This window comes from Suncus etruscus, chromosome 5 (assembly GCF_024139225.1).
Source record: "Suncus etruscus isolate mSunEtr1 chromosome 5, mSunEtr1.pri.cur, whole genome shotgun sequence".
NCBI classification, from domain to species: domain Eukaryota; kingdom Metazoa; phylum Chordata; class Mammalia; order Eulipotyphla; family Soricidae; genus Suncus; species Suncus etruscus.
Genome location: NC_064852.1, coordinates 82,873,379 through 83,161,736, shown reverse-complemented (window position 1 = coordinate 83,161,736; position 288,358 = coordinate 82,873,379). Strand labels below are relative to the sequence as shown.

Here is a 288,358-nt window from a genome sequence, read left to right as displayed (position 1 = left end):
CAAAACCATATGGGCTCTGTACACCACTAAGTTACCTGCTAATACAAATTATTTACCTTTTTTATCCTGCTTTGACCTCCTCAAAGTCAGCTTTTTATTTGGTAATTCAGGTTTCTTTCACAAAATTATGATAATCTGGTAGGAGCGGTAAGCATTTAATTTTCACAATTAAAAGTTAATAAATCTGAGTTTGTGGTATTAGCATATCTGGTGCCTGGTGAAAATGTATGCTTTACCCTCACATACAGAATGCATAACAGATATTTGAAAGATATTCTTGGAGAAGACACTAATTTTGGTCATGGATCTCTAATGACCACCACTTCAGGAGTTAGAATTTCAATATTTGGACTCAAGAAAAAGAAAAACATTCAAAGAACATTTTTTTCCTTTCTTTTTGTTTTGTTTTGTTTTTAAATAAATTATTTTAATTGGATCACCATAAGTTACACATTCACAAAGTTAATCATGATGGAGTTTGTCATACAATGTGCAACACCCTTCACCAGAGCATATTTTCTACCATCAAAGGCCCCAGTTTCCTTCCTCCTATCCCCTTCCATACCTACCTTTGTGGCAGACATTTTTCTTCTCTTGCTCTGTCTCTCTCTCTTCCATTTTTTTCCTTTTAATACAGTGATTTGCAATACTGTTACTGAAGGGGTATCATGCATATCACTTTACTTCTTTTCAGCACAGTTCTTGTCCAGAGTAATCATTTCTCACTATCATTGTCATAGTGGTCTCTTCTCTACCCTAACTGCAATCCCTGCTATTTGTGGCAATCTTCTTACCATGAACTAGTCCTCCTGGCCTTCAACTCTATTGTCTGTGGATAATAATATTATTCTACCATTTTTATATCCCACAAATTAATGTGATTACTCTATGTCTATCGCTCTCCCTCTGACTCATTTAACTCATCATAGTATCTTCATAGATATCCATTATAAGCAAATTTCTTTTTTTAAGCAAATTTCATTACTTCATTTTTCCTATTAGCTGCTTAGTAGCACAGATATCTTTTACAATGGTGTATCTCTGTGCTTATCTAATCTGTTCCACATGTGTTCAATCGAATGCCAGAAATTTTTGCTGAAAATTTGCTCTTAAAGTAGACAGTTGTGAAGCTGTACTCAGTTACAATTCCAAGAAACTGAGACAAAGTGGCATCAAGTGACTCAGGTGTGGCTTTTTGCCCCCAGTTCACGAGGCCCTAGTGAAAAGCTAAAGGACAAGGTGATAGAGCTAGCCAACCCAATTAGACTCCACTCAAATAACATCCCAAGATATTAAATCAAAGTGCCATAAATGTCCTGTTTGTGACTCAGGAGCTTCAATTTGGCCCCTGATCAAAAGGCCCAAGAGCCCATTCTGCAGTCACATATTTCTTTACCTTGTCATATCTCAGAGGAAGCATATGAAGATATCCTAAATAGAATCACTCAACAATACACCACAACACACAAGAAACACATCCAGACTGCAAAAGTAGAAAAACAGAAAAGTAGAAAAATCAGTGGAAGAACAAGACAGAATCTTACCACATTTAGTGAGCAAAGATGGTGGCCCAGTCAGTATTAACCAGCTATAGAACCTCTCTGATAAGCATGTTAGAAAAAAAATGTTAAGAATGTTTCTAACTCAAAGAAACCTTACAACAAAAAGTCAATAAAACAAAAGAGAATATGAGATTATAAATGAAAAAAACTTTAAACAGAAATGATAGAACTGAAAGACTTGGTAGGCAAAATTGAATCACTGAAAAAGACTTTAAAGAATGTATCCTCTAAGTATATTTATAATTAAATAGCTTCCCTTGAACATTATTTTCTCCCTCACAATATGATATGAATATATATTACTAGGAAAACTGGCAGTTTCTTCTTACACATAAAATCTACTTAGCAATGTTGGATCAATACCGTAAAAGGACCCATATAACCTATGAAATGTCAACATCTCTGTTACTTTCTTTTTTAGAGAACATAATTCCTGAGGTAAAACAGTAAATGTGTACTATTTTCTATTGGACATAAAAGTCAATTAATTTTAAAACTCTTGATTAAAAGGTATTGAAAGAATGTATTTTTAGATCAGTACAAAGTACCAGAGGCTTTATTGACCTGATCTAAGAGCTAGAAGATATCTGGTACAACTCAGTTAGGCTTTACACTAAGTCTGTGGTAAACCATCATGTCAAAATCAAAATCCACAGAGTTGTTGCATGATTTACTCAGTTCAAATGAAAATAATAGGTTAGAACTTACCTTGAACCTTTTAAATTTTTTTGAAGATGACATCTCTACAGTAATTTTTTATAGTTTTGAGTTTTCTTTCTAATTCTTTTATATTGATATAGGAAATTTCTTGCTCATTGTAAAACAGTTTTAGGTTAGAACTCCACTGTACTTCTAGAATCTCACAATTATCATAATATTAAATTTTTTGTCATTAACATCAGATAAAATTTTTTTTTTGCTTTTTGGGCCACACCCGGTGATGTTCAGGGGTTACTCCTGGCTATGAGCTCAGAAATTGCTCCTGACTTGGGGGACAATATGGAATGCTCAGGGATCAAATCAAGGTCAATCCTAGGCTAGCTCTGGCAAGGCAGATGCCTTACCGCTTGCATCACAACTTCGGCCCCAAGATAACATTTCTTATCCACACCTTTTATTAGTTCTTCTCTCACTGTATTGTTAACTGATAATTCTTTTACATAATTTGGGAGGATTGTAGACATATTTATTACATATATATATGTGTGTGTATATACATACACACACATATATATATGTATATATATATATATATATATATATTTGAGATAGCATCCCAGGATTCTATACAAGTCAATCCAATCTTTGCTTTAATACATTTTGAAGCATCATGTTCTCCAGGAGTTTGGTTGAGCTTTGATCCCCACCTAACTCCCAGACAGGAAAGGCAGTTCCCATTCCCCTGTCCAATGAGGACAGGGAGAACAGTTTCAGTTGTAAAGATCCACAGGAAATAATTCACACAGTGAAAACGTACAAGAATGGGTTCAGGAAATTCAGTGCTCAAGCAAGGAATTCAAACCACAAAAGCTTTCTGCTCCTAAGATGGAATGAATGCAGCTCAGTGGAAGAAGATCAAAGAATGAGCCCCTGCCTTCCTCAGACCCCTGCTTTTATTGACAAGAATCAGATCCCACCATAGGATGGGAGTAGAATACCAAGTAAGAAATAATTCAATATACTAACACCAGGTCACACCCTAGAGTGGAGTACAATTATTGATTAGGGTAGGACCAGTAACCCAACAGACTTTCATCTGTGAATCAACTCAAATGGTAACAAGCTTAGAGATCTGGAATCTAGTTTCTTTGAAATTAAACTTTTGTTTAAAACTCATTTTTTCCCATTTATTGAAGTTAATAAGCTACACCCTGATGAGTTTTCCATCTATCTTTTCCCAGGAATTTTGATGTAGATCCCAGTGGGTCAGGGCCTCCTACTTTTCTCTAGGGCCTTATTTCCTTAAATAAATATAGTGGACTTACAATTATAGTAAATATATATAACATATAGTAAAATATAGTATAGTTATAATTATAGTAACTTTTTATGAGTTGCCTCTATTAGGTTGAAGATATTCTGGAATCCCACCATTTTTATTTATTTTTTTTGTTTGTTTTTTTGTTTTTTGGGCCACACCCTGCAGTGCTCAGGGGTTACTCCTGGTTGTCTGCTCAGAAATAGCTCCTGGCAGGCCTGGGGGACCATATGGGACACCGGTATTCGAACCAACCACCTTAGGTCCTGGATCGGCTGCTTGCACGGCAAACACCGCTGTGCTATCTCTCCGGGCCCCCCATTTTATTTTTATGTCAATTGCAGTAGCAATTTCCAGCTGCCATTTAAATTTGGAAAGAATAACCGAAGAACTTCTCCAAGATGCCACAGTAACAAACTCCTGATTTTAGTGAAGGAAGGGTAGAGACAAGAATTAGTACTCTAGGCCCGGAGAGATAGCACAGTGGCATTTGCCTTGTAAGCAGCCAATCCAGGACCAAAGGTGGTTGGTTCGAATCCCGGTATCCCATATGGTCCCCCGTGCCTGCCAGGAGCTATTTCTGAGCAGACAGCCAGGAGTAATCCCTGAGCACTGCCAGGTGTAGCCCAAAAGACCAAAAACCAAAAAAAAAAAAAAAAGAATTAGTATTATTCTAACACATTCACCTCCCTGAATCTCTAACTCTATTTCTTAGTACTTTGTCAAATAAGCACAAAAACTTATCTCAGCTAGTCAACAGGATAGGTTCCAGGTCCTTATTATTACATTAAACCCTGAATCATAAGACTGTGAACCTAGTTAGTAAACTATTTTTCAGCCTTGTATTATGCACCAAACTGTAGGCCAATGCCCTCCAGGTGAATTCTCACACAATTTTTTTTTTCATTTCTAGCAGGTATATCTTATCCAGATCTTGCCATGCTTTGGAAAGTAAACTATTCCCTTGAATATTTTTTCCTAAAACTAAATCTATTCTATTCTTAAGTCTAATACCTAGAGGGAAATAAGATAAGGAATAAATCTTAAGGAGGACAAGCATCATTTACTAAGGCAATTGGTGTTATGGTAGATTTTCTTGGATGATATTTAATTCCCCAGTAAGGAGAAGCTGTTCTTTTCTAGTAGGTGTGTAGGGATGAATTATGCCAGTGAAAAGCAGTTTAGGATTCAAAATTCTCTGGCATATTCCTGAAACTTCCTCAACCTGTTCCTTATATTTACACATTGGGGACCCCGATCAATCCTCCCAAAGCTATTTACACCATCTCTTATGTCTTGACCATGCAATAAATTCCTTTCCCAATCTAGACTCCAGCTGCAAGATATGAGTGTCACTTGAAAGGCTTTCAACACAGTTCACAAAGGCCAAATTATTACACATTTTTATTTTTCCTAGGTCATTCAGTTACTAGAACTTAATAGTATTTAAGATCCAGATGGGAACTACTGCTCCAACTTGGCTGATATTTGAAAATATGAGCAGACTTCATCTAAACTGTACTCCTGAAATACAGAATTTCTTAGGAAATAAATTAAGTTTAAATTGGCTTAATTCATGTTGATTTGTAAGAGAGCAATAGATGACTAATATAGTAGCAGAGGAGCAGAACTTGATTTTTTTTCTCCAATGCCAACTATTTGTTTATGAAAGCAGCAAAAAAAACACAGTTTCTCAATGGCATGTTTAACATTTAACTGTTTATGCCTAGTGGGTTGGTATTAAAAGATGTTTAAAAACAGCAATTTTGTCATAAATCAATTCTGCTTAGTAACAGTAATTTCCACCTGTTTATCACCGATATTGGAAGGATTCTTAAATATTCAAGTTGACACCTACTCTGGATAATTTAAGACATTACCAGATTGCATGATGTAATAGCTTTACACTTAATTATATAATTTCAAAGATTTCTTATGCCTGGTAGAAGTATTTTTATCTAAAAGTGTTCATATCTTGAAAAGAATAATGAATAATAATAAATTTAAAATCAGTAATTACTTAATAAAATCTATTCTGTGCCAGATACAAGGAAATGAGCTAGAATCAAAGATGATATTCCCTACAAATATGAACTCATTAGACTTCAAGATTAGCTGTATAATTAGAAGACTACTACCATCAAAAGAAGATATAAGGGTACTGTGTACAGCTACACTACTTAATATAGTACTATAGACTGTTCTGACCACCAAGAAATATAATAAAAGATTGGAAGTACTAGAAAGAAAAGGAGGAAATCTAGCATTATCAGACTAAACCAATGATAAATTATGAGCATTAAATAAATAGGAGGCACCAAAACATTTCTTTATACTAGCAAAAATACTTAAAATATAACTGTATGTAACTCTAGACATATAATTAGGGGCCAAAGAAATAATAATTGCCCCAAGTTCAATTTTCTTTAGCATACATGGTCCTCCTGTAAGTAATGATTACTTTACACAGAGCTAGGAGTAAGCCTTGAGCATATCTGATTGTAGACCAAAAAAAAAAAAACACAAATAAAAATACACAATCTTCATATAAGCTTCATAATATTGAAAAAATATTTAAATTTATTGAAAAAAGAAATTTCTTATGAATAAATCTAGCAAAGGTACATAAAACATTGTGAAAATTAGTAGTGGTATGATAAGAACTCAGAAATAGGTAAATAGAACACAGTAGATAAAACAAAACAAATATTTATTGTGAAACTTCACAGAGCAGAAAAGTTGGATATTGCTGTAAAAACAATACTGGAGAAATCACAGAAATAGCACAGGTGTCTCGAGGTCAACGCCGGTGCTTTTTGATACATCCGCAGCAACACTTTCGCAGACAACTTATCAAGGTCTTTTTCAGAGACCTGGACTGACCTCGACCAGCAGGGGGTGGGGGCTGGTGAGCGAGTTGCCGGGTGCCCCTGGCCCTGAGGCGTCTCGGAGCCTGCCCTCTGGGAACTTCTGTCTTACAAGAGCGGTGTTCTTCAATCTTGTCGAGGTCTCCGTGAAAAAGCAGAGTATTTCCGTTGAGGGCGCAAGCGTGGAGGTGTGGGGTCAGGAGTCCCTGGCAGTGTGTCATCAGGCCTGCATGGAGGTGTGTCATCCGGAGTCCCTGGCTGTATGTCATCCAGAGTCCCTGGCGGAATGTCATCAGGAGTCCCTGGCGGTATGTCATCAGGAGTGCATGGAGATGTGTCATCCGGAGTCCCTGGCGGTGTGTCATCAGGGGTGCTGGAGGTGCATCGTCTGGAGTTTGTGATGGTGTGTCATCCGGAGTGCATGGAGGTGTGTCGTCAGGAGTGCATGGAGGTGTGTCGTCTGGAGTGCATGGAGGTGTGTCGTCAGGAGTGCATGGAGGTGTGTCGTCAGGAGTGCATGGAGGTGTGTCGTCTGGAGTTTGTGGATGTTTGTTGTCCTGAGTCCCAGTCCGTGGTGGGGAAGGTCCGGAGTGGGGGGCAGGCCAGGCGGTGGCACCCGAGAGTGGGGCCTTAGCACGATGTCTAAGAAGCGTTTTTTTATTATCCTCCAGAAGGGGCGCCTCTGGGCCTGAAAGACGACAGTCAGGGCTGCCTCGGTTTGCCGGCCTGACCGCAGGTGCAGGCGGCGATAGGGCCTGCGCCTGCGTCTGCAGAGGACAAAGAACACAGGGGTGTCCCTGGTGGGGGAAGGAAAAGTCCCCAAGGCCAGGCTGGGGGGGGGGGGAGACCCAGAAATACCACTCCCATCCCCCTCCCAGACTAGGCCCCATGCGGTCCCACTGCCCCAACTGCCACATGGCCTCACAGCACCTCCAACCACTCTGGGGTCTCTGCACTCGTCTCCATGGCTCCCCCTCCCAAACAGGACAGGTAGCCCCAGGCCCTGAATTGATACAGGAGAAAGAGAAGAGTTACCCTCTCATCAACTTCCTCCATGTTTTGTTCTTGCCTCCTCTCGACAAACAGATCCTCCTCCCTACAGGGATGAGGGTGTATGTACATCAGGGGGTGACAGCAGAGCTTCTCCTCAGGAGTCCAGGGTGGCCCCGGCCAGCTCTGAGGCCCCAGTTTCCCCAAATCAACACAATCACAGAGGTTCCCGGCTTCTGGGTAAAGGCCTGTCCAACTGTCTCTAGGGTCCCAAACTCACCCAGGGAGCTCCAAGGACACAGATCCCTCAGGGGACCCGTCATCTATCTCAGGGAATGTGGCTAAGTTGAGGCACAAGTTACATTTACGCAGGCCCCACTGGAGGGTAGCGGCCACTGCCCAGCCCGCAGCAGGACTCCCCAAAGTCCTCAGGATCTGCCTTTCCTCCCACCAGTTGCTCCTCTCCGGGCCCTGGATTCTCTGGGGTTGGTGTCTATACTGACATCCTCAGAGTTCATGGCCTGGGACTTGATGGTAGGAGAGGAGGGTCCCCATTAAAGGGCTCAGAAATAGGCTCCTTACCCCTTGGTGTGAGGCCTCTGGCTTTGCTCCATTGCTGAGAAGAAAAGGAAGAGTGAGGTGGGGGCTCTGGGCTACTCAGAGAAGCCTCACCAGAGCATCACAGGACCACTTCAGTGAACTTGGGGTCAGGTCTCTTCCTGGATTACTTACAAAGAGACCCTTGGTGCCAGCAGAGCTCTGACAAGGAAACTCCTAGAACAAGGTCCTGATCCTTGTACTTCCTCAGCAAGGACCCTGGTCCCCTCTACTGAGGTTCTCAGAAACTCATCTCCACTGTCCTGAGCAGCTCAAAACTGTTGACAACCCCCACCCCCACCCCCCCACCCCCAACATGGGTCTGTGGCTTGTGTTCTGCAGTGCTGAGACTCCAAAGAAACAGCCAATTCTCAAGCAGCACTGCATGTGGGAGTTTTCTCTCAGACCCAGTCACAACACCCCCAATAGTCTGCACTTGAGGTGAAATTCACTCTTCTTTAACCCCTTATTCCTGCCCCTTAGTCTATGAGAAAAGAATATTCTACCCTGCTTCAGACTTCCAATCTCTATGTTTCTCTGATGTCTTCATCTTAGACACTGGCCTCTTACTAAATCCCCAGGAACTCTCCCTTGTCCTTACCTGGTATTTGAGCAGGAAAGCCGTGAGGTAAATTATACAATTAATGAAGACCATTATAATAGAGAAAATAGTAAATAAAATTATTAAGGCGTCCAAAAGGACTAGCCAGCCCATAGAGGGGTCTATGAGGGAAGTAAATGTTTGGGAGATCATCATTACAATCTCTCAAATATTGCCTAGGGCAAATGAGTCTAGAACCCTCAGGTCCTGTTTATATAGGCTTGGTGACATCAGAGGCCAGTGAAGTCACAATGGGCTACAGGGTGGGATAGGGGACACAGTAGTCATGGAAACCATAAGCCCTGGCCCACATGGGGGCCTAAGTGTTCTACCTTCTCTTCCATTTCCTTCTTTATTTTTTAGCTCCCCGGCCCTAAGTCTTGTTGTCTTGTTAAGCCAGAGTTCACTTTCACCCTCAATCTTTGATGCCATACAATAATTTTAGTTCCCTGCCTAGTAAACCTCAAAGAGCCCCTGTATTTCAGCAGACATCACCCTCTAACCATATCTGTGTTCAGATCCTCTTTTCTATAGATCTTTATTGCCACATGAGTGAATATGAGTCTAGAATAAACAGATTTTTAACACTCTAGATAGTGGATGGGCTATTATCCATTTTAGTTTGGGATTTGATCAACTTTTACTGTCTTTCATCATCGGTTCTGAGACCATTGCCAACTCTTGGCACTTACAGAACTAACTATAAAATGAATGTTAATCATCAAATCTCAGACCATGCTGAGGGGTGCTTGTGTCTCATTTTTCTGAAATTGCTGAAGCTTAGCCTCCACAATGAGGAGCACTCACATCCATGAGTAAACCACTTAATACTTTATATTTTCTTAATATTTCATTGAAACCTTTGTTATTTACAAAGTTCTTCATAGTTGAGTTTTAGACTTACAATGTTTCAGGGCCAATTTAAACCACCAGTGTTGACCTCCCTCGACCAGTGTTTTGAGTTGCATTCATGCCACCACCTTGTCCCATTACCTGCCACATGACAAGCCCATTTTAAGTTTTGATTGTTAGTTTTGATTGATTTCACTTTAAATCTAAAATTAATTCCCCCTTTTTATGTTCTTTTGGATGTTGATAGAGTCAATCTTCTTACTAAACATCCAAAACAGTGCTAGGAAGCTATACTAAATTCCAATCTGATCTGATTGGAATGCAATAAGAAGACGCTATACAACAAAGATATAAGCAACACATTTTGCTCACAATTATGTATATGTAGAAATTTAAAATTAAGAAAGTAGCACCATGGATATGTGCTGGGGATTTGATGCTTCATTTCTCATAGAAAGTAGGTAAGGAAAGATGGGTACCACCCCAGGTGACAGAGATAGTCTGCTGGGCTCTCCTCTGAGGTCTCTTTGTCAAGGGCACCAACTTCCCTCTCAGTTTAGGCCCAGCCTCCTAATGCCCTCAGTTTGAATGCCAGAGCACTGGAGTCTCTTCTTTCTTTCTCCCAGCCTCTAGCCCATGATGGCCATGCTGGGTGCCCATGCATGCATGTATGCTTGAGCAATAAACCCCTTGCTTTTGCTTGAACTTTGAGTCTTGATGTCGTTGAACAGCTCTTTTGTCCTTTCTTATGGAGGTTCCACCGAAATGGACCATGTTCAAGGACACCAATGCTCAGGGTTTTGGTGTGTTGGCGCCTCAGGTGAGTGGGCAGTGTGACTACCGTAAGGGCCCATGAGGGTTCTCGGTGGTGGCTGACAGACGTGTCTAGAGGACCGCAGGTCACAGTTGTGAGGGACACCTCAGTGGAGTTTGGGAATACCGAGGACACTCAGAAGCCCCTTTTGTAAGTATACCCTTTTTTAAGTAAGTGTGATATACATTTGTGAACTGCCCAAGATTTAGGACCTAGGTCAGACTTTGTCTGTTACTATTTTGTGTGTGTTGTTTTTCCTTGTCTTGTATGACTTCCTTTTATTGAGGAGCCTAGGGAGAAGTGGCCAGAGAGGCCCTTCTCAGCAGGGGAGGAAGTCTGGCGTGGCCTCGGCAGGGAACAGGAATCCTAGCTCCAAACGAAGGAGACTCCATGGAGCTCTAAGGATCAGAGCAAGTCCTGGCCAGGCTTTCCAAATTGGGCGTGAGCCCTTCGCAGATCCTTTCAGGTTGATTTGATTTCATTTTGACCTTTTTTTATTTTTGGTTTCATTTTTTTTGGCTTTCTTTTTCTCTGATTCATTTTTTTCTGTCTCTTCTCCTCAAACTAAAAGTTACTCAGTGAGGTAGAAATCCCTCCCAGTCCTGGAGAGGTGTGGAGTTCATTGGGCACAGCCCAGAGAGTGAAAGGTATTTGTGAAAGTTTACTGGAAGTGTGAGTGGTGGAGTGCTTGGCAGAATGTGTGGGGAATTTGTGTGATAGCTGGTTTCTTGACTGTTGTTATTATCTATTGCCTTTTTTCAGTCAACCATGGAGCAGGCTCAGACTGCTCAGGCCAAGGTCTCTTGCTGGCGAACTTCCCAGAGGTGCAGAAAATGGTGTAGAGTGGCAATTTCTATACTTCCTTGTTATCTTCTGTTTAATTTTGTTTTTGTATTTCAAGGCAAGCTCTGTTAGGGACAGGGCAGGGTGGTGGTCGCAAACTCTGCCTCCTTACTGGCCAGCAGGACTTAAATTTGTCCTGGAGAGGCCGGACTTTGTGACTAAATACCTCATGTAAAGTCAGAAAAATATTGAGAGCTGCCGTCTTGCTGCTTCTGGCTGGGAAGCTAAGAAATTGGTCAGTTAAAAATTCTTTACTGAAGCTTATCCAAAAAAGGGAAACTTCCCCAATTCCCTTCTCCCCCTCCCCAGTTTACATATCAAAGGAGAAATTGGGAGTGTCTGGGAGTCCAGAAGGAAAAATTGGGACTTTAAATCTCTCTATGACTTAAAGGTTTCTTAGAATGAATAATTTGGTGGGAAATGTTGCAAATTATTCTAATTAACTTTTCTGATGAAATTGAGTTCTAATACAGACTGAAAAGTGCCACCCACCCGTGAAATCTCAAAGAAGGGAGGAAAATGATCAGAAACTTTTACAATTTTAAAATGGTTACAACAGCATTGTAAAGTGGGTATAAGAGGCCAAAACTGTGAAAAATGTTGTGGTTAGCATCTTGATAATATTATTAATCTTGTGAACTCTTAATATTGTTAAAATAACTAAATCTAGATAACACTATGAAATTTAATGTGGTTTTAAGATCTTAATGTAAAAATGCCTAGATTGTCTTTACTAAGTGTAATAGAGAAAAACTTGGTCCTGTCACTTGAAAGTAATTCTAGCAATTTGTTTTCTAACTGGGAAAAATAAAAGAAATAAAAGTTTTAAGTATTTGTATAAAGTGTAGACCTTTTAAAGTAGGAGTAAAATTAGTCATATTTAATATCTCTAAGGTTTTTTATAACTTAAGTTATACTGTAGTGCTTGGATGGTTACAATACCTACCTCTCATTTGCTAAAGTTTCATCTTCTAAAGCCTAAGTAACTTGGTAATTGGAATTTAAAATATAATATGTTCTGGACACTGTCATAAATTTGGCATTTTAATCAATAAACAGGGTAGATTCGTAGTAAACTAATTTGGACCTATGAAAATTCATAGAACAGTAAGAGATTGTAAGATAAACTTTTTAGAAACTGCAAAATGCTATATCTGAAATAGTTAAAGAAAAATGACCATTTTGGATAATATTCTAAGTTGTTCAGAAAAATAAAGTAATTAAAATTAAGTGGAAAGATCAGACTTTAAGAACTATAACTCCTCTAGATTGTAAATTTAAATTATTTTTAAGAAAATTTATGTTTTGCTTTGGTCTAAAATTTTTGTCAATCTGGTATATAGGAATTTTAACATAAAATACTTATAAGTACAATAGAAAATCATAGCTTTTAAAAATTATTTAATGTTTTAATTAAAAGTCTTATTAAATATTATTTATGTAGGAGGATATGTGGTTATGCAAAATGAAAAAATGTGACTTTAATACTGGGGAAAAAGAATAAATCTCTAAAAAAAAAAAGCAGCCAGTTGGTAAGACTGGAGAAAATTTGCAGAGTGAATTTAGAAAGGAAACAGGAAATTGGATAAATGCAGAAAATTTAAAAATGTGTAAAAAAAAATTGAGAATGTGTACTAAGAAAGAAAATGTCAGATTAAGTTGGATTATTATTATTATTATTATTATTATTATTATTATTATTATTATTATTATAAAATGCCTCTACCTCAGAAATTAGCTAATGTTTTTTGTAAAAAGAGTTTAACTGTTTTAAACCATGCTATAGTGTTCATGGTATTGGGTGAAAATAGAATAATAATGAGGTATTATAAACACCTAAAAATTATGTAAAGGTTTTAAAAGGAAATAATCAAGAATTTAAGAAAAACATTGAGGTTCAGTTTAAAGGTGTTTTGAAAAATTAGTGATTGTTAATTGTAAATCTTTTAAGAGTCAAAAATCTGCTAGAAAATTTTTTATAATTTGTGTAATATAAATTTCTGGTGTCTAATATGTTTTCTGCTTTAAACTGAGGCCAGAAGAATAAGCAAACTTCTACTCTCTGTATGTAGAATTAAGCATGATTAAAACACTTTTTGCAATTTTTCATTATTTGCTGCCAAGGATATTAATAAGTGTTATCACAAGGAGCTGTGTGAATATAGTCATGGTTAAGAATTAAAATTATGGAAAATCTTATTGTAAAAGCCTCTAGACCAGGGGTCTCAAACTCATGGCCCGAGGGCCATTTGTGGCCCTCCATATAACATTTTGTGGCCGCGCCAGCCTTCATATATCGAAGTATTCACAATTATTCACTTACCGAATAATCGCAATAAAAATCACAATAGTAAGAAAAAAATTGCATTAAACATTCACATATCCCAAGCAGTTCCATTCGGGGTATGCAAATATTTAATGTGATTTTTTGTGATTTTTTTTCTTACTAATGCAATTTTTTATTGCGAATACTCGGTAAGCGAATAATCGCAAATACTTTGCACCTAGCGCAGGCGTCATTTCCGCTGCTCCTGTCCACTGTCCCTTGCATTATCGAAGGCTTAAGGGAGAGAAGGGAGAGAAGTTTATTACAGAATTAGAAATTGTCATACCTTCATCATGACTTCATCAAAGCCTGCAGTGAAGAGAAAGATTGATGGCAAGCACAGACAATTTCAAGAAAACTGAGAGACGCAGTATATCTTTGTTGAGCACACTGGAATCCCCACATGTCTCATTTGCTCAGAGAAAGTTGCAGTGCACAAGGAATACAACTTGAAATGCCCTTATTCAACTAAACATTCTGAGGAATGTGCAAAATATCAAGGAAATGAGAAAGCCAAGTGGGTTGCCAGTCTTAAAGCATGTCTAAAGAGGCAATAAGATTTCTTCAAGAAAGCAACCAAAAAGAATGTTGCATCAGTCGAAGCTAGTTTCATGGTTAGTGAGATGATTGCTAAGGCAGGGAAACCATTCACAGAAGGAAAGTTTTTTAAAAATGCATGTTACAGGCTGCAAGCATTATTTGTCCAGAAAAGAAAGGTCAGTTTAGCAAAATCAGCCTTTCTGCCAACACTGTGGCAGAGCTCATTTCTGACATGTCAAGTGACATTTATCATCAACTGTGTGAGAAAGTCAAATGTTTTGATGCATACTCAGTTGCTCTTGACGAGGGCACAGATACAACAGACACTGAGCTGCTCACAATTTATGTCTGTGGTGTTGATTGCAATTTTGAATTGACAGAGGTGCTGCTCAGAATAATTCCAATGCATGGCCAGACCACCGCTAATGAGATATTTCGGCATCTGTGTAATGAGATATTTCGGCATCTGTGTGATGCAATTGAGAATGCAGGTTTGCCATGGAAGAGGTTTGTTGGAATAATAACCGATGAAATGCCATCGATGACAGGGAGGATAAATGGACTGGTGGCACTTGTTCAAAGAAAACTTGAAGAGGAGGGTGTAGAGAAGGCCATTGTTCTTCACTGCATTATCCATCAGCAGGCCCTTTGCAGTAAATGCCTGCTGTGTGACAATGTGATGTCTGTTGTTGTAAAATGCATCAACCAAATCAGATCCAGGGGCTTAAAGCACAGGAGGTTCCATGCTTTTTTAGAGGAAATGGAGTCAGAATATGGAGATGTGCTCTATTTCACCGAGGTATGTTGGTTCAACAGGGGAAATGTCCTGAAAAGATTTTTTTGAGTTGAGAGAAGTAAAAGCCTTCATGGAGAAGGATGGGAATGCTGTTTCTGAGTTGAGTGATCACAAATGGCTCATGGACTTAGCTTTTCTTGTTGACATCACACATAAGCTGAATGTACTAAACAAGATGTTACAAGGCCTGGGGTAGCTTATCAGTGCTGCCTATGACAACATGAGAGCATTCTCCACAAAACTTGTGTTATGGAAATCTCAGCTCTCTCAAACAAACCTTTGCCATTTCCCAGCATGCAAAGAACTTGTGGATGCAGGCATGCCATTCAGTGGTGAGAAATATATTGATGCTATTTTTAAGCTAGAGAAGGAATTTGATCACAGATTTGCAGACTTCAAAAAGCAAAGAGCCACTTTCCAAATTTTTGTGGACCCCTTTTTTTTTGATGTGCAAAATGCCCCTCCTGTGCTTCAAATGGAGCTCATTGACCTGCAATGCAACTCTGATCTCAAAGACAAATTCAGAGAGACTAGTGGAAAAGCAGACATGCATGGACAATTTTTGAGAGAATTGCCCTCCAGCTTCCCTGAGCTTTCCCGAATGTTCAAGCGCACCATGTGCCTTTTTGGGAACACATATTTGTGTGAAAAGTTATTTTCCACATTGAACTTCAATAACTCAAAGTACAGGTCTAGACTTAATGATTATCATCTTCAAGCCATACTGAGGGTCTCAACTGCTTCCTCTCTAAAGCCAAATGTGGTTCAGATTTGTGAGAAGTAGCGCTATCAAGTCTCTGGCAGCAAGGAATAGGCAAAAGATGCAATGTTCAGAAGAACTGTTCATGATCTTCACTCAATGTTATATTCATTTAATAAATAAATAATTCATAAATAAATAATTAAATAAATAATTAAAATAATTAATTAAATAAATAATTAAAATAATAAATAAATAATTAAAACCGTTAATAATGATGTTTGAAAAATTTTTTTTGTGAAATCCCTTATGCAGCCCTGCCTCACTCCGATTTTGCCTCCTGTGGCCCCCAAATAAATTGAGTTTGAGACCCCTGCTCTAAACAATAATCAGGTTTAGAATTTTCTGTGTAAAATTAAGTAACATTTGTTTTTTCTCTCCTCCCTAGCACCTTTAGTACCATTTTTATATCACGGCATCAGTTTGTTTTGCATGAAATACAAACAGGTGAATTTCCTCTCTGCATGAGGTGTAATCCAGGAAATCTTAAAATTAGTAAGGGGACCGCAGAGCCCTCTTTCGGGGAATTAAGCAGGCTTGAGGTGGTTTGACGAGCAGGCACTTTTAGGCATCTGGCTAACAAAATCAGGAAGACACCAAGATAAATGGCCTGAGAATGGAAATTGGAGATTTCCTAGGAGTTTCTGGACCTGCACTAACTGGCCACAGCTGCTCTCACCCTCCACCCTCAGTCTCAAGAAAAGAGGATTCAAGGTCAGAGTCTCTTCCAAACCTGAAGAGGAGTGGAACAGGCTACCTCTAGGAAAATCCTGCAGAGGGTGAAAAGACAACAGCCATCCGCGAAATCATCATGCCGAACTAACCAACTCGTTCTTACATCATCAGCCTAGCCTAAGTGACTGTGGCGTGCCAAACCTGCTGTGTCCCCACCCTATCCTCAGAAATTCTCTGTAATATGGGTGCCCCAGATGGAGATTTCTCCAATAGTGTTGCAAGTCAGCCCTAGATGTTGTGTTCTTCATGATTCTTCTTATTCATTTTTGATTTTGCTGTTGCCTGTATTTCTATTCTAATCCTTTGAGAATATTGCTTTGTTTTTTATATTTCTTGATCTCATTATTAGATTCACCTGTGTTCTTTAAGTTTTCTTTTTTCTTGAAAGTTCTTTGCTGAAGCTTGAACAAGCTTGCCACATTTCTTCCTTTCTTTTCCAGTTTTATTTAGACACCATTATTTGTAATAATATTAATAATAGATTTTATTTCACTCAGTGTTCTATGTGTATAGCTAGCACTATCTCATGTCAATGACCCATTAGCAATGTTTTAGATTCCCTCTCAACCCTTATATTTGGCAAACTCAGTTTTGTAGAGAAATGTCAATTTCAAACATCTGATGTTTATTCATGCATCTTTAATTTCAGTCACACAACTTGCCAATTGTAACTGATATTTCAGCTTATGTATATAAACAAAATGAAGCTAAGAATGTCTATAATACTTGGCATATGACGTCTAAGACTGCAAATATGCATTTTACTTTCTTTTAACGTATTTAGGCCATTTATGTTAATGTAATTGATGATATATATGTCTGTACACATGAGATTATGGTCAAATTATCATTTAATTACTTACCATTTTTGTTTGTTTCTTTTTGTTTCTGCTTTCTTATTTTTCTGCGTATTTAAGCTGTTTATCATTTTGCATTCTCATTTGAAATTGCTACTGACACATCATTTGCAATTTAAATTGTGGTTACTTCTCAAATTACATTGATTAAAATAGAATTTAAATTTGTGCTTTTATTTTTTCCTGGAAAATTCTAGGAATACTTAATTCTCTATGGTATTTTTGTATATTTTTAATCACATGTTTTAATTCTACATCAACCTTAACATAATAGTATTATTTTCAAAGTAATGTTTATTTAATTAGATCTGTTCACATTTTAATATTTTTTCCTTTTTTACCCTCACTTTATGCTATTGTCTGCAGTCATTTTTAGTTATTTAAAGAACTACCTTGAATATTTCTATAGATATAGTCTAATTCAGTGGTCCTCAAACTATGGCCCGCAGGGCACATATTGTATTTGTATCTGTTTTGTTTCTTCATTGCAAAATAAGATATATAGAGTGTGCATAAGAATTCGTTCATAAATTTTGTTTTTACTATAGTCAGACCCTCCAATGGTCTGAGGGACAGTGAACTGGCCCCCTGTTTAAAAAGTTTGAGGACCCCTACATTGATGATAAATTCTGATAAAGTCTTTAGTTTCTTGTGTCTATCCATTCATTTTTTTTCATAGATGTCATTCTTATTGTAGGATAATCATAGTGAGTATGTATATGTGCATATATTTGGACTATTTTAAAGCTACTTTTATTTTGTTTTCTATATTTCAAAACTACGTGTTGCAAGTTTCTTTGTATCTGCCTTTCTTGTGACTGTGGTTCTGACAAATCTGTGGTTGCTTTCATAAACTTTGAAAAATTCTTGGCTATTTATTTTTGAGCATTCTTTTCTTCCCTTTTCTCTATCTTTCAGGACTTAATTTTATGTACAATAAGCTTTTCACTATTACTATTTCCTTGTATTTGTCACAATTTTTATTTATAATTTGAATTTATTTTCTGACCTCTCTTACTGCTTATATTTTTTTAACTTTATCTAGTTTATTTAAAAACCATTTCTTGAGATCCCCAAATTAGTATGTTTCTTGAATTTAGAAATTCTGTTCATTCTTATTTTATAGACTAGAATTTTCTAATAAAACTATTTCTTTTTATTTTTTCATTTTATTTATTTATTTGTGTTTTTTAGGTCACACCCAGCAGCACCCAGGGGTCACTCCTGGCACAATGTCCAGAAATTGCTCCTGGCAGGAACGGGGGACCATATAGGATGCCAGGATTCAAATCGATGACCTTCTCATGAAAGGCAAATGCCTTACCTCTCTCTGGCCCCTATTTTTTCATTTATTTTAAAGTTCATATAAATCACTTTATTTTGAAGGCACATTACATATTTTTCTATCTAGAACCTCCAATATATGTGTCAATGACTATTCATAGTCATGCTTCTTAAAGATTTGTTTAATTCAGTAAATTTCTCAAATGGCAAGGATGTGTAGGAACTTGTGCTCAATTATAGTTCAGTTCAATCACTCTTCTTCAGAATCTGGTTCCTCCAGTTCTGACTACTTCGATAATTCTTCAATTACTTTGAATGCTTAAAAACAAGTGTTCTTTTCTAATCAGTCTCAGGAGAGACATTGTCTGCTACAGAATATTCCATCATCTCTAAATGTAAAAATTTAGATCACATTCTTTTACTTTGATAGTAGATAAAGACAAATTTTACCCCGAAATGATGTAAAACTTATAATAATATCAATAAATTTTACTGACAATACAGTAAATAGATGTTGTTTTTTCCCTTTTCATTAAAGAAACTGCTGACTACTACTTTTATCTTTTACATCATTTTATTTTATTTTGTTTTTTGGGGGTCACATCTGGCAGCACTCAGGGGTTACTCCTGGCTCTACACTCATTAATCACTCCTGGCAGGCTCAGGGGACTATATGGGATGCCAGGATTCGATCCACAGACCTTCTGCATGTGAGGCAAACGCCCTACCTCCATGCTATCTTTCTAGCCCCTGCTTTTATGCTTTAAATAAAATATCTTACTGACTTTTCAATTATTAATACATTATAAATTTTGTTCTAGCAATAAATCCCTTTCATACTCTCATTATTTATGGTATTATAGATTTTTATTTAAACTGCAATATCAAGCTTTACTAGGATATTACAGTATTTTCATATTATGTGGAAGAAAACCAAGGACTGAACGTAAGAAAAGAAAATATTGCTAAATAAATGAAAACATTTTATGAGAAATGCACTAACTTTAGGAGGTACATATTTCTATAACATTTCCTTTACCATTCTTTTCACTTCTACTAGGAGGAAATTAATACAAGGAATCTCGTTGGAGTTGTATAACAACAACATTTACTTTTCTTCATTAATGTTTCTATCTGTGTACCTTCTTCCAATCAAAGCAGGATCTTGGATTAAAATTCTGAGGATACCTCTGAAAGACTCAATTAAAAAGATAACAAACAACAATAACAACAAAAAAACCTACCTTTGTTATTCATCTATCAAGTCACATATTTCATGAGCTTTCTGGATAACTGGGCCTGAGAAACAATTTCTTTTGGCATAAAATAAATTGCTCTCAAGACAATACTAGGTCTCTAATAAAGAGTTCTTAAAAAGGAAATATCATGGAAGTTATAAGTGACCAAATAGGCATGTTTTCCTTTTAATGTCATTGTTAGCATAGAAAAATATGTGTTTTTCAGCGGTAAGGCGTTTGCCTTACATGTGGAAGGTCGCTGGTTCAAATCCCGGCATCCCATATGGTCCCCCGAGCCTGCCAGGGGTGATTTCTGAGCATAAAGCCAGGAATAACCCCTGAGCATTGCCAGGTGTGACCCAAAAACCAAAAAAAAAAAAAAAAATATATATATATATATATATATATATATATATATATATATATGTGTGTGTGTGTTTTTAAAGCATATTGGCCTGTCATAGTTACTCCAAGTTGAATATTTAAGACAAATTATGAAGTGAGAGGGGAAAAAATGAAGTGGCCGTAGCGGTGGCACAGTGGTAGGGCATTTGCCTTGCAAGCTGCTGACCTAGGACAGACCTCAGTTCCATCCCCCCAGAGTCCCATATGGTCCCCCAAGCCAGGGACGATTTCTGAGTGCATAGCCAGGAATAACACCTGAGCGTCACCTGGTGTGGCCCCCAAACAAAAACTAAACAAAACAAAACAAAAAATTATAAACGAGAGAGGAAGAAGGTCTACTTAGTTTTCATGAGATGCTGCCTAGAGTGCTCCATTCTATAAATTCACATGTGTGACAAAACCATCCATCGCCAGATACCTTCCTAGTTTTTGCACAGGTACTGTCCCTAAACTTAACACTACTGAAGCTAGCTTTGACACTAGTCACTTGTGCTTGAGAGTTCTATTTACTTTTTAGCTTCACTCATATATTTTTACCCTCCTATAACAATAGAAGACTTTTATTATTATACACATTTTAGGTAAAGCTAAACCCAGTTTGGGGTACACACCAATACAAATATACACATCATTAACATGCTTGTTAATGATATGTATATCTGTCCTTTTCTAAGATGGCTTTGCATCATCTAAATCTCATTTCCTGGAGAGGTTGCTAAAATTCATAAATTTTGCCAAGTTTCTTTATGTGCTGAGTAGACTTGATGAAATCATATGGGTGTTTATAAGAAGCCAAATCTTTTTTTGTTTGTTTGTTTGTTTTGTTTTGTTTTTGGGCCACACCCAGCATTGCTCAGGGGTCACTCCTGGCTGTCTGCTCAGAAATAGCTCCTGGCAGGCACGGGGGACCATATGGGACACCGGGATTCGAACCAACCACCTTTGGTCCTGGATCGACTGCTTGCAAGGCAAACGCCGCTGTGCTATCTCTCCGGGCCCAAGAAGCCAAATCTTTCCACATACATATTGATCATCTCTTTTTGGTGTTTTTCCCCCCTCCTAGGTACTCATTTACATAAAAAAGGAAGCTTGGGGCCAAAGAGGTAGTAAATGGCTTGGTAGAGTGTTTGCCTTGCAGGCATAAGGACCTGACTTTGAGCCCTGGCACTTCATGTGGTCCCCTGAACTGCGAGCAGTGATCTCTGAGCACACATCCAGGAACAAGTCCTAGCACCACCAAGTAAGGTCCTGAAAGCAACAAAACAGATTACAACAGAAAAAGAAAATAAATAGAAGGCTTGAGCAATCTCAGCAATATGAACTTCCCTTTACGATACTCATCTCAATATTTTAATATAAATTCTCACATACAATTTAAATAAATTGATCATTTCCTTTTTAGAAATTGTCAGATTATGTAACAGAGAGTCCATTGCTTTCATATGTAATTGGGTTATATATGTAACCCAATGGTCACACAGCTGTTGGTAGTAAGATCGACTTCTATGAAAAGAACTTTCTTTACCAAAATTGACAACTAGAAACTTTTATTTAACTGTATCATAAATTGTTTTCTCTTCCTTTCTTATCACCTGCCAAAATTTTGTTTTTTGAAACTGGAAGTTCATCACAACTTAGTAATTATGCTCTACTCTCCTATTTTTATGCTTTTGTACATTTTATTTCTCCTGCTCCCTTTCATTAAAAACTTGGTCTGGTGCTGCAGAGATAAAAGGTGTGAAGCCTGACTATACAGGCCCAGGACTAAACCCTGAAACTGCACAATCTCATAGTAATGCCATTTTCCTTGTGGCTGTGGTTGCAACAGTTTTGCATCTCAAGGCATGAGCACAAAATTGTCAGACCGACACTCTTATCTATGGGCTGATCACCTGACTCAATCACAGGTTGGAGGCTCTTATAAATACAAACAAAACAAGTAAAGAAAACAAAAAACTCGGCAAAGTTATGCAAACTTGTCATCATCCATTTCTTTCCTTTCCCCTTACTTTCAGATACATTGGCTTTGGATTCTTTACGTCTGTTACCAATGACTTTGTATCACTCCTCATTCCAGAAATTAGATTTGTGATTTGTGCTTGATCCAAGCAATGAAGGTACAAGCAATTTTTTTTAATTTAGACCACATCAAAGATGAAAAATAAACCTTTTGATAAAGCATAATATCTATTTTTGTTTATATTCATATTGTAAAAAATAATGTGATGAAAATCTGTACTCATTGTTATAGAAGTACAAGTAAGTCACGTTTATTAAAAAGAGTAAATATGTCCTTCCAACCCCCCAGTTTATGTCCTTAAATTTTAGTTCTCAGTGTATTAGATATTCTCTCTCTCTTCTTTTTTTTTTTGACCTTAGAAAAGTAATTTTGCTTTGTTTGTTTGTTTTAAATAATAATTTTATTTAAACACCATGATTACAAATATGTTTGTTTTGGGGTTTCAGTCATAAAAAGAACACCCTCCTTCACCAGTGCCCAGAAACAATAGAGATAAGGGCTGGAAGGACCGGCTTACAATATGAAGATCACCACAAAGAATGGTGAGTTTACTTAGAGAAATAACTACACTAACAACTATCATGACAATGTTTATGAGTAGTAGGTATTCTCAATGTATTAGTATTAAAAGGTGGGTTCTTTGAGAAATGACACAGTTGTGATTAGATAGACTTCTCAAATGCCATTATACCCCTTACTTCAAAGTGCTTTTCAGTTCATCTACCTTGAGAGCACACTATGAGAAAGACTCACCAGACACCAAATTCACTTGGTCTTGACCTTATGTTTACCAGTCTGCAGACTAACTATGTAAAATAAATTTCCTACATAAACTAGTCAATGTTATTCTGTTAAGCATCCCTGAATAAACTGAGATAGTAGGTATATTATAACACACAAGATTTACTCTGAAGTTGTACTTAAAAGACCATAGACCAAGAACATTACTAATGCAAACCTGTATATTTCAGATAAAAGGGGGTGATGAAAAAATTAACAGTGGGGGGCCGGGCGGTGGCGCTAAAGGTAAGGTGCCTGCCTTACCTGCGCTAGCCTAGGACGGACCGCGGTTCGATCCCCCGGCATCCCATATGGTCCCCCAAGCCAGGAGCGACTTCTGAGCGCATAGCCAGGAGTAACCCCTGAGCGTCACCGGGTGTGGCCCAAAAACAAAAAAAAAAAAAATTAACAGTGAACTAAATATATAAAATAAAGATATAGGTAACTAAAACGAGTGAAAATTATAATAAAAACCCCAACTGTAGTAAGACATAGTTAATACAAAACGTTCCTCACAAAACTGCTTAAATATAGATGTTTAAATATAATGTTTATGTACATTAGTCTTTGAAAATTGCTAAGTACTTGGAGGTAAACAGAATTTTTGAGAGCTTAAGATAACTAGTGAACAGTTAGAAAAAGGACAAACATTTCTAATATTGGGAATTTAATAGTGGGAATTTACTTCAGGGCAACCTGCCTTCTTCTTTGTTATTACTTCATGCCAGTTTTCTTGCTAAAGCTGTGTTGGCCTCCATGGTTTTCTGTAATTCCTTAGATTTCTTTCTGCTAGCACTTAATTTACCTTACACCCTCCTATCTCTATTTTATTAATATAGATAATACTTGCTTTAATTTAAGAGCAACTCAATTTTTAATGGATATTTTCTCTGTCAGATCATACAGTTTATTGTATTTGTTCTCTGAAGTGTTTTTTTTTTTTTTTTGGTGGGGGGAGGTTTGGGTCACACCTGGCAGTGCTCAGGGTTTATTCCTGGCTCTATGCTCAGAAATCGCTCCTGGCAGTCTCAGAGGACCATGTGGGATGCTGTGATTTGAACCACCGTCCTTCTGCATGCAAGGCAAGTGCCCTACCTCCATGCTATCTCTCCAGCCCCTGTTCTCTGAAGTTTTATATTTCCACTACTGAGAAAATATTGCTATTTGTGCTTATATATTTATGTAATAACTTAATGTTCATCTCTGTCAGTTGACTATAAATTTCATATGATCAGAGGACAAGTATGATGTGATCATCATTTTAATTCCTAACATCTAGTACAATGTAGTAGTTGAAATTATGAAATCAGAACCAAAGCCATGATTCAACTCCTGATTCCTTCATGTAAACCTCTCTAAGCCTTAATTCATAACGTTATATGATGGTGTTAATAATAATACTTTCTCTGTAGTCTTGTTTTTGCTTCTAAAGAAAGAATATTCGTATTTATTAGATATATGTATATGTTTACAAAGCATTTAATAATTGTAAATAAATGCTAGATAAACATTTGCTGCAATAATAATAGTGTATATATTAGTATATATTAGTACTCTGTTAATTTAAGTTTATTAATACTTGAGTTAGGAACCCTTAGCAATTTAGTTTTGGTGCTGTAAGCTAATCATGGCTTATATAAAAAGAAATAATGACAGAAAGTTTTATCATTTTTCTTTTTGACTGGAGAGGAGTATTGAGGCTTCCACATGTGTGGTACTCAGAATAATCCCAGCTCTGTCCTCAAGGATTGCTTCTGGTAGTATCAGGGATTGAAATAGGGTCATCAACATGCAAGTCAACCACTTTAATTTTTGTATTATCTTTCTTTACACCAGAATGAAACAGTTTAGATATCTACTAGTGTCTCAGCTTATCTCCATTGTTTTACCTTATGTCAGATATATGATAAAAAACATTCCTAAATATAGTTTATAAAAAAATCAAATTTGGGGCAAATTAGATAAAATGCATGTTTCTACTTATTAAGTATGTAAATGTAGAGTTTTATTTCTATAGTTGTTTAAATTTATAGAAAATAGGGGTTTGTTCAGTAAAGTAAACCAAAAGTAAAGATTTGCTTTTAAAAAGTTATGCTGACTAATTAAATAATAAATCCTTCCCAAATCTCAAAATGATAAAAGAATTTAGAATAGTGGGTGGGTGCAAAAAAAAAAGGGGGGGAGAGAAAGAGTTAGAGAATATTAAATGTTTAATTATTTTCTTTATAATTTCATATTTGGAAACTAGTAAACTTCATGAATTTGATCCAATAAGCAAAAAACTGAATTTTCTTTATAGATTAAATTTTGTTCTATAATCTAAGTTTTTTTTTCCTTTTCTCAAGTGAGAATAAATACAGGTATTAGAAAAAATCAATAAAAGAAATTAACACTTAATAAACACAAGTAGTGTCTGGTACACATTATATATTCCATTGAATATATAAGTACCCATTGAATGAAGGAACAGAATGTGCTTATTTTGAACTTGCTTTTAAATAATTGGGTCCTGATATTATAGCAATCATGAAAAGTAAAACAGCTTGAACAAGCATAACCTTAAATAGTAAAACAGCTTGAACACCACAATTTGCCCAGTACCCAAGGTAGAAGCAGACGTGTTAAACACAGACAGTATAGATGAAAGTCACCACCTACAAACTTTTGAAGACATTTTTTAAAAACCCACCTGGGAAAAAAGAAAGCAGGAAATAAAGGAGGGGGTAGTAGTGAGCAATAAAATGCCTTATATCAGAAGAGCAAGTCTTACAAATAGAGAAGAACCAATTCTCACTTAGCTAGGTTTCTTTTTCTTTTTGTTTATTTTTGGGTCACATCTGATGGTGCTCAGGGGTTTACACATGGCTTTGAGCCCAGAAATTACTCCTGACAAGCTCAGGGAACCAGATGGGATGCCAGTGATCGGACCTGGGTGGATGGCATATAAGGCAAATGCTCTACCCACTGTACTATCAATCAACCGTCCCCATTCTGGTTTCTTTTTCTTTTTACTTTTTTTTTTAAATGTTTTACCTTTTTGTCTTTTTTTTTGTTTTGGGGCCACACCCTGTGATGCTCAGGGGTTACTCCTAGATATGCACCAGAAATTGCTCCTGGCTTGGGGGACCATATGGGATGCCAGGGGATCGAACCACCGTCCAACCTGGGTCAGTCGTGTGCTAGGCAAATGCCGTACTGCTGTGCCATTGCTCCAGCCCCTCCAGTTTCTTTTTCTTAACATTTTTATCAGATAGAACATTTTGAGGATCTAAGAACTTAATTTTACATATATAAATTATGGGCCTATGCAACCTATATTCCCACATTGCACATTTGTTTCATAAGTTGCCTTTCTTATCTATTTAGTAATATGCTTCAGCTAGAATTAATTTCAGCTAGAAATCATTTCTATAACACTAGAAATTATGACTGTGCTTGTTGAGCAAAATAGTATGAGAAACTTTCCCTTCACTTGTTTGGTTAGATCATATTAATTTTCATTTTATTTATTTTGATTTAGGGTCATATTCATGGGTGCTCAGGGACTACTCTGTACTTTGTTTAGGAGCCATTCCTGGTGATACTCAGGGGACCAGATGTGGTGCCAGATTTCAACATGATTAACCATACAAGACACACACAGTATCTACTCTGCTACCACTCTGGTTTCTATATCATATTTAAGAACTTCATTGACAAAATGTGATGAACTTCTCTTTCTAACTTTTACATAATATGTAAGGAGGACTAAGTTTTATGTTTTAGGGTTTAGGTTTTATTTATTATTAAAAGCCAATTTTACTATATTCTGTTTTAAAGTAATGACATTTTAATGATTTATTATATCATATTTTTAAGATGAATATAATAGAAGTTAAGGTGTAGATACTGCATTATGTCTATACTTAAAAAATTCAATTCTATTTATCACTAAACAATTATCTCCTTTGTCCTAATATAGCCAGGCCCCAACAACTTTTCTCTTCTGGTAACCACTGATTAGTCTTATAGTTTAAAATTTTATATTTGTTTCATTTGGTTTGTCTGTTTGTCTTCTATATATCAGAGATAAATCAGATGTTAGTTTTCTTACCCTCTTATTTCATGAGAGATAATAGCTTCTATGTCGATTTATCTTGTTTCTCTTCAATAAGTGAATACATTTAAGTTACTGACATGACTTTAGAAGTTTGCAATCACTGGATTATATGAGTTACTTAGTATACAATTTTATTTTAGGAATAAAGTATGTTATCACAACCACCATTGACACCATTGTTTTGTTTTATGTTTTGGGGCCCCATCTCTCAGAAGACTACTTCTGACTTTTCACTTAGTTGGTCACTCCTGATCATGCTCTGGGAACTCTATATACAGATACTTCTCGCTTAACGACCTACCTGTTTAGAGACCACTTGCACTTACGACCATCTCTTCACTGTACCTACTTTACTAACTTTATGTTCTGTAATACATTGCAGTACTGTGTGTAAATTACACAACCTATGCAAATTAAAACAAGTGGAAGCTTTCAGTTTGATCTTTCTTGTTATTTTACTTATTCAGAATACTGTATTGTCAAGTACTATGAATATACTATACTACTGTATACAGTACATGCAGTTCCTCACTTAACGACCAATTTACTTAACAACCAAGTTTTTGAAATGGAACTTGGTCATTAATTGAGGAGTATCTGTAGTACAAAGGATCAAACCTAGTCCTCTTTTATGCAATATATGTACACTGAATCCTATAGAGCTATCTCTCTCTCTCTCTCTCTCTCTCTCTCTATATATATATATATATATATATATATATATATCCTATAAAGCCAATCCTTTATTATTTTTAAATAATTGAATGCAATTTTGTTCTATATATGTACCACATTTTTGTCCATTCTTTAATAGATGGGTACTTCAACTGTTTCATTGTGTGGCTCTTGCAAATAATTCTATAGTCATCTGTGGATGCATATAGCTCTTAAAATCAGGAAAAATTATTTTCTTTGTAAATATACAGAAAAAAGATAAGTAAATTATGTAAAATTTCTGATTTGATTTTTTTTGAGGATTCTCCACAGGCTACTTGTTTACATTCCAACAGTTTACTAAGGGCTCCTTATTTACACAACTCTTTTTCAATACTAGTTTCTTATCTTTAGGCTTGCAACTGTTCTCATATATATTAAGATGGCATTTTATAATTATTACATTTTTATTTCTTAGGGAAACTGGTAGAAAGGTATGTGTGTGCATGTATCTATTAATTATTAGTTAAAAATAAAAAATGAGTTATTAGTAAAAAATGTTTTCTTCCTTTCTATCTTCATTTTTTAAGTAGGGCAAACACTACATCAGTCAATAGAAAGTTTTACCAAAAAAATACAATCTCTAGGGGCTGGCGTGCTGGCGCAGCAGTAGGTCTTTTGCCTTGCATGTGGCTGACCTAGGAAGAACAATGGTACGATCCCCCAGTTTCCCATATGGTTCCCCAAGCCAGGAGCAATTTGTGAGTGCATAACCAGGAGTAACCCCTGAGTGTCACTGGGTGTGGCCACCCCAAAGAAGATATAAAATCTCTCTCCTAATTTTACTCAAGCTATTATGAACAGAATGGAGGGTAAGCTGTCAGAGTATATCGCCTCTTTGATATTACCAACATTCAAGCAATATATCTCAATGTAGATGTACATGACAAATATAAACAGAAACTAAAATGATACATGTATAGTCTCTCAGGACTCAATTCTAGATGTCCCTAATGATTTTAATTTGGTAGACAGGATTAAAAAAGAGAAGAAAAAGCAAAAACTCAAAGAAACTCTAGAAGAAGATAAAAAGTGTAAGGACACCATAGTGCCTTAAAAGAGCTAAGCATATTGATGAAAGCTGCATAGAATTAATAGTCACACATGGTTCACTTAAATGTGTAGTTAAGTAAACTATGGTTAAGTATTCTATGGAACTAACCATGTATGATAGGCCTGGATGATCTAATGATGTAAAGCACAATAGATTATATATCGAACCAGAAATAAAAGATTCATTTGTAAAATAAAAATAAGGTCTTGTTTTTTTGTATGTATGTATGTATGTATGTATGTATGTATGTATGTATGTATGTATGTATTTATTTATTTTTGGTTTTGGTTTTTGGCCACAACCTGTGATGCTCAGGAGTTACTCCTGGCTATGAGCTCAGAAACCGCTCCTAGCTTGGGGGACCATATGGGACACCGGAGGATCGAACCGCAGTCCATCCTAGGTCAGCCACATGCAAGGCATTTGCCCTACCATTGAGCCACCACTCCGGCCCCAATCCTGGTACTTTTAAATAAATGATCTCACTAATTCTATGATACAGAAATGTAGGTATTATGGCCTCTAACTTACAAGTAGGAGAATGACATTAGAGAAATTTCACAAATTGCCTGATCATAAATTACAAGCAAGAAATTGGAATACAAAACACCTGGTTCTCAATAATTTTAACTAAAAATTGAAGAGAAAAAACAACTATTAAATCTATAGATTCCCTTGCTTCTATAAGACACACATTCTCTTACACAGAAAACTGTGCCTCAAATATTACTGTGAGTGAATTGTAATTTATTTCGACCACAATAATAATAATAAAAAAGAAAACTGTTTAAGAGAATCCTAGTTACAATTCAAAAACAAATAGGAAAAATTCTTGAAGCATTTTTTTATTTTTTCTTCTCAAAATTAAAAGCACACTGGTAAACAGATTTTTATTATGTGTACTGGATGAAGGTGGTTTATTATCAGATTATTTTGTTTGAACAATTACTGCAAAGAAAATGTTAAAATGGTGTAGGCAAGATATGGTGATATCATACATAGTAAATAAAAGCATTAGAATAAAATACATTTTGGGCTGGAGCGGTGGCACAGCAGCAAGGTGTTTGTCTTGCACACCTCTGACCTAGGAGGAACCAAGGTTCAATGCCCCAGCATTCCAGATGGTGCCTCAAGCCAGGAGTGATTTCTGAGCCCATAACCAGGGTAACCCCGAGCATCACCAGGTGTGGCCCAAAAATCAAAAAAAAATTTCAATATTTTTTCAATGTATTAGTATTTAAAGTGTATAGTATTACATTTTAATTAATAATGCAAAAATATGCCACATAACAATACTGTATATTAATGACAAGTTATGCATTCATTAACATAGAAATAATTCATAATCTATAGTTTAAGGGAAAACATTTTATGTAAGTTAATATAATTCTTTAATCAAGTGCCATTTTATTGTCATTTCATATATGGAGGTATGATCTTGTTTTTTAAATTTTCATTCTTTAGATATTTGCCTATAACAATTTCTTCATAATAAATAAAACTTGAATAGTAATACAGAATATTATATTATTACTCAAAGGTCAAAATTTTATAGATATTTAAAGTCCTTTAGTTAAAACCTAAACTTGTTTTTAAGACTTGAAATTACTTTTGACATAGTGTTATTTCACCAGTTACTTTTGAAAGAAATGACAGTTTTGCCTGTAAACCAAAAGTATCATTCCTGCAAACATTTTCTGTTTAGAAAACCTAAATCCAGACTCAAGCTTAGAGTGACATCTAGTGAACTGCTTTTGTAGAAGACTACTGTTTATCTCTCTGACTCCCTCTTCTGTCTCTTTTCATTCAATACACAGTTATTGTCTGTTCTTTTATAAAATATGAATATTTCCTCAGTTTTAAGGGGGCAATATTTGAGTCATGCACAAGCAAAGAAAATGTTCCCCATTGAGTGCAATTAGGTAAGAGGCAGCTATTTAGTTTTCCATGTAACATTCTATTTATAGAAAAGTGTTGAAGTATTAAATTTTTTATTATGATTTGCTGAGCTATTCATCTTTAGTAGTTAATAAGATGACTCCTTATTTGCTAAGGTTTAGACGGGTAGGAGAAAGTGTTTAAAGTCATAGAATTGATAGACTGATATTTCCCTAATAGCAATATTGAATTTGAAAAAAACAGACAATTACAGTATGCCAAGAAAAAATGAATAAAGTACCCTAATATTTGGGTTCAAGATAGATGAGTTAAATTTCAGCAATAAGAACCAGATTTGAGTAACAGGTAAGAGCTAAGGTACATTTATGGAATCTATTGCCTAAAATCTGGATTGAATCTAAAGAACAGAGTGAGTCATGGGTAACTCAATGAGAAAAGGTTATTATTTAAAATAGACAGTTCTGTAATAGTTTATATAATTTAGTCTAATTCCTTCTCAAATTAATTTTAAAATTATCAAGATGGTCTTGGGTAGGAGATACTTTAAAGGGCTATACATGCTTTGCATAAGCATAACCAGCATGATCCATCCAACCCCTAGATAGCATACTGATATCTCCTAATATCATTGAGTCTAAACATTTTCACAGTGCTGTACAGAGCACTGAATAATCAGGACTAATATCACTAAGTGGTGTATCACTAGGACTACCCCCAGTTCCCAGGCCAAAATATTTATCATGATCTAATTAAAGTTTTTCTTATGGGTATTTATTATTTAACTTTTAGATTATTGCTCTTTTGAACTTCAGAGATACTTTAATATTTTAAATACTCTTGTCCAAACATATGATGAAAGTATATATATTGTATATTTTGTGGTATCATTTTTGTACTAAATTAATTTATATTCTATAAACTCCCAAATTCAGAGTATAAAATAGGGAAGAAATAGAGGGAAAGCAAAAAATTAAATTTATGGGATGAAGCTTTGTCATCGTCCTAAGAAAGCTATTATTATTACTAATATTATCCCTAAAATATGAGATTGGGTTAGGGGGTAGGTAATATAACCTAGAAACTTTTAGTTTAGTCAATAAAAATAAGAGGAATAGAATAAATAGCGCTTACACTTGAATAAATATATGAAAATAAATTCCCATACTTAAAATCTATATAATTCTCAGATTAAGTAAAAATGTCTTAAAATTTAAGGGTACCAGGATCTGGATCTGTACTACAGCAGGTAAGGCTTTTGTTTTGCACACAGTTGACCCAGGTTCAAATCCTGACATTCCTTTTTGGTATCTTTTGCACCTCCTAAGCATTGTCTAAGTGGCTCAAAAATAAATTTAAAATTTATTTATGTATGTACCTATTATACTAACAAAACTAAATTCCATTGATGGTAGGTTATAGTAAAATTTTATGACTTATATATACATATACCAATATATACCTTTTATATATATTTTATACTTTATACTTTAGGGGCCACACCAAACACTTCTCACGCTTTATTTCTGACTCTGCACATCACTGTCAAGCTTGGCAGAATTGTAAGGACCATTTTAGGTGCCAGAAACCAAAGTCAAATTGGCTGTGTGCAAGGCAAATGGCCTACCTGTTGTCATATTGCTCCAGCCTCTGTTTCAAATATTTTAAGCAACATTATAAATGACTCATATTAGGGGCCTGAACAGCTATAGGGCATTTGCCTTGTACATGGTCAATCTCTGATGGATCCTGGTTTGATTCAATTTCCAGCATCCCATATGGTTCCTCAGAACCTGCCAGGAGTGATTTCTGAGATCAGAGCCAAGAGTAACCCCTGAGCACCTCTGAGTGTGACCACCCTTCAAAAAATTAAAAAAAAAAAATGACTCATATTTTCTGTAGAGACATTTGATATTTAAAACTATATATATATTTTTTCTTTGGCCTAATCATTTTACTTTAGAAAATAAACTTTCAGCTGAAAATAATCTAATAACAATAAATAATTTGTTCCAAGCTGTTCAATCAAATGTCTGTGAAAGAAAAAATTTGAAAAGAATTCAAATGTTCAATAATAAAGTGATTGTCCAAGGAAATAAAATTTTAGCTGACCTTTTAGATTCTGTGAATTATGTTGATTTATTTACATAAATTTATTTACAGTAATTAAGTGAATTAAATATACAAGCTAGTATTGGAAACCTCATTGGAGTTGTTTAAATATATACCGTGTTCATGAAGAATAATTTTAAGAAACTGAGATAAGTTGGTGATGAATTTATATTTATTGATATATTGAGAACATTTGAGTCTCAAGGTCTTTATATAATTTGTTTCAATTTTACATTAATTTAGTTAAATACATCATTTATCTAGTTTCTACAGAAGAAACTGAATAGCTTTTCCATGGTCACAAAATTGGTTAGGTGACAGAACTAAAATGTAAACTCCGTGTGGATTTATGATTTTTAGTTCATGAACCCATCTTCTGGAACTGCTTTAATTATTTTTTTGTTGTTGTTGTTGTTGCTGTTGTTGTTCCTATTGGTTTTAGGCTACACCTGTTGTTCTAGGTTTATTTTGTATTTGGTATTCTGGGGACTGGACTATGTAATACCAGGAATCATAACACAGACTCCTAATTCTAAAGCACGTACTCAGACCACTGAGTTATTTCTGACTCTCAAGTTCTATTTAAAACACACACACACACACACACAGACACACAGACACAGATACACACACACACACACACACACACACAGAGCTAGGGAGATAATTCAAAAAGCTGGAACATGTACAACCCATGCCTAAGACTTTGGCAAGACTTTTGTCCTAAGACTCCAGACACTATATGATATCCCAGGTGTCATTAAATGTAGCCTTGATGATTTCAAGCTCAACTGGCTACAACCCCAAAAGATAAAAATATATAGAAATGAAAGTAAAGTCACTAATTTCTTCACATGAACTTCCAAGGTACATTGATTAGATAAACAATTATGAAAATGTGCAATATGTATCATCCCAGTATTAATTTGCATGAATTGAAAAAATTTCAGAGCAAATAATTTCAATTTACAGATTTACTTTGGACTTCTCAGGGTGCTGGTGGTCTCAGGGCTCCACCAGGTGTTCACAGATCATGCAGTGCTGGAGAAAACCTGCTCATGCCAGCTTCTTCAGGCATCCCTAACCCACAGTTTCAAAACAAGCCTTTTACAAACTCAATCTTAACACAAGTTATTTTTTAAATAATAGTGATCAGTAATGAGAACTCAACGTGATGACAACCCATTCGTTCACTACCATCAGTTATCCACTCGAGAACCCATATTTAAGGAAATTGCAATTAGTCGATATGGAAGGCTGTGGATAAACCAAGCTCTAGGAATACCAACTTTGTACTCGTGGTATCTCCCCCTGTACTTTCTACATTTAATTAAGATATTTTACGGTCCAGAAGATCTTGGGCAGGAACCATAGTATAGTGGCTGAAGGCTGACCCAAATTGCCTTACACATGGTGAACCCACCTTCGATCTTTAGATCAAAAATACCACACCTCAGATCCCAGATTTTAAATCCCACCTTGGATACTACACCTTAGACCCCAGATATCACGCATGATCTCCCATGCTCTAATAGTGATCCTTGAGCACAGAACCCAAGTAAGCACTAAGCATCCTTGGTACAACACTACCCTCAACAGGAAAGGAGGAAGGAAGGAAGGAAGGAAGGAAGGAAGGAAGGAAGGAAGGAAGGAAGGAAGGAAGGAAGGAAGGAAGGAAGGAAGGAAGGAAGGAAGGAAGGAAGGAAGGAAGGAAGGAAGGAAGGAAGGAAGGAAGGAAGGAAGGAAGGAAGGAAGGAGGGAGGGAGGGAGAGAGGGAGGGAGGGAGGGAGGGAGGGAGGGAGGGAGGGAGGGAGGGAAGGAGCTACACTGGTTTGGGGCTACACTGGTCAGTGTTCAGGGGTTTACTTTTGGCTCTAAACTCAGGATTCCTTCCTGGTAGTTTTTGGGGTGGAGGTGCGTATGGAATTCTAGGGATGGAACCTGAGTCATACGCATGCAAAGCAAATGCCCTAGCTGTTGTGCTATAGCTTTGGTCTCAGAAATAGAATTCTTCACCTGAGCTTTTTCATACTCTCTTTAATGGTATTCAGTTCTGAAATACTGTAATAACCCAAAAAGCCAATGCTTTTAGAGTGAGAGATGAGAGGCTGTTGGGATATGATGGACAAGAAGGGCAAAATCTGACTGAGCATGAAATTATAAATTCTTTTGGATAAACACTTAGTCCGATCAAAATTTGATCAATATTTTTGGAGACAATGGAAACAGAATAGAACTTACTAACAATACATACCTACCAAGTCCTGTGGAACAGAGAAAAAAAACTAAGGTAGAAAGTAGCTATAGGATTTTATTTCTGTTATTTGAAAATGTATCATATGTACTCAGGTATAAGCCAACCTGAGTATAAGCCAAGCCCCCAAGCTTACCCTAAAAACTGGAAAACTTAGTGTCTCAAGTATAAGCCCAAGTGGAAATTGAAGCAGCCACTGGTAAATTTCAAAAATAAATCATATATTCAAAACAATTACAATAGTTGAAGAATCAGTAGGTTAAATATTTATCAATATTTATTGCTAAAAAAACTGTAAACTAGCAACAATAACTTTAAACCTTTAAATAAAGTGCAGAAAACCGTAGCTGAACAGGTAGTCAAGCTATATCACGAAGGTTAAAATCCTTCAAAACTGGATTCCTTCTCCTCCTCATTTGTATGTTCAAACAGAGCTTCAGCTATATCTGATGTGAGGGTATCAGAATAGACATTGTCATCATTAATGAGTTCGCAGATATCATCATCACTGCTGTCAGTCTCATACAAAGCGCAGAATATTACGGGTTAAATAGTTCAGTGGCATCCAGTTAAGTTCAGCCGCCTACCTCTTCAGCTCAGCCATGACTTGTGGACTGAGCTGAAGCACCGCTCCCTCCAGCAGATGGCAGAAGACAGTTGGAGACTACATGCATTTGATTTGGGGGAATTAAATAACCTGTATGACCCAAGTATAAGCCCAGTTCGGATTTTTGTCACAAATCTTGTCCCAGAAAAACTCAACTTATACTCTAATATATACATTATATTTGTTTCTCAGATTTAAAAAGTTGTTGATTTCGAATTTAGAATGTTTGAAATTTTCAAAAAACATATAAAACAGTATTCAGTTATCTCTGATTCTACTGAAATCTACAAAGTGGTAAACTTTTATTTTCATTAATTAAAGAAACATTGAGTGTTGGAGACTGTTTGGAATAATTAAAAAGCCCTCTCACTAATCAAAATGAAGTTTCTGAAAGTCTTAGCCAAAGTGCTTACAAGTTGCATGTGGCCTTCCTTGCCCTTGGATCCAAAGAAATAGAAATAGCCTAGAGCTAGGGAGTTACTAGGCTCCAAGATGTCCTTGGGTCAAAAGGCCCAAGCTGAGATTAGATTTTGTACTTTGTTGCTCAAAAATAATGTAAATCTCTTGACTGATGATAATCTTATTAACCTTGGAAAATCAAGATATTCCCGTGGAAAATTACAACAATTCCTACTGTTCCCCGCCCCTACTCTGTTTTGCATTGTCTATAAAAGGTCTAATTTTTCTTTTATTAAACGGACTCCTGATCGGACCCTCGTCTCGAGTCTCATTATTTCCCAGTCCCTCTTCTATTTCAGGCCTGATTCTTCTTCGAGAATTGCAAATTACTGACGTGGTCCCCAGCTTTACCCGCTGGTCAGGGTCCCTGGAAGACCAAAATTGAGTACCTAAGTGTTATATACTAAGGGTATAAAGACAATAACATTGAACTTTAAAAGGAAGCACATAATCAATAAAGAGAAAACTATATAATTATGTATTCTACTGATACAAACAAAAAGATACAATTAGTAAACTAAAATGCCAGAACAATGATTTTAAGGTTTATAATTCAGAGTAAATTGTCAATAAAAGAATATATAAAAGTTTGTATTTTCCAGGGCCGGAGCAGTGGCCAAGCGGTAGGGCATCTTAGACACGGCTGACCCAGGACAAATCTCAGTTCTATCCCCTGGCTTCCCATATGGTACCCAAGCAAGGAGCAATTTCTGAGCACATAGACAGGAGTAACTCCCAAGTGTCACTGGCTGTGGCCCAAAAACAAATAAAACAAACAAACAAACAAATAAACACAATTTTGTATTTTCCAAAGCAAAGAAAACAATTTAAATTATTTAAATAAAAAATAAAAATAATTAATTAAAATGAAATAATTACTTAGCTGTACAATGCAGATACATGTTTTAACTTAATCAAAATCACCAAGACATAGAATATTAAAGTGTTGAGAAAGAAAAGTAAAAGGGATCTTTAATCATAGTTATCATAGAAGAAATGGAGTAAGATTTAATAGTTCGGGGCCGGAGAGATAGCATGGAGGTAAGGCGTTTGCCTTTCATGTAGGAGGTCATCGGTTCGAATCCCGGCGTCCCATATGGTCCCCTGTGCCTGCCAGGAGCAATTTCTGAGCCTGGAGCCAGGAATAACCCCTGAGCACTGCCGAGTGTGACCCAAAAACCACAAAAAAAAAAAAACAACAACAAAAAAAAAAAGATTTAGGGGCCGGGCGGTGGCGCTGGAGGTAAGGTGCCTGCCTTACAAGCGCTAGCCAAGGAACGGACAGCGGTTCGATCCCCCGGCGTCCCATATGGTTCCCCCAAGCCAGGGGCGATTTCTGAGCACATAGCCAGGAGTAACCCCTGAGCGTCAAACGGGTGTGGCCCAAAAACCAAAAAAAAAAAAAAAAAAAAGATTTAATAGTTCACTGATAAAAATTATACTTACACTTAGATTTTATAAGACCATATATTTAAAGCTATCATTGTAACTTAAAATAATTCCATTTTGGGGCCGGGTAGGTGGCGCTGGAGGTAAGGTGTCTGCCTTGCAAGCGCTAGCCAAGGAAGGACCGCGGTTCGATCCCCCGGCGTCCCATATGGTCCCCCCAAGCCAGGGGCGATTTCTGAGCACATAGCCAGGAGTAACCCCTGAGCGTCAAACGGGTGTGGCCCAAAAACCAAAAAAAAAAAAAAAAAAAAATTCCATTTAAAATTTTAGTTCTAACATATATTATATACCAACCAGAATATGATTTTAATATATTTGGAATATATATATTTTTCAGAGAAATAAATTTGTGTTCAGACTTGGAGAGAGATAAAAAAACAACTTTCTTTAGATTTTATTCTGAATCTAATTTGTTCATTTCTCAAAACATCTTAATTATGAAAATTTTCTGTTATAAATTTTTGTGTATGTAAAAACTAGTAATACCCTAGATAACGAATTTTCAGATGAGTTTAAAACAAAATGCTACACATAATATTTTCAAGCCTACATGTTATTAAAAATTCAATACTTTGGTAGTGCAGGCGGTAGGGTGTTTGCATTGCACACAGCTGACCCAGAACAAACCTCAGTTTTGTCCCCGGCATCCCACATGCTCCCCCAAGCCAGGAGTAATTTCTGAGCACATAGCAAGGAATAACTCCTGGGTGTGGTCCAACAAAAAGGTAAAAATGAATACTTGATAATGTAGTTGGTTTTATATTTATTCTGACCAAAAAATAGGCTTAAAATAAATGTAAAACCATATCTATGAATCAATTAAATTTGCAGACATTTTCTCCTAATAGCAGTTCCTTCTATGTAAAAAACAAAAACAAAAACAAACAAACAAACAAAAAAAGTAAAACATTTCCTCCATGTTATTATAGTTTTTTAAAACAACTGATATTTTACCACAGGATCTTTATTTGTCCAGAATATTTAAAGAAAAATACATACAGTTCAGTATAAACAGTATATAAATATATAAATATAGCATATATATGTATGTATATATATATATATATACACAGTTCAGTCAGTAAAGCATCTGTGATAAATAGGACCTTCATAGTCACTGATGAAATATCAAATATACAATTGTTACCCTAATTAGTTCCTCTGATGTATCAACATTTTCATCATGAACAGAAAGTGTGTGCCTCTGAGCAGTAAACTATTCTCTGCAGACCCCAAATGCAGTTGTTATAGCAACTGCAAACCTTGGCAAGTCTGTCACGACCCAATAACAATATAGCATAAAACATTCTGCAGAAAATCATGAGCTGGAACAAGGTCCATGGGAGAGAGCAAATTTGTGAGAACTGAATCCTTGAAAGATTTTCTTTATTCTAGACTACCCTAGTGGAAATATTTTAAATGTTCTCATTCTTGCCAACATTTCAGCAGACAGCATCGGGAAAAATGAAAACATAAAGTTTTACTCATTGCCAATGATGTTACTTTTAAGTAATAAAATTTATTTGAAATTTAAGTGTTAAAATTTAAAGTACTTAAAATTGAGGCCGCATTAATTTACATTTTAATACACATTTCAGGAGGGTATTTTCATACATCATTCAATGTAAGTTCTCACACACTCTTAGCATCAAAGCAGGAGAAGCCCATTCCACCTCCATCTATTGGGCACCTACTTTGTCTCTAAATGTAAAACATTTTCTGTAACAGACACTCTCCACTAAAACAAAAATAAAGGCACAAGTAACTTTCATTATTCAACCTCAGTCAGATGTCTCAAACTTGACTGTACATCAAAACTAAATGCAAGATTGTAAAAACACTACTAGACTCTACACATTAAATGTATGATTCAAATTTTTGAGGTGAAGCTTTTGAGAATTTGTGTCTCTTCAGTTCCCAGATTATGCTGTTGCTTCTGAATGTGAAATTGCATCTTAACAACTGCAGAGCTACACAAAAAAATTCCAAAGAACTCGAAAAGCCTATTAGTAATATAATCTTTTTTGTTTTTGTTTTTGTTTTGGGGTCACACCGGCAACGCTCAGGGGTTACTCCTGGCTCTACACTCAGAAATCACTCCTGACAGGCTCAGGGGACCACATGGGATGCCAGGATTTGAATCACCCTCCTTTTGCATGCAAGGCAAACTCTCTACCTCCATGTTATCTCTCTGACCCTAACAATATAATCTTGAAAGAAACATTTTCTTAAAGTTTATATATATATATATATATATATATACATATATACATTATTATTATTATACAACTCAGTTCAATGTTATATATAGTGTAGTGGTTTCTATAGACAACAATGTATAAGAAAACCACATAGGGGCCCAGAGAGATAGCACAGCGGCGTTTGCCTTGCAGGCAACCGATCCAGGACCAAAGGTGGTTGGTTCAAATCCCGATGTCCCATATGGTCCCCCGAGCCTGCCAGGAGCTATTTCTGAGCAGACAGTGAGGAATAACCCCTGAGCACCGCCAGGTGTGGCCCAAAAATCAAAAAAAAAAAAAAAAGAAAAAGAAAAAGAAAAAAGAAAAAAAAAAACACTTAGATAATATAAAATTCCAAGGCTTACCCCCCAAGAGATTTGGTTTTAATTGGTTTTGACTGAAATTTAGTGTCTGCATTTCTCCCCCCCATACTTTATTTAAGCACAATGGTTAAAAACATGTTCATAGTTGGGTTTCAGTCATAAATAAACACCCCTACTTCACTGGTGCAACTTTCCTGCAGCTAATGTCATATATTTCCTTCCATTTTACCCCCTGCCTGTCTTCAGGACACACATTCTATTTCTCTTTCTCACTATCCATGTCATGGTAGTTGTCAGTATAATTTCCTAATTGCACTCACCACTCTTTGTGGTAAGCTTCATATCCTGGGCTGATCCTTCTGGACCTCATTTTTATTATCTCTGGGTATTACTATACTGTCTTTTATTTTTCTTAAGTCCCACAGATGAGTGAAACTACTCTATGTCTATCTGACTCACTTCACTCAGCATAATAGTCTCTATGTAAATCATGTCTAGGTAAATTTCATAACTTCATTTTACCTAACAGCTGCCTTCTATTCCATTGTGTAGTTGTACCATTGTTTCTTTAGTCATACATCTGTTGTCAGGCACTGGGGTTGTTTCCAGGTTCTGGCTATTGTAAGTAGAGCTGAAATGAACTAGGAGTGCAGAGGTTATTTTTGTATTATGTTTTTGTGTTTCTAGGGTGTAGATCTAGGAGTAATATTGCAGGATAATATGGGGGATTAATTTCTAATTTTTTTGAGGCATATCCATACTCTTTTCCGGAAAGGCTAGACTTGATGGCATTCCCGCCAGGAGTGAATAAAACTTCTTTTATCCCCACACCCATACCAGCAGTGGTTATTTTTGTTCTTTGTGATGTGTGCCAGTCTCTGTGGTGTGAGATGATACCTCATAGTTGTTTTATTTTGCATCTCCCTGATGACTAGTGAAGTGGAGCCTTTTTATGTGTCTTTAGGTCATTGTTTTTTGGGGTTTTTTTTTTGTGCTTTGTTTTTGTTTTTTGTTTTGTTGTTGTTGTTGTTTTGGTTTTGGTTGTTGGGCTACACTCAGTGACTCTCAGAGGTTACTCTTGGCTATGCGCTCAGAAATCGCCCCTGGCTTGGGGGACCATAATGCTGGGGGATGGAACTGAGGTTCATTCTAGGCTGGTGTTCTCAAGACAGACACTTTACTCCCTGTACCACCAAGCCTGCCCCACGTTTTGGTCATTGTTGAAATACTAGTCCTACCCTAATCAGTACTCATATTCCACCCTAGGGTGTGATCTATTGATGGGATTACCAGATTTCTCCCTACTTGGTATTCCTTCTCCACTCTAGGGTGTGGTCTGGCTCTTAAGAATTAAAGCCTGGGTTTCAGAAAGGAAGAGGCTCATTCTTCAGTCTTCTTGCACTAAACTGCTTTCCTTCTTAGGAGCAGAAGGTTTGTGTGGTGGGATTCCTGGCTTGAGTGTTGGAATTTCTGAACTCAATCGTATACCCTTTTACTGTTTGGATTATTTTCTGCTTCAATATTTTCTTCCAGAACCACGTCTCACGAAGTCCTAGTTTTGGTCATTTGTATTTCTTCTTTAAGAAAATGTCTGTCCATTTTTTCTCCCCATTTTTTGTTTGGGTTAGATGATTTTTTTCTTGTTAGTGCCTTGTATATCTTAGCTATTAGCTCCTTATCTGATGCGTATTAGGTGAATAGTTTTTCCCCTTCTATGAGTGGTCTTTGTATCCTAGTCACTGTTTCCTTAGAAGTGCAGAAGCTTCTCAGCTCAATGTAATTCCATTTGTTTATTTTTGCTTCCAATTGTTTGGACAGTGGTGTTTTCTCCTTAATTATACCTTTAGTCTCAATGTCATGAAGTATTTTGCCTACATTTCTTCTATATACTTTATACTTTTGGGTCCGATATAAAGATATTTAATCTATTTTGATTTGACCTTCTTGCATGGTGTTAGATAGAGGTCTGAGTTTGTGTTTTTGCATGTATCTGACCAGTTATCCCAACACCACTTGTTGAAGAATCTTTCCTTCCTTCATTTTGCATTTCTTGCCCCTTTATCAAAGATTAATTGATTGAATGCCTGAGGGGGTCATTCTCTAAATATTCAAGTCATTCCATTGATATGAGGGTCTGTCTTTATTCCAATACCATGCTGTTTTAATGATTCTTGCTACATAAAAATTTAAAGTTGGGAAATTGATGCCTCCCATCTTCTTTCTCTAAGGGCATTTATTATTCTGTGGGCATTTATTTTTCCAAATGAATTTCAGGAGAGTTTGATCCACTTCTTTGAAAATATCATGGGGATCCTTAGATTACATTAAATCTGTACAATGTTTTTGGAAAAATTTAGATTTTAATAAAGTTTACCCTCCCTATCCATGAACAGAGTATGTTTCTCCACTTTTTTGGGCCACACCCATTTGATGCTCAGGGGTTACTCCTGGCTAAGTGCTCAGAAATTGCCCCTGGCTTGGGGGACCATATGGGACTCTGGGGGATCTAACCACGGTCCTTCCTTGGCTAGCACTTGCAAGGCAGACACCTTACCTCTAGCGCCACTTTGCCAGCCCCTTTTCTCCACTTTCTTATGTCTGCTTCTATTTCTTGAAACAGGGTTTTTGTAGTCTCCTTTGTTTATTTCCCTTACCTTAACTTACTTCAAAGTGAGTTTCCATGGTACTATTGTGAATGGAACTTCTTTTTTTTTTTAATAATAATTTTTAAGTTAAACATAGTGGCTTACATATCATTGACAATAATATTTTAGGTACATATTAACATAAAATCAGGGGAATTCCCATCACCGAATTGTCCTCCCTCCACCTCCGTTCCCATCCTGCCTCCCATAACCTCCTCCGTCACCCACCCCCCCCCCCCCGGGCTGCTAGCATGAGTGGTCCTCTCTGTGCCCAGCTTACTACTTAGTGATCCTACACCTGTTTGGTCTTGGTACCTCCCTTCTTTCCCCCTCTAATTGGGAGGCTGGACTAGATAGTTTAAGTTATGTGGTTTTGTTTGAAGAAAAGAAAAGTAATAAACTGGGGTAAAAATCAAAAACGTCAAAAATGGGTGGAGTTTTTCTATAGATTTTCATCCTCAGTTTGAGAGACAAAGCGGAAAAAGAAGGTGAAACACCACAACAGTACAAAAAAAGTTTTAAATAAAATATCCAGTGAGCACTCCAACAATAAAGATAAGCACCACATAAAAGCCATGGTCTTGAGATGAAAAACATAGCAGAGCACATAAAGGAAGAAGAGAAAAGAAAAAAAAAGAATGAAGACAACAGCTTCAATATCCACACCAAAACAAAGAAATTGACAAAAACTAGACAAATAAATATATAAAAAATTATAATAAAATAAAAATTGTTTTGTGCTTTTTGCCTTTTTTTCCCCTTCTGCACAGGCACAGTAAATTTGGGGTCATTTGAAAAGGAATTCCCTTGGCCTAAGAGATACAGGGCTTCTCCACCCTTGAAGTATATTGTCATGGGATTAACTATAGATTCCTTTCAGGTTCATTTACTCCCCTTGGTGCTTTTATGGTGTATGGAAGACTTCTGCTCTTTCCTGGGTGATAAAGTCAGACCTCTGTATCTAGAGATCTTGGTATTTGCACAGGTCAAGGAGTGGAACTTATGATGAAGTCTTTCTTTGTGGTTCTAGAAGTTCTGTTCCCTCAGTGTCATTTTAATCTGTCTTCTGTGGTTGGTGATCTTGGTCTTTGCTCTGATCTTAGGCTGTAGCCTGGGGTAGCCTCTTTCATTATGTTATCAGAAGACCCATTCAGTTGCTATTGTCTCAGTCAGACCTCTGGAATTAGAGATCATGATTTTTGTGCAGGTCGTAGATCAAACCCTAGACTAGGGCTTTTTTTTTATTGGTCCCAGGATACATACTGCCCAGTCATGGTCATATCAGCCCGTCTTCTGTAGATCACGATTTTGGCTTTTGCACAGACCTAAGAGTGACAAGTCTTCTGATTTTGTCTTATCGTTAGCTGGTGAGGTGGGATAACCTGCTCTTAGGTCAAGTTGTTTCCAATTTCCTCGTTGTCAGGATATCATATTAGAACTGTCACTTGTTGGTGTCCAAGCAGTATTAAGGATCTCCCGGATGGGATTTGTTTCCTGTAGCTGTTGTGAAGAACTGTATTGTTTCTATGTCTGGGATCCAGGATTCAAGGCTGGACAGCTGGTATCTAATCACCTGGGGTCTAAGTTGGGTCCACGCGACATATTTTCAAGGTGGGAGATAACCCTGTATTGTAAATAAGTATGAGTTCTTATCCCTAGTAAATAGGAGCTCGTTTTTATACATAAGATTTCCCCCTTTTTTAGTGTGCCTTTGCAGGGAGAAATGGCGCTACATTATATTGCCGGTGTGTTTGGGGGTGGAGAGAGAAGAAAACAAAAACTGGTCACACCCCCAAAGAAGATAAAAATAGAGATAAAAATATATGTGCTCACATATATATATAAAAAGAAAAAAGATTTTAAAAATGAAGTAAAAAGTAATTAAAGGAATAAAGTGATGTGAGAGACTACCTTACATTTGAAGCAAAGCAGTTAAAGAGGTAGTGTAATACAGGACTTATACTTATGATGGAAGTGTAGGTTTCCCTATTGTCTTTTGAGATTTTCTTGTAGTGTGTGGGTTCCCGGGCCCCCCTTCATCACACACCTGACCTTCTTGAGATTGGCAAACAATTTGTGGCAGGGAGGATCTTGGGAAGAGTTCTTGGATTGGGATTCCTTTTAGAACTAAGTCCGGTTTCAAGTAACAGTCCACATTAGGAGGAGTTAGTAAGAAGGGCCAAGTAACATGAGTCAGCAGGGAATTGGTTGCCTTTCCTTGTCGGGGAGGAGGTGTGGGTTGACTGGGTGTCCCTTCGCTTGGGTGCAGGGTACTGGTTTGTTGGGGTTGGAGGTCAGTCTTGATGCCTAATAGATTAAGAACTGAGGGTGAAGAGTTTTAATAAGGTGGGAAATCTGGATGGGATTGAGGGGTGAAGGGATAGTCAGATTTCCAGAGGGGGGAGGGGAAAGTATATGGAAGGGGCAGGAGAGAAGAAAAGAGAAAATAAAAGATAATAATGATCATGATGATAATAATAATAATAATAATAATAATAATAATAATAATAAAAAGTAATAATAAAAAAGTAAGTAGTGAGAAGAGAGGAGAAAAGAGCAAGGGAATGCTAGTTTGCTTGGATGTGTTCGATGAGTAGAGCCTGTAGTATAAGTCTGAAGGTCACAGTTGCTGCTTCGGTGGTCTGGCTGGTCACATGCTTCAAGTCCTAAAAGAATGTATAACCTAGAGATAAAGGGTATGTTAAAGAGTTTTATCGGGATATTCTTGTAATGCAAGCTGAGTATGGTATATCATGTGCCTGAGCCCCGAGATGCCCTCTTAGTTTGTTCACCCTTTGTATCCAAGAACGCCTGTGTACAGAAAAGCTGAGAGGTTATTTTAAATATAGTAAGATTAAGGTATTAAAACATATTGTTATGGAATGGTTCCGTTGAGATCAGTAATTTCCCATGGTATTCTTTACCTGTAATCCTGTATAAGATCCCTAAGGGATTATTGTGGGCCTTTGTAGTAGAAGACTGATTACATACCTGTTCTCTCTGTGCTCCTGTTTCTACTGTTGCTGGTTTCTTTGTGGTATAATGTGTAGTAAAGAGTTTGTGTGGTTCCTCTTTCATGTGTTTTGTGCACTGCTCCTCGTTATATGTTGCCTGTTACTGTGTTTTGAGTTTCTACCCTGTTAAACCCTGTTACTTGATTGTTGAGTATTAGTTGTATATAAGGTGTTCTAGGTGTTTCAGAATAGTGCTACCATTCTGTGTTTATCTTTCGTCTTCTGGTTTACTTTGTTTAAGATAATATGTTCTAGGTCAATCCAAGTTGCTGCAAAGTGTGTGATTGTATCATTTCTGACTGCCATGTAGTATTCCATTGTGTATAGATACCACATCTTAATGGTCCACTCATCTGTTGTTGGACATCGAGGTTGGTTCCAAGACCTGGCTATTATACTGAGTACTGAGATAAATAGTGGGGTGCACACGTACTTTGGGATGAATGTCCTTCCACTTGGGGTAGAAACCTAGGAGAGCAATTGCTGGGTCAAATGGCAGTTCAATTCTGAGTTCTTTGAGCACTCTCCAGAATGTTCTCCATAGGTGTTGGACTAGGGGGCATTCCCACCAGCAGTGGATGAGAGTGCCTATCATACTGCAACCCCGCCAACAGAGACTGTTCCCATTATTTTTGATGTGAGCCATCCTCACTGGTGTGAGGTGGTACCTCATTGTTGTCTTCATTTTTATTTCCCTGATGATGAGTGAAGGTGAGCATGTTTTCATGTGTTTGTTGGCCATCCTTCTGTCTTCCTCAGAGAAGTGTCTATTCATTTCATCTCCCCATTTTTTAAGGCTTTATTTGGTTTTGGAGGGCTCAGCTTTCTGAGTGCTTTGTATATTCTAGATATCAGCCCTTTATCTGACGTGTTGAGTGCAAAGATATTTTTCCCATTCAGTTAACTGTCTTGTGTTAAATAGGGTTTCTTTCGCTATGCAGAAGCTTTTTAGTTTGATTTAGTCCCATTTGTTTATCTTTGATGCTAAAGTTTTTGCCATTGGTGCTCCATCTTCAAAGACCTTTTTGATATATAGGTCTTTGAGTGTTCTGCCTATTTTATTCTCAATAAACTTTATCAATTCAGGTCTGATTTCAAAGTCTTTGATCCATTTTGAGTTGAAGTGATGTATGGGTCAATTTTCAATTTCTTACATATGGCTTTCCAGTTGTTCCAACACCATTTGTTGAAAAGACTTTCTTTGTTCCATTTCAAGTTCTTGGCTCTTTTGTAAAATATTAGTTGGCTGTATATCTGGGGATTTATGTCTGGGAATTCTGTTCTCCTGTCTCTGTTCCAGTACCATGCTGTTTTGATCACTATGGCTTTATAGTATAGTTTTAGGTTAGGTAAAGAAATGCCACCCAGCTTCTTGTTTTTAGTATTTGTTTGGCTATCCTAGGTCTTTTTTGGTTCCAGATTAACTTTGTGATTGATTGTTATAATTCTTTAAAGAATGATGTGTGAATTTGAATAGGGATTGCATTAAATCTGCATAGTAATTTGGGTAAGATAGTCAGTTTGACTAAATTCTACCTACCCATGAGCATGGGATGTTCTTCTATTTCCTTAGATCCTCTTCAATTTCTTTCTGAAGTGTTTTAAAGTTTCCCTGGAATAGGTCCTTCACCTCACTTGTAAGGATGATTCTTAAGAACCTGATATTTTTGGATACTATTTTAAATGGAATTGTATTTTTAATCTCTCTCTCCTCAACTTCGTTATTTGTATAGAGAAACGCTACTGTCCTTTGTGTATTAACTTTGTATCCAGCAACTTTGCTGTATTGGTTAATTGTTTCTAAAAGTTTTACTGTGGACTCTAGGATTTTCGATGTATATCATCATATCGTCTGCAAATAAAGAAAGTTGAGTTCTTCTTTCCAAATTTGGATTTCTTTGATTCCTTTCTCTTGTCGGATTGCTATTGCTAGGACTTCTAATGTTATATTGAACAAGAATGGAGAGAGTGGACAGCCTTGCCTAGTTCCTGACCTTAGTGAAATAGCTTCTAGTTTTTCAGCACTAAGGATAATGTTGGCTGTGGGCTTTTTATAGATAGCTGTAACTATCTTGAGGAAGGTTCCTTCTAAGCCTATTTTGCTGAGTGTCTTCAACATAAAGGGGTGTTGAATTTTGTCAAATGCCTTCTCTGCATCAATTGATATGATCATGTGGTTTTTGTCTTTTTGTTGTTGATGTGATCTATGATATTGATTGGTTTGTGTATGTTGAACTAACCTTTCTTTCCTGGGATAAAACCCACTTGGTCATGGTGTATGATCTTTTTGATGAAGTGCTGGATTCAGTTTGCTAAGATTTTGTTGAGTATCTTTGCATCTATGTTCATTAGTGAGATTGGTCTGTACTTTTCTTTCTTTGTGGTGTCTTTTCCATCTTTGGGAATGAGTGTGATATTAGCCTCATAAAAGGAGTTAGGGAGGATTCCTGTTTTTTCGATGGATTGGAAGAGTCTATGGAAAAGTGGTAGTAAGTCTTCCCAGAAATATTTGATAGAATTCACCTATAAATCCATCTGGGCTTGGACTTTTGTTTTTAGGAAGTTTCTTCATTACATCTACAATTACCTCTGGAGTGATTGGTCTGTTTAGGCTTTCTAGGTCTTCCTTTTCCAGTCTCAGAAGCTGGTATTTTTCCAAGTAACTGTTGATTTCTACTAGGTTCTCTAGTCTGACTGAGTATAGTTGTTCATAATATGATGTCATGATATGTATTTCTTGGGGTTCTGTTCTAATCTCTCCACTTTTGTTTGTGATCCTATTGATTTGGGTGCTTTTCCTCTTTTTTTTTTTTTGGTGAATTTTGATAGTGGTTTGTCTATCTTGTTTATTTTTTCAAAAAACCAACTCCTGGTCTCATTGGTTTTTTTGTATTGTTTTCTTAGTTTCTATGTTGTTTATTTCTGCTCTGGTTTTTATTATGTCTTGCCTTCTGGTTCTAGTTGGATTTCTTTGCTGCTGTTGTTCCAATTCCTTGAGATGATCCTTTAAGCTGTTGATTTTGTCATTTTCCTCTTTCTTGACATAGGCCTGTATAGCTATGAGTTTCCCCCTAGTTACTGCTTTTGCTGTGTCCCACAAATTTTATTTTATTTTATTTTATTTTTTATTTAAACACCTTGATTACATACATGATTGTGTTTGGGTTTCAGTCATGTAAAGAACACCCCCCATCACCAGTGCAACATTCCCATCACCAATGTCCCAAGTTTCCCTCCTCCCCACCCGACCCCCGACTGTACTCTAAACAGGCTCTCCATTTCCCTCATACATTCTCATTATTAGGACAGTTCAAAATGTAGTTATTTCTCTAACTAAACTCATCACTATTAGTGGTGAGCTTCCTGAGGTGAGCTGGAACTTCCAGCTATTTTCTCTTTTGTGTCTGAAAATTATTATTGCAAGAATGTCTTTTATTTTTCTTAAAACCCATAGATGAGTGAGAGAATTCTGCATTTCTCTCTCTCTCTCTGACTTATTTCACTAAGCATAATAGATTCCGTGTACATCCATGTATAGGAAAATTTCATAACTTCATCTCTCCTGACAGCTGCATAATATTCCATTGTGTATATGTACCACAGTTTCTTTAGCCATTCGTCTGTTGCAAGGCATCTGGGTTGTTTCCATAGACTTGCTATGGTAAATAGTGCTGCAATGAATATAGGTGTAATGAAGGGGTTTTTGTATTGTATTTTTATGTTCTTAAGGTATATTCCTAGGAGTGGTATAGCTGGGTTGTATGGGAGCTCGATTTCCAGTTTTTGGAGGAATCTCCATATTGCTTTCCATAAAGGTTGAACTAGACGGCATTCTCACCAGCAGTGGATAAGAGTTCCTTTCTCTCCACATCCCAGCCAATACTGTTTATTCTCGTTCTTTGTGATGTGTGCCATTCTCTGGGGTGTGAGGTGGTATCTCATCATTGTTTTGATTTGCATCTCCCTGATGATTAGTGATGTGGAGCATTTTTTCATGTGTCTTTTGGCCATTTGTATTTCTTCTTTGTCAAAGTGTCTGTTCATTTCTTCTCCCCATTTTTTGATGGGATTAGATGTTTTTTTCTTGTAAAGTTCTGTCAGTGCCTTGTATATTTTGGAGATTAGCCCCTTATCTGATGGGTATTGGGTGAATAGTTTCTCCCACTCAGTGGGTGGCTCTTGTATCCTGGGCACTATTTCCTTTGAGGTGCAGAAGCTTCTCAGTTTAATATATTCCCATCTGTTAATCTCTGCTTTCACTTGCTTGGAGAGTGCAGTTTCCTCCTTGAAGATGCCTGTAGTCTCAATGTCCTGGAGTGTTTTGCCAATGTGTTGTTCTATATATCTTATGGTTTTGGGGCTGATATCGAGGTCTTTAATCCATTTGGATTTAACCTTCGTACATGATGTTAGCTGGGGGACTAAATTCAATTTTTTGCAAGTGGCTATCCAGTTGTGCCAACACCACTTGTTGAAGAGGCTTTCCCTGCTCCATTTAGTATTTCCTGCTCCTTTATCGAAAATTAGGTGATTGTATGTCTGGGGAACATTTTCTGAATATTCAAGCCTATTCCACTGATCTGAGGACCTGTCCTTATTCCAATACCATGCTGTTTTGATAACTATTGCTTTGTAGTAAAGTTTAAAGTTGGGGAAAGTTATTCCTCCCATATTCTTTTTCCCAATAATTGCTTTAGCTATTCTAGGGAGTTTATTGTTCCAAACAAATTTCAAAAGTGTCTGATCCACTTCTTTGAAGAATGTCATGGGTATCTTTAGAGGGATAGCATTAAATCTGTATAATGCCTTGGGGAGTGTTGCCATTTTGATGATGTTAATCCTGCCAATCCATGAGCAGGGTATGCATTTCCATTTCCACATGTCCTCTCTTATTTCTTGGAGCAGAGTTTTATATTTTTCTTTGTATAGGTCCTTCACATTTTTAGTCAAGTTGATTCCAAGATATTTGAGTCTGTGTGGCACTATTGTGAATGGGGTTGTTTTCTTAATGTCCATTTCATCCTTATTACTATTGGTGTAGAGAAAGGCCATTGATTTTTGTGTGTTAATTTTGTAGCTTGCCACCTTGTTATATGAGTCTATTGTTTCTAGAAGCTTTTTAGTAGAGTCTTTAGGGTTTTCTAAGTAGAGTATCATGTCATCTGCAAACAGTGAGAGCTTGACTTCTTCCTTTACTATCTAGATTCCCTTGATATCTTTTTCTTGCCTAATCGCTATAGCAAGTACTTCCAGTGCTATGTTGAATAGGAGTGGTGAGAGAGGACAGCCTTGTCTTGTGCCAGAATTTAGAGGGAAGTCTTTATTTTTCCTCCATTAAGGATAATGTTTGCCACTGGCTTATGGTAGATGGCCTTAACTATATTGAGAAAGGTTCCTTCCATTTCCATCTTGCTGAGAGTTTTGATCAAGAATGGGTGTTGGATCTTATCAAATGCTTTCTCTGCATCTATTGATATGATCATGTGGTTTTTATTTTTCTTTTTGTTTATGTTGTATATTATATTGATAGATTTATGGATGTTAAACCATCCTTGCATTCCTGGGATGAAACCTACTTGATCATAGTGGATGATCTTCTTAATGAGGTATTGAATCCTATTTGCCAGGATTTTGTTGAGGATCTTTGCATCTGCATTCATCAGCGATATTGGTCTGTAATTTTCTTTTTTCGTAGCATCTCTGTCTGGTTTAGGTATCAAGGTGATGTTGTCTTCATAAAAGCTATTTGGAAGTGTTTCTGTTTGTTCAATTTTGTGAAAGAGTCTTGCCAGGATTGGTAGTAGTTCCTCTTGGAAAGTTTGAAAGAATTCATTCGTGAATCCACCTGGGCCTGGGATTTTGTTTTTGGGCACACATTTGATTACCGTTTTAATGTCATCAATGGAGATGGGTGTGTTTAGATATGCTACGTCCTCTTCCTTCAACTGTGGAAGATTATAAGAGTCCAAGAATTTATCCATTTCTTCCAGGTTCTCATTTTTAATGGAGTAGAGTTTCTCAAAGTAGTTTTTGATTACCCTTTGGATCTCTGTCATATCAGTAGTGATCTCTCCTTTTTCATTCCTAATACGAGTTATCAAGTTTTTCTCTCTTTCTTTGTTAGGTTTGCCAGTGGTCTATCAATCTTGTTTATTTTTTCAAAGAACCAACTTCTGCTTTCTTTGATCTTTCGGATTGTTTTTTGAGTTTCCACTTCGTTGATTTCTGCTCTCAGCTTTGTTATTTCTTTCTGTCTCCCTATTTTTGGTCCTTTTGTTGAGCATTTTCTAATTCTATTAGCTGTGTCATTAAGCTACTCAGGTAAGCTTCTTCTTCCTTCCTGATGTGTGCTTGCAAAGCTATAAATTTTCCTCTCAGTACTGCTTTTGCTGTGTCCCATAAGTTCTGATAGTTTGTGTCTTTATTGTCATTTGTTTCCAGGAACCTTTTGATTTCCTCCTTGATTTCATCTCGGACCCACTGGTTATTCAGTATGAGGCTGTTTAACTTCCAGGTGTTAAAGTTTTTCTTCTGAGTCCCTTTGGAATTCACAAATAATTTCAGAGCCTTGTGGTCAGCGAAGGTAGTCTGCAAAATTTCTATTCTCTTGATATTATGAAGGTATGTTTTATGTGCCAGCATGTAGTCTATACTTGAGAATGTCCCATGTACATTGGAGAAGAATGTGTGCCCAGGTTTCTGGGGATGGAGTGTCCTATATATATCCACTAGGCCTCTTTCTTCCATTTCTCTCCTCAGGTCTAGTATATTCTTATTGGGTTTCAGTCTGGTTGACCTATCCAGTGTTGACAAAGCCGTGTTGAGGTCCCCCATGATTATTGTGTTGTTACTGATATTATTTTTCAGATTTGTCAACAGTTGTATTAAATATTTTGCTGGCCCCTCATTCAGTGCATATATGTTTAGGAGAGTTATTTCTTCCTGCTCTACATACCCCTTGATTAATATAAAATGTCCATCTTTGTCCCTTACCACCTTCCTGAGAATAAAGTTTGCATTATCTGATATTAGTATGGCCACTCCAGCTTTTTTATGGGTGTTGTTTGCTTGGATAATTTTTCTCCAGCCTTTTATTTTGAGTCTATGTTTGTTCTGACTATTCAGGTGCGTTTCTTGTAGGCAGCAGAAGGTTGCATTGAGTTTTTTGATCCATTTAGCCACTCTGTGTCTCTTGACTGCTGCATTTAGTCCATTGACGTTGATTGAAAGAATCGTCCTGGGATTTAATGCCATCTTTATATCGAAATTTGGTGTGTCTTTTGGTTAGTCTTGTCTTAAATTAGTTCTTTCATTTTCTCTTAACACTGGTTTTGAGTCTGTAAAGTTTCTTAGCTGTTTTTTGTCTGTGAAACCATGTATTCTTCCGCCAAATCGGAAAGTGAGTTTTGCTGGGTACAGTATTCTAGTTGAAGCATTCATTTCATTCAGTCTTGTCACAATGTCCCACCACTGCTTTCCAGTGTTGAGTGTTTCTGGTGACAGGTCTGCTGTAAATCTCAAGGATGCTTGCTTGAATGTAATTTCCCCTTTTGATCTTGCTGTTTTCAGAATTCTGTCTCTATCTGTAGGATTTGTCATTTTGACTAGGATGTGTCTTGGGGTGGTTTTTCTAGGGTCTCTTTTGGTTGGTACTCTTCGAGCATGCAGGATTTGATCACATATATTCTTTAGCTCTGGAAGTTTCTTTTTAATGATGTTCTTGACCGTTGATTCTTCCTGGAAATTTTCTTCCTGGGTCTCTGGGACTCCAATGATTCTTAAGTTGTTTCTGTTGATCTTATCATAGACTTCTATTTTTATTTGTTCCCATTCTTTGACTAATTTTTCCATTGTCTGTTCATTTGCTTTAAGTTTTTTTTTAATCTCTCCTGCTATATGGAATTGTTATGTATCTCATCTTCCACAGCACCAAGTCTATTCTCAGCTTCTGATACCCTGTCCCAGAGCTATACATTTTGTCATTCACTTCGTTTACTGACTTTTTCAGACCTGTTAGTTGACATGTTATTTCAGTTTGGAGTTTTGTGATTTCTGTCTTCATATTTTCTTGGTACTTATTAGTGTTCTGTTCAACTCGATCCATGGTTTCTTTGAGTTCTTTGAGCATCTTTCATATTGCTAGTCTAAAGTCCTTATCTGACAGGTTGATTAGTTGGTTGGTCATTATCTGGTCCTCAGAATTGTCATCTTCATTCTCTATGTCTGATGCTGGCCTGCGTTGTTTCCCCATTGTCACACTTGTATTATGGGTTTTTCTACGTGTTGTGGTGGAATTCATTGGCTATATGATGCAGGCACCACTCTCCTCTGGCTCAGCCCTTTCTGGAAGGGCCGACTTGCCTCTAAGGGAGGGGAGTCCTCTGTGGATGAAGCCTCACACAGGATCAAATCTTAGGCCTGAGCACGCAGCAGAGAAGACAACCCAGAGAGAAATGCTTGCTTCTGTGATCCAGCAGGGTTCTTTGTATGATTTTTTTCTTCTTGTTGAAATGGTGTTCTTTTTTGCTTGCTCGCTTGGTAGCTTCCGAATGCAGTTTTTGGGGGCTCGCTTCCCAGGGCTCTGAGGAGAGTTTCAGGAGTCAGAAAAGACAGAGAAGGTCAAACAGGGCTCTCTTCAGGTCCTCAGTTTCCTCAGAAGAAGCACAGCCAGGCAGGGACTCCGCAAATGAGTCAATCAGCACTTCACCTGGCAGTCCCCGAGGTCAGCCACCTCTTACTCACTCACCCGCTCGCTGGGTAGCTTCAGAATGCAGTTTTTGGGGGCTCGCTTCCCAGGGCTCTGAGGAGAGTTTCAGGAGTCAGAAAAGACAGAGAAGAACAGACAGGGCTCTCTACGGGTCCTCAGTTTCCTCAAAAGAAGCACAGCCAGGCAGGAACTCCGCAAGTGAGTCAATCAGCACTTCACCTGGCAGTCCCCATGGTCAGCCATTTTTTACTCACTCACCTGCTCCACAAATTTTAACAAGTTTTCTCTTCATTATCATTTGTCTTAAGGAATCTTTTTATTTCTTCCTTGAGTTGTTATTTGATCCAGCTGTTGTTGAGCAGCATGTTGTTTAATCTCCAGGTATTAGTTTTTCTCCATTGCTCTTCTTGCAGTCAATTTTGACCTCTGTTGCTTTTAATAATCCTTACATTTGTGGTCTTATATAGGTTAGATTTGTTTCCTAAGGTATGGTCTATTCTGGAGAATGTTCCATATGGGCTTGAGAAGAATATGTATTCTGTTTTCTGAGGATGGATTGTCCTATATAAGTCTATTAACCCTATCTTCTAATTTTTCATTTAGGGCTCTTATTTCTTTGCTGTTTTTCTGTTTGGTGGATCTATCCAGTGGTGATAGTGGGGTATTGAGATCTACCACTATTATCACATTTCCCTTCATGTGTTTCTCCATGTTTGTGAGCAGTTGCCTCACATATTTTCAGGCTCTCCATTAGGTGCATAGATATTGACCAGGATTAGTTCTTCTTGATCTAATGTTCCCCTGATCAGTAAGTAGTGACCCTCTTTGTCTCTGATCACGTTCTTGAGGTTGAATGCAATTTGGTCTGATATAAGAATGGCTGTACCTGTTCTTCTTTGTTTTCCATTAGCCTAAATAATTAATTTCCATCCTTTTATTCTAAGCCTGTGCTTGTCCTGTAGTTGTAGGTGTGTTTCTTGAAGGCAGCAAATGTCTGGTTTGTGTTTTCTTTTTTTTTTTTTTTAATTTTTTTATTTTTAATTATGAGAACAAGGATGCAAAGAAAGAGGACAAGGTAAAGTTACAGTGGAAGGACAATACATAACATAATTCTCAGAAGTCCCCTTGCTGATATCCCAACTTTGAAATTTCATCCAAAGAACATTAAGATTGTAACACACTATAATATTTCTTAACAGCACACAAGGCAATCTAAAGCCATAAAACTTACATAACTCCTTAAACATTACAGGCATAGCATTTTTTTTACATTTCCATATTCATGCATATTAGCTTAAGTTAACCTCAAATCTTAACTGGGTTCTTTTTAAGGATTAGAGTCAAAGGAGCACAGCAAAAATGGTGTTAGAGTGGCAATTGTTGTTTGCATAGGCCCACCAAAATATGAGGGACATGGAAAGAAATAACCTTGGCCTAAATACAAAAAGACCCGACCCCTGAAGGTTCCTGGCACAAGACCAACTCTAGGCTCCAGGCAAGCTAGATCGTCCAATCCAAGACATTGTCTGTAGTGCCAACACACTTATATTTTTTACACAGTCTCTGTTGTTGGCATCAAGCTTCTGTATTTAAGATCCTGGAATCTGTATATCCAACATTGAAGTCAGGATGTGGAGCGTCCTCCGGTTTCACCTTACAATCAAAGGGCAATGCAGGGAGCCCTGTCCTGTAAGCAAATCGTTGTTGTTGTTAAGTCTTCTCAGTGTTAATGGAAGTCTCTTTTGAGCAGGACAAAGTCTGAGCAGTGTAGAGTCTTCCTTGGTAGAGGATTGCTTTCAGGTGATGCTATAGGCCAGCCTGGATGTTTTGTGGATGGCTTCCCTGGTTCAGGGAAATGCCCTTTCTTCTGAGGTCTGTGCCAGGTTGTTATGTCAATGTTCAGGGTGTAAGGTCTCTTTGCACTATAAGATTTGTCTGTACCAATCTCTATTAGATAGGATCTTATTTATATGTATAGTATTTTCCCATTTTAATGTGCCTATGCAAAAAAGGAGCAATGCCACGTGGTGTTCTTGGCCCATAAGGGGGTGATAAGAACAATTATGGTTCAATCATAAGCATTAATCTGGGGGACTCTTTCTCTAAGATTCCTTGTTAAACAGCTCAAAAAGAGAAGATGAAAAGCGGTTAGAATCGTCACTATATAAGACAACATTTAGTAAGAATTATAGCTGTCAGAGAAAAAAAAACAAAATATTCTAAAGAAATACGTGTCCATTTTATGTATCTTGAAACAGTTTGGGGTTGTTACACACAATGCACGGCTTTGGTCTGTGATAACGCTTGTACACTACTGATTAAAAAGAGTAATGTAGATTAGAGATGTTTGGGGGGGATAGAGAGTAAAGGAATAAAAAAGAGCTTTGTAGGGATGTGGGAAAGGGCACGATACAAAATAAAGATTCTGGATAAGTAAAACGTAACATAACAGTAAGTTTCTGTAGTTTTGGGATGCATAAGGCGTGATTTCTCCCCCCCATGCCCCCAGGGCCCGATTAACCAGGCGTGACCCTGAAGACCCACCAGGTTTGGGGGAATCTTGGCCCCCTGGACTAGGAGTTCAGCCCAGGGGACCTGTGGCTAGCTGTCCTGCCCAGAGCCCCCAACATACCAGTCAAAGACCCAGAAATCCTGGCATGTGGAGTGGTCTGAGCCCAGCTATGCCTCTGTAGTTTTGGGATGCATAAGGCGGGATTTCTCCCCCCCTCCCCCCAGGGCCCGATTAAACAGGCGTGGCCCTGAAGACCCACCAGGTTTGGGGGGATCTTGGCCCCCTGGACTAGGAGTTCAGCCCAGGGGACCTGTGGCTAGCTGTCCTGCCCAGAGCCCCCAACACACCAGTCAAAGACCCAGAAATCCTGGCATGTGGAGTGGTCTGAGCCCAGCTATGCCTCTGTAGTTTTGGGATGCATAGGGCGGGATTTCTCCCCCCCTCCCCCCAGGGCCCGATTAACCAGGCGTGGCCCTGAAGACCCACCAGGTTTGGGGGGATCTTGGCCCCCTGGACTAGGAGTTCAGCCCAGGGGACCTGTGGCTAGCTGTCCTGCCCAGAGCCCCCAACATACCAGTCAAAGACCCAGAAATCCTGGCATGTGGAGTGGTCTGAGTCCAGCTATGCCTCTGTAGTCTTGGGATGCATAGGGCAGGATTTCTCCCCCCCTCCCCCCAGGGCCCGATTAACCAGGCGTGGCCCTGAAGACCCACCAGGTTTGGGGGGATCTTGGCCCCCTGGACTAGGAGTTCAGCCCAGGGGACCTGTGGCTAGCTGTCCTGCCCAGACCCAGAGCCCCCAACATACCAGTCAAAGACCCAGAAATCCTGGCATGTGGAGTGGTCTGAGCCCAGCTATGCCTCTGTAGTTTTGGGATGCATAGGGTGGGATTTCTCCCCCCCCTCCCCCCAGGGCCCGATTAACCAGGCGTGGCCCTGAAGACCCACCAGGTTTGGGGGGATCTTGGTCCCCTGGACTAGGAGTTCAGCCCAGGGGACCTGTGGTTAGCTGTCCTGCCCAGAGCCCCCAACATACCAGTCAAAGACCCAGAAATCCTGGCATGTGGAGTGGTCTGAGCCCAGCTATGCCTCTGTAGTTTTGTGATGCATAGGGCGGGATTTCTCCCCCCCTCCCCCCAGGGCCCAATTAACCAGGCGTGGCCCTGAAGACCCACCAGGTTTGGGGGGATCTTGGCCCCCTGGACTAGGAGTTCAGCCCAGGGGACCTGTGGCTAGCTGTCCTGCCCAGAGCCCCCAACATACCAGTCAAAGACCCAGAAATCCTGGCATGTGGAGTGGTCTGAGCCCAGCTATGCCTCTGTAGTTTTGGGATGCATAGGGCGGGATTTCTCCCCCCCCTCCCCCCAGGGCCCGATTAACCAGGCGTGGCCCTGAAGACCCACCAGGTTTGGGGGAATCTTGGCCCCCTGGACTAGGAGTTCAGCCCAGGGGACCTGTGGCTAGCTGTCCTGCCCAGAGCCCCCAACATACCAGTCAAAGACCCAGAAATCCTGGCATGTGGAGTGGTCTGAGCCCAGCTATGCCTCTGTAGTCTTGGGATGCATAGGGCGGGATTTCTCCCCCCCCCTTCCCCCAGGGCCCGATTAACCAGGCGTGGCCCTGAAGACCCACCAGGTTTGGGGGGATCTTGGCCCCCTGGACTAGGAGTTCAGCCCAGGGGACCTGTGGCTAGCTGTCCTGCCCAGAGCCCCCAACATACCAGTCAAAGACCCAGAAATCCTGGCATGTGGAGTGGTCTGAGCCCAGCTATGCCTCTGTAGTTTTGGGATGCATAGGGCGGGATTTCTCCCCCCCACCCCCCAGGGCCCGATTAACCAGGCGTGGCCCTGAAGACCCACCAGGTTTGGGGGGATCTTGGCCCCCTGGACTAGGAGTTCAGCCCAGGGGACCTGTGGCTAGCTGTCCTGCCCAGACCCAGAGCCCCCAACATACCAGTCAAAGACCCAGAAATCCTGGCATGTGGAGTGGTCTGAGTCCAGCTATGCCTCTGTAGTCTTGGGATGCATAGGGCGGGATTTCTCCCCCCCCTCCCCCCAGGGCCCGATTAACCAGGCGTGGCCCTGAAGACCCACCAGGTTTGGGGGGATCTTGGCCCCCTGGACTAGGAGTTCAGCCCAGGGGACCTGTGGTTAGCTGTCCTGCCCAGAGCCCCCAACATACCAGTCAAAGACCCAGAAATCCTGGCATGTTGAGTGGTCTGAGCCCAGCTATGCCTCTGTAGTTTTGGGATGCATAGGGCGGGATTTCTCCCCCCCTCCCCCCAGGGCCCGATTAACCAGGCGTGGCCCTGAAGACCCACCAGGTTTGGGGGGATCTTGGCCCCCTGGACTAGGAGTTCAGCCCAGGGGACCTGTGGCTAGCTGTCCTGCCCAGAGCCCCCAACATACCAGTCAAAGACCCAGAAATCCTGGCATGTGGAGTGGTCTGAGCCCAGCTATCTGGTTTGTGTTTTCTAATCCAGTATTCTACTATGTAGAATTTAGTATGTAGAGTTTAGTCCATTAACATTTAGGGAGATTATTGAGAGAGAGGACTGTTGTGCAGTTGTGTTTTGTAGGGTGGTTGTTGTTACAGTCGAGGGTTTGGATGTGTAATTCATCTCTGAGTAGGTCGTTTAGGATCGGCTATGTTTGCACAAATAATGTAAGTTCATTTTTGTTTGGGAATATTTTTAGTCTGCCCTACATATAAATGAGAGTTTTTGCTAGATATTGGACCCTAGGTTGGAAATTCCTTTCATTCAGGCATTTAAATATGTCATTCCACTGTCTTCTTGCTTGGATTATTTCAAATGGGAGATCTAGTTTGATTCTTTTTTTTTTTTTTTTTTTTTTTGGTTTTCGGGCCACACCCTGTGACGCTCAGGGGTTACTCCTGGCTATGTGCTCAGAAGTTGCTCCTGGCTTCTTGGGGGACCATATGGGACACCGGGGGATCGAACCGCGGTCCGTCCTAGGCTAGCACAGGCAAGGCAGGCACCTTACCTCCAGCGCCACCGCCCGGCCCCCTAGTTTGATTCTTATGTCCCTTCCTTTGTACTAAAGGGTTGTTTTCTCCCTTATTGCTTTAAGGAGTTCATCTTTATCATTGTTTTTGGCCATTTGGATTACTATATGTCTTGGTGTTGTTTTATTAGCGTCTATTTTATTAGGAACTCTCTTCACTTCCTGGATTTTCACTGAAGCTTCTTTCCAGAGGGTGGAAAAGTTTTCTGCTATTACATTCCTGACTACTTGTTCTTCCCCTTTCTCTATTTCCTCCCCTTCTGGTATACCTACAATTCTTAGATTATTTCTTTTGTCTTTGTTCAGTAAATATTGGACTTTTTCTTCCAGTGCCTTGCCTTCTATTTCCTTGTTGGCTTCTTGGTTGTTTTTTGCTTGCAGTTTTCCTTAGAGGTTTTCTATGTGCTTCTACAACTGTGTGATTCTGCTCGTGTGGCTTTCTACCTTGTTTTTTATTTCCTTCAATTTTCTTTGTATGATTTCTCTCATGTCTTGTAGAATGTTTTCTTTAAGTTGGTTTATTTGTTCCTCATGGATTTGTTGTACTCTCTGACTAATGACTCTCTCATTTCTTTCACCATGGCTTAAATTTCCCTTCTCATGGCTTTTTTTAATCCTTCCTCTGTTGGGTCTGTGCGTTTTGGTGGGCTTGGAAATTTGTTAGGAATTCTCTCCAGGTCCGCAGGTGTTGAAGTCTTCTTTAGTTTATCCATATTTCTTTTCATTTATTGGTTTGGCTTGAAGTGCAGTTTCCTCAGATTTCAGCTCGCTTTTGAGTTGGGTGAGGTCAGTGAGGTTTGGCCCCTCTCACTTCTTCCAGTGCAAGTACAGCCTCAATTAATTACCCTCTCTCTCTTCTTAGCAGCCTGTGCAGTTCCACTCCTGGCCACAATGGATGAGGGCACTGTTGAGCCAAGCTCCCTCAGCTTCTCCCCTACCTAGGAGTCAATGGAGTTCCCGCCCCCTCAGGAAGGGCTGAGAACTTGCCCCCGTCCCTTGGGGTCCAAGCTCCAATTCAGGGTTCAGGGGGGCAGGTTATCTTTAGTGTGCCCACAGTCTCCAGGCGGGAAGGCGTGCACACAGGATCATGGAAGGGGAGCAGACCCTAACTCAGCTGTATTGCCTGTCCGTAGGTAGAGGGGTGGTGACCGGCTTAGAGTGCTCAGGTGCGTATACACTGGGGGCGGTGACCCCAACGCAGCTCCGGGTGCAGCTCCTGGCAGGAGGAAGTGGGCGGAGCTCACCTGCCGGTCTGCGGGTCCTGGGCGACCTCATAGCAGCTCGGGACTTCTTTTTAAAAGGCTATTTCTTCTCTATCATTATTTGTGTATAAGAAGGCCATTTATTTTTGTGTGTTGATTTTGTAGCCTACCACTTTGTTATATGAATCTATTGTTTCTAGAAGCTTTTTGGAAGTGTCTTTTTTGATTTCATCTCTAACCCACTGGATATCCAATACTGAGCTATTTAATTTCCAGGTGTTAAAGTTTTTCCCGGTGTCTGTTTTTGTATTTTATGGGCCATCATGTTGTCTATCTTGGAGAATGACCCATATGCATTGGAGAAGAATGTATATCCAGTTTTTCTGGAGATGGAAAGTTCTATGTATAGATATTTGTAAATATATAAATAGTATTAGCTACAGATATATATATATATACATATTCATATATACAGTATTAGCTATATATATCTGTAGCTAATACAATGAAAATTAAAGGTGGACTTAAATTTTTATTTATTTTTTTCTGACTTAAGCCTTCAGAAAATGGACTAGTCACTCAAAAACTATAATAGATTGATGGCATTAAAATATATATTTTTTACAAGTGGGTCACTTAAAAGTGGCAGAGTTGATATATTTCCTACTTTGAGTACAAACTATTTCTCAACTTAATCAAGACGAAAAAAAATCTACTAAGTTCCAAGATGTTGATAAATAACAAACAAATAACTTTTCTGAAAAAAACTATGAAACTATTTTTAAGATAGATGATTATATTATCATATAATTGTGTTGCTAAAAGTTTGCATACATAAAAACTTGGAAACTAGTTCATATTTATATTAAATTCTTCAAGAATTTTTGTTGCTACTCAGAAGGCTCTCACAATAGCACTGTTTAGATGTTGCTTCAGATAGTGTTTGGGTGACCATGCTGTGCTGGAATTGAGTCCAACCTCCAACAGGCAAAGCATAAAACCTAATTCTTTTGAAAATCTCTAATGGGCATCAGAAATGAGTAAAACTTTTTTGAATTTCAAGAGATTTTCTTTTTTTTGGGGGTGGGGGGCTGCACCTGGTGACAGGGTTACTCCTAGCTATGCTCTCAGAAATCGCTTCTGGCTTGGGAGACCATATGGGACACTGGGGATCAAACCCAGGTCTGTACTGGGTCAGCTGTGTGCAAGGCAAACACCCTACCACTGCATATTGCTGTGGCCCCTCAACAAAAATTTTTAATGACTAGAGAAATTAATAGAATAATTTGGTAAGCAAAGTTGAAAAACATATATAGATTTTTTAAAAAATTATATTGGGATCGTTTTTTGGGGTCACACTGGCAATGCTCAGGAGTTACTCCTGGCTCTGCCCTCAGAAATCACCCCTGACAGGTTAGGGGACAATATGGAATGGCTGGATTTAAATCATCATATGCCTTGGGTCTGCTGCGTGCAAAGCAAATGCCCTGCAGCTATGCTATCTCTCTGGTCCCTATATGTAGAGTATTCTTAGAATTAGTCTATGTTATTAGTTCTGTGCTTGTCGTCCCACCTGGATCTTCCAGGTGGGGGCGATTGAGTGAGAAATAAAAGAGCTTGTGGGGGAGGCTATTGAAGGCTTTTTTGCCAGAGCTGACGGCTGGGTCAGATGGCTGACTGAGCTGGCGTCAGACTGTCAAGAAACTCTCTTTGCCAAACCTTTGCTCCCCTAACTTCTTTGTCTGAAGTGAATTATTTGTGGCGAATTGTTGTTGCCGGGGTCTCCTCCAGGAGGAGGACGGAAGAATGAGGTTTAATTTTTCTCTCTTGGAGTTACTTTTGGATTCGCAGACCACCAGCAAGGGGTTTGACCTCCCCCCACACACACATATATATATATATATATATATATATATATATATAAACAATTAGTTTATATCTATCAAATAAAAATTATTAATATGTATGTTTAATTTGAATACTATTTTGCTGTTAAAGTATTGATTCTTTTATGTTGACATAAAGGAATTTGTTGATATACAATTTTGTAGACCTAGAAATAGTTTTATTTTTATATTAAGTATTTATTGAACATCTTATAGCTATCTTCAGCATTTTTATTAAATGATAAAATACTGAATGTCTTCAGGAGGTCCAGGAGGGTATGAAAAACAAGTCAAATATTAAAGAGTTAATCATATGGAACACTAAGTAGTAGTAAGATAGTCTGAGGGTCATAAGTTGAGGTATTATATAGGTGAATAAATAGAATTTCTTCCAATAAGTGGGGCTGAGGTAACACTAGTTCATTATTCCTGAGTTACTGAAAATTAAGGTCAAATAAATGTACTATTAGTATTCTTGGCATAAATTAGATTTTTTTTCTTAAATAATTTTCTTTTTTTTCAAACACGATTCTCTTTATTACACTAAAGACAACACACAGTTAATTTCATTAGTTTCTACAAGGAATTCTTCAAGAAATACATCAAGAGAGTGCTGGATTCATGGGATTTTGACACCACGTGCACTATGCTCCTGATATCACAGATGGTTTTGGAGACATAGCAGTTTGGTGTGCCACTATGACGACCTGTGCATTGCAGATGAAAGCAACTCTTGAGATATGGACAACCACCTGCTTCTTCTCATATGTACATATGCAAAGAATTATCCATGGTGGTGGTGAACAAATGGACAGAATCAGACCATAAGCTGCCAATGGTCATCATGTGGGGGTCAAATTGTCTCATCAGGTGGCCATGGATGGTGTAGAGGAAGAGTCTGGGTCCACTCTCAAAGGTAATCATATTCCCATCACTGACCCCCATCCAAATAGCACTCTCCATATGGGCTGGCAACTGGAAACTTGCGACCTGATTTTCTTTTGTGATTATTCTGCCTTCAGTCCTTTTAGCTATTAAGTCGAAGGTGATAAACCCTGTCTTTTTGAAAGTGCTGTTTCGGAACATCACTACAATTCTGTTTGGTCTCCTTGCGGCCCAGGAGATTCTGCAGTGTGCTGAATAGGGGACCATGAGAGTCACAGGAATGTGGCTTCTTGTTGAGCTCAGTAAGCACTCAATAAAAAATATCATAGGTGAAGTGGCTTGATGGGTTCCACTTGCAAAAAGCCATTTCTTGTTAGGAGAGAAGTGTAGATAATCAACACTACATGTTAATGCGTTTATCTTAGAAACTTCCCTTAACTCAGGCACAGTCATTGTGTAGATGTCACCTTTAACGCTGCCCACCATCAGGAATGGTCCCTCCACAGTTAGACAACTTTCCAAGGAAGAACAGGGATGAGGCATGATGATCACACCCAAAGCATCTTCGTGCAAACAATTCCACATCTTGACAATTCCTTCAAATCCACAGTGAATAACAGGCACAGCTGAGGGAGGGTTGTGAGATTCAAGAGTCGAGATCTTTGGACTGGACTTCTCCAGATTGCAGTGCCCTCCTGCACGTCCCAGGCAAGCAGCACGCACTTAGATGACACCGTACATAAGATTGACTTTTCCTGCTCATCCAACGTGTGGCCGATATTCCCTCTTGTTTCTTTGAAGTTAAAGTCCTTAGGCTCTGCCAGCCACATCTGACGCTCCTTCTTTGTGAAGTAGAAGAAAAGCTGCTTCCACGTCTGTGTGCCCTGAAGCTAAAAGGACTCATTGAAAAACCATTTTTGTACACACAGGTTTCTCCATAGGAAATCCGTCTCTGCAACCTTCTTCCAGTACTTGTTCACCTTGGTAACCTGTAGAAAGATGAATGCATCCAGGAAGGAGAAGAGTTTCAACACTACCAACTCAGGCAACCGGGACACAATGTGCACACGGCATCCACCTACGTTCTCCCTAAATAATTTTTCTTAAATAATTATGTTATGTAATAATTATTACTTTTGATTGGGATATGACTGCCATTTGAATACAACTTTATTATTTGAATACAACTTTGATTGTCTTCAATTTTTTTTTTTTTTTGGTTTTTTGGGCCACACCCTGTGACGCTCAGGGGTTACTCCTGGCTATGCGCTCAGAAGTTGCTCCTGGCTTCTTGGGGGACCATATGGGACGCCGGGGGATCGAACCGCGGTACGTCCAAGGCTAGCGCAGGCAAGGCAGGCACCTTACCTCCAGCGCCACCGCCCGGCCCCCAATTGTCTTCAATTTAATAATGTTAAATATTACCTACAAGTCCAAACTTTCCTCAAATCTTTAGTGTTTGAGGACTTGCAGTTGAATGAACAAACGACATCTTGGTAAGAAAGAAAAAAATTACACTTGTATTCATAGGGATTCACAAAGAAAAATGTGAGTCAAGGAGGTTCTTGAATTGGGGGCATATCTTAATGGGGAGCAGGAAAGGGCAGAGTGGCACTTCTTACAGAACAAATGACTTAGAATAAGAGGGAAAGAACACTTACAGACAAATTAATGACTTCTTTTTAAAATAGATCTTTAGATAGCAGATGAAAGAGTATCTTTTATTGTATGAAGTCTGCTTGTTTTGGTTTGATTATGACTTCTGGTCTCAGAGATTAGATTTGCTTGCAGAGGGAGCTGATTATTGACAACTGAAATCTTTTGGGAGATTCTGCTTTAAGGAAGATAAGGAAATTTAGGAACTCAAAATACTTTTTATATCACAATGATTTATTCTGGACTTCTTCAATGTGAAGCTCTTACAAATATATTAAAAAAAGATTGCTTTTATTATGAAAGGGCATCATATATCATAATACCAGATTCTTTTAAGTTCATATTTTTGCTAAATGTAATGAGTCAGAAAATTAACTTTTAAAGCATAGAGAAAGTTCACTTCTGGAAATAAAATACACTTGTGAGTTGCTAAATTATGGATCACAGTTAACTAAAAAGCAAACAACAATTATGGTAAGTCAGTGGTTTATCTTTCTGTTCTTTAAAGATCAGGAATTTTAAGATATTTTTCTGGAGCTAATACAGCAGGTAAGACAGTACCATTGCACCTGGCCAGCCCAAGAACAATCGTTGGTTCAAAAGCTAAGGTTGGGTCCTGAGTGGAGAGCCAGAAGTGACAGCTGAGTATCACTGAACTCTCTATTCTATTGTCTCATGCATTATTATGCAGATGAGAGAGACTTATTTCACTTAATCTGATATCCTACAATTTCACCCATGTAACAGCAAACTGCATGATCACATCTTTCCTTACAGTATTCCACTGTGTATACATAGCACAAATTCTTGGTCTATTCATCTAGAGTTGTATTTTGGGTTTGTTATAGGTAGTTAGGTAAAGGTCCTGAAAATGTACTTTTTTTAATACAAAGCAATATTTTATTTATATAACAAAAACTCTCAATAATGATGACATTAAAGTTAGAAGTTTATGCCAAATCACGAATATAGATAATTTGTCACTCTTTTATTCAGTTTCCCTTGATAATATGGTAGCACATCTTTGGTATATGCCTGATGGTCTTAAACATGATGTATCCAGGCAATTCAATTCATTTCCTTTCTTTAGTTCTCATTATCTCACATTTGTTCTTTTTTGTCTTTTTCTCTGGACTAATGGTGTGCTGGCACATGCTCTTTATCAGGTTCTTACAGCTCACCTCAGGAAGCTCACCACAAAGAGTGATGAGTTTAGTTAGAGAAATATGTTTCTTTTCATCTTTTTTCTTTTTTTTTTCTTCTACCACTTCCTTCTGAAGTAACCTGTGGTCAGAAGATCACATCCCTTTAATATGCAAATCCTGAGGTCTTTGGAGAGGAGAAATCACCATCCAGATGCAGAAATCCAGGATTCACTCTGAGAGGGTGGATTCCTGAAAGAAGAAAAAAACTACTATAGAAAATCTATGAGATTTTTAAGAGACATTAACAGTGCATGATTTTCCTGTGACAATGCCCAGATTAACTTCTATGTATACAAAAAGGGTCCCATGACAATGAGTACTCGGACTGTAATAAAAGTACTTGGGATAAAATATAACCAAAAATATAAACGGCAGAAATTAACTCCTAACACTAGACAGACCAAGTGGATGGCAGTTATGGCTTGATGGCCTCTTAATGGAACTAGCAAGATTTGAGGTCCTAAATAGCAGACTATTGGTCTTAGGTCTCCCAGCTGTTCCAGGTAACTGTGGGAGGAAAAGAGAAATAACAAGATCTCACCTCTGCCACATAAGTTTTATTTTTATGTCTCTGATAATTGATGGTGGCACTTTTTTATATGCTACTATATATGTCTTATTTGGGGGAATTTCTGTTTCATCTCCTCCCCATTTTTTGTGTGGCGCTATTGGATTTTTATTGATAAGCTTTGTGAGTGCCTTAATGTTTTGGATATTAACCTTATCTGATATTTTATCTGATGTATTGTGTGCAATTTTTTTTTCATTTTGTAGAGTGCCTTTAATTTTTTTTTGTTTTTGTTTTTTTTGTTTTTAGGCCACACCTGGTGATGGGTTACTCCTGGCTATGCAGTCAGAAATCGGTCCTAGCTTGGAGGACCATATGGGATGCTGGGGGATTGAACTGTGGTCCGTCCTAGGTAAGTGCATGCAAGGTAAATGCCCTACCACTTGCGCCACTGCTCTGGCCCAGTGCCTTTTAATTTTAATTTTAATTTAATTTTTATTTTGCTATGTAAAAACATCTTAGTTGATGTAGCACCATTTGTTTATTTTTGCTTTTATTTTTTTCTCAAAAATGGCAGATATCTCTGAGGTTTATTTACTTTAGGGATTTGCTGATGTTTTTCTCAATGAATTTTATGTTTTCTGGTCTAATCTCAAGGTCTTTAATACACTATGATTGAAATTTTCTTCTTGATGAAGTAAAGTAGTTTTATTTAAAGAAATTTTCTTTGAAAAATGTGATGGGAGAGAAAGGAAATTTTAAATGCTTAAGAGAATGAGTTTTCCACAGGGGTAAAATGCAAAGACTGGCTTTTCGTAGTTTAAAAATAATTTTTCCAATTTGTATTTGATACGTTAGAAGTTTGGAAGGGTTTTCCTTTTAAGTAGCCCTTTTAATGTATTTTCAAGTAGTGTGATAGTTTCCAATAAAAATAGCGATTTCCTAATAATAGGTGGGATTTAAATAGGAATAATAATAATGCTATTAAGCTGTTGTTCATGTTTGTCTCAAGAAATTTTAGTTGACATATAGGTGACCATTTCAGGACCTCTGCCCTTTTAGCCTTGAAATAAACAACTTGACAAGCAGACAGATTCACACTGCATAGGGCGGGCCCCAAGCTAGCTGGGTGCAGGCCCAGAGAGATAAAAGACACAGGCAAATATTCAAGTGCTGACACCCAAGGGAGACATGTTTTGACATTAAAAGCATCTTCTAGGGACAACTTGGGCACTGTAGAATGTAGCATAATAACTATGGGGCAAGGTATTAAATATAAGAGATGGCTCGGTATAAGATTAATGCTGGTCTCACTTCTGTCACAGGCTTGTTAAGGTCTAAACAGGATTCCAGAGCGCCTCTTAACAGCCCACATCTTGGGATAGCACTTCCGCCCAGGCCACACAGGACCTCATGGCCCTGACAGCATGGGGCACTGCCCAGACCAAATCAGAACACACCTAGTGACCCACCTATGATTACCTGGAGGTCTTACCCATATCTAGGAAAACCATTAGTATGGGCACTCCTCATGCCAAATCAAAACACACCTAGTGACCATCTGGAGGTCATACCAAATCAGAACACAGCTAGTAACCACCTGGAAGACATACCCATATCTAGGAAAAACATCAGAACAAGGGCTGAAACAAATGATATCATGAAGGGGCTGGAATAGTGCCTTTTCCTGAGATTTTTATTGGTGATTTAAAATTGCAACACTTGCATGTAACCAATGAAAAGTTTTGATTTGTGTTCTCATTACCCTATGATTTTCTTTAAATGCTTGTATGTTTGAATGCTCCGGGTCTCACTACAGATAGAAATTCTGCTGTGACAGGAGACTGTAGTGGACCGCAGAGCTCTGAGGACAAATAAATCTGCGTTGCTGGATTGCATCTATGAAGGTTCGTGGTTTCTAATTAGGTGGTGAGGTCTCCCAAATCCTGGGCATCCTCAGACACTGGACTTTTTCCCCTCCCAGCCCTGGGCATCCCTATTGGACCTTGAACCCTATTGGGCCCTATGCTCTATTGGTTGCTTTTAAAGGTCTTGATCTAAAATTCTCTCCATAGAAAGAAGTTAATCTGGATGTTGTCACAAAAAAATAATCTTAGATACTTTAGACTCTTAATGGTTATTTCATATTATTAAGCATGACTTTTAGATTCTCCTAGAACATTTCCTTTTCTGAAGGGTGTTGGCCTTCTCAAGGTGGTGCCTTTTTCCATTCATAAAACTCTTATTTGCATCTCAAAGAGATGTGGTCATTATGCATTTTGAGCTATTTCTGGGCTAGTCATTTTCTTTTTTTTTGGGGGGGGGGGGTCACACCCGGAGGTGCTCAGGGGTTACTCCTGGCTATCTGCTCAGAAATAGCTCCTGGCAGGCATGGGGGACCATATGGGACACCGGGATTCGAACCAATCACCTTTGGTCCTGGATCGGCTACTTGCAAGGCAAACACCTCTGTGCTATCTCTCCGGGCCCTGGGCTAGTCATTTTCTTCTTAGTTTTTTTTTTTTTTTTTAATTGATACCAATGTGAATTACAAGTCTATCACAGATATATTTAAGGTACATAGAGCCAGTGAATTAGGGTTTCTTTTCAGTTTTATTTAAAAAAAAATTCATTACCCAATCTCCTTTATCTTTACACCTTAAATCTTCAATGGGTACATAGGTGAAGGTCCATCTTCTATAGGGCATGGATCTGCTTATGTAAGAAAACGAAGCCTTATACCAACTTAATTAATGGGGAACACAATGTTTATTGGGATTCATAGTTGTCAGTATGAAAGATAAATCAGATAGATTACACAAGATTTAAAAAAACTAATAGGACATGGAGGAAGAAAGTTTTTATTGGTCAAGCGAGTGCAGATGATTTAAAAAAATAAGAAAATAATGATCATAGCATAAGATTTTGTACCCCTCCTTTTTGTGGGTATGTATTCTGCTGAGATCATTGTAAAAGAAAGTGTTATTTCTTTTTGGTTTTATTTTATTTGGGGGAGGCAACCATCTGTACTGGGAGAACTAACTTTTGACTTTGCACTCAGGAATTACTCCTGGTGGGTTTGGATCTGGTTCAAGGCCAGGTGCATAAAAATCAAGTGCCCTCCACTCTCTACTATCATCACTCTGGACCTTGAAACTTGGGCATTTCTCTCTTTTCTCTCTCTTCTCTCCCTTTCTCTCGGCTATTATATAAATAAAATAAAATAAATAAATGAAAATAATAATGCTGGGGCTGGAGAGACAGCATGGAGGTAAGGCGTTTACCTTTCATGCAGAAGGTCATTAGTTCGAATCCCGGCATCCCTGAGCATGCCAGGAGTGATTTCTGAGCATGGAGCCAGGAGTAACCCCTGAACGCTGCCGGGTGTGGACCCTCCCCCCCCCAAAAAAAAGTAATAATGCCAGATAAGCAGAATATGAATTTTCAAAGCTGAGTTGCCTATTCCACCAAAAAATATTAGTCATATCTTTTTAAATGGAAATAGTGACTCCTAGTGGATGTAGTCTCAATAATGTTAACTTTTTAAAACTAACTTTGTTAAGGTGACTTAAAATAGTAAAATCTTGTAAGTGCAGGGGTTAGAGTGATTTTAGAGAAGTTGTGGCACTTTTCTTGCATGTGATAAACCCTGGTTTCATTCCTGACACTACATTTGGTCCCTTGAGCACTGTCAAAATTGATCCCTGAGCATAGAACCAAGAGAATGTAACCCCGGAGATCTGCTGGGTATGACAAACACTGTCTCCCAGCAAAAGAAACACATTTTAAAATGTTAAATTAATACTATTTTATACAACTCACAATGTTGTGTAACTAGAAGTTCTCTATAGTTTCTAAAACTAAATTACTTCATCATAACCATTAGCTAGTCACTTCTGCTCTTCCCATCCTTTGGTGAATTCTACTCGTTCTATCTCAGTGGACTTATTATCTGAGCATAAGTTACAGAATACATCATGGAGTATGTGACTTTTTTGATATTTGTTTTTTAAATTTGGCATAAAAGTTTTGAGACTCTTACGTTAAATTGCAATCTTATGTTAGTATTTAATTTTATTGCGGAATAACATTTCATTGTATGTATATATTTAATTTTTATTCACTCTTTCAAAGATGGACAGTGAATTGTTTTTGAAGTCATAATCATTTATGTACAGGATTGAGCAGGTTTTTGAGTGTGCATGTGTAAATTTCTATGAGTTTATAAATTTTCATTGCTTTTTTAGTAAAATATGCAGAAATTCAAGTGTTTGGTTAGACAGTAATTCTACATCTAACTTTCTGAACAATCACAAAAAATATTGACAAAAAAATTCAAAATGTATTTCTTGAAATATTTCCATATTTTAATACAATCCTTGTTAGTATGAAAATAATGGGAAGATTTAAAACTTAATCATATTTTCTTTAAGTAATACCAATTCTTTTTAGATATGTCTTCCAGAATTGAGAACATGAGGTGAGAATCCCTCTTAACCACTTAAGGTTGATTCTAACAATATATTAGTAAAGTTATCAAAAATATATATGATATGTGTATGCAAAGTAAGATTATATATATATATATATATATATATATATATATATATATATATATATATATTGTTTTCCCCAAAGCCTTTTTTTTTTATTTTGGTTTTTGGGCCACACCTGGCAGCATTCAGGGACCATTCCTGGCTCTATGCTCGATATCAGTCCTGGCAGACTCGGGGGACCATATGGGATGCTGGGATTCAAACAATTGTCCTTCTGTATGCAAGACAAATGCCTTACCTCCATGCTATCTTTCTGACCTCAGCCTTTTATTTTCTAATTTTCTCTTTTAGTTTTGAATCCTTGCCTTCATAAAAATCATACGTTGTTTTGTTTTAAACAACAATTTGCATGCCAACTATGTTAACAGTGGGATAAACTTATGACCTATAAATCTGTTATTTATCAGTCTATTATAATGCTGGGATTTAATCTCCAGTGTAGGGTAAATAGTATATTATGTAGAGAAATAAAAAAATACTACCTGTTGCTTACCAATTAAACAAAAAATTAAGAGAAAAATTTAAAAACAGATCAGCTATGAGTGACCTAGTTTTCTCTCCATAAAGATTAGAAAGACTTATAACAACCACTTCTTACCAGCAAATGGATCATTTTCCAAAAAGCAAATATAATGTAGTCAGACATAGAAGTCTAGGTAAAAGTTGGTCTTAAAGTTTGTGTTATTTTGGGTTTTCTCATATATAAATGAGATAAAAAAACATTTGACATGGTCATTTTTTTAAATTTTCCGGAGAGTAATGGTTTTAAATGGCCCTTTGTAAATTATTTTGTCGAAGAAAATGAGCATCACCCTAAAAAAGCTAAAAGAGAGAAAAATGTAATTTTAATAAAATGGTATTTATTTTAGAATTCAGGGGCCAGAGAGATAGCATGGAGGTAAGGCCTTTGCCTTTCATGCAGGAAGTCATTGGTTCGAATCCCGGCGCCCCATATGGTCCCCTGTGCCTGCCAGGAGCAATTTTTGAACCTGGAGCCAGAAATAACCCCTGAGCACTGCCGGGTGTGACCCAAAGATGTAAAGTAAAAAAATATGGCGAATGCTGATGTGACTACAAATAGTGTTTAAAATAATAGAAATAGGGGCTGGAGCGATGAAGCAGAGTGGTAAGGAATCTGCCTTGCTGGCACTAGCTTAGAACGAACCACAGTTTGATTCCCTGGCTTCCCATATGGTCCCCCAAGCCAGGAGCAATTTCTGATCTTGTAGCCAGGAGTATCTAACCCCTGAGGGGCACTGGGTTAATAATTACAAGTCATAAATTAAAAGAAATATATGTAGGAAATTTGTGTGTCTGAAGGATAATAGTGTGTGAGAAAAAAATCTATATTCAATATTGAATATGATGTTATAGAACACACATACAAAACAATGAAAAAAATACTAAACTACTACAATTCAGGTGAAGCCGTTATTGGTATACTACTAATAGATAAAGTGAAGACAAGGTGAAGGTTATCTTCAATCACCTTAAATACAAGATGATTTTTAAATACTAAATAGATGATTTAATATTAATTAAAATTTTAGTTATAAAATTTTATGATACATTTTGGTCATTTAAGTATATTAAATAACAAAATTTCTTACAAAGATAACAGAATTAAAAGGAAACACCTTTTTCAAAAAGAAATAGAAAAAATAGGACCAGAGAGATAGTACAGCGGTACGGCATTTGCCTGTACATAGCTGATTTATGACAGACAGTGGTTCAAATCCCGGCATCCCAGATGGTCCCCTGTGCCTGCCAGGTGTGATTTCTGAGAGCAGAACCAGTAGTAACCCCTGCGTACTGCTGGGTGTGACCCAAAAACCAAAAGCCAAAACTAAACTAAAACAGAAAGAGAAAATTAATAAAAAAAAAGTTCTAATAGAATTAATAATACTGGCCTATTGAAAAAATGAAACATTGATATTAACTGAATAGTACTACATTTGGAATTTAAACTACATTTTATATATGTCACAAATCAATTAATTTCACAAAAATATTGATATTAAAATTGTGCACTGTTCTCTGAATAAAGTTAAATTAAATTTAAACATCATGATTATATGTTCTTTTCTATTTCTTAATGATTTTTAATATTTATTAGCTAAAGGAATATCTGAAAGACTTCAAATTAAGAAAAGATTCACAAAATACTATTATCAGCAATACCATGAAGGAGGCCATTATTACAATAATAGAGTTTTCAAATATAATATAAACGACTTAATGTGTGTAAACTTGAATTTTTATTTGAACTGTGAAAATACCAAGAAAAATTAATATTATTGAAACTGAAATTAGAAGAAACAGCAATTCTAAATGTCCTCTCTTAAATAAAATACATTTTTTTAAAATGTTCACAATACAACTCAGTTTCAGAAGACTTCACTAGTTAGTTTTAATTATTTATATAATTAGAGTAAAATTAGTAGCATATTAATCTTAACTAGAGGACAAAAACTTGAAAGAAACTTTACCAGAGGTTAATATAACCTTATTATTAAAATCTAATAAACACATAAAAATATTGCAAACCAATCTTTTTCACAATCACGGGTGAGAATATGAAGCCAAATATTTGAAAACAAAATATTCAATATAAGAAGCTGATAAAACAAATAACCATAATATTCAATCTCAGGAAAATAATTAAGTATAACATCAAAAATGAATTTTGTATCTACCACGATATCAAAATAAAGATAAAAATAATGTAATTTAAATAAGAGGTAATATAAATTCTAAAACAATTTACTATGCATTAATTTATTTATAAAATCTCAAAATTTAGTTTCTAAAGCAATATTTTTAAGAAGATATGGTTACCTACTAGAAGAATTTAAATGAAGCAGCATAATTAATAGTGAACTGTTAAAACTTTTCCCCAACTCATATCAGAAGCATATAGGCTAACCATTACCATCATGCCTCTTTAATGTTATGATAGATGTTCAGTCCAATAAGGAAAGAAAATGTAAATTTTTATAGGTTTTAAATAAACAAATATCAGTGTAACAGAAAAACAAAAAACCATTAGAGAACATTTAAAAATCCAATGTTTATTTTTAATATGGTAAAATTTAACCCCCTGATAAACTAGAGAAAGAAAAAATTGCAATTTTTAACCACTAGAAATAAAATAACATAATAGCTAAATCGACCACCATAGATATGTGCAATGAGAAAATGATATGAACAATTTAATAGGAAATGCAATAAATTTAAGTGGAACAATTTCTTAGAAAAATGCTGATTATAAAAATTAGAAAGGGAAATACCTTAATAGCCCTTTATCTATTAAAGGATTAAAACCTTTAATTGAAAATTCTTCTACAAAAGAAACTCAAGTTCCAAATAGCTATACTTGTGAATTTCATCCACATTTAAGTGAGAAATAATTTTATTCTTAGATAAATTATCTTATAAATAAAAACTTAACTATTTTATTTGGGGGGGGTACACACCAGGCATTGTTCAGGTGTTAACTTCTGGCTCTATGTGGGTTGGAAGACCGGAGGGGATGTTCAGGACCAAATCTGGGTTGGGAGTGTGCAAGGAAAATGCTCTACCCACTTTGCTATCACTTGGACCCCAAACTTCTTAACTTGCTTTTATTAAACCACCATTACTCTGCTACTAAAATCTGACACATTTACAAGAGCAAAGACTGAAACCTAAACATTTTAAGAGATAAGGGGAAACATTTGGGAATTTCAATATAAAACCATCAACTGTTCCAAGTTGGAGAGAACTAGAACATGTGGAATGACAGAGCATTTTAATGCTAACAGCTGATAATTTTCCTGATTTAAAAATATTGACAAACATGGGAACCCTAACAGTGTATTCATATAAAATAATTTTATTACTAGACTAAAATTTTTCAACCCCTCTTAGTAATTATAATGTAAACTAATCAATTAAAAATATCTGAAATAAAGGCATTTTTGAAAACAATCATTTTGCTTCCCTTATTAATTAACCCCCTCAGAAGTGTATTTCAGGAAGAAAATAAAATACAAATTAAAGAGGTAGAAATAGGAATTTTGAGAAAAGATGTTACTATGTAAATAAATCTAATAATACAAATCCACAGTATTACTGGTTAACTTCTTGGGAGATAGAATGGTAGAATTAGAATAGTAAACAAAAACAACTTAATTGGGTAACAACTTGTAGCAATTTGGGAACAATTTTGCCCTATAAAGGTACAGCTATTGGGAAGATAGCAATCCCAAAAATTGTGAACACATGGACTATGCCAATTATTGGCTATTTTATTAGGTATAAATGTACATGATTTCATTCAGAAATTCTGTTCCAGTGCAATCAGTTATTCCTTATTGCCTATAAAATGTCAGACTCTTCAGCATAAATTTTCAAAGATCTTTGCCTCTTGGTTATAACTTTCACCTTAGACAGTTATGTTCAGTTTATCTTTGATTTCTCAGCTTCAACAATACATATATAGTAGTAAAATATTTCATTAATATGAAAGAAAAAAACACTATTTTTTTCTTTTAACAATCATTGTGACATTTATTTGCATCATGTCCTATTCACCTTTTATTGTACAAGCTCAAGAAAACAGGCAATTATGAAAGATTTCCAAGAATGAGAAAGTTGAAAATGGAAATTATTCCTGTTTCACATTGAATGAATGTTTAAAAATGGTCAATAAACTGCCTTTCCATGGTACAAATTTTCTTATCCATTGAAGTATGGATAACATTTGAATGAGTGTTTTTAGATGAATGCTTATGAATTAGTTCTATTTTCTATATTGTAACTATAATCATCTCACACCAAGTGCATTAGGCTGGGTGCCATGTGAGGTGTGCATGTTGAGAAAAATAAAGCTTATTGAATTTCTAAAATAGAACCAAAGTCATTCTTTTGGGATCATCATTTGTACATGATGCATGATGAGTTACATAATGAAACTGAGGAGAACATGTATATTTTCTATAGGATAAATTTTTTCTATTGACCAAGGAAACCCTAACTCGTTTCTCTCTTAGTATGGCTTAGTAATAATGGGAAACCTAAACAAAATTAAGTGTTGAAGTATATCCTCAAAAACTTGAGTTCAATTGTCCCATGAATTGGCCTTTTTAAAAAATAAAAAACATGTGAGACAATTTTCGCTATAATTACAATCAAGAAACATTCTTTTATTTGCTAATTAAAAGTGATAACTCTGATACTTGAAACTTATTTATAAATTATGAAAACCAAGACCATAGCTCACTTAAAATTTTTCTTCAGAAATTTTAGATAGGGATGTAGACATATATATGGTCTCTGTGGAGTGACTGAAAATTAAGAGCTTAAGTGCGCAGGTTTTTCTTTCATCAAGACACTTGGTTAACTAAAAAAGAATTAAGGAGATTATTTTTAATTAAAAAATACTGAGTGTTCAAGGCAGAGTTGACAAAGTATGTATAAAAGAATATCATGAACATAAAGGGAAAGGACAAAATTGGGAAAGATAAAAACAAAACAAAATAAGGTCCAGAGTGATAGTACAGTGGTTAGGATGCTTGCTTTGTACACAGCCGTCTGGGGTTCTATTTAGGACGTACCATCTGGTCCCCTGAGCACTGCTAGGAGTGGTTCCTCAGTGCCGAATCTGAGTGCAGAACCACAAAACAAACAAATTTTTTAAAAAATAATTTTTATAACCTTCCACTATTCTAAACAGTATTATATTTGGGTTCAATTTTAAAACTGGATATCCAATACACTCTTCTTAATAAATTTTCATTCCATGAAAGTTTTAAAGATGAATTATATTTAATGTGTATTCTTTACATTAATTTTGATAACTCATTTTTACATGATATAAATTTACCTCCACATGGCATTTCAAAGATAAAAACAAAGACAAAACAATAATAAGATACAAAACAAAAGCAAAATCTTTATTCTTTTGGCTTGATTGTAATGTGGTTTACCATTCAGTATGGTAATAGCATTTCCCTGCATGCATTTCACCATCACACTACAAGTCAATAGCTTTAGTATAAAGAAGCTACATTTAATGTTGCTTGTGAGAAAAACCAAACATTTTGCTGTATCTGGTAATATAATTTCACTACCAGGTTTAGTAGGAAAAAAGAGAAAGCTTCTATTCCATGTCCTATCTGATACATTTCTAAGGTAATATGAGTCACTAAGAGTAAGATCTATTTGTGTAAACAAACACTGAAAAATGACCAATGATTTACTGAATGAAAAGACTGAGTGAAAACATCTAATTTAAGCAATGCCAAGACAGTTGATCTTTCCTTGAATTTCTTTCTATGATAAGGCATTACTATTTGAAAGCAAATAAACTGGGCTCACTCTGAGATTTGTTTCACACTGAATGAAATGTGTGCAAAGTTATACAGTACTAATAAAGTAGCAGAAGTCTACATTGCATCAAAATCTTTGTTTCTTATTTTGTGAAGTGCTTCAATTTAAAAGTGCTAGGAACAGAAACTAACAATAGTGACTGTGACATCAACCTGAAGATACTTTTAATTTCTCATTTTATGTACAAAAGGCTGAAAAATAAAATAAAATGACCTTTTTACAGTATTTATATATATTTTAAAAACTCTACCATATATTTTCAACAGATTTCAGCAGCTTGCAACATCAACATGTTTGTATGGTCGGGCTTTTACCACATAGAGTGTTCAATTAATATTGGAAGAATAAAATATACGAAGCTCTTCATTGTTTGCTGCAACCTATTGCTTAATGACATGAAGAATGAGGTCTTGGTAGAACAATTTGCTTCACTTTACCACTGACATATGGCTTCCCATATGAGACTTCTGAACAGTGGAAGGAGTAAGATACAGCAGCATAGGCAAGAAAAACATGCAGCAGTGAAAGCTTCAAACTATAATGGAACCAATTACATCATATTACCTGTTGAAAGCTTGCAAACTATACTTACTGTGGTACATATTTGATGCAGTAAATACTGTGCTTAAGTCATTTTTTTTGTTTGCTCAAACATGCACCACTGGGTAAAATTACTATTTACAAAGCAGATATTTTTAAAATTTTTAAATTGACATATACTATGTCAACCTCACCAAGAGCAGAAGATGGCTAAACAACACTTCAGGAAAAAGCAGAAATAACTTTTTAAAGTGGTGGTAGGGGATGATTTTTGGTCATCAGATTCTTAAAAAGGGCTGATGGGATATTTTATTAGATGTCAAAGGACACTTATCAAAAATGTAATCATGCTGCCAGGAGTCTCAATGAATATGTAATGATTTATGTGTACCTCTCTGTGTATATACATATATATGTATATACACGCACATATACATATATACATATATACATATACAGATATGGATCATGTAAAAATAAAACAACTCTTTAATGTTTGTGACATTTATGGAACATTTACAGGCACATTTAAAAATTTCCAGATGAGACATCTTAAAAACATGAACAGCTATTTAAGCACCTCAAAAAGCTAAAAACATCCTGAAACAAGAAGTAAACTCTTCCTTTAATCATGTGATATTTTATCCTTATGTGAATGAGAAGTGCAGCATGCCTTCATTTAAAATATATCTAGTTTTACAATAGAGAAATGTAAAATTCTCTACCTTTAACCCCTTCCCCAAATGCAACCCCATTTACAAAAATAGTCACATATAATAGTAAACAACCCGTGAATAAAAAAAAAAAGTGATAAATTCACAGCATACATTTTGTAAAAATATGGCAGGTGTGGCAGTTAAAACATAAATAGTGGTGAACGATTATGATCATCAAGTGTCACAAGTAGAATTTACATAAAAATGGAACTTCCCTCCCCCTTTTAAATGGATTCCTATAGTCTGAGTAGCCATTGTGTCTGTCTGTGTCTGCTCTTCAGCAGTGTCAGCTGGTTGGAAAAACAGAAACCTCCTGCTGATGCTCTTTCTCTGGTTCTTTTGAGTTTTAGTGTACTGACCAGAGGATCCTGTCTTGTTATAGGCACTGACCTTAAGTATTCACTTGTAAAAACAGTCAGTTTGGCATCTCCTGTGGGAGTCCTGTTGACAAGCACATCACCATCACAGGCTGTAAACAATTGGTCACAAAATGGGTTATATTTAGTTTCTTTTTACTTTTTACTTTCCCTGATATCTTTTGCTTTGTCTTCCTTTTCTGACTTGTCTTTTTCAAATTTTTCTTTTTCCGGCTTGGTAACACTATCATATGAAGGTGGGGAAGTAGTGGAAGGTGTCATATCGGTTTTTTCTGGAGTTGAATTCTCATTTAGCTTGTCAATGAGAATATCTTCTTTGATAGGTGTTCCTTCATCTTCCTTTCCTTTGTTTTTCTTATATATACTTGAAACTTTTTTGACCTTTTGCTTCAAGAGATAGCGTCGATAAGCCCTCTGGATAACAATGGCAGACACCTCCTCTTGTTTGCGTTTTAAAGTGGTGGTGATAGGCTCATAGGAGACTTTGGAAGGGTTTGATGCCATAAATCGCTCTTCCATTTGTATTCGAAGAGCATCCATCTCCCCACTCTCACCCAAAACACGCTTTGTAAAGGCAAATAGAATGTCCAGGCAATGGATTCGGTCCCCACTGACCATGGGCAGATCCATGGCAATGAGCTGGACTTTGTTTGGTTTTGCTATGAGAAGAGGAGGATCTAGGGCAGCTGCGAAATCAGAGAGTTTAGCGAACTCTATGAACTGAGTGGCATCCGGATCAAACTTCTCCCAAACCTCGTAGAACATCTCAAAGTCATCCTCACTCAGAGGCTCTGCACTTTCTTCAGTAGCCACACTGAAGTTCTCCAGGATGACGGCTATGTACATGTTCACCACAACCAGGAACGAGATGATGATGTAACTGACAAAGAAGAAGATCCCAACAGATGGATTTCCACAGTCTCCCTTAACTGAACTTCCTGGGTGATCTTTTTCAGGGTCACAATCTGGAGGGCCACTATTAAGAATAGGTGCTAATAATCCGTCCCAGCCGGCAGAGGTGGTAATCTGAAACAGGCAGATCATGCTGTTGCCAAAGGTTTCAAAATTGAACATGTCATCAATTCCAACTTCTCTCTTAACATAGGCAAAGTTGGACATTCCAAAGATGGCGTAGATGAACATGACCAGGAAGAGCAGGAGGCCGATGTTAAACAGGGCAGGGAGGGACATCATCAGGGCAAAGAGCAGAGTGCGGATCCCCTTGGCCCCTTTGATCAGACGCAAGATTCGACCAATCCTGGCGAGACGGATGACTCGAAATAGGGTTGGAGACACAAAATATTTTTCTATAAGTTCAGCCAGAAACATACCTGTAGAAAATTGAGGAAAAAGTAAGTATTATATTTAATTAGTTGTATAAAATGTAGATGAAGAATGTATATCTAGATATTTATGAGTATATAAATAACATATTTTGGAAACACACAGAGTATGCAGTATTTGTTTAGCAAAATGAAGCAGATAAAATTTGTATTATAACATTGAATTTATACTAGCCAAAGTTATTAGTGGTCATTTTTCTATATAAAGAAAATGTTCTCTCAAAAGAAAGACCCCACCACAGAAAGATTTTACATATAACACAAATTATTTCTAAAACTCTAGCCATAAATTAACAGTAATCACAGTAATTGATCATATCTAAAACATTTGTTATTTGACAAATTTTTGAGAAATTTAACTAAAAATAGTGCAAAAGGCATACAATATTGGATCAAGAAATATGAGAGGAGGTGACAAAAATGATATACAGTTGAATTACAGGCATGCATCACTGATTAGTGTAAATGCCTACTTTGGTAGTGTTAAACTTGCTACTTACTGAGTCTTTTCTTGTGCTAAGCAGTTTGAAATGCATTTGCTTACATAGTCTCAATTAGCTTCCACAGTAACACTGTAGCGTAATAATTTGGGGAAGAATAGATTGTAGAAGTGAGGAAGTCTGCTATAGGTCACAAAGTTGGGAACCAGTAGAAATAAGAAATAGAGGAAGTCTTAGGGAAAGTCTGTATAAACTTGCATTTCACCATCATACTATTGCTCTTCTTTAGAGCACTGTGATGGAGATCAAAGAGAATGTACCTTGTTTCAAAGTTCACTTATACCAAAAAAATGAATAAATTGTAGAAAACTATTGTTTATTTATGTTATTATTTTTTGTTTGTAATTTCCAAATGGAAGAACCTTGTCTTAAATGTCATTTTTATTTGCAGCATTTCATTTAATTTCTTAAACATAATCACTTAATATGTACTGATACTAACATATATATTTGTATCTTTGACATAGCCATGTCTACATAAGAATATCACCAGAAGCACTAATAATATGAAGATTCTATGTGTCTGAATAAAATTAACACACATAGGCACCATTCCAATTATCAATTGCTTATTATGAATTGTTTGATTAATTCTATATATTTTATTTGTATGTGTTTATGAATTGCTTATTCAAAATAATGTTTGTTGATTTACTATGGTTGAACACAAAATAATATGCCAAAATTTCAATTTTTTTTTTTTTTTATTTTTGATTTTGGGTCATAGCCAGCCACACTAATGGGTTACTTCTGGATCTGTGTTCAGAAATTACTCTTGATACAGAAATTACTCCTGCAGACTCATGGGACCATATGGGATGCTGAGATAATGTGGATTAGCATCATGCAAGGTAAATGCCTTACTCGCCGTGCTATTGCTCTGGCCCAGCAATTACTGTATTTTGAAAAGAGATAAAATGATAGATTAAAGATTAAAGAATTATATAATTGAAAGTGTTAGTTACAGCAGCAATCTTAGAGAAATGTTAAGCTAAATAATATACTATAAGAATTATTTTGTTTGTTTTTGTGTTTTTGAATTTAGGCCACACTAAGTGATGCTCAGAGGTCACTCCTGGCTCTGAACTCAGAAATTACTGGTAATGTTGCTCAGGGGACGATTGGGATATTGAGGATCACATCTGAGTGGGTTGCATGCAAAGCAAGCATTCTTCTTAGTGTACTTTTTCTCTGGTCCCTGGGCTAATGTAGTTTTACTTGAAGTTGGGGGTGTCTGGGGCAGAGTAGTGAAAAAACAGTGAAAAGATTTTTTATAAAGCTTTTAATTTCTAATTTTCTTGAGTCAAAGCACCGCTTACCTACAATGGAGAGAATGACTACTACAAAATCAAAAATATTCCATCCAATGGTAAAATAGTAGTAACGAAGAGAAATTAATTTGAGCACACATTCTCCAGTGAACAGGACAATAAAGACCAAATTAATCCAGTACAGAATGTTTGTCATTTCTTGACTTTGGTCATCAGTTTCCACCATCATTGTAACCATGTTTAGGCAGATAAGGATCATGATGCTGATGTCAAAGACTTGTTTGGTTACAAAATCAAAAACCATTCCTTGGAATTTGTTCTGGAAAAGAGAATAGTTAGAAAGGTTCATTTAGAAATTAAAAATGTGTAAATTAATGGATTTTAATTTTAATAGCAAAATAAAAATATTTTCTTCTAAAAATACCATGCTTGTTTTATAATTGGGGACAATTATCTAAATTGAAATAGTGAATTCAAATATTATTACTATTGTTATTATTTTTTGGTTTTTGGATCACACCCAGCTGCAATCAGGGATTACTCCTGGCTCTCTATGCTCAGAAATCGCTCCTGGCAGGCTCGGGGGACCATATGGGATGCCGGGATTCGAACCACTGTCCTTCTGCATGCAATGCAAATTCCTTACTTCCATGCTATCTCTCCGGCCCCAAATATTATTTTATAAATGACTTAAATTAGTAATTATCTATTATGCTCTCCTTGGCCAGGACATAATCATGTGAATTATCCTATGTTTTAGGGTGTTGCTAGCAAATCTAAGAAATTAATTACTTTGAGATTTTTATCATTTTTCCTGAGTTTCTGCCTTTACATTCCATAGCATCTTAAACTAATACAACTAATTCTATATTTTAGTTAATGCTATTAATTAATTAAAAGGGTATTTTCTAAATTCTGACAGATATTCTATAACTAGAAAAGCTGTACGCAGATTACATGAAGTAACATTTCTTAAATAGTAAAGGTATCTTTATTAAATTCAACATTCAGATATCCCACTTCAGCCTATTCAATTTGGACCTTATTTTCAAACATTAACTGGTCATATATTGCTATTAGATTAAATCAGTATTTTATTTTCTATAGCCCAGTTTTAATTGTTGGTCATTTATTGTTATTTTTTTTTGTCTATGTTTATTTAGTATTTCAGCCCAAGAGAGTTACTTTGACATACTTTGACTACATTGTGCTCTATTATTTCCACTGGAATAAATGCGTAAAGAAAGTTCTGCTTCTTGTACATTTTATAATCAACATGACTGGTTACCCAGAACCAACATGCAAATTGGTTTGGATGCTCACTATGATTCTTAGTAACTTTTCTTTCGGGGTTGGCATTAATTACATCCGATCAGGATTCTTTTCTCTATATACATGCTTGGTTTACTGGACTGGACTTCTACTAGATATAACTTTCCATGTTTTTCTTTAACCAAATAAATGCTCTTCTTAGGTCTTATTTACTATTTTTACTATTCAAAATTAGTTTTACACACTTATTACTACCCTTATGTTATTTCCTCTTGTATTAAAATTTCTGGCTCTGCTATAAAATTTTTTTAAACTTGTTCCTCTGCTAAATAAAGACTTACTGTCACCATTTTTCTGCACCCCAGTCTCTATCCTTTCTGTCTCAGGGTCTTCACAAATGCATTTCTCTTCTTCTAAAGAAATTTTCTTTTTCCAATTTGTCAATCAATATTTTCTCATTCTTCAACTTATGACCCTTGGTTTATTAATACTTTCAGCAATTAATTCCTTAATTTTACTCATTAGCTAACTGCCACTCTCTTACTAGTGCCCATCCTTCAACTCTGTGCTTTCCTTTTTAGACATTTACAGTTGCTATTGTGACTATTCCATTGTTATTTGTTGCACTGCCAGACTCTATGCTGTTTATTATTTAAATGTTGAACATAGTACATTTGTTTTGTTTTGTTTATTTGCTTTGGTTTGGGGCCATACTTAGCTATGCTCAAGATTTACTCCCAGCTATGAACGCAGGGATCATTCCTGGTTGTGCTTGGGGACCATTTATAGTGCGAAGTATAAAATTCAGGTTATGCTTTAATTGGTATAATTTCTCTCAGGCCTAAAATATGGTACATATACCATTTTGTTGATTTACCTTTATCTTTCATTTAATTTATCTTTTGTCGTAATGAAGATTCTAAGACTTTATGCTTGGCACACAGTCCCAAGAAACTGAGGCAGATAGACAGACCAAAAGAGATCCTCTTATGTCTCAGAAGAGTAATATTTATCCCAGATCAGTAAATACCAAGAAGAGTCAATTTATTTTTTATTTTTTAATTATTTTTGGCCACACTCAGTGATACTTGGGGGACTATATGGGACACTGGGGATGGAACCACTGTTCATCCTATGTCAGCATTGCTCTGGCCCTGAGAGTCAATTTCTTATAGTCAATGAGCCACACCACAATACGTAAAAAAACACCACCACACTGCAAAGGTCACAATGGCAAAGCAATGCATAAACCCATCATGCTTAGTGAATACAGATCATTGCTTTGAAGAACCAACAAGTAACATCTACATATATAGCCTCTTTGATAAAAAAATATTAAATAAGGAAATCTTGAGGATGATCAAAGAACTCAAAGAAATGGAGTAGATAGCCAATAAGACTCCAGAAGATATTAAAGCAAAAAGTAGAACACTTCAAACAAATGACAGAACCGAAAACCTTGGTAGGTGAAGTAAAAAACTTTCTGGAAGGCTTCACTAGCAAAGTAAGAGCTACTGAGGACAAAACCAATGAGCTTGAGAATGAGCAACATAACATTTTCAGATGGCAGCAGAAGATGGAAAAGAATATTAGAATAAAGAAACAGAGATGGAAGAAATCCTCAAAATAAAGGATCTGGTGACAATAGAACTTTGAGATAAATTCAATAGAAACAACATAAATATTATCACGGTCCCAGAGAGCCAGAAGAAAATCTCTATGAAGAAGCAACAGTCAAAGACAATTGCTGAGAAGTTCCCAGAGCTGAAGAAGGCCTATTTCCACATTCTGGACACCTGAAAAGTACCAGCTAAAACAACCCAAATAAAAGGCTGGAGCAATAGCACTGGGTAGGGCATTTGCTTGGCATGCAGCTGATCCAGAATGGACCTAGGTTTGTTTCCCAGCATCCCATATGATCCCCCCACGCCCGAAGTGATTTCTGGACTCTTAGCTAGGAGTAACCTCTGAGCATCAATGAGTGTGGACTAAAAACAAACAAACAAACAAATACCCAAATAAAAATATCCTAAGGCACATCCTAGTTACAATGATATAAACTATAGAGACAGAATACGGAAAGCAGCACGATCAAAAAGGCAATGACACACACACAAATGAGCATCCTTAATATTTACAGCAGATTCATGAAAAGCAACATTTAGGCCTAAGGCAATGGTGGGATACAGTAAAAATAAAAACTCAAGTAAATGAACACCTCATGAAAAATCCTTCACCCCGCTATACTCTATTTCAGGTTTGAATTTCACAGATTAACAACAGCGAGGAATTTTACAGATTCAAAATCTACTTTAAAATAAGAACCGAAGGGGCTATTTTCAGGTAAGAAAAAAATGCACAAATACACACAATTTCTACAAAAATGAAGCACAAAATTCCATGAAAATTATCTTTCTCAATATAAACAGGCTAAATACACCAATTAAGAGACTGAGTAGCAAATGGATCAGAAAATTGAATCCAACATTCTGCTACCTGAAAGAAATATGTCGAATAGTTAGGACAAACATAGAAACAAAGCTGAAGAATTGGAATTGGAACACAATTCTTCAAATAAATGACTGTTAAAAAGGCTGGGGTGGCAATACTAAAAATAGAGGGCATAGATTTTAGGCTTAAAGATTTTATGACAGAGAATGTCATTTGTGAATTTTCAAAGAATTTGCATATCAGAAAAATCACACTCCAAATCACATATGTACCAATGAGAGGCCCGCAAAATATTTATGACAGTGCAAATAGACTTGAAAGACATCAATAACAACACAACAGTAGTTTGAGATTTCAATATTGCTCTATCACTTGGTAGATCAAGAAGGTAAAAACTCAGCAAGGAAATACTGACTTTGAAGAAAGATATGTGAGTGTTTTAGGATACACATTCATGTTCAATGAACATGGGACATTCTCCAAGATAGACCACATTATGGCCCACAAAGCATACCATCATAAAATGAAGAGAATATAAATTTTATTAACTATCTTTTGAGACCAAGATGCATTGAAAACAGAAGGAAATTATAAACAGTAATGTAGATAAAACTTTAACACCTATAAATAAAAAAGATATACTAAACATCCAGTGAGTCATAGAGGAAATCAAAGAAGAAATCAAAAGATTTCTGAAAACAAATGAGAATAAAGTCATAAATTATTAGTATAATTTGGAACACGGCAAAAATGGTATTAAGAGCTATATTTGCAATTGTTCATTAGGAAGGAAGCATCTATATCAATAACAATGGCACAACTTAAGAAATTGGAAAAAGACACAAAAAATGAGCCTAAAACAGGCAGGAGGAAAGAAAAAATAAAACTTCAGGTAGAAATTCATGAATTGGAACCCTCCCCAGAAAAAAAAAATCCAAAATATTTCACTGATCCAAAAGATCAGTGAAAGCAAGAACTGGTTCTTTGAAAAAATAAACAAGATCAATAAACATTAGCAAGACTGTCGAAGAAAGAGAACACTAATAAGCTGAAAGAGAAGTGAATGTGGTGTCTCACAACAGACACTACAGAAATTCAAAGGGTAATTAGATATTATATTGAGAATCTTTATGCTATGAAATGAGAGATCCTAGAAGAAATGGATAAATTCTTGGACTCCTATAGCCCCCATGTTTAAACCAAGATGATTTGTAGTAACTGAATAGACCTCTAGCAATTGAAGAAATAGTAATGGTAATAAAAAAAAAAAAAAAACTTCTCTAAACAAAAGCTCAGGCCCAGATGAATTTACTAGTAAAATTTTCTAAAGAGGACTTACTGCCAATCCTCTTCAATCTCTTAGGAAATTGAAGATACAGAAACACTACCAATAGTTTCAATGAAGCAAATATTAACAAAAAAACAAAAGTAGATAGCAGATACAGATACCATAAAAAGAGAATTCATCTATTCTTGATGAATACAGATGTAAATATCCTAAGCAAAATGACTAGAGTATATAAATACTTTCACAGAATAGTGGAAACTATTCAATTAATACCCATCTAATAAGCAGCTAATATCTAAGATATATAAAACACTGGTAGAGCTTAACAAGAAAATGCAAACTAACCCAATCCAAAAATGTGAAGAAAAGATGAACAGAAACTTCCTCAAAGAAGAAATCAAGATTGTCAAAAGGCACATGAAATAAAATGCTCCGCATCATTAATCATCAGGGTGATGCAAATGAAAACAACAATGAAATATCATCTTACAGCACAGAGACTGGCATACATCAAAAAGAACAAGAACAATCAGTGCTGGTACAGATGTGGGGAAAAAGAAACTCTCATTCACTGTTGGTGGAAATGTCGCGACTGGCCCAGCTTTTATGAAATTAAATATGAACTTTTTTTTTTTTTGGTTTTTAAGTCACACCTGGTGACACTCAGGGGTTATTTCTGGCTATGCACTCTGAGTTGGGGGATCATATGGAACACTGGGGAATCTAGGATGGACTCATCCTAGATCAGCCACGTGCAAGGCAAATGCCTTACTGCTGTGCCACCACTCCGGCTACTTGACACTTCTTTTTATCTAAGCTGATTATCCTTTGAAAAAGAATCTATGTTTCAAAAATTGAGGTACCATCTCACTCCAGAGACTGGCAGACATCACAAAGAACAAGAGCAATCAGTTCTGGCAGGGATGTGGAGAGAAAGGAACTCTCATTCATGCTGGTAGGAATGTCGACTAGTCCAGCCTTCATGGAAAAATTATATGAAGATTCCTCAAAAAACTGGAAATTGAGCTCCCATATGATCCAGATATACCACTCCTAGGGATATACCCTAGAAACCCAAAAACACAGTACAAAAATGCCTTCCTCACACCTATGTATATTGCCACGCTACTTACAATAGCCAGACTTTGGAAACAATCAAGATGCCCTTCAACAGAGGAATGGCTAAAGAAACTGTGTTACATAAACACAATGGAATATTATGCAGCCGCCAGGAGAGATGAAGTCATGAAATTTTCCTATACATGAATGGACATGAATACTATTATGCTGAGTGAAACAAGTCGAAGGAAGAGAGATAGACAGAATAGTCTATGGGTTTTAAGAAAAGTCATTATTGTAATAATGCCCAAAGACAATAGAGATGAGGGCTGAAAGAACCAGCTCACGACATGAAGCTCACCATGAAGAGCGGTGAGTGCAGCTAGTGAAACACCTACACTAACAACTATCATGACAATGTTAATGAGTAAGAGAAGTAGAATGCCTGTCTGGAATACAGGCAGAGGTTGAGGAAGGAGGGAGATGGGGAACATTGGTGGTGGGAATATTGCACTGGGGGAGGGGTTGCTCTTTTTATGACTAAAACCCACTACAACCATGTTTGTAATTATGGTGCTTAAATAAAGATATTATAATTTAAAAAAAGAATCTATATTTCAGAGTTTAATTAGATTTCATCTGCCAAATCTAAAATCCTTATTTCTGTTTATATTTCATAGTACCTATGTCCATAGTTTCAATGCCTTTACAATTCTTTCACTTACATTAGTGGATGCAATAACTTCACAAATCAACTGGCCTAGAAGTTCCATTACTTATATAACTTTATTATCTTTCCATATTAGTAGCCTTTTCATTTCACTGAGTATTTTTATTCTCTAATTTATTTTCTTTGTTCAGTTCTATTGAAATTATCCCTTTCCTCATAAGACAGAATTATTGATTCATCTTCTCATGTGTAACTATTGTATTTTTCTAAAACTATGCATCACATGTACCTAATATTTGTGCATGATATTCCTTTATTCACACACATCATTATGTCTTTCTATTAATTATAGTATATTTGCATTGTTTCTCAAGTTTGTGCTGTGTCTACTACTCAGATATATTAAAATATGTGTTTACTACTCAAATATGTTCTAAAAACTATTAAAATAAATTTTAATTCTTATGTGAAGATTTTATTTCTACAAATTTGAAGAATATATTTTGCTCATAAGGATTTACTCTGATTTTCTTCCTGTTCATTCATATTGTATTACTTTTTTTTTTAAATGGAGTTCATATTCTGTATGTTTTATTCAATATAACTATGCAAATTTTTAATTTTGGTTATCTTAAGAAATGAATATTGATTAATTAATGCTTTTTTCTACATTACAATAACTTCTCAGTGACATTAATATTAGGTAAACTATTTGCATATATATTTGAAAAAATTTATGATGTACTTTGTGTTCCTATGTATAATATACTATGCAATTTTTACCTACTATGTAATGGAAATATCATATACTCATCTAGTTCTCATATTGATAAAGCAAAATTTTATTTTAAAAATTTATAACCATAAATTTATAACCATAAATCTATTGATTTATACTGTGGAAATGATATAGTATAACTTTTATTGGCAATGAAAAAAATGTTAATCTTACGGCAGGACGTGGTATAGGCTTTTGTGGTTTCTTTGAACCCAGTTTTTTCATTGCATTGTAGTATTTCTTCTGTTCTTCTGTCATAAAAATGTCTTGACCTCCAAAGTAAAGGAAAAAAAAAACAAAAAATGTTAGCATCATGTTTATTGTCATTCTATTTAAATCCTGATAATTTTAAAACTAATAAAATAATATATTTAATATATGACTTATGTAATGTATGTCAGTATTATTCTTATATTAACTATATAATGAGTATTTATCAAATAATCAGTTAAAGCAAATGACTATCAATTCTCAAATATTTTAAAATTCAACTTATTAATCTTCTCAAGGTAATTTCATTTTGGTAATTACTTAAAGAAAATATTGACATTATTAGTACATATTTTCAGAACAGAAATGCATTTCTAGTATACTTATCTTCTTTTTCTGTTGGTTGAAATTGTCTATGATGACACCAATGAAAAGATTCAGAGTGAAAAATGAACCAAAAATAATAAAGATAACAAAATAAAGATACATATACAAATTGTCTTCATATTTGGGTTGTAATTCAACCTATAAAATATAAAATATAACTATTAGAGCTTACAATTTGAGTTATTAACTCCTAGAGCATATCTCCACTAAGAATGAAAAATTATTTAACATATTTTATAAAACATGAAATCTAGGTCCTAAGATTGAAAAGAAAAAAAAAATAAAGACTGATTATTCACTTGTTTGAGAGAAAAAAGACAACTTAGAAAAGTGAGTAATTAAATTAGTTTCACCCAATAAGTTCCTAAAGTATAAACATACTTTTCATTAAAAGTGAGGACTAGACTGTTCGCAAAGTGAAGATGTTCTCATCTAGAGAAATGCTAGAATCTATGCTAGAAGCTTTAAAATTTATCTTTTCTCAGCTTCCTCAACTGTAAAATGTTGTCCATATTTTACCTATTAAACAAATTTATTAGTTTTTTAATATTTACTAAATTGATCATTATTTCTATTATATTGATTAAATTATTTAATTTGATAGTGTCAAAGTATTTACAATTAACAATTAATTTATTCCAAATAAACTTACATTTCGTGAGTCAACTGCTGCATACATGATATCCATCCATCCCTTGAATGTAGCCTGTAAAAATGTCATGCCATTTAACTATTTTTCCTCAAAAATTTCTGTACTAAGCAGACATTGTCATTTTAATGAACCACGAATAATTTAAATATCGGAATAAAAATAGTTTTGAATGAATGAGGGAATTAGAAAGCCTGTCTCAAATACAGGTGGGGACGAGGGAGATTTGGGACATTGGTGATGGAATGTTGCACTGGTAAAGGTGGGTGTTCTTTATATGACTAAAATTTAACTACAATCATATTTGTAACCAAGGTGTCTAAATAAAGATATTAAAAAAAGAAATATAAAAAGTAGTTTTTGGGTTAGAATTTAAATTCTATGAACAAACTTCATAATATAGTTGACTTTTGGAATATTGGAAGTGGTTCCAGCACTTCAATAATACTAAAATCTGTAAATACTCAAGTTCCTTATGAAAAATGACTCAATGTAATACTATATAGATAGTTGTTTTATTGTAATAATTAGAAAATGAATGAAAAAATTAGTATAGGCAACAATCATAAACTCATCAAATATAACATAAAATAACATGATATCTACAGTAGTAACATTGGCCTGGTGTAATATAAGCTACATTTTTAATGCCAATGATCTTTTCTCTGTACCTTCTTTAAAATACTACCATCAATCATAATGTTTTTATTTAAAATCTCATTATTGGGGTTGGAGAGATAGTATGGAGGTAGGGCGTTTGCCTTGCATGCAGAAGGATGGTGATTCGAATTTCATCATCCCATATGGTCCCCTGAGCCTGCCAGGAGTGATTTCTGAGCATAGTGCCAGGAGTAACCCCTGAGAGCTGCCAGATATGACCCAACAACAACAACAACAAATATCTCAATATTATTAGAAATACTATATTGAGACTATTATTTAAGAAGAAAAGTTTCTAACCTTCAAGCAATATATTCAACTACAATTTACTCTTTTAAATATGTGGGCTTCATAGGGGTTCCTGGATACAAAGAGTGAACATCCTACTGTGGTACCTCGGTGCTGAGTCACACGAGGCACCATACTCAGCTTGCATCATGAAAATGTCCGGATAAAACTCTTTTACATACCCTTTATCTCTAGATTATGCCTTCTTTAGGACCTGAAGTGCATGACCAGCCAGACCACCGAAGCAACAACCATGACATACAGATTTTTACTACAGGGCCTAAGCAAACTAGTTCAAGCAAACTAACATGCCCTTGCTCTTTTACCCTCTCTTCTCATTACTTCATATTTTTTGTTGTTGTTGTTTAATTGTTGGTTTGTCTTGTTCTGTTTTGTTTTCCCTTTTCTCTTTTCTTGCATCCCTCTTCTTTCACCTTCTTCTCCTCATTACCATCAATTCAATCCATGTCAAATAAAAACCACACGGTTACCTCCTCTATAGGAAAGGAAAGAAAGCTGATATATAGGTTGCTGTGGACAATACTGCAAAGGGTAAACACCTATATAGATAGACCTCACTAATACAATGAATAGTCCTCGAGACACAAAACCTATACATATCCAAAAATTGATCTATTAGTTTCCTTTCCTTACAAGTACTATACCTACCTATCCTTCTGTGCTCAGCATATCTCTTGCCCTCCTCACCTCTCTACATTAATATATACCTAAGCTAACTTCTATATGTTTATATGGGGGCAGGAGCACACAGAGATAGGAATCCTCCTTAAGAGACAAACCTAAACCACAAACAACTCATACCTATACCCTATATAATCCCTCCCATGTACTATCCCCTTTTTTCCCCTCAGAAACCTGATTATCCCTTCACCCCTTAATCCAATCCCAGATTTCCCCACCATGCTATAACTCTTTACCCTCAGTTCTTAACCCATTAGGCATCAAGACCAACCTCCTACACCAACAAACCAGTACCCAGTACCCAAGTGAAGAGACACCCACTCAAACTCACACCTTGTTCCCGGCAAGAAAATACAACCAACACCCTGACTGACTCATGCAGTGTGGCCCTCCTAATCACCTCTCCTTATTGTGGACTGTGGCTTAATACCAGATTAGCTCCAAATGGACTCCCATTGCAAGAACTCTACCCAAGACCTCCCTGCCTGGAGCCCACACCTCACGAGGAAATCTCAAAAGACAATGGGGAAGCCTATACTATCATCATAAGTATAGACCTATATAACACTACCTCTTATACTGTTTCTCTCCAAATGTAAATTAATCTTCTGTATCATTTTCTCCCTTTTTCTGTGTTTTTTTCTACCCCACTTGTTCATTTTTTAATTTATTTGTTCTAGTTTTTGTGTTTTGATTTGATTTGTTTTGAGATGAGGCTTCGAAGAACCAACTCTGATATGAAGCTCAGCACATAAACTAGTGAGTGTAGTTAGAGAGATCTACTCTACCATGACAATGTTAATGAGTGAGAGAAGTAGAATGCCTGTCTCGAATACGGGCACTGGGTGGAGAAGGAGGAAGATGGAGGGCATTGGTCTTAGGAATGTAACATCAGTGAAGGGAGGTGTTCTTTTTATAATCTAAGAGCAAGTTATTCTTCCTCACCAACCAACTATAAGACAAAATCAGAAGACATGTCACCCTTTGATCTGTACAAAACCAAGATTACTATATACAAATGACTGGTTGTTACAACCAGGACTAGACAGTATGCATCCCAGGACCAACAACAACAACAACAACAAAAAGCTCTAACCTAGCTTTTGGTCTACAATCTGTTCAACAAGCAAGATCTCCAATTCCAGAGGTCTGACTGAGACAACTGCAAGTGAACGGGTCTTCCAGAAACATAACAAAAGACTCCATCCTAGGAGCAACATAATGACCAAGAACACCAACTACAGAAGATGAATTAAAATGACACTGAAGAAGCAGAACTGCTAGAACCACAAAGAAAGCCTTCATCATAAGCTCCATTCCTTGAGCTGCACAGTCACCAAGATCTGTAGATACAGAGGACTGATTTTACCATCCATGACAAAGCAGAAGTCTTCCATACACCAAAAAGCACCGAGGGGAGAGTAAATGATCATGCAAGGAGTCTATAGTTAATCCCATGACAGTGTACTTCAGGGATGGGGAAACCCTGTATCTCCTAGGCCAAGGAAATCCCCTCTATAATATCCCTAATAGTTACTGTGTCTATGTAGGGGGAAAAAGAAAAAAAAAGGAAAAAAAGGCACAAAATAATCATTTTTCCATATATATATATATTGATTGTTTTTTTGACATCCTTATTTTGGTGTAGATATTGAAGTTGATGTCTCCCTTTTATTTTATATTATTTTATCTTATCTTTCTCTTTTTGCACTCCGGCATGATTTGATTTCAGAACCGAGACTATTGTGTGATGCTTCTCTTTATTGCTGTAGGGCTCACTGGATATTTAATTTGATATTTATTTTTGTATTGTTATGGTGTTTCAATTACCTTTTTCATGTCCTCTCTCAAACTGAGGTTGATAGCCACTAGAAGGACTCTGCCCATTTTCAGCATATTTAATTTTTTTTTTATTCTTTACCCCACTCTATTGCTTTTCTTTCCCTCAAACAAAACCACATAACTCGATTTTTATCTAGCTTAGCCTCTCAAATAGAGGGAGAAACAAGGGAGGGCACCAGGACCAAACAGATGTATAATCACTGATAGTAAGCTAGACAAAGAGGGACCACCTATTCTAGCAGCCCGGGGGGTGATGGTGGGGGATATGCGTTGCAGAAAGGGAACGGGGAGGGGGGGGAGGACAAATTTGGTGGTGGGTATTCCCCTGATTCAATGTTAATATGTACCTAAAATACTAATGTGGAAGATATTTAAGCCACTATGATCAAAATCAAAATAAAAAATAATATACAAGGAAAAAATGTAGAAAATAAAAAAATATGTTGGGTTAATTTTTGTTATATGAATACAATAATCCTGAAAATAATTCTTGAATCTTTTTTTATATTCCTTATAACAAAAGATATCTTCTTACTTTATATTTATAGTGTTGGGCACTGCATAGTTGTATCTCAAGGGGTATCGTAGAGAGGTTAGGTCAAATGTTGAATGTATTTTTACAAATTAATGTTAAATACAGTGATCTTTGTTACCCCCCACATAAGGAAACACGCACCAGACGTAGCTTTTGCCTTCCTGGTGCAGTGTCTAATTTTCCTCTCAAGAATTATCTGCCAAAAGGCCCATTCAGAGAAGTCAATTATTGACCCTTTGCGTGGATTATTGGCTATAATTCTGACACGGCTGTGACATTACATTTTCTCTTTATTTGAAGTTTGTCTCTCTTGCCACTACAGAAATTTGGCCTTAGCTATCTTGCAGTCATTAAAGGAATTTAAGTACCAAAGCAAGCTGTTGAAAGTTCCCTGCTGGCTTAGCATATTTTGCAACTTAAAGTCCAGTCAGCTCTCTCTTTCTGTCAGCCTTCTCACTTCCAAAGGCGAAGTCAAAACATACCATCTTCAAGACAATAGTCTTCTCTCCCTGCTTTTGAGCTTCAAAGCAGAACGATTTCTGTCTTGGGAACTCTCCCTGTCACTTTGAATACCTGCCTGCAAACAGGTTTGGTCAGTGTAGAATTAGATTATTTTACTAGATATAATTATTGTATCCCTTTCTTTAGTGTTATTCTCTTTCTATTACCAGATCATAGGAAGTGGGTCTTAGCCCCTTGCAAGAATACTATTTCCCTCAGGTTAAGAATATTTGTTATCAGGAGTAAACCAGGATTCCTGCTATCCCTTAATTTACATCAGTAATAACACCTACGGCCAGAAACTTTCTTTTATCCTCTAACTGAAGCCTGTTATATTCTAGGTTACTAAACACCCTAAGCTATGTGTATTTTTTCTGAAATCAAACAATGTGCATTGCATTCTTTTCATGTTATGACTGCCTCTTTCTCCCTTTATATACTCCCTTGTCTAGGATTGAAATTTGTCGCACTCTTGCCAGAGATGTGTTGACCCCACATATACTGCATGTGGTATCATTCTTTCATATTTCATATTCATCCGCTTCATGTTCCCACTTATTCCCAGTGAGAGTCTATCTGACCCACTAAGGTTTTGCCTGTGGGTTCAACATATCCGCAGCAGATCTTGAAAGGAAAAATTGCAAGATTGCAATATCCATGTAAAAATGGATTTAAGTAGGGGCCAGAGAGATAACATGGCAGTAAGGCAATTTGCCTTGCATGCAGAAGAACTGTAGTTCAAACTCCAGCATCCAATATGGTTCCCTGAGCCTGCCAGATGTGATTTCTGAGCATAGAGCCAGGAATAACCCCTGAACACTGCTGGGTGTGACCCAAAAGCAAAAAACAAAAACAAAACAAAACAAAAAAATACAACAAAAATGACTTTAGTGAATAGTAAGCATGGAATCTGAGTAGATACTTCGGTGACTTATTCAGGAGGGGTTACCAAATAATAGCTGTTATGAATATTGGTAGATAGGGATTATAGGTAGTTTAGATACTGAAAGGGAACCTGACTAGGAGTGAAGAAATTATTCCTCAACACCCTACACACACACACACACACACACACACACACACACACACACACACACACACACACACTACTTTCCATGCTCACCCAGGTCATACTTTACTCTGTTTAATGAAAGACTGAAGAAATGGTGGAAACACATGTAGAAATAACGTTGTGAAAGAATAGGTGCTGAATAGCTAATGTCTATTTGAGAGACTATAAATTAGTTTTCCATGTGGTGTAGAAAGTTTGTTTTGCATTGATTAAGAAAGGATTTAGGTAAATGGGCCTGCAAAAGTATACATATGCACATACTGAAAAGAATTTTACATTCATTTTAATAATATAGCAGAGAGGATAAGTGATAACTTACCACTTGAAGCAGAGAAAGATATCCAAGTCCCACATTATCAAAGTTTACTTTCACATTTTTCCACCTGGCCGTTTGGTTGCTCTCTATGAGAGCTTTACATTCGCTGTAGTTGTTGACCACATTTACATCAAACATTTCTCCAGTGGTGTAGTTAATACAGTGATAAAATTTGCCAGCGAAAAGATTTACACCCATAATGCTGAATATTAGCCAAAAGATCAGACAAACCAGAAGGACATTCATTATGGATGGAATGGCTCCTAGAAGAGCATTGACAACAACCTGACACAGAAATCGATAGGAAAAGAGGCAAATATTAATAATATTCAAATTATAGAACATGAACAACATCTATGTTCTTAATGTTAAATATTGGACAAAAATAACACCTGATAGTTTTAAGAATTTACAATTATGCTTCATTTAAATTTACATTTTATTCTATAATATAAAATACATTTTCAAGAGCTAAGAATGTACATATAGCAAAATTTCATCAAAGAATTGCACAAGTTAATAACGCAAAGTGCTCAAGGGTCATAAAGGCCACATATGATGATAATCAGAGGATCATGCTGTGCCAGGAATGAAAACTGGGGTGGAAGCTCTGTGTCTCAATGTAACAATATTTTTAGTTCATTTTAAAATAAAAGTAAGTTTTAAGGACCTTATCATTATGTTGCTGTGAGAATTTAATCTTTTTGATTTATCAAAAGTACTTCTAAATTTGACACTACTTCTAGATTTGACACTTCATTTTTCAATATACCACAAAGTACGTTCTACTATGCAAATGTATGAAAGCACTTGCTAATAAATTGTTAAAAATTAAAAAAAATTAAATAAAGAAAACTAGAAAATTAAAGAATCTAATTAATAAAAGATAATGTGTTTCCAAGGTAAATCCATGGAAAGGTTAGAAAAGTAGATCCTTTATAAAGGCAAAATTGTATAGGAATTTTGACAATTAGTCTAGTACTGAAACTTTGATGTCTTTTTTGAAAAATAAAACCTACTATATAACAATGATTTAAATTTGTAAAATGAGAAAACTTATTTCCTTTATATGTAACCAGATACAAATAAATAAATATAATATATATATATATATATATATATATATGCACACATACACAGAGCATTCATACTTGTTTGCAACATTTAGTTAAAGCAGTGCTAAGTAATTACTTGTAAATATCACAGAAAGCATTGATTTCTACAAGTTCTTTTACAAATAACAAAGTCCACTGAGACAGGAAATCATCATTTCTATTCAGCCTGAAGCATTGTGCCCCAAGGGATGGAATTGTGAGCACAAATTCCTCCCAGTTTCTTTGTACCATCTTTTGAATTAGAATTAGGTTTCCATATCTGACCTACTTTTTAGTCATTTCTACCAGTATTTGAAAGATAAGCAGTCAGATTTGGAGTTTTAAAGGCACAAAAACATCTTCTATGGAGCAGTGAAGAAAGGTGGATTTAAATTACAGTGAGGGGGATCTTCTGCACATTTATAAATGGAATGAACATAACTAAACTTGACTCAGATCAGAAGCCTACACAGTGTGATAGAGATTTCCCATTGAACAGAAAATCTAGTTAGAATCAATTTAATTATCTCTAGTTAGAAGCACTCATTCAGGCATTCTAAGCAATGAGAGTCTCCAACAGTGCTAAATTTAATGGACAGATATCTAATATATATAATTGATCGGTTACATCAGCAGGAATGTAGGAGACACAAACTCTCCATGGACTTGTCATTTCTAAGGTATGTAATACCAGTCTGTTCTCAATTATAGTTTTGATCAGTTCTCAAGGCACTTAATCTTACCCTCATTCCTTCAAACCTAGACAAGGCTCTCAAGGGCCTCAGAGCTCTTAATGTTCTCAGGGACTTGATGGCACCAAGTTCTGAGTAACCCAAGGCATTCGCTGTTAAGCTGACCAATGAAACCTAGAGAGCATAAGGAAGTCAATTTTCATTATTTATATACAAAAATGTATACCGAATTCAACCTTATTCTAGTCTAGACAATGGGTAGTTTTCTAACTTTACTTAGTATTAACAATACCATGAATACATGTACAAAAGTTCAGATGATTGGAGAAATTTGTTTCAGTAGGTTTGGAGCTGATAATTTCTTGACTTCTGAAAGTGAGGATAATGATTCTGGTTTGTGAATCACACTTTGAAAATTACTGTGAAAATCTCATTTGCTTTGTATCTGGGTGGGTGGGAACTACAGGTGCTCAAGGCTTATTCTGGGTTTTTGTTCTCGGATCACTCCAATAGGGCTTGGAAGAAATAGTATGGTATAGAAGAGGCAGTAAAACCTGGCTTGATTTCCTGCAAGGTATGTGCCTTATCTGCTGTTTAGCTTCTAAAAACTGGATTTAAAAAAAAAAGAATATATACATGTTCTCTTGTCAAGTTTATTAAAAGGAATAATTAAAAATTGAATTCAAAGAAAGAATACTATTGATACAGAGATCCAATATTTCTGTGTAAATCTGTCATTTATTATTTAGCATATCTGAAGAGAAATTAATGTGGCAAATTAAATAAAAATAAAATAAAATAAAGTACACAAACCACTGATTAATAAACTCAAATATATTTAGAAAGGTCTAGGAACTCTAAAAGTGGTTTTGTCTTTCTGCAAATTTCAGTGTGGGCATAAAACATGAAGTCAAAATTAAGCACGCTAAAAGAACAACTGAGATTTTAGTATAATTGATTTGAAACTGCCAACTGTTTTTTTTCAGCCATTCATAGAGATGATTAATACAGTTGATTAAAAGACATTCTACAATCTCAGCTAAAAATGAAAAGAACAAAATACCATAACTGCAACAGTTTGCTTTTCTTTGAGATTATACAAAAATGTCTGATTTCCTTTGGAAACATAGAAAATTGTGTATCTATATATTAAAACTTACATTTTCTCTAAAAGTATTCCTAAATTTCAAAGCATACAAATATTGCTATTCAGAGTAATTGATAATGATATTATAGAAAATATGTTTTCAAAACTAAATGAAGTACATAGGAAACTTAAAAATTAGTCTTATTCAAGACCATTTTGCACACATAACCTAAAATTACAACCTCTAATTTTGATAAAAATTCATGAAATGATAGCAAATGTAAACACTGACTATATCTTGATAATAATAAAAGTGTATGCAAAATTGTTATGCAAAGTAATCTTATATAACTTTTATTTTAAGAATAAAATCTACACTTTTAGATCTTATATGTGTCTTTTTCATAAATAATTGAAAAATATACCAAATTATAATTAGGGTGTCTTCCCAAGAAGCACTCGGGATCCATGGCAACTCCCATTATACTCATCCAACTGCTCCTGAGAGTTCAGTGGTCAGGCCGAGTGATCCAGTGTTGCTATCACCATGGTGACATTTAGCAGAGATGCAGAGAACTATACATTTTTGTTTGGTTTTGTTTTTTGGGCCATAGCCAGCAGTACTAGCAGAACTCAGGGCTTATTTCTGGCTTTGTGCTAAGGGAAGCACCTATGATGTTTGTTCAAGGGACCATATAAGTTCTGAGGATTGAACTCTGGTTAGCCCTGGTGAAGGCAAGTACCCTATCTACTGCACTGTTGAGTAAGCCTTTGAATTACACATTTTTTGTGTGAATATTCTCTGTATAGAACCATGAAAATAGTATAATGTTAAGGACCCCTATTCAATTCAGGGCACTGCAAACAGTTCTTCAACTATCTCTAGGAATGAACCCTGAGCACAGAACAAAAGTAAGTCCTGAGAATAGTCAGGTGTGGCCCCCAAACCAACCAAACAATAATAATAAAAATGAAAATACAATAGCATATTAGTATTTGTGGCACTTGGTCTATTTTGTCTTCTTTGAAGAACCAGAGATGTAAAGCATAACGAAAGATGAGAGATATATATCAAAAATTCTTAAAAATAGTTTTATTAGATAACTAAAAGAAGTGGTTAAATATAAAGTTATGTGGTTTGAATAGCAAAAAGTGAAAAGGAGAACCATTGTCATCAAATGACAAAGTGTTTCTCCACACCCTCAACACTTCTGGATTCTGCCCTTGAGGATTCTTTTTGGAATAAATCTAGTGGAAGATTTTGAGCCTTTTAACACTTGGAGTTCTATTCCTCCCTCAGGTGTAGCTGCTGACATTCTCTTCTTTCAATGTCTGACTCACACTTCACTGCCCTTCAGGGAACAGTTCAGACTCCTCAGTGAATTGAAAGCACTAGCATAAATGTCATTTTCTCACATACATAACTGACCTTACTATTTTACTGTGAACTCCCACAGGCCAGAAAAATGACTTATTCATTTTGTACTTCATTAAAATAAATTATGAAGAAATGATTTGTGATCAGATTGTATATGATTAAAGCAAAATGACAATTATTTTAATTTATTATCATAATGCTATCCTTAAATCTGAGATGGGAGGAACCAAGGTATGCTTGATACATTATAAATCTCAACAGTATAACTTGTTTTTTTCCGAAGGATTATCTTATGACCAAAGAACTAATACAAGGTATAAGCTGCTTGCCTTGCATGTAGCAGACCACACCTCAGTTGCTAGCATTGCATATAATCTCCCAAGCAAATAATTTTTCTGTACTCAGAAAATGTTGATTTTATTTCATATACAATAATAGAGATGCTGGACACCATATATTTATAACTTTACCAAAGAATCTTAGCCATATTAAAAAAAGTAAAGAAAATATATTATTCACAGTATGATGTACAAATAAAAAGTTAGTTATATTTTAGTGTAGCTTCATCTTTTACAGAGTGCAATACATGAAATTTAAATTACTATGTATTATTGATTTTAGGGGGCAGCATACCCGGAGGTATTCAGGAGTTACTTCATGGCTCTAGACTCAGGATTTCCTTTTGGAGGGCTTGGAGGATGATATGGGATGCTGGGGATTGAATCCGGGTTAGTCACCTGCAAGGTAAATGCCCTATCTACTGTACTATTAGCTCCATCCCAATATTATTGCATTTTAAATTATTGCATTCAGAAACTATTGACAAAGTTATGTATGCTCTTTTATAAATATATTTAACAGCAGATTGATTTAAATAGATTAATAGTAAGTTAAGAATTTCTTTAAGGAACATTAAGGAAAATATAAATCAAAAAGTAGTTAAATATAATTATATAAATCAAAATAATATAATGCATATAAATATAATCATATAATCAAAATATAAACCAAAATATGATCATATAAATAAAAGATAAAGGCTTCTTCCCACTCTTTTAATTTCTTTTCTTTTAATTTCAGATTAAAAATAATTTCTCTTTTCTTACGTATTTTTTTGTTTAGATTTTTTGGGTCACTTCAAGTAGAACTCAGTGCTTACTCCTGGCTTCTCAGTTAGGGATCATTCTTGATGTGCTCAGGGATAGAACCCACAATGTTGGAGTGCATGGCAACTATTCTACCTGCTGTTCTTTGGTGCTTGCCCCTTCCCTTACAACTTTCTAAATAAATTTCATTCAACAACAAAAAAAAAAACCCATCTTGATAGGCTGAATTATAGTGCACTGGATAGATATTTGCCTTGCAAGTAGTCAACCTGGGATCAATCCCCTACATCTTATATGGTAACCTAAGCCCATCAGGAATGATACCTATATATAGAGTCAGGAATAACCCCTCAGCACTGCTGGGTGTGGGAAAAACCAAAAAGCCAAAAAACAAAACTTGCTTCATATACACATAAATAAAACAAACAAATAAAAATGAGCAGATTAATTATTTTTTAATCTGAAATTAAAAGAACTCTTATTCTCTAATAATTTTAATGTTCTTTTTAGTGTTTAGAAATCAGATTGATTCATATTAGTAATCATATTAAAATAAAATTAATATTTTATTTAAAACTGTAAAAATAAATTTTTCCAAGGGAAGGGTCCTTTTAGTTTTAGCACTTCATGTATCAAAACACTTTTAGAAGGCCAGAGAGATGTAAAATGGTTAGAGAACTTGGCTTGCACCCAGCCAATGTGGGTTTAATTCTCAGCATTCTATATAGTCCTAAGTCCCTCCAGGAATGATTTTTTAGTGTGGAGCCAGAAGTAATCCCTGAGCACTGCCAGGTATGATAAAAAAAATTCTCCCCCAGCAAACTTCTACTTTGTTGAAAATTTGAAAATTATTACAATTTAGAACAATAATTTAAAAATATAATATCTAAATCATTTTACTTGCTGCAAAGTCCAGTGCCGTTTTGTATACTCTATATGGCCTAGTAATACAAAAGGCTTTTAAGAAGTAAATTTAAAAATTAAAATAAAAGGTAGGAAATTACATTTTTCCCTTTCTGGTAAAATATTATATTCATTAAAATTTATTTTATAATGAAGGGAAATAAAAACTAAATATTCTTTAATTAATTGTGATAAATAAGGTTACTAAAATAAATTATTTAAGGTTTTCTACATTAAAAAAGAGTAAACCTTCCGCAAAATTCTCATTCAATTTTTTTTTTATGTTCTAATTTCTGGTATTTTCTTTTTTTTTTTAATTTATTTAAACACCTTAATTACATACATGATTGTGTTTGGGTTTCAGTCACGTAAAGAACACCACCCATCACCAGTGCAACATTCCCATCACCAATGTCCCAAGTCTCCCTTCGCCCCACCCGACCCCCGCCTGTACAGGCTCTCCATTTTCCTCATACATTCTCATTATTAGGACAGTTCAAAATGTAGTTATTTCCCTAACTAAACTCATCACTATTTGTGGTGAGCTTCCTGAGGTGAGCTGGAACTTCCAGCTCTTTTCTCTTTTGTGTCTGAAAATTATTATTACCAGGGTGTCTTTCATTTTTCTTAAAACCCATAGATGAGTGAGACCATTCTGCGTTTTTCTCTCTCTCTCTGACTTATTTCACTCAGCATAATAGATTCCGTGTACATCCTTGTATAGGAAAATTTCATGACTTTATCTCTCCTGACAGCTGCATAATATTCCATTGTGTATATGTACCACAGTTTCTTTAGCCATTCGTCTGTTGAAGGGCATCTTGGTTGTTTCCAGAGTCTTGCTATGGTAAATAGTGCTGCAATGAATATAGGTGTAAGGAAGGGGTTTTTGTATTGTATATTTGTGTTCCTAGGGTATATTCCTAGGAGTGGTATAGCTGGATCCTATGGGAGCTCGATTTCCAGTTTTTGGAGAAATCTCCATATAGCTTTCCATAAAGGTTGAACTAGACGGCACTCCCACCAGCAGTGGATAAGAGTTCCTTTCTCTCCACATCCCCGCCAACATGGTTTATTTTCATTCTTTGAGATGTGTGCCATTCTCTGGGGTGTGAGGTGGTATCTCATCATTGTTTTGATTTGCATCTCACTGATGATTAGTGATGTGGAACATTTTTTCATGTGTCTTTTGGCCATGTGTATTTCTTCTTTGTCAAAGTGTCTGTTCATTTCTTCTCCACATTTTTTGATGGGGTTAGATGTTTTTTTTCTTGTAAAGTTCTGTCAGTGACTTGTATATTTTGGAGATTAGCCCCTTATCTGATGGGTATTGGGTGAATAGTTTCTCCCACTCAGTGGGTGGCTCTTGAATCCTGGGCACTATTTCCTTTGAGGTGCAGAAGCTTCTCAGCTTAATATATTCCCATCTGTTAATCTCTGCTTTCACTTGCTTGGAGAGTGCAGTTTCCTCCTTGAAGATGCCTGTAATGTCCTGGAGTGTTTTGCCTATGTGTTGTTCTATATATCTTATGGTTTTGGGGCTGATATCGAGGTCTTTAATCCATTTGGATTTTACCTTCGTACATGATGTTAGCTGGGGGTCTAAGTTCAATTTTTTGCAAGTGGCTATCCAATTGTGCCAACACCACTTGTTGAAGAGGCTTTCCCTGCTCCATTTAGGATTTCCTGCTCCTTTATCAAAAATTAGGTGGTTGTATGTCTGGGGAACATTTTCTGAGTATTCAAGCCTATTCCACTGATCTGAGGACCTATCCTTATTCCAATACCATGCTGTTTTGATAACTGTTGCTTTGTAGTACAGTTTAAAGTTGGGGAAAGTAATTCCTCCCATATTCATTTTCCCAATGATTGCTTTAGCGATTCGAGGGTTTTATTGTTCCAAATCAATTTCAAAAGTGTCTGATCCACTTCTTTGAAGAATGTCATGGGTATCTTTAGAGGGATGGCATTAAATCTGTATAATGCCTTGGAGAGTATTGCCTTTGGATGATGTTAATCCTGCCAATCCATGAGCAGGATATGCGTTTCCATTTCCGTGTGTCCTCTCTTATTTCTTGGAGCAGAGTTTTATAGTTTTCTTTGTATAGGTCCTTCACATATTTAGTCAAGTTGATTCCAAGATATTTGAGTTTGTGTGGCACTATTGTGAATGGGGTTGTTTTCTTAATGTCCATTTCATCCTTATTACTATTGGTGTATAGAAAGGCCATTGATTTTTGTGTGTTAATTTTGTAGCCTGCCACCTTGCTATATGAGTCTATTGTTTCTAGAAGCTTTTTGATAGAGTCTTTAGGGTTTTCTAAGTAGAGTATCATGTCATCTGCAAACAGTGAAAGCTTAACTTCTTCCTTTCCTATCTGGATTCCCTTGATATCCTTTTCTTGCAGAATCGATACAGCAAGTACTTCCAGTGCTATGTTGAATAGGAGTGGTGAGAGAGGACAGCCTTGTCTTGTGCCAGACTTTAGAGGGAAGGCTTTCAGTTTTTCTCCATTGAGGATAATATTTGCCACTGGCTTGTGGTAGATGGCCTACACTTTATTGAGAAAGGTTCCCTCCATTCCCATCTTGCTGAGAGTTTTGATCAAGAATGGGTGTTGGACCTTATCAAATGCTTTCTCTGCATCTATTGATATGATCATGTGGTTTTTATTTTTCTTGTTATTGATGTTGTGTATTATGTTGATAGATTTACGGATGTTAAACCAGCCTTGCATTCCTGGGATGAAACCTACTTGATCTTAGTGGATGATCTTCTTAACGAGGCATTGAATCCTATTTGCCAGGATTTTGTTGAGGATCTTTGCATCTGCATTCATCAGTGATATTGGTCTGTAATTTTCTTTTTTGGTAGTGTCTCTGTCTGGTTTAGGTATCAAGGTGATGTTGGCTTCATAAAAGCTATTTGGAAGTGTTTCTGTTTGTTCAATTTCATGAAAGAGTCTTGCCAAGACTGGCAGTAGTTCCTCTTGGAAAGTTTGATAGAATTCATTAGTGAATCCATCTGGACCTGGGCTTTTGTTTTTCGGCAGACATTTGATTACTGTTTTAATTTCATCAATGGTGATGGGGGTGTTTAGATATGCTACATCCTCTTCCTTCAACCGTGGAAGATTATAAGAGTCCAAGAATTTATCCATTTCTTCCAGGTTCTCATTTTTAGTGGCGTAGAGTTTTTCAAAGTAGTTTCTGATTACCCTTTGAATCTCTGTCATATCAGTAGTGATCTCTCCTTTTTCATTCCTGATACGAGTTATCAAGTTTCTCTCTCTCTCTTTCTTTGTTAGGTTTGCCTGTGGTCTATCAATCTTGTTTATTTTTTCAAAGAACCAACTTCTGCTTTCGTTGATCTTTCGGATTGTTTTTTGAGTTTCCACTTCGTTGATTTCTGCTCTCAGCTTTGTTATTTCCTTCTGTCTTCCTATTCTTGGGTCCGTTTGTTGAGCATTTTCTAGTTCTATTAGCTGTGTCATTAAGCTACTCAGGTAAGCTCCTTCTTCCTTCCTGATGTGTGCTTGCAAAGCTATAAATTTTCCTCTCAGTACTGCTTTTGCTGTGTCCCATAAGTTCTGATAGTTTGTGTCTTTATTGTCATTTGTTTCCAGGAACCTTTTGATTTCCTCCTTGATTTCATCTCAGACCCACTGGTTATTGAGCATGAGGCTGTTTAACTTCCAGGTGTTAAAGTTTTTCTTCTGAGTCCCTTTGGAATTCACAAATAATTTCAGAGCCTTGTGGTCAGCGAAGGTAGTCTGCAAAATTTCTATTCTCTTGATCTTATGGAGGTATGTTTTATGTGCCAGCATGTAGTCTATCCTGGAGAATGTCCCATGTACATTGGAGAAGAATGTGTATCCAGGTTTCTGGGGATGGAGTGTCCTATATATATCCACTAGGCCTCTTTCTTCCATTTCTCTCCTCAGGTCTAGTATATTCTTGTTGGGTTTCAGTCTGGTTGACCTATCCAGTGTTGATAAAGCCGTGTTAAGGTCCCCCACAATTATTGTGTTGTTGTTGATATTATTTTTCAGATTTGTCAACAGTTGTATTAAATATTTTTCTGGCCCCTCATTCGGTGCATATATGTTTAGGAGAGTGAATTCTTCCTGCTCTACGTACCCCTTGATTAATATAAAATTTCCATCTTTGTCCCTTACAACCTTCCTGAGTATAAAGTTTGCATTATCTAATATTAGTATGGCCACTCCAGCTTTTTTATGGGTGTTGTTTGCTTGGATAATTTTTCTCCAGCCTTTTATTTTGAGTCTATGTTTGTTCTGACTATTCAGGTGCGTTTCTTGTAGGCAGCAGAAGGTTGGATTGAGTTTTTTGATCCATTTAGCCACTCTGTGTCTCTTAACTGGTGCATTTAGTCCATTGACGTTGAGAGAAAGAATTGTCCTGGGATTTAATGCCATCTTTATTTCAAAATTTGGTGTGTCTTTTGGGTAGTCTTGTCTTAGATTAGGTCTTTCAGTTTTTCTCTTAAGACTGGTTTTGTGTCTGTGAAGTTTCTGAGCTGTTTTTTGTCTGTGAAACCATGTATTCTTCCGTCAAACCGGAAAGTGAGTTTTGCTGGGTACAATATTCTATGTGAAGCATTCATTTCATTCAGTCTTGTCACAATATCCCACCACTGCTTTCTGGCATTGAGTGTTTCTGGTGACAGGTCTGCTGTAAATCTCAGAGAAGCTTGCTTGAACGTGATTTCCCCTTTTGATCTTGCTGTTTTCAGAATTCTGTCTCTATCTGTTGGATTTGTCATTGTGACTAGGATGTGTCTTGGGGTGGTTTTTCTTGGGTCTCTTTTGTTTGGTACTCTTCGGGCATGCAGGATTTGATCACATACATTCTTTAGCTCTGGAAGTTTCTCTTTAATGATGTTCTTGACCGTTGATTCTTCCTGGAAATTTTCTTCCTGGGTCTCTGGGACTCCAATGATTCTTAAGTTGTTTCTGTTGATCTTATCATAGATTTCTATTTTCATCTGTTCCCATTCTTTGACTAATTTTTCCATTGTCTGCTCATTTGTTTTAAGTTTTTTTTCCAATCTCTCCTGCTGTATGGAATTGTTATGTATCTCATCTTCCACAGCACCAAGTCTATTCTCAGCTTCTGATACCCTGTCCCAGAGCTTATCCATTTTGTCATTCACTTTGTTTACTGACTATTTCAGTCCTGTTAGTTGACATATTATTTCAGTTTGGAGTTTTGTGATTTCTGTCTTCATATTTTCTTGGTACTTATTAGTGTTCTGTTCAACACGATCCATGGTTTCTTGGAGTCCGTTGAGCATCTTCCATATTGCTAGTCTAAAGTCCTTATCTGAGAGGTTGATTAGTTGTTCAGTCATTATCTGGTCCTCAGAATTGTCATCTTCATTCTCTATGTCTGATGCTGGCCTGCGTTGTTTCCCCATTGTCACACTTGTATTGTGGGTTTTTCTACGTGTTGTGGTGGTATTCATTGGTTATATGATGCAGGCAGCACACTTCTCTGGCTCCTCCCTTTCTGGATGGGCTGACTTGCCTCTAAGGGAGGGGAGTCCTCCGTGGATGAATCCTCACACTGGGTCAAATCTTAGGCCTGAGCATGCAACAGAGAAGACAGTCCGGAGAGAAATGTTTGCTTCTGTGATATAGCGCCTTTCTTAGTATGATTTTTCCTTCTTGTTGCAATGGAATTCTTTCCTTAGAAAGAGTGCTCGGCCGCGTAGCAAAGCAGAGTGGCCATGCTCCGCTGGAGCCTCTTTTTCCCCCACTCGCAAGAGTTTCACGCAAGAGGACAGTAGACAGACATAGACAGGACACATTCACAGTTTTTCACAGTTGGGCCCCACTGGGCCGGTGTACTTTCTCGGATTTTCCCCGCCTGGTGTCACACACAGGGAGCCGGCTTTTGCAAAGCTTAGCCGGTTTTCATGCTCTGTATTCCCTCCCTGAAAATGGTGTCTGGGCGAGCGAGGTTTCTGGAGCCTCTTTTTGCCCCACTCGCAAGAGTTTCATGCAAGAGGACTGTAGACAGACATAGACAGGTCACACTCACAGTTTTTCACAGTTGGGCTCCACTGGGCCGGTGTACTTTCGCGGATTTTCCCGCCTGGTGTCACACACAGGGAGCCGGCTTTTGCAAAGGCTTGCCGGTTTTCATGCTCTGTAGTCCCTCCCTAAAAATGGCCTCTGGGCGAGCGAGGTTTCTGGAGCCTCTTTTTGCCCCACTCGCAAGAGTTTCACACAAGAGGACAGTAGACAGACATAGACAGGTCACACTCACAGTTGTTCACAGTTGGGCTCCACTGGGCCGGTGTACTTTCGCGGATTTTCCCCGCCTGGTGTCACACACAGGGAGCCGGCTTTTGCAAAGCTTAGCCGGTTTTTCTCATTCAATTTTTTAATGCCCTCATATATCTATAATTATCTTCCATTATTTTCTTTCTTTTTATTTTGCTGACTCCTTCCTTTATGTTCTAAATTAAATAAAAAGGTTTAGTTCTTTTATACTCCTGGCTATCAGCTCAGAAATAGCTCCTGGAAGGCACAGGGGACCATATGAGACGCCGGGATTCGAACCAACCACCTTAGGTCCTGGATTGGCTGCTTGCAAGGCAAACGCCGCTGTGCTATCTCTCTGACCCTAGTTTTTAAAGATTTTTAAATGTTTAATAAAACCTTTAAAAAATGACTGTCATCAAAACATTTCTACCATTATTTAAATCAAAAGCTTCTTGTGTCTTTTCTGACTTTAAATGTTCCTTATAATTAGTATGTATGTTTGTGGGGCACAAACTTTTTAACAGGCTTTGGAGATGACAAAGACATTTATATGAAAGCTGCCTATGAAGAATTTAAATATGGTTAGATTGATGTTAAGAATGAGAAATATAACATACCATCATGTAGGGGTCTCAACCTCAATTTACCTGGGGGCTGCAGGAGGCGAAGTCGGGGTGATCCTTGAGTGCAAAGTCAGTAGTAAGCCTTGAACATTAGGGGTGTGTGACCCAAACAACTAAAACAAAACAAAACAAAACAGAAAAAGATTCCTCTAGGGCCACAAAACGTTGTACAGAGGGCCGTTTGTGGCCCGCGGACCGTGAGTTTGAGATCCCTGGTAGAGTTTAATCTATATGTGTATAGCTTAGAATTTTAATGTACAGTATATATCAGCATAATATATAGCTTAGAATTTTAAATTTTGAGTTTTAAATTAAATCATCAAGTACAATAGTTTTATTTGTTTTCTCTATAAAGCTATATGCATCTAAGTTGACCCAGAAGAGAGAGTTTGGGTGACTCTCACTGAAAAAGGGCAGGCAGGCATTCTTTATATTTTTGCCTGAATGATATTTTTCAAGTATGTACCACATGTGAGCATCATTGGTAGTGCCAATTATTACATGCCCTAAGAATGAAGTAAGAACATGCAAAATACTCACATCAACAATCAGAAAATCTAACCAGCACCAGGCGTTGGTAAAATATACTTGAAAACCATATGCAACCCACTTTAGAAGCATTTCCAGAATAAATATATAAGTGAAAACTTTATCAGCATATTCTAACATGGTCTTTATGGTTTTTCTCTGTTCAATATATATGTCTTCAAAGGCCTATAAATAAAAAAAGTCCAGTGAATTTCAATGTCATAAATTCTCTATGTTGTCTAACTGGAGAAAACAAATCATAAAGCTATGAGCAAAAACCAACAATACAAACAAAATTATTTCAAGCTTTTTTTCAGATGCCTAACATTGGAAGATTAGATATTTCACAGCATTGTATTCAGTTTTATAATATCTACTAAATGATGGCTAACTAGGTATTTCAGTTACAAGCAAAATGTATTTTTTTTAAAAATTGTATATTGCTAACCTAAATAAATTAAATTTTTTTTGAAATGCTATTTTTTCTTTTATTCATAAACCACCATCTCAAATCACTTTAAGCTCCTTTAGACCAGAAGGCAGAAAATTACTTAGGATTAGATCTGCTTTGTTCAATGTGTAGTACCTTTTCAGTAATAAAACATAATGTGTAAGAGAGATCTCTTACCCTGGACAGTGGAATGGACTATTGTCTCTCTCCCCTTCCCTCCTCTCAAAGTAGGTTCATATGAATGAGTATGTATTTGTGAGTTCTGACTGTCAAGCCTTAGAAAAGCTCTTAAGAAAGAGTTGGTAAACTCATTCTAGAGTCTATGAAATTGGAGAATAAAAAATATGACATAACTAACTTGTTCCTGCTTAATAAAAGCTATCAGGGCAATGTAGACTGGATTGAGAACCCCAAAGCCTTTTATTTTATATTTTGAATAAATAGAAATCTGGGCTTGCAATCAGTATTTAACATAAAATCCTACAGAGTCAATACAACACAATTTATAGCTGAAGTTAGAAATATATTAAAAAGCCAGCTATTGTGTTAGTGTGCTGTTGCATTGTAATGAGATTTGATTGGGTATAACTGAAACCTAACAGTGACTACAGCAAAGTTATTTTATAAGAGAGACTTTAGTTCCTTTTCTTTTTGACATTAGAATGTGGGAACAATTCTTGATGCTCTGAGTTCATGGTAGGATGCATGATCTTAGCGAAATCAAGATAGTTTAAGGTTGTTAGATACATGAATCCTGTTATTGAAATGAACTGTTATAGTCACTGAGCATTATAGTGACTATTTGTCTTATGAAAGGAAATACAGGTCACAAGATTATATCATATTAGTGACACTTTGACCAAATTGACCTGTCAATGGAATGAAATCAGATCAAAACCATGTAATATGAATTCTCTCAAGGGAAAGGAGTTTCAGTTAAAGATAAATCAGCAGATAAGTCACCTACCAGTGCCCCACTGCTGAGCAGAATCATGAAAACAATGAAGGTTTCAAACCAGTTGTGCTCCACAATCTTATAACAAGTTTTCCTCAGGTTCCACCAGAGTTTACCTTTGCCTTCTTCTATGCTTATCTGGCAACACTTGAATTTCCGTACACAGTCTAAAATATGTTAGAATAAAGGCAAATGAATTACTCTTTAAGTATCATTGTATTAGTGGGAGATTTGTCTAAATTACTACCTCATCCATTGAAAATAACTTTAATTTTTCAAGAGGTTTTCATTCATAAAAATGATCCTTATGATGTTTTAATCACTTAAAATATTTTGAAAGCATTCAAATGTATTAAATTGATATTTCTTATTCTTATTTTAAGAGTCACTACACAAACATTGCCATTATATATTTGAATTATAAATAATTCACTTTATGTAAAATAAATATCAAGTTACAAGTAGAATATTCAAAAAGTTTTAAAATACCATCTTAGAATATATTTATGTATCTACAATACTTATTTAAATCTGAATATAAAACATTTCATAAACTATGCTATTCACTATTATATGTGATTCTTTGTATCCTTGGAATTAGTTCTTATACTTCGTTGTAATTCACCAAGTAAGCTTTGGTGAGCAAGATAGGAGAGAAGGAAGTTAGACACAATGGAGAACATGATTGACATTCAGAGGTAAATCTTTTGCACTGAATATTTCTTGCTCTTTTCTTTTATCTTGGGGGCAAGTCCAACCAGTGCTAGAGGATGAGACAAAAGAGGACTTTAGCTGAGTTGGCCCAATTATGTCACTCAAGGTCTTGGAGGTTATTATCCAAGAGCAGCAACATCTAGTCAATCACAAACACGTGAGCAAATACATTTATCATATGCAAAGGAATTTTGGATAATTGGATTCGTTACATTATTGCCTGAGACCTCAGATTCATATCTCAAAATGTATCTTTGGAATTACTTTTTTCTTGGGGGGGGGGGGACACCCGGTGACTCTCAGGGGTTACTCCTGGCTATGCACTCAGAAATTGCTCTTGGCGATTCGGAAGCTAGCCAGCGAGCCAGTGAGTGAGTAAGAAATGGCTGGATGTGGGGGTTTCCAGGCAGAGTGCTGATTGCTCTACCTGCAGAGTCTCCACCCGGCTGTGCTTCTTCTGAGGAAACTGAGGACCTGAAGGGAGCCCTGTCCTACTCTTCTCTGTCTTTCCTGAACTCTGGAACCTCTCCTCAGAGCCCTGAGAAGCGAACTCCAAAAAAACTGAAGCTACCCAGCAAATGAGTGAGTAAGAAATGGCTGGATGTGGGGGTTTCCAGGCAGAGTGCTGATTGCTCTACCTGCAGAGTCTCCACCCAGCTGTGCTCCTTCTGAGGAAACTGAGGACCTGAAGGGAGCCCTGTCCTACTCTTCTCTGTCTTTCCTGAACTCTGGAAGCTCTCCTCAGAGCCCTGGGAAGCGAACCCCAAAAAAACTACATTCGGAAGCTAGCCATCGAGCCACTGAGTGAGTAAGAAATGGCTGCATGTGGGGGTTTCCAGGCAGAGTGCTGATTGCTCTACCTGCAGTCTCCACCCGGCTGTGCTTCTTCTGAGGAAACTGAGGACCTGAAGGGAGCCCTGTCCTACTCTTCTCTGTCTTTCCTGAACTCTGGAAGCTCTCCTCAGAGCCCTGGGAAGCGAACCCCAAAGAAACTACATTCGGAAGCAACCCAGCGAGCCACTGAGTGAGTAAGAAATAACTGCATGTGGGGGTTTCCAGGCAGAGTGCTGATTGCTCTACCTGCAGAGTCTCCACCCGGCTGTGGTTCTTCTGAGGAAATTGAGGACCTGAAGGGAGCCCTGTCCTACTCTTCTCTGTCTTTCCTGAACTCTGGAACCTCTCCTCAGAGCCCTGGGAAGCGAACTCCAAAAAAACTGAAGCTACCCAGCAAGTGAATGAGTAAGAAATGGCTGGATGTGGGGGTTTTCAGGCAGAGTGCTGATTGCTCTACCTGCAGAGTCTCCACCCAGCTGTGCTCCTTCTGAGGAAACTGAGGACCTGAAGGGAGCCCTGTCCTACTCTTCTCTGTCTTTCCTGAACTCTGGAAGCTCACCTCAGAGCCCTGGGAAGCAAAACCCCCAAAAACTGAAGCTACCCAGCAACTCTCCTCAGAGTCTTGGGAAGCAACCCCAAAAATACAGCATTCTGAAGCTGCCAAGCAAGCAAGTGAAAACTACGCCTGTCCAGTGGGGCCCGACTGTGAAAAACTGTGAGTGCTGCCTGTGTGTGTCTCTCTACTATCCTGCTGTGTGAACCTCTTGAGAGTGGGCTGAAAAGAGGCTCCAGAAGGCACTTAGCTCCACTTCGCTACGTAGCCGTGCACCCTTTCTAAAAAAATAACACCATCACAAGAAGAAAAAAAAACACACTAAGAACTGTGTTGGATCACAGAAGCAAGAACTTCTCTCCAGACTGTCTTCTCTGCTGCGTGCTCGGGCCTAAGATTTGATCCTGTGTGAGGCTTCATCCACGGAGGACTCCCCTACCTTGGAGGCAAGCAGGCCCATCCAGAAAGGGCGGAGCCAGAGAAGTGTGCTGCCTGCATCATATAACCAATGAATACCACCACAACACGTAGAAAAACCCACAATGCAAGTGTGACAATGGGGAAACAACGCAGGCCAGCATCAGACATAGAGAATGAAGATGACAATTCTGATGACCAGTTAATGACCAACCAACTAATCAACCTCTCAGATAAGAACTTTAGAGTAGCAATGTGGAAGATGCTCAAAGACCTCAAAAAAACCATGGATAGAGTGGAACAGAACACTAATAATAATCAAGAAAATATGAAGACAGAAATCACAAAACTCCAAACTGAAATAATATGTCAACTAACAGGCCTGAAAAAATCAGTAAACGAAGTGAATGACAAAATGGATAAGCTCTGGGACAGGGTATCAGAAGCTGAGAATAGACTTGGTGCTGTGGAAGATGAGATATATAACAATTCCATACAGCAGGAGAGATTGGAAAAAAAAACTTAAAGCAAATGAACAAACAATGGAAAAATTAGTCAAAGAATGGGAACAGATGAAAATAGAAGTCTATGATAAGATCAACAGAAACAACTTAAGAATCATTGGAGTCCCAGAGACCCAGGAAGAAAATTTCCAGGAAGAATCAACGGTCAAGAACATCATTAAAGAGAAACTTCCAGAGCTAAAGAATGTATGTGATCAAATCCTGCATGCCCGAAGAGTACCAAACAAAAGAGACCCAAGAAAAACCACCCCAAGACACATCCTAGTCACAATGACAAATCCTACAGATAGAGACAGAATTCTGAAAACAGCAAGATCAAAAGGGGAAATTACATTCAAGCAAGCATCCTTGAGATTTACAGCAGACCTGTCACCAGAAACACTCAATGCCAGAAAGCAGTGGTGGGATATTGTGACAAGACTGAATGAAATGAATGCTTCACATAGAATATTGTACCCAGCAAAACTCACTTTTCGGTTTGACGGAAGAATACATGGTTTCACAGACAAAAAACAGCTCAGAAACTTTATAGACTCAAAACCAGTCTTAAGAGAAAAACTGAAAGACCTAATTTAAAACAAGACTACCCAAAAGACACACCAAATTTCGATATAAAGATGGCATTCAATCCCAGGACAATTCTTTCTCTCAACGTCAATGGACTAAATGCACCAGTTAAGAGACACAGAGTGGCTAAATGGATCAAAAAACTCAATCCAACCTTCTGCTGCCTACAAGAAACGCACCTGAATAGTCAGAACAAACATAGACTCAAAATAAAAGGCTGGAGAAAAATTATCCAAGCAAACAACACCCATAAAAAAGCTGGAGTGGCCATACTAATATTAGATAATGCAAACTTTATACTCAGGAAGGTTGTAAGGGACAAAGATGGAAATTTTATATTAATCAAGGGGTACGTAGAGCAGGAAGAATTCACTCTCCTAAACATATATGCACCAAATGAGGGGCCAGCAAAATATTTAAAACAACTGTTGACAAATCTGAAAAACAATAACAATAACAACACAATAATTGTGGGGGACCTCAACACTGCTTTGTCAACATTGGATAGGTCAACCAGACTGAAACCCAACAAGAATATACTAGACCTGAGGAGAGAAATGGAAGAAAGAGGCCTAGTGGATATATATAGGACACTCCATCCCCAGAAACCTGGATACACATTCTTCTCCAATGTACATGGGACATTCTCCAGGATAGACTACATGCTGGCACATAAAACATACCTCCATAAGATCAAGAGGATAGAAATTTTGCAGACTACCTTCGCTGACCACAAGGCTCTGAAATTATTTGTGAATTCCAAAGGGACTCAGAAGAAAAACTTTAACACCTGGAAGTTAAACAACCTCATACTCAATAACCAGTGGGTCCGAGATGAAATCAAGGAGGAAATCAAAAGGTTCCTGGAAACAAATGACAATAAAGACACAAACTATCAGAACTTATGGGACACACAAAAGCAGTACTGAGAGGAAAATTTATAGCTTTGCAAGCACACATCAGGAAGGAAGAAGGAGCTTACCTGAGTAGCTTAATGACACAGCTAATAGAACTAGAAAGTACTCAACAAAAGGACCCAAAAATAGGAAGACAGAAGAAAATAACAAAGCTGAGAGCAGAAATCAACGAAGTGGAAACCCAAAAAACAGTCCGAAAGATCAACGAAAGCAGAAGTTGGTTCTTTGAAAAAATAAACAAGATTGATAGACCACTGGCAAACCTAACAAAGAAAGAGAGAGAGAGAAACTTGATAACTCGTATTAGGAATGAAAAAGGAGAGATCACTACTGATATGACAGAGATTCAAAGGGTAATCAGAAACTACTTTGAAAAACTCTATGCCACTAAAAATGAGAACCTGGAAAAAATGGATAAATTCTTGGACTCTTATAATCTTCCACGGTTGAAAGAAGAGGATGTAGCATATCTAAACACCCCCATCACCATTGATGAAAAAAAAAATGGTAATCAAAAGTCTGCCCAAAACAAAAGCCCAGGCCCAGATGGATTCACTAATGAATTCTATCAAACTTTCCAAGAGGATCTACTACCAATTCTGGCAAGACTCTTTCATGAAATTGAACAAGTGGAAACACTCCCAAATAGCTTTTATGAAGCCAACATCACCTTGATACCTAAACCAGACAGAGATGCTACGAAGAAAGAAAATTACAGACCAATATCGCTGATTAATGCAGATGCAAAGATCCTCAACAAAATCCTGGCAAATAGAATTCAATACCTCATTAAGAAGATCATCCACTACGATCAAGTAGGTTTCATCCCAGGAATGCAAGCATGGTTTAACATCTGTAAGTCTATCAACATAATACACAACATCAAAAACAAGAAAAATAAAAACCACATGATCATATCAATAGATGCAGAGAAAGCATTTGATAAGGTCCAACACCCATTCTTGATCAAAACTCTCAGCAAGATGGGAATAGAAGGAACCTTTCTCAATCTAGTTAAGGCCATCTACCACAATCCAGTGGCAAATATTATCCTCAATGGAGAAAAACTAAAAGCCTTCCCTCTAAATTCTGGCACAAGACAAGGCTGTCCTCTCTCACCACTCCTATTCAACATAGCACTGGAAGTACTTGCTATAGCGATTAGGCAAGAAAAAGATATCAAGGGAATCCAGATAGAAAAGGAAGAAGTCAAGCTCTCACTGTTTGCAGATGACATGATGCTCTACTTAGAAAACCCTAAAGACTGTACCAAAAAGCTTCTAGACACAATAGACTCATATAGCAAGGTAGCAGGCTACAAAATTAACACACAACAATCAATGGCCTTTCTATACACCAATAGTAATAAGGAAGAAATGAACATTAAGAAAACAACCCCATTCACAATAGTGCCACACAAACTCAAATATCTTGGAATCATCTTGACTAAAAATGTGAAGGACCTATACAAAGAAAACTATAACTCTGCTCCAAGAAATAAGAGAGGACACGTGGAAATGGAAACACATACCCTGCTCATGGATTGGCAGGATTAACATCATCAAAATGGCAATACTCCCCAAGGCATTATACAGATTCAACGCTATCCCTCTAAAGATACCCATGACATTCTTCAAAGAAGTGGATCAGGCACTTTTGAAATTTGTTTGGAACAATAAACACCCTAGAATAGCTAAAGCAGTCATTGGGAAAAAGAATATGGGAGGAATTACTTTCCCCAACTTTAAACTTTACTACAAAGCAATAGTTATCAAAACAGCATCGTATTGGAATAAGGACAGACCTTCAGATCAGTGGAACAGGCTTGAATACTCAGAAAATGTTCCCCAGACATACAATCACCTAATTTTTGATAAAGGAGCAGGAAATCCTAAATGGAGCAAAGAAAGCCTCTTCAACAAGTGGTGTTGGCACAACTGGATAGCCACTTGCAAAAAATTAAACTTCCTCTTCAACAAGTGGTGTTGGCACAACTGGATAGCCACTTGCAAAAAATTAAACTTAGACCCCCAGCTAACATCATGTACGAAGGTAAAATCCAAATGGATTAAAGACCTCAATATCAGACCCCAAACCATAAGATATATAGAACAACACATAGGCAAAACTCTCCAGGACATTGAGACTACAGGCATCTTCAAGGAGGAAACTGCACTCTCCAAGCAAGTGAAAGCAGAGATTAACAGATGGGAATATATTAAGCTGAGAAGCTTCTGCACCTCAAAGGAAATAGTGCCCAGGATACAAGAGCCACCCACTGAATGGGAGAAACTATTCACCCAATACCCATCAGATAAGGGGCTAATCTCCAAAATATACAAGGCACTGACAGAATTGTACAAGAAAAAAATGTCTAATCCCATCAAAAAATGGGGAGAAGAAATGAACAGACACTTTGACAAAGAAGAAATACAAATGGCCAAAAGACACATGAAGAAATGCTCCACATCACTAATCATTAGGGAGATGCAAATCAAAACAACAATGAGATACCACCTCACACCCCAGAGAATGGCACACATCACAAAGAATGTGAACAAACAGTGCTGGCGGGGATATGGAGAGAAAGGAACCCTTATCCACTGCTGTTGGGAATGTGGTCTAGTTCAACCTTTATGGAAAGTAATATGGAGATTCCTCCAAAAACTGGAAATTGAGCTCCCATACGATCCATCTATACCACTCCTAGGAATATACCCTAGGAACACAAAAATACAATACAAAAATCCCTTCCTTACACCTATATTCATTGCAGCAGTATTTACCATAGCAAGACTCTGGAAACAACCAAGATGCCCTTCAACAGACGAATGGCTAAAGAAACTGTGGTACATATACACAATGGAATATTATGCAGCTGTCAGGAGAGATGAAGTCATGAAATTTTCCTATACATGGATGTACACAGAATCTATTATGCTGAGTGAAATAAGTCAGAGAGAGAGAGAAAAATGCAGAATGGTCTCACTCATCTATGGGTTTTAAGAAATATGAAAGACATTCTTGCAATAATAACTTTCAGACACAAAAGAGAAAAGAGCTGGAAGTTCCAGCTCACCTCAGGAAGCTCACCACAAAGAGTGATGAGTTTAGTTTGAGAAATAACTACATTTTGAACTGTCCTAATATTGAGAATGTATGAGGGAAATGCAGAGCCTGTTTAGAGTACAGGCAGGGGTCGGGTGGGGAGGAGGGAGATTTGGGACATGGTTGATGGGAATGTTGCACTGGTGATGGGTGGTGTTCCTTTTATGACTGAAACCCAAACACAATCATGTATCTAATCAAGGTGTTTAAATAAAAAAAAAAAAGAAATTGCTCTTGGCTTGGGGGACCATATGGGACGCTGGGAGATCAAACCGTAGTCCGTCCTAGGCTAGCACGGGCAAGGCAGACGCCTTATCGCTTGTGCCATCGCTCTTGCCCCTAGATCTACTTCTTTTGAGGGGCTAATGATGCGTGGTGTGCCTGTCATTAAATATGGTCTCCAGAATGCTAGAGAGAGCACAGAACCAGAATTAAGTTAAGCCCTGAGTGTAGCCAGGTGGCTCAAACCACCAACTCCTCTACACACACACACACACACACACACACACACACACACACACACACACACAGTCAAAGCAATCTACTTTCTTGGGACTGGAGAAAGAATTTGATCCCCAGCACTATATGCTCCACTGAGCACTGCCAGAAGCAGAGACTCTGAGTGCGGAAGTGGGAGTCATCTCTCACCTCCCCACTATTGTCAGTTATGGACTCAAACAGCAAAAAAGGCCTCTTTATTTTTTTTATATATTTTTTGTTTGTTTGGTTTTTTTTTGGGGGGGGGTCACACTTGGCAGCACTCAGGGGTTACTCCTGACTCTGCACTCCAAAATCGATCTTGGCAGGCTTGGAGACCATATGGGATGCCGGGATTGGAACCACTGTTCTTCTGCATGCAAAGCAAGTGTCCTATCTCCATGCTATCTCTCTGGCCCCTCTTTGTTTTTTAAAACAATTGAGAGACATGCATGCTTTAGTTTCCACACTCATTGAATATTCTATTTGGGGAGTGAGGAAGAAGATTGGGCTAACTGGTTAGGACTTATACCTCCCTCGTTCCAGGGTCATTCTGAGGTGCTAAGACTTTTTAAAATTAATTTATTTATTTTAGGATTTGGGGCCACTCCCATCTGTGCTCAGTGGCTCAGTGGTTACTCCTGGCTCGGTGCTCAGAAATTGCTCCTGGCAGGTTCAGGGGACCACGTAGGATGCTGGGTATCGAATCCGGGTCTGTCCCAGGTTGGCCACATGCAAGGCAAACGCCCTACTGCTGTATTACTGCTCGGGTTCTTAAGACCATTTATTATGAGGAATCAAACTGGTAGCAGCTGCATGCAACGCAAGTACATTAACTCCTGAAGTAAGTATTTGGCCACCTAAATATTGTTGAAGACTACAAAAGCCGAAACCAGAAACAAATAACATTATATTATTATCATTATCATCATCATGCTTATCATTATCATTATACCAGCCACTTTCAGGGTGTACTCCTGGCTCTGTGATCAGGGATCACTTCTGGCTGTGCTCAGGGAAATATATATAGTGCTGGAGATCCATCCTAGGTCAGTTGTGCGCGAGGCAAGCATTGTACCCACTACTTTGCTATCATTCTGTCCCCAAGTAGCAGCATTTCACAATATTAAGATACACAAAAATGAGAATATCTGGACTCATAAACTAAGCCTTATCTTTAAAAAGATCATTTTGCTTTGATATTGAAAAATCTGGAAATAAAATAAACACAAACATTATTTAGGCATAGATAGAGATCATTAGAGACGGAGGGTAAGAGATATGGCCAGACAGATAGTACATCAGGAAAGGTCCTTGCCTTGCATGCAGTCAACTCACGTTTAATCGTTGACATCTCATATGGTCCTTCAACACTGCCAGGAGTGGTCCCTGAACACAGAGCCAGGAGCAACTCCTGAGCATTGCCAGGTGTAGTCCCCAAACCAATGAGAGAGAGATAGGGAGGCAGGTAGAATCAGATTGAGGCAGACAGACAAGGTCTGATCCAGACAGACAGAGGGTGAGAGTGAATTGATGGAGAGGTAAGAGAACCTAATGAGCATAAGTATTTCACTTACCTTCAGTAAAACAAGCTTCAGGCTCGAGGGACTCTTCAGGCTCCACCTCAGGTTGCTCTCCCTCAGCGGGAGCTCCTATATCAACAGTGCTGCCTTCAGATGAACTAGTTGTTGCATTTAACTTCTGAAAATCAATTTCACAGAGAAGTTTTTAAAGTATTTTCTTTTAATATGAAAATTCAAATGGTGTGCCCTTATGTCTTCTGTATTCCTTGATCTGTAATTTAAAAATATCTTAAACATAATGCCAGTCTGCTTTAGTAGAGTTAGGAGGTCACAAAATTAGACACTGCACCACAGAATTATTTTCTTGTAAAGTATGGTGCTAACAACTAAGATCATTTTTGATTAAGACCATGTAAAGATTTTCCAATAAAACTCGATAACGAGCTTAAGGAAGCCATCAGGGTTATATGGTCATCTATAATATTGCTTTTGCAACTTAGTTTACAACTGGTATAGGTTTATTCTAAAATTGTGACCCAACCAACAAAAGCTGCACAAATGTATTTTCATGTCAAATGCAGAAAAGATATGATTAAATGCACATAAAAAGCAACATTATAAATTTTTCCACTTTTCATTGACATGAAAACATATGCTACTTGTTGTTATTAAATATATTTTATAATTTTTTTAATTCCATAAGAGCGGCACATTGTTAGCTTTATAGCAAGAGCTCATATTTTGCATTCTCTTTGGCCAATGCACTTCTCTTTCTCATTGTGCATTTGGAAACTACTTGTTACTCTGGCATTCTTACCTGTCCAGTTAATATAAGTAGAAATGAATCTTTGACTTTTCTCTTTCCATTTGGGTTAAATCAAAAACCCGAGAGCAAATAAAACAAAATTACTTTCAATCTTCAAACGTAACAACCTTTAACCAAAACAGGTAGTTCACAGATTCAAAATAAATGAAGATCTTAAAATGTTTATGAAACAAACAGGACCAGGTATGAATGCACATGAAATCAGAGTAGTTTAGGCCACAGCATTCTCAGTCCTATTATAATGTTATAACCATTAGTGCATAACATTAGACATGGCTAAGCTGGTAAGAGGTACTCGTAAAGGGAATGAAAGAAGCATATGATCAAATGCACACTGAAGTGTGTTGTTATGTTGAACTACTAGATACTGTAATCAATATTAGAAACAATGGGTAAAGGATTGATTTCTTTAAGAAAGTGGCTTCTTTATATTTAAAATAATATTTATATAGAATGATTATGTGGCATAGTGGTACTGATGAAGTCAGGATGCATATGTATTTAATATAAGATAAAATGTTTTTGTCTTGTGTAATTTAATATAGCAACAATAGAAATTTACATATTAGAAATGTCTCCCTTTTAGTGATCATTGCTTGGAAAACATTTTAGAATTTGAACAACAGCTAAGTTAAAAACTACCTATTATAAGTTATTTGAAGGTTTTTTTCTTTCTTCTTTACTTATTAAATAAATCATAATATTAGTAAATGACAATCACATGTCTTAATATTTCACATTAACATTGATATATTTAGTTGAAATATATGTAAAATTTACTATAAGTATTCTAATTTTTAAGGCTTTAAATATTTTGCAATGCTTTATTATACTTTACATAATGTCACAGACATATAGTTTATATGTTTTCTTTCTTATTTTTTGGTTTTGGTTTTTGGGCCACTTCCAGTTGCACTCAGGATTTACTCCTGGCTCTGTACCAAGAAATTGCTCCTGGCGATTTAGTAGTCGATATGGGATGCCAGGAGTTGGCCACATGCAAGGCCCTACCACTGGCCCTATATTTGCATTTTCTTTTCTTTTCCTTTTTTTTTTCTCCATGCTCAGAAATTGCTCCTGGCAGGCTTGGGGGACCATATGGGATGCCGGGTTTCAAACAACTGACCTTCTGCATGCAAGGCAAATGCCTTACCTCCATGCTATCTCTCTGGCCCCTATATTTGCATTTTCCAAAAAATAACTAAGACATTTTCTATTCCAGTTCTTCTGATTCACATAAATGAATTGTTTCATTCTAGGGACCTAAAAACACTGATCTTATGCAGAACATGGAACATAACATAGATAAATAGAAAAAAATGTAGTTCAGTTATTCATCTCTGACCTAACTGCAAATAGTTCATATAAGAAAAAGAAAATTTTCATTATAAAGGGTCAAACTACAAATATTGATTAGAGGACAATGTGAGGTATGTGTACAAGCAACAAATATTCAGATGGAAGATTAGGGATACATATTTAGGGTGCTCCACAGACTCAGACCAGCATTTATGAATGGCATACTAAAGTTTCTTTCTTTCTTTCTTTCTTTCTTTCTTTCTTTCTTTCTTTCTTTCTTTCTTTCTTTCTTTCTTTCTTTCTTTCTTTCTTTCTTTCTTTCTTTCTTTCTTTCTTTCTTTCTTTCTTTCTTTCTTTCTTTCTTTCTTTCTTTCTTTCTTTCTTTCTTTCTTTCTTTCTTTCTTTCTTTCTTTCTTTCTTTCTTTCTTTTCTTTCTTTCTTTCTTTCTTTCTTTTTTTTTTTGGTTTTTGGGCCACACCCGGCAGTGCTCAGGGGTTACTCCTGGCTGTCTGCTCAGAAATAGCTCCTGGCAGGCACGGGGGACCATATGGGACACCGGGATTCGAACCAATCACCTTTTTGGTCCTGGATTGGCTGCTTGCAAGGCAAACGCCACTGTGCTATCTCTCCGGGCCCTTCTTTCTTTCTTTCTTTCTTTCTTTCTTTCTTTCTTTCTTTCTTTCTTTCTTTCTTTCTTTCTTTCTTTCTTTCTTTCTTTCTTTCTTTCTTTCTTTCTTTCTTTCTTTCTTTCTTTCTTTCTTTCTTTCTTTCTTTCTTTCTTTCTTTCTTTCTTTCTTTCTTTCTTTCTTTCTTTCTTTCTTTCTTTCTTTCTTTCGTCTGTCTATCTTCTTTCTTTCTTTCTTTCTGTCTATCTTCTTTCTTTCTTTCTTTCTTCTTTCTTTCTTTCTTTCTTTCTTTCTTTCTCTTTCTTTCTTTCTTTCTTTCTCTTTCTTTCTTTCTTTCTTTCTTTCTCTTCCTTCCTTCCTTCCTTCCTTCCTTCCTTCCTTCCTTCCTTCCTTCCTTCCTTCCTTCCTTCCTTCCTTCCTTCCTTCCTTCCTTCCTTCCTTCCTTCCTTCCTTCTTTCTTTCTTTCTTTCTTTCTTTCTTTCTTTCATTTTTGGGTCACACCCGGGAGCTCTCAGGGCTTACTCCTGGCTCTATGCTCAGAAATTGCTCCTGGCAGGCTCAGAGGACCATATGCGATGCCGGGATTCGAACCATTGACCTTCTGCATGCAAGGCAAATGCCTTACCTCCATGCTATCTCTCTGGCCCCTATAGCTTCTATTAATACTAGGTATGTTGCAGATTTAAATAGAAAATACTATTTAAAAGTCGGATGAATGAATGAATGTCATAGCAAAATAAACTTAGTTCCTAAAGTGGTAGAGAGGTCATCAGACAGCACATCTCAAAGAATCTTGGTTCAAAATGTTCAAAAGTTTCCAGATGAAACTTTCTTTCATTGAATTAAATCAACATTCTTTCACTGAATTAAATTCCTTAGTATATAAAAATTTACTATATGGCTTTTTATTGAAGCAAAACACTTTTTATTTAAAAATCAAGTCATGGGGCTGGAGTGGTAGCACAATGGTAGGGCGTTTGCCTTGCATACGTCTGACCCCGGATGGATGCTGGTTTGATCCTTGGCATTTCATATGGTCCCTCAAGCTAGTAGCTATTTCTGAGCACAGAACCAGGAATAACCCCTGCATGCTACCCAGTGTGGCCCAAAAATAAAAACAATGAAATAAAATTTATGTCTTACATTTTTAAACAATAAAAAAATTCCTTTTCTCTAGACTTGTCTTACCTGACTTAATATTTGTGAAGCAAAGAACCTGCTTCTATCATTTTTGTGTCACTTTTTTCTATTACCAGTTAGTATTAAATTTATATTTTTGAATAAATGATCAACACACAGACTCTTATTTTACCACTAACTACTTCTAACATGGTCTGTAATATTTTCACTTTCAAATGGACACAAATAATATCCCCACTTAGTAAAGAATAACACAAATCCTGAAAGACTATAAATTGTGTAAAGAATGGCCAGCAGCTTTTATAGTTAATGTAAAAAAATCCTTTCTCAATATTATGCTCTCAATTATGCAGACCTAAGATGAGCCTAAGAAATAAACTTTAGTTTAACTCTGGATTCAGGAAAAATCACACTGACACATCTCTTGATGGTGTGTTTTATTTTATGTGGACTCACAAACTCAGATGTAAAAGGAGTGTCTTTTAAAATAGCCTCATTCCCCTACACCTTCCTTATTAAGGAAAACACATATGTACTTATAACACACATTTATACATGTATCAATGCATACCTAAAACATGCATATATAGCTATTATCTTACTTGGGTTACAGATAAAGAATCTGAATTGTTATTAATTCCCACACAACCCATTATCTATTTATAGAAGAGACGTGACTTGAATCATTTTGTCAAAAATCTTGAGTCAGTAACTAAATTTTAAGCCTCTTATGCCTTATTTTCCAGGATTTCCTAGACATTTCATTTGGAGATTCATAAACTTAGCTTTCACCAATTTATAATGTTTATAAATATGACATGTCAAATACTGCAGACTCAAGATAATTCTTGTGATAATGTTGTTTTCCATTTCTTGACTATAAAGTTAGAAGTAGTTCAAGTTTATTCTTCTCCATTTATGTATTAATGTAGAAGGGAGCTAAATATATATTAAAATATTTTATATTCAGAGTTTAATTTAAACTTTAATCTTGAGATGTAAGCAAGAAACTATGATTAATTAAAAACATTTTTTTGGTTTGTTTCTGTTTTTGGGTCACACCTGGCAGCGCACAGGGGTCACTCCTGGCTCTACGCTCTTACCTCCATGCTATCTCTCCAGCCCCTAAAAACTTTCTTGACAAAACAATTTAGTCACTTTCTAAAACCAAAAGAAGTAAATAAATATAACAATAGAAAACATATTAACTAAAATAGACAAAAACATATAAAGAGTTTATAAAAATTAAAGACTACATTTAAACATATAAAATTCTTTAAGATATGATCAAAACTATGATCAATCTGCTCCTGAGCACAGAATAATGAGTAAGCCCTGAGGATAAACAGCTTTGGAAAAAATGCAAAGAAGGGGCCGCTGGAGTGGTAGCACAGCTGTAGAGCATTTGTCTTGCAAAAGGCTGATCCAGGATAGAGCCTGGTTCAATCCCTGGAGTCCCATATGGTCCCCAGAGCCAGGAACGATTTCTGAGCGCATAGCCAGGAGTAACGCTTGAGTGTCACAAAGGTTTGCCCAAAAAGCACACACACAAAAACACGTAAAGAAGAAACATAAATATTAATAAGTATTCAACTTACAAATGATTCTCTCTAAAATGTCAGATGAGTTAAACCCAAAATTTGAAGTATATAAAAATAGATAAAAGTAGTATCTTCAAGTCCTATATTTTTCAAGTTCTATATACTCTTTTATAAAATGTAGGTTCTCTTTTTTTTAAAAAAAAAAAATCTGGGCCCGGAGAGATAGCACAGCGGCGTTTGCCTTGCAAGCAGCCAATCCAGGACCAAAGGTGGTTGGTTCGAATCCTGGTGTCCCAGGTGGTCCCCCGTGCCTGCCAGGAGCTATTTCTGAGCAGACAGCCAGGAGTAACCCCTGACCACCGCCGGGTGTGGCCCAAAAACAAAACCAAAACAAACAAACAAAAAATTTTCTGTGTTTATTGTCAATAAACAAGTTCCTTGTGGGGCTAAAGCGGTGGCACAAGTAGTAGGGCATCTGCCTTGCATGTTAACCTACGGACGGACCGCAGTTTGATCCCCCTGGCATCCCAGATTGTACCCCAAGCCAGGAGCGATTTCTGAGTGCATAACCAAGAGTAACCCCTGAGCATCACTGGATGTGTTTCCGAAAACAAAACAAAACAAAAACAAGTGAATTGAATGATAGAGAAGCCTTTTTAAGCAAGACTTTAACAAAAAATATATACACTCTTCAACTGAGCAGCAAAGAGATTAAACAGGGAGTAGTCGATTTCTTTTACTAAGTATCACAGGTAATCATTTACTTTTATTTGTACACATAAGTTGAACATCTGTTTTTAAATAAAAACCATGTGTTACATTCTATTTTATATTGAAAATATACTAAGCTCGTTTAAGTGCCCTGATAATTATAGTCAAGAGTAAAAACAGTGCAGAATCATATTTGAAATGAAAGAATTGAATTTACACCTGGCAGTACTCACAGATAACTACTGGCTTTGAGCTCAGGATTCAATCCTGATGGTTCTTAGGGGATCCCCTGGGGTGATGAACTTTGAGCCAGGGTAGGATATATGCAAGGAAAGTTTCATAATTAGTGTATGTGCCCCCTCCAGAATCATTTTATTTAATGACCTAATAAATATCACATCCCACATTATTTTACTTTGTACTAATAATTTCGCCAAATAAAATCTTTCATTCAGAAAAGTAAAACTATTTTTACAAATAATTTATCACAACACAAATAGAAGAGAAACCATCCTTCCTACTATATTTTTACTTTTCCTCCATATTTATATTTCACAAATATTTTCGTTTTAAAAATGGCTATCCTTTATGCTAGAAGAAAACTGTTGTTAATATGTATTTCAGATAGTCTTGGTTAGTTTGCATGTAGGAAAGTATATGCTTGGCTTAGAGTAGATTTAAGGCCTAAATGATACATTATTACCAGAAAGAAATCTCTGTTGTTCTTTTTTTTAAGAAGGAAGATTATTATTATGCTATATCTCCAATTTTTTGTATTCATAATTGATGTATTACAAAGTTTTTTAAACCTATAATAGCAGGACTTTAAATATTCTTTTGCAGAATGGCAAAAAATAACACATTATGTTTGCTGATTTGCCCCTTAGCAGACTGTCCCCCAAAACGTAAGTTTGGCTCATTTAGTCTTAAATTTTGGATATAGTGCACCCTTTTCAGTCTGAATCATCATTATACTGAAAACTGTCTCTCAAGGAAAAAAATACAGATGTTTTTGTATTGAACTTATTCTATTGTTGCTTATTCAAACCTCCCTATTCATCATTTTTTCCCCTCCCTACGTCTTGTATGAGAATTTAGCATACATTTTAGGGAGCTCAGAATGTTTCCGAGAGAGATTCAGAGGCATATTCAAAGTGCAATCATATAATCAAAATGTCTTTCCTGATGATAGCACCTGCATTTCTCATTTCCAAAAGCAAAACAAGATAAAACAAAACCTTAGATAGATTCTCTAGACTTGTTCTTCAAGCCTATTTTCTCCCTTGAACAAGAATCTCTCTTGTTTACTCTTTGCTTACTTATTTCCACTCTGGAGAAGCCTCTGTTTTCTCTTAAAAACATTTTCTTTCTTTCTAAGCAAATTTCTATCAATAAAAACTACCTTGTTTCACTCAGGAAATAACAAACAAAACAAAAAACAGAAGACAAAATTGCTGGCGATAAGGATTAAAACAGTGACCAGAGACATATAGTTTGGAAAACATGACAATCACTCACTCAGAGCAGCTACATTATCAAAAATTTTTTGACTCTGATTGCACAGAGACAGTCAGTAATTGCTGCTCACCCCAGACGTCTGACTGGATAGACCTGGTCAATAGAGACTGCAATGGAGCCCTCCAAGCATAGGAGTCACTATTGTTCTCAATATCTTATGAAAATACGCATCCCTGTTCCTGTTTCTTCACTATTTTCTGTACTTATGGAGTTTATGTATGTTTATTGTATGGTCCTCAACTACTTATGGTCATTTTCTCTCCACATAAATATGATTTAAAAAAATCATAATTCTACCCTAACTCTACTGAGCATACATTTAAAACTCCATTTTCTCCCTTTGACACTTTTTCTACAGACTGTGCTGGTGAAATATGCTTCCCAATTTGAGATGTATTCTTGCTTATAGTCTCTTTTATCTTTTGCCATTTTTGTGAATTTAAAATGACAAATAAAATTTGGAAATGTAATAATACAAGAGAAAGGATAAATGAAGTGAGCTCAACCAGTTGATTTTGTGACTTCATCAATTTTACTTCAGCTATAGCTCCTAGATACACTAGGATAGCACTATTATTACTTTCTCTACATACTAATCTTGTGCAGGTATTTAGAATGTGGGATATTGAGAAAATATAAACTATAAACTGGTTTTTTAAAGCAACACAAACTATTATCCCAAATAGCCCAATACTATACTTTTCTGAACAAATAATATTTATTAATAAAAATAATTTCAGGTTGTGAATAAGTGTATACATTTACCTGTGTTCAGCTGTGAATAATTATGCAACTTGGATTCCCTTTTATATCACTCCTCCAGTTCCTGACATAATCATATATAAATCTAAAAAGGTTAATAAATATCTTGTTGCAACTATGAAAGAATTCTCCAAAAATGGTATCTTACTTGTTAACTTCCCAAAAGCCATATATTGACAGAAATAAAGGAACTACAACTAAATTACAAATGAAAACCCACAAAAACAAGTTTTAAAAAAATTAATCAAATTGGATAAATCAGTGAGAATAATTTTAACAATGGGAAAACTAATGTTTCAGCAACCTAGCCCTGAATGGCAGTATACTTATTTCTATTCTCAAAAAGCATGGCAAAAGAATGATCACTTTTAGAAATTAAAAAATAAAGCAAAAAACAAAGCCAAAGCAAAGAAAGAACTCACAACAGTTCACTATCGTTAGAGGAATTTATAGTGCATAATTTATTTAAATAATGTTCTTTAAAGGAAAGTTTCTCAGTAGATCTGAATGAGATAAAAGAGTAGCAAAAACAAAGAATAGAGAAGCAACAGGTGGGTTCTAGGTTTCTAAATGATTATTTCTGTCTTTTTTGATTTTAATAAAATTTTGTACACAAAAGACTCAATTTCTTAAGTCTTAGAAATTTAAAAAGTCATTATCAAAGAACTCTAGAAAGAATAAAATGCTAAATGCAAAATCACTTTTGGCTAATTGCTAACTAGAGTAATGTCATCTTTTTCCTAAGTGGCAGTTAGCGTCAAAAATTAATAATTTTAACTCATTTACATTATTACACTTAAAACCCTTTAAATGTTTTCCAGAATAAAAATTTGCTTAATTTGCAGATTACTCTTCAGAAAAACTTAATATGCTACTAAATTAAATACATGTTGGGGGAAAACAATCTAAAAACAGAAGGGAGGGTGGGAAAAAATCTTATCTGCAAGATTTTTTCATTAAAGCTTCTATACTTGTCCTTTCAGATTTTATCATGTTAAAACTTCTGTAATTGTAAATGGAAATTAAATAATTCATAAACACATGCACTTTATCTTCTAACTGAATAATCTTTATTAAAATCTATGTTAAAAAACAGCAGCTTAATATTATATTTTAAGTTAAGGTTGCCAGACTTGCCTGACCATGCTTTTTATGACTCAGCATAAGAGCAGCTATGCATGTTTTTATTTTACTGCCAATGGATGGGCAAGGAAGGTAGCTGAGTAACATGCAGGCCAGTCAAAATTCATTTAGAAACTGATTATATTTATATTATGTACAACTTGCTTAGGTAACCTGGGTAAAAGTGGTGGCCCGAGCCTCTGGCTGGTTATAAAACACCAGAGCTGCATTCTTGATGGCTCCAGCTGGTTTTACCCCTGTGAGAAGTAAGAATGGTAAGTAGTGAAGGTCACCATACTGCACTAGTCATTTAAGTTTGAAAAATAATAATTAAAGCATGGATGGAATGTTACTAAAACTCAAAAAGAGAAATATACTATTCAAAATCACAAATTATGAGAGGAATCCCATCAAATAGAATCAAAATAGAGTTAAAGTATACATGATTATGATATGAATCTTAAACAATATAATCTAGAGCAGTGTTTCTCAACCAGGGGCAAGTTACCCCTGCAGTTCCTCAATGGGTGCCCAAGATATTTCAAGGGGCCAGAGATGAAAATTACATAATGGGAGGTCATGATATGAGACTAGGTGAGCAACCAGTAGCAGAAGTTGAAGGGGAATGGGGAGTAGTGATCACAAGAAGGAAACACAGTTGGGAATCACAGTTGGAAATGGTTGAGAAGTACTGTTCTAAAAAACCTAGGAAAGCTATTAAAGATCACACATTATAATCTGGCAATGATAAAGAAATAGAAGTGAATTTAGTTTAAACAACTAAACCACCACTGGCTCCATTTGGTTAGACTTCCCTATATAAAAAGGAATTCATTAGACATTTAAAAATCTTAAAAATCCTACTTTTTAAAAAATATATTTAGATAATTAAAATACATTATTTAGGAAAATATGTCAGGCAATTGCTTACACACATGTTATAATTATTAGTACCATTTTTACCAGTTAAGAAAATAACTGAAAAATAGAACACTAAACTCTTAAGAAGGATATAGAAATTTTTTCAATTGCTTTATTTTCTTCTGTAGAGCTACTAAATAAGATTTAAAACTATTAAAAATCTAAACATATGTTCTTTCTATATTATTGTTCTTATTCTTTGTTAATTTAGAAACATTGATAATTAAAAAATTGAAAATGCTCCCAAATAAAATGTTATAACACCTAAGTAATCTGATTATCTCAGTGGTAGAAAGATATTGAAAAAAACTCTACACCTAAATCCCAAAAAAATACTATTTCCATCTAACAGATTGGATTTGTGTCTCTAATTTCAAAGCACTGACTTCACATGTTATATTTTAGAATACTTAAACTGAAAGCAAGTGGACAAGTTTCATTATAACAAGAGTAAAACTCTAGAATTTGAATATTTCTACTCTTATTTCAACCTTACTGGATGTTCCTCTTATGTCAAATATTACTATCTGAGATAGGACAAAATATATGCCAGATTAATCACAACTCAAGGATGCTCCAATAGCTAATACATTGAACTAACTGATGGAATTATAACAAATTTACACTTAAGATGACCTAACACTAAACATATACCAAAATAGAAACTGACATTAATGAGAGGATTTCTAGATTAAAACTTAATAAACCAATTCTATTTCTCAATGCTCACTTAAGTTTCTAATAACATAGAATTTCAGAAACTCCACTCCATCTGTATAGTATTATTCAGTGAATTCTCTACATTAAGCATTTATTAATTAGAATTTAAGATTACTTTTTTTAATTTTTATTTTTTGCCATGCCCGGTGGTGCTCAGAGAGGCTCAGGGGATCATACGGGATGCCAGGAATAGAACTTAAATTGGCTGTGTACAAGGTAAACACTTAACCCCTTGTGCTTATCTCTGACCTTAATATTACTTAATTTAAAAATAATGCCCTGTTAGTAAAGATTTTACTTTAACTAACTACTTGTTTTTGTTTGGGGGTCGTACCTAGCTTTACTCAGGGCTCATTTCTGGCTCTGTTCAGGTATCACTACTGAAAGTTTCAGGAATTCTTATGGAGCGCCAGAGATTGACCTTAATATTACTTATCTCTGACCTTAATATTACTTAATTTAAAAATAATGCCGTTAGTAAAGATTTTACTTTAACTAACTACTTGTTTTTATCTCTGACCTTAATATTACTTAATTTAAAAATAATGCCCTGTTAGTAAAGATTTTACTTTAACTAACTACTTGTTTTTGTTTGGGGGTCGTACCTAGCTTTACTCAGGGCTCATTTCTGGCTCTGTTCAGGTATCACTACTGAAAGTTTCAGGAATTCTTATGGAGCGCCAGAGATTGAACCAGGTTTGGTTACTATAAGGTAAGCAACTTCCCACAGTCCTATCATTCTGGCCCATTCAATTAATTACTATTAGCTATTATTTGTCATAGATTTTGTACTTTTCCCTTACATCACATCAATAAATTTGTCAAAACAATATCTTTATAACCATATTACTTACTCACTTAATACTGATTTATTTTTTTCTAAATTTCATGTTTAATATTTACTTCATCCTAAATACTGAATTAGAAATCACACATTTTATAACAGGAGGAATGGAAATATATATTCTTTAATAATATTATGTTATTAATATTTAATAAAAAACTTAAAATACTTCTCAAAGTATTTTTGCTCATAATTATGTTAATTGTCTTTAGTAAACATGATTTTGTTTCATAACTTAAATTTTATTCTTTAATGCCTCAAACTCCCCAAAATTGTCTTTGTAGGATGAGACAGTAACAAAGACCTTTATTTTTCCCTGTCAATCAATACAAATGACAGGCAAGGATCAGTCATTGATTTTTTGGTTTTGGCTGTTATTTTTATTTGTTTAAAAATAGGCTTAATGTCTAGGTATTTTTTCTTTATTTTTGAATAGTGAAATTATTACAATAAAGAGTCTCACATTCTGTGCTTGTTAATGTGCACATAGGCCAATATATTTATTCTGGAAATTATACCCTCTAGTAAATCAGAATTTTAAATTATTAAAGCATATATATCATTGATACATTTAGAATTTTACATTCTATAAATTATAGTTGGTTTGGTAGTACACACTGGGTTCAGGAAGGCTAAATATATTTTTGCCACAATTCCTTTTCACTTCAATCTCTTTCTTAAAATTATTATTTAAGATATATAAAATATATGCAAATTTGACAATATTCCCCATGAATAAATACTATTGCTGTAAAAATTAATTGAGATTATATTTCAAAATATTGTAATAGGGGTAATACTCAGTTGTATTCTGGGAATGGGGCCATTCAAGAATCATAGAGATTCTTGACCTGGCAGTGTAGGCTAAAGGTTTTGCACCTGAACTAGAGGTGCTTTTCATTCACTAGACTGCAAACAGCATTTACTGTGTAACCTGTAATCTTACCTTTGTATCTTATGCATGCATGTGCTTCACCACTTGAACTATCTCCCCAGACCCTAGGATCATATTTTAAAAGTATTTCATAAAAACTCAATATTAAATCAGATGATAAATTGCACAAATCTCATTCAGATGTTTGTTAATTTAAGAATTAAAAACTTGCCACATTTGGGTAATTTAAGAAAGGAATTGGATATACTAAGGCATATATTTTACAAATCAAAATAATCTTAAATAAAACATTCATATTAACATTATAAATAACTAACAAATAGATATTTGAAATTATGTGTCAGATTATTATTTATTTGGTTAAATTATAGTATATCATAGTTTACAAATTCAATCTTTATATAATAATTTTTCTATAAAATATATTCTTTAGAGAATTTCTATTGTTATTAAAGGAAAACATACAATTTAAAAATAGTGCAAGTTTTAAAGATATTAAGGTTATGAAAACAAAAATATTTTCTTATTAAACAATCCCTACCTCTTTGCTTTCCTCCATCTCTGACTCACTGCTGAATTCTTCAGTGTTTAAATTTTCAAAGTCAGATTCTCCAACAGCAATTGGTACAGTCACAGTGAGGCTGGGGTTGTTTATAAATGACATGTAGTCACTTTCATCCACGACATATTTTTCTACACTGCTGCCTATGCCACTAGTAGTTCCATTTCCATCTTTGAGATAATTGAGGTCTTTGCCTATTTCTATAGTAGTATGGTTGGAAATACAGCTGTCCTTTTTGTTATTTAGATCCTCAAGAGGTTTAATTTCATCTAAAGCTTTTTGCTTTCTAACAAAAGCTTTATGAATAAATTCACGTAATTTTCTTTTAACATAATCTATTCCTCTCTGCATCCTTCCCACAGCAATCTGGAGGTTGTTCATTTCATTGTCATCATCAGTAGCAGCAAGATTGTCAGAGCTAAATGAACTCAAGAGCAAGGCCAGGAAGAGGTTCAGAACCTAAAACACAATAGGAAAACATGTGATCAAAACAGGTTTTGTTTTGTATTTATAAATTTTCCAATTTTTCATATACCTTATTTTAATATTCTACTATTTTATTATAAACCATATGAGGTAGAGTGAGAAAGTGAATGAAAAATATCATGTTGCATGATATAATTTTCTTTTAAGTTATTGCACCATCAGAATTCATGGTTGTCTTATGATTAATTATTAAGCCCATTTTGGGGGAGTTGAGGGCACACCTGGCAGCACTCAGGGGTTACTCATGGCTCTGTGCTCGGAAATTGCTCCTGGCTCAGGGGACTAGATGGGATGCCAGGGATCAAATCTGCATCTATCATGGGTCAGTTGAATACAAAGTAAAAGCCTACCACTGTGCTACCACTTCAGCCCCATTAAGCCCATTTTCTAAAATAAATATTAATATCTAAATAATAAATATACCATTATTTAGATACAAATGTAGTTAAGAAGAAAAGTGTCTGTGAGAAGTACTTGAAAATGCCATATGACTTTTATAAAGATGTTTCTAAATGATTACAAAAACCAATCATTTTAAGTAAAATTAGACATTTTTGTATTTAAACTAAAATTTGTACCTAAGAGGCTTGAAAATAAAAATACATAAAAATTAATATGTTAAATTATAACTATATCTGTGTTAATAAAAGTCCTTGCTTTTGGTTCAGAAAATTATAGCCACTGTTATTGTGCAATAATAATAATAATAATAACAATAATAATAATAATAATAGTGCATAATAATAGTGTTACTATTGAGTCAAAGATAAGGGGATATTTTATTGCCAAAAATAAGATCACTAGTCTCCAACTTCATCTTTAGTCACTAAATAAATGAGTGACTGTAAACTCATTAAATGCACTGAAAAAGTTACTAAGAAAGTAGGAACTTCCATAGGTTAAACAGTAAAACTTTTTTTTTCAGAATTTGATACCAATGATAATTGATTTTCTAAGAATACTGAAAAAAATGCCGAGTTTCTCCTCACCAACTATCTAAAATGGCTCTATTTTAGATATACCCATCCTACAATTTATTCTTTTTTGTTTGTTTTGGGGCCATAACCGGTGACACTCCTGGGCTACTTCTGGCTCCGCGCTCAAAAGTCGCTCCTTGCTCGGGTGATCAGATGGGGCGCTGAGAGACAGAACCGTGGTCCATCCTGGGTAAGCCGCAGGCAAGGCAAACACCCTACCGCTGCGTCTTCACTCCTGCCCCAATTTATTCTTGTCAATTCCTGAGCTCTCTGGAGAGAGTGAGGAAGTTTAGAATTTCCCAAGGCAGAAAGTTCAACGCCAGGCCTTTGATTTGTAAAAGACTGAAATAATTGGGCAATATCTGGTCCCCCAATCAAAATGGAAATGCTAGATGTTAACTTTGTTTGTTTGTTCGTTTGTTTGTTTTTGGGCTACACATAGAAGCGCTCAGGGGTTAATCCTGGCTCAGCTCTCACAAGTTGCTCCTGACAGGCATATGGGATGGGATGCTGGGATTCTCAAAGGACTGTTTATCCTAGATCTTCTGTGTGCAAGGCAAACGCCCTACCGCTGTGCTATCTCTCCTGCCCCACTTATGTTAACTTTATTAGCAACACAAATGGGCCCATACAATCCTAAATAACAAGGCATATCTAGATTGGAGATGGTAATCCTCTGATACTTTGAATAGAAACACAAAGACCTTTCTTTTCCCCAATAAAAACTACAAAATCAACCATACTTAATCTAGTTATAATCTAATTTTGTTATAATCTTAATCTAGGTTAGTACATATACTAAATTTCTCCCAGGCTGTGGACTCTATTCTTCTTTTCAATATTAATAGGTTTTATTTTTGAGTTTGAAAATATTATTCAATGCTTTCATTGTGAAAATATTAAGTAACTCAGGAATTGTACCCTAATATAGTGACATATTATTGTTCTCTTATCAGAAGAATAGAGAAATAAAGGTGACCAAGAACAAAAATAAATAGTACAAAAGAGGAATATTAAGGAAAATGGAACGGCAAATAATTATGTGTCTATACAGAACATCATCAATTATTCTTTGGCCTTTATATTATAATCTATTCTATGATCTATAGTAGGTATGGCTCAATTCCCAGAATCCATATGGTACACTGAGTCTGTCAGAAATGATCCCTGAATGCAGAATCTGGAGTAAACTGCTGAGTGGCACTGGGTGTGACCCCAAAACAAACCAAACAACTCTATTATTTTACTTGTAAAATTTCCCAACAGAAAAACTGGTGAAAGAGGAAAATGTTGATTGTTAAAATTTAAATTTTATGTAACAAACCTGAATTTTGGAACCATACTTTTGTCTACATTTGTTTTCTTACTTTTGTTGATACCTTTATCGAATAGAAATCTTTGTTAGATATATATGTTAATTAAGCCTCACCAGTGAAACCTACTTTACCTCTTCTCTTAAAACTAATTTTGAGGGGGTGGAGTATAGCAGGTAGGATGATTCATGGCATCCCATGTGGTCCCCCAGCCTACAAGGAATGTTTCCTGAGCTCAGAGTCAGGAGTAACCCTTGTGTGCCGATGGGTGAGGCCTAACTCAAAACAAACATAAAAAACTGATGTTGAATAAGTTTCAATGATTAACCATATGATTTTAGAAAGTAAAATAATCAATTTGAATCATGTTTCTAACTATAAAATTTAAAAAATTTTCTAATACTTAACTTAAAAGATTGGTATAAAAATTTCATTAAAGTATATGACTTACAATAGTCACATATAGTATAACTTACAATAGTTATATTTCATAATCCACCCTTGAGAAAGTTTACTGCTAATTACTCCCACTGCTCATTTAAAAAAAATTTACACAAAACTATCATTCAATTTACCTTATTATTTAGAAGTACTTGTGGAAACTAACCTAATTTCTTTGTCTAGATTAAATTCTAGACATTCATTCAAGACAATCATTGTCTTGGTTACAAAAAAGGAGCTACAGAATAGTTAACTTAAAAAAGTATTTGGAATGACCAATGGCAATTGAATAGATCACAGTTCAGACTCTCGGACTGAAACACATACCCTATTTTGTAAATAGATAATTCAATGAATGAAATAGATTTACATATTCCCCAAATTAGTTCCATAAAAATTTTTAATTTTGGGGAAAATTTAAAATATAATTCTGAGGTCTGGAGTAAGAACACATAGCCTAAACACATGTTTCATGTGCATGTTTAATTTAATCCCCAACACTGATTTCTCAGGCATTCCAGGAGCAATTCTAGAGTACAGAATTGGGCATAATACTTGTCCTCTGCTGGACATGACCCCCAAACACACATAGACACATATACTGCATGATATATCTAAATGCAATCTTAATCCTGATTTATACCCGGGAGGGGGGGGAGGGGAGACTCTCAAACCTTCACATCTCTCTATGTTTGAATGCCTCCCTGTAACAAAGAATTTGCTCTGTATGCTACAGTTATAGAAACAATACTTTTTAAAAGTCACATTTTCTTTCAGCAATACTTTCTTTTACCATATAAAATAACCTCTGGGCATATGTCAAGAAATTAAGAATTATTCATAAAAATTCTAGTGAATGGGCAGTACATAGCTTCATTTACATGCTCACTTTGACAACGTATGATAGAGGTATTCAGAACTCTTGTGGTGGAGCACCATAGAGAAGGTTGGACCAATTTATCTCTGGGGAATTTTTGATGATAAGGATGAAAATGATAATAAAAACTTTCAGGACAGCAAGTTCACTTCAGTCTTCTTTAAGCAAATGTATTATGAATACTTCCAAAATAGTAAGAATGGTGACAGATATTATTACTACTTTAGCTATTCCAGAAATATATACAGGACATCACAAATGGAAGAAATTTTTGTTCTGCTTTGTCTTGCTTTGGGATCTCACCCTGCAATGCTCAGTGACTACTCCTGACTTCACACTCAGGAATCACTTCTGGCAGAGCCTCTCCAGATGCCAGGGATTGAATTTGATTGGCCACTGACAAGGCAAGCACCTTAACTGCTGTACTCCATTTACCAAATGAAAACATTTTGAAGTCAAAGTAAAAAAGGGAAAGAGAGCTGTGAGTAGCACCCAAGCTCCACTGGTTTTGACTTCCCTCAAAAACAACAACAACAACAACAACAACAACAACAAGATAGTATATTTTCATACATAGCTAACAATAACAATTCATATTAAATATCCCTTTTTGTTATAGATATTTTTAAATTTTTCTTTTTAATTTGATCTGTCAAATTACATAGAGATGCATTTTATTTTAGTAAACTAGTAGATGATATGTGGTATGTTACTTTTCCCACTCCAAATGTATTCTTCATTTTCTGCTACATTAATTTTATTGAAATACCATTTTCTCATTGTTACTTTTCTAATAAAAAGCCATCTGGTAGTTTTGAACTGCCTACAGAAAAAAATAGTTTTATTATGCACAGTTAGTCTTTTCCTAAATAAAATTCCACAGCCCTTCAAGTTAAACTTTCTATTACTTCCACTAAGAATTTCTCTATTGTAATGACTTATGTTTCTGTTTTACACACATAATGTTTTGACTATTTTTCTGTGATATACAATTTTGTTTTTTTAAAGCAAATAAATAGCATTGAAGAATAAGGCTTTTATAAATATCTACAAATAATTAGATAGTCTTCGAATGGTAAAACTGAATTTTTTATTCTTATGTATGAGCATCTAATGACTTAATTTTAATGAAAAGAATATGATAGAAATGAGGGTGTGTAACTTTAGGATTAAACATACAAAGATGATTTTCCTTGCCCTCTTATTTAACCAACACAGGGCGCTATTGACTGCAATGACATGAAGATACTCAACTACTCAGATTAGGAGAAGATCATGTGGACAGGAATTGAAGCTATGTTTTAATAGCCATCATGAATCACTTGCCAATAACCACAAGAGTGAACCTTCAAGAAAATTGATTCTTGGCTTCTGTAAGATAATTGAGTCCCATAAAATGTCTTGACAACATCCTTTGTAAAATCCTAAGTTTAACATCCCAACTAAGTCATTTCAAAATTTCTGACCCATAGAAAATAGAAGATAAAGATATATGTAATTATTTTCCACTGTTCATTTTCTTGGATTTTATATTTCCTATTTTTGTTTACTTTATGGAAGGTGGGAATTATCTAAATAAATAATGATGATTCTTAAGTTTGGGAATACATTGAAATAAAATAACTACTGTTTTCCTTTGTCTCTCTTTTCCCTTAGGGATATTAGTGGTTACTTTTATTAAATATGTAAATATGGGGCCAGAGAGATAGCATGGAGATAAGGCATATGCCTTTCATGCAGAAGGATGGTGGTTCGAATCCCAGCGTCCCACGCCTGCCTGCCAGGGGCAATTTCTGAGCATAGAGCCAGTAGTAACCCTTGAGCGCTGCCAAGTGTGACCCAAAAACCAAAATAAAAATGTAAATTATATTTATAAATTATATTCTTAAAATATTGGTCATGACAATATTTCCAGTTTTTAAGTTAGAGATAACCAAGAAACTTATATAATTAATTTATATTTAAAGTAAAAGAGCCTTATTCCATCACAGAATCTATTGTCTTCTCTTCCCAACCACTGTGGACTCTTTTCTGCTTTGAAATGGTCTATCTTTCTCCCAAATAAATGGAATATTATACCTTAATTACGGTTATTTCAGGTCCATTCTCCTTGGCAATTCCCTCCCTAATCATCCTAAGCAATGTAAAAAGCAATAATTTTATTAGTGAACTTGACATGCAGCAGTTTATTTTCACACTTGTGCCACTTAGTAGATGAATAGTAATTCAATTTCTGCTTAAGTAAATGTCATGTCATTTACCAGAAATATCTTCCTATGTCTTTTCTAGGTCCTGGAGACTTAATACAGAGGCCTTGGGTATTGTTTATTTAATTTAGAAATGATTCAGTGAGAATTCCTGAGTCATTGTTATTTGTTAGTTTCTAAGTACCAAATGGGTCATCGTATATTAATATACCAAAAGAATCATTCTTTTTCAAACTTCACTTTGTGGGACACCCAAATCTAGAAGAATTTCAAATTCTATTACTTGTACTCACACATAAAAATGATGCACTATTCTTAGTACTTTTTCATTTATCAATACAAGAGCTGAGAGATAAAAATCTAGAAATAGCTTTCTATATTAAATAAGGTATAATGATAAAAAATTAGTGATCAGTGATGAAGAACATTTGTTTAAAATATCTTTATAAGATTTTATATTATATTTCATAATGTTTTAATAAAACTGAAAACGTGAAAATAAAACATGACAACTATTTTAAAGCATTTATAAAAATTTAACAGTCTATACTGACTGCTATAGTTATAATATATTGATTATTGAAACAAATACAAACATAAACGAGCTTTTGGTTGAATATGTATTTTCATTTCATTTTTTTACTAAAAATCAGAGAAATGTTTTCATTACTTACTACTAGGTTTCCAATCACCATCACCATCATGAACACAGTAAGGCACATGGTTTGACCAGCGACCTCCATGCAGTCCCACATGGTCTCTATCCACTCTCCGCACAGCACTCGGAACACAATCAAGAAGGAGTGGAAGAAGTCATGCATGTGCCAACGTGGGAGTTCACAGTCATTGGAGATCTTGCAGACACATTCTTTGTAGCTTTTACCAAAGAGTTGCATGCCCACCACAGCAAAAATGAAGACGATGATGGCCAACACCAAAGTGAGGTTACCCAGAGCTCCCACAGAATTGCCAATGATCTTTATTAGCATGTTCAGTGTTGGCCAAGATTTGGCTAACTTGAAAACTCGGAGCTGGAATTAAAATCAAGAAGGTTGTTATCAATTTACCCTTTAAAGAATTTATGTACAAGATAAATTGTTTCAAAAGCAACAAATAGCAGGGACATAGTTGTTTTTTGACTAAGCATTATTTGGCAATATGTCAACTGTTTGATATTACAAGATATTTTTTATTTAGGATTAGTATATATTTCAACAAAATATTAGCACTTTAATAATTAGATGCACTAACAAGTTCCAGAATTTTACATAAGATTTTTATTATATCATTTGTTTTATGGTAAAAAACTGAGATAACTAGGATTAATAGGAATTATTGTCAGGCACTTTTTGAGAAGCAAAGATTTCATTTTTTATAGTCTATAGGCAATAAATTTTTGTTAGTGTACCTGAAAAACTATTGAAATATACAATACAAACCAAATTGACACCTAAATTATTATAAGAGCAAAACAACTAATCTCTCTAAATTTTTAGACTGATCATTGCTATACCATTAGACTATATTTTGAAGAATAGTCATTTTGAAAAATAAGTACTTGGACTGAAATTTTAAAGTCAAAATTTTATCAACATTTATGTCTTAAGTGATTTGTCTAAATCTAGTCTGTAAATGGATTTCTACCAGTGTAGAGAAGTCACATGTGACTTCACTTTTATTCATTTAGATATTTCTAAAATATCATTCAAGGTTAATTGTAGAAAAATTTTATTTCTGATGTGTTAGTAATTTCAGATATTAGTTAAGAGCATCTATATGAACTAAAAGAATGAATATGAGTATCAAATTGCTTAGTTTATTCCCACATGACAAATCTGGCATACAAACATGATATTGATGCTTATTTCTACAAAATGCATAACATCTAAAACATATTACTTGCAATACAATAATTTCTAGTATTTGTGATTATTTTATTTTCATTCTTCAGGTTCAAGTTATATACATATCTGTGAAGACTAAGGAAAAAGTATAGCTCTAATTATCTCAAATAAATTTAAATTTTGAATATTAAGAGCATTCTAAGCAGATTTTTCAATAAAGTTTTGAATATAAACATTTAAATAAATATCTTCAGTAATTTTATATAACTCATACTAAAAATAAATTATAAAACATAGAGACACTTAAAGTTATAACACAAAACAACAAAAATATTTAAGTGAAAGTGTTTCAAATGTTTCTTTTCTCAATTAATAAATATTAATAAATAGGAAATGAAGAGCCAAATCAAAAGATAATTTATTAATAATGGAAGTGCTCTTCCATTATAAGTGGATATAGTGACTTATTTATCTGTTGACAAAGCATATTTGTGAAAAACTCCTTTCTAGTCTCAATTCTTGGCTTTTGTGGATCAATGAACAACCCCATAATTCCTGAACGATGAGAAAACTATAACTTTTGAATTTTCATAACATACTAGCTATCTTAGATACCAATCATGTTAAGCAACTCTAGACACACACACACACTATTGTGCACCTCATTGAGATTTAGATTTATGTATGACTACATTTCTTCCCTTTTTGAGAACCTTAGTAGTTACTGAGAAATGTTGACTCTCCATGTGAATAAACTTTATCTCTAAAATCTAAGATGAACAAGAATTTACTATCATGTTTTAGGCCTATTCAGTTTATTTTAGAAATATATTAAAATAATACTATATAGAAAATCTTAAAAAAATTAGTAGATAAAAGTCAAATCAATTATAAAAACATTAAAGAGAGTCTCAGTTAACTTACCAGTCGAAAAGATCTGAGAACTGATAGTCCTTCAACATTTGCCAAGCCAAGTTCCATTAAACTAAGGCTCACAATGAAACCATCAAAAATATTCCAGCCTTCTTGAAAGTAATAATATGGATCCATAGCAATTATTTTGAGAAACATTTCTGCTGTAAATATTCCCGTGAAGACCTAAATGAGAAATATTGTTTATAACACGAATAGTCTAGAAACATACTTATTAACAAATTATTTCCAACAAATCAACATTAAAATCTGAATTAAAATTTTGTCTTAGGCCTAGCACATAAGCACCCTCATCTATTTATTTAGGTTTTATAAAGCATTGAATAAATAATTTAGATAATAAAATCAACATTCTAATTTAATATTATCTTTATGTTTCAGCTGACTCACAGTAGCTATTTATCTTTTTTGTTGTTGTTGTTTGTTTGTTTTGTTTTTGGACCACACCAGGTGATGCTCAGGGGTTACTCCTTACTATGTGCTCAGAAATTGCTCCTGGCTTGGGGACCATCTGGGATGCCAAGTTATTGAACTGTGGTCTGTCCTGAGTCAACCCTGTGCAAGGCAAATGCCCTACTGCTGTGCTATCCCTCGGCCCCTTTTTATTCTTTTTTATCTTTGCCTTTTATCTTTCTTGTCTTGGAAATGTACTCCAAAGATTAGTTGTAATTGGCATCTTCCCACAAGAAATGACATAGATTATTTTGGTAGTAATAAACAGTCACTACTAACATATTAGGTAATAATATTTCTTAAACAAAATGTGTTTTAAATGTACCTGACCAAGGAATAGCAACATTTAAATTATCTTTTTAAACAACTATTTTAAACTTTTTTAAAAACACCTCTACATCTTTAGGCATAGTTCCATATCCCTTACTCATTATTTGTTTTATAGAGATAAAAGAATTTAGAGAACCTGAATTCATTATCATATATATATATATATATATATATATATATATATATATATATATATATATATATATATATGTTTTGAGGGGTTATTTTGTTTTTTTGTTTTTGATTTTTGTTTGTTTGTTTGGTCACACCTGGTGGTACTCAGGAGTTACTCCTGGCTCTGTGCTCAGAAGTCACTCCTGGATAGCTCAGGGAACCATATGAGATGAAAGGATTCAACCAGGGTTCATCCTGTTGTTGGCCGCGTGCAAGGCAAACGCTTCACTGCTATGCTATCGCTATGGCGCATATATATATGCATATATATGCATATATACACATATATATATGCCAAACTAATTGCATTTCTATTGTGTCCTTTGTCTTATTAAAATGTTTTGGGGCTGACTTGCAAAAAAGCGAACTTAGACCCCCAGTTAACATCATGTACGAAGGTAAAATCCAAATGGATTAATGACATCGATATCAGTATCAGACCTGAAACCATAAGGTATATAGAACAATACGTAGGTAAAACACTCCATGACATTGAGACTAAAGGCATCTTCAAGGAGGAAACTGCACTCTCCAAGCAAGTGAAAGCAAGAGATTAACAGATGGGAATATATTAAGCCGAGAAGCTTCTGCACCTCGAAGAAATAGTGCCCACGATACAAGAGCCACCCACTGATTGAGAGAAACTATGCATCCATTACCCATCAGATAAGGGGTTAATATCCAAAATATACAGGGCACTGACAGAACTCTACAAGATAAAAAACATCTAATTCCATTAAGAAATGGGGAGAAGAAATGGACAGACACTTTGATTAAAAAGAAATACAAATGGCCAAAAGGCACATGAAAAAATGCTCCACATCACTAATCATCAGGGAGATGCAAATCAAAACAACTATGGGGTACCTCCTCACACCACAGAGATTGGCACACATCACAAAGAATGAGAACAAGCAGTATTGGCGGGGATGCAGTGAGAAAGGAACTCTTATCCACTGCTGGTGGGAATACCGACTAATTCAACCTTTCTGGAGAATGATATGGAGATTCCTCCAAAAACTGGAAATTGAGCTCCCATACGATCCAGCTATACCACTCCTAGGAATACACCCTAGGAACACAAAAATACAATACAAAAAAAAAAAAAACCCTTCCTTACACCTATATTTATTGCAGCACTATTTACCATAGCAAGACTCTGGAAACAATCAAGATGCCCTTCAACAGATGAATGGCTAAAGGAACTGTGGAACATATACACAATGAAATATTATGCAGCCGTCAGGAGAGATGAAGCCATGAAAATTTTCTATACATGGATGTACATGGAATCTATTATGCTGAGTGAAATAATTCAGAGAGAGAGAAAGATGGAGAATGGTCTCACGCATCTATGGGTTTTAAGAAAAATGAAAGACATTTCTCAACAATTTTCAGAGACAAAAGAGAGGAGGGCTGGACGTTACGGCCCACCTCAAGAAACTCACCACAAAGATGATGAGTTTAGTTAGAGAAATAACTACATTATGAACTATGAGGGAAATAGAAAACCTATCTAGAGTACAGGTAGGGGCGGGGAGGAGAGGAGGGATATTTGGGACATTGGTGATGGGAATGTTACACTGGTGATGGGTGGGTGTCATCTTATATGACTGAAACCCAAACAAAATTATGTTTGTGAGCAAGGTGTATAAATAAAATATTAAAAAATAAAATAAAAAATGTTTTGGGGCTGGAGCAGTGGTGAAGGTGGTAGGGCATTTGCCTTGCATGTACTAACCTAGGACACACTGGGGTTTGATCCCCAGGCATACTGTATGGTCTCCCAAGCCAGGGGTGATTTTTGTATTAATATATTTATTTAAACACCTTGATTTACAATATGATTGTACTTGGGTTTCAGTCATGTAAAGAACACCCCCCTTCACTGGTGCAACAGTCCCATCACCAATGCCCCAAATCTCCCTCTTCCCCACCCCACCCCCACCTGTACTCTAGACAGGCTTGCCACTTCCCTCATTCATTTACATTGTTATGATAGTTCTCAGTGTAGTTATTTCTCTAACTGCACTCCTCACTCTTTGTGGTGAGATTCATGTCAAGCTCTGGACCTTCCAGCCCTCCTCTCTTTGTCTCTGAGAATTATTTCAAAAATGTCTTTTATTTTTCTTAAAACCCATAGATGAGGGAGACTATTCTGTGTCTATCTCTCTCCCAATGACTTACTTCACTCAGCATAATAGATTCCATGTACATCCATGTGTAGGAGAATTTTATGACTTCATCTCTCCTGACTGCTGCATAATGTTCCATAGTTTCTTTAGCCATTCATCCGTTGAAGGGCATCTTGATTGTTTCCAAAGTATGGCTATTGTAAATAGTGCAGCAATGAATATAGGAGTGAGGAAGGGATTTTTGTATTGTATTTTTGTGTTCCTAGGGTATATCCCTAGGAGTGGTATAGCTGGATCGTATGGGAGCTCACTTTCCGGGTTTTGGGGGAATCACCATATCGTTTTCCATAAAGGTTGGACTAGATGGCATTCCCACCAGCAGTGAAAAAGAGTTACTTTCTATCCACATCCCCACCAGCACTGCTTGTTCTCATTCTTTGTGATGTGTGCCAATCTCTGTGGCATGAGTTGGTACCTCATAGTTGTTTTGATTTGCATCTCCCTGATGATTAATGATGTGGAGCATTTTTTCATGTGCCTTTCGGCCATTTGTATTTCTTTTTAATTAAAGTGTCTGTTCATTTTTTTCTCCCCATTGTTGATGGGGTTAGATGTTTTTTTTTCTTGAAAAGTTCTGTCAGTGCCCTGTATATTTTGGATATTAGCCCCTTATCTTATGGGTATTAAGTGAATAGTTTCTCCCACTTAGTAGGGGGCTCTTGTATCCTGGACACTGTTTCCATGAGGGGCGATTTCTGAGTGCATAACCAGGAGTAATCCCTGAGCGTTACCAGGTGTGACCTCCCCCCAAAAAAGTGAATAATGTTTTATTCTGATAACTTAAATTTTGTTATATGTAACTTTGGGACTTCTCAGGATTACCCCCACCTCAAATACCCTATTCAACTTCTTTCTCCTTCTGGCTACTTCTTATTTGGGTTTTTTTTAGGAACCATCAGCTACTCAGTCCTCGGAGATTCCTCAAAAAACTGGAAATTGAACTCCCATATGATCCAGCAATGCCACTCCTAGGAATATACCCTATTAACACAAAAACACAATACAAAAATACCTCTGCACTCCCATGTACATTGCAGTTATATTTACAGTAGCCAGAATCTGGAAACAACCCAGATGCCTGACAACACATGAGTAGCTAAAAAAACTGTGCTACATATGCACAATGAAATACAATGGAACTGTCAGGAAAAACGAAGTTAAAAAATTTTCCTATACATGTATGGACCTGGAAACTATTACACTGGCTGGATATGGAGACTATTATGCTTAGTAAAATAAGTAAGAGGGAGAGAGATAGACATAGAATAGTCTCATCTGTGGTATTTAAGAAAAATAAAAGCCAGCATGGTAATAATACCCAGAGATAATAGAAATGAGGGCTGGAAGGACCAGGCAATGATTTGAAGCTTACCACAAAGATTGGTGAGTGCATTTAGAGAAATAACTATACCAAAAACTATCATGACAATGATAGTGAGTGAGAGAAATAGAATGCCTGTCTTGAAGACAGGCAGAGGGTAGAGGAGGAGGAAGATGGGGGGTATTGGTAGCAGAAAGATTGCATTGGTGAAGGAGGGGTGTATTGGTGAAAGGGGGGTATTCTTCTTATGACTGAAACCCAACTATAAACATGTTTGTAACCATGTTGCTTAAATAAAGATATTAAACAAGTATAAATGAAAAAGTTACATGAAAAAATCCTTGTACTTTTTATTCTCTGTTTAAAAAGTTAGAAAAAAATATATATATATAACGTAAATAGAACTTAAAACTATCACTTGGGTTATCAAAGAAACTTTCCATGGATTTTACTTCCCATTCTACCTACCACTACAGACCTTGTTTAAGAGTTTAATTTCTTTGAGGTTTTGTGGCTTCATATATACTCATTAATTCTACTTCTAAATCTGATTTTATCAACTCATAATAAGTATAAATTATGGGGCTGGAGGGTGGCACAAGGGATAAGGCGTCTGTCTTGCCTACTCTAGCCTAGGACGGACCATGGTTCTATCCTTGGTCGCCCAAGCCAGGAGCGCATAGCCAGGAATAACTCCTGAGCATCACTGGGTGTGTCCCAAAAACCCCCCAAAAATCACTTTAACCAATTTCAACAATGTAGACATCATGTGCTTATCTTGGGTTTGTAATATAAATATATGTATATATATCCTGCTTGCCAGTTAGGAATTTTTCATTATTTTTATTGCTTTATTATTATTATATTTCATATTCTTAGATATGATTCCTACATCTCAAATTAACTTATCAGTTGTTAGAAATTAGCATCTCTAACAAATCACCCAACATTGTATATTTTTAGGAATCATTCTTTCTTTTTCTAATGAAATTACATAGTGATTTTAATGTTTTTAATTCAAGCTTGTCTTTTGAGCTCTGGAATTACACATCCAATTATGCACCTTGTTTTCATATTTGTTTTTTGGGCCTGACCTGTTCATACCCAAGAATTTCTCTTGATTATATCCTTAGGACAATTATTCCAAGGAAAATATTATTACATTTATTTCTAAGTAAAATTATTTTATTTGGCAATTAAAATATTAAAATATTTGGCATTCTTTAACTGTAATATATGTTTGCTATCATGAAAATACAGGTATATTGATGTCTAGGTATACATATGAGTAATTAATCTTAACTTCAAAGTTATATGTGAATTTATGAAATAAATCACATTTCTCTCTAAAAGAAGAACTTTAGTGAGTCTTACCAAGTTCCCAACTGACAGTACATTGCTGAACTGCTCTGTCATGGGATAGTGCTCCATGGCCATGAAGAGTGTATTTAAGACAATACAGATGGTGATAGCCAGATCAACAAATGGGTCCATCACAACCAGGTTGACTATATGTTTCACCTTTAACCATGGTTTACAGCAGTCCCAAATCAAACACATGTTAGCAAATTTATACCAACAGGGTGGGCATTTCTGTCTGGATTCTTCAAGTTCTGGGGAAAAAGTTAGAGTATATATTAAAGTAGCTTACTTTTAATTAGGCAGCCTTGGATTTAATTGAAAAGTAATTTTAAATGATTTTAAATATCTAAACTTGTTAAAAGACATTATATATTAATCTAAGTGTGGAAGAAAAAATATACTAATAAAGGATTAATGGATATTAGAAACATATGCAAAGAGAAGGCTAGTAAATAATCCAAAGTTATATTGGCTAAATATGCTTTCCAAGATACTGCAGTAGTATGAAACTATTAGTAGATAATAGCACTTATTTTCAATGTTATTAGAAACTTGTGGATTAAGACGTGAATAAAGAACACTTAAAGTTGACTTGTGCTCCAGATACAAATAAAAAATTAAGTCAAATTTTTTGTTTTGGAAGATGGTCTGGATGGAAATCTTTACCAGTATTGCTCAATCTCAGTTTTTCAGGCCAGACATGTTTTTATTAGTTTCTGGCATATTAATAAGATTGTTTTGTCAATGTCTCCAATAATAATCAAAAAGTCTCCAGAACTGCATACTAAGCAACATTCTTTCTTTTTCCCTGTATTTCATAATATAACTGGAGGGCACAGATGAAGAGGAAATAGCTACCTTTAGAAAACAAGAACCTCACTATTAGCATAAAATTGTCTTACAAATAAGAATTTTATGGAAAATATGTAAACTTAGAAACTCTCATAGTATGCTAACTTCCATGCTTTAATATGAGTAACTATCATACCATAATTATAATATAAATTTTCATAGTTACATACATTTCCTTCAGAGAAACATGACTTCAAGTATCTCTAGTCAATAATTGGGAGAAAAAAGAAAAAAATGCACATACCTTTAGAGGTGATAATCAAAGTAATCAAATTTGTTAAATATTGCAAATAGTTTGGGAAAGAAAGTAAAAGTGAGAAATTATCTAATACCTTCTTTTGGTAAGAATGTCTCTTGATTTAAATTGTAAGAGGCTGCAGAACTTGCAATTATTTCCATTATTGTCTGCTTTACAAATCATTATAAGCACTGTCAAAATAAGACCACCACTTTCGGGCTGGAGAGATATAGTACAGCTGCATTTGTCAGGACCCAAGGTCCCCGGGGGTGCCTGCCAGGAGCTATTTCTGAGAAGATAGCCAGGAGTAACCTTTGAGCGACTCCGGGTGTGGCCCAATCAGCAAAAGAAAAAATAAAAAACTTGCATTCATTTCGGGGGTGTGGGAAAGAAAAAGGACCACCACTTTCTAAAAGTAGTGCAAAGATTTTCATCATCCATGGCATAAATTTCTTGGATAGTCCCTTGGGGTATTAGGTATTAGGTGAATTATTTCTCCAAAAATGGTGCAGCTTACTATGAACATAACTTTACAAAGAAGAAAGCAGCACATAGAATAACGTAACAGTAGACATTATCTCTTACTATAGCTATAAACACTATCTCTTTACTACAACTATAAACTTTCTACAAACTAACAATTACCTTTAAGTAAATTAATTTACTGCTTCTTTTTAATATAATTTTACTAGAGATATATTCTTCGATTATTTCTTTATGTATTAAAACCTCCAAGAGCACAGTTTATTTCTCTTTCCCATAAGCAATATATTTGAGCCATAAGTCAGAGAAAAATCTGCATTGAATTAATATGTAAATGTACATATAACTAATCTGTACTACTTTTATTTTAGATGCCTCTAAATAATGTTTATATAAAGATAAAATATTATAACTTTTAGCAAGCAATAAAATTGCATGACAAAATATTTTTGCTTATGTAAAGTTGGAATATATATTTTTAAATGTTACCTGCCATTTAATTGGTAAAAATAAGCAAATAGGAATTGTGTAAAAAAAATAATCAGAGGAAAGTTAAAGACAGGAATTTCAGCAGGAGTTGCTCATCTTGACACCAGGAAAAAGCGAAGCAAAGCTGTTTAAGTTCTAAAATAAAACCATTGAATTATTCATGCCAAAATAAAAAAAGAGAACCTCATACTTTGAAACAAAGCATTTAGGGTAGAACTACAACCATGTCTCCATTATTCCTATGTGAGTTATCCACACAAGCAAATATTCTTTCAGGGGTCTCAAACTCTATTTACCTAGGGGCCGCAGGAGGCAAAGTCGAGGTGATCCTTGAGTGCAAAGTCAGTAGTAAGCCTTGAACAAAACAAAACAAAAAATGATTCCTCTAGGGCAGGGCCACAAAATGTTGTACAGAGGGCTGTTTGCGGCCTGTGGGCCGCAAGTTTGAGACCCCTGGCAGGTCCTTTATTGACTCTCTTTATCCCCTCCCTGTAACTTGAATTCACCTTAACATTAAATCTCTTCAAGGGTGGGATCAACAAGTATTATATATTTCATCAGGTGCGGAGCATGCTTACTATGGCCCTAAACTGGGCTCATGTCCTGCCAAGCATCTTTGAGTGCAGTCCTGGAGGTTCTCAACAGCTTTAGGTCCAAGCTTGCCTGGATCCAAACAGGGTTCAAGTAGAATCCTTGATTCCTTGCTCATGACTCAGTTTGCCAAGAGCCAAAGGTGGGGCCACCTCCTTAACAAAAAGTAAATAATTCATTTTTTCCGCTCACTGATTTTCTCTAAATAATTCACTTTTCCCAGCTACTGGTTTTGTCAAGAAAGATGCTATTTGTTACATTGGAAAATGGTGAGTTGGCTGTAGTTTAAAAGGTAAAAAATTAAAGTTGCCAGCCGGATCAAAAAGCCTTAAATAAGGAAGGTTAAGCTTAGAAGAAAAGACCACCCACCAAAACAAACAAACGAACAAACAGACAGAAAAACAAACAGGTTAGGACAACTTAAGAAAAAATTATTTTCCACCATTATCAGGAACAATTGAAAGACAACATTGAAGACCACTCTAATATGAATTTGTGTGCTGGGTATACTTAATCAACATTGAGTGATGCCACATTCAAAATATTTAAGTATAATTAAAAAAAGAAAAGTAAGCTTTTTGTTTCTGAAGTTAGCTAAGGAAAAACAGTATAAAGTGTAGCCATTGTCCCTCACAAATATACAAAATAAAACACTGAATATTAATTAAAACCAAATACTCTTTGTCTCCTGTTTCCTAAGTAATACATGTTTCTTTTCTTTTCTTTTTTTTTTGGTTGTTTGTTTTGTTTTTTGGGCCACACCCGGTGATGCTCAGGGGTTACTCCTGGCTATGCACTCAGAAGTCGCTCCTGGCTTGGGGGACCATACAGGACACCGGGGGATCGAACCGTGGTCCGTCCTAGGCTAGTGCTGGCAAGGCAGACACCTTACCTCTAGCGCCACCACACCAGCCCCAGTTATTCATGTTTCTAAGGACACCTATCATGCTTGTCATCCTAAACAATTCCATGAGGCACTTCTTCATGAAAGGTGATGTTGGTGCACTTGTTTTGAATTTTTCATTTTAATTAGTGACAATTTTATTCAGTGTATGGGTGGATTTTATTTTTTGGAAGTCATTTCTTACATCAGCTCAAACTTAATGCTATTAGAAGTGCAAAGTAGGACTGTTGATTTAGACTTACCCTGTCTCCTTCTCTACTTCTTGCTTTAGGGAGCAGACATGCTGCTGACATCGGTAGCAGAACCACTGGCAGCTTCCTCTCAGTGGTTTTGCTATGGCAAGGAGCAGAAGACCAGTGAATCTTCAAAACATTTACCTGGAGGGACAGGGAGGAGCAAGCTACTGGCAGCTGGGGGAAGAGGGAGTGCAAGCTAATGCAGGTGAGGTTAGGGAAGAACGTACTGAGTTTAATATTCCAGAGAAATCAGTGAGAAGATTTCTGTTATTGCATTAGGACATTATGGATATTGGTGTATGTAATCTTGACATGGCTATAATATATGCCGTCATCTAGACTGTTAATTTTTTCTGTAAATTTTAGGTTTTTGGTACTCATATCATCATCCATGAGATCTTGGCATTCAGGCTGAAAACAATTATTTCAGAAATTTGTCTAGTAACTGGGGAAACTATAACTAGCAATAAGAAAGGCATAATAGGGGCCAGAGAGATAGCATGGAGTTAGGGTGTTTGCCTTGCATGCAGAAGGACGGTGGTTTGAATCCTGGCTTCCCATATGATCCAGGATGAATTTCTGAATGTAGAGCCAGGAGTTACCCCTGAGTGCTGCTGGGTGTGACCCAAAAACAAACAAACAAAATAAAGGCATAATATACACTTCACAAGCAGACACACATATAGGAGTGGTGAAGGTTGGTAGTTGTTTTAAAAGAGAAAGGAGCAGAAAGGGAAAGAAAGGTGAGAGGATGCACTTTATTATACGTTCCAGTATTGTCCAAGTAGTAGAAGTTGCTAGGCGAAATCTGCATTCACTTCAGCATGAAAGGGAACAAACAGGTGAATTAACAAGAGAAAATATTAGGAAACAACAGTAATGATAATAGTTATTGACCTCCTACTAATGCCAGGCACAAGGTGGTTTCATAATGATGACTTATTTTATCCCTCCAGCAACCTTATGCATGAACATCAATCTCTCTGTTTTATTAATGAGGAAACTGAAGTTCAAAGTCATTCATTAGCACACTTAACACATCAGATAAGCAAAGAATGAATCACAGGTCGAGTTGACCCCAAAGTCTTTATTTGGGCATAATGAGATCTCTAAACAACAAGTCACAGAATCAGATACGATCCTCAACAAAAGAGAAAAGCTGAAATAATGTCATACTTGGTTAGAGAGAGACAAAAGTAGGACAACAAAATTTTGAAAACTTGGCTTTAAACCTAGTTGATATTTGTCATTTATTTTTCTAATTAATTCAAGGGTTTTAAAACTTATTTTTTAATCAGTTAATCCAATTCAATTGGCTTGCTTTTTTATAATAATGAACATTGGTCATGACATTTTTTTCAAAGTCATGTATTAAAAATTTCAAAGTTCAGAAATTAACATATAAAAAAGAATTTTCTATATGTACCTTGTACTTGCAAAAGCTTCTGAAGGCTAAATGTAAAAATACAATATGAAATAGTAGAATCTATTGTTATATCTGCCTGAATTTTGTATTCATTGAGTAGATGCAAAGGACATATGCTTGATAATAAGGGAGAAATATTTTTGGAAATTGTTTGTTTTTTTTTGGCATGTCTAAATGCCACCACATAGCTTGGAGCTGGGATTTTTGACTTACCTTCCATAGTATTGGTCAAAATACTGGCAATACTCATTGCTCTTTGCCTTGTTGCAGGATCTTCCAACAAATCCATGGAAACGTGATAAGAACTGGACCGTCTCTTTCTTATTTCTGTTTCAGTAGTAGTGCCCTAAAGTTAAATTTCAAATAAACTAATTATTATTTCTGAGCATAGCTATATCCAAAACATTTCTGAAAGAGATGGTACTTAGCTAACTGTTTTCTCAAAGAAAAGCATGAGGTGTGAAGAATTTTCAGATATAACTAATAACATGATATATGAAACATGACATGATATATAAATGTCATGATGACAGAATTTTCCTTCTTGAAAAATATTAGAAAAACAGTAGAGCCTCAAAATTCAGAGGTATCTTACCTAGATTTGCCATCAAAATGGACTTCTAAGTCCTCCACCTTGGAACTTTGATCTAGAAAGTTCAAGTTTATTACTGATTTATTAGCATGTTACCCAAACATATCATGGGCTTCAGAATGATATAATCTGCTTCTTAATTTACCTTAAGTTAAATTATTAGATATTTATAGACCTTTTTGCAAATTTAGACATTTTTAATGCAGGTAAAGATTGTTAAGATCTCCTAAAATGAATCAGTACTAAGTTCCTTAATTAGGAATTATAGTTATAAAATGTATTTTTTGGGGTGTTTGGGTCACACCGGCAGTGCTCAGGTGTTACGCCTGACTCTGCACTCAGAAATAGGTCCTGGCAGGCTCGGGGGACCATATGGAATGCCGGCATTTGAACCACCATCCTTTTGCATGCAAGGCAAACACCTTATCTTCATGCTATCTCTCCGGCCCCACATTGTTAATTTCTTAACATCCTTAATATTAAAATTAAAATGTATAACTCATAAAAATGTTTATATTATTAACAAAACAGTATGTATGTGCTTGTGTGCACACACACACACCTTATTCTTATTATTCAAACTTATCTACAGCAGTTAAGTCACTTTGCAAGTTCTAAATATATTTTTTCTGCTTTTCGGGTCACACCTGGCACTGCTGAGAGGTTTGTGCTCAGAAGTCACTCCTGATAGAAACGGAGGACCAGATGGGATGTGAGGATTCAAACCAGGATCTGTTCTGTGTTGGCCATTTGCAAGGCAAACGCCTTACCATTATGTTATCGCTCCGGTCTCTACAAATCCTGAATTTTTAACAAGGATACAATGCTTTGATATTTTTCATTTCCAGAATTAAGTAATCAAGATTTCAAAAGGCCTAAAAAGATATATGTGCTTCATGAAATCAAACAATAATTAGATTATTACAAGAAGTATGGATAAAAAATCAAGTATTTAAAAAGTATATATTTAATGCAATAATCTTTTAAACAGGCAGTCATATTAAGATCCTTAATATGAGTATTTATGCAATGCCCTGTGTTTATTTTGATTGTTGTGCTTATTAAGTTGTGCTTTTTAACTAGTAATAATAATTATACAGTAGGAATAATGATAAAGGAATTAATACTTCCAATTATAAACTATAAGTCTCAACTTGTTTTTTAATTAGTTTGTAAAAATCTGAATAGAAAAATTTGACAAAACTAATTCATAACACGATTGAATATATCCCCAGATTCAGCAAAGTTCACAGACCACTACCAAACCATCTAAACCACTACCACCACAGGCACTGTTACAGTTCCCTTCCCGGATGCTATTTGCATTGATCTCACCTCTGGTAGAAGCTGTCCAACAGGAGATGTGAGGGCAGAAGGACCACCCACAAGGGACACTACTCCATTGCAATCCACAGCGCTGTGCATCTTCCCATTCATGGGAAGGATGGGAAGTACCCTGGAGGCACGGCTGGCCTGGCTGACCGTACTGTGCCGTCGTTCCCCATGTCTGTGTGGCACAAACAGAGAGTCCCTACGGCTGTCATTGTCTTCAAAGGTGCTGTGCTCATCATCAGCAAAGTCATTCTCAGAGCCAATATCCTTTGTACGTCCTCTGAAGCTGAATAGGCTTGCCCTACTGTTGCGTCTTGGAGAGAAAAGTGAGCCACGTATGCTCAGTAAAGACTGTCACCAACAAAACAAGAAAATATATGAAACCAGAATTAACATTCTTAAAATTATTAGACCATCTATTTTAATTTGTTTACTTACCTAATCACAAGTTATTGAACAAATTTGTTCACTTATCTATGCACAAGTTATTGAACAGGTGTTATTGTGGGTACCTCAATAAATGCTTGTTTTCTGGCACTGAATTCATCTTTTCAGCTCTTTTTCCCTGTTCTCTCTTTAGTTTTAAAGTATCTGTCGATTTTTTTCCATTTTAACCAAGCCTTACATGGAAAATGCCACTTAACATTCTTTAGTTATATTATTTGGCACTTTGAACTGAAGTTTTTGTTAGAATCTTCTAAAAGCTAATTTTTTTGAAAAATTTCAATAAAAAGAATTTAATACACTTCTACATTTAGAGCCTTTCAAAAACAGTGAGATAGTGGTGGTAAGAAGTTGACACTATTGATAGGACTGCTGATGGAATATTTCATACTTGAAACTCAACTATGAAAAACTTTGCATATTGCAGTGCAGTGGTGAATTGATCAATCAAAAATAGTTAATTATCATAATCTGATGCAGATATTATGATTGAAGTAAATAAAGTTAAATTTAAGTGTCTCTTCTAGTACATGGAGACATTGTGTTTTTATTTTTACTTTTTGCATTGCTTATAACGAACTCAATTAATACATTAAACAAATTAAGCTGAAAGAACTATGATTAATTCCCTGTGATTTGCTCTTTGGTCTTCTTCTGGTGTCTGAGATATAATAAAATAGGGAATGCACTTGCCTTGCATTCAGCAGATCAAGGTTTAATCCTCTGCACCACATTTCTCCCCCTTTCCCAATTTAGTCAAGAATGATCTCAAATAGCAGAGTCAGGAATAGTCTCCGAGCAACAGGGTATATTCAAAATTAAAAAAAAAAATTGGAGGCTAGAACAATAGCACAGCAGGTAGGGCATTTGCCTTGAATGTGGCCAACCCGGGATTGTTCCTTGGTCTCATATATGGTCCCCCAAGTCTGCCAGGAGTAACTTCTGAGCTCAGAGCTGGGGAAACCCCTGAGTGATGCTGAGTGCCTCCATAAAAAAGAAAAGATAAAAGAAAAATGAAAAGGACCATATTTAAAAATTTGATTTTCATTAAGTATCTCATAAGATAACTTAAAAGGTTCCAAATGGCTGCATTGTTACTATTATGCATTTTTTCTTGATTTTTAAACTAAATTGCTAAGCATAATAAAACACTCCATTTATAACTAGTTTACTTTTCTTTTTATAAATTACTCCAATAAACACTTGCTCTTTGCTTTTCCAATATTTAATTCTGCTTCTTTTGATAGTCCTCTGATTATCCGTGACAAGATTATGACTGAGATTTAACCAAAGAGTATTTTATTCAAACAGCTGGCCATAACATGGTTCAAAATAAGTGTGAGACTGTGCTTGGATTTCTGACAATCACATCTTTCTTTGACAATTGATAAAGTTCAGAGAGGTCATAGAAAATAATTGTAATATCTAAATCTCAGTGGGTACTTAAAGATAATTTTGTACCTCGATATTTTTATATCCCTTGACCATCATTAAAGTATATGTCAAATTTTCTTTTAGCAAAATAATTATTATCGATATCTATAAGCATATATAAATTATAAAACATTTTAGACTATCTTATGACAATAATCCTATTCATTATGAGCAAGAAGAAACACTTAAAAAACTAATTGATCTGTTTATTCAAGATAGTTTTGATTTTGTATTTCTATGATTGTTTTATTCTATGTAAACTTCTTTAGTAAAGTTCTTTTCTTTTGTTGCTTTCCAAACATGCATATTATTTCAAAAGCACCAGCTTTCCTCCATTGGATAATTGAGTGTACATTCAAAATAGCTAGTATCTGGAAGCAACCCAAGTGCCTGAGAATAGATGAGAAAATAAACAATGGTACAGCTATGTAGTGGCATATTACACAGCTGTTAGTAAAAATGATGTAATGAAATTTGCTTATATATGGATGGATATAAAGTGTTATGCTTAGTGAAATGAGTCAGGTGGAGAGAGATGTACATAGTAATCACTCTCATGTGGTATATAAAAAGATAATATGGTAATAATATTCCTAAACAATAGAGACGATAGCCAGGAAAACTATTTCATGGTTGGAAACTTGAAAGAGCAGGGGAGTGTAGTTAGGGCAGAGAAGGGACCACTATACAATGAATGTCTTGAGTGATCATTCTGGACAAGAACTGGGTACTGAATGGAGATGAAGTTATATGTATGATATCCCTTTGCTAACAGCATTACAAAATAAGTATTACCTAAAGGAAAAAATGAGAGATAGTATATACACATATACATATATACATACATTCATGCAAATACAGAAGGAGAGAGAAACTATGTGTGCCATCAGGAGGTGGGGGGAGGAAAACTGTGGACATGGAAAAAGGAAATGTGCACTGGTTATGGCATACTCAATCTTGAACAAATTTGCAACTATATATTATGGTGACTTAATTAAAATTTATTAATCAAAATAGTAATTTTTTTAAAGTTACATTTCCATGATTGCAAAGAAAACAAAACTAAACAAATAGTACTAGATAAAAATGTAAAGCTTCTGTATTGTATGAGAAGTGAGACCAAGAGTAAAATGACATTTTATTTATTAGGAGAGATTATTTCCACACCACACATAAGACTGAATTAAGTTCCAAGATATATATATATAGTATATATATATATATATATACATATATATAATATTATATCTCTTCCAAAAACAACACCAAAAATGAAAAGAATAGAAATTTCTCAACAATGGGGCTGGAGCGGTGGTACAAGTTGTAGGGTGTTTGCCTTGCACGTGCTAACCTAGGACGAACTGCGGTTCAATTTCCCAATGTTCCATATGGTCCACCAAGCCAGGAGCAATTTCTGAGTGCATAGCCAGGAGTAAGCCCTGAGCGTTACCGGGTGTGGCCCAAAAACCACACACACACACACACACACACATGCATAAAAGAAATTTCCCAAAGACTATATAAGTATGATTAAGAAGCACATGAAAAAAATATTACCATTAATAATTATCAAGGAAATCCAAATCAAAATATCAGTGACCAAAAACAATAAGTGTAGGGAGGAAATGGTGTAAAATGATTTTTCATTCACTGAAATTGAACTGCTACCTGGTTCAACTACTTTGGAAAATTACTTATGATTTTAGACTTATCAAAACATTACAAATAGAACTTTAATGTAACCCATGGCTTTTGCTATTAGGTATTTTTTCTATGAACACAAAACATTGATCCAAAAATACCATATGCATACCTATGTTCATTGCAGCACTGTTTAATATTGCTAAGGTCTAGGAACAACCCAAATTTCTCAAAACAGTTAAACTGATAAAAAAAAATTGTGACAAATAAGCTCTATGAAAAAAGCTAAAAATTACAGTTTGTTACAACTTGGATTGAATTGGAGGATGTTATGCTATGTGAAGTAAAATATTAAAAGACAAATACTAGGTGACCTCTCTCATATATGAAATATAAAGAAACTAAACTAAGAAAAAGATTAGACTGTTCCAAATATAATAAAACCAGAGACATGATCAATACAACTGGAAACTGAGGGGACTATATTGGAGAGGAAGGGATATCTGGGATAATGGTGGCGGGACCTTGAAACAGTAATGGAGGGATTTGTGTGATGGCTGCTGCAACTGTTAAAACAGTAGCTTAAACAGCATTATAAACCTTAGTAAAATAAAATAGAGCATCTATATGGAATTTGTTTAAAAGAAAAATTTCTCTAATTTCAAGATACATTTGTATACTTAAATACTGATATTTTGAAATATAATGGAAACAGCCTAAATGTTCACCAACTGGTGACGAGATAAAGTTTTAATACATATATTCAATGGGATATTACTCAACTATTTAAAATAGATTAAAATATTATCTTTTATGACAACAGAGGTGTAGATTGATGTATTATGTTTAACAAAAGAAATCTGGGGCCCGGAGAGACAGCACAGCGGCATTTGCCTTGCAAGCAGCCGATCCAGGACCAAAGGTGGTTGGTTCGAATCCCGGTGTCCCATACGGTTCCCCGTGCCTGCCAGGAGCTACTTATGAGCAGACAGCCAGGAGTAACCCCTGAGCACCGCCATGTGTGGCCCAAAAACAAAACAAAACAAAAAAACAAAAGAAAAGTCAAGAACAAAACTCAAACAAGAATTTACTCCTTTTCACATCTGTAAATTAGGATGGATAACTATAAGGCCTACCTAGATCTTTTCCAATAGACTTCAGTTTATATTATATACTGCAATGTGCTGAGTTAATCACTACCACTATTATAAGTATTGTTCTTGTTATTGCTTTTTATGAAGTTTCACTACTAGAGAAATGATTTATTATTAAACTATGTCTGGGCATTAATTTAATATTAAGGAAAATTATGATCCAAATGCTAATGTTTCAACAGTTTATATTAGTATATATAACAGAGTCATTTAGCGAACATTTACTATACTTTTTTATAGTAATCTTTATTTTTTATATTTATTTTTTCCTTTATTTAAACTTCATGATTACATATATGATTGTGATTAGGTTTCAGTCATGTAAAGAACACCCCCCCTTCACCAGTGCAACATTCCCACCACCAATGTCCCAAATCTCCCTCCACCCCACCCCACCCCAACCTGTACTCTAGACAGGCTTTCCAGTTCCTTCATTTAGTCACATGATTATGGTAGTTCTCTGTGTAGTTATTTCTCTAACTGCACTCACCACTCTTTGTGGTGAGCTTCGTGAAGTGAGCGGGAAGTTCCAGCCCTCCTCTTATAGTCTCTGAGGATTGTTGCAAAAATGACTTTTATTTTTCTTAAAATCAATAGATAAGTGAGACTATTCTGCGTCTCTCTCTCTCTCCCTCTGACTTACTTCACTTAGCATGATAGATTCCATGTACACCCATGTATAGGAAATTTTCATGACTTCATCTCTCCTGACGGCTGCATAATATTCCACTGTGTATATGTACCACAGTTTCTTTAGTCATTTGTCTGTTGAAGGGCATCTTGATTGTTTCCAGAGCCTGGCTATTGTGAATAGTGCTGCAATAAATATAGGTGTGAGGAAGGGGGTTTTGTATTGTATTTTTGTGTTCTTAGGGTATATCCCTAGGAGTGGAATAGCTGGGTCGAATGGGAGCTCAATTTCCAGATTTTGGAGGAATCTCCATATCGCTTTCCATAGAGGTTGGAGACTATATTCCCACCAGCAGTGAATAAGAGTTCCTTTCTCTCCACATCCCTGCCAGCACTGATTGTTCTCATTCTTTGTGATGTATGCCAATCTCTGTGGTGTGAGATGGTATCTCATCGTTCTTTTGATTTGCATCTCCCTGATGATTAGTGACGAGGAACATTTTTTCATGTGCCTTTTGGCCATTTGTATTTCTTTTTTATCAAAGCGTCTATTCATTTATTCTCCACATTTTTTGATGAGATTAGATTTTTTTTTCATGTAAAGTTCTGTCAGTTCCCTGTATAATTTGGATATTAGCCCCTTATCTGATGGGTGTTGGGTAAATAGTTTCTACCACTCGGTGGGAGGCTCTTGTATCCTGGGTACTATTTCTTTTAAGGTGAAGAAGCTTCTCAGTTTAGTGTATTCCCATCTGTTGATCTCTGCTTCCACTTGTTTGGAAAGTGCAGTTTTCTTCTTGAAGATGCCTTTAGTCTCAATGCTATGGAGTTTGTTTTTTTTTTTTTTTACCGAAGTGTTGTTTTATATACCTTATGGTATCAGGTCTGATATCAAGGTCTTTAATCCATTTGGATTTTACCTTCGTACATGATGCTAACTGGGGGTTTATGTTCGCTTTTTTGCAAGTGGCTAACCAGTTCTGCCAGCAACACTTATTGAAGAGGTTTTGCCTGCTCCACTTAGGATTTCTTGCTCCTTTGTCAAAAATTAGGTAACTGTATGTCTGGGAACACTGTCTGAGAACTGAAGCCTATTCCACTGATCTGAGGGTCTGCCTTTTTTCCAATACCATGCTGTTTTGATAACTATTGCTTTGTAGTACAGTTTAAAGCTGGGGAAAGTAATGCCTCCCATACTCCTTTTCCCTAGGAGTGCTTTAGCTATTCGAGGGTGTTTATTGTTCCAGATGAACTTCATAAGTGTTTGATCCACTTCTTTGAAGAATGTCATGGGTATTTTTAAGGAGATCGCATTAAGCTGTATAATGCTTTGGGGAGTATTGCCATTTTAATGATGTTCATCCTGCCAATCGATGAGCAGGGTATGTGTTTCCATTTCCGTGTGTCCTCTTTTTATTTCTTGGAGCAGGGCTTTATAGTTTTCTTTCTATAGGACCTGCATGTCTTTGGTCAAGTTGACTCCAATATATGTGAGTTTGTGTGGCACTAATGTGAATGGGATTGCCTTCTTGACTTCTTCTCTTCCCTATCACTATGGTGTATAAAAAGGCCATTGATTTTGTGTGTTAATTTTGTAGCCTGCCACCGTGCTATATGAGTCTATTGTTCAAGAAGCTTTTTGGTAGAGTCTTTAGGGTTTTCTAAGTAGAGTATCATGTCATCTGCAAACAATGAGAGCTTGACTTCTTCCTTTCCTATCTAGATTCCCTTGATATCTTTTTCTTGCCTGATTGCTATAGCAAGAACTTCCACTACTATATTAAAAAGGAGTGGTGAGAGTAGACAGCCTTGTCTTGTGCCAGAATTTAGAGGAAAGGCTGTTAGTTTTTCTCCATTGAGGATAATATTTGCCATTGGCTTCTGGTAGATGGCTTCAACTAGATTAAGAAAGGTTTCTTTCATTCCATCTTGCTGAGAGTTTTGATCAAGAATGGGTGTTGGACCTTATCAAATGCTTTTTCTGCATCTATTGATATGATCATCTGATTTTTTATTTTTCGTCTTGTTGATGCTGTGTATGATGTTGATAGATTTATGGATGTTAAGCCATCCTTGCATTCCTGGGTTGAAACCTACTTGGTCGTAGTGTATGATCTTATTGATGATGCGTTGGATCCTATTTGCCAGGATTTTGTTGAAGATCTTTGCATCTTTATTCATCAAGGATATTGGTTTGTAATTTTCTTTTTTGGTAGCATCTCTGTCTGGTTTAGGTATCAAGGTGATGTTGGCTTCATAAAAGCTGTTTGGGACTATTCCCATTTTTTCAATTTCATGGAAGAGCCTGGCTAAGATTGGTAATAGGTCCTCTTGAAGGATTTGAAAAAAATTTATTAGTAAATCTATCTGGACCTGAGCTTTTCTTTTTGGGCAGATGTTTGATTACAGTTTCAATTTCCTCAGTAGTGATACTGTGTTTAGATATGCTACATCCACTTTAAATGTTGAAGTTTATAAGTGTCCAGAATTTTTCCATTTCTTCTAGGTTCTCATTTTTAGTAGCATACAATTTCTCAAAGTAGTCTCTGATTACTCTTTGGATCTCTGCAAGATCTGTCGTGATCTCCCCCTTTTCATTTCTAATACAGGTTATCAGATTTCTCCTTCTTTCTTTCTTTGTGAGTTTTGCCAATGGTCTATCAATCTTGTTTATTTTTCCAAAGAACCAACTTCTGCTTTCATTGATCTTTCGGATTGTGTTTTGTTTTTCCACTTCATTGATTTCTGCTTTCCGCTTTGTTATTTCCTTCTGTCTCCCTATTTTTAGTTCCTTTTGTTGGTCATTCTCTAATTTTTTGAGCTGCGCCATTAAGTAATTCAGGTATGCCTCTTCTTCCTCACTGATGTGTGCTTGTAGAGCTATAAATTTTCCTCTCAGGACCGCTTTTGCTGTGTCCTATATATTCTGGCAGTTTGTGTCTTTATTATCATTTGTTCCCAGGAAAATTTTGATTTCCTTTTGATTTCATCTCGGACTCACTGTTTGTTCAGTAGCAGGGTGTTTAATTCCCGATTCTTAAAGTTTTTCTTCTGTGTGCCTTTGTAGTTCACATCTAATTTCAGAGCCTTCTGGTCAGCAAAGGTAGCCTGCAAGAATTCTATCCTTTTGATTTTATGGAGGTATGTTTTATGTGTCACCATGTAGTTTATTCTGAAGAATGACCCATGTACATTGGAGAATGTGTATCCAGGTTTTTTGGGATGGAGTGTCATATATATATATTAGTCCTCTTTCTTCCATTACTGTTTTCATGGCTAGTATGTTTTGTTGTGTTTCAGTCTGGTTGACGTATCAAGTGTTGACAGGGCTATGTTGAGGTCTCCCACAATTATTGTGTTATTATTGATTTCTTCTTTCAGATTTGTCAGCAACTGTATTAGATAATTTGCTGGTCCCTCATTGGGTGCATATATGATTTCTTCCTGTTGCACATATCCCTTGATTAGTACATAGTGTCCATGTTTGTCCCTTGCCACTTTTCTGAGTATAAAGTTGTTGTCATCAGATATTAATATGGCCACTACAGCTTTTTTGAAGGTGTTGTTTGCTTGGATGATTTTCCTCCAGCCTTTGATTTTGAGTCTATATTTGTTCTGACTATTCAGATGTGTTTCTTGTAGGTAGCAGAAGGTTGGATTCATCTTTTTGACCCATTTTGCCACTCTGTGTCTTTTAATTGGTGAATTTAGTCCATTGACATTGAGGGAGATGATTGTCATAGGATTTAATGTCATCTTTGTAAGTAAGTTTGCTGTGTTTGTTGGTCTCTCTTGTCTTAGAGGAGACCTGTCAGTTTTTCCTTTAAGGCAGATTTTTCATCTGTGAAGTTTCTGAGTTTTTAGTTATCCATGAAGCTATGTATTCTTTCTTCAAACCTGAACATGAGTCGGGCTGGGTGCAGTATTTTCAGTGAGGCATTCATTTCATTCAGTCTTGTCACAATATCCCACAACTGTCTTCTGGCCTTGAGAGTTTCTTGTGACATGTCTGCTGTAAGTCTTAGAGATGCTCCTTTGAATGTAATGTCCCTTTTTGATCTTGCTGCTTTCAGTATTCTCTCTCTATTTGTGGGATTTGTCATTGTAGCAAGGATATGTCTTGGAGTGTTTTTCTTCAGGTCTCTTTTAGCTGGTACTCTTCGGTCATGCAGGATTTGATTGTATGTAGTCTTTAACTCTGGAAATATCTCTTTGATGATGTCTTTGACAGTTGATTCTTCCTGGAAATCTCCTGCCTGGGTCTCTGGTACTCCAATGAATCTTATATTGTTTCTGTTAAGTTTATCAAAGACTACTATTTTCATCTGTTCAAATTCCTTGAGTACTTTTTCCATTGACTGTTCATTTGTCTTAAGTTTCTTTTTCAATTTCTTCTGCTGTTTTGAGTTTTTCTGCATCACATCTTCCAGTACTCTGATTCTCACCTCAGCTGCTGTTACCCTGGTGGCGAGGCCATCCATTGAGTTTTTCAGTTGAGCTACCATGTTTTTCAGATCTGTTATTTCAGTTTAGAGTTTTTTGATTTCAGTCTTTGTGTTCTGTTCAGATCGATCTATGCTTTCTTTGAGTTCTACAAATATCTTCCATATTGCTATTTTAATTTCCTTATCCGAGAGGTTAATCAGATGGTTGGAATTTATTAGGTCATCCGAGCTTTCATCTTCATTCTCTGTGCGGGTATTTGCCTGCGAGTTTTCTCCATTGTCATGCTTGCAGTGTAGTTTTTCCTGTGTGTTGTGGTGGGGTTCATTGGTGAGAAAAATGCATGGTCGCAAAGTGAAGCAGCCGTGCTCTTCTGCTGCTTCTAGTTGATAGTTTTTTGGGGGTGCCTTCCCTAGGTCTCTGAGGAGACCTTCAGTTATTCAGAAACACAGACAGGCACTGGAGAAGTTTCTCTTGAAGTCCTCAGAGTGATCAAAGACACAGCAGGGCAGAGCCTCCACAGGCCAGAGAGCTCAGCTTATTGTGTGGCAATCCCCACAGCCAGAGTTTACTCACTGGGCAGCTTCAAAATGCAGTTTTTTAGGGGTGTGCTCCCTAGGCCTCTGAGGAGACCTTCAGGTATTCAAAAAAAACCAGACAGGCACAGGAGAGGTTTCTATAGTAATCTTTCAATGCAAGTTTCACTGTAAATATGAGACACTGGTCATCAAGTGAAACTAAACAGAATTTTTTTTATGATCCTCACCCAGTATTCTCAGGGCTTACTCTTGGCACAAGGGCACCATATGTGATGTTGAGATCAAGTCTGGGACAGCCTTGTGCAAGTCAAGAGCTCTGACCCCATACTGTCTCTCTGGTCACATTAAAAACATTGCTTATTTTATATTATAAATAATCCAGATGAATGCTTGTTAGAATTTTGGTTATACTTATAACAGTTTTATTGTGTTCCCCTTAGTACAAAGAGAATACACTTCTCATATGAAGATTACATGTGGATGGAAACTACACAGATGATATGAAAAAGTTCTTGTTTCACTTCTAGATTCTTCCATTCAGAAAACTCACAGTTCACTGAGCCTAAGCACAATAATTAAGAAGGGATAAGAACTATCTGCTAATAACTTCTCATGTGGAAAATTGTCTTGAGATGCTCACATTTTTAATGAAACCTCAAAATTATGAAATTGTTAACCCCTGTTGGTATCTATGGTTAAAAGACCCTGTCCTGAATTCTAAGAAGCTATAAAACTATTGCTGTCTTCAAAGTAATAAGCAAAATACTTGATAAAACCATTATTTTGAAAGTTTTATGCCATCCTAGGAAAAGTTACTTTTTCTCTTCCAAATTATGACATAATATTACTTTTTATTATGTTAGTACAGTGGTGCAATTTAAGATTTTTACCTGGTGTGGAGAAGAAAACCTTTTTTCATATGTCAGCCTACTTCCTTCTAAGGAAAAACGAAAACCTTTCCTTCTTATACTGTCTTCAGACTCAGATTTTCGAACTACATCTTCCTTCTCTTCTTCTCCAGATTGTTCTTTCTGTTTCTTTTTCTTCCTTCTGTTTTTTAGCTCTTTTTCACTCTTGGAGCTCAACTTCGATGCCACTGAAGAACTCTCTGAGAAGACTCCTAGTCCTCCTGCGCCACTGAAGTCTCGAGACTCAGCAGAGGCTGCTGCAGCTGCTGCCTATAGGCACCGGGAAATAATCATTGTAAATAATTTTGAAAGATTCTCTGTTGATTCATTACTTATCTTCATTAGCACAATTTTGTCCTTAAGAACAATTTTCATTCAGACTATGCATTGCTAAAAAATAATTAAATAATTACTATAAAGAAACCAGGTGGAAGTTATAAGACTGATAAAATTTTCAAGCTCTGTGAATGGAGAGAGCAGGAGAGAACAGGGTGAAGGCATTCATCTTGCAAATTCATGACCCTGGTTAAACCCCTGGCACCACACATAGTCTCTCAAGATACATCAGGAGTGATCTCTGAGCACAGAAACAGGAGAAAGCCCTGAGCACCACTAGTTATGGTCTAAAAACCAAAATGGGCAGTGGTGGTAAGTTCTAGTCTATGCTTTCCAAATATTTATTTAGGAAAATTTTCTAGGTGAAAGCACTTTCTAAATAAGTAGAATACATTTAAAATATTTAATAATATTTACATAATACACTATTTTCTATAATTGAAAAAAATCTTAGAAGGTAAAGAATTTCTGAGTTAAATGTTTCACACTTCTACTTAAGAGTGACTTTTAGCACTAGTCAAAATGTTTGAATATAGGGATGCAGGCATGGCTCAGAGGCAAAGTGCCTGCTTTGCAAGCATAGACCAGGGTTTTTTGATCATCAGCACTACTGACATCTGTCAAACACATGATCACTGCTATTTGTGATAGCCAGCTCCACATGTAAAGTATGGTTGTTGGAACACAAAACCAAGTGTGTTAGCACTGTTGTCAGGTGATATTATCTCTAGTCACTGTAACAATAAGAATAACAAAAAAAATAAATAGAATGGAAGAAAGGGGAACGTTTTTAAATGATGAAGTAAATATCAAATTAATTGTATGAACTTTTAATAAACTTTTCTTTCTCTTTGACATAAATTAAATATCTCTAAAAGTGTGCAACAAAATATGTGGGAAATTGTCTATCATGGTGTTTGAATGAATCTGTAAATTTTAATAGTACAGTTTTAGGGGCCAGAGTGATAGCATAATGGGAAGGGCACTTGCCTTGCACAAGGTCCAACCAGGTTCAATCCTGGCATTCTTAGTGTTTCCCAAGTCTGCCAAGAGTACTTGATTTATGAGTGCAGAGCTAGAAGTAATTCTTGAGCACTGCCAGGTGTGACCCCAACAACCCCCCCCCCCAAAAGCAACAACAAATAGTATAACTTTAGAGAGATATTGTTAAATGTTTCTATCATTCCTGTATATTTTATTTATCTGACATTTATTACATATTATTATAAGCAGCAGTAAAAGAGAACTGTGTTCAAATTTCAAGCTGGGGAAGAAAGGAGATGGGGGATATTGGTGGTGGGAAGTAAAAAATAAAACAAACCAAAATTTAAGATATTCTAAAATAACTAGAACAGCTCATGCAGTTAAGGCAAACAAATAAGATTAGAGATTCTAGTATATGTGCTGCTGAAGTGAGCACAAAAATTTTAGTATTACTTCAAAACCTTCAATTTTAAGTCCAAATTGAAGTATTTACGAGGTAAAAGACAGAAAGTGTCACCAAAAAATCACTAAACTAATTATTTAGTATATTTAGATACCAGTCAGTTTTTCTTGCACAACTCATAAATTTGCATTTAAGCCTTTTCAGCAAGAAAATATAATATCAAATAGGTCTTTGTTTTTCCATATCTAAGAGAATTAAGAGGACATTTTGTTTATAAATATATATATATATATATTTATATATATATTGACTTGGTAAGCTTGAATAAACAAGAAAAAATTTCTGAAACATTGTAATTCCATGTTGATGTCAACGCTTTTAAGAGCAATCATGAAAATAAAATTATATTCTCTTAACACTATATTTCTAACAATTATCAAAAACTTATGCCTTTCTGGATGCTAATCTATTGCTGCTGATTTTTTGTCCCCCAATTCACAATATAGACCACTGGTGAAGGATTTTATATATATATTAAAAAATCAAAAGAAAAGAAAAGATAAGGCCTCCCAATTCTTACCACAGGCTATGTTTATTACACTGACTGTATAGAAAGAAGAGGTACAGTAGATGCACCCCTTATACACGTCAACACAGGTCCTTTGCCTGCTGCTGATTTGGTACACCAAATGTCAGTGACTTCCATTGTGTGACCAGTGAATCAAGAATTTTTTTTTAAATGTAATTGTTTGCCAAAATACCTGTGCTTCTTCCTGTTGCTTTTTTAGCTGTTCAAGCATTTGCTGAAATTCAGCCTCTTTCTGTTCAGCCTCTTCAAGTGTTGCCTGATTCTGTTCCTCATAGGCCATGGCTACCACAGCCAGGATTAAATTTATAAGATAGAATGAACCCAAGAAAATGACAAGCACAAAAAATATCATGTATGTCTTCCCAGCAGCACGTAGTGTCTACAAAATAAATAAATATATATATTATGAAATTTTATATGAGGTGTTGAGTTCACTCTAAGCAAAAAAAGTATCTTATAATAATTTTTTGATCTCAGAATTTCAAGATTCTCAGAACAATGTTTTATTATTCTCACCAGTTGATAAAGGTTTTCCCAGAAATCTTGAGTCATGAGACGAAATAAGGATAAGAAAGCCCAGCTAAAAGTGTCAAAGCTTGTGTAGCCATAGTTGGGGTTTCTACCAGCTTTCACACAGATATAGCCTTCTGGACACTGGCTGAAATTAGGTAAAAAGAAAGAGAAATTAAGTAATGACCTAATAGATGGCTGTCATTCCTGCTTTTAGATGCCAATATCTAATTTATAGGACATTAGGTAAAGCAGAATTCTTTCATATTATCTAGTGCTTAATCAAGCACTTGGTGAACTGATTTACATAATTATAAAATCTACTGCCTATGTTTGGTTTCCTTTGTAATTTATACTTGCCATATATATCATGTCATCATATGAAAACAATTTTATGATAACATCTATAGGGGTTTGTAAACATGAATAGAAAAATAAATGTACTAGAAAATAGATTTTCATCACAGATATCAAATGCATAAATGTGTATGTGAGTGTATTCATGAAAAGAAGTGAAGATAAAAAGGTAGTACAATGAGAGGTGGGAATGCCTCTGCATCTTGAAGATTTCATGATGTGATCTTAATAATCAAGATGAGTATCAAAGGGCCGGAGAGATAGCATGGAGGTAAGGTGTCTGCCTTTTATGCAGAAGGTCGGTGGTTTGAATTCCAGCATCCCATATGGTCAGCCTGGCCTGCCAGGAGCGTTTTCTGAGCATAGAGCCAGGAGTAACCCCTGAGTACCACCGGGTGTGACCCAAAAACCAAAAAAAAAAAAAAAAGGAAAGAAAGAAAAAGATGAGTATCAAATAATAAAAATAATGACTTAGGTATTGTCATGTCTGACACTGGGCTAAATGATTTTAAGCAAGTTCCTTCAACTTTTTAATCTTCAGATACTTTATATATAAAAAGATTATAAGAGATCCTGCCTTGTTAATGTACAAGCCTTAAATAAGACATAATATGAAAGGCACTTAGCATAATATGAGAAATTAATATCATTCTTTAGTATTTAACAGTGGGTTCTGGAGAAAAAAAGACATCATACTTTGTCTCAAAGTAACCTAAGACAGAGTCTGATACCATAGGCACATTTTTGACCAGCATTAGTTGTTAATGTCCACATGTCATCTTCCCTGCAAAAAGCATTATGCTTTTACCTATCATTCAAAAATCTTTTTAAATAGATAAAAATTAACTATATATCTAATTTTCCCTGTAGGCTTTATCACCCAGGCACAAGGATTCTTACTAATAAGCATTCAAAAATGATATCAATCATAGAATTAAGAAGCATATAATAAGTGCTATAGTTCTATTGGTATACCCATTTGTCATATAAGAAAACTGAGGCAAAGAAAGGGTGACATTTTATAGGGGAATTAAAATTGAAATCCATGCAAACCCTTTCTTTTGTGTGATTTGTGTGTGATGTGTGTGTGTTCGTGTGTTGTTTTGTTAGCGGTGAGGTGTCGTTTTTTTGGGCCACACCCGGCGGTGCTCAGGGCGTTACTCCCTGGCTGTCTGCTCAGAATATAGCTCCCTGGCAAGGCACGGGGGGGACCATATGGGACACCGGGATTCGAACCAACCACCTTGGTCCTGAATTAGCTGCTTGCAAGGCAAACACCCGCTGTGCTATCTCTCCGGGCCCTAATTTTTTTTTTTTTTTTTTTTTTTTTTGTGGATTTTGGGTCACACCCGGCAATGCTCAGCGGTTTTTTCCTGGCTCCATGCTCAGAAATTGCCCCTGGCAGGCACGGGGGACCATATGGGACGCCGGGGATTCGAACCGATGACCTTCTGCATGAAAGGTAAACGCCCTTACCTCCATGCTATCTCTCCGGTCCCCGCAAACCCTTTCATCTAAGTTCTTAAATACCTTTCTTAGCTATGATAGACATACATGCATCACATTTAAATATAGAGATTATCTTTGGAAAATCTTGAATTTTAATCTTGAAGACAACAACATTTTTAGGAATAACAAACTTATAATGATAATAAACTTAGGAATTCTGTTAACTCTCTGTTCATCATTGATTTATTTGGAAAAATTAGCTGTGACCTAATATGACAAAATAAAATACTGGTATTACGTGTGTGAAGGAGGTGAGAAATTCACACATATTCAAGCTATTTTGAGAGTCAGTGGTGAAGTAGAATTTATGGAAGATTTTGAATGAGTAACAAGTGGGAAATGGCCAGTATTGAGGCTGATAGAACAGTGGACTGAAATTCACTTACCCTGCAATCTGGAGCTGTTGCACAAAGCAAAGCCATCATTTTGTCCTTCCAAAAAGTAAAAGTGACCTATTTAAAGAGCAAAGACCAATAATTTTAAATATGACAGAGTATAATGTATATAGCTAAATGAAATTATTTCATTAACAGTTCTCTTTGAAACATCAAAAGATAACATTTTAGCTTAAATAGGGGTTTTAGATGGTAAATAAGTTAAAATATAAATAAAATTAAATTAAATGAATTAAAAATAAAGAAATTATTTTTCAAGAAAGGCATAATTATTATCAGTATTTCATGTCAGTCTATATTGCACATATAAACTCAAATTGTTTGAATTGTTTCTAAATATGATGGCCAATTTAAAGGCTGTTTGCCTTGGCACAAAAACTGAGGAAAGAGAAAACCTAATGCTTATTTACAAAAAAAAAATTTACTTTTTTGATTCTTCAGAGTGGAAATAAATTATACCAATAAAACCTACTAATTTTAGCTTATTTTCTATAAAAAAATGTTTGCTTAGGGGGTTTTTCAGTTTGCATGTTATTAATAGACCTTTGCTTTTCTTTTCTTTTTTGATTGTTTTCAGGTAGGTGAATATGGTAAACTATCATAGGAGATATATCTTTTAAAAATACATATAGTTTGGGCCGGAGAGATAGCATGGAGATAAGGCATTTGCCTTTAATGCAGAATTTCATTGGTTCAAATCCTGGCATTCCCATATGGTCCCTGAGCCTGCCAAGAGCGACTTCTGAGCATAGAGCCAGGAGTAACTCCTGAGCGCTGTTGGGTGTGACCCGGAAAAAAAATACATCTAGTTTTTATTTTAAGGTATATTTTATTTATAATTTTAATAAGTTGAGTAGATGAACTCAGGAAGCAAAGAATAAATCATGCTAAAGCATGTTCATGGAAAAAACACAATCCACATAAAATTTTTATGAATCTATATACAAGGACTATTCTTTCATATGGTTTGAGAAGTTAGGGTAATAATTTATGAAAAATTCTAAAATTGTATCTAATGGTATAAATAAAAATAATTCCGAATGCTTGAATACTAAAAAAGTAATATATTGTGTCTACTATTAAGATTTAACGAACAGGTAGGTGTAACTTAGCCAATAATATACAAGAAGTTGTTTTCTAGTTTGACATCTAGGTAACTTTATTTTTGCTATGCCTGAATCAAATAGCACTTTCTATACTAAAACTATCATTTTTACTTAAAAGTGACAATCATTACATGATTATTTAAATATAAAATTTACTTAGGCATCAAAAATTTAATAAAAAAGAAGCTAGAGCATACATTTGTCAAAAAGAGAAAACTACTCTATTTGATTAATTTAAAAGTTCATATAAGTTCTCCCCAAAATACAGTCATCTACCTAAGCACCACAGTATATAAAATCCAGAATTTTTAATTATATTGACATTTTAAAAACTTTGCATCAAAGTGCACACACACCATTGTTCACCACAGCACAAAGCACAATAGCTAAGATATGGAATCAAACTAGGTGTCTGACAACAGATGTGTGGATACACAATGAAATAATATGCAACTTCAAGGAAGAATGAAATCATACAATTTGGTGCAACTTGTATGGAACTAGAGGATATGATGTTAAGTCACATAAGTCACAAGACAGATAAAATATAATCTCACTGATCTGTGATACATAGAACAATAGGACAAGTTAATGAAAGGTATCAAATGAAGGATACTTAGATTATTCTAGTCCCTATATTATAAAACTGAGAGGATAGGAAAGAAAATAAATGAATGATCGGTGGTCATTAAAGAAGATATAGATGGAATGCAACATGGACAGGAGACATGAGCCTTAGACACATCCGTGGTGTGGAGGTGATGTTTACCTATATATATCCGAATCTCAGAACCAACAAAACAGAAATAATTGGATACAAATGTCAACAAAAATGTTTTAAATGTTATTAAAATAACTACAACTAAAATTTTTCAAACTTAAATTTTATTAGATTAAATGAATTCTCCCTCAGAAAGCTGGCTGGGGGGTGAAAAAGAAACTGGAAATTTGATGGAGAGAGGTTGATATTGGTGATGGATTGGAGTTTGAACATTGCAGCACCATTATAAATAACTTTTTAAGTCTCAGTGTCTTAATAGAAATGTTTTCTTAAAATTTCACTGTATTAGTAATTAATGAAAAAGTGAAAAGAATAATGGGACGCACTTTCTCCTTATATGTTGTAGAGGAATATACAATCATAAAATCTGAAGAATAATCTAATAACTACATATTGTTCCAGAATATTACCCTGGGTTCTTCCCCTTGGTCCCCAAAAAGGTGCTAATTGAAGACACAGAGAATCAATTTCATATGCAGATTGTAACTTTAACATTAATAAATGGTGAATTTATAAATAATAGAATAATTTTGTCATTCAATGAATCATAATCTCTCCAATGCAACTTTTCATAACTTTATTAACTAATTCATATAATGTGAGAAGTGATAGAATTTAATATGGCTCTAAAATAATGATTGAATTCCTCAAAATAAGTATTCTAGTAGAGACTGTAATGAAGAGAATAATTAAAGTTCGGTAGCCATTATATCTGAAGAAAGGAGTGACTTGGGGTATTGAATGACAAATAGGTTGGCTTCAATTATTAGAAAGTACACTTAAATAAGGTATTCTTAAACTTATTCTAATGTTTATCCCTCAACAATAAATTAAACCTAGTCTGATAATGTTTCCACAATGATTAGCACCAAAAAGAGAACATTGGGATAAAAATATAAAAGTTCATTTTGAGGTGTATACTTTCCCCTCATCAGAAAGTGATCAAATTAGAGTGTCTTGAATTTCTGATGCATATACAAATTGAGATACCAGGATGGTGAGTCATTTTTCTATCTGCCTTTAGTTTTACTATATTGATTCAAATCACTTGAGATAATCTTCAATATGCAAATTTTTTGTTTTGTTTTGTTTTGTGTTGGGCCACACTCAGCAGGCTCAATGGTTATTCCTGACACTGAGTTTAGGAATTACTCCTAGTGGAGTGCAGGGACCATATGGGATGCCAACGATAGATCCCAGGTCAGCCACATGCAGCATGCAGCATGCAAGGCAAGCACCCTACCTGTTGTACTATTGTTTTAGACCTATCAATATACAAACATTTATTCTGGAATGTTTAAAAAATAAAACAATTTAATTGTTAAAAGAGCATAACTTACTTTTGTCCTCAATATATTCATCCCAGTTAAACATGCTCACTGTCCTATTGAAAGCAGTGCCATTTCCATCCAATGAGTAATTAAAGAAGGAGGTGACGTTTATTCCAAAGGAAGAATTATCTGGGGGCCATTGCAAACATTTATTCCGCAAATTGCCCATAAACAGCTGTAGTCCTATTAGTGCAAACACACTCAGACAGAACACAGTCAGGATCATGACATCTGAGAGCTTCTTTACAGACTGAATCAGTGCCCCCACGATGGTCTTCAAGCCTACAAATGAAACAAAAGGGAGGGATTTTAATATCCTATCCAAAAGCTACTTTATCAACAACAAACATGAGAGAGGCTTGTCCTGAAAAATAAAGATATCATGCAGAATGCCAACAATATTAGTTTAATGCTTGTGACTGAAAAACACTTTCATGAGAAGCCTGCTAGCTGGTGAAAAATGAATGAAAGCAAAAATTGTATGTTCATTAAAAATTTTTGAATTGGAATGAACTAAAACGTATATTTCCAAACACTCTTTAGAGCAAAAGAAATGATTTTGCTACTCATGCTTAAACATCAACCTGTATAAATAATTTGCTTGTATTTGCAGATGTCTTACTCACAAACCTCATTGATTTTAAGAAAAACTATATGATAGAGCAGTACAAAATCTTAAATTTTCTGGGTCATAAGATTATATACTTGTGAATTATGCAAAATGGAATTTGGGTTAAAAAAGGAAGACATCTGAAAAGTGAGCTCCATGCAGCACTCATGCTATCCCTGACTGTTTAGTTTTATATGCAGATAAGTTAATTACCAGTTTTGTACCTAACTGGCCAGATTCGCATCAGTTTGCTTCATAGTTCAGCTTCTATGCAGAAAGCTTGATGCTATAATATGCAAACCATATAGCCTATTACTGCAAGTGCCTCATGCAAAAACTGTTAAACTCAAAGGCTGATTTAGGACAGTTTTAAAGAAAGCATCCAGCAAAAGCAAGAATCAAATTCATCTAAAATATGATGTACTGACGCTTGCTTTATGACATATATATTCACTGTAAATTACAAGCAACAGGGCTTATGCACAAAAGCTGTAGCACAAACGCAGCTAAACTCAGCCTCGGTGTTTAACCTAGCTCTCACCTGGAATGACTGAAATTGTTTTCAATGCTCGGAGAACTCTGAAGGTTCTCAACGCTGAGACATTGCCCAGGTCCACAAACTCTGTCACATATCTGTAATAAGGAGTTCACACACAAACACAATAACAGAACACAAGAAACAGTTGGAGATATAAGGGGCCTACCACCTTATACCAGTTTCTTCTTACCTGGAATTACAGAAATAGTTTTCAAAGCTCTCAAGACTCTGAAAGTTCGAAGAGCTGAAACATTGCCTAGGTTTACAAATTCTGTTACATACCTGTAGAATTAAATCAGAGTTATTCAGAATTTAGGGAAATCTAATTCTACATTGGTCTTTAATCAAGACCCTTTCAACCTCAATGAGTGTTGCCATCAGATTTCCCAATTAAGAGAAAAATATCATCTTCATTAATCATTATCTGTTACTTGGAAACTTTATTCTTTTCAGTGTTAATTGAAGCGAAAGTGTTTCTTTTTTCTATTCTAGTCCCTAATTTCTTCATAATGCAAATATTTAGTGGAAGAAAATATTATAAATTCACATGATAAATAAAAAATTGTTTGATTGGTGAAGGGATGCCACAAAGGAAATTAGAATGCAGGCTCCCAAAAATGAGTTACTGTTCCAGGAAGAAATTATGTTCCAGAAAACATATTGATACTTACGCAAAAGTAATGACTGTGAAATCCAACCAATTCCATGGATCCCGAAGAAATGTAAAATCTTCTAAACAAAAACCTCTTGCAAGTATTTTTATGAGTGACTCAAAAGTATAAATTCCTGTAAAGGTGTACCTGAGAGAAAATAGTCATGTCCACATTAAATATCTAGTATGTAATTTTTCTGTACATATCATAAAGGCGATCTAAACAGAAAACAAGAATTAGTATATTCTGGTCATACTGGCATTCTTTGAGCATAGGTAGGCCTTAAAGAAAAAATAAGCATCACATCTAAAAAAATTTCAAAAAAACCATTATGTCTAAAAAACATTTTTATTGCCATAATAAATATTAAATAAACAGGGCATTTCTACACTAACAAAAGACCCAAATAATATGGATCTATATGAAGACATTATATAAAATACATTGGCTTTTGGTGTGATTAATTAAAAAAAGGCAATTGCATTTAACTAAATATGCATCATAAAATTATGAAATAAATAAATCATCTAGTAAAACATAGAAAATAAACTTTTTTTTCTTTTTGGTTTTTGGACCACACCCGGTGACAGTCAGGGGTTACTCCTGGCTATGCACTCAGAAATCACCCCTGGTTTAGGGGACCATATGGGATGCTGGGAGATTGAACTGTGCTCCATCCTGGGTCAGCTGCATGCAAGGCAAATGCCCTACTGCTGCACCACTGCTCTGGCTCTGAAGAGAGACATTTGATAAAAAAAAAATTATACAAGCTAGTAAAAAAATTTTTCTTGGGTTTCTCAGATACCCAGGATATCAATGCAATATAAAGTTAACGATACGGTGCTGTTCATTCCCTCCCATATTGTGTCAGGCATAACCTGGCATTGCTGGCAGTGCTGGAGAACCCCAGGTCACTTCAGTGGTGCTTACGTGGCCTTCAGTGTTGCACTTAGTAATGTTAAGGGAACCATGTGCCTAGAATTAAATGAGGGTCAGTGGCATATAAAGTAAGTAAATACTTTAACTCTGGTCCTATCTCAATATTTGGTCCCAAGATTGATATGATTTTTATTATTATATGTAGCCAGAAGAGTTTGAGACTCAAAAGAAAGTCAAAGGGTTTGTGACATGCCAGATATTCGAGTAATTGAATGTGCAGTAATTATGAAACTTATATATAGATATAGATTATATATAATAATTACATCTAATTATTAAAAGCAATAGTCACTAAAACAATGGTATTGGAATAGAGACAGACACTCAGATCAATTGGATAGACTTGAGTATTTAGAAAATGTTTCCCAGACATATGATCAATTAATCTTTTATAAAAGGGCAAGAAACACAAAACGGAGAAAGGAAAACCTCTTCAAGTGGTGCTATGACAACTAATCAGCCACATGCAAAAAAGCGAACTTAAACCTCTATTTAACACAACACACAAAGGTTAAATCCAAATGGATTAAAGACCTTGATATCAGACCCTAAACCAGGGGTCTCAAACTCGCGGCCTGCAGGCTGTTTGTGGCCCTCCATACAACATTTTGTGGCCCGTGGCCGGTCTTCAAATATCACAGTATTTGCGATTATTCGCTTACCGAATAATCGCAATAAAAATCGCATTAGTGGGGCCAGGTAGGTGGCACTGGAGGTAAGGTGTCTGCCTTGCAAGCGCTAGCCAAGGAAGGACCGCGGTTCGATCCCCCGGCGTCCCATATGGTCCCCCCAAGCCAGGGGCGATTTCTGAGCACATAGCCAGGAGTAACCCCTGAGCGTCAAACGGGTGTGGCCCAAAAACCAAAAAAAAAAAAAAATCGCATTAGTAAGAAAAAAAATCGCATTAAACATTCGCATACCCCGAGCAGTTCTGTCCGGGGTATGCAAATATTTAATGCGATTTTTTTTCTTACTAATGCGATTTTTTTTTTTTTTGATTTTGAGCCACACCTGGTGTTGCTCAGGGGTTATTCCTGGCTGTCTGCTCAGAAATAGCTCCTGGCAGGCACAGGGGACCATATGGGACCTTTGGTCCTGGATTGGCTGCTTGCAAGGCAAACGCCGCTGTGCTATCTCTCCGGGCCCAGTAATGCGATTTTTTATTGCGAATATTCGGTAAGCGAAATCCCTTATGTGGCACTGCCTCACCCCGACTTTGCCTCTTGCGGCCCCCAGGTAAATTGAGTTTGAGACCCCTGCCCTAAACAATAAGGTATATAGAAGAACATGTAGTAAAACACTCCATGACTTTGAGACTAAAGGCATATTCAAGGAAGAAACATAACTTTCCAAACAAGTGGAAGCAAAGATGAACACATGGGACTATATTAAGCTGAGAAGCTTCTGCACCTCAAAGGAAATAGTGAGTAGGCTACAAAGGCCATCCACAGAATGAGATAAACTATTCATCCAATACCCATCAGATAAGAGGCTAATATCTAAGATATGGTACTGACAGAACTTAACAAGAAAAAACATCTAACCATATCAAAAATGGGGAGAAAAAATGAACATACATTTTCTCAAAAAAGAAATACAAATGGCCAAAAGGCACAAGAAAATTTGCTCCAAATCACTAATCATCAAGGAGATGCAAAATCAAAACAACTATGAGGTATCATCTCATGCCACAGAGACTGGCACACATCACAAAGAACAAGAACAGTCAGTGCTGGCAGGGATGGAGGGAAAAAGGAACTCTCATTCACTGCTGGTGGGAATGCCATCTAGGCCAGCCTTTATGGAAAACAAAGAGAAAATTCCTCAACAAACTGAAAATTGAGCTTCCATATGATCCAGCAATACCACTCCTGGGGATATACCCTATTAACACAAAAACATAATGTAAAAAATGCTTTCTGCACACCTGTATTCATTGCAGCACTATTTACAATAGCCAGAATCTGGAAACAACCCAGACAACCAACAATAGATCAATGGCTAAAGAAACTGTGGGACATACACAAAATGGAATACTATGCAACTGTTAGGGAAAATAAAATCATGAAATTTTCCTATACATGATGGACATGGAAACTATGATGCTACGTGAAATAAATCAGAGGGACAGATAGACACAAAATAGTCTCACTCATCTGTGATTTAAGAAAAATAAAAGCATTATTGTAATAATACCCAGAGACAATAGAAAAAAGGGCTGAAAGGAGCGGCCCACAATATGAAACTTTCTACAAAGAGTGGTGAGTTCAGTTAGATAAATAACTACACTAAGTACATTCATGACAATGGTAGAGAGTGAAAGAAGTAAATTGCATCTATCAAATACAGGCAGTGGGTGAAGGGAGATGGGTGGCATTAATGGTGGGAAGGTTGCACTGGTAAAGGGGGGGTTTATAACTGAAACCCAACTACAAATATGTTTGTAATCATGGCACTTCAATAAAGATATTTCAAAAGGCAACACATTATAAATATAAATAACTGTGTATTACTATTATGAAAGTAAACTTTCTTAGAGAAAGTGAGAGATTAAAATAAACTTCGATAATTGTTCAACAGTAGCTATTATGATAAAGAAAATTATGGCTGTGTGTAACCTAAAATGCAAGAGCATAATAATATTGAAATAGATTTATGAAAGATAGTTTCTACTTACTCCACATTCTTTGTCCAATCTGGAGGGTTACTCATGGTCATAAATACACAGTTGGTAAGAATAGTGCACATGATGAGCACATTGAATAAAGTAGAAGAATCAAGTCAAGGAAAAAAAGGCAATGGAAAGCCCCACTTTTATGCAAGCATCCACCTTTGTCACCATGAAGTTTGCAACTTTTAAGTCCTTTTTAAATTTATTATTGAGAATATTTTTATTTCTATAATTCAGTAGTCACATATCCAAACCAAATCAAGTTATCAACTATCCTAAATGCTTTACATAATTCAAGATTAAACACAAATAAGTGAGTTCATTGGTATATAATTTATCAATTTATTTCTGTTTGGGGGTTCAAGCCAGTGGCATTTGGGATCTTCCACACTTCTGGCATTTTCAGAGGATATGTGGGTCCAACGATCAAACTCAGATTTGGTACATACCCATTCAGCTTTTTATTTTAATTAATTAATTAATTTTTTTTGAGTTTTAGGTCAGCATCCAGCATTGCTCAAGGCTTTCTCCTTACTGTGCTCAGAGATCACTACCAGTTGTCTTCAAGATACTCTAGGCAGTGCCAGAAAACAAAATGGGATTAAATTCCATGAAAGGGAAGCATCTCAATCCCCAAACTTTGTCTCCAGTTCTTCTCTATTTAATGTTTTTTAATGACAAATATAGTTCAGCAACTAAACTGCAATTTCTATGTGTATATAAAGCCTCACAAAAGTTTAACAAGATAATTTAAGCCATCAAATGATCTTTTGAGTGTAATGCTGATGCAATGTTTAAATGAAATAATTAATTGCACATAACATCCTGATTCTGATAGAAGACATTAATACTTTTACTAACATATGTACCTGTTGTTGCCAAATTACATATTAGTAAATTCCTTGAGCCTATAAAAAAGAAAAAGAGCTTTTTCACAAAATGGTAATGAGAATCTAATTAAATGTTACTATATGTATTTGTTAACTAAATATTAACTAAAATATGTTAACTTTCCCATAACTATATCTAGCATTGTAGATGCTCAATAAACTGCTTTCTTAACTTCCTGAATCATAGATGATGCTACTTACAGCATCTATCTTGTTTTACTTTACCCCATTTTTCCTTTGTAGATATGTTCAAATGACATTCAATTTTCTTTATACTGCAAGCAAGCACAAGAATTATTTACTAGTTGGTAGTTAGATTCTAAAATAACATTTATGATATTAAATGCTAAATAGTATCCAACAATGCACAAAAAGATAAGTTGTAGTTATAGAAACATTTTTAATGTAGGTTTATATACAATCATAAAACTTTTAGAGTAAATAAATATTATTTCTATCCATTCTTTTCTTTATTTTCATTATAACTTCATGTTATTTAAACATAAAAATATCAGCAGTATTTTTGTTTGTTTATTTTGTTTTGTTTTGGGGCCACACCATTTGACACTCAGGGGTTACCTCTGGCTATGCGCTCAAAAATTGCTCCTGGCTTGGGGGGACCATTTGGGACGAACCAAAGTCTGTCCTAGGCTAGCGCTTGCAATGCCTTACCTCTAGTGCCACTGCTCCAGCCTCATGTCAGTAGTATTTTTAAGGGCGATTAAAATAGACAGTAAGTAGCCATTAATGGTTTAAAAACAAAGGTAGCTTATTTTCAGTGAAAGATGGCTATAGTAAAAGTAATAATTAATTTTTTTACTTTATAATTTTCAAGACAAGCACAGAATTATCAGCTTCAAAAGCACCTACAGGAAAGCACAAGATATAGATGAGTCATATGAAGCCCCTACATAAACAGCACCATTTGCAAAAAAGAAACATTCTCCCCTAGTTACTAAAAACACACAAAAGGATAAAATGAAAGATGACTTGCTATTCTCTGGATCTAATATTTGCTGAAGTGTACTGAAAAACTAACTTTCTGCAAGGATGACACCATTCTAAGTTCTCAAACTCAACTATTCTCAACATAGTTATATTTATCCACTTCACTCTGACTCCTAATTGCTGCAAAGATAATTAATTAAAATATCCTCTGATCTCCTCCATTCTCTACCATTTTTATTTCCCTACTCAACTCAAACAGATGAGTTTACTTCCTGCTTCACTAACTTAAGACAATATCAGGTTGCCATACCTTAAATTGACAAAATAAAGAAACTTATTTTTTCTGTGCCAATGTGAGAAGTTTTCATATCCTTCACCTAGTTTTAGACTTTTTATTTTTTAACTTCTGAGAACACTTCAGAATTGTCTGATATTTCTGTTCTCATTTTTAACTACTTCCCATTCTATTGATTCTATCAACTCATTAAGTTTTTGTTTTAGGGGGGGACACTTTCTTCCCATGAAATCCACATTCCTCTTTTGTTTATTTATTCTTTTCGAGGGGTGGGTTTAGACAGTGTTTAGGGACTAACTGTACTGATCAAGACTCCTGGCTCCGTGGTGAAGAATACTAGCCTACTCCTACCATCTCTTCTCTTTAACTGCCTATAGCATTGACATCTTTATTTCACAGTGAAACTTCTGAAAATAATGATTCATCATTTCTTTTACTCTTGTAACTTTTATATCTTCAGCCTTCTAGATTTTCTGTCTAAGAATGACAAGCACTCCCTGTTTTTATTATTACAATCAGGATAATTTTGAGATCTTTATTCGACACATTTTCTCAGGAGCAAAATTCTTTCTCCTTTCATGTTTCCCTTTCTTTGCTTACATATGGCATGAACTAAGTGATATTTTTCTTATCATACCCTATAGGCAACTTTTTTTTTATTCTCTAAAATTTTTCATTTTCCTTTTTAAACAAAAGAACATCAGATATCTAAGTGGTAGCAACTTTCTTTGTTGTACTCATCTGAGTTGTTTAATAAATAATAGCTTTATGGACCATATATACTCTTCTAACTCAAATAATTTTCTCCAAGCTAAAATCTGCTTCTGAGCTTCACAACCTAAAAGTTTATGCAATATCTCTACTTACTTATCTCATTAATACTTCAAAACTAACCAAAGATTTGGAATTTTAAAACAAATTTTGTTTGGTTTCACTATTTCAAGAAATACTGTTCTTTTTACACACCTCTATCTTAGAAAATATCACATGGTCTAGCTAGTAACCTAGGAATTCTCTCTGACCATAAGTCACCCTTTCACTTGAATACCAATTATTGACAATTATACCTGCTATTCTAGACTCAATATATATTTTCAGGTCCACATCATTACATAGTACCAAGTCTAACCTAGATTACTTAGGTTCCTCAAAAGTGATTTTTTGAATTCATGTTTAATATTTTTTCAATTCATTCTGCTGCACTGTGTCAAAACTGACCTTTGTAAATCTAATTTGAATCATTTTCTCTTTTCTGTGAAAGATGATCAAATACCCTAACGTTGTCAAGATATTAGGACATATAACATTGTATACCTCATTACTTTCAATCTTTCCTTTTTTACTGTCTTTCTTCCTAGATGAATATTATTGTCATTGGTTTATGTCTTTATATAAGATGTACTTTCTCAAACCAAGGTCTTTGAAAATACCATTTCTTCCTGGAAATATTCACCACTTCATTAGCTGACTCATACTTTTCCTTTAACACTGAAATAAATAAAAATCACTTCTTTCTTTTCCTTTAGCACTGAAATAAAAAATATCACTTGATTTTTTTTATGCTATGCCCAGCAACACTCATGGGTTACTCCTCTGCACTCAGAAATCACTCCTGGCAGGCTTGGGAGACCATCTGGGATACCTGGGATTGAACCTGGACCAGTCATGTGCAAGATAATGCCTTACTCACTGTGCTATCACTCTGGGCCGAAAATTCACTTCTAATAGTATGTTGTTCAAAATAGAACCTGACCTATCAGGGTCAATACCACCTGATAGTATTTTTCAACAATGAATTTTTATATTGATCATCTCTATGACTATCAGCTTGATGAGAATAAGAATTAGGATTATGTCTGTATTTTTTACCATTATATCTCAAAGCTTCAATTCAATTTACTTATTACTAAGTAGAATCATAGTTTTTCCTTTTTAATAATATTCGATAATATATTTATTGGTGTGAAACAAAAATCAGCATATAATTATATCTTCAAATGTTTGAGCATCTAAGTTTACATATGTGTGTATATTATATACAGATATATATATATATATGTACATATATATAGTGAAACAAGATAGTTTTTTATTGAAACTTACTTAGAAAGATGTGAGGGGATGGGCTGGAGTGATAGTACAATGGGTAAGATGCTTTACTTGCACAAAGCCAACCCAGGCCCTATCTACTGCATCCCATTTTGTCCCTTGAGACTTCCAGGAGTTATTCCTGAGTGCAGAGCCAGGAGTGAACATAGAGCACTTCTGGGTTTAACCCAATGTCAACCCAAAAAAACAAGAAAAAAAGAAAGATGTAAGGGGTGAGAAAGAAGGAAAAGAACATGAAGAACATGTGCTTCTCCAGAGTGAAAAAGCAAAAAGATATAGAGACAAGCAAGTGTGACACATGCTCAAATAAGAACAAGGGCTTGAAAAACAATCATATATATATGTATTTTATTATTAAATATGTATATTTAAAGGAGGAATATAGGGCTAATAAGATTTATATGAGTTGTGATATGATTCATGATATCTACGAATCACTATTTCTTACTTTTTAAATATAAAAATGCTAGTAAAATTTAATTATACATAATAACAAAATATATTCAAATATTAATAAAAAACATAGGAAAGGTAAGTGTTATCCAGTAAGTCACAATCAGAGTGTTAGGCTCAAACAAATGTTTTTACGTTGCATAACTATAGCCTTTTTGAGGTATAGATGACATATAAGATTACCTTAGGTTATAATGATTCAATAGTAGTATAATAAGAAAAAATGATCACCATAAGTCTAGTTATTATCTATGCATGGTTATAATTTTAGCAATAAAAGATTCACTTAAAGTATTCACTCAGGGTCAGAGTGGTGGTGCAAGCAGTAGGGTGTTTGCCATGCACGTGGCTAACCTAGGACCTTGGTTCAATCCCCCAGAGTCCTATATGGTCCCCCAAGCCAGGAGTGATTTCTGAGGACATAACCAGGAGTAACCCCTGAGCCTCACTGGGTGTGGCCCAAAAAGCATCATCATCATCATCATCATCATCATCATAAAGTATCCACATCTACAAAGGAAAACAAAACTAATTTGTTTTAAAATGGGATGCTGGGATTCGAACCACCATCCTTCTGCATGCAAGGCAAATGCCTCACCTCCATGCTATATCTCTGGCCACCAAGTCACAAATTAAGAAATAAGTGGAGTCAATTTTATTATCTCTAATTATTTTCAATATCTGTTAACTGTTAGTGCCAGAGTGATGGCACAGCGGTAGGGTGTTTGCCTTGTATGCTGCTGACCCAGGACAGACCTCAGTTCGATCCCCTGGTGTCCCTCCCATATGGTCCCCCAAGCCAGGAGAGATTTCTGAGGCATAGCCAGGAGTAAACCCTGAGCGTCACCAAGTGTGGTTCAAAAACTCCAAAAAAAAATTTGTTGACTGTTAAAAATCATTAAAAATTTATTTTATTAGTCACATTTATTTTAAAGTATATATTTTGGCTAAGGAATATAGTGTGATTTTTGGCTTGTTTTAACAAATACATAGGCTTGAGGGGCCGGCGAGGTGGTGCTAGAGGTAAGTTGTCTGCCTTGCAAGCGCTAGCCAAGGAAGGACCATGGTTCAAACCCCTCCCCCCGCGTCCCATATGCCCCCCCCAAAGCCCGGGGCAATTTCTGAGCGCTTAGCCAGGAGTAACCCCTGAGCACCAAACGGGTGTGTCCCGAAAACAAACAAAAAAAAATACAAAGGCTTGAAATAAGCAATTATTTTTAATTAGTGCTAACATAGTTGAAAATATATAGAAACCCTCAATGTCCTATAATTAGTAACAAAATACATAGATTTCATTTTATTTTCTCAATACAGAGAATCAAAATGAACATCTTTTTTTCTTTCAAAAGAACACCATCCTAGAACAATATATGTTTAGAAGTCTTGATAGACTCCTGAATAGTCATAATAGCAGTACAAAATATGGTACCTTTTGCATAGGACAAAGGATGCGGTACAGTGTAAAATGTGCATGGATTTTGGGTGGGGTGGAGTATATTTGTAAGATATAAATATAGAAAATATTGTTGAGAGCACACTCAGCTATATTTATCCAACTCTGTGGAACTTAACTTTCATTGCTAATAGCAGTGATACTCCTCTATGGTGGTGCTGGGGGCCAATTGGGGATATCAGCAATACTTGGGCCCATATAGTATTGAAGATAGAAACTCAGGGTGTTGGTAAATTCTTAACTTTAGTTTTAGTATATATTTTACATGTTATACATAAACACAAAGTGTAGTTTGTATAAGAAAAAAAGTAGGGCTTCTTAAATTTTTTACCTCTCCAACCCCTTCTTATCTGATTAAAAAAAAAAAACTACAGTACAGTTGAATACCGTAAAAACATCTTGAATTAATTTTTCTTTTTATTTTGAATTGATTTATAGTTGTTATGAATTCAAAAACCTGTCACTGTTGCCAAAATTTTCATAACAGCACATTCAATTACATTACCCTAGGGCCACAGCTTAAAAGCTAGAAACAAATATAGTTTTGTGAGAGGTGTTTTGATGTAAAAATGGAGTAAGAAAGATTGTATGACAGTGCCTTGTTCTAAGGCACTAGTTTCTGAGACAGCAGAAATATTGCTAAATGTCACATACATACTGTTAATTCTTAAATTATTTAATTGTTAGTAATTTCCTAAATATTTCTCTGCGTGGGAAAAAAAGTCACATTTGGGGGGATGGGCCACATCCAGTCTTTCTCAAAAATTACTCCTGGTAGACTCGGGGGACATATGAGATGCTGATATCCTGCATATGGAACCAAGATCAGACACAAGCAAGGGAAAAAGCCCTACCTGGTGTGCTATCGCTCGGTACCTCGAAAATCTCAAACAAAATTTTGGTGGGGGTGGTCACACCCAGCAGTGCTCAGGGGTCACTCCTGGCTCTATGCTCAGAAACTGACCCAGGCAGGCACGGGGGACCATATGGGATGCTGGGATTCGAACCACCGTCCTACTGTATGCAAGGCAAACGCCTTACCTCCATGCTATCTCTCTGGCCCTCGAAATCACAAAATTTTTAACCATGTAATTGTGGGATGAGCTATGAAGTTCTATTTTTAAAAATCCCCCACCCCTACATTTTCTTTGATAGAGTGCAGAGCCTCTAACTGCAAAGCAAGTTCTTTCCTGTCATACAATCTCCTTGGCCCACAGAGCCTCACTTGTTTATTGTAGTAGTAAATTGTGTTTTTTGAAAAACTTTGAAAAGCCTTAAATATATTGAAAATGTCCTCAGTCTAATATAACTAAGGATTTAGAAATGAAATTTTGTTCTACTAAATGGGAAAGCAAAAGGTAATGAACTAAAAATATGATCTAAAGTTGTTGTGGGTGAGATTGTTTGTTTTTGGGCCACACCCGGTGACACTCAGGGGTTTACTCCTGACTATGCGCTCTGAAATTGCTCCTGGCTTGGGGGACCATATGGGACGCTGGGGATCGAACCACATTCAGTCCTATGTTAGCGTGGAAGGCAACACCTTACTGCTTGTGCCACCGCTTTGGTCCCTGATCTATAGTTTTAACACTAACATTAACAAAGTGTATCATTGCAAATATTCAAAACAAAACTGGACTAATTGATTTATCTGAAAAGTGAGGATGTTAATCATATTGTTTCTTATTTCACTTAATATTCTTATTTCAGCTCATAAACTATCACTTTGTTAGTAAAAAAAACTTGTAGAAACTTATTTGTATAAATTATTTGAAGAATTAGTAATTTGCATTTTTATTTGCTAATTTTAAAAGAATTGCAATAGAATTATATTATTATATATTATATAATATATAATATACAAATAATATATAATATAACATATATTAATTATATTATATTATATTATATATAATACAATTTTTAATAGCAAATGCCATACCTATCACTTAAATACTTGTCAAATCCTAGTCATGATTCTTGGAATTTGCATATTCTGCTAGAATTAATATTTAATTCTAATTGTTATCTTATAAATGGTGAAAAGGAGATTGCAAATAATTAGAATGACTTTACCTAAGGTCATATAGCTAATAAATAATCCTCAGAGGTAGGATTTAAATCATGATTTTTTGGATACTGCCATCTTTTTTTCCTACTCTTGTAAGTTAAATAAGACTGCTCTTATTTATGTTTACATAGCATTAGCTATGTGAACGTTAGTGTTTCAGGTCTCTGTTATGACTTTAATACCAACTGTATGCTGAGAACTCTGAATATCATACCTTTAATCCAGCAATCTCCTCGACTCTAGCTTTACATTTCCACTAATTTCTCATCACCTTCACTGACATGCATGTGAAAAGAAGACAAGTTTAAGCTCAAGCTCTTAAGTTTACCCACCGGACATTACCTGAGAGGAGCCCAAGTTCAGCAAACAGCAACTCTACTTTTTTGACAGAGGTAAACAAGTAAGTGATTCTTAACTGTGCTCATTTCTTTATAGTACATTCAAGTTTTCCAAATGCGCTCAATTTTTTTTTTACAAAATATATCTAACTGCATCAAAGATGATTTTTTAAATTTCTTTTTTACTTATCTGTTTCTACCTTATTCCAAGTTGCCATCATGTTTTTTCTTGAAAATGGCAATTGACTCCCAGTGTGTCTTCTTCCTTTCAAACCTTTCCCCACAAGGCAATCTATTCTTTTTCAGCAACAAGAGTCATATTTTAAATTGTCATTGGTTTTAATGATTCAGGTCATGACACTTTGCTACTGGAATCCTTCAATCAACTCTCCTTAGGCCAATCAGAGTAAATTGAGTGTTGTCACAGCAGTCACCAATTTCAACCTTTAACTCTCCTCTTACAGATCATGTCTGCTTATAGTCTACATTTCTCATTTGGCACTGATAACTCTTAATCTCCTTGACAATTCTTGGACATAAGCTGCATGTCCATCTTTACTGTTTTTTACTTGATATTCCTAGTATCTTCTCCCTAATTCCCTGACAAGTTAATGTAGTTTACTCTGTCACAGTCTTAGATCTTTGTCTAAATGGTATATTTTCCATTTACCAACTACAATATAGATCTTAAACAGTACCTTCTAATTTTTCCTTTTTACATTTAGATCTTAAACAGTACCTTCTAATTTTTCCTTTTTACGTGGCTTCATTTTAACTAGTAACATGTATCAATAGCTAAAAATATGCTTTACTTTTTACTATTTTCTCCTCATAAGCTCATAGTTTATATAAAAATAACTAAATAGGAGTATTGATATCATTTTTATTTCAGTGTAATATTTTAATATAATAATCAAAATAGTTTCAAGTGATCAAATATATGTGTAATGACTACAGAAGAGAGTTATATGTTAAATTGATATTTAAAAAACTGGGGGCTGGTGTGGTGGTGCTAGAGGTAAGGTGTCTGCCTTGCCAGTGCTAGCCTAGAACGGACCGCAGTTCGATCCCCTGGAGTCCCATATGGTCCCCAAGCCAGGAGCGACTTCTGAGCACATAGCCAGGAGTAACCCCTGAGTGTCACTGAGTGTGGCCCAAAAACCAAAAAAAAAAAAAAAACCCCAAAAAACCTGACAGGAAGCACATTTAAAATTGATATTAAACTAGAAATATGGATTATTTTTATTTGCTTATTATCTAGCAAATATAGACTTTTTTTTATTAAATTAGCCAAATAAAATACTCTGCACATGAAAATATTTTTGTCTTCAAAATGTATCTTGGCAAAAATATAGTAAACATAAGTATGATTTATTCTGCCAAATAAAGCTGATTTTATATGCAACTGCTCTGAATGGAGAGAACATCTTTACGAAACTGGCAAGTTTGCTATAAGTAGGAGTCTCAATCTAGGTTGAAATACTAATTTCTTTATTGTTGGGGACCTTTATTTTATGCTTTATAAATTATAATAATAAATGTACAAGGATCACTTTCGTACCCAGACCTATAACTATCTCTGAGTAATTTTAATTTTCTAGCAGAAGTCACTATGTTTAAAGTCATAAAACAAGAATTTGAGCCTGGGCTTTGTTATGAAAATTAAAAAGCAAAATAATTGGGAAAATCAGTTGCAACTGCACAGAATTTTATATATATATATAATATATATATATATATATAGATAGATAGATAGATAGATAGATAGATAGATAGATATAGATATGTGTGTGTGTTTTAATGTTTCCAATTAAAGCATACCAGTGTCAAGACTGGAGGTTGTGTCTATATTATTTAAGATTAATGCACATGCGCATACCTTTTCTTTATTTTTTATTTCAAGATGATTGCTCTAAAATATAATATTTTAATATAGGCAAATAGAATGAAACAAATCTACATTATATATTAATATATTTGATGTTATAAAGCATTTGTGAACTTGCAAAAGAGAGTTTTGTTATATTTTGGAAAGCTTGATAGATTTACCTTAACTGCATTATAGTTTAAGTTCTATAACTTCTGGCTAGCAATCTTGCCCTTCGGGTTTTCTTCTTTTTTCTAAGTTATGTTGTATTATGATTTGTAGAGATCCCTGGCATAAATGGTTTTCTTAAGGCTCAGATTTCCAGATATAAATGTTGTCCTTCTCCTTTAGTACTGAGAGTCTCTTTTCACAGATGGTCTTTAATTGGAGAAATTAGTTCTCACAAAATTTTCAATGAAATACACCATATCCCAACTAAAGATCTGAAACAAAAGATCCTTTTATCTTTTATAACCTATTTAAACTTTCAAATCTGTCACTTGTTTTGCAACAGGTTCTCTAATCTCTAAAAACATTTTTACTTATTCAAAACATATTTACTATGAATAAATTATTAAGAGTAAATTTTCAACATAATAATATATATAAATTGAGTTTACATATATAATTTCTTAAATATATAATTTATTTCTGGAAAAATTTGCTCAGGGCATGAATATTCAAAATCATGATAAACATAATTTAGACCATAATTCCAGAGTTTGAAATAATTAAAATTCAGGCAAGCTAATATCAATTAGCATTTATTTCTAATGCTAACATAGACACTTTTTTTTCTAATGCTAACTTAGACACTTTTTAAAATCTGTCTAACTGGGTTCTTCTGAAAAATAAGTGAAGAAATATTACTGCTTTTGATAGATATATCACATGCAGGAGCTCAAGAACATTAGAGTAGGCTTTGCATTTGGGAAACCTTGTTATGATCCACAGCGATATATGGTCCCATATGCATTGTCAGGAGTGATTCCTGTGTCAGAAGCCCCAGACCAATAGTGGCTATGACTCCCAAACGAAAACAAACAAAAAAATCACACCTACAAGTTTTAGTCTTAAAAAAATGTAAACAGGAAATTGATATGTTCATTCCTATGTACAACTTGAGAGTGACAGAGAGTAATAAACTAAAAGTAGAAGGAGACTGGGTACTAGAATGCCAGGTTTCTAAGAGATACTTTGGGAGTAAGAGACATCGTATAGGGATAAAATAGCTGACTTATATGAAGCCCACAAAGTTTCAATCTCTGGCATCCCAGATGGTCTCCCAAGCCCCACCAGGAGTTATCACTGAGTGCAAGAGCAAGGAGTAAGCCCTGAACATTGCAAGCTGTTCTACCCGCCACAAAACCAAAATTGCTAGGCAAAGTCTAGGGATATGCTTTATAGATATTTCATCCAGAATTGAGCAACATTCCTGTTCCTGTCTCCCAATCTCCTGAGTTATTATAACCAAACCACGGCTCCAACAAAGCAAGAACAAGTTACAAAGGACAAAAGTGAAGGGATAGAAAGATATGGGGAGAGTAAAGAAAAGAAATGAAGGAAGTGAGATGGGTAAATAGGTAGGGGACTCTTGGCAGTAAATGCAGGGTTTCATGATATTGTTTTGACAAAAATACTTTAATGGAGCTGGAGCAAAAGTACAGCAAGGATTATGTTTGGTTTACAAGCATAAAGATTCAATCCCTGACATCCCTTATGGTCCCCCAAACCCACTAGGAGTTATTCTTGAGTTCTGAGCCAGCAGTACTGCCAGGTGTGACCAAAACAAACAACCCAAATTAACAAATGTAATATTTTTGCTGTTTTTTGTTTGTTTTTAGAAAAAACCTTAACAAATGTTTGGAGAAACAAGATATATTGTCTGCTTAGAACAAAAACCAGAACCTAGGTAGAGATCACAGATAGCCAGGAATGATGCCCTGAGGACTGAGGGAAACAAAGAAACAGCCAGGGCTAATAGGCTGGTTCCCTGAACATCTCCTTAGCAACAACTTTCAGATAAAGTTGAAGCAGTTTGGGCAGAGAGGAAAAATATGAAATAAGGTTTCATGTCAACATGAAGCATTCCAATCTAGGGGACTCTGCATTTTATGGTTTGTTTACAGGGTACCTTTCTTTTATACTGGAGTTCAACACACACATTTTTTTATTCATTTAATAAAGTTGTCTCTTCATTTCTCTCTCATTTTTTTTCTTGTAATTTTGTCAGTTTATTTTTTTCTTTCATTGTTGTTGTTGTTTTTTGGGCCATACCTGGAAGCACTCAGGAGTTACTCTTGGCTCTGTGCTCAGAAATTGCTCATGGCTGGGGGGATCTTATGGGATGCCAGGGATCAAACCTGTGTCTGTCCTGGGTCAGCTGTGTGCAAGGCAAATGCTCTATTGCTATGCTACCACTTTGGCCCTCTCTCATATTTTTAAGCAAAACTATTTTACTTCATTATATTTTCTCTTCAATATTTTATCTGCAACATTTACCAAGATCATGAGTTCATGTGGAGATTTGAATAGATTTTTTTCTAAGAAAAGCACAAATTCAACTCATTTTAAGGAACACAACTCCCTGAAAATTGGTTATCAATGAACTTCTTGAACATCATGAAGATAAAGTGGTTCTCAAATTCTGCTCAACAACTGGCTCATTGAGGGATGTCTGGAATGGTATGTGCCACTCAGGAGTTCATATAGATTTTACCATCTTCCTGGGCACATACCTCTCCATCAACAGAAAGGGCATACTGTAGTTGGGAAATCCAGAATCTTATAATGTGGAGAAGGAAGGAAGGATGAAAGAAAAGAAGGAAGGAGAGGAGAGAAAGGAAGGAAAGAGGAAGGGAGGGAATAAGCAAGGAAGGAAGGGAGGTAAGGAGGGAAAGAGCGAGGGAGGAAAGGAGAAAAGGGGGAAGGGTGGAAGGGAGGGAAAAAGAAAGGGAGAGAGGAAAGGAGAAAGAGAGAAAGGGAAGAAGGGAGGAAGAAAGGGAGAAAGATAGAAGGAGAGAGGGAAAAAGGAAATGAAAAAGGAAGAAAGGGAGGGAGGGAAGAAGGAAGGGATAAAGGAAGAAAGGGAGGAAGGGAAGAAGAAAGGAAGAAAAAGGTTAAAGGAAGAAAGAAAGGTAGAAGGAAGGAAGGCAGGAAGGAAGGAATGTAGGAAAGAAGAAGAGAGGAGGAAGGAAGAAAGAAAGTTAGGAAGAATGGAAGATTGGAAGGAAGAAAGGAAAGACGGTATAAAGAAAGGAGGAAGTAAAGAGGGAAGAAAAAGAAAGAAAAACAAATGTAAATGTTGTAGGTAAAAAGAATTTGAAGAAACACTTCAAACACTAGTGTTTATATAGTCAAAACTATGAACATTAAATGAAAGCTTTAGATACTGAAAAGAAAAAGCGGAATGAATTAGGTTATATTTTTAATCTATAAACAGCAAGGAAAATTAGCTTGATTTGCCAATTACATGATACTGCAAAATTTAAAATCATCTAGAAGGCAAATTTGGTAATATGGTAATCAATGAGTGAAAAGTTCTTGGTTGTGTTAGGGAGCATGTGTAGGACTTAGGAAGCAAAGGCATAAAAGTAAAGGAATGAGAGAAGAGAAACTTAGGTAAAGAAAAGTGGTTCACTTACCTCCAATCTCATTTTACACTGTGCTAACTGTTGATTAAAAAGAACGAAAAAGAAAGAACAAATAACATTGCCAAATACAAGTATCTATAATAATTATTTTTAGCTCAATAATTCAACCAAAGAACAAAATAATATTAAATGACTCCTTGGGAAAGAAAGGATATGAATGTACCAAAATCTTAATAGCTAATTTTCTAATAGGGTTGAAGGGAGTTAAAATGTACAGGGCAGAGGTGGCACTGAATCGAGAGATTGCTTTCCCTTTATTCAAGACTATAAATGTCTGAAAAAGAAAACACAACACATCAAATGAAATTTAAAATATGCATTAAGGACATTCTTAGGGAAAGATTAGACTATTATTAACAACTGTAGTCTTATAATAATTTGATGACAAAATTGCAGTTAATGCCATGTTTATAAGTGTTCTATCTCCATGTTCTACACTTGTTTAAATTTGGCAAGCAGCTTGAAAACTTGATGAAAAGTTTAAAAAATATGTAGCAATAAAAACAAATTCTTAGTATCTTTATAAAGTACTAATGCAAGTCAGTACATTAAAAACACATTATAATTCATGTACACACACACACACACACAAACACACACAACAAGGCCTTTAGTGCTTTTCAGTTAGATAAGAATTTCCTCTGGAAACTTCAGGACTTTCTAGCTTTGTTTGTTTGTTTGTTTGTTTGTTTTTATCAACCTCTTTTTATTTGTAGAAGAATCTTTAATATCAGTTTAGAATGCTTCTAAATTAGCAAAAGTTCTACAAAAAATGCACTTTCAGGACTAATTTTTAAATTTCTTCATTAGAGCCTCTTTGGATGGTGCAGGGGACAGGACCAATAGTTACAAGTTGTTGCTGAAGCACATTCCTAGCTAAACTCTTTGTTTTGGGCACTTACATGTCACCTGATATTAATTATTTCTTCTGTGGACAGCAGAAGTGCAAAGTCTATGGTATGAGGACATAACTTGCTGAAGATCAGTACCTTAGACAGAGCTAGAGATCATGAAAAGTTATTTAACAATTACTAGAGAATCTCTCTCTCTCTCTCTCTCTCTCTCTCTCTCTCTCTCTCTCTCTCTCTCTCTCTCTCTCTCTCTCTCTCTCTCTCTCCCTCCCCTCTTCCCTTTCTTGTTTTTACTCTTTGCTTCACCAAGGGGGTGGTGCACTTCTAGATTATCCTGATGTAGGATGACCTTTCAGATCCTTGTCCCTTGCAGAAATGTGGACTCAAATGAGTGAGTTTGACAAATCTCCAAAATAATAATTCAGATCAACTCCACCCCACCCCCGTCCCCAGGATCCAGGTGATCCTGGAGAAAGGAAAGAAGCCATAACATTCATCAACAGAGAGCCCTGGTACTTAGCTGGGAATCAATGAATAGTCTAGGAAGTAAAGGCAACTTAACTAATAACTCACTTTCTTATTGATATAGTAGGGGTCCAGGTCCTCCAGAGGCTCTGACACCATCTCTGGAGGAATGTCTCCATAGATAAATGGAAGGGATTTCCCAGCTTCCAAGTCACTATTTGGCTTTGGGCCATTTTCATCATCCTCATCTTTGCGCTCTTGTTTGGGTCTCTTTGCTTTCTCTTCAGCAATGCGTTGTTCAATAGCAGCAAGTGATTCCCTGGTAAAGAAGCGGAAGCTGTCAGGTCCTGGCGGTACCAGCACTGACTGTGCCATCTTTTCATCCTGCTTCTTTAATCACTGTTTAGCTCCTTGCATAAGAAAGTGCTATGGAAACAAGAGGGGGTGGGGGGAGCAATGACCATTAGGATCAAAAGTATCTGGCAAATAAATGAGATAAAATATATAAAGTAAGCTTTCTGTCACTAAAGAAACTGTATAGAGTATTCATGTATTCTCATACATGCAGAGATCTATCTTTCACAACCACTGTCCATGAGGTAATCTAATCTCCCTCTCCCATAATATTTTAAGTGCAAGATCCCAATTCAGAGCTCAGAAATGGAGGATTTATGCTTGCTGTTTCACTTGTGTGAATATTTTGGCAGCCATCTTTTCATCATCCTGAAAAATAAAAATCAGAGGACTAAAACGAGAGGTGAGTATTTGTCTCAAATTGTGGAACCTGGAGAGTGTGGGGGTCTTGTATTTACCTCTCTGCTTTTTCTTAAGTTCCCTTTGACCCGCATTTCTGCCTTTAAGTAAGAGCTTTTCAAAATCCACGCACCTGGTAAAGAGCTCGGAAAATCCTGAAATGCCAAGCTATGGAAACAGGTTGACAGTGGTGAAAATCCAGGGAGCAAGAAGGAGCTGGGAATGCCCCGATTGCGTTTGGATTTACACGGAAGCTACACAGGAAGAGATCCAGCTCTTGCCAAATCCGGCAGGAAGTCATCCACGTCAGAGGTCTGGAGCTTGGACTCTCTGACTTAGCAACCTGCTGCTAGCTAATGTAAATTATTCTAAAAAGAATGCATTTTGCAGTGCCTTAGGAAATGCTGGAGATAGAGCTTGTTTAATTAGATATATTTTCAATTAGTGCCCATTTCACAAAAACCTTCATTTCAGATTTAGATTTGGAAAAAAAAAACCAATAAGCTTAAAATAGTTTAGATTTCAATCAAACTTGTATTATGTCAGCTTTTGCAATAACAGGTGAAGTTTAAATGTTAATGATATTTTTTAACTTAGGCAAAATATATCACTCAACAGAGCATATCAAACACTGCAATTGTTATTTCTGAGCCAGTGTCAGGTGTTTTCTATGCATTTTTAAACAATACAATAAAACCATAACTCCCAAATGATGTCTGTATAAATAGTTTTATCTATTTTTCTTTCTCTTTATAATATAATCTATTTAACCACTCCTACAGGAGAGGAATTGCTATTTAAACATATGAGGTGAATTTTCTAAGAATAAAAATGCATTAATACCCAGTTCATTTAGGCAGCATATGCCAGATAAAACAGAAGGACATCTAAAATAGCTTAAACTATTGTACTGTTTCCATAATTATTTGAGAGTAAACTAGGACCTTTTAGCCACCAGCTTGCAGACTGCCTCTCTCTCTCTCACACACACACACACACAGTGCCTCTTAGATAGCCCTCATTATGCTGACCATCCCCAGAGACCCTTAATCATTGAATCAGACATAGGCATAGTTCTGGCACATCCTGGCTAGGTAGCAACCATCCCTAGATTATCTAGTAGAAGATACATGCAAAATAAAAGGGGGATAAAAGCAGCCAGCAGCTTCAAAATGAAAGTGGTCCTCTGCAGATTCTTCTAAGGAATCTATTGTAAAGGTATAGAAGCATCACAGAGAATAAGCATAGTAAGAAATAGCAGAACATTACCCCTGCAGATTCTTTAACACCAAGAGCTTGGGATTGATAAGATGGTACCAAGAAGACTGCATTTAAAATTCCATCATGCTTTTTTTTCTTTTGCTCTTCTTTTTTTTTTCTTTCTCTCTCTCTCTTTCTTTTTTTTTTTAATTCTCTTTCAAAGACCACACCTAACTTCCTGTCAAAGGATTCTGGTATCTGAAGTAAGAACAGCCATTTCCTGTGAGGGGAACTACAAAGTGGCATAATTATTACTGCCACTAGAGGGCGGACAAACTGTAGAGACCCTTCTAGAGTTCTTATAGAAGTCCAGGAAGCACGTCAAAGCTTTCTATAATGGAGCTCTGTTCGCCTATAAACCTTTCTAAAACCAATAACTCAAAAGTATAAGGAATGTGAATAGTGAAATAAAAATCTTATCAAACAACAATAATATGAATAAAAGTTTTGCATACTTTATAATTAGCCTCAGTCCCAGAATATTTGAAATTCAATAAAATGTATTGCTAATTCCATTAAGAAGGCATCAGTTAACTTTTTCTAGAAATAAAATTAACCTAGGGTGGGGAAAAATTTTAACCTGATGAGATACCAAGTTCATTTGTTTTCTTATTCAGCTAACTGAAAGCAATCAGAAAGTGGGCTGGAAAGATGGTATAGTAGATAAGACACTTGATTTGTACAGGACAGACCTAGGTTTGATCATCCCCTTCAATAATAAATACTCAGAAAAGTGTCACAGATCACAGTTCCTATTACGTCTCTTGACCCTCTTTAATAAATCATTTTGTTTTGGTTAATGTTATAATCTATGTGCCTTAGCTGGAGATATATCTCAAATGAAGGGTGAATATCCTGTACCCTGAGTGTGATTCCTGGCACCACAAAACAACAAAACAAAACAAAATCCACATTATCTTTATATTCATTCATCCTCAAGTCACAATAAGAAAGTTAAGCATAGAAAGTCACACCAAAAAAAATTCTTGTTAGGCTGATATCTAGGATGTGCAAAGTAAATATCATCCACTGCTGGTCCAGTCTTTTTGAAAAACAGTATGGAGGGTTCTCAGTAAATTCAGAATCAAACTACCATATGATCCATCAATCCCACTTCTATCCCCGGATAGAAAAACAATCATTCAAAAGGATGTATGGACATCACTATGCACTGGAGCACTTAGTATAATAGCTAAGAGATGGAATCAACCTAAATGTCCAACAACAGATGAATAGATTATGGAACTATGGTAATTTATACAATGGAATACTACATAGCCCAAGGAATTATAGAACCATGCAACTTGCTGCAACATGGATGAAATTGGAAGATATTATGTTAAATGAAGTAAGCAGAAGAAGGATAAATATAGGATGATATAAATTTTATGGGGTATATAGAAAATTGCAGAAAGAATTGCACTAGTTTAAATGGAGTTTGTCAAGAACACCCTAAACCCCATCTAAACTCCATACTATAAGGATAGTAAGGAGAATGAAAGAAATTGAATGGAGGAGAAGCAAAATCTGAGATCACAGGGAACTGGAACCAAAGGTTTCTCAGGTGTATTAGTGGTGTTAAGAAAGGACAGAACTTAATATCTAAACCAAAGTCAACAACAATGAAATCAAGAGACACAATCTTTAACAATCAAAATTAAAAATGGGCCTGATAGATAGCAGGCTGGAGCAAGGTGTGGTGTCATGGGATGGACTCTGGGAACATTGATGGAGAGAGGTTGACACTGGAGGTAGGATTGGTTCTGTATCATTGCATGTCTATAATCCAACTTATGAATAACTTTGTAAATCAGAATGGTTTGATTAATTTTTCAAAATCCCTTTAAAAGGGGGCCAGAGCAATAGCACAACAGCAGGGCATTTGCCTTGAACACGGCCAACACAGGACAGACACTTGTTTGAAGGCCAGCATTCCATATGGCCCCCGAGCCTGTCAGGAGCGATTTCTGAACGCAGACCCAGGAGTTACCCCTGAACACCGCCGGTAATGGCCCAAAATCCATAAATAAAAAAAAAATCCCTTTAAAAGAATTTATTACTGGGGCCGGAAGAGTGGCGCAAGCGGTAAGGCATCTGCTAGCCTTGCCCGTGCTAGCCTAGGACGGACTGCAGTTCGATCCCCCAGAGTCCCATATGGCCCCCCAAGCCAGGAGCAATTATCTGAGAGCATAGCCAGGAGTAACCCCTGAGCATCACCGGTGTGGCCCAAAAGAAAAAAAAAAGAGTTTATTAGTAAAAGTGTTAAAAATTAAAATGTTATTACTGCAATAGAAAACTTGATCCTGGGTGACAAAAAAAAATAGATGATGAAGAAGAAGGGAGCATGCTAGTTTTATATGATTTATATTTACTGTGCCTTTGTACCAGAAGATAACACCTTCATTATATATCTTAGCTTCATACATTGGAATAAAAATATTCTGGTCTCTGTTTATAGATGTATCACAAAAAAATTCTAATTCAAACAAAGTGAAAATTTCATATTTTGCTAAAATTTTTCAAGAAGAGTTATAGTAATAATAACAACACACAGTCCTTTTTTTCTGTCAGATTCTATTTAAGAACTATAAAGTGATGAAAATCTCTAGTCATATAACAACTTGAGAAAATTGATCCCCATTGAAAACATGAAGACTCGGAGGTAGTAAAAAGCAAAATAATTTGCACAACAAGCTCTAATTGCTGGAAAAGTAACACCAGAATTTGAACTCATTTCCTACCTGTTCCCAACCATCATACTATGTTTCACAAGTTCTCTTTAAGAAACTTCCACTAACAAGAACACAACAAAATAACATACAGGTTTTTGATGCGATATAAATTTTACAATCATTTCTTTCTTTCTCTTTAATACTAACCCATTAATGTGTTAGAATATTTAAGAGGGTGATATGAAATGCTTTACCAGCATGTCCAGGATATAAAATGTCCAGCAACTAAATATTTTTTTTCTCTAAAAAGACTTTTTGTACACATAAATTTTGATGTTGGAATGGTGGAACACAATTCTTGATTTCCCAGATTGAGGTTTTCAGAAATCATTTATTTTAGTATTTCTTTCTTCTTAGTAAGGCACAATAAATGTGTAAGAAACATTTTATGAGAATGTAAAATGATTATATAAATATTTTAAATGTATTCATTCTATTACATTTTGAACAAGATTTTTATATTTTAGCCTTTGAGAGTAGCTACTGTATCTGGGAAATCTATGAATAAATGAAAGACAAATAAAATTCTTGTAAGTAAACAGAAATGAATTAAATTTCTAAATTATGTTGACATTTACATGTTTCTATTTTAAAGAAATATTTCTCTTACACTAATAAAAGAACAAGATTAATTTTCTGAATTTAAATATAAAAATTTAAGCCATGTTATTTCATATGAAAACACCTACAGAAAAATTGTACTTATAGTTACATGAAAGATAGGGCAATAGCAAAGCAAAGTTGTAATAAATAGTATATGAGTAATTTCTTCCCTATAATGACCCACATTTGCAATAATAAGTATTCTTAGTTAAAATTATACTGAGAAAATTATTGGCTTATTAAATCACACAGAATATATAATTATAGAATTGTACTTATAATTGTAGATTACTGCTTACAAACAACTTAAAAGATGTACTCAAAAATTAAGAGAGCTGGGGCCAGAGTGGTGGCGCAAGTGGTAGGGCATCTGCCTTGCATGCACTAACCTAGGATGGACTGTGGTTCTATCCCCTGGCATCCCGTATGGTCCCCCAAGCCAGGAGCAATTTCTTAGCACATAGCCAGGAGTTACCCCTGAGCGTCACTGGGTGTGGCCCCAAAACAAACAAACAAACAAAATTTAAGAAAGCTGAGAAAGACTAAAACATTATTTTGATATTAGAGTCTTAAATTTTAATTGTAATATTTATTTTTAGTACATTTGAGTAATATTGGAGCATAGTTTACAAAAATTGTTAAATATCATTTGGCATTATTTTCTAGAAATTTTTTACATTTTTACTTAAAGAAAATGCATCATAGTTGACATAGTTGATATAATACCTTTGCTTTAAGATAAGTGAGTGCAAAGTTATTATTAAAAAAAGAATAGAAAAAAAGAAAAAACAGAAGAAACAAAAAAAATTGAATGAAATAGAAAGAAGAGTAGCAAGCACATTTGTGAACATTATTAACTCCAATGAAGTCATTAATACAATGACAAAAGGTTTAGTAAGCTCTTGTTAGCTGTCCATTCTCTTAAGTTAGTGTTCCTATAGGGATGACAGCATCAAACAAATGAAGTTGTCCAGGAACTCAAAGCACTATCACTGATACTGCGACTTTTAGGGACATGTATGTACCTGCCAGGCCTCCTGGAAGAAGGAATATATTAGGAAAGTATGTCTGCCCTCACTCCTAAAAGACCTGGGATATCAGCCCCCAAACTGGAGTACTTGAAATTTGGTCAGAATTGGTGTCTCCCAAGAAAATCAATGAAGGATGGTGCAGCACAATTATTGGGAAAACGGTGATTCTGGGTGTGGGCTTTGGCAGAGTGGTGGCTTGGCCATTCTCTCCTTCCTAGATGGTCAGCTTTCTACTGTGTAGCCAGTGTACCTATGCTTTTTCAGAGCTTGGTTTACATCTCTTGAGGTAAGAGTGAGTTCTTGGAGCTGGTCTAGGGGAAGATGACAACTGTATTTGTGGGCATGATTACAGCTGCCAGGCTTCCTGGAAGAAGGAAGATATGGCGGAGGTGACCACACCCACACCAAAAAACCCTGGTTATATTAGCCCAAATAATGGTGTTCCCCAATATTGGTCAAATTGGTGTCTCCAAAGAGAATTGTAGAGGAGTGCTGAGGCAGGACCAAAGGCAAAACAGTGACTCGTGGTGATGAATGAAACAGGCATGGCTTTGGCAGGGTGGAGACTTGGCCCACCCTCTCCTCCGAGATGGTCAGCTTTCCTCTGTGTGGCCAGTGTACCCGTAATTTTTCATGGCTTGACTTGCATCTCTTTTGAGAAGAGTATGTCTGTGAAGCTGGCCTAATGGGAGCATGGCAACCGCATTTGTGGGCATGGTTCTACATTTTTGATTTCATAAATTTGAGTCTATTTTTCATAAACTTTTAAGTAATATCTTATTGTGTTTTGCATATTTTTATCTTTAAACTTAATTTGTAAGATCATTTTTATAATTAAGATTATCCATTAAAGAGAGAAAAGTTTAAGCAACTAGATTCACTTTTTTTCCCACAGTATACTAGATAGAGAGCATCATAGAAATGGACAAAGTCAGACTTAATGTAAAGTGTTTCAGGCATACTTATTTTTAGACCATTAGCTCAGTTTCATAATTATAAAACTATTTTATATTATTTGTCTTTATAATATAAGCAAATAATCTTTTAGTGTTTGTATATATCTGTTAAAAATGTATTTGTATGCCTTTAACTAGTTGTGGTTTTTGTTTTGTTTTGCTTTGATGCCATAACTAGCAGTGTTCAGAGTTTATTTCTGCTCTGTGTTCGGAGATCTCCCCTGGAAAGGCTCACTAGGGGCCATATGTGGTGCCAAGGATTGAACCTTGGCATATAAGGTTACATACAAGGCAAGTGTCATATCATGTACTATCACTATAGTCTCTGTTGTTCCTTTTCTTGAAACACATTTTGTTTTTAAAATTATGTATAAATTTTAATACATTATGTTTTAATTTAATAGATTTTACATAATTATGATAATCACTGGGAAATAATTTTTATTGTATTTGTAATTCTTCACATTCAATGTTACAAGGGAAGAACACAGGTATATAATGAGATATAACTGTATCTTTATAAAAGTATTTTATTTTTCATTGAAGGTAGAATGATAATTTATTTTTCATTTTTCTTTAATTTACAGATGTTTAAAATTCTTGTATTAGCAAATATAAACTATTTCAAATTATCATCAATGGTTTATCAGGGAGATTGCCTCTAATCTCATCATTTATTATCTTGATTTTTAGTGGTTTGATATAAAAGAATTATAGAATTCTACTTTTGTAGCATCATAATCAGGTAGGAAAGAAATTTCCATGAGTGTGGTCTCCCCAGGATAAAGACTCCCATTTATTCCAAATGTCTGAACATTACCAGAGCAGCTTTCTTTATTTCTTCTATTATTATTGAGGACTTTTGTCAATAACTTTTCTCCTTTATCTTTACTCTCTTCTACAGCAGAGGAAAAGTAAATGTGTCACAGAATTTAGATCTGAAAGTCTAAATATTTTTCCTAGGAAAATACAAGCAAGGAAAATACTCAAGAGCAGAAAATCTTTGGAGCGATAGTAGTGCTAAAAATAACTACATTCTAATGTCCTAAAAAAAAAAAAAACATGGTCTGAGTGATAGTACAGTGAGTATGGCAATTGCTTGCATGCTTCCTAGCTGGATTTGATTCTTAGCACCCCTCTATGATCCACTGAGTACTGACAGGACTGACCCTCTCATTTCAGCGTCAAGAGTAAGCCCTGGGCACAGCCTATTGTTGAATAAGAAAGGAAAGGTCAGTAAGGGAAGGAAGGGGATAGTAGAGGAAGGGAAGTTTAAGGAAAGAAAGATAAAGAAAAGGAAAGCATAGATAGGAAAGGGAGGGGGAGGAAAGGGCAAGAAGGGAAAATGTTTTCATGCATTTATGAAAGAAGGAAGAGGAGGAGAACAAAATAAAAAGAAGATTGGGAAGAGAGAAGAGAGGAGAGGAGGCATAATGTGAATAGAGAAAGGGAAGAGATGGTAGGGGAGAGAAAAGAAAAGGAGGAAGTGGAGAGAAGGCAAGAAAGGAGAGGGAGAGGGGAGGAGTTTTAGGAAAGAAAAGAAAATTGAGAGCCCAAGAAACCACAGTTTTGTTTCTTCAATGTCATGTAAAAATAATTTTCTGACTATCTTGTTATTTGCTATCTCATGTAGTACTTGCAACATTTTTTTCACCTGGAAATAGTGCTTCTTTTCTGAGGACGTGGTGCTCAGTGTTCAGGAAGCTATATAACTTAACACTGACTCATGTATATGACTTTAAATTTTAAATACAACTCACTATTTTATTTTATCTCATAAGTGAGAATGTCTCATAGAGATTCAAGTTTAGAGAGTAATGTGAAGTAGATGGTGTGTGTTAGGTCACTGGGTTCTTATACCAATAAAAATTGTACTGTACTGGGGCCAGAGCAGTGGTGCAGTGGTAGGGCATTTTCCTTGCATGCAGCTGACCTAGGATGGACCACGATTCACTCCTCCAGAGTCCCATATGGTCCTCCAAGCCAGGAGTGATTTCTGAGCACATGGCCAGGAGTAACTGCTGAGCATCACCGGGTGTGGCCCCCCAAAAAACAAACAAACAAACAAAAATTGTACTGTACCATAGGTTACTGCTATTGAACAAATAGGGTACCATGAAGGTCCATTGCTGATTGTTATTGGGCTAACTTGACTTCTGATGGAGTAAAACATACTCTCTCACTTCAATTATCTTATCAGTATAAAGGAAGGCTCATTGTGAGGTTTTGTTACTAATGTGTAAGGAAATGCTAAAATCTGTGACTGGAACACAGTAGCTACTTACTGAAGCTGGCTTTGTTTCCTTTTTTTCAAAGATGCCAGAGCATTACTTGTCATTTACACCTTTCATTACATTTTTTATATAAGACTTCTCTCCAACTATCTAAACCATTATTTCTTGTGGATTTTCATTATGTATAACATGCTATCTCACCTAGCTAAGCTATCCATAGATGAGTTATCAGCCATAACCCTTTATTTATTCAACATACTTTATTATTTTGACTGAACTCATAGTTGTTTCTTGCAATATAATTTATGTATCAAGATGCCAGACTAATTCTAGGTTTCTGACTTTCTTCATGTTTCATTTATACAGAGTTGTATAAGTGACTGAATGCATTTATGTACCTTCCTGATTTGGGTTAAACTTGTCTTTGCAAATATATAAGTCCTATTTCCTTAAGCTAAAGTCAAACTATTTTCTCTTTTCATTCTCTACACTATTATGCACATTCTCACACCCCACATGAACACACTTACACATATGTACATATATATAGATAAGTATGTTTCTTTCTCTGTATATGTTTAACAGTTACTTGTCTTCTGGATTTGTATATTATTTAGGCCTAATTATTCTGGAAATTAGAGATTTAAGGAATCTCTTTATTCTGTGGATTTTCATTATGTTTAAAGTATAAAAATAATGCAGTTTAATGTTTAAACATCTATCTACACACACACCTTTCTTTAGCTTTAATTCAAACCTTGCTTCTATATCATTTGAAATAAGCTTATAACCTAACTCATCTGTGGTTCTAATCTATTCTTCATTATTTATTTATAAAAAGTACAAATTCTTTGCCCTCTATTTAAAGAATGTTCCAGATCTTTTTGGGAGAGTGGTTGATTTTGACTTCATACCTGGCTGTGCTTAGGATTTACCCTTAACTCTGTGTTCAGGAATCATTCTCAGCAATGTTCAGTGAATCATTTGTGATTCTAGAGTTAGAAACAGAGTCAGCTATGTTTAAGACAACTGCCTTAAATTCTGTACTCTCTCTCCAGCTCCAGATTTCCTTTCTAATCTTATAGCTTGTGAATTTCTCTCAATCTGTTATAGTTAGAAAATATAATTTGTTCAAGTTTTTCTGAACTTTTATCTTGGGCTTTGAAGTATTTCTTCATTCAAGTATTGTTTATGATCTTATCAACAAGGATATGCACTATATTACCAATTCAACCTGACAACAGCAATTTTAAATCTCACATACTAAGCATTTTTTCCCAGAACATTTTCACATTCTTGCAGCTAGTCATATATTTTTACTTTTTAAAGCACAAAAGCACTTTATTTTAACACCTTTTGCATAACTTTTGGAAGTCTTGAGGTAGGATTCAGGCATTATTTAGCAATAGAATACTTAAAGCAAAAATTACTCCAATTATGTACTCAAGGCATAACTAAACAACAAAAATGATTAATGAAGAGATACTACTAACTAAACTGTTTTACTGTAGCAGGCTTAGATGTTCAATAGGCTTATCTGATTCTAGAAGACATATATAATATGAATAGATATGTAATACAAAAACAATTTTTATCTGATATAAATAACTGATCAAATGCTCAGATCCGTAAAATAAAAGTAATAATTAATAATAACTAGTGAAAAACAGATATAATAAATACCATTGGAAAAATGTTTGGGCAAAAACATGGGATGTATAATTAAGTAAAAAATGTTTGTTATCTTCAGATTTTATGAATGGTTAAGAATAATATTGGATTATATTTTCAAGCTTTTTAAAGAGAGGATTTGATTATTGGGTCATTTACATAAACTTTGTACTTGAGATAACACATCAAGAAGACAGCATACTTTGATTCATGCTCACTTCTCTATGAAACCAGAAAAAAGAAAATTTTCTGGTCTTGCTGATAACCTCCAATTTCCCATGACTACTGAATTATGTAATTGTTCTTTATAAATATATGCCATTAAATTAAAATTATTTGAACATGCATTACTGTAGTTAGTGAAGTTAAAAATAAGACAATAAAAATGTCAATTTGCCTATTTGTATTTAAAAATTACAATTAGTGATGTTTGAAACCAGCCAGCACCATAAACTCATTCTTCTCTCAAATGGGATGTAATTCAAGAAGTTAAAGATCATGGGTGCAAGGGCACATGCAGAAGAGAGCTGGCTTCTTGGGATGAACTGTTTGGCTAAGTCCCTGCCTACTGAAGTCATCTTGCTGCCTCCATAACTCAGAATGATCATTTTCCCAATGGCCCTCCTCATCACTCTATGATTCATTTTGGGAACACCGATCTGAACAAACTCAGGTGTGCTAGTTTGGGGAATGATATCACTAGGACTTTCTGGAGCAAGTGTGGGCACTCTCCCTGATATTTTTCTTCTTCTGGGAAGCCTGGAAGATGGATCCACTCCCACAAACACATCATCATGTTCAATAGAGACCAGCTCCATAGACACACTCTCATCAAACAAGGTGTAGACTGAACCATGAAAGATTATGGGTACACTGGCCCATGTAGCAGAAAGCTGGCCATCTCTGAAGGAGAGGGCAAGCCAAGCTCCAGTGCTGCCAAAGCCATGCTTGTTGCATCCATTACTCAGAACCACCATTTTCCTGATGGCTCTAACTCATAACCCCTCTATAATTCCCTTCAGGGACACCAATCTGACCAAATTTTAATTATGCCAGTATTGGACCTGATATTACGAGGGCTTTTTGGAATGAGTGTGGACAACATTCCTCCCAGCATGTCACCCTCCCACCTTAACTTCTTCCAGGAGTCAAAGCAGCTGAGAAAATAACCCTAACAGTCATAATCTTAGTAATAGTGCTTTAAATTTTTTGACACCAACATTTGTTTGTTGCTGTCATTCCTATAGGAGCACACCAATTTAACAGAATGGACAGCTAATAAGAGCTTAATAAACCTTATGCCATTTTTTTAATGACTTCATTGGAGATAATGATGTTCGCAAATGTGCTTGCTACTATACTTTTGTTGTTGTTGTTGTTGTTGTTGTTAAAATTTCTTCTCTTCCTTTTTATTTTTTTTTCTTTTTTTTATTTTCAATTACTTTACTTGCAACTATCTGGAAACAAATGCATTATGGCCAACTATGTCAAAATAAAATGAAAAAAAAAAACAACAAAAAAAAAGACAATTAGTTATCCAATATAGCAAGAAATATAGTGGATTATATGTATAATAAAGTTCTTCCTTCTGTCTTTCAAAAAGAGTCCATTTTAAGTTCACATTAAAAAATCATGTAACTTTTAGCAAAATGTTAAGATAAGCATCTAGAAATCTCTTTGCCTTTTTAATTAGTAACTTTGAAGTCCAGTACTTAACCAGAGTATTATGATTCTAAGTAGGTTTTAATTGCATTTTTGTAGAGTTGCTTATCTCTTTTGAGTCTTTTGATTTTATTTTTGTTTATTTGGGGGCCATCCTCTGTGGTATTCAGGAGTTACTCCTGGATTTACATTCAGTAAATAATCCTGGTGGGCTCAGGGACTATATGGAATATCAGGGATCAAACCTGGCTTGACCAAGGCAAGAGCCCTATCTGCTGTACTATGTCTCAGTCCAGGAGATATCTTTCTTGAAAATTAATGTACAACCCCCTCCATCCCAGTGTTTCTGACATTAGTTTCTGGTCACTCCTGATTTGTGCAACATGGACTGTTTTGAAAAACATTTCTGAAATAACAATTAGTTGTTGGGCACTATGCTTCTCTACAAAGACAGTAATTTTGGGATAGAAACAAAAAGTATATATAAGAATGAGAAAGTTAAATCACTTTTTATTTTCTAGCTTAAATTCTTTGGGTTAATTACTTCTAATAAAATAAAGATACAAAAAAAGATAAAAAGAAAGTTCTCAGGAGACTTATCAGACATATTACTTATTACATTTTCTCCGTGCCCATGAAGATCTTATAAAGTCTATGATAATGGAGGCAAGAAAGAAAATACAGCAGTTTGGGCACCTCTTTTGCATGCAACTGACTCAGATTTAATTGACTTCTTATATCATGGGTCTCAAACTCGCGGCCCGAGGGCCCTTTGCAGCCCTCCTTACAACATTTTGTGGCTCGCGGCGGGCCTTCAAATATCGCAGTATTCGCGATTATTCGCTTACCGAATAATCGCAATAAAAATCGCATTAGTATAAGAAAAAAAAATCGCATTAAACATTCTCATAACCCGAGCAGTTCCGTTCGGGGTATGCAAATGTTTAATTCGATTTTTTGCGATTTTTTTTCTTACTAATACGATTTTTTTATTACGAATATTTGGTAAGCGAAATCCCTTATGCGGCCCTGCCTCACCCCGACTTTGCCTCCTGCGGCCCCCAGGTAAATTGAGTTTGAGACCCCTGTCTTATATGGTTCCCATAGCAAACTAAAAATGATTCCTAAGAACAGAACCAAGAGTAAACCATAAACTACTGGGTGTGCTTCCTCCATATAACCAAACCATGTGACAAAGATTGTTTGGTATTGAGCAGAATGAATAATACAATTGAAAATTAGAAGCTGGATCCTTCAGAATTTACAATCCAACTAATGATTCTAACAAAATTCTATGCTTAGAAAAACTAGTGATGCAGATTGTGCTCAAGTTAAAGATACAGCAAAGTACATATTTAAATAAAGACAGTATACAGTATTGCTAATTTTTTTTATGAAGAAAGATAATGCAGGAAAGAGACAAGTTACATCAAAGGAAGAGATTGGGTAGAAAAGTGTTTTGTCATTTAAATAGGGTGTCAGGAAATGTCATGTCAAGGAAGTCACATTTAAACGAAGGTCTGGAGGACCTGAGAAAGCCAGCCAAGTCCTGAGCCTTCCTAAACAAAGGGATCCTAAACAGAGCAGAGCAAAATAATTTAAAACTTACAGAAAGATATTTACATTTGGAAAGTCTGACAAGTAAGCTACATCTAAGAATGAAATGACTAAATAAGGTAATAACACAGCCACAGGAAAAAGAAAATGCCCCAGGCCACAGGGACAGTCAGTCCTACAGCAGATGCTGCTAGCCTCCATCAAGTTAGATTTGCCATCTGGTTGCCCAGCAGTTTCACCGGAGACACCTGTGACATAAATGTCAAGATTAGAGCTTGTGCCAGACCAAGAAGCTACTATAGTACCAAAAATAAAGAAAAACTCGCTGTCATTCATTGCCTTCAACTTGCCTGTGAAAGGGAATTATTAAAATCAGGATAACTGTGAGTGGATTGTTTAGACAAGAACAAACTTGGAAGCTTTCTGTAAAGGACCATTTGCAGATACAAAGGATGGAAAACAAATTGACTAGGTGCATCAGAGAGACAGACAAAGCAAAACATTCCTATTATTGATGAAGAAGCACTGATAGCAGATCTCTGTGGTCATCCATGGTTCCCAAGTTCTTGAATATTTTAAGGATGAAAATCTTGTGTGATAATAATGTTCAGACTCTAAGAGATAGAACAGACTAGAAAAGTTTATTGGAAAGTAAAGAAAAAAGAAAAGAAACTCCCCTCATGGCAGTTAAAGTTAAGGGGATTTGTGTGACCCCTTTTAGAGGTACATTGTCATTCTTTTTTTTTTTTTATAATTTTTTTTTTATTTAAACACCTTGATTGCATACATGATTGTGTTTGGGTTTCAGTCATAAAAGGAACACCACCCATCACCAGTGCAACATTCCCATCACCCAAGTCCCAAATCTCCCTCCTCCCCACCCAACCCCCGCCTGTACTCTAAACAGGCTCTACATTTCCCTCATACATTCTCAATATTAGGACAGTTCAAAATGTAGTTATTTCTCTAACTAAACTCATCACTCTTTGTGGTGAGCTTCCTGAGGTGAGCTGGAACTTCCAGCTCTTTTCTCTTTTGTGTCTGAAAATTATTATTACCAGGGTGTCTTTCATTTTTCTTAAAACCCATAGATGAGTGAGACCATTCTGCGTTTTTCTCTCTCTCTCTGACTTATTTCACTCAGCATAATAGATTCCATGTACATCCATGTATAGGAAAATTTCATGACTTCATCTCTCCTGACAGCTGCATAATATTCCATTGTGTATATGTACCACAGTTTCTTTAGCCATTCGTCTGTTGAAGGGCATCTTGGTTGTTTCCAGAGTCTTGCTATGGTAAATAGAGCTGCAATGAATATAGGTGTAAGGAAGGGGTTTTTGTATTGTATATTTGTGTTCCTAGGGTATATTCCTAGGAGTGGTATAGCTGGATCGTATGGGAGCTCGATTTCCAGTTTTTGGAGGAATCTCCATATCGCTTTCAATAAAGGTTGAACTAGACAGCATTCCCACCAGCAGTGGATAAGAGTTCCTTTCTCTCCACATCCCCGCCAACACTGTTTATTCTCATTCTTTGTGATGTGTGCCATTCTCTGGGGTGTGAGGTGGTATCTCATCGTTGTTTTGATTTGCATCTCCCTGATGATTAGTGATGTGGAACATTTTTTCATGTGTCTTTTGGCCATGTGTATTTCTTCTTTGTCAAAGTGTCTGTTCATTTCTTCTCCCCATTTTTTGATGGGGTTAGATGTTTTTTTCTTGTAAATTTCTGTCAGTGCCTTGTATATTTTGGAGATTAGCCCTTTATCTGATGGGTATTGGGTGAATAGTTTCTCCCACTCAGTGGGTGGCTCTTGTATCCTGGGCACTATTTCCTTTGAGGTGCAGAAGCTTTTCAGCTTAATATATGCCCATCTGTTAATCTCTGCTTTCACTTGCTTGGAGAGTGCAGTTTCCTACTTGAAGATGCCTGTAATGTCCTGGAGTGTTTTGCCTATGTGCTGTTCTATATATCTTATGGTTTTGGGGCTGATATCGAGGTCTTTAATCCATTTGGATTTTACCTTTGTACATGATGTTAGCTGGGGGTCTAAGTTTAATTTTTTGCAAGTGGCTATCCAATTGTGCCAACACCACTTGTTGAAGAGGCTTTCCCTGCTCCATTTAGGATTTCCTGCTCCTTTATCAAAAATTAGATGGTTGTATCTCTGGGGAACATTTTCTGAGTATTCAAGCCTATTCCACTGATCTGAGGACCTATCCTTATTCCAATACCATGCTGTTTTGATAACTGTTGCTTTGTAGTACAGTTTAAAGTTGGGAAAAGTAATTCCTCCCATATTCTTTTTCCCAATGATTGCTTTAGCTATTCGAGGGTGTTTATTGTTCCAAATGAATTTCAAAAGTGTCTGATCCACTTCTTTGAAGAATGTCATGGGTATCTTTAGAGGGATGGCATTAAATCTGTATAATGCCTTGGGGAGTATTGATATTTTGATGATGTTAATCCTGCCAATCCATGAGCAGGGTATGCGTTTCCATTTCCGTGTGTCCTCTCTTATTTCTTGGAGCAGAGTTTTATAGTTTTCTTTGTATAGGTCCTTCACATATTTAGTCAAGTTGATTCCAAGATATTTGAGTTTGTGTGGCACTATTGTGAATGGGGTTGTTTTCTTAATGTCCATTTCATCCTTATTACTATTGGTATATAGAAAGGCCATTGATTTTTGTGTGTTAATTTTGTAGCCTGCCACCTTGCTATATGAGTCTATTGTTTCTAGAAGCTTTTTGATAGAGTCTTTAGGGTTTTCTAAATAGAGTATCATGTCATCTGCAAACAGTGAGAGCTTGACTTCTTCCTTTCCTATCTGGATTCCCTTGATATCCTTTTCTTGCCTAATCGCTATAGCAAGTACTTCCAGTGCTATGTTGAATAGGAGTGGTGAGAGAGGACAGCCTTGTCTTGTGCCAGAATTTAGAGGGAAGGCTTTTAGTTTTTCTCCATTGAGGATAATATTTGCCACTGGCTTGTGGTAGATGGCCTTCACTATATTGAGAAAGGTTCCCTCCATTCCCATCTTGCTGAGAGTTTTGATCAAGAATGGGTGTTGGACCTTATCAAATGCTTTCTCTGCATCTATTGATATGATCATGTGGTTTTTATTTTTCTTGTTATTGATGTTGTGTATTATGTTGATAGATTTACGGATGTTAAACCAGCCTTGCATTCCTGGGGTGAAACCTACTTGATCGTAGTGGATGATCTTCTTAACGAGGCATTGAATCCTATTTGCCAGGATTTTGTTGAGGATCTTTGCATCTGCATTCATCAGTGATATTGGTCTGTAATTTTCTTTTTTGGTAGCGTCTCTGTCTGGTTTAGGTATCAAGGTGATGTTGGCTTCATAAAAGCTATTTGGAAGTGTTTCTGTTTGTTCAATTTCATGAAAGAGTCTTGCCAAGATTGGCAGTAGTTCCTCTTGGAAAGTTTGATAGAATTCATTAGTGAATCCATCTGGACCTGGGCTTTTGTTTTTCGGCAGACATTTGATTACTGTTTTAATTTCATCAATGGTGATGGGGGTGTTTAGATATGCTACATCCACTTCCTTCAACCGTGGAAGATTATAAGAGTCCAAGAATTTATCCATTTCTTCCAGGTTCTCATTTTTAGTGGCGTAGAGTTTTTCAAAGTAGTTTCTGATTACCTTTTGAATCTCTGTCATATCAGTAGTGATCTCTCCTTTTTCATTCCTGATACGAGTTATCAAGTTTCTCTCTCTCTCTTTCTTTGTTAGGTTTGCCAGTGGTCTATCAATCTTGTTTATTTTTTCAAAGAACCAACTTCTGCTTTCGTTGATCTTTCGGATTGTTTTTTGAGTTTCCATTTCGTTGATTTCTGCTCTCAGCTTTGTTATTTCCTTCTGTCTTCCTATTCTTGGGTCCTTTTGTTGAGCATTTTCTAGTTCTATTAGCTGTGTCATTAAGCTACTCAGGTAAGCTCCTTCTTCCTTCCTGATGTGTGCTTGCAAAGCTATAAATTTTCCTCTCAGTACTGCTTTTGCTGTGTCCCATAAGTTCTGAGAGTTTGTGTCTTTATTGTCATTTGTTTCCAGGAACCTTTTTATTTCCTCCTTGATTTCATCTCGGACCCACTGGTTATTGAGCATGAGGCTGTTTAACTTCCAGGTGTTAAAGTGTTTCTTCTGAGTCCCTTTGGAGTTCACAAATAATTTCAGAGCCTTGTGGTCAGTGAAGGTAGTCTGCAAAATTTCTATCCTCTTGATCTTATGGAGGTATGTTTTATGTGCCAGCATGTAGTCTATCCTGGAGAATGTCCCATGTACATTGGAGAAGAATGTGTATCCAGGTTTCTGGGGATGGAGTGTCCTATATATATCCACTAGGCCTCTTTCTTCCATTTCTCTCCTCAGGTCTAGTATATTCTTGTTGGGTTTCAGTCTGGTTGACCTGTCCAGTGTTGACAAAGCCGTGTTAAGGTCCCCCACAATTATTGTGTTGTTGTTGATATTATTTTTCAGATTTGTCAACAGTTGTATTAAATATTTTGCTGGCCCCTCATTCGGTGCATATATGTTTAGGAGAGTGAATTCTTCCTGCTGTACGTACCCCTTGCTTAATATAAAATGTCCGTCTTTGTCCCTTACAACCATCCTGAGTATAAAGTTTGCATTATCTGATATTAGTATGGCCACTCCAGCTTTTTTATGGGTGTTGTTTGCTTGGATAACTTTTCTCCAGCCTTTTATTTTGAGTCTATGTTTGTTTTGACTATTCAGGTGCGTTTCTTGTAGGCAGCAGAAGGTTGGATTGAGTTTTTTGATCCATTTAGCCACTCTGTGTCTCTTAACTGGTGCATTTATTCCATTGACGTTGAGAGAAAGAATTGTCCTGGGATTTAACGCCATCTTTATTTCAAAATTTGGTGTGTCTTTTGGGTAGTCTTGTCTTAGATTAGGTCTTTCAGTTTTTCTCTTAAGACTGGTTTTGTGTCTGTGAAGTTTCTGAGCTGTTTTTTGTCTGTGAAACCATGTATTCTTCCATCAAACCGGAAAGTGAGTTTTGCTGGGTATAGTATTCTGGGTGAAGCATTCATTTCATTCAGTCTTGTCACAATATCCCACCACTGCTTTCTGGCATTGAGTGTTTCTGGTGACAGGTCTGCTGTAAATCTCAGGGAAGCGTGCTTGAACATGATTTCCCCTTTTGATCTTGCTGTTTTCAGAATTCTGTCTCTATCTGTGGGATTTGTCATTGTGACTAGGATGTATCTTAGGGTGGTTTTTCTGGGGTCTCTTTTGGTTGGTACTCTTCGGGCATGCAGGATTTGATCACATATATTCTTTAGCTCTGGAAGTTTCTCTTTAATGATGTTCTTGACCATTGATTCTTCCTGGAAATTTTCTTCCTGGGTCTCTGGTACTCCAATGTTTCTTAAGTTGTTTCTGTTGATCTTATCATAGACTTCTATTTTCGTTTGTTCCCATTCTTTGACTAATTTTTCCATTGTCTGCTCATTTGCTTTAAGTTTTTTGTCCAATCTCTTCTGCTGTATGGAATTGTTATGTATCTCATCTTCCACAGCACCAAGTCTATTCTCAGCTTCTGATACCCTGTCCCACAGCTTATCCATTTTGTCATTCACTTCGTTTACTGACTTTTTCAGTCCTGTTAGTTCGCATGTTATTTCAGTTTGGAGTTTTGTCATTTCTGCCTTCATATTTTCTTGGTTCTTATTAGTGTTTTGTTCAACTCGATCCATGGTTTCTTGGAGTCTGTTGAGCACCTTCCATATTGCTAGTCTAAAGTCCTTATCTGAGAGGTTGATTAGTTGTTCAGTCATTATCTGGTCCTCAGAATTGTCATCTTCATTCTCTATGTCTGATGCTGGCCTGCGTTGTTTCCCCATTGTCACACTTGTATTGTGGGTTTTTCTACGTGTTGTGGTGGTATTCATTGTCTATATGATGTAGGCAGCACACTCCTCTGGCTCCTCCCTTTCTGGATGGGCTGACTTGCCTCTAAGGGAGGGAGTCCTCCGTGGATGAAGCCTCACACTGGGTCAAATCTTAGGCCCGAGCATGCAACAGAGAAGACAGTCCAGAGAGAAATGTTTGCTTCTGTGATATAGCACCGTTCTTAGTGTGATTTTTCCTTTTTGTTGCAATGGAGTTCTTTCCTTAGAAAGAGTGCACGGCCGCGTAGGGAAGTGGAGCGGCCGTGCTCCTCTGGGCCTCTTTTTGCCCCACTCGCAAGAGTTTCACGCAAGAGGACAGTAGACAGACATAGACAGGTCACACTCACAGTCTTTCACTGTTGAGCCCCACTGGGCCAGTGTACTTTCGCGGATTTTCCCCGCCTGGTGTCACAGACAGGGAGCCAGCTCTTGCAAAGCTTAGCCGGTTTTTATGCTCTGAAGTCCCTCCCTGAAAATGGCGTCTGGGCGAGCGAGGTTTCTGGAGGCTCTTTTTGCCCCACTCGCAAGAGTTTCACGCAAGAGGACAGTAGACAGACATAGACAGGTCACACTCACAGTCTTTCACTGTTGAGCCCCACTGGGCCAGTGTACTTTCGCGGATTTTCCCCGCCTGGTGTCACAGACAGGGAGCCAGCTCTTGCAAAGCTTAGCCGGTTTTTATGCTCTGAAATCCCTCCCTGAAAATGGCGTCTGGGCGAGCGAGGTTTCTGGAGGCTCTTTTTGCCCCACTCGCAAGAGTTTCACGCAAGAGGACAGTAGACAGACATAGACAGGTCACACTCACAGTCTTTCACAGTTGAGCCCCACTGGGCCAGTGTACTTTCGCGGATTTTCCCCGCCTGGTGTCACAGACAGGGAGCCAGCTCTTGCAAAGCTTAGCCGGTTTTTATGCTCTGAAGTCCCTCCCTTACATTGTCATTCTTATCAATTAACAAAGGCATTGCAGAGAATGCAGAATGGTCTTGGCTGCTTTGGGACCTATCCATTATCATATATCTTTGGTGGGGCAGAGTTATATGGCTCAGTTAGGAATTTTGAAATATGAGTCAGGTTCTTGGAGATGAGGCCAATGGGGAGAGATGAAACTGCTCAAGAGGAGAACTGGGGCTTTCTCTATTATCATTACAATACCTAAAATACTTGATGTGATTTGAAGAAGTGAGAAATGAGATACTCTGGACCTTGATGCATTTTATTCAAACATAAAATTGTGCTAATGAAAAAATGTCAAAATGCAAAACAAATTGCTACAAATCTTTTTGTTTTTTTTGTTTTTGGTCCACACCTGGTGACACTTAGGGGTTACTTCTGGCTATGCACTCAGAAATCGATCCTGGCTAGGGACGCCAGGGAGATTGAACTGCGGTCCATCCTAGGCTAGCACCAACAAGGCAGACAGCTTACGGCTCCACGCCACTGCTCAGGTCCCTGTGTCAAATCTTTTTGTTGATTTTATTTTTACCTGAGAAAACTGTGCTGGTAGTGTGATTGTCTATTTAGCATTTTGGCAACTACCTTTAGCAGCAGACTCATTATTTCTAATAAATCACTTCTAATATCTCCCAATACATTTAATTTATTTCTTTCAATCATTCAGTTATTTATTTACTTTGTGTTTTGGTCCATACTCAGCTGTGCTCAAAACTTACTTTGGGCTCAAGGAACAAGCTTGGTAGAGCTCTGGAGAACATATACTAGGAATAAACATGGGTCAACTGCATGCTCTCTAAGTGCCCTAACTGCTATACTATTTCTTGAGTCTCCCTTGATACACTTTAGAAAGTACAAGCTAATCTCTTTGCTTTTCAGTTCTTTACTCTTCTGCAACATTTCATCCCCCTCCAGCTCTCCTATCACGGCTGTTTTCTATTCTTCCTTCCTATCTTTCTATTTCACCTTTTTTCCCCCAGGGCCAGAAAAATAGTACACAGGTTAGAGCACTTGCCTTACATGTGGTCATAACAACAATTCAAATCCGAATACCTCCAGGTGTTGACTCTAAGCATAGAGTTAGTTGTCACCCATAGAGCAATGCAAGAATGCCTCTCACTATAAATAATAATTCCAGTCCTGGTAAAAATAAAGTTGCTGTGTAACTAAATCAATCTAACTTTTGAGCTATAACATATTAAACCTTATTTATTTATTCTTTACTTCTTATTATTAAATCTATGATTTCCCATAGGAATCAAGAAAATTATTTAAACCAAATAAACTTTTGAACCCCATTTTAACTATTTTTCTATATAACATCACATATCTGTATTGTAAAAAGTCATACACTTTTGAACAGCCCTCAATGCATTGTACATAGATGCAGAAGTATGCTTATATAAACCAAAGCATCTGATTTCTACCTGATTATATTGCTGCACCAGTTTTATCTGTGATCTTAAACAAAAAAAAACAGGAGCTGTTGGAGTTGAAAAAGACAAAAACAGAACCCCCAATAGAATAATTATTTACCATCTAGAGATTCATTTCCAGGTTTAGACCCATGAATGACATTTCCCACTCCCAACTAGACAGCATATACCGAGATCATTACAAGCAGAACTGATCTGTAAAAGCAGCCTCTTCACTTGGAAATTATCAAAGGGAAAGATATGACTCATGTATTTTGAGAAGTTCAAAGCATGATCACAAAATTACATGTTGAATTTTTTTATTGGCTTCTTTAAAGATATAACACATAGACACACGGGAACATTCAAAAAGTGAAAAAAAGATTAGATTCTTATAAAATATTTGTCTAAAATAATGTAAGTTAGAAGATATGATTTACATCTAAAATGAAATTTCCGTTTATGGCATTACACTCTTTCTCTTGTGTAGAACAAAAATTAATGCTAATTTAAAAAAACTGGGGTCTTTTTGTTAGTTGTTGATTGCTTTGTAGGCACTCAGAGTTAACTCTTTGCTCTGTGCTCAGGGTAAATCCTGGAAGGCCTGGGGGAAAGTATGGGATATTGGGAATGGAACCCAGGTAAGCCACATGTAGGACAAATGCCTTACACATTGTATTATTACTCTGGCTGCAGAAAATATGTTTTATATTTGAAATGGGCCTCTCAGAGTTATTTAGTCAGACTACTTATATTCATTAAGATTTGAACCTAAATTTGAGACAGATGGCTCTGTCTCAGATTTTAGAACAGATATTTCACAATTTTTCTTGGTTGTCTATTTATATTCATTTCTTTAATCATCATCTAATTTATTTTTTATTTGTGGTCTGTCAATATTAACACTATTCAGACTATTTCTGCTGGTGCTTCAATGAATAGATATGAAAGCAACATACATTCCTCTATGTAAAATTTGTTGGGGAAATTGCCTACATTTTTTCAATGTTTTGTATTGACTTAAAAGTTATTGAACTATTCATTTAATTAAGATTTAATGACTTCATTATAATTATAGTAGAATAGAATGAGCAGTTGAGGGTGATCAAGATGCCTATTAGTTTCAACCTTCAGTCTGCTTTTTCGGCAGTACCATTCCTCTACTTTGAATGTAATGCCATGTTTATTTGATAATTAATTTCATAAGACAAAATGGTTAAAGGATATGAACACATAGACTTTTAGCATGTTGCATTCTAATTGTCATTCAAGGAAGGACATTTTCTAATTTTTCTTAATATTTCTATTTTTTTATTAAGAATTATTTAAACTGTTATTTAAATAAAACAGTTGTGCTTTTGACAATTATAAAGTTATTCATGATTGAGTTTCAGTCAGACAATGTACAATAGTCTTCACCAGTGCACATTTCCAACTTTCAATACCCCAGTATCCCTCTGGCCCTCTCCTTACCTGGCTCTATGGCAGACATTTTTCTTCTCTATCTTTTGTTCTCTTCCTTTTTTCCTATAGAGTATTATTTGATAAAGGGTTAGTGTATAAGATATATAGGCCCTGTAGAGCTTAACATAATAGCTTTTTGATCCATGGATCATTTAGAAACATCATCTTTAATTTTCAAAATGTTGATTTTTCTAGAAATCTTTTTTTTGTTTTATTTTGTTTATTTTTGTTTTTGGGCCACACCAGGTGACACTCAGGGGTTACTCCTTGCTATGTGTTCAGAAATCACTCCTGGCTTGGGGGACTATATGGGATGAGGAGGATCGAACCAAGGTCTGTCTGTCCTAGGTCAGCTGCGTGCAAGGCAAACGCCCTATCACTGCATTATTGTTCAAGCCCTTTTTTTAGAAATCTTATTTGTCATTTTATCCTTATTTAATCACACTATAGTAAAATATTCTAAAGTGAATTGAGACTTATTTTATATCTTAGCATGAATTTTTTAGAGAATGCTCAATGTATATTTTAAATAATGTATATTCCTCAATTACATATGTTTTTTTAAAATTGCAATTAGGTCATTTGATAATATTATTTATATTTTCTGTTTTTTTCTTTTCTCTAAATGTTCATCAAATACAGAAAGTATAATTAAAATAATTAAACATATGTTCAATTTTCACTTCAGTCATGTCAATGTTTTCTTTGATTTTGGAATTCTATAAATGTCATACACACTGCAAAATATGTTACACTTTAACTCTGCTATTCCTATAAAATTATCATTTTTATTTGTGGTAAAGTCCACTTTGCTTGATTTTAATATAGCCATATAATTTTACTTTGCTTAGGCTCTTTGTGCTGAATATTTTGCTATTTTATTTTCTATGTTATTATAATTAAAATATATATTTTGAAAGTACCATATCTTTGAATTTTTCTTTTGGTCTCATCCGCTGACTCAACAGAGGTAAAAATATACATCAAAGAAAAGACCTATTCAAGAATGTTCACAGCTGTCTTTTTCATAATAACTTAAACCAGAAACAACTCAAAGGTCATTAACATGTGAATGAAAATATATTCATTGGAGTATTACTCAACAATAAAATATTGAAAATAATTTTATATAGAAATATAAATAAAATGTTTTGAGTAAATAAAAAATAAGACAATAGTATTACCACATGATTTTATTTCTGCACTGTTTTTGAGTAGGCTGAACTAATCTATGATGACAGAAACAAACACATTGGTGGTGGTGTTAGGGAGATGAGGACTGTAAAAAGGATCTAGTGAGACTTAGTTGTTTTGCAGTTTGATTGGGGTTGTGGTTATGTGATACAATTTTTTCCTTCTTTTTTTGTGCCAAAGCTTATGTTAACATGTATCTTATTTTATGCAAATTATGCTTAACTAAAAATAAATTTCTGCTTGACTGACTTTCTTCTACTTCCTGTTTTCCAGTAATTTTGTGAGACTAAATAAAACCAGAGCTAAATAAGCTGGGATTAATACACTCTATTTTGTACTCTCTTGTTTAGCCTCTTATACTTTATAGTATTCCTTTAGTCCCATATGGCAAGAAGTTGTGTTGTTTTGTTATCAACAATAATATTTTTAATAATAATTATAGCCATAAATCTATATATTTAACTTTTTAAATATATTTTATTTAAACACCTTGATTACATACATGATTGTATTTGGGTTTCAGTCATGTAAAGAACACTACCCATCACCAGTGCAACATACCCATCACCAATGTCCCAAATCTCCCTCCTCCCCACCCAACCCCTGCCTGTACTCTAGACAGGCTTTCCATTTCCCTCATACATTGTTATTATTAGGACAGCTCAAAATGTAGTTATTTCTCTAACTAAACTCATCCCTGTTTGTGGTGAGCTTCATGAGGTGAGCTGGAACTTCCAGCTCTTTTCTCTTTGTGTCTGAAAATTATTATTGCAAGAATGTCTTTCATTTTTCTTAAAACACATAGATGAGTGAGATCATTCTGCATTTTTTTCTCTCTCTGTGACTTATTTCACTCAGCATAATAGATTCCGTGTACATCCATGTATAGGAAAATTTCATGACTTTATATCTCCTGACAGCTGCATAATATTCCATTGTGTATATGTACCACAGTTTCTTTAGCCATGGTGTGTCTTTTGGTCAGTCTTGTCTTAAATTAGGTCTTTCAGTTTTTCTCATAAGACTGGTTTTGAGACTTTAAAGTTTCTGAGCTGTTGCTTGTCTATGGAACCATGTATTTTTCTGTCAAACCTGAAAGTGAGTTTTGCTGGGTACAGTATTTTAGGTGAAGCATTTATTTCATTGAGTTTTGTCACTATGTCCCACCACTGCTTTCTGGCCTTGAGTGTTTCTGGTGCCAGGTCTGCTGTAAATTTCAAGGATGTTCCGTTGAATGTAATTTCCGTTTTTGACCTTTCTGCTTTCAGAATTATGTCTCTATCTGTGGGATTCATCATTGTGACTAGGATGTGTCTTGGGTTTTTTTTTTCTGGGATCTCTTTTGGTTGGTACTCTTCGGGCATGCAGGATTTGATCGCATATATTCTTTAGCTCTGGAAGTTTCTCTTTGATGATGTTCTTAACTATTGATTCTTCCTGGAAATTTTCTTCCTGGGTCTCTGGGACTCCAACAATTCTTAAGTTGTTCTGTTGAGCTTATTATAGACTTCTATTTTCATCTGTTACCATTCTTTGACTAATTTTTCCACTGTTTGTTCATTTGCTTTAAGTATTTTTTCCATTCTCTCCCGCTATATGGAGTTGTTATTTATCTCATCTTCCACAGCACCAATTCTATTCTCAGCTTCTGTTAGCCTGGTGGAGAACTCATCTATTTTGTCATTCAATTGTTTTACTGAGGTTTTCAGGCCTGTTATTTGACCTGTTATTTCAGTTTGGAGTTTTGTTATTTCTGTCTTCATATTTTCTTGGTTCTTATTAGTATTCTGTTCAACTTGATCCATGGTTTCTTTGAGTTCTTTGAGCATCTTCCATATTTCTTGTGTGTGTGTGTGTGTGTGTGTGTTTCTGTGTTTGTATGGTTTTGGGGTCACACCCGGCAATGCTCAGAGGTTATTCCCGGCTCCAGGCTCAGAAATTGCTCCTGGCAGACTCGGGGGACCATATGGAATGCTGGGATTTGAACTGATGACCTCCTGCATAAAAGGGAAACGCCTTACCTCCATGCTATCTCTCTGGCCCCATCTTCCATATTTCTTGTCTAAACTCCTTATTTGAGAGATTGATTAGTTGGTTGGTCATTTTCTGGTCATCATAGTTGTCATCTTCATTCTCTATGTCTGATGCTGGCCTGCATTGTTTCCCCATTGTCACACTTGTATTGTGTTTTTTTTTTTTTTTTACGTGTTTTAGTGGTATTCATTCGTTAAATGATGTGCAAGGCCATGCTCCTCTGGCTCCACCCTTTCTGGATGGGTTGACTTGCCTCCAAGGAAGGGTAGCCCTCTGTGGAAGAATCCTTGGGCAAGATAAAATCTTAGGCCCAAACACGCAACAGAGAAGACAGTCCAGGGAAAAATGCTGGGCTTCAGTGATCCAGTTCAATTCTTAGTGTGATTTTTTCTTCTTGTAGCAGTGGCGTTCTTTCCTTAGAAAGAATGTAGGGCCACATAGCGAAGCGGATCAAAGTGCTCTTCTGGAGCCTCTGGGAAAGCGAATTTTCTGGGTCTTTTTCGGCCCACTCCCAAGACGTTTAGGAGACAGGACAGGAGACAAAGACACACAAGCAGCACTCACAGGTTCTCACAGTTGGGCCCCAGTGAGCCAGCGTAGATTTTCCCAGCCTGATGCCACAAACAGGGGACCTGGCTTCTGTGAAGTACTGCTTATAGCCAGTTTTTACTTTAGGAAGCAGTTCCTTGGCACTCTGGCCCCTTGAATGAGTCTCTGGGAGAGCAAATTTTCTGGGTCCTTTTCGGCCCACTCCCAAGATGTTTAGGAGACAGGACAGGAGACAAACACACACAGGCAGCACTCACAGGTTCTCATATATATATTTAACTTTTTACATATATTTTTAAATTTAAAAAATGTGGGGGCACACCTAGAGGCACTCAGGAGTTATTCCTGGCTCTGTACTCAGAAATTGCTCCTGGCAGGCTCACGAGACCATATAGGATGTCCGGAACCAAACCCGGGTCTGTCCAGGTCAACCTTGTGCAAGGCAAACATCCTACCACTGTGCTATCACTCCAGACCTACACACATATTTTTAAAATATCACTATAGTAAAAGGAGGCAGATGAAGAGATTAAAATATTTCAAATAAAGAAACTGAATATCATTAGTTTATGTCACAGATCACAGTAAGTGAATAATATGTAAGACTAAAACTCAGATACTTTAATTGACAGTCTCTAATTTTTACTTTTGTTGTTCCTAAAAGTATAAAATAATATATTAGTGCAGAGCCGGGAGTAAACTCTAAACCGTTTGAGTTAATATTCTGTGCTCTTGGTATGTATGCTAAGGAGTGGAATTGCTGGTCATGTGGAAGTTCTGTACTTTATTATTTTGAGAAATTTTATCATGTTTTTCATAGACAACATTGTCCTATCAACAAGTGAACAAGATATGGTGAATACTCTTTCACCATGTCCACAGCAATACTCTGAGAAACAGAGTCTTTATGGTCTTTATGAAGACCAACAATGTCTCTGTTGTATAGTCACTTTGATTTATACTTCATTTATGTGCTGAGCGCTTCTGTATGTGCCTATTGGCCATCCATATATCTTTTTGGAAACTTCTATTCAGAGATCCCCTTTCCATTTTTTTGAAGGGCCTATTCATTTTTAGTTAGTTCAGCATTGTGAGTATTTTACATATCAAAGATACTAATGCTTAGTCAGATGTATGATATAAAAATGACACTGGATGGATGGATTGAAAATACTAGATACAGGTATAATTTAATTTGAATGTCTTGTCAAATAAAAATGGATCAAAGCGAATGGATGAGCAACAAATAACTAGATAAAACGTATAAGAAACATTAGACTCCATTAGAAAAATAATAAAATTGTCATTTCTAGGGTCTCATACATAAAACATCTCAGCAATATCCCATCCACCATAATGTCTGCTTTCCACTATCATTAACCAGTACCTCTTCAATTTTTTGACTAAGTTTATTATGTAATTTAATTATTTTTATCCAATATTAAATATGACCTATTTACTGATTTCTCCTTTGAGAAATTTTTATGTGTATGCTCAGATTTAGTTATTTTCTACAATTAATTTCTTTAATATTCTTTTAAAATCTAATAGCCTTTTTTCTAATCTGAGACCAAGTTTTTACCTAACTTTTTTATGTAGAATGAAATCATATACACAAACTGGGATATTAATATTTTAATATAAATTATAAAATAATTATTTAAAAATGTTAGTTTATGTATATTTTAGCAGATAAGATTATGAAAATTTTATATAATCTTAAGTAAACAGATAAACAAGTGTCATATATAAATCAATAATTATAAGAGCACAAAAATTTTTCACTGAAAAATAAATATATTCTTCCCAGCAGAAAAATGACCCGGCTCTTCCACTAAGCTCCTATAGAAAATAATGACCATGATACCTCCCAATTAGTCTGATTCCCATATAAGCTGATACCATTGTGGCATTCTCAGAAAGTGAAGGCGAGAGGAGATTATCCTTTCTGCATGAACTACAGCAAACAAACACCACTTCTTCCACCCTCCAATAGAAACAGCTAAGCTCTGCGACTTAATTTTTATCAAACGTCCAAGCCACCAAATTTGTTTTAGGCTTCTAGATCCTAGAAACCTCAATACTTTATAGTAGTGCTAGCCTAGTAGTTTCACAGAAAATCTGATGGAAAAGATACCTAATAGTCTAACAAGTTCAGCGAACCTAAACAACACAAAGACTCAACTAGTACCAACCACAGCCCTGTAAATCTCTAAACACTGACTTTTGTAACACCAAATAGGGTAAAATGATTATTTCAAATAGAAATAATGTTGGGCTGGGTAGATAGCACAGCAGTAGCACGTTTGCCTTGCACACGGCCAACCTGGAACCAGACCAGGTTCTTCTGTTCCTGACATCCTATCCTATATGGTTCCTGGAGCGTGCCAGGAACTATTTCTGAATGCAGAGCCAGCCAGGAGTAACCCCTGAGTGTGCTGGGTGTGGCCCAAAAACAACAACAACAAAAATCAAATTAATCCTTGTTTAAGTTTTAAAATTCCATTTGCCTTTGTGTTGTAACAAACAATATAATGTACAATTGTGCCTTCACAGAGGCAGACTATGGTGGTGGGTGGAGGGACACTAGTGAAGAGGTCACACTGTTAGTGGGATTGGTGTTTGAACATTTAATGCCTGAAATAACTGTATTACAAACAACTTGGTAAACTATGGTGTTACAGAAAAATAAAAATGATACTAAATTTTACAGCCAAATTTGTCATATATAAAATGCAATTGAATAAAACTTAATATATGTTTGAAAGCATAACTAGACTCACTATGAGAGAAAAAGAGAACACAAAAACTAAAGGTAAAGTGACAGAAATGACTCAAGTGGAAAAAGAGATTGAGGAAAATTGAAAAAATATATAATTAATATCAGATTCTATTAGAAAGGTAAAATCAAGTGACAGAAATTCCAGGAGATGAAGAGAGATAAAAATAATGGAACAGAGATTATATTCTAGTTGTATTATATTAATTATATCATATTAATTACATTATTTACATCATATTATATTCAGAGAACAATAGCTAAAATGTTTCAAAATTTAAGAAAAGATGTAATTTAGATGTTCAGTAAATTAAGAGAGCCACCAATAAAAAACCCTACATTTAAAGATAAAATTGAGATTTAATAGATTTACTTAATAAAATTCACATATGTAATTGTCCAAAATGATGACCTACATCGAATTCTTGAGTTTTAATCCAAGGACAGCACCTGTCCATCACTTGGTACTGCCCCAAAACAAACAAAAAAATTAACCTCTATAAGTTTCTATAAGACTTCTCCATAAAAATTTTCTAGATTACGAGAGAATAGAATAAATTATGAGCATTGCTAACAGGCACCAATTTTTATCCTGAAAAAATGATTGTATATATGTTGAAAAAAAATAAAAGCCCTCCCCAGAGATTGGCACACATCAGAAAGAATGAGAACAAGCAGTGTTGGCGGGGATGTGGAGAGAAAGGAACTCTTATCCACTGCTGGTGGGAATGCCGTCTAGTTCTACCTTTATGGAAAGCAATATGGAGATTCCTCCAGAAACTGGAAATCGAGCTCCCATACAACTCAGCTATACCACTCCTAGGAATATAGACTAGGAACACAAAAATACAATACAAAAATCCATTCCTTACACCTATATTCATTGCAGCACTATTTACCATATCAAGACTCTGGAAACAGCCAAGATACCCTTCAACAGATGAATGGCTAAAGAAACTGTGGTACATTATGCAGCTGTCAGGAGAGGCAAAGTCATGAAATTTTCCTATACATGGATGTACATGGACTCTATTATGTTGAGTGAAATAAGTCAGAGAGAGAGAGAAAGATGCAGAATGGTCTCACTCATCTATGGGTTTTAAGAAAAATGAAAGGCATTATTGCAATAATAACTTTCAGACACAAAAGAGAAAAGAGCTGGAAGTTACAGCTCACCTCATGATGCTCACCACAAACAGGAATGAGTTTAGTTAGAGAAATAACTACATTTTGAACTATCCTAATAAAGAGAATGTACGAGGGAAATAGAAAGCCTGTCTAGAGTACAGGCGGGGGTTGGGTGGAGAGGAGGGAGATTTGGGACATTGGTGATTGGTGGTGTTCTTTACATGACTGAAACCCAAACACAATCATGTATGTAATAAAGTTGTTTAAATAAAAAAATAAAATAAAATAAAACTTTCAGGCTGAAAGAAGTTAATAGAATATACTATCAACAGAGATCTTACAAATAATGTTAAAATTAACTCTCCTATGTGAAAATGGGAAATAAGTACCATCAAATGATGTGTCAGATAAATTAGTGATATGGTTGTAGAAACTAAAGGAACAGTGTTGTATTTTACAATTTCGAATAATAAAGTATCAAAATGATATGAGCATAGTCAAATTATGATGTATTTATAGCAGCCCCAAAATAGACATTTTCAAATATAAATTTGGCACAACCCTCATGTTAACTAAAATTTGGATCAGAGACATTTAGAAGAAATGAAGAAACATAAAGTCTAAAAAAATATACAAAAACAAATGGAAAATAATCAAATAAAAAATATAACAAAGGCCTGGATAGTATAGCAGGTATGTGTTTACCATGCATTTAGCCTATCCAGGACTGATCTTGGTTCGATCCCTGGCATCCCATATAGTCCCCCAAGCCTGCCATGAGAGATTTCTGAGCGCAGATTTAGGAGTAAACCTTAAGTACCACTTAGTGTGGCCCACCCCACCCCCCAAATAAAATAAAAAATATAACAAAAAGGCCACACAGCCATGTCCTCTCATGGGCCAGCTTCACAAAGTCATTTTATTCTTAAAAGTAATGTAAACCAGCTCATGAAAAATTATGGGTACACTGTCCTTTAAGCTGAAAACTGAGACACTAACATAAAAATATCGGGCTCAAGTTCATGCCCTGCCTAAGCTACAGCACCTGCACCCACAGCCCAGAATCAGTGCTTCCCCAGTGGCACACTTCAGTGCTTTACCAGTGATTTCTACAGAGATTCCTAACCAACCAAAACTCCAGGCATGCTGGTATTTGGGCTGACGTTAGCAGGATTTTGTCAGAGGGAGAGTGGGCACACTTAATCTTCACCCTTCACCTACACCTGCTAGACTTTTCATATTTCCAGCCATAACCACATCACAAAGCTGTTGCCTTATCAAAAAACTTGGAATTCCTGGGACAAGCAGCCACATTCATAGTTGCAATTTTTTAAAATTTCTGTCACCTAGAAAGAGCACATCAAATTAGATGTCAAAGTAGCATAAGAGCCACATAAGTTTTCAAAACAAAATCAATAATAGAATGATCAACTAGCAACAAGTAGTTTTACTAAACATTCAGACAATGACTAATGACCCCATTGCTAGATATAATTTTCACGTATTTTCTTCATAATTTCATTTCCAATTAATTGTAAACAAATAAGATAAGGTATCTTATTTTGTATTTGCCAAGGAAATAGGTATAGTGGTAGGTGAGTATCTAGGAACAATAGTGGAGGAAATTTTACACTGGTTGTAGGAGTGGTGTTAGACTATGGAAGAGCAGAAACAAATATATTATGAGCAACTATGTCTCTCATGTTGTTTAAATAAAATAATAAAACCTCTCCAAAATAGAATAGTAAAAGTAACATATAACAATCATCTTCATAAATGTACATAGTCTTAACTCTTCAATAAAATAAAGCTGAATGACTGGATGAAATAAAGAAAAACACTAGATCAATCTATACTATTTTAAGAAGGTTATAATAGACATATAGATAAACATTGGATCAAAGTGATTGGCTCAACCAACAGATAACTGGTTAAAGAAGTTGTGTCAATGTATACTTAAACACAATGTTTAATCCTTAGCAACATGTTTTTGGGGGAGGGGCTATAAATGGATCATGTAAATGGATTAAGTGAAATACATGAAGAAGTGAAAGTCAATTAACAAATAAGCAAATTAACTGAAAAAACACAACAAAACTATGACATCATAGAAGAAAAAGGAGGGAGTTTGGAAGAATGAACAAAGGGATATTTTGGTGGTGGGATGGCTCTGGGACTGTGTGAAAGTAAAATCTTTGAAATTCCATATTGTAAACCAATCAATGAATTTTAAATAATAATAATAGTAATAATAATTTAAAATATCATTATTCAAATTGAGGTAATCAATCTGGATTACTATAAGAAGTAGAAAATGACATTTTATTTTAAAGTGTTCTCTGAGTAAGATAAAAGGATATTTAAAATATAAAAGTAAAAGTTAAGCTGACAATAGGAGAATCCAATTAGGGACTGAAAAGGTAAGATTAAAAATAGTTAAAGGTAAAAGAAGTTCAATAGAAATAGCAAAAGGCTGATTTGAAATGTAGAACACTAAAGTTGACATTAGAAGATAAACTCTAAATGTTTCTACTTGTCAAAGAAAATGAAATAAAAATATGGGAATTATTTTTAATTCTAGAAATATAAAATATACAAATGGTAGGTATAATAAGATTGTAATTTAAAAAAGAAACTAAGTACATAAAATTATTTATAATATAATATAATGTATAAATAAATTTCTATTTCAAAGAATCTTTCAAATTGAAAGTACCATTAAATAACAGGTAAACCAATTAAAATATAGTAATATATTAATGTCATATCTTATTAATCTATAAAAAAGAAAATTATAAATACACAATTCCTCAATATACACTGGAGCAATAGTATAGTAGGTAGTGTGCTTGCCTTGCAATGGACACTCTGGGTTTGTTCTCCAACACCATATATGCTCTCAAGCGCCCCTATCCCCAGGAGTTAGCCCTGAGATCTGTTGCTGTGACCCCAAAAAGACAAACAAAACCTTCGAGTAATTGTAGAGAAAATTATAATCTTCTAATAGGAAGAATAACACACATATACTTTATCCTATCTTTCTTATATTAAATGCCAAAGAATAAATGAACAAGCTATTTTTGGTATTGATATGATTGTTGAAACTGTCATTCCATAGTAGGAAACTAAAGAAGTGTTCCCTTATAAAACAAAGAAAATATGTCATCAATGTATTTTTCATCAAAAGATAATTTCAAAATATGATTCAGTTCCATAGAAGATTGTGGAAAATGAGACAGTTTAAAATAACCTTCAATCATAGAGCTGTAACACATGAATCACTGTTTTCAACATTGAAAGAGCAATAATATGCCTATGAATAATTTTCTTTGAATTAGTACTGAATACCAAATTATATATGTTTTTAGAAAGCTGAGGAATAGTTTTACAAGGAAGGAAAAAATAATATTTTAATCTGACTCAGGAATACTTAGTAGATATATGTCATTTATGATGGTGACAATATATTTTAAAATTATTAAATAAAAACAAGAAATATTTGCATTTCAAAAAATTAAAAAAATAAATTGGATAAAAATAAAGAAAATAATATTGTTGATATTGCTAAATGAAAAATATAAAAAAGAGTAAAAGAGTGAAGTAGAAACCATAAAACTACTTACCAGGAGAAAGGCTAAATAAGCCAACATTTTATAATAATAAAGTATGAGTTGATTTATTCAGTTTAAATCAGAAAAAGTGCCAAAATAGATCACAAAGTAAAAGTTGAACAGATGCTGTTTATTTAAAAGAAGAGTGGTACAAACTGCCAGAACTAAAAATAAAATATAGGCAAAAAATATACTAGTCAAATACAAAAATGTAACTTTTTCAAAGTTATTAGAAACAAAATATATTTTAAGACAGAACATATGAATAAAATATATGAACACCTATATTTAAAAGAATTAATTATTAATAAATTTAAAACTTAAAATATATATTAGTCAAAAATTAGTTAATAGTGAAACTTAGCAAGTTACTTGAATTAAGACAGACTTAGGGGCTGGAGAGATAGCACAGCGGCATTTGCCTTGCAAGCAGCCGACCAGGACCTAATGTGGTTGGTTCGAATCCCGGCGTCCCATATGGTCCCCCATGACTGTAGGGAGCTATTTCTGAGCAGATAGCCAGGAGTACCCCCTGAGCATCGCCAGGTGTGGCCCCCCACCCCAAAAAAGACATAGTTAAATTGTAAAAAGTAAAAAATTTAAATAGTATCCTGATTGAGATTTTAAATTCCTAAGTTTCAGATGATAGTCAAACATCTGCTAAAAGCCAAATCCATTAAAAAAAAGGTTAACTTTACTTAGGATACTAAATCACATGTTGAAACAGATGAAATTTGTTTTATTTGCTTTATTCACATTAGATATTGATAGATAGATAGATATAGATATAGATATGATATAGATATAGAATCACAGTAGGATGCAATCAAAGTAAAAGAAAGCCATTGCATACAAGAGCATTATATGCTTAAAGTATATTACAAATGAATTAACTTTTGTATTACAATTAATAAGAATAAAATTTCACTTATGTAATCTGATGTACTGTATTGCTTAAAAAATATCTTGGCCGAAGACACACCTGTTTTATTCCTCACCAGAATCACCATTTTTCAAATGGCCCTGCCTCATTACCCTTCTACTTTTCCCTTCAGGGACACCTATCTGACCAAACTTTAGGTATTCTGGTATTTGAGCTGATATCACCAGGGTTTTATGGAGCCAGTGAAGGAACTTTCCCTCAGTTCTTTTTTCTTCTTAGAAGCCTGATAACTATAACTACACCCATAAACAGTCACCATGTTCAAAATGGACCAGCTCTAGAAACTTACTCAATTTATTCAAATTTACTCAATTTACTTATTTTCTCCTGTTTTCTTGAAAGAGATGTAAAACAAGTTATGAAAGATAATGGGTATACTAGCCAAGCAGCAGGAAGCAGGCCATTTCAAGAGGATGGGGTGGGGGGGGGCAAGCTCCTACCATGCCAAAGCCACATCTGCCTCCATTACCCAAAACCACCATTTTTCCCAATGCCTTGCATCATCATCCCTCTACCATTATATTTGGAACACCAATCTGGTCAACTTTTAGGTATGCTGGTATTTTTTTGGTTGATACCAGGGCTTTCTGGACCTCCCACCCATTTCTTCCTTCTTCTGGGAAGCCTGGAAGCTGAGAGCATGTTCCTATAAGCTTCAGTATCAATAATTGTGCTTTGAATTTCTGGACAACTTTATTCTTTTTTGTTGTTGCCATCCCCTATAGGAACAAACCAATTAAACAGAATGGACATCTAATCACAACAGCATACAAAACCTTCAGCCCTTGTGTTAATGACTTTACTAGAGATACAATAATCTTCACAAATGTGCTTGCTATTGTACTTTTTCTTTTTTCTTTCTATTTTTAAACTTCTCTTTCTTTTTTTAAATAAAGTTTGTCTCACTTTCTTCTCTTTCTTTTTTTTTTAATAAAGTTTGTCTCATTTATCTGGAAACAATGTATTGTGGTCAATTATTTCACTATGTGATGCCTTTTTTTTTTTTTTTTTTTTTTTTGGTTTTTTGGGCCACACCCGTTTGACGCTCAGGGGTTACTCCTGGCTATGTGCTCAGAAATCGCCCCTGGCTTGGGGGGACCATATGGGACGCCGGGGGATCAAACCGCGGTCCGTTCCTTGGCTTGCGCTTGTAAGGCAGACACCTTACCTCTAGCGCCACCTTCCCGGCCCCGTGATGCCTTTTTTTAAATAGAGTAAATAAAAAGTATTTACTAAATCCTTGTCATCATTGTGAGGCAAAAACATATTCAGTGAAAAACATTTCAGTATGTTATCAGGAAGACTCAGATCTTTAATATACAGTTGTTTTACTTATTATAGACAAAACATCCCTTAAATTAAGTAATTAAAACATTAGGTTTTTAACAATGACAAATTTCTAAGTTAAGATTTAGGAAAAAATGTGCAAAGAATGATCTTTAGGAGATTTTACTGAGTTATTTATAATTATTAACTCCTTATATCTACCAAACCCTAAGCCCCCATTTAAAAACAAATATTGATCATGCATATAAGAATAAAAATGTCTCTATAGAAATGATCAAATCTAGCACCATATGCAAAATACCCTGGAAAAAATTCCTAAACAAAAATATAAGTAAATTCTGTACAACTAAATATGTGTTAAACAGATATTGAGAGTTCTTAAAATTAAAATAATGTGCATGAACACATAAGAACACCAACATACTGGTAAATATAAGTCTATGATAAATACTATAATAAAGTGGTGTGTTGTTTAACTATAGTATAATGATTAGACAATAAGGGTTTTAAAATGATATTAATACCACAATTTGTTAATAATTTCACAGTATAATAGGTGTATTGTAACAATAAAAACATAAAAGATAAGGATAAAAGAGTTGGATTTTGTATGTTTTCAGTTAATTGCTATAAACTGAAGCTGTAATATTATGGTACTTGTATGAGTCTTAAAGAAAAGCTAAGCAAAAACTTGTAGATTCTAAAGATCAAAAGCATATTAAATCATATATTAACTCCATAAAACAATCTTCCACTCATAAAACAAGGCAGCAAGAGAGGAGAAAAGTAACAAGAAATTAATTACAAAAGAGCCAAAATAATTATATTTAAGTAATATGTTGTACCCATCAATAATTAAACACAAATTGACAGAATTCTCCAGTCATAAGGCAGAGTATGACTAGAAGAAAACAATTAAGCAAGATAAAATGTAAATAATTATATGCTGCATACAGAAATTCTTATTGACTAAAAACATTCTAGACGATGTGATGGGGAAAATATTCCATGGAAGTGGAAATAAAAAAATAGTATAGATAAAGAAATATGCTACAAAATTTAAATCCAAACTTTAACAAAAGACACAATGGTCATTAATAATAAAACGGATCAATTTATTAAGAAGATATAAAAGGTTTCCTGCTTTGCTCCCTGCCTGGTTTTCTGCTTTTCTGCATGAGATAGCAAGAAAGACCCCAGAAGACATAGTCTTTTCAGGACCCAGTACAAGCCAAGAAAGGCCCCAATGGACAGAATTTCTTCAAGGTTCTGCACAAGGTAGGTGGACTGCACCCACGAAGATTGGAACCAGAGGAGTGCAGCCTCAAAGCAAAATATGGCGGTAGCACACATCCTAAGCTCTCTCCAAACACTTTGTAAAATTCACACTACAAGCGTGTCAGTGGGGAAACAATGCACGACAACATGCATAGAGAATGAAGAATTTGTGCAATGATTCTCAGAGACAAAAGAAAGGACTGGAAAGTCCAGGGAAAAAAATGAAGATAGCAGCTCTGATGACCCAAAAGTACCAACCACCTAGTTAGCTCCTAAAATAAAAAGTTTAGAGTAGAAATATGGAGGATGTACATAGAACTCAAAAAAATCATAGATCAAGTTGAATAGACTATAAAGATAAAAATCAAACATCTCCAATATAAAATAACAGACTGAAAAACTTGGTAGATGAAATGAAAACCTCAATAGAACGCCTCTTCAACAGAATAAAAGCAGTGAGGACAGAATCAGTGAGCTGTAAGATGAGATGCAAAACAACCCCATACAGCAGAAGAGATTGGAAAAGAACCTTAAAGCAAATGAATAGACAATAAAAAAATTACTTAAAGAATGTGAACAGATGAAAATAGAAGTCTTTGTAAACTCAACAGAAACAACATAAGAATAATTTGAGTCCCAGAGAACCAGGAAGATGATCCCCAGGAAGAATCAACAGTCAAGGACATTACAGAGAAACTTCCAAAGCTGAAGATGGCATGCAACCAAATCCTGCATACCTAAAGAAGACCAGCTAAAAGAGACCTGAAGCAAAGCACGTTAAGACACATTCTAGTCACAATGAAGAATCCCACAGATAGGGATAGAATACTGAAAGCAGCAAGATGAAAAAGAGAAATTGCATTCAAAGGAGCCACTTTAAGAGTTACAGCAGAGGGGCCGGAGAGATAGCATGGAGGTGGGGCGTTTGCCTTGCATGCAGAAGGAAAGTAGTTCAAATCCCGGCATCCCATATGGTCCCCCCAGCCTGCCAGGAGTGATTTCTGAGTGTAGAGTTCGGAGTAACCCCTGAGTGCTGCTGGTTGTGACCCAAAAAACAAAAACAAACAAACAAACAAAAAAGAGTTACAGCAGACCTGTCACAAGAAACCCTTGAGGCCAGAAGGCAGTGGTAAGATATTGTGACAAAATTCAACAAAATGAATGCTTCGTCTAGAATACTGCACCCAGTCAGACTCATTTTAAGGTTTGAACGAAGTATTCCTAGCTTCATGGATAAACAACAGCTCAGAATCTTTACTGAATCAAAACCAGCCTTAAAAGAGAAACTGAAAGGTTTACTTTAAGACAAAACAGACCAATAGACACACCAAACTTCTACACAAAGTTGACACTAAATCCCATGACAATTATCTCTTTCAATGTCAATGGACTAGATGCACCTGTTAAGAGACACGGCATGGCAAAATAGACCAAAATTTGAATCCAACACCTTGCTGCCTACAATAAATACATCAGAATAGTCCGAACAACAATGATTCAAAGTCAAAGGCTGGAGGAAAATCATTCAAGCAAACAACTCCCCTATAAAAGCTGGAGCGGCCATATTAATATCAGATGACACAAGCTATAGACTCAGCAAAGTTATAAGGGACAAAGATGGGCATTTTTTTTACTAATCAAAGAATATATACACCAGGATGAAATAACATTCTTAAACATATATACAACTAATGAAGCAAAATATTTAGTACAATTGATGACAAATATGAAAGAAGATGTCAATAGCAACAAAATAATAGTGGGAAACCTCAACTCTGACCTGTCACCTCTTGATAGGCCAATGAGGATGAAACACAACAAAATGTACTAGCTCTAAAAAGAGAAATGGAAGAAAATGGCAGTATGTCCACAAGCCAAAGCAAATAATATTCTCATTCAAGATAAACTAAAAGCCTTTTCTCTAAAATCTGGTACAATACAAGGCTGCCTTTTCTCACCACTCCCATTCAACATAGTGCTGGGAGATGTTGCTATAGCAATTAGGCAAGAAAAAGATATCAAGGGCATCCACATAGGAAAGGAATAAAATAAGCTCTCACTGTTTGCAGATGACATACATCTATCTTTAGAAAACCCTAAAGACTCTACCAAAAAACTTCTAGAATCAATGAATTCATATAGCAAAGTGGCAGACTACATTAAAAAATCAATGGCCTTCTTGTACGCCAATAATGATTAAGAAGAAATGGGCATTAAAAATCCCATTCACATTAGTGTCACACAAACTCAAATATATTGGAGTCAACTTAACTAACGAGGTGAAGGACCTGGGGCCGGAGAGATGGGATGGAGGTAAGACATTTGCCTTTCATGCAGAAGGTCATTGGTTCAAATCGCAGAGTCCCATATGGTCCCCCAAGCCTGCCAGGAGTTATATCTGACCATGAAGCCAGGACTATCCTCTGAGCACTGCCAGGTGTGACCCCCCCCCCAAAAAAAAGAGGTGAAGGACCTATACAAAGAAAACTACAAAACTGCTTCAAGAAATAAAAGGACACAAGGAAATGAAGACACATACCCTCCTCATGGATTGGGAAGATTAACATCATTAAAATGGCAAGATTCCTCAAAGCATTGTACATATTTAATGCAATCCCTCTAAAAATACCCATGACATTCTTCAAGGAAGTGGATCAAACACTCCTGTAATTCTTTTGGAACAATAAATACTCAGGAAGAGGGGCTGGAGAGATAGCATGGAGGTAGGGTGTTTGCCTTGCATGCAGAAGGATGGTGGTTCAAATCCCGGCATCCCATATGGTCCCTGAGTCTACCAGGAGTGATTTCTGAGCATAGAGCCAGGAGTACCCCTTGAGCACTGCCGGGTGTGACCCCCCCACAAAAAAAAGACACCAAAAAAAAAACACTCAGAAAACCTTGGGAGTTATGGGAGACATCACTCTTCCAAATTTTAAATTGTATTACAAAGCTATAGTCATTAAAACAGCATTGTATAGGAATAAATACAGACCCTCAGATCATTGGAGTATTCAGAGAATGCTCCCAAGAAATCTAATCAATTAATTTTTGATAAAGGGCAATAAATGCAAAATGGAGCTAGGAAAGCCTCTTCAACAAGTGGTGTTGGCACAACTGGTCAGCCACTTGCAAAAATGTGAACTCAGACTTATATATAACACCATGAATAAAGGTCAAATCCAAATGGATTAAAGACCTTGATATCAGACCTGACACCATAAAGAATGTAGAATAACACATACATAAAATACATTAAGACTAAAGGCATCTTCAAGGAAGAAACAACACTCTTTAAACAAGTGGAAACACAGATAAACAAATGGGACTATATAAAGCTGAGAAACTGAACCTCAAAGAAAATAATGTCTACAATACAAAAGCCTTCCAAAGAATGGGAGAAACTAATGTGTACAAGGTACTGATAGAACTTTACAAGAAAAAAATCTAACCCCATCAAAAATGGGGAGAAGAAATAAACAATTTCTCAAAGAAGAAATACAAATGGTCGAAAGGCACATGAAAAAATGCTCCACATCACTAATCATTAGGGAGATGCAAATCAAAACAACAATGAGCTACCATCTCAAGTCATATAGACTGGCACACATTACAAAGAACGACAACAATCAGTGCTGGCAGGGATGTGGACAGAAAGGAACTCTCATTCACTGCTGATGGGAACATCATCTAGTCCAGCCCTTATAGAGAACAATATGGAGATTCCTCCAAAGACTGGAAATTGAGCTCCCATGCGATCCAGCTATATCACTCCTAGGGATCTACCCTAGGAACACAATAATACAATTCAAAAATACCTTCCTCACACCTATAGTCTTTGCAATGCTATGTACAATAGCCAGACTCTGGAAACAACCAATATGCACTTCAACAGATGAATGGCTAAAGAAACCATGGTACACAATAAAATACACGATGGAATATTATGCAGCCACCAGGAGAGAGGAAGTATAAAATTTTCCTATATATGAATGTATATGTAATCTATTATGCTGAGTGAAATAATTCAGAGGGCGATATAGAGACACAGAATTGTCTCTCTCATCTATGTGTTTTAAGAGAAATAAAATATTATTATAACAATGCCCAGAGACAATAGAGACGAGGGCTGGAAGGACTGGCTCCTGATATGAAGCTCATCACAAAGAGTTACTGCAGCATTATTTACAATGGTCAATATATGCAAACAAGCTTATGTAAAAACCAAATTATTATTGAATAAAGAAAATGTGCTCCTCATTATGAAAATGAAAGTTGGAACTGGACAAAAACGGGATTCTTAAATGGGTAAAGTGATATGCATGATACATACCCCTTCATTAACAGTAGTGAAAATCCCTGTGTCAAAAAATAGGGAGTAAAAGAGAGACAGGGAGAGAAAGGGAAAGGCAGGTGGAGTGGTGTGGGGTAGAAGAGAAACTGGGGACATTGGTGCAGGAAACATGCACTGGTGAAGGGTGGTGTACATTGTATGATTGAAAACCATGAGATATTTTGTAACCATGCTGCTTAAACCAAGTAAATTTAAAAATTGTGATCTTTATTCCCTATGGAATATGACAGAACATCTATAAAAGTTGAAAAGATGTCATTACAACAGCCTAGGTGATCTTAGAAATCATTACGTTTAATGAATCCAGTGGGGGGATACAAATGCATATAACTTCACACATTTTAAATATATATATATATATATATATATATATATATATATATATATATATATATGTATATATATGTATATATAGTAGAGAGAGAAACCACAGAAATTGATGAAGTATAAAGACACAGAATTTATATTTTAAACTCTAAAACTAATTACTGCCTACAAGAATATATGTACATTGGAAAAATTAAGTTAATGTGTCAATAGTGCTGTGGAAGATGTACTTTTAATGGTTAAGTTAATGTAATATAATGATGTTAATGCAAGTGATACACATCTGAAACATACATAATGCCATAATGTGATCTTACTTAAAATTATTTTCTTAATGTTTTATATTAAATTTAAAGGAAATAACATTTATATCTTCTATCATTATAAAGAAAAGCTCACTTTACAGAAACAATCATTTTGAAAAGTATGTCTACCAAATCAACATTTTAAGCTTGAACAATATAATGTAATTTTAAATCATTAAAGCTAGAAAAATATGAAATAGTCATCCTGCTTCTGAATATTTAACTAAAGAAAACAAATAATTACTTTAAAATATATCTGCATCTCCATGTGCATTGCAACATTTTTTACAGTGGTAAAGTAATAGAAACAATCTGTTAACTGGATGAATGAAAAATTGTCATTGTATGAATATCACTATTATTACACAAATCTAAATGTTATACTTAGCCAAAAAGATAGGTACAGCACTATTGTGACTTATTATATATGCTGCTGTATATTAGCAGAAATGTTGAAAAACATTCACTCAAAAGGATATGTACACTCCTATTCTTTGTAGCACTCCGAATAATGGCTAAGAGTTGGAATCAATCTACATGTCCAACAACAGAAGAGTGAATCATATATATACACATATACACACACATATACATGTATATACATACATGTATATACACATATATGCATATACATGTATATACATACATGTATACATACATGTAATATACACATACTACATAGAAGAAAGGAATGGTGCAATCATGTAATTTTCATGTAATTTTCTGCAACATGGATTGAACTGGAATATATTATGCTAAATTAAGTAAGCTATAACAAAAGAATAAATACATAATGGTATCATTTATATGTGGTATTTAGAATAACTGCATGAAGAAATCCAATGGTTTAAAAGGAGTTGTCACTAATTCCCTTGTACCCAGAGTATAGTGAGAAGGATAGTAACTGAGTAGAGGAGAAACACAAATATGAAAAGATGGAGACCATGGACCAAGTGGTCTCATGTGCATTGGTGGCATTAAAAAGGGAAAGAACTAAATATCCAAGCCAAATTCAACAACATAAAATTATGAGACCCAACTTTAACAATCAAAACTTTAAATGAACCTATTATATTGACAGGCTAGGGGCAGGATGTGGTAGGATGGGTTGCACTTTGGGAACTTTCCACTGGTGGTGGGTGAGATTGACTCTGATATGTTGTATATCTGAAATCTGACTATCAAGAACTTTGTAAATCACAATGGTTTCAATAAAATATTTTTTAAAAACTGTGTCTATAAATCCATAATGGCATATTATCAAATTTATATAAATTAAAATATAGAAAGTGCAAATGAACTTGAGTGGTAGTATGTTAAAAGAAATGTGTCAGATAAAGACATACTGTATTATCTTGTTGTTGTTCTTTTCTCTGGGGGGGTCACACCCGGTGACATTCAGGTTTTACTCCTGGCTATGCTCTCAGAAATCACTCCTGGCTTGGGAGACCATATGGAACTCTGAGGATCAAACCGTGGTCCGTCCTAGGCTAGCGCCAGCAAGGCATACACCTTACCTCTTGCACCACTGCTCTGGCCCCCATACTGTATTATTAATAAAAGAAGTCTGGAAATGAAATTGAATTACATACAGTATGACAGTAAATAATAAAACCTCTAGGTTTAGAAAACAGATTGATTCTTGCCAATGGATAGAAGAGTGACAAAAATGTGTAAAGTAAGTAAAAAGAAACAAATTTCTGTTTATAAAAATTACAAAGGTTAGATAATGCACAGCATTTCAACAATATGATATATTTGAAAGTTGCTAAGAACAAAACTCTAAAATTCTTATCACAAGAAAAAATTGTAACTATGAATGATACATATAATCATATACTTAGTTGTAATTATTTTACAATATGTGTAATACTTAATCACTATGTTTCACAGCTAAAATTGATAATATTCTCTGTAAACTCAATGCTTCATCATTAAAAAGAAAGCAAGTTTGAGAAAAAATATTATTAAATAGTCATTAACAGTTGTGTAATTAAAAGCACTGAAAGATAGTTCAATTTTCCTAAATTAGTGGAAATGCAGAATAATTATTAAATATTTTTCAAAAAGCAAAATATTTTTGCTGGAATAAACAATAAAATAAATAGAATGTTACTGGAAATATATAGAAATAAATTAAATAAATAAATTTCCAAAAGTTTAGCATTATATCATTATTTCAGTCATTTATGAACAAGAAAGTAATAAAAATTTCTCTGGTATTTTCATGAGAATTAGATAGTGACTACTACAGTGGATAATAAAGAAGTCAGCCCTTGATCAAACACCATTTTTTTTCCTTTTGTTTTTTAGGAAGAATAAAATAGATGCAATTAGGTTGTTATGAGGAACACTAGTTTTATCAAATCTGTTATAGAAGCCAATGTGTTAGATTAACATAGCTAACACAGTGTGATAGATTGAAGCAACTGATATAATATAATATTTTATTTTCATGCATTTTTGGGTCACACCCGGCGGTGCTCAAGAGTTACTCCTGGATCTGCACTCAGAAATCACTCCTGGCATGGGGACCATACGGGATGCCAGTATTTGAATCACCATTCGTCCTGGATAGGCTGCATGCAAGGCAAGCTCCCTACCACTGTGCTATCTCTCCGGCACCTGTATTAAGACTTATTTTTTATTTTGGGCAAAGTGAATTACAAATATTTCACAGTAATATTTAAGGCACATAGTAATAATGAATGAGGGGCATTCTCACCACCAGTATTGCCCTTCCTCCACTCCAGTTCCCAGCATGCATCCCACTTCCCACCTCCTCTACCCCTCCCCCATAATGCTAGTGCAACTGTTCCCCCATGTACAGCTTGATGTAGATTGGGTATTGTTTCTGTTGTCATTGACTGGATTTTGTATTCAAGTCTGATCATTTTTTATTTCCACCAAATGGACATACAACTGTCTGGTCTTGGTACCATCCATTTTTCTCCCTCCAATTATGAATGAAAACATCATCTCTTAAAACTATTGCAAGAAATAAAAGAATCTACGTGTAGAAACTCAGTAAACATAGCACACCTGGATTAACATTAATTTTTCAGTATATTTTCATTCCAATATTAAAGCAGCATGTTTTAAATACTTCTCAAATGCCATTTACTGGTTTATGTGCATAAGCATCATGAATAACACCTTCCTAACTTTGGGGAGCTCATATTCTGGAACATGATAAGCAGAGAAGAAATAATTAAGAATTAAACAAACAGTTAAATTATGTAAATTGAAATTAGGCCATTAACCAATATTAAAGATGAATTTACTTCTATTACATGAGGTTTAGAGTATCAATAATTTCCTCCTTGAGGGAAAACTCAGGCAAAATATTCTCAATTAGCTGTACTAGTGATTCAGTCCAATAGAAGTGCCCTTGAGAATTTGTAAAGAAATCATATTCTGAGTTGTTTTGGAGTTATACTCAACTAATAAATATCTTCTTAATTTGTGTTATATGCCAAAAGTCTTTCTAAGCACTAGTGATATTTCACAGTACAAACAGTAATCTGACCACTTGGAACTTTGTAGTAAAGATGAAAATTATACAGTATGCAGTATGATGAAAAAAATAATATTTATAATAAGGAAATAAAGACAATGAAGAGAGAAAAAAGAAGACAAAAGATAGAAAGAAAAGGTCTAACAATAGAGCATGGAGATTAGAAGAATAAAATAGGGGTTGTGTCATGATTTTAAAGGGGACAGTTGCAGAGAACATTATTGAGAAATGACATTTGAGTAAAGTCTTGGGAAGACTGTGAGAGAGAAATAGTTATCAAAAATATAAACTAAAAGCCTTCTAAATAAGAAGAAATATATCTTAAGATGTGTTTTTATAGAATATTTCAGAAGCTGAAAAATTGAGTAAATCAAATATTACTGTAAAGAGTAAGAAAATAGGAAATGAGAAAGCTTGAAAAGATCAACTTAGATTTAATCTTATTAGAAATTTTATGACTTTTGGGGGAGAAGAAATGGATAGACACTTTCTCAAAGAAGAAATAAAAATGGCCAAAAGGCACATGAAAAAATGCTCCATATCACTAATTATCAGGAAGATGCAACAATCATGTACCATATCACACCACAGAGATTGGCACACATCCCTAAAAAACAAGATCAGCGCTGGCGGGTATGTGGGGAAAAGGAACTCTCATTCACTGTCAGTGGGAATACCGTCTAGTCCAGCCCTTATGAAAAACAATATGGAGATTTCTCAAATAACTGGATATTGAGCTCCCATATGATCCAGCTATACCACAGCTAGAGATATACCCTAGGAACACAAAAACACGATACAAAATGCCTTCTACACACCTATATTCATTGCAGCACTATTTACAATAGCCAGAATATGGAAACAACCCAAATGACAGATGAGTGGCTAAAGAAACTGTGGTACATCTACACAATCTATGAAATACTATGCACCTGTTAGAAAAATGAAGTCATGAAATGTTCCTATACATGAGTAGACATGGTAACTATTATGCTGAATGAAATAAGTAGAGAGAGATACAGAATAGTCTCACTCATCTGTCAGATTTAATAAAAATAAAAGACATTATTGTAATAATACTTAGAGACAATAGAGATAAGGGCTGGAAGGACTGGCCGACATATAAAGCTTACCACAAAGATTGGAGTGTGTGCAATTAGAGAGATAACTACAATATCATGTCAATGGTAGTGAGTGAGAGAAATAGAACGCCTGTCTCAAATACAGGCAGGGGAAGGAGGAAGATGGGAGACATTGGTGGTGGGAATGTTGTACTGGTAAAGGGAAGTGTTCTTTTTTTTTGGATTTTTGGGGCCACACTCCTGGCTAAGCTCTCAGAAATTGCCCCTGGCTTGGGGGGACCAAATGGGATGACGGGGGATTGAACCGCGGTTCTTCCTTGGCTAGCGCTTGCAAGGCAGACACCTTACCTCTAGCACCACCTCACCACCGGCCCCAGGAAGTGTTCTTTTTATGACTGAAACCCAACTACTATACAAATATGTCTGTAATCATGGTGCTTAAAGATATTACCTTTAAAAAACAAATTTTATGACTTTTTTACTTTAAGAGATTGGACATTGTTTTGAATTTTTGACAAAAATGTGGCAAAATCTTCTCTCTGCTCTTTTGAGGATGGGATGTAAGACAAAGCAGCAGAATAATAAAGTACAATTTAAAAACTAAGACAGAAATTCAAAAGAAACTTAATGAAAAATTGGAACAGCACAGTGGCAATATGATATAGCAGGATGTAATCAGATTCTAAATATATTCTGGAAATAAAACTAAGAATTTTTCATAAGTTAGCAATAGACTATATATTAAAAATAATTTACCTAATGTATTTTATCATTACCGACCAAGGAGAGAAAAATTATCTCCTTCACCAGTAAGGTATGGAAAGCTAGACTGCATTACGGTCAAGTAAAGGAACAGTAAAAAATTATTTTAGAAAATGTTAAATATAATACACATAATACAAATTCAAGCCAATATGTTAAATAAGCAGCTATACACTTAAATTTTTAATTCAAAAGTAAGTTGGAGATAAATATTTAGAATTTCTCTCTACATCGATTGTCTCTAAAATAATATTTGCAGTAAAGGAAATAAAGACAATGAGAGAGAAAAGAAACAGAAAACAAGAGATATAAAAAAAAAGGTCTAATAGTAGAGCACAGAAATAATAAGATTTGGATAGTGCCATGATTTTAAATGGGACAGTTTTAGAAAACATCATTGAGAAATGACATTTGAGTAAAGTCTTGGGGGAGAATGTGAGAGAGAAATAGTCTCAGAAATAGGTTTACAAAATAGATATAAAGATGGAAGGAAAATCAATGATAAAAGCAAGACATTTCTAAATAACAAAAGCTGGAAAATGAGGAAATGAAAAGAAAGTTAAAAAATCAAAGTTCAAGAAAGGTGAGCAGTTGATGGTCCAGTATAAATATAATATCTAGGTTTTGACAACAGGGAATCAACAAAATGTTTGCTTTAGATTTAAGCTGGTATGTTGCTTCATGTCCTAGGTGCAAGCTTGAAGTAAGAGAGACTCAGATAAAACTAGGTTCAAAGTTATGACAGATAATTACAAAGGAATGGAGAGGTTTCTTTAAGTGTAATGAATGAATATGAAAATGTTTGAGGAATGATTATGATGGAGGAAATTGAATTTTCATTTATTTAAGGAGAATAAAGAAAGTATAATGTGAAAGGATAGTGAATGGTAATGCTGTTCATGATTTGGAGTCTGGTTTGATTAACAGATCGTTCTAATTGGTTGTCAAAATGAAACTAGCTAAAAAGAGGTAATCCAGAATGCATATAGCAGAACTCAATGGTAGGTCTCAGATAAAGGCAAAGAAGAGGTGTCATATAAAATTATGAACTTAAGTAAGGAAATAAATGTAAACATTGGAGATGGGGATGGGGGTTAATAAAATTAGAGGGTAGTAGTTTTAAAAGGTCATTTTGGAAAGTGAAATGACCAAGATTTTACATAGGGATAATACTGGGCATAGTGCCAGAGTTAAGTTTTTATTTTTAGTGCAAACTAAAATTTGAAAATTACATTTGCTAATTAAGAAGATATGCAAAATATATGGAAATATTTTGTTTTAGTAATTTATTCTGCTTTGGTTTTAGTTTGGAAGAGGTTAATGATGCTAGAAAGTGAAGAAAAGAAAAAGCATATACAGAATAAAATTCTTGTATAATAATATTATGTACAATGAATAGTAATAAACTATATCCAAGCAGTATTGACCTTAATTAAACTATCTTATAAAATTTCATGTTTATATATCTTTATACAATTTTTATTAAATATATTGAAAATATCATATTAGATGCTACTAATTATTTATTTATATTTTAATCTTCAAAATAGAATATTATTACTATTAAATGAAAAAAATAAAAAAAATAAAATCCTACATACAGATATATCTATTCAAACTCAGGGCCATAAAACCTGATTCAATGTCAATATGTAAATAAAAAATTACTTTGAAAGATATGTAATCCACTTTGGTCAAAATAAAAATTATTATTATAATAAAAAATAGTCATTGTATAGATTATATAGTCCTCTAAAAAGTTTCAAGGTATTTGTGCATAAAATACATTTTTTATAATAGCTTTTATCTTTTCTACAGCTTTAATGATATACAAAACATTAAGAAACTTTCCTTTTAGACTTGGCAATATTTTTGGTCATTCTTCCACATCTTCATATATAACTCTAGACTTATTAACAGTTTTTAATAGTTGCTGTGTTGTATAAAAATTGTCTATTAAAGGACAACTAGATTATTCTAGAGTTCAGCTATTAATGACCAAAGGGATATTATTATTCTCTACTATGCCTCATATCTAGATCTGAGTATAATGGAGGCAGAAATTCACAATAGACATGCAAATAGATGGAGTTATCTATACAAATAGGAAACGAGAGCAGCCCCTGCCCACCATGGCCATTTTCTTGGCAGAAAAACAACCCAGCTTCTCTACCAAGCTCCAAAGGAAAATAATGGCCTCCAATACTTTTTAGGTAGCCAGGTCCAGACTGATATTTCTGTGGTAAACTCAGATAGGCACAAAGGCAGATCTTGGTAGTGGCTGGGAGATTGGAGACACTTGAAGAGTGCTTGAACACTTAATGCCTGAAAAACTGTCTTTTTTTTTTTTTTTTTGGCCCACCCACAAAAAAACTGTCTTATGAAGAAGTAATACTTGGCAAAACACAATGTTATAAAAAAAAGAGAGAGAAATAACAATTACCCTATTCTTCAGAAATTTGAATATATTTTATAGTTACATGAGAAAACATGAGATGATTTTCCAATATTAGCTTTATAATAGTTGTATGAAACAGGTTATATCCACACTGTACCCAATTTTTGAGTTACAGAATAATCTACAATTAAAAGAAATAGAACTCTTAAGAGATATGGCTCATTCTAACATCAGAGTAGAAATATGCAAATGAGCCTAGAATGCTCAGAATAAAAGAAAAAATGTGAATAATTAAAAGATGTACAAGAACTACATCTAAAAGAACCTCTACTGGCTAATGTTGGAACAAGCTGAGGAACAAAAATAAATTAGACTATAACCCAAAGTAAAAAAATGAATTCCGGGGCCGGGTAGGTGGCGCTGGAGGTAAGGTGTCTGCCTTGCAAGCGCTAGCCAAGGAAGGACCGCGGTTCGATCCCCCGGCATCCCATATGGTCCCCCCAAGCCAGGGGCAATTTCTGAGCACATAGCCAGGAGTAACCCCTGAGCGTCAAACGGGTGTGGCCCAAAAACCAAAAAAAAAAAAAAAAAAAATGAATTCCAAATTCATAAAAATAAAGTACATAGAAATTATAAAAGTAGGATATGAATATTCTATGCCTAATATCTAAAATATTTATGTAAATACTTTTAATAAATATATAAAACTATATAATATAAATATAGGTAAATAAAAATAAATTTATTTAAATTTTTTTACCACCTATATACTTTTAATAAAGAGGAGAGTAGTGTTGTTCCTACATTGTGAATTGGGCATAACTGTTTTTTTCCCCAAAAGTGAGTGTAGAAAGAGGAATAAGTAATTTTTAGAGAAGAATATAGTGTTCCCTCAATTAATCAAAGTCAAAATCATTCAAGATATTCAATATATAATTCATCATAGTTTACAACAATAATGGGTATCATTGACATTATGTGATGAAAATCCCATACTAATCCTGCAGTCTTCCTCCCGAATTTACGATCATGCTCCAGTTATAAAAAAATAATAAATTAATTTCAGTGGTTTGACTAATACTACAGAAATTGTTAAGGCCATCAAAAATAAAATCTGAGAAACATCAAACTTGAGGGGTATCTAAGGAAGCACAGTAACAAATGGGTTTGTAACTTGTACCTATTATAGGTAGAATTTCAGAGCAGAAAAAAATACCAAATATTAAAAATGTTTATTAATTAACTATAATTAAGAAGACATATATATAGTTCATTTAATTATAATAAACTTGCATTTCCAACATCAGAGATTAATAAGTGAAAGATGATTTGATAAACGTGGCAGCTTGATTAGCTTCTTAACTTTTCTAAAATATAAAATTTCTAAACAACAAAGCTTATTTTTTAAAATCAAGTATCACATTTTCTGACTTTATATTTAAAAGATTATACAAAACTAATCTAATATCAACTTTGATAATGTCACATGTACTATAAATTATTGTGTTGAGAAATGAGAGGTCATCCATTAATTTAAAACCTTATTGGAGGGTGATAGGCAAAACAGTATTGGTCAGGTTTTATTTCTGAACCTGTATTCTGAGATCAGTCCTGCTGATGCTAGGGACCTTATGTAGACCTGGGGATTGAACTGGAGTCAGCTGCATGCAAGGCAAGCGCCTTTTCTCCTGTCCTGTTCTTTGACGCGGAAAATCTTACTTTATGCAGTATTTATTACAGAGACACTAGAACTATTCAGTTATGTTATCCAAGAAATAATAATAGATCACCTTTTTTTAAAAAAAGGGAGAATATAGCTATAAAAATGGTGGTCATGGCAAAAATGTAGGCCATTGTTTAAGTAACCATTTAAAATGTTGTTAAAAAGTAAGATTGTCGGGCCCGGAGAGATAGCACAGCGGCGAGAAGCGGCGTTTGCCTTGCAAGCAGCCGATCCAGGACCAAAGGTGGTTGGTTCAAATCCCGGTGTCCCATATGGTCCCCCGTGCCTGCCAGGAGCTATTTCTGAGCAGACAGCCAGGAGTAACCCCTGAGCACCGCCGGGTGTGGCCCAAAAACTAAAAAAAAAAAAAAAGTAAGATTGTCAATCAGGGTATATTTGAAAACAATAGATTTATATGTAAAATCATGTGCACATAAAGAAAAACATACAAAAGTATTCATGGAAAGACCTGTATAATAGGAAAAAGAGGTGATACTAATTTAAATAATCACCATTTTAGAATAGTATATCATTTAGAATACAGTCCCATAATGAGAAACTCAATAGATATGATTAAGATGTATATTTTATCCATTAATCAAAATGATTGATTTTCCATGAGATCATACATGGTGAGATATTATCTTGTTTTAAAGGATGAATGCAGAAACTTTAATCTGAACTTTTTATTTGCAGTGATATCAGAAATGTCTCAGAGGATCAGCCCTTGGGAGAATTGATTGATCTCGGCACCCACCAATTTATAATCTATCCTTTCTAAAAATGCTCTTTCCTAGTCTCTTTCCATATATCCCTTTCTTGTGACTGAGCTGGAGCAACAGTTGTTTTGAGTCCACCATTTTATAATCTGCTGTCTTGTCAATAAAAGTTTTTTTATGGTACCTGTCACTCTATCTCTTACTTGGTTTTATTGACTCTTGTGCATTAAGGCAGTGAAAACAAACCTGCATTTTGTTGTTGTTGTTTTGGGGTCACACCTGTCGACGCTCGGGAGTTACTCCTGGCTCTGTGCTCAGAAGTCGCCTCTGGCAGGCTCAGGGGACTATGGGATGCTGGGATTCAATGCGGGGTCTGCCCTGTGTTGGCCATGTGCAAGGCAAAGATCTTACACCTGTGCTATCGCTCCGACCCCCCAAACATACATTATTATAATTTCATGTCTGTATTTATATTTTCAGTACTTATCAAAATTAATTTCTTGTATATTTTTGTGCTAGGGCTTTTATTTTAGTAGGTCTTATTTTACCTTAAATTTACTGAAAATGTAAAACAATTCTTTGAAAAAATAGAAATAGTGACAAAAAGGATTGGGGTAAATAAAAGAAAGAAAAAGAAAGAAATAGCGACAGAAGCACTCTATAAATTCTTTCCTAAAACTCCATAAAGGAGCTATTTATAATGCCAAAGGATTTCTGTGTTTCTTTCAGCTGAGTTAAGGTTAGTAATAAACAAATATTTGCTAAAAGTTATTTCTGCAGACAATTGACTTTCCTGCAGTCTTCAAATTCCTTGTACTCTTCTAATTCATGGGTTGGATTATTTTTAGTGATATAGCTATAATTCAACAAAATTACATTTCAGTTGAAAAGTATAAAGGCCAGGACAGGGGCCAGAGAGATAGCATGAAAGTAAGGGATTTGCCTTGCATGCAATAAGGACAGTGGTTCCAACCCTGGCATCCCATATGGTCCTTCAAGCCTGCCAGAAGCGACTTCTGAGCATAGAGCCAGGAGTATCCCCTGAGCGCTGCTGGGTGTGACCCAAAAACCAAAACCAAAAACAAACAAACAACAACAACAAAAGGCCAGGACAGCAAAAGGCCAATTAAATGAACAGTTGACGAGAACTTTGGTAAAAGTTAAAATTTAAAATCGCTTTTCAAATTCCTCTTTTATCTGTCAGTCTTTAGTCAGAGCTGTTGTCTCTATAAATAAATGAAAAGGTTTCTCTTCAAATCCACCCAATATCTAACAATAATAATGAGCTCCATCTGCTTTTATCCTATTCTCTTATTAGTCAGCTACTTTGTAGATTTGCTATTGTGTTGGAGCCCTACTTTGTAATTCAGTGTTCATGCTTTGCCTACTAGAACATTGATATTTCTCAAATTTCACCAGATACTTTACCACAAATAAATTCCTCTTGGGCTCATTTAATCTCACCTAATTTTAAAATATAGTCATCTTTTTATTACACTTCAATTCCCTGGTAATACTTATTTATGTGACCTAGTGTTATCGACAGCTCTTCACACTGAACTATATATTCAATCTAACCCTCTAATCTGGTACAAAACATAAAACTTTCATTTGAATCTATATGCTCACTGTTTCGGGGACATGTCCAAGGTTCAGTTAATTATATGATTTATTAAATTTATATATAGAGAAAGGTAATCCTTATTTTCTGTAATGAATTTATTTTATCTTTGAACATGATTATATTTACTTATGCCTAATTTATAATTAAAGATATAATATATTATTAAATATCTAATGTGACCACTAAATGTTAAGTTAATTGATTTCACAATGCTCTACGCTCCTCATGGACTAAAATTATGACTTGTTTTCTTTTTTTGCTTGGTAAGGGAGTCCCTATTCAAGTAAATGTAAAGCTTACATTTTGTTCTGTAGTCAGGAATCATTCCTGGTAATGTTTGGGGACCTTATGAGGTGCCAGAAATCAAACCCTGTCAGTTGAAGGCAAGACAACCCTGATTTCATCTAAATCTCAGAAAATACAGTGTGTGGCAAAAGATAATGCTTCCTTCATCTTATCTTTTTTATTAATCATTTTGGTGTTTATAATAGTCAGAATTAGAATAATATCAAATCATAAAATTTCTATGTTAAACTTTACACCGTATACTATAATACAATTTATGCCTCAAACTCTGCCATGGACAGTTAAGTAAGCATATGGTACTTCATGGATTTGGATACATTTTAGTCCCTTTAATTTTTCAATAACTAAAGTAGTGATATCAACCTGTATCTAGTAGTGAAAAAATGGGGAGACGGGCATGAAATGCTATTTTTATGAGTGAAATATATGCTACTCTATTAATTAAATAAGAGAAATAGAGTTTTGAGTACATGACCACTTGTGATAATAAAGTAAAATATAAATCAAAAAGTCGAGAAAGAAAATTCTAAGAAACAGACTTCATAGTTATTCTATAAGTTTTCCTAGAGGTATAGCAAGCCTTTTAGAGAAGTGAGCGCTGTTTATAATATGCCGTTAAATGACATATATGTTGAAATATATTATTTCCTAAAATTTACATAGAGAACCCACATCTCTATCCAGCACACACCTTATTATCCTGTTAAAATATCATTTTGTAAGTCCATATAATAAATAAGTAATATTGCTACTATAAAAGACAGTTAAAGTTTTTAATCAATGTTCTAATATTGTTTATAATTCTAATTTTTATTGGTTTTGGAAATTCATTTTTGTCTCTCAGATACAATTGTTTGTTTTTACCATTGAAGTTAATATTTAAAGACTGACTCTAAAAAAAGCTGTTGTGCTTATATAATCCTTATAAATTCCATATTAAAAAAGAATGATTTCCCCCCAAAGGTTTGAACCATTTGTTTAAAGCATTCCACATAGCTTTCACAACCTCTGACACAGTGCAACTCCCTTTTTATAGGAAAACAATGAGTAAGAGACATCCTGATGCATCCCTACCACCTACCAGCTCCACACCACCACCACACATACACACACGAACACACACATACACTATGAACAAGGCAATGTGTATTTTAAAGCAATCCTACAAAAATACATTTTAAATATTTTAATATTTTAATATAAATTGATTTAAATTGCAATCAGGACTTCTAAATGCAGAATGTCTAATTTTATTTTGCCCTATAAATAAATATGATAATAATAAAGAGAGTTTAGGGGCAAGAATGAGAAGCAGAAAAGCAAGGCTGTTGCATGCAATTTCCAGCTCCTGAGTCATTCCACTCTAGTACTGCAAATGTCACATGACCAAAAATAATTTCTACGTGTGCACCTTATACAATATTGATTATATTTATTGATCACAATCCTAATATCAAAAATATACCAAAATTATAAAACAATTTTATCAAATAATGCTTGGTCTGCTTTTTCAATTCCAACTCTATTAAACACATTCCATTATTTTGAGGTGATAACATATTAATTTTCTAAAAGGGAAAGAAAATCATTTGAAAAATCATTATCAGAAAAAAATTACTCAGGAGGCCTTTTGGCTCGGGATACTGGCATGCCCCTACGCTGCTGTGAGGAAGACTCAGTTCTGAGCTATAGCAAGCCACTGCCATATTAACGTGCTTCATTACATCTCTACAGTTTGTTCACCACCTTAAATATTTCCCTTTTGAGAGGATTGGAAGAACTATCTTTCACTTTGATAAATTCATCTTCACAAGGTAAGCACATGAAGTCACCAATGGATACCGAAAGCCAGAAGCCAAAGAAATATTCAAATACATCATGTCCGAGTCAGACTTAAATCTAGAAAGATTTAAGATGCAGTACAGCTATAATTGTAGCTTTCGAATCCTTTAACTCTGAATCCAAGGTGACAAGAGCACACCACCCATCTTATCATTAGCATAACAATTCATTGTTATGTGAAAGGTAGAGTAATATAGGCTTACCTGAAAAGAGAAAATTATAAATCATAACACAGAATCCACACATATGTTGATATGATAGTCTCCAATGCTGATCTTGGAATTTTGACTAGCGCAGGTAGCAAAATCTCATAAATGTTTTATCTTCAAAGGGAGAAAAGGAAAAAAAAAACCGAGACAGCGACAGCATCCTCCCTTCTTCTGCTTAGCTTTCTGTTTTGACACTCAGTCGATGGTACCCACTGTCTGTTCGAAAGCAGCACGCTAAATGGAAAAATAAATAAATAAGTGAATATAATCTGCAGCATCTTGCTCCATCTCCTGGTCAAACGTGGAAGTATTTTTATTCAAGATTCTTTGGCAATGTTTAATTTAGCAGACATAATTAAGTGGTGGATAACTCACATTTCTGCTGTATTTGAAAGCAACTACTTTAATCTATTATAAATTAAAGAATTAAGGGGCATTAGAGTATGATATTTTAAAATTTGTAATCTATTTTTGAACTATTATCTGAATATATTCATGTGATTTAACCAAATGGAAGTTTTCACAGCACCATTAAAAACTTAATGCTTGCCTTAGGTACTGTTTAACTTTAGATACCACCAGGAATGTATGTCCTATAAAAAATGTAAAGGTTAAATTGATCTTTACTGGAACTTGTTTCCAAAAGTTGTGTCAATTTTTGTTACAAGAGAACATCTGTGCTACATTATTGTTTGAAAATAATATTATAGGGTTGAAGTTAACATGAAGAAATTAACTAAAATACAAACTAAAGAAAAGAAAAAATACTGTGGCCAAACAAGAGACAATAAATTGTGAATGATAGTTCAAAGTATACAGTCTCTTGATAGTTTGGGATATGGCGCTGTCCCTGGTGCTTAAAACAGTTCAAGAAATTCTGAGGCAGTAATAAGAATTAAAGTTCTAAGGCAGTTTTATAAATAGTTGGCACAAATTTTATTTTTTAAGTATCACATACTCAATAATAGGCTATATCATCTAAGTTACATTTTCAAGAAATATGAGGTATATAAGTAAAATTAAGTTTCTGAACTCAGTCATGAAAATTTAGAGTTGTGATTTTGTCATATGTGTGGAATATTATGTGTCCCTTTACTATTAAGATTTACTCACTTGTTACCCTTAATCTCACACATTGTACTTATCATTCTAGACTCTTGTTACCTTAGTGTGGCTTAGCACTAGCTCCTCAGTGAGAAATCTGACAATAACGTCGAACTTAGATATGTCTTTTATTTTTATTCTTTCCTATAATAATTAAATTAGTACTCATTTTTGTTTGCCTCCTCAAGAAAAACCTAAGCTAGCTGAAAACACATAATTTAGTCTCTTTTATCGACATATACTGATTAATACACTAGTTTTCAGAAAATGAAAATGCAAACTAATAAATGATTGTCTTAGATAACATTAAGCACAAAAACTTACTGTAAATAAAATTTAGATTTGTGTGCTGATTATTACATCCTCAAAATACCTTTAATTGACTTGAAATCAATATAATAAACAAACTTTCATCAAGGACTTAAATTTAAAGTTGGATATGTATATGGGGGTATGGTTGTGAGACATTTTTTCAGGTAAAATAAAAATTTGAATTTTTTCACTCAATTATATATATTGTTTCTTTTATGTGGATGCATATTATCCTATTTATTGGGGACACAAATGAAACAAATGGCCAAAAATAAATTTGCTCTCTTTCTTTCATATAATTTAATGTTTTTGTTTCTTTTGAGGCCATACTAGATGGTGCTCTGAGTTTACTCCTGACTTTGTGCTCAGCAATTAGTCCTGGTTAGCTGGGTACAATATATAGGATGCCTGAGATAAAGCAGAGGTTGGCCACATGCCTACTTCCAGGTCATTCTTTTGTAGTATTTTAATTCAGAGAAATTTTCTACTCTGTTTTCCTAGGATAAGAAATTCACCATTCAATTTTCCACTCATTCTTGGACCATTAGCTCTTAGATTGTGTTATTGTACAGGATTCCCTAAAATTTTCATATACACATATACAAATATTTTCAGAAGAATATATTTATGTAATGATATATATTGGCTATTATATCACTGTTTAAAAATAGTTACAGAGTTATTTTTTTCTTTACTTCCTTTTTTGTGTCCATACCCTGAAATGCTTGGGGGTTGCTTCTGGCTCTGAACTCAGGAATTACTACTGGAGGTACTATGGGGACCATATGAGATGATGAGGATTGAATATGGTCAGCCACACACAAGATAAGTGGCCTACCTGCCACTATCTCTCCAACCCTGTTCCATATTCCTCATACTGATAAAAGAATAGCTTATCACACAGCTCTACTAATGTAAAGTATTGACATTTAATAGTATTAGTAAATTACCACATAGAGGCTGGATGAAAGTTTTCAGTTAAGTCCTTTTAGAGGTGATGAAAATAAAGCTAAAATCTTTATTTTGTAGTTACTTAAAATGCATTTTTGACTTCAGCATGAACCTTTTTCAAATTTTAGACTCTATTTTCATTTTTCTTGAGACCCAGAAAAAAGAAACTCTGAACGAAAGATACAAGGGCTCAATTTAATTTCTGTGCTTTTTTGGTGGGAAGGAACTAGAAGAGAAGGAAAATTATCAGCTGAGTTTCTCTGCATTGTAGAATTTCAGAAAAGGACATAGTTTTCAATAGATGGAAAGACTATCACAAATATAGAGAAAGTCAATAAAAATCTAGAGTGATTGAATAAAATATATCCAGAGGATCATGAGTTAGAGAACAAAATGGTAAAAAAAAAAATAAAGGCTTAGTTGCTCTGGACTCAGCCAGTCTTATTTCTCTAGATTATTCTCAATGAGTGTGCAGCATTCCATGACCCATGGAACAGAACATTTTTATATATTAAAAATACTTAGATGATCCATTACTGACATCAGAAGCACACAAATATTGTTTCATGATTTATTACTGAGAATAATAAGAGTTTTCTGACATAGATAATCAAGAGACATGCTTCTGTCCTGAAGCAAAATCTCAATTAAATATTATGAAGACTCTAACAGACAAATTGACACCTATTGAATAAAATATCACAGTATGGCTTCTTCATGTCTACAAAAAATATTCTGTTAGGCAGAAGACTGATAATCTATTCTAAATTATTTTTTCACTATTTTTATAGTAGTCATTTCAATGTGTTTCAAAGTTTTGCAAGCTTATTACCATTATTATCACTAATAATAGTAATTATCAACTAAAACATCTCTCATTAAAAACTGCATTTAGTTAATTTCTAGTTTTACTTTCTGACAATTTTAACCCTTAATAGGGTGAGAAACTCAAGGACCAAAACTACAAGCATGATGATAATTCAGTTGAACAAAAACTCTGGTGAGGATCACTCTGGTATGAATTGTGTGGTGATGGTGTAGGGTTTAGAGATGATTAGATATCTAAAATATGCATTGGGCAGAGAATCTGCTTTCCACTTATATAATACATGAAGATTCAGCAAAAAGGGAGAAAGGAATTCTTAATTGCTAGAAGCAGCTGTCTCCTTTATTTGACTTATTGTTTCATATACCACATGACTAAACCATACTTGTCTAAAGGATTAAAAAAGTGGACCAAAAAACCTCCTAAAATGTGCTTATTAAAGTACAGAAGAAAATAAATATTGAAACATTTCTAAGTGTCTTTATCTCATATTTTTATAGAAAAAATAATCTCTGGTAAGTTAGTGGAGATAAGAGGTGGCACTGCATATCTTTTTACTTGGTTTATGATAATTATGATATACTATACATATTTAAAATAATTATTTAATCACTGAGGTTAGAAAAATGTTTCATGATTGCATTTCAGTCATACATGTAAATCACCCTTTACCAGTATACATTGCCCATCACCAATTGTCCTCAACTTCCCTCCCACCACCCACCACTGTCTGCCCCCAGGACAGATATTTTACTTCTCTTCTCTCTCTCTCTTTCTCTCTCTCATTCTCTTTCTTCTTTTCTTTATGACACTGTGGTTAGCAGTACTATTAATGAAGGGTAACATATATCAGTCCCCAATTTTTTTCACAGTGATCAGTTTCAACTATTATTTTCATAGTGGACTCTTCTCTGCCCTAATTGTACTGCTCTTTGTGGCAAGCTTCCTACCATGAACTGATCCTCCTTACCCATATCCTATTATTTCTAGATATTATTATCATACTATCTTCTATTGTTCATAAGAACAATTCCCACAAAAATTAAAATTATTCTGTCTTCCTTTCTTTTTATATTGAAGTATATATATTTTTTAATTTAAGCACCATGATTACAAACATGCATGTACTTAAGCCTCAGGCACAGAAAAAACAATCCTCTTCACCATTGCAAATTCCTACCACCAAAGCTCCCCACCTCCCTCTTCCCCCACCCCTGCCTGTATTTGAGACAGCCATTCTACTTCTCTCACTCATCAACACTGTCATGGTCGTTCTTAGTGTAGTCATTTCTTTAACTGCATTGACCACTCTGTGGTGAGTTTCATATCATGAGCCGGTCCTTCCGGCCCTCATCACTATTGTCTCTGGACATTATTCATTTCACTAAGTATAATATCCTATATATCCATTCATGTATAAGCAAATTTCATTTCTTCATATTCATATCAGCTGCATAGCATTCCAATGTGTAGATGTACCAAAAAAGCCATTTAACTCCAATAAAAATATGAGGTGATTACTGGAAGGACTTGACAAACAAATCAGGCAATAATATATATATATATATCAAGGGCATCCAGATAGAAAAGGAAGTAGTTAAGCTTTATTTATTTGAAGATGACATAATACTATATTTAGGAAATCCTAAAAACTCTACCAAAAAGCTTCCAGAAACAATAGATTTGTATAGGAAAGTGGCAGGTTACAAAATTAACATGAAAAAAATCTGTGGTCTTCTGATATAGAAATAATGATGAAGAAATAGACATTAAAAAACAATATCAATTACAACGGTTACATAGAAACTCAATAAACTTGAAGTCAATTTAACTAAAGAGGTGAAAGATTTATACAAAGAAAACTATAAAACACTACTTCAATAAATAAAAGAGGATACAAGGAAATGGAGACATATCTCTGTTCATGGATTGGGAGGATTAACATCATTGAAATGGCAATAGTCCCCAATGCTTTGCACAGATGTAATGCTATTCCCTATAAGGATACCCATGACTTTCTTTCAAAAAGAGGATCAAATATTCCTGAAATTCATTTGTAACAATAAACACTCACAAATAGCTCATACAATTCTTAGGAAAAGGAAATGGGAGGCATTACTTTCCCCAACTTTAAATTGTACTCCAAAGCAATAGTAATTAAATCAGCATGGGGTTGTACAAAAAATAGACCTTAGATCAATGGAATAAACTTGATTATTTAGAGAATAAATTCCATATATACAATCGATTAATTTTTGACAAAGGGGCAAGAAACACAAGGTAGAACAAGGAACACCTCTTCAACAACTGGTGGTGGAACAACTGGTCAGCCACATGCAAAAAGAATAAAAAATAAAAAATAAAAACTCAGACCTCTTTTCAACACCATGTACCAAGGTTAAATCAAAATAGATTAATGACCTTGATATTAGGACTGAAGTTATGGGGTATATAAAGAAAATGCAGGTAAAACACTGTATGGCATTGAGAGTAAAGGCATCTTCAAGGAGGAAACGCCATTATTCAAGCAAGTAGAAGCGAAGATAAACAAATGGGACTACATTAAACTGAAAAGCTTCTACACGTCAAAGGAAACTTAATAGGATACAATGAGAACCCATGAAATGGGAAAAACTATTCATCTAATAGCCATCTGATAAGGGACTAATATCTAAGATATATAAGGAACTGATAGAACTCAACAACAACAAAAAAAATCTAACTATTAAAAATGGGGAGAAGAGATGAACAGACACTTCCTCAAAGAAGAACTACAGATGACCAAAAGGCACATGAAAAAATGCTCCAAATCATTAAACATCAAGGAGATGCAAAGAATGAGATATCAACACACAGCATAGAGACTGACTCACATCACAACGAACAACCAGTTCTGGCATAGATTCCAGGAGACAGGAACTTTCATTCATTCCTGGTGGGAATGCCATCTAGTCCAGCCTTTCTGAAAAAAAATATGGATATTCCTCAGAAAACTAGAAATTGAGCTCTCATATGATCCAATTATACCACTCCTAATATATACCTTAGGAACACAAAAACAATACAAAATGCCCTCTGCACTCCTTTATTCAACACAGCACTACTTATAATAAAATCTGGAAACAACCCAGTTGCCCAAGAACAATTAAGTGACTAAAGAAACTGGTATATCTACAATAGAAGACTGTATAGCCATTAGGAAAAGTGAAGTCATGAAATTTGCCTATACACATTTGAACATAAAAACGATTATGCTGAGTTAAATGAGTGAGGGAGAGGGATATACATAGAATAGACATCATCAATAGAATATAAGAAAAATAAAAGATAGTATGACAATAATATCCAGAGACAATGGAGATGATGTCCAGGAAGACAAGCCTCATGATATGAAGCTTACCACAAAGAGCAGTGAGCGCAGTTAGAACACTAACTGCATTGACAATTACTATTACTGTTAGAGTGAGAGACAGAAGCAGAATCCCTTTCCAGAGACAGGCTGGAGTTTGGGAAGGATGGGGGCCATTGGTGTGGGAAAGTTACACTGGTGATGTATATTTTATGACTGAAACCCAACTACGAACATTTATGTAACCACAGTGCTTAAATAAAGAAATTATCAAAAACAAACAACAAAACAAACAAAAAAAAAAAGAAACAAAATGGGGAGAAGAAATGAACAGACATTTCTTCAAAGAAGGAATACAGATGGCCAAAAACTCACATAAAAAATGTTCCACATCACCAAAAATCAAGGTGATATAAATTAAACAATAATGATATATCATCTCACACCACAGAGCTTGGCACACATTTCACACACACACACGCACACACACTCACACACACAAAAAAAACCACAAAAGAACAAGTGCTGGTGAGTATGTGGGGAGATGTGAGAATGTCAACTGACCCAGCCTTTTTGGAAAAAATCCTTAAAAAGACTAGGAGTTGAGCTTCCATATTACCCAGTAATACCACTTGCTAGGGATAATTTTTAGGGACCCCAAAACATGATACTGAAAATCCTTCTGCATTTATATGTTCACAATAGCCAGAATCTGGAAACATTCCAAGTGCCCAAGAACAGATGAGTGGCTAAAGAAACTGTGGTACATATATCTACCCACTGGAAGACTTTGCATGATAAAACCTTCCTTTATTCTATCATAGTTCATAAGAAGTTGCTTTTATTATAATCAAATGACTGATATATAGAAGATAACTTGTCATTAAGAGAGAACACTCAGAAATAAAATGCCAGAGTATAACAATACAATAGGACATAATGAACAAATTTGCCACCATCAAACAATGTTTCTCCAGTATCTAGTGTCATCTTCCCATCTCAGTCTACTTTTTCTTCCCTCTGGATTTCATATCCCTGACTATTTTTTTATTCTAAAATTAACAGAAAATAGTCTTTGGGATGAACAAACAGTTTTAGAGAAGTAGTCAAATTTTGAGATATTTTTTTGAAGGATGAAGATCATAAAAAGTTTCAGTGCCATCTTTTGAGAAATTATGTACCATCTGTAGAATGGTTTTATTCGAGAAAAATAATGTAAGGTTTAGCACACTGGATTAACAATATCAACTTTTTTTTTAACTAAAAGATGACTCAAAATAGTTAATGCATTAAAATCCTTTAACAGATTTTTACATCTATATTGACCTAAGGTCATCTTTTCATTCCTTGGAAGATTACTAGGGCTAATATAAAATATCCCATAAGAATCACTGGCCTATCAAGTTTCCCTAGTTATAAAAGCAAAGATTTATGTATGATACTTGCCTCTTAAAGGATAAAATGATCTCTGGATGAATTACTACTCCAAATCCACTTTTTTACTTGTAAAGTTCTACTGGAGTAAAATATCAATGTGGAACCTAGTATAACAATTTTCAATGAGAAAACAACAAAAAAAGTGTCAAGAACTTACATCACTCCTCACCAAATTTATATTTTCTTAAATATGCATAAAAGAAAAAATTTAATTAAACTTTTTGAAGAAGAAAAATGTTTTACCCACACATTAAAAATTATTCACAGACTATAGTCAGTATTTTTAACACTTGTTAATTAGGAATCATACAACCTTACAAGTTTAGAACAGAGAACCAGCACAGAAGGCTTAAAATATAAGAGTGGGAGTTTTTCTGCTAGGACTAATTTAATGGCAGTTGTGGTTGCTGCAACAAAGCTTAGATTTTCTGCTATGTTCCAATAATTCCGGTTTTCTTTCCTGATTCTTCATTATACCACCTATTGCTCATTTGCCCTCTGCCTTCTGCCTTGATTTCTGTCTAATCAGAAGTAGTGTTCTAATTTTAGGAGGACCTTATTTAATAAATTACTATTTACAAAGTTCAAATAGTTTAAAATTATGACTTTTCAGACAGCATAAAGTATATTTAGATGATAATATTGTTAGTTACAACTCTTACTCAAAGAGGCATTTTTTTAAGATAGGAAGAAAGTTAGTGGATTGTTAGCAGATTGGTAAAAACATTGCACTTTGGAATTCATGGAAATAAATCTGTTGTGTACAACATATATTTGAAGCAGAAAATATATATATATATATATATATTCCAGCCCAATCATGAACACTTTTAGGTTCTGAATAAATTTTACATAGAGAAATGATTATAGATGTCTATGAGCAGAAAAACCTCCAATGCCTCAGTACTGTAGGAAAATGAAGTCTCAGTGTCTGTGATTGACAAGCAATGTGCATTGTGATGTGATTTATGTCTTTCATTATAGGCTTACCTCCATTCCTTTTACTTTCTTATTATACATTACCATTCAAAACACACACTGTCATATCTTTACTTCTTCCATTGTTATCACCACTGAGAATCATTTTAGCTTCCAACATGGCAATGTAGTAAACTTGTAAACCTCAAGACTGTGCAGAGGTTGCCAACCATCTAAAACTGATTCATTTATCCCTTCTCCTTTATATTGGATATGAAATTTCAGTTCTTTGTGCCAGAATAATTCACTAGATTGTTATAAGGATCAGTAAAATGCTTTTTAAATGCCTTGAGGTATTTTTAAAGGATAATTTCTATGGATGGAGAAATACAACTGGGAGGGCACTTGCCTTGCATATGGCTAATCGAGGTGTGATCTCTGGTATTCCCAATGGTCTCCTGAGCCCACTAGGAGTGATTTCTGAGTGCAGAGCCATGAGGTAGCACCACCAAGTATGGCACCCCTAACACCACCACAAGTACCACAGAAAGAATAAACTGCTACATACTTATTTTAAAATTATAAATGTAGAATGTGCTAAATGACATTTCTGAGATCATTTTGAGCTTGTTTTTCTCCCTTAACATGGCTATAAAATAACTTGAGCTTGTAGTATCTATCATATTTATTTAGTTTTGTCATTGTGGCTTCTTTTAGTCTGTCTCTGGAAATAAAAAGGGCAGACTTCTAATCAGGAGAATCCCAGCTGGAATGAAGTAGACAGTGTGAGTACTGAACAAAATGTTATTGACACTTGATGTAGAAACACAAGATTAGAGAAATATTTTCCACTAGAAAATAGCTCCTGGGCTCTCTTTCACCTCTATTGCAATGCACCTCTAGAAGTTAGTCATGAAGACTTTGAAGAGCTAGGAAAAATATGCAAACCTGCCCATTTCTTCAAATAAAAAAATCTTTAAATAAAATAATCTCACATTCATACATTTAAGTTCAGCCCCTGTGTTATGTGCTAGTGATGCAAAGATAAACAGAAAAAATATATACAGGTCACTCATTTTCCTATTTATTAAAAGAATAATGAAGGTAAAATTAGCACAAAGTAAATATTTTTCATACTATATTCAACTAAAACACATGACAACAAATTTGAGATTGGAAGCAATGAGAAAATTAAGAGAGAGTTTTCTACATTAAAACATTGTATACATATATAAATTTCCACATACAAAAATTCCATCAATTTTGTATTTTTGTATATTTCTGCTGATAATATTACTATGCATATTTCTTTTCTTACCAAGAAAAAATGTATAGTTAAATATTTTAAATTTTATTCTACTTGTGGTAATTCTAATAATCAAATTTCATTTAAATTAATTTTAATTTTCTATACACTAATACTTTTACTTCAGGATTTGTGAAACTAAAATTTTCTCTACACTTTTAGCCAAATAGGAAACTCAGTCATGATGGAAAATAAAGGGTTATAGTAAGTTATGCTAACATAGTCAACTATGCTCTGGGCAGATATTGAAAGGTCAAAGCCAAAAATAAGGCAACATCAAATCCTGAGAACAAGAATATTTTCTGAACAATTTTGTTCCTAATAACAAACAGAAGAAATCTTGAAACACTGTTCTTTGGAATGAATTGGGTAAAAGTTTATTTCTACTAAAACACAATACTAAGTGCAACAGTTAAAAATTGAAAATACACCAGTTGTTAATAAAATACTTAGAGAAAAATATATAAAGCATTAGAACTAACCCCCCTAAAATAATTTTTAAAGGTGTAAGGTAGATGTTTCACAGCTGTTTTCTTTTATATTATTGGTGCAAAAGAGCTTGTCTGATGATAAATTTTGTGAGTGATATCTTGGGAACAGGAAAAAACTATGCATGGTAAGGTTTTCTTCTGGCTTTTCTGCTTGTAAAAGAATCTGTAAACAGAGTGAGAGCCAGCAATCACAGTGTTTCCTAGGGTGAAGAGCTAATTTAATGCTGCTCTTTCACAACATGTACAAATAAATAGTTTTCATTTGTGCTTTAATTAATCAGATTAATGTAAGCACTAGTTGAATGGAATAAATGTTTGTCTTTTTAATTCTTGTGTGTTATGATTTTCTTATTGGTATATCATCTCCATTTTAGATAGCTTAGAGAAATAATTTTGCTTATTCAAGCATACCAGCAGAGCTGGTTCTAATAAGAAATATCTTTGCATCTAGAGTGTGGCTCAAAGGTATCTGCAGAGAAAAACTCATTTTCATCAATTCAAGCAAGAACATTTGTCCCAAAGAGATGTATCAACAAAGCAATTTCTTCTAAGGCCCATACTAAATGTTCTAAGAGACTGTTTTCACATGTTATGCTATTTCCTATGGCACAGTATCTCAATCGTTTCTCTTAATATCTTCTTAAGTTTCTCTGAAGAGTGTACTGTTAGAAATCTTTCATCACTATCTGCCTTTCTTTTCTAAGACATGTTTCTTTTTTTCACTTGTTCTGTCACTTAATAATAATTGTGAACTTGGTGCAGGAGCAATGGTGCAAGTGGTAGGGCATTTACCTTGTATGCGCTGACCTAGGACAGACCACAGTTTGATCCCCCAGGGTTACAAGTCAGCCCCTGAAGCGGTTGACTGATGGAAGGATGGAGGGTGAGGTCTTTCCCCTCCAGCTCGGAGCACGCGTCTGCCACACTGTTCAGCTGGCGGTTCTGATGTAAAGCAGCAGGTAAACTGCTCGCAGACAGTCAGGCTTGTGAAAATATTTATTACTAAATAATAATATTAAATATTAAAATGTTATTTTACTTATTAGCTGGACAAGACTGAAGTCCAAAGCCTCAGCATCAGTTCCAGCCAAAAAGCCCCTTGCCTTCCACAGATACTTGTTTTTATCCCCCAGAATCAGGTACCACCCTAGGGTGGGGGCAGAATGCCAGGTTACACCCTAGGGTAGGGCACAATCACCTATCAGGGTAGGGTCAGTAATATAATAATTCCATAAAATGTTTACATACACAACACGCCAGGGTCTCAAATAGTCCCCCAAGCCAGGAGCGATTTCTGAGTAGCCATAGCCAGGGTTAAACCCCTGAGTGTCACCAGGTGTGGCCCCAACCCCCCCAAAAAAACAAAAAGGAGAAAAAAATGTGAACTTAGCTTTGATGTAAACTTGGGCTGATAATAAAAGATAATTACTGGGTAAAATACCAGTTCAAATGATTAATCGTTTTATAAGTTTCAATATTTCATTTGACTTTTTTAAGACCACTTACTCATTCTTGATACTTACCTACAGGTACCCTGTAGTAGTTGGAGCTGAAAGACAGCCAATCCAGGTTTAATCCCTGGAAACTCATGTGGTTGTCCGAAAATGTCAGGAATAATTTTTGAGCAAAAAGCCAGAAATAATCCCTGATCATCACTATGAATGATTCCAAATCCTTTCAAAAATTAATACCTAGACCATAGATATTCTATAAATTTCATACTATGAATTTTATTTTATCATAAAAATACTGAACATGATTAACATATTTTTATTCCCTTTCTTCTTCCAATTTAGAACTTTGAGGCATTTTTTTCTTTGAATTTTCTCAATTTGCTCAATTTTTCTTTTTTTATTATAATTTCTTTATTTAAGCAGTGTGGTTACAAAAGTGTTTGTAGTTGGATTCAGTTATTGAATGTACATCACCCTTCTTACTTTTTTGAGAAACTTCTGTACTGATTTCCACAGAGGCTGAACCAGACATGGAATGAGTATTTCTATCTTTCCATCAAAAGACTATTTCCAGTTTTTCTTTTTTAATATCTTTATTTAAACACCTTGATTACAAATATGATTGTAGTTGGGTTTCAGTCATGAAAAGAACACCCCCCTTCACCAGTGCAACATTCCCATCACCAATGTCCCAAGTCTCCCTCCTCCCCACCCTACCCCCGCTTTTACTCTAGACAGGCTTTCTACTTCCCTCATTCATTCACATTGTTATGATAGTTCCCATTGTAGTTTTTTTCTCTAACTGCACTCATCACTTTTGTGGTGAGCTTCATGTCATGTGCTGGACCTTCCTCTTTTGTCTCTGAGAATTATTGCAAAAATGTCTTTTATTTTTCTTAAAACCCATAGATGAGTGAGACTATTCTGCCTCTATCTCCCTCTGGCTTATTTCACTCAGCATAACAGATTCCATGTACATCCATGTATAGGAAAATTTCATGACTTCATCTCTCCTGACAGCTACATAATATTCTATTGTATATATGTACCACAGTTTCTTTAGCCATTCATTTGTTGAAGGGCATCTTGGTTGTTTCCAGTGTCTAGCTATTGTAATTAGCACTGCAATGAATATAGGTGTGAGGAAGACACTGAAATAATTCCCAGAGTTGAGGTTTGGAAGGACCAGCTCAAGATATGAAGCTCACCACAAAGAGTGGGGAGTGCAGTTAGAGAAATAACTACGCTGATAACTATCATAACAATGTCAGTGACTGAGGGATGAAGAAAGCCTGTCTCAAATACAAGCGGGGAATGGGGGAGGAAAGAGATAGGGGTATTGGTGATGGAAAGGTTGCATGGGTGAAGAGGGGTGTCCTTGTTGTGACTCAAACCCAACTACAATTATGCTTGTAATCATGGTGTTTAAATGAAAATTATTTAATTAAGAAAAACAATTAAGTTCTCTTTATGATTAAGCACTTGAAGCCAAAGAGTCATGCATGAATTTTGAACTATATCTTAAATATCTGTTTCTTAGCAAACAATAGAAATCTAAGTAGTCTTTTTCTTAGCCAACTGAGGCCTGTACATAAGAATAAACCATAAACTGAGGCTTCTTAGTAAAATAAACATTCTTCCCAAGTAATATTGATTATTAATGTGATTGTTTTAACTCTGTAAAATGCATAAATAAATATCACTATACTAAGGAAACCTTTTTATTTTGCAACAGCTTAGGGAGAACATTATTAGATATGTGATAGCTTTTAGAAAGCTGTATTAGTCCAGCCACTTGAAATTCTTATACTCAGTTTGAAACTTAGTTTATTAAATGACAACATAATTGTTTTTGCTTTTACCACATGTGCTAGACTCTGTTTCTGCTAATGCTTAGGACACAGAATTTATTTAAATCAATTTATAGAGCTCTTCTGGACCTCACTATATTAAAAAAAGTGTACAATTGATAAAATTATTTTTACAAATACAGTGCTTTCAACTTGTAAAAAGACATGGCATAGAATTTTTCTTTGCTATCTCATTTTCATTTATTTTCCTTAGGCTTATATTCTATAAAATTGAGTCTTTCCATGTTTTCTTCTAAATTTCTAGAAATAATTTAAATACTGTAATAATAATAATGTAAATATATAGAGTGTTTCTTGAAAGAGAAAGGAAGAGAAACAGAGACATATGATAGATTATGCACAATTTGACATATTTTACATTCCCCTATGTAACCAATATAAAAATTAGAGTTTCTTTTTAGTCTGATCATTTCTGGCTGAGCTATAAAGTCAATTAGGAAATTGGTTAATTGTTTGATTTTTTTTACATGAGAGTGTAAGGCCTGGGGTTATATTTCATGAGAAAGAGAACTGATTTAAGATGATGATTATTTCTTGCTTACCAAGTGTTGTACTTCATACCCAGGATTCTATACCAATTAGTTGCTAACTCTTTGTACTAATTTTTAAGAGTAAATGCTAATTATTTTATTTCTATTTGTTCTTAAAGTTATGATTAAAATATAGGAACATTTTACAACAAAAATATAAACTGAATCAGCAGTTATCATTTATATCACATTGCTTGTCAGTTTTAAGATAGATAATTCTAGTCAAATTACTAAACAAGAATATATTTCAAACAAAGGACTTGCAAAAAATTGTTGAAATAAATGATGAATTTCTAGAAAAAATATTCTAGAGAGACCTAACTTAGTTCAATCCCAAGTACCACACAGTCTTCCAAACTCTACCAGGGCCCTGGAGACTTCTGTGCACCAACCAGAGTGGTCTGGCTAGTCCCAGCACAGCCCTGTCTCAGAAACACTGCATCCTCAAGCTCAATCCTAAACTGCTAGTCCAGTTGACTGAGAACCACTTGTGTGTGTGTGGGGGGGGGGGGTGTCTGAGTTCAGAGGACCTTGCAAAAAGTTCAGTAGATTTGAAGGATATTAGTGTGTAAATGAAAATATAGAATTTCATTCACATGCAACATTGTGGGATGAAGCATTTTGCAAGAATATGTGTTAGCCAAAAAAAGAAAAGATGAGCCTCCAAAGCCCACTGAAGCCATTGCCACAACTACAATGCTAAAGAAAAAGAAGCAGAAGCAGAAACAACTTGTGTATCAACAATACCAGAGCAGAATAAACCTGCACACAAGGAAGATGGAAGTCCCATTGGACCAGCCAGCCTTCTGAGTCCTTCCCCTATGGCCAATGAAACACAAGGTGGCCCCAAGTCAACTATTCAAAGAGGTCTTCCAAACTCAAGAGGACAAATTATTTGAACACTGTTGTGTCTCTCAACTCCACCCTGGGGTAAAGGCCTAATTTGTGGGGGCCTAGGTTTCGATGCTGTCCCCCTAAAAAGCCCCAAAACAAGATGTATAAGGAATTGAATTACAGTAATGCATATTATTTTAATATTCCCCTCTCTATCTGAAGAAGTAATAATACTAATATATTTCACTAAAACAGGTAGATAGACATGATGCATCTGTCTCCAAATAATGATTTTCAAAAGTATAAACCAATATTAGATTAAAGAAGTTACTCTCCTAGATGCTCAAGAAGGATAGAAACACATTGAAGATCAGAAACAAAGTCATAGATGATGTCTGAACAATCTGAGAGGAAAATTCTATCAGGAATAAAAGGCTTTTCAAATGCTAATAATATGAACGAAGACCACCATAGTTTCAGTTATCCCTCTTGAGGACACCAATGCAGCAGACATTCATCTATGTTGAAAACCCCAAGTGGATGCAGTTTTGGCGAAAAAATTAAACACTAATTTTGTAAAGGCAAATATGACACAGTCTCCGTGCTGGGCCTGCTCTCTTCCAGAAAACATGTTTTCTCTTGATTGTGTTTCTTCTTTTCTTTCTTTCCTTTCATATTTCCTGAACAAAGACAATTTACTCACTACTCTCTTTCTAAATTTTTTTTCTTCAAAGAATTAGATCCCAGTATGGTGTAATAATTGCTCCTAAATCCATGATTTGAAAACTCAGATGATCTGGACAAAGTTCCTGCCCCCAAAAGATCAACCTGTGTTACTTAATAATTGCTTAGTAGGGTTGATGGAATGATTTTTATTTATGCTCCATAGATGCTACAGAAAATTTTAGCAGATTTTCTTACGTCAACCTAAGCAGTTTCCCAGGGAGAAAGAGAGACCCTGCAAAAATTTTAACCATCACCTCCTTTACTCCCCAGTACTTCATTGACATTTTCTGAAGAGTAATCAAGGCAAGTATTTTACCTGCTGTACTATCTCTTTGTTTCCTTAAAGAATAATTCGTATCACATAAAACATTTGGTGAGATAGAACAGAATCAGATAGTCTACAGCAGAAAGACATATTTATACTAAGTTAGGTAAATAACTACCTTTCAGAACTTGTTTGTAAAGAAATGCAGTCATAGTTTACAGTTCAAAAGACATATATGCTATAATTTTATCGAGCTTGCCAGCAATTCTCTGAAATAAGAATGGGAAGAAAACAAATTACATTTGCAGATGAGAACACTGAATCTGAAAATTCTTAAATAATTTTATCTAATAGTATATTGCATTTTTTGTTTTGTTTTTTTTTTTTCATTTCAACTTTTTTTTTTATTTAAACACCTTAATTACATACATGATTGTGTTTGGGTTTCAGTCATGTAAAGAACACCACCCATCACCAGTGCAACATTCCCATCACCAATGTCCCAAGTCTCCCTACTCCCCACCCTACCCCCGCATGTACTCTAGACAGGCTCTCCATTTTCCTCATACATTCTCGTTATTAGGACATTTCAAAATGTACTTATTTCCCTAACTAAGCTCATCACTCTTTGTGGTGAGCTTCCTGAGGTGAGCTGGAACTTCCAGCTCTTTTCTCTTTTGTGTCTGAAAATTATTATTACAAGGGTGTCTTTCATTTTTCTTAAAACCCATAGATGAGTGAGACCATTCTGAGTTTTTTTCTCTCTCTCTGAATTATTTCACTCAGCATAATAGATTCCGTGTACATCATGTATAGGAAAATTTCATGACTTCATCTCTCCTGACAGCTGCATAATATTCCATTGTGTATATGTACCACAGTTTCTTTAGCCATTCCTCTGTTGAAGGGCATCTTGGTTGTTTCCAGAGTCTTGCTATGGTAAATAGTGCTGCAATGAATATAGGTGTAAGGAAGGGGTTTTTGTATTGTATTTTTGTGTTCCTAGGGTATATTCCTAGGAGTGGTATAGCTGGATCGTATGGGAGCTCAATTTCCAGTTTTTGGAGGAATCTCCATATCACTTTCCATAAAGGTTGAACTAGACAGCATTCCCAACAGCAGTGGATAAGAGTTCCTTTCTCTCCACATCCCCGCCAACACTGTTTATTCTCATTCTTTGTGATGTGTGCCATTCTCTGGGGTGTGAGGTGGTATCTCATCGTTGTTTTGATTTACATCTCCCTGATGATTAGTGATGTGGAGCATTTTTTCACGTGTCTTTTGGCCATGTGTATTTCTTCTTTGTCAAAATGTCTGTTCATTTCTTCTCCCCATTTTTTGATGGGGTTAGATGTTTTTTTCTTGTAAAGTTCTGTCAGTGCCTTGTATATTTTGGAGATTAGTCCCTTATCTGATGGGTATTGGGTGAATAGTTTCTCCCACTCAGTGGGTGGCTCTTGTATCCTGGGCACTATTTCCTTTGAGGTGCAGAAGCTTCTCAGCTTAATATATTCCCATCTGTTAATCTCTGCTTTCACTTGCTTGGAGAGTGCAGTTTCCTCCTTGAAGATGCCTGTAATGTCCTGGAGTGTTTTGCCTATGTGCTGTTCTATATATCTTATGGTTTTGGGGCTGATATCGAGGTCTTTAATCCATTTGGGTTTTACCTTCGTACATGATGTTAGTGGGGGTCTAAGTTCAATTTTTTGCAAGTGGCTATCCAATTGTGCCAACACCACTTGTTGAAGAGGCTTTCCCTGCTCCATTTAGGATTTCCTGCTCCTTTATCAAAAATTAGGTGACTGTATGTCTGGGGAACATTTTCTGAATATTCAAGCCTATTCCACTGATCTGAGGACCTGTCCTTATTCCAATACCATGCTGTTTTGATAACTATTGCTTTGTAGTACAGTTTAAAGTTGGGGAAAGTAATTCCTCCCATATTCTTTTTCCCAATGATTGCTTTAGCTATTCGAGGGTGTTTATTGTTCCAAATGAATTTCAAAAGTGTCTGATCCACTTCTTTGAAGAATGTCATGGGTATCTTTAGAGGGATGGCATTAAATCTGTATAATACCTTGGGGAGTATTGCCATTTTGATGATGTTAATCCTGCCAATCCATGAGCAGGGTATGCGTTTCCATTTCCGTGTGTCCTCTCTTATTTCTTGGAGCAGAGTTTTATAGTTTTCCTTGTATAGGTCCTTCACATATTTAGTCAAGTTGATTCCAAGATATTTGAGTTTGTGTGGCACTATTGTGAATGGGGTTGTTTTCTTAATGTCCATTTCATCCTTATTACTATTGGTGTATAGAAAGGCCATTGATTTTTGTGTGTTAATTTTGTAGCCTGCCACCTTGCTATATGAGTCTATTGTTTCTAGAAGCTTTTTGATAGAGTCTTTAGGGTTTTCTAAGTAGAGTATCATGTCATCTGCAAACAGTGAGAGCTTGACTTCTTCCTTTCCTATCTGGATTCCCTTGATATCCTTTTCTTGCCTAATCTCTATAGCAAGTACTTCCAGTGTTATGTTGAATAGGAGTGGTGAGAGAGGACAGCCTTGTCTTGTGCCAGAATTTAGAGGGAAGGCTTTTAGTTTTTCTCCATTGAGGATAATATTTGCCACTGGCTTGTGGTAGATGGCCTTCACTATATTGAGAAAGGTTCCCTCCATTCCCATCTTGCTGAGAGTTTTGATCAAGAATGGGTGTTGGACCTTATCAAATGCTTTCTCTGCATCTATTGATATGATCATGTGGTTTTTATTTTTCTTGTTATTGATGTTGTGTATTATGTTGATAGATTTACGGATGTTAAACCAGCCTTGCATTCCTGGGATGAAACCTACTTGATCGTAGTGGATGATCTTCTTAACGAGGCATTGAATCCTATTTGCCAGGATTTTGTTGAGGATCTTTGCATCTGCATTCATCAGTGATATTTGTCTGTAATTTTCTTTTTTTGTAGCATCTCTGTCTGGTTTAGGTATCAAGGTGAATTTGGCTTCATAAAAGCTATTTGGAAGTGTTTCTGTTTGTTCAATTTCATGAAAGAGTCTTGCCAAGATTGGCAGTAGTTCCTCTTGGAAAGTTTGATAGAATTCATTATTAAATCCATCTGGACCTGGGCTTTTGTTTTTCGGCAGACATTTGATTACTGTTTTAATTTTGTCAATGGTGATGGGGGTGTTTAGATATGCTACATCCTCTTCCTTCAACCGTGGAGGATTATAAGAGTCCAAGAATTTATCCATTTCTTCCAGGTTCTCATTTTTAGTGGCGTAGAGTTTTTCAAAGTAGTTTCTGATTACCCTTTGAATCTCTGTCATATCAGTAGTGATCTCTCCTTTTTCATTCCTGATACGAGTTATCAAGTTTCTCTCTCTCTCTTTCTTTGTTAGGTTTGCCAGTGGTCTATCAATCTTGTTTATTTTTTCAAAGAACCAACTTCTGCTTTCGTTGATCTTTCGGATTGTTTTTTGAGTTTCTACTTCGTTGATTTCTGCTCTCAGCTTTGTTATTTCCTTCTGTCTTCCTATTCTTGGGTCCTTTTGTTGAGCATTTTCTAGTTCTATTAGCTGTGTCATTAAGCTACTCAGGTAAGCTCCTTCTTCCTTCCTGATGTGTGCTTGTAAAGCTATAAATTTTCCTCTCAGTACTGCTTTTGCTGTGTCCCATAAGTTCTGATAGTTTGTGTCTTTATTGTCATTTGTTTCCAGGAACCTTTTCATTTCCTCCTTGATTTCATCTCAGACCCACTGGTTATTGAGCATGAGGCTGTTTAACTTCCAGGTGTTAAAGTGTTTCTTCTGAGTCCCTTTGGAGTTCACAAATAATTTCAGAGCCTTGTGGTCAGCGAAGGTAGTCTGCAAAATTTCTATCCTCTTGATCTTATGGAGGTATGTTTTATGTGCCAGCATGTAGTCTATCCTGGAGAATGTCCCATGTACATTGGAGAAGAATGTGTATCCAGGTTTCTGGGGATGGAGTGTCCTATATATATCCACTAGGCCTCTTTGTTCCATTTCTCTCCTCAGGTCTAGTATATTCTTGTTGGTTTTCAGTCTGGTTGACCTATCTAGTGTTGACAAAGCCGTGTTAAGGTCCCCCACAATTATTGTGTTGTTATTGATATTATTTTTCAGATTTGTCAACAGTTGTATTAAATATTTTGCTGGCCCCTCATTCGGTGCATATATGTTTAGAGAGTGAATTCTTCCTGCTCTACGTACCCCTTGATTAATATAAAATCTCCATCTTTGTCCCTTACAAACTTCCTGAGTATAAAGTTTGCATTATCTAATATTAGTATGGCCACTCCAGCTTTTTAATGGGTGTTATTTGCTTGGATAATTTTTCTCCAGCCTTTTATTTTGAATCTATGTTTGTTCTGACTATTCAGGTGCGTTTCTTGTAGGCAGCAGAAGGTTGCATTGAGTTTTTTGATCCATTTAGCCACTCTGTGTCTCTTAACTGGTGCATTTAGTCCATTGATGTTGAGAGAAAGAATTGTCCTGGGATTTAACGCCATCTTTATTTCAAAATTTGGTGTGTCTTTTGGGTAGTCTTGTCTTAGATTAGGTCTTTCAGTTTTTCTCTTAAGACTGGTTTTGTGTCTGTGAAGTTTCTGAGCTGTTTTCTGTCTGTGAAACCATGTATTCTTCCGTCAAACCAGAAAGTGAGTTTTGCTGGGTATAGTATTCTGGGTGAAGCATTCATTTCATTCAGTCTTGTCACAATATCCCACCACTGCTTTCTGGCATTGAGTGTTTCTGGTGACAGGTCTGCTGTAAATCTCAGGGAAGCTTGTTGAACGTGATTTCCCCTTTTGATCTTACTGTTTTCAGAATTCTGTCTCTATCTGTGGGATTTGTCATTGTGACTAGGATGTGTCTTGGAGTGGTTTTTCTGGGGTCTCTTTTGTTTGGTACTCTTCGGTCATGCAGGATTTGATCACATACATTCTTTAGCTCTGGAAGTTTCTCTTTAATGATGTTCTTGACAGTTGATTCTTCCTGGAAATTTTCTTCCTGGGTCTCTGGGACTCCAATGATTCTTAAGTTGTTTCTGTTGATCTTATCATAGACTTCTATTTTCATCTGTTCCCATTCTTTGACTAATTTTTCCATTGTCTGCTCATTTGCTTTAAGTTTTTTGTCCAATCTCTCCTGCTGTATGGAATTGTTATGTATCTCATCTTCCACAGCACCAAGTCTATTCTCAGCTTCTGATACCCTGTCCCAGCGCTTATCCATTTTGTCATTCACTTCGTTTACTGACTTTTTCAGTCCTGTTAGTTGACATGTTATTTCAGTTTGGAGTTTTGTGATTTCTGTCTTCATATTTTCTTGGTTCTTATTAGTGTTCTGTTCAACTCGATCCATGGTTTCTTTGATTCTTTGAGCATCTTCCATATTGCTAGTCTAAAGTCCTTATCTGAGAGGTTGATTAGTTGGTTGGTCATTATCTTGTCCTCAGAATTGTCATCTTCATTCTCTATGTGTGATGCTGGCCTGCGTTGTTTCCCCATTGTCACACTTGTATTGTGGGTTTTTCTACGTGTTGTGGTGGTATTCATTGTCTATATGATGCAGGCAGCACACTTCTCTGGCTCTTCCCTTTCTGGATGGGCTGACTTGCCTCTAAGGGAGGGGAGTCCTCCGTGGATGAAGCCTCACACTGGGTCAAATCTTAGGCCCGAGCATGCAACAGAGAAGACAGTCCAGAGAGAAATGTTTGCTTCTGTGATATAGCGCCGTTCTTAGTGTGATTTTTCCTTCTTGTTGCAATGGTGTTCTTTCCTTAGAAAGAGTGCACGGCCGCGTAGCAAAGCGGAATGGCCGTGCTCCGCTAGAGCCTCTTTTTGCCCCACTCGCAAGAGTTTCACGCAAGAGGACATTAGACAGACATATACAGGTTGCACTCACAGTTTTTCACAGTTGGGCCCCACTGGGCCGATGTACTTTCGTGGATTTTCCCCGCCTGGTGTCACACACAGGGAGCCAGCTTTTGCAAAGTCTTGCTGGTTTTCATGCTCTGTAGTCCCTCCCTAAAAATGACCTCTGGACGAGCGAGGTTTCTGGAGCCTCTTTTTTGCCCCACTCGCAAGAGTTTCACACAAGAGGACAGTAGACAGACATAGACAGGTCACACTCACAGTTTTTCACAGTTGGGCCCCACTGGGCCAGTGTACTTTCGTGGATTTTCCCCGCCTGGTGTCACACACAGGGAGCCCTATATTGCATTTTTTAAGCAATGTATCCTCCATGTTCTGAAACAGAGAGCCTGATTCCAAAATTCAAATTGGAAGTACCTTTCAATAATTCATTGAAATAATAAACTTCAAGACACTTACTCAGGAAGATAGCACACTGGTATTTTTTTTAAATCTGATATCAATGTTTAAAATCTAAGAACCCTTGAATCTACTATAATTAACATAAAAAAGAAAACAAAAGAGAGGCCAGAGCAGTGGCACAAGTGGTAGGACGTTTGCCTTGCATGCACTAACTTAGGACAGACAGCAGTTCTATCTCCCAGAATCCCATATGGACCCCCAAGCCAGGAACTATTTTTGAGAACATAGCCACAAATAACCCCTGAATGTCACTGAGTGTGGCCCAAAATCCAAAAAAGAAAAGAAAAAAAAAGAAAGAAAAGAAACCTGGGGACAAATAGTAGAGCAATTTATATTTTTGTCTTGCACAGAAGCTAACCTGGGTATCACCTATGGGTAGGAAAAAAATGACAGATGGGGCTGGAGAGATAGCACAGCGGTAAGGCATTTGCCTTGCATGCAGAAGGATGTTGGTTCGAATCCCGGCATCCCATATATTCCCCTGAGCCTGCTGAGGGCAATTTCTGAGTGTAGTGCCAGGAGTGACCCCCGAGTACATCTGGGTGTGACCCAAAAAACAAACAAACAAACAAACAAAAAATGACAGAAAAGCAAAAGACAAGAAAGAAAACCTGAAGATATTGATAGGTTTTTTTTTGCAGAATAATTATTCTTACCTCTAATAGAGATACAATATCTCAAAGATGAATGAATATTTTATGTATACTCTTAGTCCAACTGATCTAGATGAGCTAACTGTCTCCATGCTCTAAACTTGGCATGTAGCCCAGATTTAGCTCTTGGGAGTAGCACATGTTCCCAGCCTCTCTAGGTATCATAATTTGGCTTTTCATTCAGTTAAAGGTCATAGGAACTGAACCTGGATCTTTTGCTTTGCACGAGTAGAATTCTACTCATCTTTTCTGTTTTTGCAATCTGGTTGAATGTTAGCCAGGTCTACAGGAATGCCCTATGAACAGACAGCCTATTTATGAAAGATGATATGATTGAAAAATAAGCCAAAAATACTTGGGATGGTAGTGCAGGATAGTCTAGATGCCATCACTTCAAGATTTAGAACATGGATCTAGATGTGCCTGCAACATTTCAAGATCTTACAATTTTTAGTTCATGATTTGGCTATTGACCTTTTTATTTTGAGTTCTTTCTGTTACTTATATTTCACATAATAAATATAAATAAACATGGTATCAATGCACATAGTTTTCTTTAACAGATTTTTTAAAAGCAATCATTACTCTACTTTATAGGCTATTTAGAATAAGTCTAAATAATATTAAATATAAAATAATAATATTAAATTCACCTTTAATAATGTTAAAGATGAATCACTATGGAATAACTATGCATTTTAAATTTTATTTACCCATTTTAAAAGCTATTTCTATTTCACATAAAAAGGAAGGAATAATTTCCCTTAAAAAGCAGTCTGATTAAGGCATAAATTATACCCTTCCATTATTTTATTTAGGTGTGCATTGTGAATTTCAAGAATAGTAAAGTTGATGGGGGCATTTGCCCTTCAAACTGAAGACCCAGATTTGATTCTGGCAGAACATATGGTCCTTTAAGTACTGCCAGGACTGATATTTGAGCACAGAGCCAGGACTAAGCCCTGAAAATTGTTGGGTGTGTCCCCACCCCAAATAAGAAGCATCGTCAGATCAGTGACCATGATTATACTTACTCATAATCCACCATCCAGTAGGAAAATGAGGTATTTTTTTTATCCTGCTTGGTGATATTCCAGGCTTAATCCTGGCTCTGTGCTCAGGTGTCATTCCTGGTGATGTTTGGAGTTCATAAAAGTGACACAAGTACTTGAACATATTAATGACTCAAGTATCAATATATTCAAAACCTAAAAATCAAACCTATAAATGATTCAAGAGGCTTTGAAGATAGCTTTTCTATCTCAATTTACTCTTTTTGTTTGTTTACTTGTTTTTGTTTCTGTGTCATACCCGGCAGTGCTCAGGGGTCGCTCCTGGCAGGCTCAGGGTACCATATGGGATGTCAGGATTTGAACCACTGACCTTCTGTACAAGGCAAATATGCTATCTCCATGCTATCTCTCAGGCCCTCAATTTACTCTTTTGTCATATGGCACATGATTTTTCACATAAAAGACTATACTATAATCAAACATAGCACACCCTTCAAAGAAAGAGCTAATTAGTCTGCATACTTTATTTATATGTACAAACCAACTGAGCTTAAGTGATCTACTGCCTTGCTTTAACTTTGCTGCTACTTCCTCTGCTGTACTCTTAAAATTGTGTAAATAAGTTAAATAAAGAAAGAAATACAGGGCTAGTTAGAGTAAATTAGTAGTATCTACCTGAAGGCTGAGAAACTGACACTTTTAAAACAGCAAGAATAAATAAACTAATATTTATCTAAGTGCTTACAATTGTCCATCCTATGCGAAGCACCTGCCTTGGTGTTAACCAGCATTTAAGTACTGTGTAAGCTGCTGCCAGACCCTACTTAGTGCCAGGAATTATTTTAGAATCTAAAGTCTGTGTTTGCATTATCTGTCCTTCTATTTGGCTCCCTCCTGAGCCTACCATAACCTATGTCCTCCCACCAATCCAGTGAGTCTGCATAATGCAGGAGCAAAGCCCCGTGCTAAGACCATTTATTTCCTGCAGGATGCCCTTCCTATCTTCCACCTGCTCCACTAGAGGTTAAACAATTGGATCCAGGTGCAGAGTGACCCATAGCAACAGGAACTAAAGCCAGGGCCACCTGTCTTGCTGGGTAGCAGAGGGAAAGATTTTTTTCTAGAAGACTGAACATCGCCAATTTGAGGAGCAAATTGACGTCTCTAATGGAAAAATCACTTTACAAGGAAAGTGAAGGTACAGTTTTTATGGAGTCAAATTTTTAAACTTACTTTACTAGAATAAACTTATTAAAGAAAAAAACCAATTGTCTTTCAAAGAATTAAAAAGATTTTCAGTGTGTTCTTACAGAAAAATAAGGATTATTTGAGTCTCTTCAAAAACTTGCATAAGTTTATTTAAAAAATTGAAGTTTTAAGCACAATATCAAAATTTATATGATTAGTTGGTCTCTTTTCCAAGCTTAACAAACTATATTGTAATATTTCCTTGTACTATTTGTACAGTTGTGTCAGTATTACCCTTTTCATTTGGATAGATCATACATTGCCTCTGTAGCCTTTGTTTATTAAACAGAAATATCTTTAATAAACATAAACTAAAAACACTGATTAGGTAACATTTTTAGGTATTATAATTTCCATAGTTTTGGAATAATTGATACTTGATTTTTTTAGGTACTACAATTTAAATAAGTACTGGAGTAATTAATAGTTGCAGTGCTGCAACACCAGTCCCACTTCCAGTCTGTCAAAATCTCTCCACCATTGTATCATGATCCTTTCCACTGTCCCTCTAACACTCTTTAGTTCCAAATTCTATTAATGATGCCTCAGCAAAGTTTGTTTCCATTTGGGTTGTCTTACCCCTTTCTTTATACTTCATATATGAATTAGATCATCCAACACCTGTCTTTAGCTTTCTGATTCACTCAATTAGCATGAGTATTTTCAATTTCAGCAAATTGCAGTAAACTATAAAATATATATTTTTCATAGCTGTACATTACATTTGAATCTACACTACAATTTATTTATTCAGTCATCTATTATTGGACATTTTGGTTGCTTCAAGAATTTGACTATTGTAAAAAATTGTGCAATGAAAATTTGTATGCAAATTCTTTCAAAATGATGTTTATGTGCTTCTGGAAGTAGCAATGTAATTTTCTGTGGCTGTTAATTTTACTGCCTTTCTTTTCAAGGTGCTTAATTAGATCTTAGATTGTAAATGCTGCAACATTACATAATGTACTTTCTCTTTTTAGAAATCAAGTAAACAATAATTTCTGACAGCAATATTTGTTATTTACCTTAGTTTAATTCAATCATTTCCATCATTATTGATCAAACTACAGTATTTAAGAGACCATATTATTTAACTTAGAGATGACTAGAATGAGAATAACACTCCTAGTTCATGAGACAATATAGGCTAAGTTAGTGACCTAATTAATTCACTAAATATAAAGTAAATACAACTCTAAATAACAAATACTATAAAGGAGAACTAGCTTCATCACTAAATCAGTTTCTATAAAAAAATAACAGCTCAGGAGTTACTGACATTCTTATTTTAAATTAACTTTTGTTGTGATTTTGGTAAATTACTTGGCATATAGAAGCCTCAATTTCTGTCTCTTTATAATGAGGCTATAACAACTCATAGCTAATGAAGCTATGGAATGTCACGTACAGTGCCAATCACTATGATAATCCATTACATGTATATATGTTTATTTAAAAATATGAGAATTGAAAGGACAGATAAACAATAATGAAAAACTGAGAAACATTGACATTTGGGAAGTAATTTCGGAGGTGACTTGTGACAATGGAAAAAGAAAATTAATTCTGAAAAAAATTGAATTTTCTTCTATTTCAATGGGATGGGACACTACAATCTAAACAAAATATATTTGCATTATATAGGAAAATACAGTATTTCCTTCATGCACATATTGTGGATTCTCAATTAGACATACTGCATATATCCAAGACTGATCCCAGGAGAAATTAACCCTCCATATTTCAGAGCTGCATATTCTAGCCACACAGCAACTGCAGAAGAAAATAGATTTAACCCATGTTGAACACTGTAATATTCATTCCAAGTTAATTGTAGGGAAACATGGTCTAGACCAGGGGTCTCAAGCTCATGGCTCGCGGGCCGTTTGCAGCCCTCCGTACAACATTTTGTGGCCCGAGGCCAGCCTTCAAATATTGCAGTATTCACAATTATTCGCTTACCGAATAATCGCAATAAAATCGTATTAATAAGAAAAAAATCGCATTAAACATTCGCATACCCCGAGCAGTTCCGTTCGGGTTATGCAAATGTTTAATGTGATTTTTTGCGATTATTTTTCTTACTAATGAGATTTTTTTATTGCAAATATTCAGTAAGGGAAATCCCTTATGCGGCCCTGCCTCACCCCTACTTTGCCTCCTGCGGCCGCCAGGTAAATTGAGTTTGAGACCCCTGTCTAGACAAAGATCAAGAGAAAAAATACATGCAAGTCCCTGAGAAAACAACAAGGCTAATGATAAATGTACACCAAAAGTCCTAACTACAGATACTAGAAAACAATAGAAAGTAGTAATTAATAAAGTTAATTAATAAACCTAGTAGTTTATAAAAGAACATAAAAGGGTAAAGTTTGAAAGAATAAATAGAAAGTTAAAGAAGAAAGCAATGATGAAAGATTTCTGCAGAGAACCCTTGAACTGTAAAGCATGTAAAAACAGGAATCTGATCTCTCCTCTCTATGAGCTGCCTATCTGGGGCTCAAAGCTTGAGAGAAATGGCTGAATTATATCCAGAAGATACAAACTTGGGCACTAACATTCTTTTTGTTTTGTTTTGTTTTGTTTTGTTTTGCTTTGTTTTGTTTTGTTTTGTTTTGTTTTGAGAAGCATACCCAGGCGGCATTCAAGAATTATTCCTGGCTTTTTACTCAGAAATTATTCCTGGTAGACTTGGGTACCACATGGGATGTCAGGGATCTAACACAAGTCAGCAAATGCAGCACTATTGCCCTGGATCTAGGTACTAAGATTCTTAACTTCCTAAATTTTGACATAATTTGCCACAGGTAGGCTTGAGTTGTTGCTTGAATTTATTTTGCAAAATATCAAGTTTAAAATTATCACCAACCACAACACTTAAGAGTTTATTTCCATACACTATGTTCTATTCCGCATCAATCTCTTTTGAAGAATTGCATAATTCACTTATTATTATAACTGTTATAGTTCATATTATCTCTACCCTTAAAATTGAGTGAAAGTATAGCAAGTTAGGTGCTTTCCTTGCATGCTGCTGACACAGGTTTGATTCCCAGCATTCCATATAGTTCCCCCAAGCTCTGACAAGAGAGATCCCTGAGTGCAGAGCCAGGAGTAAGCCCTGAACACTGCCAGGTATAATCCAAAAACAAACAAGCAAAAGGGACAGGGAAAGCCAAGGCAGGGCTGGACATCAGTTTGATACCTGGCACCGCGTGAACCCTTAATCTTTAGCTGTAATCCTGGAAGTCCTTAAGTTTTGGGAAATGCATCCTTGGAGCTCCTACAACATCGCCAGAGTTTTTTTGGTGGTCTCAATGCCATAAAGCCCTCTGATTGAACTGTTAATTCAGGTTGGCCAAGTAACATGCGGAACAGTGCCTGGATCCCTAAATACTGCTTGGGAAGGGGGGGGACAAAGAAGATCAAAACCAAAAAAAACAAAACAAAATAAAAACTAATCTTCATGAAGGCAGGAATCTATTTTGTTTACAAATATGATACAAGCACTAATAACAGTCTCTGACAAACAGAATACTCAGTAATATTTGCCAAACTAGTGAATACTAGTAACCTATGTAAATCCATACATAGGTCTGAATGAGCCTTATCTCTTATCTTCATGCCTCAGTCCTCTGCAAGATTCTATAAATTTTAATATGATGGATTGAGTCAGAATTATTGTTGAATGTACTATTCACCTATTCTTTTTAACACATTTTAATATAGATTGATATTCATATATATATATATACTCAATACCATAACCATCAATTCTATTTATATATGTATATATATTTTTATTTTGGGTTTTTGGGTTATACCAGGTGATGCTCATGGGGTTACTCCTGACTAGGTGCTCAGAAATCGTTCCTGACTTGGGGGACCATAAGGGAAGCCCATATTCAAACCACTATCCCTCATGGATCGGTTGCATGCAAAGCAAATGCCTATCACTGTGCTATCATTCTGACCTCAATTCGATTTATTTTTATGTATCTCACTTCAAGCTATTTTACCTTTCCCCCAGTTGATAGGAATCACAACCCATGTTTCAACTTGTTTTTCTGTTGTTTTCTTTTTAGATGCTGGATATCTTAATGCAGTCTCCTTTATTTCTTTTTGCAGATTATGTTTGATTAGGATTTTTTTTAACTCCAGACATAACCCTCCTATCCATACTTTTCTAAGAACCTCTCTTCTGGCCACAAAATATTACTAAGTTCCAAAAGACTGTTTATAAATTTAAAGAGTACTTATCTTTGAAAATACTATTCAAAATAATTTTGAATATTTAACCTGCTAAAAATGTAATGTAATTTTTTATTAATACATTTAAAATATATAAAAGACATTTTTGGGAAATTTTATCTTTCAAATCAACACATCAAATAAAATCAGCTAATATAAAATATTTTAAAGATTAGTATCAACTGGACTTAGAATATTTATGGTCTAAACATGTTTTTATATTTGATGTAATTAAAAGTAGTTGGGTAAGGAGCAAATTAATATACTTTATTCTTTTCAAATGAACTGTCATGTTGAGATTTTGGCAGTTACTTGTATGTGCCCAGTCTTGGAAGATAGAGAGTAAAAATAGTCTAAGAGCTCGTTTATAATTAGTGGTGAATGCTAAGCATCGTGGAAAAAACAACACTAGTTTTACCTTTGCCACAGATGATTGGACAATGTATATGACAGTGTCACACTAACAAAGTTTGTGTAGAAAAAAAAAACCTATTGCTTAGTCACAAAGCCCTGGAGTGGAGTGTGTGCACATAAGGATAAATAGATCATCAAGTGATCTTTGCTGAGAGAAACAGAGACATACATCAATAAGTGGCCTTATCTGCTAAATATCTGTCTCTTCCTAATGAAACACCATGATACACATGGGTGTTTATAAGCATATAAAATATTTAATAAGTTTAATGGGTGGCACGTTCTCACTTTGGAAATTAGTATGTATAGCAGTATGAAAGGTAGTGTTGAACATTACTGGGTAAATTTATATTTTGCATTTAGGCATAGATTACAGAAGTTATTACAATATTGGTGACGATGAATACATTTATCTGTCTTTCAAAATTTGACTAATATCTTGTTTAAATTGCTTTTGGATGACAGCTTTTTTATTACAGGTTTTTAAATGGAAAAATTAAAGAGAAACTGATATAAACAATTATGTGCATAAAATGTTCATAAATATTTACATATATTATTAATTAATAATACCAGATATTATTTATTAATTGATCAAGAACCTTGCCATATTGTGTTACATAGTTTTTGCTCCCCAAATATTGATAGGTATGAAATCAGGTCAACCAAACCAATTTTGAGACAATACATTAATTTTTTCTAGTTATGATTTTATGAATATCCTTTTATGTATTTATGCAAGTACACATGGCAAGAATTTTTATGTTAGTAACATCTTTCTCAGAATACTTAACTATATGTGTTTCCCATAGGCTCATATACTTTCTTAAATTTTCAGACTTAAATTTATACTATTTTTGTATTTGAACTGGGTCTAGAGAATGAGTGTTCCATTTTAGAATGGGGGGAAGCAATGAAAAGGAGAGATTTCTGGAAACTCTAAAAGGAAATTGTTAAATACATTTAAATATTTGGAATTACAATTTCCAGCTCTATGTATACATTAAATTTTATCAAATAATATGTGAATCAAGTGAAGGTAGTATTTTTATAATTATGTGAATTATGCTCATTGAATTAGTGTTATATTTTAGTTATTTGACATGCTAGTTATACTTGCATAATTTAGATAATATTGTATACTTTTGTTTGTTGATTTCATTATAGAATTACATTTCTTTTTTTTTTTTTTTTTTTTTTTTTTTGGTTTTTGGGCCACACCCTGTGACGCTCAGGGGTTACTCCTGGCTATGCGCTCAGAAGTTGCTCCTGGCTTCTTGGGGGACCATATGGGGCACCGGGGGATCGAACCGCGGTCCGTCCTAGGCTAGCGCAGGCAAGGCAGGCACCTTACCTCCAGCGCCACCGCCTGGCCCCGAATTACATTTCTTTTAACCACACACATATATACCCTAAAGTCACCAACATATTTGCTGCTGAGATCTTCTGAGAAACACTTTTGAGTATATAAATAACCAAAAGTAGGTCTTAGAATGAATATAATTCCAAGTTTTATTACTTATTACTTATTACTAATAATAACATTAGTAACTAACACTTTAAATATTGTCCAAACACTGAATTGCACAGAATATTAAACACTTTAAATATTGT

The 288,358-nt window shown here is 35.5% G+C and overlaps 1 protein-coding gene, 1 non-coding gene and 1 pseudogene across 2 annotated transcripts; 1 reads left to right on the top strand and 2 right to left on the bottom strand.

Moving 5' to 3' along the window:
* Window positions 1-63,619: 63,619 nt before the first annotated feature.
* Window positions 63,620-65,420, bottom strand: LOC126008617 (F-box/WD repeat-containing protein 12-like; annotated as a pseudogene).
* Window positions 65,421-77,763: 12,343 nt separating this feature from the next.
* Window positions 77,764-256,633, bottom strand: LOC126009196 (sodium channel protein type 2 subunit alpha-like). Its single transcript, XM_049773565.1, has 27 exons — window positions 256,429-256,633; window positions 198,346-198,663; window positions 197,078-197,195; window positions 182,851-182,941; window positions 179,253-179,381; window positions 178,772-178,863; window positions 177,443-177,715; window positions 174,203-174,272; window positions 171,961-172,102; window positions 171,617-171,823; window positions 169,115-169,402; window positions 157,943-158,290; window positions 156,229-156,361; window positions 150,809-151,047; window positions 144,953-145,126; window positions 142,859-143,215; window positions 135,863-136,342; window positions 122,451-122,574; window positions 112,775-112,929; window positions 111,369-111,542; window positions 99,490-99,612; window positions 97,656-97,937; window positions 91,740-91,793; window positions 91,088-91,225; window positions 90,665-90,769; window positions 83,021-83,291; window positions 77,764-81,189 (listed from the first exon to the last, which is right to left on the bottom strand). The coding sequence occupies exons 2-27, from the start codon at window positions 198,610-198,612 to the stop codon at window positions 79,994-79,996; spliced, it is 6,030 nt and encodes a 2,009-aa protein (XP_049629522.1). The 5' UTR covers window positions 198,613-198,663; window positions 256,429-256,633; the 3' UTR covers window positions 77,764-79,993.
* LOC126010223 (small nucleolar RNA SNORA51) lies at window positions 171,419-171,545 on the top strand. The gene has a single exon (XR_007496336.1). It is a non-coding gene; the product is annotated as a small nucleolar RNA SNORA51 (small nucleolar RNA).
* Window positions 256,634-288,358: the final 31,725 nt, after the last annotated feature.

Excerpts from the sequence above, each read along its gene's own strand:
- LOC126009196 (XM_049773565.1), bottom strand. The coding sequence starts at position 198,612 with ATGGCACAGTCAGTGCTGGTACCGCCAGGACCTGACAGCTTCCGCTTC. Across the intron at positions 172,103-174,202 it reads AGCTCCAGATTGCAGGGTAA|CCAGTGTCCAGAAGGCTATA; the intron begins GTGAATTTCAGT and ends ACCTAATTTCAG. Across the intron at positions 90,770-91,087 it reads TCAACCAACAGAAAAAGAAG|TTTGGAGGTCAAGACATTTT; the intron begins ATAAGTATACTA and ends TTTTTCCTTTAC.